Source organism: Acinonyx jubatus, chromosome C2 (genome assembly GCF_027475565.1).
Source record: "Acinonyx jubatus isolate Ajub_Pintada_27869175 chromosome C2, VMU_Ajub_asm_v1.0, whole genome shotgun sequence".
In the NCBI taxonomy this organism is placed as follows: domain Eukaryota; kingdom Metazoa; phylum Chordata; class Mammalia; order Carnivora; family Felidae; genus Acinonyx; species Acinonyx jubatus.
In genome coordinates this window covers 145461646-145673422 of record NC_069384.1, presented here as the reverse complement: position 1 = coordinate 145673422, position 211777 = coordinate 145461646, and the positions used below count along the sequence as shown (strand labels likewise).

The 211777-nt window shown below is 44.5% G+C and overlaps 1 protein-coding gene and 2 long non-coding RNA genes across 4 annotated transcripts; 1 reads left to right on the top strand and 2 right to left on the bottom strand.

The window, feature by feature from the left end:
• Nucleotides 1-64454: 64454 nt before the first annotated feature.
• On the bottom strand, nucleotides 64455-121524 carry GPD1L (glycerol-3-phosphate dehydrogenase 1 like). Its single transcript, XM_027040847.2, has 8 exons — nucleotides 121224-121524; nucleotides 107935-108112; nucleotides 99967-100107; nucleotides 98299-98437; nucleotides 85041-85153; nucleotides 75241-75474; nucleotides 74847-74953; nucleotides 64455-67082 (listed from the first exon to the last, which is right to left on the bottom strand). Exons 1-8 carry the CDS (start codon nucleotides 121268-121270, stop codon nucleotides 66986-66988), a joined length of 1056 nt encoding a protein of 351 aa, XP_026896648.1. The 5' UTR covers nucleotides 121271-121524; the 3' UTR covers nucleotides 64455-66985.
• LOC128315323 (uncharacterized) lies at nucleotides 93936-98288 on the bottom strand. Its single transcript, XR_008298047.1, has 2 exons — nucleotides 97345-98288; nucleotides 93936-97117 (listed from the first exon to the last, which is right to left on the bottom strand). It is a non-coding gene; the product is annotated as an uncharacterized LOC128315323 (long non-coding RNA).
• On the top strand, nucleotides 121361-209713 carry LOC106984258 (uncharacterized). 2 transcript variants are annotated; one of them, XR_001431662.3, is made up of 4 exons: nucleotides 121361-122996; nucleotides 134531-134633; nucleotides 140412-140449; nucleotides 209528-209713. It is a non-coding gene; the product is annotated as an uncharacterized LOC106984258 (long non-coding RNA). The 2 variants fall into 2 exon arrangements; XR_008298046.1 differs by lacking the exon at nucleotides 209528-209713 and adding an exon at nucleotides 150394-153610.
• Nucleotides 209714-211777: the final 2064 nt, after the last annotated feature.

Here is a 211777-nt window from a genome sequence, read left to right as displayed (position 1 = left end):
CCATAAAATACATTTTCTGCAAACTTGAGAACAAACTATTGGTTTTTAGCTTTTCAGATTCTGGAATTGCAAAGAAGCAATTGTATACTGGATGCTGACAGAGGGGCTGCGCCTTTCCAACTGCTGCCTAAGTTCAGGTGCTCATCTTCTGCCTGGAACTCTCCTGATTGGTATTCCTGCCTCCAGTAACATCCTTATCCAATCTCCCCTTCTTCTTCCTGCAAAAATTATTATCCTGAAATCCCGGGCTCAAAGCTGGGCTAGTGTCCCACTGTGCACATCGTAAGGGCCTCTGTACCGTGGCTCAACCTGTCTCTTTCCAACCAGTCCAGAAGGCTTCCCATTCCGGCCCCAAATACCTTTTCATATGTCTCTGTAGGTGCGACTACTTTATGCCCATAACCAGCTTTGCTCTCGGCCTACAAAGCTTCTTAAACCTTCACCCATAGCTCAAAATCTGCATCTTCCAAGACCCATGTCAAATGCTACCTTTTCTGTGATTTCCTCTGGATATCCGTAAAGCTTGTTCTTCTTTGCTTTAGAATTCATTAATTTTATGCACTTCTCTTTTCTACTTCTTTAGGGTCTATGAATTAATCTTTTTGGCCTCCACCCCCCCCCAACATAGGAGGTATTGAATGAATACTGAAACCCAAGTTTGTTCTTAAGTGCAGAAAAATACCAAGGAAAGAAAAGGTAGGCCCTACCCTCCCATAAAAGACTTCATGCGGAACAAAGCTTCGAGTGGGGACTTGTGGGAAGTGTATACTTTTTAAAACTAGAGGAGGAGGTAAACAGGTGGTACATCATCCCAGCCTACAGGAATAGCCCAAGTGATATCGCAAGTGCCAGGAAGAGCAGACCGTGTGCAGATAGACACAGAGGAATCTTAAGACAACCTCTGCATGGAATAGAGGAGTTGCAAGAGGTGCAGTAGGGTAGAGGGTTTACATAGAATATAAGATACGGTTTCCATAAGGCCATATCACCCAACAAGCAAGTTATGAGATATACAACTCTCAATGGCCCATGGAGCCCAGGCTATTCCATGCGGGCCCAGGGCCCATCAATAATTTAATGAAATAAGTGGCTAGCTTGTGGTTTCTACCTGCTCCCTGAGGGAGGAATAAAGGCCATTCTCATTCATAAAGTACATTTTTTTTTATTATTGTTAAAGGATAGTTGACATACAGTGTTATAATAGTTGGATGTGTACCACGTAGTGATATGACAATCCTATACGTTGACTCAACGCTCACCACAGTAAGTGTAGTTACCATCTGTCATCATACAATGTTATTACAGCATTATTACTGTACCTTTCATGTTCCTGACTTATTTATTTTGTAACTAGAAGTCTGTACCTCTTCATTCCCTTCACTTATTTCACCCATCCTCGCGCCCTTCTCCTCTCTGACACCTGCCAAGTTGCTCTCTGTATTTAACAGTCTGGGTTTTTTTGTTTGTTCTTTTGTTTTGCTCTTTAAATTCCACATAATGAGTGAAATCATGTGGTATTTGTCTTTCTCTGTCTGACTTATTTTACTTAGCATAATACCTTAGGTCCATCATGTTGTGGCAAATAGCAAAATTTTTGTTCTTTGTTATGACTGAGTAATATTCCATATCCATTCATCTGTTGATGGATACTTGGGCTGTTTCCTTGTCTTGGCTCTTGCAAATAGTGCTGCAATAAACACAGGGGTGCATGTATCCTCAGTTGGTGTTTTTGTTTTCTGTACGTAAATGTCCAGTAGTGGAATTATGGGATCATATGGTAATTCTAATTTTAAATTTTTGGGGAACTTCCATAATGTTTTCCACAGTGGTTGCACCAACTTATATTCCCACCAACAGTGCGTGAAGCTTCTCTTTTCTCCACACCCTGGCCAACAGTTGTTATTTCTTGCCTTTTCGATACTAGCCATTCTGACTGGTGTGAGGTAATATTTCAATGAGGTTTTGATTTGCATTTCCCTGACGATTAGTGATGTAGAGCATCTTTTCATGTGTCTTTTGGCTGTTTGGAAAAATGTCTATTCAGACATGTCTATGCCCATTTTTTATTCGTATTACTTGAGGGTGTGTGTGTGTGTTTGCATGTGTATTGTATAAGTTCTTTATGTATTTTGGCTGTTAATCCCTTATCAGATATATTATTGCAAATATCTTTTCTCATTCAGTAGGTTGCCTTTCTGTTTTATTGATGGTTCCCTTTGCTGTGCAGAAGGCTTTTATTCTGATCCAGTCTCAGTAGTTTACTTTTGGTTTTGTTTACCATGTCTGAGGAGACATATCCATAAATATATTGCTAAGGCTGATGTCCAAGAGTTTATTGCCTATGTTTTCTTTCGTGATACTCTTACCAAAATGAATGACCCGAATTTAACCACAAGGAAAGAATAGACCAAAATTAAAAGACATTTTGCAATTAAGTGTCAAGGTCGTGAAAGACAAAGAAACACCGAGGGGCTGTTCCATACTGATAGAAACTAAGGAGACCTGACAACTAAATGCAGTGTGAAATCCTAGGTCAGATCTTTTCCTTTCTTTTTCTAAGTTTATTTATTTTTGAGAGAGAGAATGCACACAAGAGCAGAGGAGGGGCAGAGAGAGAGGAAGAGAGAGAATCCCAAGCAGGCTTTGCACTGCAAACACAGAGCCCGATGTGGGGCTTGAACCCACAAACCGCGAGATCATGACCTGAGCCGAAATCAAGAGTCTGACACTCAACCGGCTGAGCCACCCAGGGGCCGTCCTAGGTCAGATCCTGGGTCAGAAGAAGACCATCAGCGAGACATTTGGTAAAATCTGAATAAACTCTGTATAGTAGATACCGTCATTGTATCATTGGTTTTAATTCTAGTACTCTTGTTATGTAAAATGTTAATATTTGGGGACTCTGAGTGAAAGTTTACAGGAAATCTTCTTTCATTTATTTGCTTTGCTTTTTGTTAGTCTGAAATTATTTCAAAAAGAAAACTTAAGAAGATAAAAATGGTTTTTAATTTATGGCTGATTAAGAATAGTTTCCTCCGGAACCCTCTTGCACTGTTGGTGGGAATGCAAATTGGTTCAGCCGCTCTGGAAAGCAGTGTGGAGGTTCCTCAGAAAATTAAAAATAGACCTACCCTATGACCCAGCAATAGCACTGCTAGGAATTTATCCAAGGGATACAGGAGTATTGATGCATAGGGGCACTTGTACCCCAATGTTTATAGCAGCACTCTCAACAATAGCCAAATTGTGGAAAGAGCCTAAATGTCCATCAACTGATGAATGGATAAAGAAATTGTGGTTTATATACACAATGGAATACTACATGGCAATGAGAAACAATGAAATATGGCCTTTTGTAGCAACGTGGATGGAACTGGAGAGTGTGATGCTGAGTGAAATAAGCCATACAGAGAAAGACAGATACCATATGGTTTCACTCTTATGTGGATCCTGAGAAACTTAACAGAAACCCATGGGGGAGGGGAAGGAACAAAAAAAAAAAAAAAAAAAAAAGAGGTTAGAGTGGGAGAGAGCCAAAGCATAAGAGACTGTTAAAAACTGAGAACAAACTGAGGGTGGATGGGGGGTGGGAGGGAGGGGAGGGTGGGTGATGGGTATTGAGGAGGGCACCTTTTGGGATGAGCACTGGGTGTTGTATGGAAACCAATTTGACAATAAATTTCATATATTAAAAAAAAAAAATAGTTTCCTCGGGGCGGCTGCGTGGCTCAGTCAGTCAAGTGTCCAGCTCTTGATTTTGGCTCAGGTCACGAGCTCACGGATCGTGGGTTTGAGCCCTGAGTAGTCGGACTCTGTGCTGTCACCAGGGAGCCTGCTTGCGATTCTTTCTCCCTCTCTCTCCCTCTCTTTTTCTCTTCCCCTCCCCCACTCTCTAACTCTCTCAAAATAAATAAATAAACTTAAAACAAAGAATACAGTTATCTCACTATATATTAATTTAAATTAAAATTTGAAGAAAACAATAATAGAGTTATCTAATTCCAGCTGTAGTCCACATTTGCCAAACACGTTTGATTTTGTGGTTTATCCACCCTACAACTTCCTGCCTCCCCTCCTCTTCTTTTTTATTTATTTATTTATTTATTTATTTATTTATTTATTTAAATTAGAGAGAGAGAGAGTGCACGTGTGCAAGCTGGGGAGAGGGGCAGAGGGAGAGAGAGAGGGGGAGGGGGGGACCTGATATGGGGCTCCATCCCACGACCCTGGGATCATGACCTGGGCCAAAATCAAGAGTCATGTATTCAACCAGCTGAGCCACCCAGGCACCCCTCCCCTCCTCTTATTAATGCATCCTGTAGGGAATCCAGGAACTTGGCTGAGAAGTCAAAATATACGTTCCATTCCGGTCCCGAAAACTACCAGTCAGTCTGGTCTGTCTTCAGTTTGAAAACAGGTGGAGATAGGGCCCAACTCCATTTGCCAGTGAACCTCTGGGTCTGGGCTTTGTTTGGGTTCCAAGGGGCTCTATCAATACCAGCAGAAGTCTTAAATCCTCTGGGATTAGGCAGGTAAGGTAAGACAAGTGAATCAGGCTCGATTTGTCTCAGAATGGCTTCTTAAATTGTATTCTTCTGAACCACACACACTAGGGTTTAAATATTAACTTTGTAAAAAGTTCTTCAATCATACAAAGGAGTACATTCACTCCCGTTTCTCTGGAACTGTGTGACCTCTTGGGTTATACTTTCATTTTTTTGCTTTAGTACTGAAAACACACAGGAACTATTTCACTTTCCTTGCACCCATAACGTAACACTTGGGAATCTGGGAAATGCAAGAAAACCAGCACCCAGCATTCAAACTCAGTTGTGGAGGATGCAATAGGGAGTAGTGGGGTCTGTGGTAGAAATGAGCACTAATGCTCTGAAGGGCCCAGCTGGGTTTTGGTTCCACCTGATTGTTGCCATGTAAGAATTTGGGCCTCGCATTGTTAGAAGTCTTGATTTTTCAATATATTTTTTAAATGCTTATTTATTTTTGAGAGAGAGAGAGAGTGAGCAAATGGGGGAGGGACAGAGGGGGGCGGGGAGGACAGAGGATTCAAAGCCACCTCCACACTGACAGCAGAGAGCCCAGTACAGGGCTCAACCCCACCAACTATGAGATCATGACCTAAGCTGAAGTCAGACACTTAAACAACTGAGCCACCCAGGCACCCCAGAAATCCTGATTTTTAAATATTGGCAGCTAAGGTACATTATTTCAAACCCGCACGTGCCACCTTTGTGGGCTGAACAAAACATACCTGAGAACCATCAGTTGGTGCGATCTGATTGAGGCAAGGGGAGAAGGCCTTCTCCCTCTCCGGCCCTCTCAGGCCTCCGGCTTCCTCTGGGAGGTCCTGTAAAGGGCTGGGGCCTGCAGAGTTTAGGCAGAGAGGGTGACTCTAAGAGCAGAGTGGCTGGAGGGAACTCTAAGGAGAGTGGTGAGTGAAATGTGAAATAAATGGAATGGTGCAGAGGGCAGAAGTGGGTTTTCTGAAGGCAAGCAAGGTTAAGATTGGGAGAACAGAGAGGGATGTTAAGAATCAGCTCACTGAAAAGTCAGTTCCTGGAAGATAATGATAATATCTAAATAGTAACTAACCTATTATTGGCCTATTTTGTTTCAGTCACTGGCTCAGCTCCTTAAGTAATTCTGTGAAGTCAATGATTGAAAAGAAGTCTTTTTAGGGGCCTTGATCCCAGTGAGAAGGATGGACTGCACAGAGTTCTTAGCTGTGTTCTTGGCTCAGGAAACATTTATCTACTGCCTGTGATATGCCATGCATAACTGCACTGCGCAGTTCAGTAGGACACCGTCCCTTCCCTCAGTGAATACGTCACAGGAGTGGGGGAGTGAGCAGGGTGGGATCCTGGCCAGGCCCAGGGGTGGGCCCAGGGGCAGCAAGCACAGAGGGATGGCAGCACGGTCAGTCTGGGTCCTGGGGACAGTTTCCTCAAGGAGCAGACATTTTAACTCTTTTTAAGGGCCCTTCCAAGTTCCCGAAGCAAAGAATAAAGGGACAGAGAAGGCAGTTCCAGGAGCACAGATGCACCCCCTCCCCCTAAGCCCCATCAGGAAGCACTGGAGTGTGTTTGCTGAGAGAGGTGGCTAGAAGGGGTTTGAGCCCTCCTGGTCTTCCAGGGCAGAAAACAGTGGACCCTTCTGCTCCTTCTCCATTTGATCAATAAACATCTATTAAACCGCGTGTGGAGAAGGGGATGGAGAAATTCTATCAATGAGCGTTTATGTAGCTTGAGGTCACATCATACCCACCTCTATCTGAGACTCGGAGGGGTTCAGGGGTATATACGTGTGTGTGGTGTTTATGCAGGTATATGCAATCTTAGAGAGGTGAACAAAGTCAAGGTCAGACACTTGAGAATCTTTTGGGCTGCAGATTTTTTTACTTTTTATAAAAGCAATTGCTTTTATAACCAGGAAGAAAATTAAATTAATAGTACATATACTATTTGCGCAAACCAAAGGTCAGTAAGACGACTGGGGGAGAGTGGAGGGGTGGGTGTCTGTTAAGTTTCTCCTGTAGGGCAGGCTAGCTGACCCCCATGCCAGATTGCGGAGTGGAAAATAACTAAGGTTTGTTGAAGGAAGGGCCTGTTTTCCTGCAAGGCATTTTTCAGGGGCCTGTTTATCACATTCAAACAAGGAAACAGCATAAATCACCAGCACGCAGAAACCCACCAGTGGACGGTGTCTGAGGATGAGGCCCAAGTGACACGGACATTGGTTTCAGAGAGGAGATGCCTTGGGTTCAGAGAAGCCACCCTTGAAGTTCCATATGGGAAGGCAGCAGCTGCTAAAACTACCTTGTGCTAGTTAATAGCACCCTGTCAAGGTTCTATGGGCCAAAACCTATAAGCTTTATTTACATTTTTATTTATTTAAATTCTGTGCTCTCGTAACAGTTTGAAAGAGAGGTGAATTTGAAGGTCCTAATGGCTTCTATTCATGAACATTTATTAGGCACCCATGTGTAAATTCTTCTGCCTAAGGTGTCGGATGAGCAAAGACCTTCACTTTCAAAGTAGACTATGCCTGGGTGGCTAAGTCGGTTAAGCATCCACTTTCAGCTCAGGTCATGATCTCACGGTTCATGGGTTCGAGCCCCGCGTCAGGCTCTGTGCTGCCAGCTCAGAGCCTGGCTCCCGTTTCAGATTCTGCGTCTCCTCTCTCTCTGCCTGTCCCCCACTCACGCTAGGTCTCTCCCTCTCAAAAATAAATAAAATATTAAAAAAAAAAACAACAACAACAAAAACGAAGTTGACTACACCCAAAGAAGTGCTAGGAATCTTCCAAAATGAAATCAGAATTGCACCCAAAAAATTAGGCAGCAGGGATGAACAGCAGAGTAATTATACCCATAATGCGTCGCACCAGAAAGACTCCGAGAGGAATACATTAAGCAAGGAATTTCGGGAGTGGATATTTGCTTACTAAGTGGTTTTGCTTCAGAAAGAATTAATTGGAGGGTTTCCTTATTGATAATTAACTACTTGGGGAGAGATGATGGAGCTGAGAAATGTAAAGGTGGCTAGAGTCTTTATCCAAAGGGTCCAAGAAGCACCAAGAAAACACCAGATTTGTACCAAGAGATACATTTAAGCATGCCTTCTTGAAGAGTTGCCGGCACATAAAAGGTAAAATGTATCGTGGGTTTGCTCTAGCAACTGTATCACCTCTCTGTTTATGATGCCAAGAATCCCCTTGTTTGTTTTTTAATGCCCACGATCAGATCTGCTTTGCTCCGAGGCTAGCAGCTGCTCCTCTGGTCGCGCCATGTGCTTGTTTCGGGTGCTAGGGGAGAGGCTCTGGGTAGCTCGGCCTCGTTTTTTACAGGCTGAAGTCGTGTTAGCGTCAGGTTTATTGCTGGATGACAGACTGCACTGCGGTTCCTCCCCTCCCTTGGCCTGGTGAACCTGTGACCAGAAAAGCCAGTTAGATCTCCTGTCACACTCAGCAGTGGGGGCTGCTGGAGAAGGAGCAGACTGCCTTCAGTGCATCTATGCTTTCCAGACTGGGGGATTCTGGTGCCTCGCCTGTAGGGTCCTCAAAGCATGCCATAACACAAGAGAGTTATGGCAGCACCAGCAAGGACGGAGTTCATGGACACCCAGCCAAGGGCTGGAAGAAGGAAGCGTTCAAGAAAATCTGAGGAGAGAATGGAGGAAAAAGAAGTGGTACTTTTCTTACACTCTGAGTGACGTGGGCCCCATCAACAGGCCACCGTGGATAACCGAGAGCGTGGCACAGAGACTCACACATTGTTATTTTTGATGTCCTCTCCATCTCTGGTAATGGATCGCCTCTACCCCGTCACACAAGTTTATGTAGTTTTTTCTAGACCCAAGTTAGAAATCCAATCACTTTTCATCTGCAGTCTTTTTAGTTATTTTAGCAACTCTGGCACAACAGAGATTCAGATTGTCTTCCAAGGTCCACTCTCCCCTCTTTCCTAACAGAGCTTCAAAGCATGAGCCGGACACACAGCCACCTGCTTAAGGACATTTCCCAACCTCAAGGTTAGATGTGGCCATGTGGCTAAACAAATAAGAATAATAACAGCTCACACTCTTATATATGACAGGGAACTATTCTAAGTGCTTTAGATCTATAACCCACTTGATTTTCATAATCACACGTACTGTTGGGAACCAGAGGCACAAAGACATTATGCAACTTCGCCAATAACACACAGAAAGCAAGTGGTAGGTCTGGGATTGCACCCCCAGAAGTAGGCCCCAGAGTCTGCATCCTAGCTCACATTCACCCCAATGAAATGTGAGTAGAACTTGTAGGTCATGGCCTCAAAGGGGAGAGGCTTGCTCTCTCATTGCCCCTTCTCTCCTTCCTTCTACCTGGAAATCACCATGTTCAACTACAAGGTGAAGCCACATGTTGAGGACGTCAGGACAAGATAGGACACTGTGTGCCCAATATCATATGGCGATCCTATCAGCCTAGATTGCTCATGCTAAGGTTGTTACAAGAGAGAGAGAAAGATTTTATTTCTGTTATTTGGGGAGGGACAGGTAGTTAATATATCCTAACTACCTTATGTAAAGAGTGAGGTCATGGAGGGAAGGGGACCATGTCTTTAAGCACCTACTGTATATCCAGTGTCTCCACACACTCTCGTTTACTCCCCATAAAAGGTCTGCAAATAGGCATTGTTAGCCAGTATCTGCAATGAGGAATCTGAGGCTCAGAGTGGTTAAGTAACTTCCCCAAGATTTCAGCTAAGAAATCAGCAAAGATTTCAGCAAACCTTCTCCAAAGGCCTCTTTTTCACTCTTCTACAGCAATGCACTGGGGAAAGGTGACTCATTCATAAGAGGCATGTCTACAACATCCATACCATGATTCATAACCCTTTTATTAGTTACTCCTCAAAGCAATCTGATCAGATTGGTACGCTTAGTTCCATATTGTAGATGAGAAAACAGACAAGACAAGCAATTATGCACCCAAAGTCAACAGAGGGCGTAGGAGCCACAGTTGTAGAAATTCAAGGCTGATAATTCCTCTCCAAATACGGCCAGTTTGAGAACCCAGAGTTCTTATTCATCAAACTTGCAAAGTGTCTTCTTATTTTCATGAATCTTAATGGTGGAGGGAGGAAAGCCAATCGCCAATGACACAGATGTGCTGTGTTGAACCTGAGTTTTAGAGGTTTTTTCCTGAAACGTTGACTATATTCAAGGTTTATTGGTCACATTAGACCTTCTGGGTTGCAGGGAATAGTTGCATAAATCAACCTGGAAACGGGACTTCTAGAGACGAAGGCAGTGGTTACTGAGGTTCTCACTTACTCTGTCCAGGTGTAGCCTCAAGACCGGAGACCTGGAGACTCCAAGTCCTAAGTACTATTCAGCTGCTTCTTTTTGTTTTCTGCAGGAGAACAACTTTCTCAGTTCCTGGTCTATTTGGTGGAAAACGTTGGCTCCGACTTCCCCACTACATGTCTCCTAGGTTAACAAGGGCAGCCAGACCAAGCTGGAATCTGCATCCGCCACTCAAATTCCCAGGGAAGGGGCCCCAATAGTGTTGCTTAAGCCCCTTGCCTACCCCCTCATCCAACCAACGATGACAGGTACACCACAACCACGTGGATTTGGGGACAGAACCATTCCCATAGAAACAGTAGGGGCCAGATGACTTAGTACAGTTGTCCTAACTCTACCTGCACATCAGCATCACCTGGGGAACTAAAGCCACCAAGGTCTAAACCCTACACCTAGAAACTATGATTTAATCGGTCTAGATGGGATGGAATCCTGGCGTCAATATTTTTGGGAAGTCCCTCAGATGATTCTCTGTAGGCCATAGTAAGGTGTTTGCACTGTATTTGATGGCAAAGAAGTCTTTCAGAAGGGTGTGGGTTTTTTTTAAGACCACTTTCCAAAAAAGTCTATTTATTTTGAGAGAGAGAGTGTGTGCAAGCATGGGTATGCACACTCGAGTGGCGGAGGGGCAGAGAGAGAGAGAGAGAGAGAGAGAGAGAGAGAGAGAGAATCACAAGCAGGCTCTATGCTGTCAGTTCAAAGCCCAACCCAGGGTTTGATCCCATGAACCGAGAGACTGTGACCTGAGTCAAAATCAAGAGTCAGGTGCTCTACAGACTGAGCCACCCAGCTGCCCCCAGAAAGGTTTTAAGCAGGAATTTGCGTGTTCTGAAGAGCTGTTCGCTTTGCTCTATGGTTTGTCACTTCTTCTATTAAAGAAACATCTGAAGATCTCATTACTTAAAGAGCGGTTCCCATACTGACAGCATTAGCATCACTTGGGAATGTCTCAGAACTGCAGAATCTCAGCCCCACACCCCCCTCCCAAACCTGCTGAACTAGAACCTCTATTTTAACAAGATCCAAGGGTGCTTTGTGTACACATTGGAATTTGAGAAGCACTGCCCTAAGACCCTGTTTTTCAAACTTAGTTGCCCGTCGGAATCGTCTGGGGAGTTTTTAAAATGACTGAGGCTAGGTCCCACCCTCAGGGGTTCTGATTTAATTGGTGTATACATTGGATATTGGGGTTTTTAAGAGCTCCCCAGATGACTGTAGTAGGCAGCAGAATTTGAGAACCATGGCTGTTAACAGTCTTTCTTTCCCACAAAGCCCCTCCCGTCAACCAAGAAAATAAATAATTTAGGGAAGCCAGCACTGAAAATCCCATCTCTGTTAGGTTGGTGAATTAATTGCCAGAAAGTAGTTATCCTATTTGTGCTATTTGATTTAGGCTTAAGGATGGTAAATAGCTCCAGGCAAAATACAGCCCTAAAGGTTCAACTTAAATCTTGAGGAAAATTGATTTGGAAACCGCATGCCTAATTCCCCTGCGCCTTTCCTCACTACAGCTGCACCCCTGGTGTCAGCCTGGAGTTCTCTCCAAGCCACTGTCAGAAGCAGGGAAAGGAGATACATACCGAGGCTCGCTTCTGTGCCCACAGCCCCCGATGCCATTTTGTCTTGTTTTGATGTCTCAGTGTGGAGAGATTTTTCGTTTTGCCTAAGAGCTCAGCCTTCTTGGATGCTCAGTTTATGCTTTGCCCTGCTCTGAGCAGCTAAACCAAAAAGCACTCCAGAGCCCATCTAGCAGGCTCATGTTTTCCTTTGGCCAGATAGCATCAGAGGAAAATCATTGAAAGCCACTGTGGAACAATTGTCCTTTTATACAAGATGACCTTTCTTGGGAGAGGGGACCCCTTTGCTTTAGTATCCTCAAAATTAGCCTCACGGGAAAGGGTCTGTGCTCTCCCCTGAACGCCCGTCATCGCCTCAGTCATGGGCTTTTCATTGTCACCTTTCAATCTCCCCAACTCTCTTCTTTTTTCTCCCCCTTGGGAAAGAATCATGTTTCCTAAAATGGGTTGAGGCAGATATTGAAACTCAAAACCAGAGAACTTAAATCTGTGGGAGGTAGGCAGCAATCAGTGACTCCAGCAGTCAGTGGCTGATGAAACGTGGCACAGCCAGAGATAGAAGATTGAATGAACCTGGAGCTTGGTCATCTCCCCAGATCTGGTTCAAATGAGCAGCCAATTGAAATTATGAAAATATGCCCCAGGTTCCTTAGACCTTCTTGCACCAGGTCTGGAAGGATGAGTGCATATATAACAGGATGGGTTTGGCAGACATTGAGGTGACTTCTCCACATTTATCATATCCGCCATCATTATGGGATGGCCACTGTGGGAGAATGAGTTTGACCCCACCCATAGCCCCATGACTGGACCCTGAATTGGGTTATTGGAATAACCCTAACTCCCTTTGCCATCCCAGTTGGTTTGAAGGGCAGTTGGACCGTGGGAGGAAGACTGAGCCGAAAAACAGAGATGCCACCCTCAGGAATGGCGCTCAGGAATCAGAGTATACATACCCCAGCTCCCTTGCCCCTGGGACTAGAGAATTCTGAGTCATGTGTTCCACACCATTTCTTGGAGTTTCTTCCAAGGACTAAGCCTCAGGTGTTCAGAGTCTGTAACTAATTTAACAATGTCCTCTTTATTGGCCGCCTTCCCTTCCCCTTATCACTTCCCAATTCTCTTCTCATGTTCCCTTCAGATGCCAAAGTTGGCTACTCATGCTCAAGTCCTTATCTCCAGTCTGCTTCTGGGGGAAATCTAAACTAAGACAGTTGTATTAAAGTTGAATTTTTACACCAAATGCATAGGTTGCTCTTTGCGGATGCTGTGGTGCTGAGTGGCCTCTGCCTGGATTGCCCTTTCTTTCTAGTCTCTTCTAGACAAACTCCTATTCATGCTTCAAGACCCTGCCCCAGGGCCTGCCCCACCTAAAGTTAGTCATGGCCTCCCTTCTGCCATCATTAGACCGTGTACAATACTGTACTGTTGGAATGACCTTGTTAGAATTAGGCGTTCACTAGGCAGTCTTTTTTCTATACTGAGTGACTTAAGGACAGTTACCTCTGTTCCCCTACGGATTAGAACAGAACTTGGCACTTAGCTGCCATTCAGTAAATATTGGTTGAATCAATATGTGAATGATCTAACTAGTGACTCATGTCTAATTAGAATCTAACTAGAGGTAGGCATTCAGCTCTCTAGAAGTTAGAGGTTAGAGTTCCTTGTTATTTAAATGGTCATTCTAAAGCAGAGGGGTTTTTTGTATTTTAATTTTTTAAATGTTTATTTATTTTTGAGAGAAAGAGAGCACTCTTGTGTGCACCAGCAGAAAAGGGGCAGAGTGATCCAAAGTGGGCTCCACACTGACAGCAGAGAGCCCGATGCAGGGCTCGAACTCCCAAACTGCAAGACCGTGACCTGCACCAAAGTCTGATGCTTAAACCGACAGAGCCACCCAGGTGCCCCTAAAGCAGAGGTTCTTAACCTATGTAGATTCTGGGGATGTGGGAACCCCCAGAAATTGTCTGCAAAACCATGCATGTCTGGGCTTTTATCTGAGGAGAAGATCTTTGCTGTCATCAGGTTTTCGAGAGAGTCTTTGACTCTATACCTTCAACAACATTGGTAATAATTGAGTGCCAGTTACACCCCAAGAGCTGGGCTAGATGCTGTGGATAAAGCAGTGAACAAAACAAAATCTCTCCCCTCATAGAACTTACATACCAGTCAGAAAACAAATCGTGAATGAGGATCAGTGCCATGCAGAAAAATAAAGGAGGAACGAGGAAAGGAAGTGTATGCTGTTGAGCTAGGGTGGCCAGGGAAAGCCTCTCGGGAATGGTGACATCTATCCCAAAGATCTGAGAGGAACCATGGGGCTTGTGCCCATGGGAGGGTATGGGAGAAAGCCCCCTAGGCAGAGGGGACAGCAAGAGCAAAGGCCCCAAGGAGAGGCATCCCAGGGCAGAAAGGATGCCCATGTTGCTGGAAGAAGGGCACAGAAGGAATGAGGTCAGATTGGTGTTGGGGATCAATCTCGGTCTTCCAGATCAAAGTGAGGACCTTGGAATTTGTTCTGAGTGGGATGAGGAAGCCTCTGGAGGGTTTCAAGCAGAGGAGGAGCATATTCAGATGTGGGTTTTACAAGGGCCCCTCGTGTGAATAGACTGTAGGGAACAGAAAGCAGGGAGACCAGTGGGGAAGTGACCCCAGTGATCCAGCAGAGTAATAACGGGGGCTTGATCCTGGCAGCCATAGTGGAGCAGGTGGGGAGTGGTTGGATTCTGGATGGATTTTCAAAATAGAGCCAACGGATTTGCTGTGGGTTGGCTGGGGTGTGACAGAAAGAATTGACAGTGACTCCAAGGTTTCGGCCTGAGCATCAGGAAGGGTAGGAATGCCATTAACTGAGATGGGAAGTCAGTCTGTGGGAGGGCAGCGAAGGAGAGTTCCATCCCTGCCCCAGGGTGGCGTCACATCTGGTGACAGCAAGCCTCTTGCCTTCTCTGGCTGCTTCCTGTCCTGCACGAAACCCAGGAAAGTATAAAAGCCCACTCTTCTTCTCTAAGATCTTTCTGAAGCGGAAGCCGTAGAAGCGACTCCTGGAGTCTAGCCCTAGAACTGTGGGGAGAGATATTTATTTTTATAATTAATAATCTTCGAACAAGTCCGGTGCAGACAAAAACACGAGGGAGGCATCCCATAGCACCGTTAGCATTCTGCAGTTAAAAAAAATTTTTTTTAATTGATTTATTTTTGAGAGACAGAGAGAGACACAGTGGGGGGAGGGGCAGAGAGAGAGGGAGACACAGAATCCGAAGCAGGCTCCGGGCTCTGAGCTGTCAGCACAGGGCCTGACATGGGCCTCGAACTCACAAACTGAGAGATCACAACCTGCTTAACAGACTGAGCCACCCAGGCGCCCCATCACTCTGCAGTTTTCTAACTCCAAATTTGTTCTCACCCTCTAGAAGCAATGTGTGACGGTAGAAGGAGTAGGGTTTGCTTGCTCAGCAAGGTCCGGATTATAGCCCCAGTTATTAGCTGGGCAGCCCTAGATGAGTTATTTAATTTCTCCTCCCCTGGTTTCCCAATCTGGAGGCAAAAGTGGCTGCCATATGGGTTGCATGAAATAAAGGCATGTGCTCAGTTACTATTGCTGGGTAACAAACTACCCCAACATGAAGTGACTTAAAGCAACCACCATTTTATTACACCTCACAGATTCCGTGGGTCAGGAATTTGAGCAGGACTCAGCAGAGTGATTCACTCGATCGTTGTGGTGCCTGTTGAGGTCACTCAGCTGGTGGATGGACTGGTCTGGAGCATCCTAGATGGTGTCACTCACATCTGATGTCTTGGTTGGGGTTGACTATGTGCTCCACTACGGTGATGGTTTTAAAACACAGCCCCAAATTCACGGATACTTCTATCAAGAGGGGTCAACGTCACCCCATCTGTGTTCTAGAAGAATCTGTGTGATACCATGTGACTTGTAGAGCTAGGTCACAAAAGGCTTTGCAGCTTCCACCTTATTCCTTGGAATACTCGCTTTGGAAGCCCTGAGTGACCATGTGGGAAGTTGGACTATCTTGAGGCCCCCAGCCGTGAGGAATCCCGAGCCACATGAAGAGGCCATTTTTAGGCACTCTGGGCTACTGTCCTAGGTAAGCCCGTCTTGGAGATATCTCAGCCCAGATGCCAGACATGTGAGTGAAAACTCTCAGATTATTCCAGCCCCCACTGGCAAGTCTTCCCCTCTGGCATGTAGTTAGTACCCAGGAAATATTTTCACTGCAGTTCTTCTTGGCATGGTCAAACATTCAGAGCTGTGGCCTTGCAGAGTTTTGTTTTGTTTATTTATTCTGGGGGGAGGAATCTCTATACTGTGTTTCACAATGGCTGTACCAATGTATGTATTCCCACCAACAGTACATAAGGGTTTCCTTTCTCTACATCTTCACCACTACTTATTATCTCTTGTCTTTTTGACGAAAACCATGCTAACAGGTGTGAGGTGATATCTCATTGTGGTTTTCACGTGCACTTCCCTGATGAACAGTGATGTACCTTTTCATGTACCTGTTGGCCATCTGTATGTCTTCTTTGGGAACATGTCTGTTCAGGTCCTTTGCCCATTTTTTAACTGGGTTATTTGTTTGTTTTGATATTGAGTCATAGGAGTTTTTATGTTTTTTAAGTATTAACCCCCTACCAGGGGCGCCTGGTAACTGAGCCCCCCATCCGGCTCCATGCTCAGCATGGAAATTCTCTCTCCCTCTGCTCTGCTTGCTTTCTCTCTCTCTAAAATAATTTTTTAAAACCCTTATCAGATAGATGGTTTGCAAATATTTATGGACAGGCTCTTTGAGACAGGTCAGTTGGGGAAGGATCTACAAAGCCCTTTAAAAAAATTTTTTTTAATTTATTTGAGAGACAGAGAGAGCAGGGGCTAAGGGAAGAGGAAGAGAGAATCTTAAGCAGACTCCACACTCAGTGCAGAGTCCGATGCCAGGCTCGATCCCACAACCCTGGGATCATGACGTGAGTCGAAATCAAGACTGAGCCACCCAGCCACCCTAACTCCTTTCGAAACACTGCCTTGTTTCTGACTCCTACTTCAAAATGTTAACATTTTTAATCTTAGGTAATATGATGCAAACTTATAAGACAGATGAATTATTCCATTAATAGTGAACTTATGTATGCAGTTGTTACTTGCAGAGTTGTTTAATAATCAATACGGTTGTCTTTCAGCTGGGGTCCCTCAAGCAATTTCGCTTCTAAGACTAATCCTTCTCCCAAAGACCCAGTTCCTCACCTGCCACAGGTGGGTCTTATTGAGGCTGCAGGAAGCTTGTGGTAGCCCTTCAGCATCCCCACCCCCCCCCAATCCTGGGCCCAGCTGGCTCACTTTAGCTGCCAGCAGGAGGAACAGTCTTCCAAATCTCCTTTCTCCCTACTTCAGGGCCCTTACTGGAAACTAATGGCGCGCTCAGACTGGGTACTTTGAAGAGTTTAGCAAAGGGACTACATAGGAAGTTGGGACAAGGATGGGCAACCTCCAGGGAGGGTGCAGTTCCCCAGGGTCAGGACTAGGTGGCGCTGTTACTGCTCCTGGGCCTGGGGGAGGGAGGATAGGAGAGGCTGGATGGTGGGGGTAGTGGTGTCCTACAAAAGCTAAAGCAGCCAGCCAGTGCCAACCTTGCCGGGAAGAAGTTGGAAGAATAAACACCCGGGCCTCTCCTCCCTCCTCTCATCTCCCTCCTCCCTCCAGCCACCTGCTGAGGCTCCCCATTGGTTAAAGAGGGCAGCCTTGTGCCGCCTACCCGAGGCAGCCTGGTCCAGGAACAGGATGGGAAAGGGTCGAGGGGACATCCAGAGTCAACCCCCTCAGCATTGTTATCCTGATTTGATTTAAAGTGGGGAAACAGTAAAGGCTCAAAAAAGATGAAATACAGGTAAATGGATGACACTCCCTGGAGGGATGGCCCAGTCATTCTCTTTGTAAATATGTCTTTGAATCCAAGTTCCTTGATATTATCAGAGCAAGATTTTTATTTGGTGGTGATGGTGGAGGGAGTGGGACATAAGCTAAATATATTCCAATCTTATTTTAAAGTCTATTTATGTCAAGTAGCCTCATTGGGAAAGTGTTTCTCTCACCAGGCTGGGCCTGGGCTGGGCTAAGAGTGGGGGTGGTAAGAGGCAACAGTGGTGAAGGATCCCCCCGCCCCAGAACCCTGGAAAGCACTGTCCTTTCAATGGGAAGACACCCTACATTTTTTCCCTTTTTTCCAGTAGGTTTACAGTATGACTTCAACTCAGTTCTTCCTTTTCTCTCATGGTTCAACTAAGACTGGCTTCTAACAAAGACTAAGCTGAGACACATTAGTCTCTCTGCTAGTAAGCAGTCAATATTTGTGGTATCCTAGGACTGGATACCATAGGCAAATGCAAGAGGCTTGGACTGACCTCAGGCATGAACAAAAGGTGGCCAAATATTGCTGGTCCTTGGAGCTCTCTGAGCCTTATCTGGGAGGCAGTAAGATAGCCAGAAGCACAGTTTCTGAAGCCAGAATGCCTGCCTTTGAATCTCAGCTCTGCAATTTATATCGCTGTGTGACCATTGGCAACTGACTTAACTTCTCTATGCCTTGGATTCCTCTTCTGGAAACTAAGAATCTTAATAGGAACACTTGCCTTTTTTGTGCTATTGTCAGAATTACATCAATCAATACTGTAAAGCACTGAGACAGCTACCACCTGCCACCAAATAGCAATAATCATTGGCAATTATGATCTCATAGTGTCATGGCAAGTATCAAATGAGTTCATACATGGTAAGGTACTCAGCGTTGTCCCTGAACATAGGAATGTTAGATATGATTTTCAGCCTTCATTCATTTGTGCAACAAGTATTTAGTGAGCAGCCGCCGTGGGCAAGCCCTGGTCTGGGCATGGGGTGGGTGGGGGTGCAGGTGCAGAGGTGAAGAATAGACTAATATCCCTGCCCTTCTGGAGCTTACAGTCTAATACTAATTAGTAGCACAGAGTAGAGGTAGACTTACCATAACGAGGCTTACGCTATAAACTCCTCAGATAAACTCCTCAGTTGCACAGACCCTTCCAAAAGCTGTATAAGGGCCCCTACCAATGTCTTTACATTTCTTGCCTAACTTTATATTTATAATTGTGCATTGTCTTTCTTAAAGATGGCTCTCAAAATTGAAAAAGCTTCTGACCCCACAAGCCCGGAGTTTGCCTTAACGTTTATTATCAGTAGTAATTATTATTTGCCTTGAAGTTTATTATCAGTAGTAATAATTATTATTTGGGCGATAATCATGATTTTTTCTTTAGTTCAAGTTTTTATTTGAATTCTAGCTAATTGAAGGGGTGCCTGGATGGCTCGGTCGGTTAAGCGTCTGACTCTCGATTTCAACTCAGGTCGTGATCCCACAGTTCCTGGGATCCAGCCCCGCATCCAGCTCCGTACTGGCAGCACAAAGCCTGCTTGGGATTCTCTCTCTCCACCCCTCCCCCTGCTTTTGAACATTTTTAAAAATAAATAAATTAATTCTAGTTGGTTAAGATAATAATCATGTTTATTTGCTGGGAGATGAGGCAATGCTGTAGGCGACTTCTGATGTTTTATATGATTACCCTGCATCTTTATGCTTTTAAGTGTCCCAAAGATGTGTCCCACCTGGTGGACTCACAGGCAGGGGACAGAGCCTTGTGTGTCCAGATAGGGGTTATGGCATCTCCTCCTTCGTCACCTCCCCCTATTGCCTTTGGCACACTGTGCCATCTAGTTAAGCCCGAAAGCCCATCTGAAAAGAAAATTGCTTGTACCAGCTGCTTCTCATGACAAGTCTCAAGGCTGTGGGCTGGGCTAGGAAGGTGGGAAGGAGGCTTAGAGACCATGGAGCCCCAAACCCTCAATTCACAGAGGCAAGAGCAAGCTGGGTGGGTGGGTGCCCAGAGCCAGGACGTGAACTCGATACTCTTCCCTACAGCAGCCTGGATCCCACCCTTCCAGATCAGGAACAACGCACATTTGTCAAAATATCATGGAATGTGCGTGCAGGTGTTTTTTTCCACAATGCATCTGCTGCTCAGGTATCTGCAACACACATGTAACTATAATTTCCAACCCGCCTGACGAAGTGGCCTGTTTGGATGGCAAATAAGACTTTGTTCCCTCTGAATGCCTCTGTACACAGAGTGTGCCCAACTACCTCGCCCCGTGCAGCTGACTTGGGGAAACAAACATATTTGTTGATAGGCACAGCCATTAAAGTCATACACAGAAAAGTTATTTTACAGGGTTGTAGCCAAGTTCCTCTCCTTTTGCTTTGTTGGACTGGAAGTATCTAAGCTAGTAGGTTTTAAAGAGTTTGACATTTTAACCATAGCGAGGTGTGGTTTCATATCCATGTCTTGTACTATTTATTGCCATTCTGGAAAAAAAAAAAGCATAAAATAGAATTGCCTGTCGTATAGCCCTTTGGGGGAAATTATGTGCAAACTTAATTTACTCCTTAAACCAGACAAGCATATATAATTGTCTGCTGTGGCTAGGGTTGCAGTTTTAAAGAGAGCTGGGAATAGCGGTAGGTGAAAAGGAGATTTGGATGACAGCTTTCAAATAATTAGTCCATTAGAGCTGGTTTATTAACTTTTGATATGAAATGAATATATCTATGGCATACTTGTTCCAAGAACAAATTATCTTTAACCTTCTCGATATATCCAAATGCCCACACAACTTTCAAAAATTATACTGGGCAACCTTGCCTTTAAAAATGTCTTTCATAAAATAGTCATTTGCATAAAGATTCTTTACAAGTTAAATAACTCAGTTGCACATGATTTTTCAGAGCGTAGCTTTAAAGTACTGGGGAATCAGAAATGGGTGGTAATTTTTATTTCAATTGTTCTGTTTTTCCAGCCGATTCCTTCCTTTTTATAACATGTTGTATAAACTTCCATTAGAACCAGGGAGGAGGGGCGCCTGGGTGGCTCAGTCCGTTAAGCGTCCGAGTTTGGTTCAGGTCATGATCTCACGGTTCATGAGTTTAAGCCCCACTTTGGGCTGACAGCTCAGAGCCTGGAGCCTGCTTCGGATTCAGTGTCTCCCTTTCTCTCTGCCCCTGCCCTGCTTGCACTCTGTCTCTGTCTCTCAAAAAGTGAATAAACGTTTAAAAACAAGAAAGAAAGAAAGAAACAAACAAACAAACAAACAAACCAGGGACGATCTGTTTTGCCTAGGTGTCTTATTATTTGTATCCCCTCTGACTCTCAAAACTGTCCTACCTTGAGGATATGCTACCTGGTTGCCCCAATTATCATGCAAGTCACACTGGGTTCTGAGGTCTCCCAATGGAGATCTCTGTCCCTTTTCTTTTTATCCTTGTGTCCTCAGTGCCTTCAACAGGATCTGACACGTGGCAGGTACTCAGGAAATGTTTACCGGAGGATCGAGGGCCAGTCACTAAAGGACTGATATTTCTTATAGAGATACACTGATTAAGCCCAGTCTTAATGATTTCCTTCTATCTACTGAATTGTACTTGAGCCTATTAGCTAATCAGCAATTGGCCATTAGGAGGGTGGGGAAAGAAAAGTAAATGATGGAGTTACAATAATCTACTAGGCAGAGAGAACCGAAGGAGGAAGTAAACATGATTAGAAGTCAGGGAGTGTTCCAAAAACCAGCAATGATCCCAGAATCTTTTGATTTAAAAGGATCAGCCACTGCAGGATCGGTTTGGAAAATGCAGTCTACCCCTGCAAGCAAAAATTATTAAGGTCTTTCAATATTGACAGTACTATTATGTGCTGGAAAGATAAAATTATTTATAGTGTATGGCTTGCCCGTGGCTGTAGAATGATGTATTTTGATCTCGAAAACGTAAAAATGATACTTTATGAAATTATAATGACTGTATAATCCTTCACGAAGAGATCTAGAATACTTGGAGAAAGGCATACTAAGATTCGGTTTTAATTTAGAAGTTTACTTTTATTTAGCAGAGTAGTAGAAATAGTAGTTTTTGATGTTTAAATTTATTCCCTTGCCGATATCTTTCCCAAAACATAAATCTCGAAACCACCACAACTAGAGTAAGATTTCCCTCTGATAATGAAGAATATTCAGGAACATTTTCATTGGGTGATTCGAATCTTGTAGCTAGCTGTTTAAGGAAATGCCTACCGTGAGCACTTTGTGCCCCCAAATCATAAAAGCAATAAAACTTTATTGCATAACATTCCATCAGTAAAGAAATGCAAGAAATGAAAATTACTTCTTCCCTAGGCCACTCTCCAGAAGTAACCATCATTTTCATTTTCAATTTAAGCAGCATTTAAAAAAAAAAAATCTTTGAAATTATAAATAAATATGCTAACATCAATGCGAGGGTACTTTTTTCCCAGAGGGCAATATCTCTTTACTTTTTATTGGCGTATAAATCACTTTCCAGTCATAATGCTAAGATCTAATGATCCAAAGGATCGTTTCCTTTTTTAAAAAACTTTTTATTTTAAAATGATTACAGTCTCCTTATGGGCTGAATATTTGTATTCCCCCCAAAATTCGTAAGTTGTAGCCCAAATCCCCAAGGTGATAGTGTTTGGAGATGAGTAGTGTCATCTTGGATGACCCAAGGATTAGTGCCCTGGTTTTGTTGTTGTTGTTGCTGTTTTTAATATTTTATTTTTTAAGTACAGCCAATGTGGGGCTCGAACTCACGACCCTGAGGTTAAGGGTCGCATGCTCCACCAACTGAGGCAGCTAGGCACCCCAGGATTAGTGCCCTGGTAAGAAGAGGTCAGCCAGCTAGCTTGCTCTCTTTCCAGCATGTAAGGATACAACCCAGAGGAGGGCTTTCACCAGAACCTGACCATGCTAACACCCTGATCTTGGACTTCTAGCCTCCGGAACGGTGAGAAAGAACTTTCTCCTGGTTATAAGCCACCCAGTCTTTGGTACATTGTTATAGCAGCACAAATGGACTAAGAAAAGTCTCAAAAGAAGTTGCAAAATTAGTAGAGAGATTCTAGGTACCCTTCACCCAACTTCCCCTAGTGGTTACATCTGATAACTATAGTATGCTGTCTAAACCAGGAAACTGCCAAGATCATTTCTTTTTGAAACATCTAATTATTTTGGGAAAGTCCTGCTATAAATATAACAGGAGGCTCCTAGGATTCTTTATACCCAGATGTAATTATTCTACAAGATATCTACATCATAGAAGGGCCTATTAACAAATACTATTATTATATGTAATCTGACATCAAGTCACAGGCTGGATAGATGTCAACACAGAATATTTCATGGACCTTGGTGGACTATGTGTTGGTTTAAATTCTGTGCCATCCTAGTTTCCGGAAGCTGAATTTAAAGTAACAAACAGGAGCACTCGAGTGACTCAGTAGGTTAAGCGTCTGACCCAATTATGGCTCAGGTTATTGATCTCCTGTGGGGCACTGGACTGACCACTGTACAGCGTGCTTGGGATTCTGTCCCTCTCTTTCTCTCCCCCCACCCCGCCCCCACCCCTCCCTTGCTCATGTTCTCTGTCTCTCAAAATAAATAAACATTTTTTTAATTTTTATTTATTTTTTTTTAATTTTTTTTTTCCAACGTTTATTTATTTTTGGGACAGAGAGAGACAGAGCATGAACGGGGGAGGGCAGAGAGAGAGGGAGACACAGAATCGGAAACAGGCTCCAGGCTCTGAGCCATCAGCCCAGAGCCTGATGCGGGGCTCGAACTCAGGACCGCGAGATCGTGACCTGGCTGAAGTCGGACGCTCAACCGACTGCGCCACCCAGGCGCCCCCATTTTTTTTATTTTTAAAAAATGTTTATTTTTGAGAGAGACAGAGACAGAGCTTGGGGGGGGGGGGGCAGAGAGAGAGGGAGACACAGAATCCAAATCAGGCTCCAGGCTCCAAGCTGTCAGCACAGAGCCCAATGCGGGGCTTGAACCCATGGACGGTGAGATCATGACCTGAGCCGAAGTCAGACGCCCAACCGATTGAGCTACCGAGGCGCCCCTAAACATTTTCTTTTAAATAATAAGGTAACAAATGACATTAGTGGGTCAAACACATTTATACTTAATGGTAAGGATTTTGGAAATAAGTTTTTCTTTAAAGTATACCAATATTTTAGCTGTAACATAAAACCCAGCCTCGGGGTGCCTGGGTGAGTCAGTCGATTAAGGATCTGGCTCTTGATTTCGGCTCAGATCATGAGCTAGAAGTTCATGGGCTCAAGCCCTGAGTTGGGCTCTGTGCTGACAGCTTGGAGCCTGCTTGGGATTCTCTCTTGCTCTTTGCCCCTCCCCTGCTCATTCTCTTTCTCTCTCTCTCTCTCTCTCCCCCCCGACTCATTCAAAATAAATAAATAAACAAACAAACATTAAAAAATAACAACAACACCCGTGCCTGTAAGGCTGCACTTACATTCGCTTCTCAAAAGCTCTGGGTTCTCACTGAGTTTGTAAACACCTACATTTAGTGGGTCGTTTTCTTCACTCAAGATTGCATTTATCAAAATCTGAGAAAACAAATCATACGCTAATGTGGGTATTGCCACGATGCAGTTTTGTGGTTATCGAGCAGGTGGTTTGGGGCTTGGAAAACATGACAGTCTATTTTTATAGGGAAGAACTACTGAACACAGGAAAACAGCAAGTCAAAGGAATCTTTAAAATAAAAAAATCTATTTATTTATTCAAAAAATACTAAAGATCACTTGGTAGGCAGACACAGGCCTGAGCACAGGGTAGGTAATGCTGGATGACACTTTTTTTTTTTTCCACATTTTGACATCTCAAGAACAGAAAAGTGGCTAATGGCTAAGTGTGGCTAATGGATTAGACATTTTTAAAAATTTTTTGACATCTCAAATAGAGAGGTTGCTTAAAATCACTGTTGGCCATATGGCAGTTGTAATGTAGTTGTCACTGCCTATGCATTTGTGAATTTAACTGTAATTCCTGGTTGTAAAACTGGTTAACTGCCAACCATCAGTGGTTTGATCAAAAATTCATTTAGGAAGCATTTGAAGAAGGAAGAGAAGTCCTAGGTGTTGTCTGAAAATCTTCTGTTGACCCTTCTAGTAAGATCTAGGAAGCATGGGGGCGCCTGGGTGGCTCAGTTGGTTAAGATCTGTGCCGATCGCTTGCTCAGAGCCTGGAGCCTGCTTCAGATTCGGTGTCTCCTTCTCTCTCTGCCCCTCCCCTGCTCACACTTTGTCTCACTCTGTTTCTCAAAAAGAAATAATGTAAAAAAAAAAAAAAAAAAAGATGTGGATATATGGGTATAAAATTGTTTTAATTTTTTTGTATGATTGAGCATTTTCAAAATAAGATTAAAAATAAAAATTAAATAAATCTAAAAGAGTCTATCAATAAATATAAAATAAAAATTCTAAATGATAGGAGTCATAGTCTCCTAGTTTAGTCGACAGAGTTGGGGGGTTTTTTCCTTTTTAAGATTTTTATTTATTTTTATTTTTTATTTTTAAGATTTTTTTTCATGTTTATTTATTTTTGAGAGAGAGAGAGAGACAGAGAGACAGAGAGACAGAGCACAAGCAGGGAAGGGACAGAGAAAGGGAGACACAGAATCTGAAGGAGGCTCCATGCTCCAAGCTGTCAGCACAGGGCCTGACACGGACCTTGAACCCACGGGCTGTGAGATCATGACCTGAGCTGAAGTCGGATGCTTAACTGACTGAACACCCCAAGTACCCCATGATGTATTTTAAAGCCAATGGAATCTTAGATTTGAAGAAATACAGTGGGTCCTAGGGTGGAGGAAAATACAGTGCTCTCTCACAGTGTGGGAGCTTACAGCAGAAGAGGAGGGGACATGTATCTTAGAGCACATGGTGTCAAGTGCTATAACAGGGTGGTGGGAGAACATCTCTAAAGTAACCCTTACATTTTAGAGCTTACAGCTTGCATTGGGCTTCCACATTTATATAGTACATTGTATCTTCTTAACCATCTTGTGGGGTGGCCACACGATTAGCCTAGGCTACCTCAGTTGAATGAATGAGCCCATAAAGAAACCGTGGCCCAAAAAGATTAATGATCTTATGGATAATCCATATTATTATTAGGATGATCCAACTAGTAAGGGCTCAGTCTAAGACTTGGTTCTAACAACAACTGTTCCTTCTAAACCATTTTTTTGGGAGGAGGTTGGGATCCCTGGAAGCAGAGCCCGAGCCAATGATGCCCCTATGCAAGTGATCTGTTGGGTTGTTATCTCAGAAAAATCCTGTAAGAAGGAAAGGAGGCAGGATAGAACCAAGGATTGAAGCAAAGCAAAGATGTGAGTTCAGCCAAAGTCCAGCCTCAACCTGATCCCAAGGGAGCCCTGCAGACGGAATTTCTCATCTTGAGGTAAGGGGGCTGGGCTTGTATACTCCTACATCAGTCTGTTAGCGGCTGTCGGTACCCCACCTTCTCCTGTAGGGCGTAGGCATCGCTGAGCAAAGTGGCTCTGAAGGTGGTCCTCTGGGGAAGGTGAGGAGCTGTAACCTATTAGCCGCCAAAACTCAATGGTAGCTTAGGGAATGGGTATACCAGCCAGGTAGAGGGTGGGGCAGCAAATAGTATCCACAACACCGTTGCTGTTCTTGGTATTATCAGAGACATGGCCTAACATACTTTGTTAGGTGAAGCCTTTTGAGATACCGAATTCCCTGGCTAATGAGCGTCCCGTGAAATATTTTGAGCCGGTAGATTCAGCCACTAGGACTGTTCTGAGAGTTAGACAACGTTTACTGCAAAATAGAGTTAAAGAGAGACTCTGTGTACTGCTTTATCTGTTTACGACAGAGGTCATAAACCAGTGGTCAACGGGCAGGATTTCGGCTCACAGATGTGTTTCATTTGGCCCGTACAGTGTTTCAACATTTTTAAAAGCCTAGCAGCTGACACTTAAAATGGTGGAGAGTCCCTATAAAGATGTGGATTCCTGGCTTCCATCGAACATTTGGAAAGGAGGCTGGGCCAGCATGCCAGTGCTCTAACTAGTGTCTCAATGTGGAGCAAGCTGAGTACTGGCTGCGCCTGGCAGACAGGTGTCCCCACCTCCTGGGTCCACCTCTCACTGGCGTTACGTCTGTCACTGGGTCCTGAGAGTACTTTAGTTAACGGCCTCAGGTGTGAACTCCGTGCGATACCTTGGAGGTGTTTTTTGGAAAATGAAGTGAAAAGTGTGCACAGTTGTCTCAGTTTCCCATCCGTGTCTAGTGTAATTAAACATTTTTATGAAGGATAATATATATACAGAAAAGTGCACACCTCACAACGTTCAGCTCAGTGTGTGTTCACAAATGAAATACATCTGTGTCACAGCACCCAAATCAGGAACCAAAACATTTTCAGTGCCCCAAACGCCCCCTTGGACTCCCTCCAGTCTCCCCTGCCCCAGGGCCCCTGCTATCCTCACCTCTATCAACATAGAGTCGTTTTTTTCTGTTTTTAGAGTTGATAACAATGGAATTGCCTATTTGGTATCATTTTGGAGATGTTTTCAATAGGAAATGTCTGACTCCAGTTTGCAATACAAGAATACATTTTACTCTCCTACCAGGCACTTCAGAGAGCATTCTGTCCTCATCATAGAATAATTGCATTTCCAGTGGGACACAATTTAATTGCATTGAGTTTTTCTGTATACTCCTGGGAAGAACTTGGTCAAATAGACATTGTGCATGAGGAGAGTCATTTGGGTCCAAGAGGAATTCCATCCTGGTATTCTGCCTGTGAGTACTGGCTCCGGGAGCAGAGATGTTTACTGTCAGAGAAGATTCTGGAACACCCCAGAGAAATCAGGTTTACTTACAGCAATAGCTTTTATATTTGGTCAACAAATGGTTAACAATCCCCTAGTCAATGCCCAGCTCTGTCGGGGAGGTGAAAGAGAAGCTTTCCCTCCAGATCTCATACTCAGTCTGGCCTGGATAGAAACAAGTGGTTAACTGTTTACAGTTCAAGGTGATCTGAATTCACGACTCTTGAGTCAGACTACCCAGGTTTGAAATCATGTCACCACCAGTCAGTTGTGTGACGTTGGCTCAGCTCCTTAAGCTCTCTGTGCCTCCATTTTCTCATGACTGAGAGAGGTTATAATATTGTATGTCGCAGGGATACCTGGGTGGCTCAGTCAGTTAAGCGTCCGACTTCAGCTCAGGTCACGGTTTCCAGGTTTGCGGGTTTAAGCCCCGCATCAGGCTCTGTGCTGACAGGACGGGACTCACTTCGGATCCTCTGTCTCCCTCTCTGCCCTGCCCCCACCTACGTGTGCATGCTCTCTCTCAAAGCATTTAAAAAATATAGTATATATCGTAGTTATAGTATTATAACTGAGGTTATAATAGTACCTGCCTCGTGGGACTCTTGGGAGAATTAAATGAAATCAAGTAAATGAAGAGCTTGGCATGGTGACTACCACATAGTGACAGCTCAGTAAATATCAATATTATTGTTATTGTAAAGGAGTGGAAGACATAGGAGGGGAACTGAGGAGGGGCCATAACCCAGGATGGATGGGAAAGGAAACCCTCACTGTAGGTGATCGTCTGGCAGTATTGAAGCCGTTCTTCAAGAGTTAACCAGATGTCACCCAGGTCAACCAAGAGGAGAAAGGACTGGAATAGGGTGGAGAGAGGAAGGATGTTTGGGAAGAAAGAATAGCCTGTGCAAAAGACAAAGGGCATGAGCATGTCCTGGGCACCGCACTCCAGCGTGCTTGCCTGGACAACCTCAGACATGGCAGGAAATGAGCCTGGCAAGGTACACGAGAATCATATCATGCAGAATGTTAGGAAAAGAGATAGGAAACCTAGAATTAAGGCCAAGTAGGGGCACCCGGGTGGCTCAGTTGGTTAAGTGTCTGACTCTTGGTTTCAGCTCAGGTCTTGCTCTCACGGTTCATGAGATCAAGCCCCACATCGGGCTCTGCACTGACAGCATGGAGCCTGCTTGGGATTCTCTCTCTCCCTCTCTCTCTGCCCCTCCCCTTCTCATGCTCTCTCCTGCTTTCTCTCTCAAAATAAATAAATAAACTTAAAAAAAAAATAAGGCCAAGTACGTTACTGCATGTGCTTTCAAGGTCATACTGCAACACTGAGTAAGAGGCCACCCAAGGATCTCACAGTTGTCCAGGCTACTTACTATTAATTAAGGACTCAGACTTTGGGAAGGTCTATGAAATTAGTAGATTTGTATCTAGTAGAGATGCAAATAAATTCTGTCTGGTAGAAAAGATAATCTCAAAGGTTAAGCAGCTTTGTATGTAATTTAGCAAACTTGTTCTTTCTCTTTTAAAAAAGTCTTTTTAAAACCTCAGTTCCTTGGGGCACCTGGGTGGTGTAGTCAGTTGAGCACCGGATTCTTGATTTTGGCTAAGGTCATGATCCCAGGGTCGTGGGATCGAGCCCTGGGCCCAGCTCCACGCTGAGTGTGGAGCCTGCTTAAGATTCTCTCTCTCTCCTTCTGTCCCCCTCCCCTTCTGGTGCATGCACGCGCACTCTTTCTCTCTCTCTAAAAATAATAATAATAATAATAATAATAATAATAAAAACCTCAGTTCCTTGAATGTTTCCTGATCCAGATTTATGTTCTCACTGGTTTCCTCGCTAATGAAGTCAATAATTTTTAACATTTTCTATAGTTGGATGAAAGTCTTATTTTTAAGTTTTAAAAATTATGCTAAGAGGTATTGATTTTAACCTGAAACCAGTAGGAAAACATTGAAGGATTTTATGCGGGAGAATGATGTAATTATACCAGTGCTTTAGAAAGTTCATTTTTGCAGCAGTGTGGCAAGGAACAAGTCGCTTATGTGAAATTTAAGTTCGAAAGCCGGTGGACATTTGGTGAAAGTAATGATGAGAATTTCCGAATATCCTGGGGGCAGGTAGTAATTTCTGTATGGAAATTCTATCATGTATAGAATCAAAGAGGAATGGTATTCACACTATAGTTTAGAAGGATATCCTGTATATTAATATATGCTAACAACATTATGGTAATGAGTGATCATAAATATTTTAAGTAGATAAAAGAAGTCGTGCCCTAGGGTTCCTATTGGAAGCACATTAGCCACGTGCCCTCGGATCTGCAGTGAGAATGAGTTGTAGCTTGCCTGCAGCTGGAAAGAAAGCCAGCTTATCTGATTTGAAGCTGCCTCTGACCCTTCTTTCCTCTCCCCATATTCTCCAAATCCAGGAGGTGAAGTGATAAAAGAAAACATGTTGGGAAGCTCACATTCCCTGAGAACACTGCCTCTAGTGGGAGAAACTAGACCTGGAGGGAAACACGCTCTTCCTGCCCTTGACATTTTGAACCATTTGAATGTACAGGTGTTTTGCATCCTGCTGTACCAGTTGTGCACTGCACAAAGGAGCCATTATCTGGAGAGGCACCCAGGTGCCCGCATAGCAGGCATTTTAGATCTGGATAAATTTTCTGGCAGTTGGCATTAAGTGCCTTGGATCAGGAGTGCCCTTTTTGCACAGAGGCACCAAATGGACTAGTGTGGCCTTAGAAATGATTTTTTTCTTTTCTTTTCTTTTTTAATTAAAAAGAATGTTTATTTTTGAGCGAGAGAGAGACAAAGCGTGAGCTGAAAGAGAGGGAGACACAGAATCCGAAGCAGGCTTCAGGCTCTGAGCTGTCAGCACAGAGCCCAACGTGGGGTTTGAACTCACGAACCGTGAGACCATGACCTGAGCTGAAACCAAGAGCCACCCAAGTACCCCTATTTTTTTTGCAGTGTATTTAAAACGTGCTAATATATTGGATTCCTAGAATTTTCAGGGCTGGCATTCTGAAGTGTTTTTCTCATATTACACATTACTATACCACTTTTTCTTCCTTAAGGTGTATCTATTTCTTCAAAGTTCTGGAAGTTGGGCTAAAGCCACAGGTTCTTTGCCTTATTGTTTTATTTTCATCATGTCTATAGATGCATCAGGGCACCTGGCTGACTCAGTCAGTAAAGCGACTATTGATCTCGGGTTTGTGAGTTCCCTCCCCACGTTGGGTATACAGATTACTTTAAAAAATAAAATAAAATCTGGGGCACTTAGGTGGCTCAGTCAGTTAAGCGTCTGACTCTTGGTTTTGGCTCAGGTCATGATCTCGAGGTTCGTGAGATCAAGCCCTGCATTGGGATTCTCTCTCTTTCCCTCTCTCTCTGTCCCTCCCCCCCCCCCACTCTCTCTGTCTCTTTCTCAAAATAAATAAACTTAAAATTTTTTTAATAAAAAATTAAGATCTTGTAAATAAATAAAGAAAAATAACTGCTCAGCATCTATTTCCTCTTTATTTATTTTATTTTTTTAATATGAAATCTATTGTCAAATTGGTTTCCATACAACACCCAGTGCTCATCCCAACAGGTGCCCTCCTCAATGCCCATCACCCAACCACTCCTCCCTCCCACCCCCCATCAACCCTCAGTTTATTCTCAGTTTTTAAGAGTCTTTTATGGTTTGGCTCCCTCCCTCTCTTTTTTTTTTTTCTTTCCCCTCCCCCATGGTCTTCTATTAAGTTTCTCAGGATCCACATAAGAGTGAAAACATATGGTATCTGTCTTTCTCTGTATGACTTATTTCACTTAGCATCACACTCTCCAGTTCCATCCACGTTGCTACAAAAGGCCATATTTCATTCTTTCTCATCGCCACGTTGTATTCCATTGTGTATATAAACTACGGTTTCTTTATCCATTCATCAGTTGGTGGACATTTAGGCTCTTTCCATCATTTGGCTATTGTTGAAAGTGCTGCTATATAAACACTGGGGTACAAGTGCCCCTGTGCATCAGCACTCCTGTATCCCTTGGGTAAATTCCTAGCAGTGCTATTGCTGGGTCATAGGGTAGATCTGTTTTTAATTTTTTGAGGAACCTCCACACTGTTTTCCAGAGCGGCTGCACCAGTTTGCGTTCCCATATTTCCTCTTTAAAACATTATCCTCGGGGCGACTGGGTGGCTCAGCTCGTTGGGCCTCCAATTCTTGATTTTGGCTCAGGTCGTGATCTCATGGTTCATGAGATCCAGCCCCACGTCGGGCTTTGCGCGGACATCTTCAGAGCCTGCTTAGGATTCTCTTGTCTCCCTCCTTCTCTGCTCTTCCCCCACTCTCTCTCTCTCAAAATAAATAAACATAAAAAAGAGTAAAACATTATCCAGGTTTTCCTGTAGAAAACCATTTCTTTTTTTTTATTCTCAACCACATGGTTTACATGGGATTGATCCTACCCTCAGTTCTAGGGCTGGACCCTGATTGACTCAAATCACTGTGTGGGCACTTGCCTGGCTTAAGAAAAGGTATATAGCCCAACTGACACCAGTGAGAGATATTTCTTGGGGCTATTTTGCCACCACAGAAGAAGAAAGCCTAAAGCTGCCAGAGGAAAGGTAGTTGGTATAATGAGAATAAATCTGAAAACACAGAGGGAAAGAATTTTCCATGGTGACATCATTTGGGCCTGACTCACACTGCTCCTGAAGCCAGCCTTGCCTTGGGTATTTTGATTCTATGAGCCAACATAGTCCATTTATTATTAAGGCAGTTTGGGATTTTGGAGGTTTTAAGGGGGAGATTGGTTTTGTTTGGCTTTGATTTTTGTCATATGAAACACATGATCCTTACCTAATGTGTTCTCTTTTTAATGGGATTTGGATTTATCCATTTTCAGACCACTGTCTGAAAGGATGAAGCTGGGCTCTAGTAAATCATTTTTTTAAAACAACTATTTGCTCCTAAAAAGCACTTAACACAAATTGCTGGCGAGAGAGCGCCTCGCATTATTTGAAAATTACAGCTATACTTTTCTTGGCCCCTAATCAGAACTGAGTGCCCTGACCGCTCTTTCTTGATATTTTCCTTTGGTAAAAATGAGCTTCGACTTATGGGTGTAGCAGATGGGTCCAACTAGGAGACAGAAGACTATAATAGGTTGACTAGGGGAAGTTGTACATAAGGAAGTATTCGCTATGATACAAGAGTAACCGTAAGGCAAACGGAAATTATACGGTACCCTAAGGCCAAGGGAGCATACCCGAGGAAGGCCAGACTTGGGAGGTGTTTACATCTCGTTGGAGAAGGTATGGTTCATTCAGCCCAGAGGACAGCAGAGAGTTTGTGGTTCGGCGAGGCCAACGCTGGTCTGCAGCTGCCGGGAAACCATAGGTCACCCTCTGGAATGCAGCCTAGTGAAAGGTGGCATGGGCGGGCAGTGGGAGTCTGGCCAGGGGCAGGAGCCCTTCAGGACACGCCAGCTACACGGGAGCTTTGGTTTCCAAGTCAAACGGGTTATGGGAAGGTTATTGCCAGGCCAAAGCTACACTGTCAAGGAGAGACTGTGTTCCCGGCCCGTGGCTGGGGCGGGCCCTGTCAGATGTCCTCAAACCCATACGGCCTAGCGGGGTGGACTCCAGGAAAAGCAGGAAGCGACTCGTCCTCCTGCAGTGTCCTCCCAGTTTCCTCTGCGGAGAAAGCTTGATTATCACCGGGAGAGATGCTTCGAAGAATTCTAAATTGATGACCAACACGGTGTTTTTCAAAGGGCACACCTCTGTCCAACCCTTCTGGTACTATTTGGAGGAGTGGTGCTGGGAAGAAGACAGAAGCGGATGGATCTCACGCACCCCGACTCTGAGAGGGGCTAAGGGTTTCCTGAAAGGGTGGAGCTCAGCCTAGGGAGGTCCCTACTAGAATGTGTTCCGTGCACTAGAATGAATCCAAAAAAAAAAAAAAAAAAAAAAAAGTGGGATGTGCTGTGCTAAGCAAAGGGGCACAATTTATTTGCTGTCAGACGCTTCACAGCCTTCAGTGTGCTCATGTGTAATGAATTTCCCCCCAGACTACTTGAATTTTAATCCTTTTCCCTTCAGGCCTGGCTAACCTATAAGGACGCCTAGAGCAGGTCAGTTTTTCTCAAAAGGCCCAGAAGAATCTCCTTCCTTCTTCTCTTCCTCTTCTCTTTCTTCATCTTCTTTTTTAAGTGTTTATTTCTTTATTTTGAGAGAGAGAGAGGGTGTGTGAGAGGGGTAGGGACAGAGAGAGAGAGAGAGAGAGAGGAAGAATTCCAAGCAGGCTCCACCTGGTCAGCATAGAGCCTGATGCGGGGCTCGAACTCACGAAACTGTGAGATCATGACCTGAGCCGAAATCAAGAGTCGGATGCTTAACCGACTGAGCCACCCAGGCGGCCCTCTCCCCTTTCTTTTTTTTTTTTTTTAAATTTTTTTTTTTTTTTGAGACAGAGACAGAGCATGAACAGGGGAGGGTCAGAGAAAGAGGGAGACACAGAATCAGAAGCAGGCTCCAGGCTCTGAGCCGTCAGCCCAGAGCCCGACGCGGGGCTCGAACTCACGGACCGTGAGATCGAGACCTGAGCCGAAGTCGGACGCTTAACCGACTGAGCCACCCAGGAGCCCCTCTCCCCCCTTTCTTTTTAAAGTAAGTAGCGACCAAGAGCCAAGTGCAACTAAATGAAGTGGTAAGTACGGCCAGGACCCCTAGCTGGTGCCGTCAGTGTCCCACAGCATCCTCGGTTTCTTCACCACCCCCTGCGCACAGGCTCCCAGCCTGTCTTTGGTGTCTTCGTCCTAGAATGGCCCTCGCGCTGCCAGAAGCCTCATTGCGAACACCTGGCAGTTCACAAGCGTCCTTTCCCCCCCCCCCCCCCCCCCCACGAGTCCTTAACTCCGGTGGAAGTGAGCCAGAATGGCCCTCAGTGGGATTTGGCTTGCTCTTACGCTGCAGCATGGGCCTCGTCCCCTGCCTGTCCCACCGTCTGGTCCCTCCGGGTTTGTCCTGGGAGCGCTTCCTGGTATGTCACTTTCACAAGCATCCTAGTCCCAGGATCTGTTTCTGGGAAATTCAGACGTTCCTATTTAACAGTCAGGAGAAATTGGGAGGTAAATTACCCAAGCTCTAAATAAATAACTAAATAGATGATAGGTGGGTAGGTAGGTAGTTGGAAGGCAGATAAAATATAAATAAAGTGACACTGAGATTTTAAGTTTTATTTTCTTTATTTTGAGAGAGAGAGAGTGCGGGTGCGCGTGCAGGGGCAGGAAGTGGGGAGAGAGAGGGGGAGAGAGAGATTAGGAGCGAGAGAATCTCAAGCAGGCTTTGCACTGCCTACCCAGAGCCTGACACGGGGCTCGATTTCACAAACCGGGAGATCATGACCTAAGCCGAATTAAAGAGTCAGACACTTAACCAACTGAGCTGCCCCGGTTCCCCAACACTGAGACAGAAACCTGGCTTTCTTCTGATTCTCAAATCTGCATGCCTGACCGTAATATTCAATACCGCTTCATGAAACAAGGTCATCCATTAACATAGAAGTGTCTCCAGAGAAGGACAGCTCTGGGAAAAGGAAGGGCCAGCCACACCGACTCAGCCACCTGTGTATCCCCGATGCCAGGGTGCTCTAAAGTTAATTCTCTGAGGGAAGACTATACTGTACTGAGCTTCACTTCCCCCTCCCTGTGGGACCCAGCAATCTCCAAGCATCAGGAACTGATACCTGGCTATGATAAACTTTTCAGTACGCCATGATGGAAAGGGGAAAAAAATATCAATATGGTAAATTTTGCATGATACCAAATGTATTCAGTTTAAAGGATTCTTTACTCTGAGATTACGTCCTTTGTACACTTTTAATGTTTAAATATCTTTTTTTACATAAGATAGTACTAGTAAAAGTAGATAGCAGTTGATTTTTTAAAATGTTTATTTATTTTGAGGGAGAGAGCGCACAAACAGGAAAGGGCAGAGAGAGAGACAGAGAGAGAGAGAGAGAGAATCCCAAACAGGTTCTGTGCTGTCAGCACAGAAGCCAACACCGGGCTTGAACTCACAAACCATGAGATCATGACCGGAGCCGAGATTCAGAGTCAGACACTTAACTGACTGAGCCACCGAGGTGCCACACAGTTGATTTTTTTTTTTTTTAAATGGTCTAGGGGTGCCTGGGTGGCTCAGTTGGTTGAGCGCCTGACTTTGGCTCAGGTCATGGTCTCACGGTTCATGAGTTCGAGCCTCGTATCAGGCTCTCTGTGCTCAGTGCCGAGCCCACTTTGGTTCCTCTGTCCCTCTCTGCCCCTGCCCCTCCCCTGTTTGCGTTCTCTCTTTCTCTCTCAAAAATAAACAAACATTAAAATTTTTTAAAATAAAAAAATAGCCTAATGTGACAACATTAAATTTGTTAACCTCGTCATTACAGATTTTTTTAAGGCAGGGGTGGGAGTTGCGGGGCAATTTTATTCATCTTAAAATTCAGTTATCTATAATTTCGCGTCCTGGGAGGGGATGGATGGTAGGGCTAGGATCTGCAGGTGTCAGACAACCTTCTTATTTGAGCAGAACTCTTCCTTAATTGTGATCACCAGTGTTAATCAGGATTGCTTTGATGGCCAGTGACAGAAACCCAGTGATCTTAGACAAAAAGTGATTTTGTAAGGTTCTCATCACTTCAAGAAGGTCCTGGTCAGCCTCATGGACAATGGAACTAAGTGCTCCAAAGCCACCGTGTGACTCTCCAGCTTTCCGGGCACACCAGTTATGTTTTGCTATATAGCAAACTACTCCACAATTTAGCAGCTGAAAACAATGACAGTCATTTATGATGATCGTGAATCTGCAATTTGGGACAGGGCTAGGCAGAGAAGGGAAGTCTCATCTCTGCTTCGTGTGGTATCAGCGGGAGACCTCAACTAAGGGTTGGGAGATCTGCTTCTAAGAGAGTTCAGTCAGGCTGACAAGTTGGTGCTGTCACCTGGAAAGGCTTTCTCCGGGTGTCTCTCTGTGTGGGTCTATCCACGTAGCTCCTCATAGCGTGAGAGCCAGATGTCAAGGACAAGCCTCAGGGAGAGAACCAGAGGAAGCTGTATTGCCTCTGCGAGCTGGCCTCAAAGTCAGATCGTATCACTCTGCCTTTTCTAACAGTGGTGGCAGTCACAGAGGCCCCCTCGTTTCAAAGGATGGGGATAGTCATCAACTCCATCTCTTGATAGGGAGTAGCCAGGCTCTAGAAAAGTGGGTGGGATGAGAAATACTTCGGTGGCCATTTTTTTTGTAAACACAATCTGCCACAACATGTATTGTCTTCATTCCCTTGGGTAGGTTTCTGCCAGGTATGGACAACATGGCCATTCATGATCTTCAGGCTCCAAGCTTTAGCCCCTCTTGCCTTTGGCCCCATTTGAGGTGGACCTTTGCACCAATTACAGTGGTAAGAGATTGAATAATGTGGTTTGGCTTATTTTGAGTCAGGGACCTACCACTCTACCAATCACTGTGGCCTAAGGGGCGAGCATGGGGTTAGGGATAAGACGGGGCGAGGCACAGAGCCACAGGAGGGGAGGAGTGCTATCATGAGCTGACAACCACCACAGGCAAGAAGTCCCGACTTTAAGATATGCTCTCTTGGAGGACTTGCTATAAAGGCTGCCCTTCCCGTCCTTCAGTGGGGGACCAGGCATGCGGCCAGGGCCCTGATAAATGGGCTCCCTGTTTGCAACCCTCAGAGAAGACTGGTATTACTTTATAGACCCAATTCTGAGAATATAACTACAGCTTTGGGTGGAAGTTATAAGAGATTTATGTCTAAAGAAACAAACCCAGAAGGCTTAGCAATAAATGGGATTCATTTCTTTCTGGAAGTTTCTGCCCTGAGAAAGGGATGAAGTTTCAAGCTATATAATCCTTGACGGCTGCAAGCTACCCACATATGTTTCTCAAAACAACTTCTTTGGTTGAACACTTCAGCTTTTGAATGCCAACTCCGGTGCTAAAAAACCAGAAGCCACTTGAGACCATCTGAATAAAATCTAGATAATTTGGGGACCGGATATTCAAGACCTTCCACAGTCTGGCTCCGGCTGAAAATTACCACCATCTCCACTACTAATTTAAGCTTTAACAAGTGGAATTTAAAATAAATACCTTTCAATAATTTTATTTTTCACTGGTGGTAGTTTCCAAAGGAGGTGACTTATGGGCCATCTTTGTGTTCTTCTTCATATCTTCCTGTATTTTAGGAAACCTAATAAGCACTATTTGGGGGGAAATAAAATTCTTCCCTCAACAGAGGGATCCTGTCAAGTGCTGCTGGAACTCTTTGGTGGGAGAGAACATATTGCCCAGCAAGGCTGTCTGTCTTCTGTCGACAGACAGTTATCGTCCTGAGAAGGTTGGTCCATTAAACCTGAACTTGCCTCTCTCTTGTCCAGGGATGCACCTCCGGGCCCTGAACCAAGGTGCACAATTCTACTGTTTCCCCCCGACTGCTCTCTGGATATTTTAAGATCCCCATCAAGTTCACCCCACGCAATCCATCCACGCACTTTTTGTCACCAGTTAATCCTATCCAGGATTCACCATCCTGGTTTCCCTCCGGACGGATCTTAATTTTAAATATTCCTGCTGACAGAGGAGCACCTGTGTTCAGTTCAGTATGTCTTCATTCCTTCACCAACTCTGCACTGGGCACCTAATTGCCAGCTGGGCTCTGGGAGCTAATGAAGGGCAAGGAGGACCCAATCCCTACCTCACCAAGCTTAAAGTGTCTCAAAGAAGATAGGGACAGTCAGAGTACCGGGGGGCCGATATTTTTCCCAAGACGATGACTCCTTTTTCCCACCTGTACAGCCTAACCCTGTATCATCTTACTTGGTTTCTGTAACAGCCCTTTTTCACATGGATGGGGACAATGCCAGGCAACTGGCATCCTGTACCTCTATGGGTTTGTTTTATACTTCTATCCAATAGCAGTTCCCATTGTATCTTGTGGGTTTCAGCTCAGCATTCTGATGTGTTGAAATCATTTAAATATGGATCATGCCATTTTTTTTCATTTTCCCTCTCTCCCAGTTCGGGGTCCTCGGCAAAGTTGATAAGTGTGACTTTTAAGATTTTTGTGTTTAAATTACTCGTTGATTTTGCAAATGTGGACAAAGCAAAACAAAACAAAATGTGGACAAAGCAATAAGCAGTACCCTACGAAATACCACACCAGTTCAAAGATCCTCATATATACTTAGATGAATGAATATGTACTTTTTTCTGACATTTTAAAAAATTTCCTTTGCTATTTTCCAAATCACTTGATTGTTTATTTTTCCCCCCCAGAGAGTCCAGCAATTCAATGTAGACTGGTGGTAGCATCTCAGACATAATCAATGGCAGAATTAAATTACAAAGAAATATAATATCTGTACATCAATACAAACACCTGTTGTTTGCAGAATTGTCCAAATTACCATACCTCCACTAACCCCTGCCTTACCCCTTTAGAAAGGAAAATTGGGTCATTTGAATGTAATGCCCAATTTAACTTCATTTGTAGGTATCAAATAGAATAACCCTTAAAAGAACATCTCAGGTCAACAATGGCATCTGCTAAACAATTTTGTTGGTAATTTTAAAGCCACGGACTAGTCATGAAGGTTCTATTTTTATGCCTATTGTTGAGAACATAAAGTGTCAACAGGAAAGCAAATCTTACTGAGTGAGATCAGCTAATCTAGACAATGGGTTGTCCAGCCACTGCTACCAAGGTTTTGGTTGAGCCTGCAGAGAGTTCAGAAGTCTCTTCCCAACCCTGGAGCAACTTCTGGTTCCATGTGCTTCACAGAGCAACGATCAGAGGCAGACCAGGGGGCCTGGATGATCTATCATTCTCTGATTTCTGGGGGGAGCTCACATTCAGTGAAGACAGGGAAATAAACATGGTTTCTGCTTGTGTTGGCACAGCCTGTTTCAGGACTGGGTGCACGCATGTGGGTGTGTGTGTATGTGTGCACTTGTGCGTGTGGACTCCTTGCCGGCAAGGACCTGTCTCTGCCTGGTATTTTTGGAGCATGCAGTATTGATCAGGTGAAATTCCTAAACCAAATATTGCTTCTCATCTTGCTGTTTACAGGGACTGACAGATTTCTTTTATTATCTAAAAATTTTAAATGTTTTTATTTATTTTTGAGAGAGAGAGAGAGAGAGAGAGAGCAAGCAGGGGAGGGGCAGAGAGAGAGGGAGACACAGAAACCCAAGCAGGCTCCAGGCTCCAATCTGTCAGCCCAGAGCCTGACGCGGGGCTCCAACCAAAGATCATGACCTGAGCTGAAGTTGGACGCTTAACCAACTGAGCCACCCAGGAGCCCCCTTTTATTATCTAAACTAAAAACACTTTATACCTTCCAAGAAGTTTATGGACTCTTCACATATGAAAGTGGGTCTGGTTTGATCATCTTGGAAAGCAAGCTGTCTGGAAGTACTTTGAGAAATCAGATGTGTGAATATGTACTGATATTCCAGCATTCCCCACTCCTGGGTATATGCCTCAGAGAAACTCACTCCTATATCCATGAGGACGTGTGGAGAACATTCATTGCAGCATCCTATGTGTGAGAGAGGGTGATCATGTCCATCACTAGGAGAGTAGGCTGTTAAAGAGAGGCAGACCATGGAATTCTTGGATCAGCTAGAATGAATGAACTGAAGATACATACAATAATATGGACAGATTTTGAAAATAAAAGGTTGAATGATTAAACTTGGAAAGTAGAAAGAGCCAACCAGCTGTCTCAACCTCCCCAGGGAATCTGTTATGAATGTAGGCTCTCTAGCCCCATGCAGACCTTCAGAATCGGTGTCTGGGGTGGAGCCCAGAGATCTGTGTTTGTCTCCAGGTAATTCTGATGCAGCTAAATTCAGATTACCATTCACGTGCATTTCAAATGCATACATACATCACACAATTCTCTGTGCCTCTCTAAGGCAGGGTCATATCCAAAGAAATACGACACATTGCAATGTGTGCTCATGGGAAGAATCCAATAAAATAAAATAAATACAGCAGTGAAGCATGGCTCAGAGAGAAGATGATAGTGATAAGCTGAATAATATGAGTAACTTAGTTTTGTAATTGAGGTTAAATATACCTGTCTGGTTCTGAAAATCCCAACAGAGAACTGGACAATAGAGGGACATCAGACACAGGGAATCTCCTTTGCCCCGTGTTTTGAGTCCACTGATTTCGGTGACCAGCAGAGATGAAGTCAGTGATTTGGGCTGTTTGTGCCTGTCAGTTCCTCCTGTTCCCACTCAGCAAATATTTAAAGACTGTCAGTTTGAGGGACACCTGGGTGGCTCAATCAGTTAAGCGTCTGACTCTTGGTTTTGGCTCAGGTCGTGATCTTGCGGTTCATGAGTTCAAGCCTCAAATCAGTCTCTGTGCTGACAATGTGGATCCTGCTTAGTATTCTCTGTCTCCCTCTCTCTCTGCCCCTCCCCCACTCTCAAAAATAAATAAACATTAAAGAAAGAAGAGTTTGAGGGGTTGCCAAATTATTAGCCTGCCCAAAATGTCCGTATATTTTATTCCGGCCCTGAGAGGGTTACCTTATTTTAAGATACCTGTAAAGCAGGTGAGAGGCCCATGCACATTCTCCACTAATCATTTAGCCAGTGGATCACATGACCCGTCATGGCCCAATGACAGAGAAGCTGAAATGACCACAGAATGGCCAACTTGTCTCCTGTTTTGTTTTGTTTTTTTCTCTTTGGTTTGAGAATCTGACTTCTGACTGTTGAGCAAAGCAGAGGGGTGGTTTCCTTGGCTGAGTCTGCAAGCATTAGACAATGAAGGTGTCAAAGGGTCAGAGGCACCTCAGAGGTATAGCGGTGAGCAGGCTGGCACTGCCCCAGCGAGGGGACCTGGGAGTTGATGGTAGAGGGTCTGCGGGCTGGGAGTGGAGAAGGCTGGGTTCCCAGTGGGTCCTGAGAGCAAGACCACATTATTTATCATCCATTCCAAACCAAAGGACATTCCACGTTGGTAATAGTATGGTCATCTAATCCCCAGACTTTATTCCGATTTCACGACATGACCCATTAATGTCCTTTTTCCACCCAGGATCTGATCCCATACTATGCGTTGCATTTAGCTGTCCTTTTACTTTAGTTTCCTTTAACCTAAGATAATCTCTTAGTCTTTATTGTCTTTTATGACCTTGACATTTTTCAAGAGTATGGATGGGCCATTTGTTTTGTAGACTGTCCCTTCATTTGGGTTTGTCCAGTGTCTTAGGTCCGGTTTGTGTATTTTTGGCAAGAATGTCACAGAAGCACTGCTGTGGTGTCTTGTTCAGTACATCTGTCTGGAGGCATCTGATGTGTATTTGTCCCGTTAGTGATGGTTTAGTCACTGGGCTAAAGTACCTGTCAGATTTCTCCATGTGAAGTGATCATTTCCCCACTTTGTAATTACAGTCACCTTTTAAGGAAACTATGTAAATATCAAATAGTAGGGGTGTTCTGAGAGTCAAAGGGGGTGCTGTTGACATTCAAGCTGAGATAACCCAAGTAAACTGGGGTTATTCTAGGGAAAGTAGGACATATGGTCACCCTTGTTCTGAAGGACTTTTGTGACTTCCTGGCCAATGGCCACGTTGCTCCCAGCTACACCTCATGGGTTACATTTATGGGGAGGTGTTTTCTGAGCCTCCCCCACTCTTCCCCCATTCCACCTTGCAGAGATGTCCATCAGAGACTGGTAACACTTAAGCATACTTCTGACTCTGCCCCTCAGACTGAGGGCTCCTTGAAAGCAAGGAACTCATCATTTCATCTTTATTTCCTAGGACCTTACTTGGAGCTGATACAAGAGAGACACTACCTAGCTGAATTCATACTGGCTTTCTCTGAACCTTGCCTTTCTCACCTTATGCAAAGATAATGAACTTTACTGAGTTGTCCTTAAGAATCTACTGTAATGAGATTTTTTTTTAATTAATTTATTTTGAGACAGAGAGAGAGAGAGAGAGAATGATCTAGGGAGGGGCAGAGAGAGAGGGGGACAGAAGATCTGAAGCCGGCTCTGTGCTGACAGCAGTAAGCCTAATGTGGGGCTCAAATTCACAAACCATGAGATCATGACCTGAGCCAAAGTTGGACGCTAAACTGACTGAGCCACCCAGGCACCCCTGTAATGAGATTTTATAAGTAAAAGCACTTGGTAACTGGGAAAGTGCTAGAGAAGTCCAAGGCATTGCTGTGAGTAGCTCAGAAAGGCCCAGACACCGATGGGCACAGCTGGGTCTCCTCTCAAACCTGGTAGGGAGCAACCCAAATTTAGATCTGAAATCTGCTTGTCCACTCCTATTCCTGAGGGTCGTTCCTGCGGCTGTCTTCTTTGTCTCAGTAGTCTCAGGACCCAGCACAGAGCACAACCAGACTCGCTCAATAAGTGTTCGAAAAGAACACCTGCTTGAGTGAGTGAATTTAGCCCCGTTCTGTCTTCTTCGTGTTCAATCCTCCCAAAAGAAATTTAAGAACTGACACTCTATATGATACAGTATTGTGTAACCATTTGGAAAGAATGTTCATGAAGAGACCTGTAACAAGTAAAGAGAATGAATTAGTAATTAAAAAAAAAAAAAAAAAAACTACCCAGAAAATAGGCCCCACACCCAAATGGCTTCACTGGTAAATTCCACCAAACATTTGAAGAATGATTGCCAAATCTTCACAAACTTTTCCTAAAAAGGAAACACTAGGAGGGAACACTTCCCAACTCATTCTGTGATGCAAGTTTTACCAAAACTAGACAAAGACATCATAAGAAAACTACAGGTCAATATCTCTTATGAATATAGATTTTTAAATCCTCAGCAAATTACTAGTATGTACAATCCAGCAATAAGAAGAATTGTACATCATGACCAAGTGGATTCCATCCCAGGAATGCGAAGTTGGCCACATATGAAAATTGATCTATGTAGTGTACCACATTAATAGAATAAAAGGGAAAAAGCCACATGATCATCTCAACAGACACAGAAAAGACATTTGAAAAAACCCTGTACCGTTCATGATAAAGACACTCAATAAACTGAGAATAGAAAGGAATCTCCTAAACCTAATAAAAACAAAATAAAACAAACCTACAGCTAACATCATATGTAATGGTGGAAGACAAAATGATTTCTTCCTAAGATCAAGAACAAGATAAGAATGTCTGCTCTCGGGGCACCTGGGCGGCTCAATTGGTTAAGCGTCTGACTTCCGCTCAGGTCGTGATCTCATGGTTCATGAGTTCGAGCCCTGCATCGGGCTCTGTGCTGACAGCTCAGAGCCCGGAGTCTGCTTCGCACTTGATTTTAGTCAAAGGGCTGAGAAGCGATTGGAGTCTGCTTTGGCTTCTGTAGCTCCCTCTCTGTCTGCTAGAACTCTGTCTCTGTCTGCTTTGGCTTCTGTAGCTCCCTCTCTGTCTGCTAGAACTCTGTCTCTGTCTCTGTCTCTCTCTCTCTCCAAAATAAATAAACCTTAAAAAAAAAATTAAAAAAAAGAATATCTGCTCTCACCACTTCTACTCAACATTCAACTAATCAGTAAGCTATTTAGTCCAGAAACTGAAATAAAAGGCATCCAAATTGAAAAGGAAGATGTAAAACTATATGTCACCTATTTGCAGATGACATGATCATATCATTATATATATATATAATTACAGAAGTTCCACTAACAGTTATCAAACATGGTTAAGCCTGGTACTCTTGATTGTACATCATGACCAAGTGGAATTCAGGTCATGATCTCATGGTGCATGGGTTTGAGCTTCACGTCGGGCTCTGCACTCACAGCACGGAGCCTGCTTGCAATTCTCCCTATCTCTAAATAATAAACAAACTTAAAAAGAATCACAGATGTTCAAAGGACCCAAAATAACTAAAACAATCAAAACGGAAGAACTAAGCAAGAGGATTTCTCTATTTGAAAACTTTCTCTAAAGCTACAGTAATCGAGACAGTGTGGTATGGATATAAGGATCCATGAAATAGAATTGAGAGTCTCGAGGTGCGTGGCTCGTTCAGTTGGTACAGCACATGACTTTTTTTTTTAAGTTTATTTTTTGAGACAGAGAGAGAGAGAGAGAGATAGTGAGAGACAGAGAAAGAGAGCACGGCAGAGGGGTAGAGAGACAGGGAGAGAGAGAATCCCAAGCAGGCCCCTCCCTGTCAGCTCAGAGCCCAACATAGGGTTCATACTCACAAGCCTCGAGACCATGACCTGAGCAGAAATCGAGTTGGATGCCCAACCGACTGAGCCACCTAGGTGCCCCAAGCATCCCAAGGTCATGAGTTCAAGCCCCACGTTGGGTGTGGAGCCTATTTTTTTTTTTTTAATTTTAAGTAAAAAACAAACAAATAAATAAATTAAATAATTGAAAGTGTAGGAAGAAACCCATTTATCTATGGCCAGTTTGTTTTTGACAAAGGTATCAAGACCATTCAATGGAGCAAGAAGTCTCTTTAATTAATGGTGCTGGGACAACTGGATAGCCACATGCAAAAGAATGGAGTTGACCCTTGCCTCATGCTATCGCCATATACAAAACCTAGCTCAAAATGAATCAAAGACCTAAATGCAAAACTACAAAACTTTTGTAAGAACACATAGGCTTAAATCTTCATGACTCTGGATTAGGCAATGGTTTCTTCGATATGACACCAAAAGCACAAGCAAGAAGAGAAAAAGTAGGTAAATAGGACTTAATCAGAATTTAGAATTTTGTGCTGCAAGGACACAATCAAGAAAATGAAAAGAAAATCCACTGAATGGCAGAAAATATTTGCAAATCACATCTGACAGGCAACTTGCAACTAGACTATATAAGGAATTCTTACAACTCAGTATGAAAAAGACAAATAATTCAACTTAAAAATGAACGTAGGATCTGATTACACATGTCTCTAAGAAGATATACAAATGGCTGAGAAGTATATGAAGAAATGTTTAACATCATTAGTCATCAGGAAGTGCAAATCAAAACCGTAATCAGATACCACTCATATGCACTAGGATGGCTGTAATTAAAAAGACAGGTAATAACAGGTGTTGGTAAGTATATGGAAAACTTGGAACATTTGTGCACTGTTGGTGGGAATGCAAAATAGCATAGCTGCTGTGGAAAACAGTGTGACCATTCCTCAAAATGTTAAATATAGAGTTACCATATGACCCAACAATTCCAGTCCTAAGAGCAAACCCAAGAGAATTAAAAAAAAAAAAAAAGTCCACACAAAAACCTGTACATGAATATTCATAGCAGCATTTTTCATAATAACTAAAAAGTGGAAACGACCCCCCCCCCCCATGAACTGATGAATGTGGTATAGCCATGCCATGGAATATTATTCAGCTCTAAAAAGAAATGAGGTACTGATTCATGCTACAACATGAACCTTAAAAACACCATGGTAAGTGAAATAAGCCAGATACAACAGACCACATATTATAGGATTCCATTTGTATAAAATGTCCAGAGCAGGCAAATCCATACAGACAGAAAGTAGATATAAGTGGATGCCAGCAGCTGAGGGCAGGGGACAATGGGGAGTGACTGCTAATGGGTATAGAGTTTCCATATAGAGTGACCAACCTTCTCAGTTTGCCTGGGACTGAGAGATTTCCTTGGGGACGTGGTAGGATTTTCCAGTATTAAAGCTGGGACAGTCTCAAGCAAACCAGGATGAACTGGTCACCCTATTCCATATCTGCAAATGAATATGTCATATTTGGTTGTCTCTGGGTTGCTTTTTAGCTCACAAATTCTTTGAGATTGTATTTCTGGGGGGAAAAAAAAGCACAACAACACGTGCTCAAAGAGAGAAACAAGAAAAGCCTGTTTTTCTTTCCCCGTATGGTACATGATACTCCCTGGGCAAGCTTGTGTTCACACCTTAGACCTTCCCAGGGTATCACAGCCACCAGTACCAGTGTTCCCTGATTGTGGGAGAAGCGTGGGTAGCATGCACCTAAAAAATACCCCTGCTCAGTTTCTAACCCCAGACTAATTAAATCAGAACATCTAGGGATGGGACTTAAGCCATGAGTTTGTTTTTTTTTTTTTTTCAAAGCTGCCCTGGTGATTCAAATGTGCAGCCAGGTGTGAGAACCAATGGTGATGTGATCTGACAGTTGCCCAGCCCCCTTTCCCCTTACTTCCAGCTGGCACCAGCCCCTCTCATGATTGGATCACCAGATGCTGAGGAATATGAGCTGAGCCAATCAGAGTCTCTCTCAGGAATTTGAACTAAGACCTTTTGGGGGAAACTTGAGAAAGGTTGGAGGGGCCATGGTAGGTCACAGGTGGAGAATTGGGGAGGGTTGGGGGAAGCATGGGGGCCAAAGGAAATTGAGGAAGACCAAGGAAAAGACAGGGGGACCCAAGCAGAAGGTCACAGACCAGCTGTGCTAGTCCTGCCCTGCTTCCATTCCAGGGTTTTCCTCATTTTAGTCCATTGTGTTTTTATAACCAATTCTCATTTCCTGGGGCACCTGGATGGCTCAGTTGGTTAAACGTCCCACTCTTGATTTCAGCTCAGGTCATGATCTCACGGTTCATGAGATCAAGCCCCGCTTTAGGGTCTGGGCTGAGAGCAGGGAACTTGGGATTCTCTGTCTCGTACTCCTCTCCCTCTCTCTCCCAAAAATAAATAAATAAACATTTGTTTTAAATCCTCATTTTCGTAGCAGTAGAGTGTATTGTATTGTCTATAGACAGCTACAACAATATCTCCATCCCACATGCTCTCCTCAGGGTGACCTCGCCATTCCCTCATTGGGAGATGGCTTTTAATTCCTCTCTCCTTGACTATATGCTGTAGCCAATGGAATGCAAGTAACACTATGTGACTTTCAGGGCTAGGTCAGAAAAGCCATATAGCTTCCAACCTGTTTTCTTGGAATCTTTACTCAGGGAGGCCTGAGCCACCATGTAAGCAATCTGACTACTCCGAGACAGCCATTTGCATAGGTCATGTGTAAGCGGTCCAGTTGACAGTCCCAGCTGAGACTTAGTCATCCAATCATCCCTACCAAAGCACCAGATAGGACCCAGACCAACCCATCTACCAGCCGAGAACCACTGAGTGACCTCCGTCAACCCTATGAGAACGGCTCAGCCTGAGCCCTGCCTGCATTGCAGACTCACTTAATCCACGAGATAATAAAATAGTTGTGGCTTAATCAATAAGGTTGGTGTAATTTATTACCCAGCAACAGTACCTGGAACAGGTAGTCTAAGAAAATCTATATTCCTTGTCATCAAAAGAGCATGAGGAACCCACGCAACTCTATCTCTCCGGGTCTGTCCCCGTTCCTCACTCACCTTAACTTAGTTTTCACCAGGCCTCAGCCACCCACCTCCCACTGGCAGCAGGTGACCTTGAATTGTGGATAGGAATTGCTGATGATTTTCAGTCAGAATCGTTCCTAGTAACCCACAGCACAATTATAAACCCACAGCACTATTAAAAGTATTATGAGAAAATTTAAGCGATGTATTTTTTAAATTGTGGTAAAATATACACAACATAAAATTAACCATTTTAAGCATACGTTTCACTGCCATTATGTGCATTCCTGTTATACAGCCCCATCGCCACCCTCCATCTCCAGAACTTTTTCATTTCGCTACCCTGAAACCCTGTATCCATTAGGCAACTCCCCATCTTCCCCGCCTCAGCCCCAGGCAACCACCATTCTCCCTTCTGTCTCTGATTTTTATTGCTCTAGGCACCTCAAGTAAGTGAAAACATACAGTATTTGCCCGTTTATGTGGGGCTCATTTCACTTAGCATAATGTCTTTAAGGTTCATCCATGTTACAGATGTGTCATAATCGCCCGACTTTCTAAGGCTGAAGAATATTCCATTGTATGCATAAACCACATTTTGTGTATCCAGCCGCCCATTGACGGACGCTTAGGTTGCTTCCACCTTTTCACTGTTGTGAATAATGCCGCTATGAACGTGGGTGTGCAAATATCTGTTTGGGTCCTTGATTTCAATTTTTTTGGGGGGGTGGAATTGTTGGATCCTGTGGTAACTCTATTTTTGCCAAGGAATCACTGTATTATACAGTTTTCAAAGGCAGTTGCACTGTTTTACATTCTCAGTAGCAATGCACAAGGCCTCCAATTTCTGTACATCATCACTAACATTTGTTGTTTCCTTCCTTCCTTCCTTCCTTCCTTCCTTCCTTCCTTCCTTCCTCTTTCTTTCTTCTTTCTTTCTTTCTTTCTTTCTTTCTTTCTTTCTTTCTTCCTTCCTTTCTTCCTTTCTTCCATAGCCATCCTAATGGATAGAAGGTGGTATTGTGGTTTGGATTGCATTTCTCTAATGATCAGTGATGTTGAGGATCTTTATAATAAATGTGCTTATTGACCGTTTGTATCTTTTCTTTGGAGAAGGGTCTATTCAAGTTCTTTGGCCACTTTTTAATCAGGTTGTTTGTTTTTTCTGTTGTTGAGTTGGAGGAGTTCTTTATAAATTCTGAGTATTAGCCCCTTATCAGTTACATGATTTGTAAATATTTTCTCCCGTTCTGTGGGATGTCTATAAGCAATATTAAAAGAGCTGGGGAAGGCTTTCGAAGCATGGTACCAAAACAGAATTATCAAGAAAAGAGTTGATGGATGTGACTACTTAGAAATATAAGTGCTGGCTGTAATAGAAATACCATAGGGGCGCCTGGGTGGCTCAGTAGGTTAAGCGTCCAACTTCAGTTCAGGTCATGATCTCATAGTTCATGAGTTTGAGTCAGTCATGTCAGTCTCTGTGCTGACAGCTCAGAGTCTGGACCCTGCTTCAGATTCTGTCTCCCTCTCTCTCTGCCCCTCCCCCACTCACGCTCCGTCTCTCTCTCTCTCTCTCAAAAATAAATAAACATTAAGAAAAAAAAAAAAAGAATACCGTAAGCCAAGTCAAAAGTCAAATGATACAAGAAATTTTGAGGGGCAATATCTGGCAATGGATTTTTAACATATACCAAATAAAACTCAATAAGCAAACAATGCACCTCAATAAAACCAGGGGTGCCCGGGTGACTCAGTCAGTTAAGCATCTGAATCTCAATTTCAGCTCAGGTCATGATCCTGGTTCTGGAATCAAGCCCTGCGTCAGACTCTGCACTGATAGTGGGGAGCCTACTTGGGATTTTCTCTCTCCCTGTCTCTCTGCCCCTCCCCCGCTTTCTCTCTAAATAAACACACATTTTTAAAAAATTAAATAGGGCAAAAGACACAAATACGCAGTTACAAAAGAAGATACACATAATCTTTTCTGCACATCCATTATACACATAGAGCCTCCATGAAGTCCCATGGTTAAGGGTCAATAAATACTTCAACCTTCTCTAATTTCAGCCTTCCAAATAAATGAACATGCCTGAGCATTTCCTGTAAGTTGCTGACTGCTTAATGCAGACAACTTTATCCCTGACTTTTGCAATGCTGCTGTCTGAAGACTGGCCACAATTTTTGCAGAAATGATAGCCCCGTAAGAAAAAGTGCTGGTTTTCAGTCACGAACATACCAACTGTAAATTCCATTACATTGGTAATTTTGCAGTGTTTGGCTTTAATGACCTGTTGTGTTTTCTATTTGATGAGCAGGTCCTTCTGAGTGTCTCAGATTTCTTGCAAGTAAACTTCTTTCCTTTTCTAAATGCTATTATCTCTGAGTCTTGAATTTACTGGTAATCAGTGAAATGCAAATTAAAATACCAAGATGCCATTCTCACTTATTAAATGGATGGATTTGTGTTTTCAAAGATATTCTTCAATGCCAACTAGGTGGTCCCACCTGCGTGGCAATTGGTTATATTTATTGAGAGCTTTTAAAATATACCCTTTAAACCCTATAATTCCAGCACCAGCAATCAACCAATGGATGTAATTAAGTTGTATATCCTAAAATGAAAAAAAACAAAGAGTAAAATATGCCATCAACTTACAAATAGGTGAATATGCTTTTAATGCCACGGGAAAATGCTCTTGATTTAATATAAATGAGAGAAGTGGGATCCTATAGGGTGATTCAGATTTTGACAATAAAACCATATACATGGCATTAAAAAGTTGGAGAAAAAAGAAAGCATTTTAGTTACTTCTTCTTTAATGGAAAAAAAGAGAAGTTACTCTTTTTTGCTGCCATTTAGTAACAGCACACTAAAACTTACAAGGTTCAGTTAATTTGGAATTATATGTAATGTTCTGTATTAGGGTCAGTTAAGGCGAGTGGGACTAGATGTGGTGGTTAGAAATGAAGAAAAGAAGAGCAAGAGAGATCACATAATGTAGGGGAGGCAGGGGGAGAGACAGAAAAACCTGGAAATTTAGGCAGAATGAACAAATGAAGCACTATTGTGTGTTCTCTCTGTGTCTGTCTGTCTGTCTCTGTGTCTGTCTCTCTTTCACACACACACACACACACACACACACACTGTTCAGGCTGTTGTTTGAGAAGGTTCTGTAACAGGAACCAACAAAGAAGTCAGCCCTCTGAACTGACAAGAACACAGACTCTCCCACAGATACAAGCACCACAGTGGAAGAAAAATGGTGTTCACATCAAATCCTTGTCAGTAGAGCGTGTGCAGGCTGGAGATTGCAAAGGACATCAGAGACTTCTCAGAAGTCGTGGTGGGTTGTTCTGGAAGGAAAACAAACCTTGTTCGAATTGCTCAACACCCCTCTGTGGAAATCACCAGTAAACATCATGTACGTGCTCCCACCTCCAGGAAGTAGGAACATCGGATTCAGGCTACTGAATTATTTACTGGAGTTCTAATTTTAAAGAATGAAACCAGTTTTGGGGCCCCTGGGTGGCTCCGTTGGTTAAGCATCGACTTTTTTTTTTAAGAATATTTTCTTTTTTAAGTTTATTTTAAGAGAGAGAGAGAGAAAGAGAGCAAGCATGGGAGGGGCAGAGAGAGACAGAGACAGAACCTCAAGCGGGCTCCACACTCAGCGCAGAGCCCCATGAGGGGCTCGACCTTACGAACCGTGACATCATGACCTGAGCCGAAATCTAGAGCACAGGCTATTATGTACAAAGGCCGTGTGCGTGCGGACACGCACGGGGCCGGCCTGTAAGGTAATCAGAGAGGCAGCGTACCAGCAAATGCAGCAAAAGTCCTTAGCAAATTTCAAAACAGGAGTAATTGCCGATGGCAGGCAGGTGCCACACCTCTGGGCCGGTTTTGCTGGCTTCCGCGGATGCAGAACTGGCCCCATGGAAAGAGCTTTCACCTGCCGGGTCCCATAAGGTCTGTCCTCTCTCAAACCGAGCCTCGTACCTTGAATTGCCCAGGCTGGAGACCTCTCTACTGGATGCACCACCCCCCCCAAGCCCCACCCCCAAGGAGTCTGCTCTCAGTAACAGGGACTGTCCCGGAGCTGGAATCAGGAAACGCTGACAGACTCGGGAGATCTGGCACTTGGTAGCCGGAAGACAGAGCGGGGCTCCCCGGCCCAGTGTGAGAGAATGCACGAGGCAAAGAGCTCAGCAGTTCAGCAAGCCGTGCAGAGAACCCGGGAGGCTATTTGACGCCTGTCCGCGCTTGGCGTGGATTGCAGGAGCCTCGGGGGGGCCTTTGATTCTCGCAGTCGCTCCTCTCAGTGAGCCAAGGTGGCACGAACGCGGAGGTGGCTGAAAAAAGAGCAGAGACAGGAGATTCAGAGGACCTCCCACGGGTGTCTGTGACTTGGACAGTGGCAGGATGTACAGGTCAAACATACCTTCCCTCCCCTCCCTCCTGTTTCCTTTAACTGGGAGAAGTGGCCTCGGCCACAGGGCTGGGGCATGGCCGTGACACGACGCGACACGGAGGTGGGGCAGGATTGTGAGCGGCCGGGGGACGCGGCCAAACCCCCAGCCGCGTGGTAAAACCCTCCGTGGACGCGCGAGGTGGGGCCGCAGTGCCCGCCGTGGCCTGTGAGACGGCTATTGTATTGTAGCTACTGCCAGAAGATCCCGATGGGTCGGCAGGGGCCAGAGACACACGTTAGGAAGCCAGTGGCCGGAGGAAAATCCCTGGGGAGGTCAGGGGAGCGGAGGCAGCTAGGTCTGCTTATTGCTGTTGGCTGCCACGGCTTCCTTTGCAAAGATAGTAACATCAGGATTGGGTTTGTTCAAAAAGAGATACATCCTGGTGTCTCCCCGAGATGTTTGTTCTTACTGTATTTGATCTGTCGTCGGCAGGAGCAAGGGAGATGCCATTAATGGGTAAACGCTGCTAAGAGTAGTAGCCATTCCTTGCAGAGCAAGTTCGTAAACTGAACTTGCTGAAAATGAATAGAATGCTGAAAATGAGCCACGAGAAAGGTAGCGCGTCATTGGCTGCATGCCCTTCGCAGGGGCCTCAGCTGTGTTTTCTTAGAAACAGAGACCATCTTTGTCAACAGAGCTTTGAACATCCACTCAGGGAGGGAGGTCAGAGAGCAGAAGGTGGAACTGGCCGTCACGCTCCAATTCCTTAGCAAAGGGTCATGTGAACCCTTCTCAGAGAGCCGTCCAGTCAGTTTTGGTAAACAGAATTGCAGTCTTTTTCTTTTTTTAGAGAGAGAGAGAAAGAGCATGAGCAGGGGAAGGGCAGGGAGGGGGACAGAGAGAGAGAGAGAGAGAGAGAGAGAGAGAGTCCCAAGCAGGCTCCATGCTCAGGGCAGAGCTTGAAGCGGGGCTCAATCCCACAAACGTGAGATCATGACCTGAGCCGAAATCAAGAGTCAAACGCTTAACCGATTGAGCCACCCAGGCGCCCGCAGAATTGCGATCTGGATGGCTTGAAGCTTATAGAATAAATATTCCTAAATTAAAGTGGTTTACAGAAACAAGCTGGGGTTGCTCCTAAGGGGTATGTGTGGTCAGGGCTTCTCAGGCCTGGCTTCTCAGTGGAATGACCCCGGGAGTCGGGACCCACTCTAGACCAGTGAAATCTGAACCTCTGCAAAGCGGGTAGGTCATTGGCATTGCTTCAGCCGCCTTCCAGGTGGTTTCCACTCGGACCCAGGGGAAGAAATGGTGGTGTAGAGCAACACTTTTCAGACTTGAATGGGCAAATGAATCACCTGGGGATCCCCTTAAACTTCAGAGTTTCATTCCGGCATGTCTGGGAAGGTCTGGAGAGGACGCATTCCTACAGAGTTTCCGGGGAGGCGGTGCTGTCCGTCCAGGGGCCACACTTAGGACAACAAGGGTCCCTAGAAACTGCTTCTCTAACTAGGGGGATGGGACCAAGGATTTTCACCAATAAAGCACAGTTCAAAGTCAGTAATAAACCTTTCATCGTTTTGGTCAAAAAACTTTCCTTTGTCATGTGTGTGAGGAGGACAGAGGTAAGCAATCAGATCAGATAAGCCGAAATGAAATCAGAAGAACAATTTGCATATTCGGTTACATTTTTCAGTAAGTGGTACTTCAGCTGAAAGATCAGTAAACAAAGGATCTTATGTTTTGGAATATTATTCGGTCATAAAAAGGAACGAAGTTCTGATATATTCTACAACATGGATCTCGAAAAGATTATGCTAACTGAAAGAAATTAGTTATAAAAGGCCACATAGTCTATATTCCGTTTACATGAAATGTCCAGAATTGGCATTTTTACAGAGACAGAAAGTAACTCTCCGGCTTACAGCTGGGGAGATGTGGAAATAAGGGCTTAATAGCTAAAGGGCATGGGGTTCTTCCTGAGGTCATAAAAATGTCCCCAAATTGACTACTGGAAAACCATTGGATGATACACTTTAAATGCGTGAATTGTATGATATGTGAACTATATCTTATTCAAGTTGTTAAATAATTACTGAAATAAGGGGCGCCTGGGTGGCTCAATTGGTTAAGCGTCCGACTCTTGACTTCAGCCCAAATCATGATCTCACGGTTTGTGAGTTTGGCCTTGCACTGGGCTCTGTGCTGACAGCGCAGAGCCTGCTTGGGATTTTCTCTCTCCCCTCCTCTTTGCCCCTTACCTGCTCACACACACACTCTCTCAAAATAACTAGATAAACTTAAAAAAAAGTTACTGAAATAAGATCTTTGCAGTTCATAAAATGAACCAAACATATAAGAATATGTCATATTCTTTACATATTACATATACAATACACATTATATTCTTTATATGCCATCTTTATATTATATAGATATATTTATGTATATTTATATGTATAACATACAAAATCATATACAAATAGACTCCTACTACTCCATCTACAAATAGACTTGTAGGAGCAAGTCTATTAAAAAAAAAAAGGCAAACAACCCCACACGAAAACAGAGGATATGCATAGATAACTCACAAAAGAGGAAACAGGAGAGGCCAATATACACATGGAGAGAGGCCCAGCCTCTTTGGAAATCAGGGAAACTTACATTAACATTTCAACCAGATAGGGGCACCTGACTGGCTAAGTCAGTGGAGTGTGTGACTCTTGATCTCAGGGTTGTGAGTCTGAGTCCCAGGTTGGATGTAGAGATTACTTAAAAATAAAATCTTTAAAAAAATATATCGATAAGATACCATTTCAGCCCCATCAGATTGGCAAAGAAATTACAAAAATCAGTATGACAACACTGATGCTAAATGCAGAGAAGTGAGAATTCTCCGGTATTATAGCTGGTTGGAGAATAGATTGGTTCAAAATATTTGGAAAACGATTTACTGATGCTTCAGCAAATTTGAAGCGTGTGTACCCCGTGACTTACTAGCATATACATTTGAGAAAGTCTCACCCATGTATACAGGAGGCACGCATAGGAACATTGTCCCATTTTATCGGTATTAGTAAAAAACTCCAAGTGACCCACATACCATCAGTAGGGAAATGGATAACTCTATTGGGGTTTATTTTTTTGTATATGGAGAATTAGACTGCAGTTAAAAATAAATGAATTTGAGCTCTTCTGTGTAACAAAAATATTTAAAATATGATTCATATTATCCCATAGAAATGAGACTAAATAGGGCAAAGGTACAGGAGAAAGTCAGGTTTACAAATACGTATATTGCTTGGGTCCGACACACCACCATTTGCCACATTGTACCGGTGAAGCGGGTCACAAGCCCAAGCACTGATTCGGGGAGTGGGAAATAGAATCCACGTGTAAAGCCTCACGGCTGAGGGCGTGGATGCAGGGAGGGCTGCAGAACTGGAGCCATGATGGAAATCTACACATCACCGCGTGTTTGTGTGAGGCGTCAACATTATTGTGAGGCAGAAACCAACGGGAACAGAGCGCCCCCTAGACATCAGCTCTGGGCTGCACGCCGAGGTATCCACAGCACCTTCTGGCTCAGGGAGATAGAGTCTAGTCCGGAAGACAGAAAGCATGCGCAAAAAAGATCAGTAACATTCAACCTAAGGAGAGAATTGACCTATGCACTGAAAAAAGGTAAGACTCAGTGGCCAGTGGAGTAAGGGACACTCTGGGAAGGAGAGGAGGCTGGAAAAAAGGAGGTTGGTGGTAGCTGTGCCTCTCTGCCTTTAAACTGATCTAATGCCACGTCCCCTGAAATGACATAAGTTATGGGAAAGTGGTTGGAACACAGTAGCTTCTGAATAAATGTTAACAGAATCTAGAAGTTTAGCTCCAACCCTGATGTCCCTCTATATCCCGCTCACTGTCTCAGCTGCTACCACACTATCCTTTTGTCTCTTACTCACTAGGCTCTCTGCCATCCCAGGGCCTTAGCACATGCTGTTTCTTTACTTAGAACACTTCTCCCTCCCCTATTTAATTGTACAGCATCCTGATACAAGTTTAAGGGTCACCTCCTTAGGGAAGCCTTCCCTGACTTCCCAGACTCAGCCAGTGCCGTCCTTACAAGCTCCCTTAGCACATTATATGCCCTCAGTTAGTGTCCCCTTGATTCAGTGATGGTTGAATAACCCTTGTGCAGGACTGCCCTCAAGTGATTACTCCGGGCATTTGCCACAACCGATTTTTAAACGGGCTCCCAATGGCTTTCACACTTTTTTTGACCGCAGAACCCAAAGAGAATGGGACACAACGTGTCCATTAGAAGGTGCTCAGCATCCCTAATCATCAAGGAAATGCATAGCACAATGAGATATGCACCTCTCGCAGACTAGTATGGCTATTACAAAAGAGAGAGAATGTGTCGGTGAGGTTGTGAAGAAAAGGTAATCCTCGTGCACTGTTGGTGGGAATGTACAGTTGCTATGAAAAACAGCATGGAGGTTCCCCCCCCACCAAAAAAGATAAAAATAGAACTACCATATGATCCTGCAATCCCACTTCTTGGTATATATCTGAAAGGAAATGTAATCAGTATCTTGAAGCGGTATCCCAACCCCCATGTTCATTGTAGCATTATCCACAATACTGAGATGTGGAAACAACCTAATTGTCTGCCAGTGAATGGATGGACAGATGAAGAAGATGTAGTATATATACAATGGAGTATTACTCAGCCATAAAAAGAAGGAAGTCTTGCCATTGGCAACAACATGGATGAACCTGGAGGACATTATGCCAAGTGGATTCAGCCAACAGAAAGGCAAATACTGTATGATCTCACTTATATGCGGAATCTGAAAAAGGCGAGGTCATGGAAGCAGACTGTGGAATGGTGGTTGTCAGGGCCTGAGGGGAGGGGCAAGTGGGGAGATGTTGGTCAAAGTGTACAGACCTTCTGGGGCGCCTGAGTGACTCAGTTCAGCGTCTGACTTCGGCTCAGGTCACGATCTCAGTGTTTGTGAGTTCGAGCCCCGCATCAGGCTCTGCTCGGAGCCTGGAGCCTGCTTTGGATTCTGTGTCTCCCTCTCTCTCTCTCTCTGCCCTTCCCCCGCTCACACTCTGTCTCTCTCTTTCTTTCTCTCTCTCTCAAAAATAAAGAAGCATTTTTAAAAAGTGTACAGACTTTCAGTGACAAGACGATTAAGTTCTGGGGATCAGCAGCAGGTGACTACAGTTGCTAATACTCTATTATATAGGTGAAATTTGCTAAGAGAGTAGATCTTAGGGTCTTTCATCACCATTACTACAATAAAAAGGTAACAGCTATATGAAATCCTGAATAAGTTAACTAGCTTGATTGTGGTAATCATTTCACAATGTATTCGTACAGAGAATCATCCCATTCACACCTAAATACACACAACCGTTGTTTGTCAATTATACCTCAATAAAGCTAGAAAGAAAATGACGACGGGCCCCTGAATGAGTAAACCCTCAGTAATGGGGTGTGAGATTTGTAAATTCCTCAAAGAAATAAAGTATGAACTTCTGTCCAGTCTTATGTTATTTAGCTATTTCTGGGCCTTGGGCCTCCCCTTCCTTCCATATCTCACAGATACCTCCTTAATCCGCTCTGACTTCATGAGTGCCTCGCCCAAACAGCACCTCTGCTCCTCATTCCCTTTTGATCCATAGTCCAGAATGTTCTCTTGCACCCAGGCATCTCTCCACAGAAGGCCCTAAGCAATTCAAACCAAATATGGATTTGTCTTTTTCTCCCCAGATTCTTTTCCTCTTAAAGTTCTTTAATGTGCTCAGGGAACTGTGAAAAGCAAAGTACATGTGTTCTGACTTCTCCAGAGACCTGACATTATTCATAGATAAGAAAATTGAAGCCTAGGGAGGTGAAGCAACTTGTCCAAAGTCACACAGGTCTAGAAATTGAATCCCCACCTGACTCCAAAGTCTTGATATGGGAGGTGGACCCGTTTTATGGGGCCAGAAGCTTTCACAACTTGGGGGGCAAGAGGTGATCTCTTTTTAAGAAGAAGCATACAGGGGTGCCTCGTGACTCGGCTAAACGTCTGACTCTTGATTTTGGCTCAGGTCATGATCTCTCGATTCTTGAGTTTGAGCCCCATATCAGGCCCTGTGCTGATGGGTTGGGATTCTCTCTTTTTCCTTCTCTCTCTGCCCCTTCAGCTCTCTCTCTCTCTCTCTCTCTCTCTGTCTCTCTCTCTCAAAGTCAGTAAATAAACTTAAAAAAAAAAAAAGAAAGAAAAAAAGAATACAAATTTAAGAAAACAAAGACACAGGGCCATAGAAAGAACCTGTACAAGTACGGGTTCTTGGTGCTTCAATTTCACTAGCTTCCTGAAAAAAACGGCCTCTAAATGAAAATTATGCCATCTCCAAAGGTAACAGGCAAACCAGAGGGAAGATCAGGACGCAAAGAGGTTTTTTTTTCTTTATATACCACCCTCCTTGCTGAAACTTCTTTAAAGCATGAAAGATGCATTTTTTAGAAATATTTCCCCAAGTATGTTCTTGGGGTCTTTCCTGAAAACAAAAAGCAGGAAGCAGATATTTTTGCTTTTGTCAGAATGTGGGTATCAGAACGTGAGGGAGAAGAAGACGGGAATTTTAAAAGACAGACATAAATGGGTATCCAACATCCTGGAAGGGAAAGAGATCCAGAAGCAAAAAAATCTAATCAGATGTGTAAGTGGATACAAGGCCAGGGTGTAGACAAAACCGCTGTGCATAAAAATTTGTGGTCGGTTTTGAGTTAAAAGTCGGAATGAAACATAGACACTGGACAACTGCCTAGCACAGACTCGGCTTAGTTCATAAGAAATGCATGGCCTTGGGGCACCTGGGTGGCTCAGTCGGTTAAGCGTCCGACTTCGGCTCAGGTGAAGATCTCACAGTTCGTGAGTTCGAGTCCCGCGTCGGGTTCTGTGGTGACGGCTCAGAGCCTGGAGCCTGCCTCACATTTTGTGTCTCCCTCTCTGTCTGCCCCTTCCCTGCTCATGCTGTGTCTCTCTCTGTCTCAAAAATAAACATTAAAAAAAAATTTAAAAAAAAAAAAAAAAGAAATGCATGGCCTTCCAAACACTTGACCAAAAGTCCCAAGAACAATGAACGATGCCATTTTTTTTGGCAGGCTCCAAATGCCTAGGAACAGTCCTTCCCAAAGAGTGACCTCTAGTGGACAGGAGGGTCATAGCTCCCTGGAACCCGGAATTTCCTCAGACAAGCGTCTTAACCCCTTTCAGTTTGTTTTTTCACAAGAGCGTTCCGGAGTTTGGCTTAAACAGTGAATGTGTGGTGTTTAAAAACTGTATTAATATTTCTTCTTTCAACATTGCTTGTAAATGGCTAACTTAATGGCCCATCCTGTGCCTGTATCAACCTTTGGTACCACCAACTATCACAACTGTTAGTTAAGACGGCTACTTTAATAAAATTGCTGTTTTGAACACCAAATTTTACCTTCTACAGTGAAACCGGTAGGAAGGACTTCTGAATTCTTGATAAATACAAAATTTCATGTTTTTTGGATTTATGGGTTCGCTTTAGGCCTCTATTATAAGGGAATCCCTAATGGAGGGATCTAATGGAGGTTAGAGGAGTAATTAGGAAAAGAAAGTGAGATCAGAAGCATGAATTGAAGTCACCCTTTTGAAGGTTAATTTGGCAGTGCTCATTAAAACATAAAACACACATACCTCTGAGCCAGCAATTCCGGTTTTAGGGCTTTATCCTTTAGATTTTACTCATATAAGTGAGCTGAGGTTCATGTGCGAGGCTGTTTACAGCAGCAATTATTGTAATAAGAGAAATAGAGGAAACCACTTAAATATTCATTGTAATCAATTATGAAATAGTCATAAATAAAGTAGGATGCAGATATTTAAAGGATAGGGGAGAGTCATATTCTTCAATATTAAGACTATAAAAGAAAGTTTTAGGGGCGCCTGCGTGGTTCCGTTGGTAGAGTGTATGACTCCTGATCTCGTACATTTGAGCCCCACATTGGGGTGAAGAGATTACTTAAAAATAAAATCTAAAAAAACGTTTTAGAACAGTGTTACGTTTTAAACTCTCATACGTGCATGAACATAGGACGTGTACGCAAGTTTGCAGAAAGACTTGTTTGATTTTGCCCATGAACAGCCATTGCTCAGAAGGGGTGATGTAGGGTGTTAGGAACACAAACTCTTAAGCCAAGCTGCCTCAATTCAAATCCTGCCTTTGTCAGTGATGATCTCTGTGATTTTGCCAAGTCCTTTAGCCTCTTTGTATCTCAGTTTCCCCCTCTGTATAGGGGGATGATAAATTTCCAGGATTAAACTCATATATACGAAACACTAGAAGAGTGCTAAATGTGCTTTGCTACTATTACTTTAATTTACAGTTTCCGAAACTACGTGTTGATATATTTAGGGAAATTAGGTGAAGGGGACATGGAATCTCTCTGTACTACCTTTGCAACTTCCTGTGGATCTATAATTATTTCAAAATAAAATGTTTTTAATTTTTTAATGTTTATTTTATTTTTGAGAGAGAGAGTGAGAGACAGAATTTGAGTGGGGGAGGGGCAGAGAGAAAGGGAGACAGAATCCGACATGGGCTCCAGCTCTGAGCTGTCAGCACAGAGCCTGATGCAGGGCTCGAACCCACGAACTACAAGATCATGACCTGAGCCTAAGTTGGACACTTAACAGACTGAGCCACCCAGGCCCCCCAAAATAAAAAGTTTTTTTAAAACACAGCTTAAAATAAGCAACTGATGTGAAAGACTGTGAAGACAGAATGTTATACGAAAAAAGCAAGATGCAGAACAAGGTGTTTAGTAAACCCTATTTTGTGTAGAAAAATGGGGAAGGGAAAAGAAATATAGATTTGCCTATGTAAAATGAAATTCTAGAAGGGCATATTAGAAACTAGTAACAGTGGCTACTTGGGAAATGGGCAACAGACTTTATTTTTGAACTAAGTGGCTGTGATACCAATTCAAAAATATTTAAAAATAAATAAGGGCAGTAGGACACTCTAGTGTTAAAGACGAGCATGTTATAAATCCTGGACCGTGCTGGCATTGATTCTGGAGAAGGAGGGATGATTACGTACCCCAAGTCTTGGACTGAGCTAGTTTATTTCTGTGGAGGAGAGGAACAGACACACCCACAGGCTTACCCACCCACATTCCTGCACAGCATCTTGTGTCCAAACAAAAGATGCCCAAATGGATACTAACCATGATGCTGTAATGACCAATGGATAAATTCTCCCAAATTTCTTGATATTTCTGCAAGCTCTGGCTCTTACCTCCTCAAACGTCTTTTTAGCGACATCTTAGGGTAAGTTATGCTAGCTGCTATTAACAAATAGCTCCTAAATCTCAGGGGTGTAATACGGCAGTGAGTTTTTATCTTTATACCTGTTATAATACAATGTGGACCAAGGGTGGGGGAACATTCTCCATGGAAGGATCCAGGATGAAAGACACCCTATCATCTTCCACATATAGCTTCCAGGTCATCCTGGAAATTGATAACCAATCAGCACACAAGAAGAACAAAGAATCGAACAACATAACCAACCCCCAAAAGTGGCATTTTTTTTCTTTCCTCTTGCCAGTGGCCAGAACTCAATCACCTAAAACTGTTGGGTTGCTGAGAAATATATTTTAACCGTGTACGTCACAAAATAATTAATTTAGTGAACATGTAGAATTATCTCTGTCGCAAGCAACTAGTGATAGGATCATACGATTCTTCTCCTTTGATGTTAACGATTTCCTGCTTTTTGCGGACTTTTACAAGGGATCCTGAACTAGACTGCATACATATCATTCCCACTTGCTCCAGTACCACTGGACCTTCCGTCCAAACCAAAGGTAACATGGCTTACTTCAGAAACTCAAATCACTTATAACTTCAGTAAATTGGTAGAATATTATGCTTAGAGTCTCCTAATCTATTTCCTCAAAAAAAAAAAAAAAATAAGTTCACCATCAACTTACTTTATATACCGTCACAAAAATTTACAAAGATTATGTGGTAAAATTATAATGGCAATGCATTACGGAAAATTACACATACTCGATGGCATACAATTAATTCTGGACAAATTTCAGCCTTTATTTTTTCAAAAACTGTGCCGTTCTCTTGTGAACTATCACACATGTGCTGGGTCTTCTTATCCTCTACTTATCTCCTAAGTTCCTGAATATTTGCTTTGCTGCTTTCCGTTCACATCTTTAGGTTTGTTTTTACAGTTTGCTAATTCCATCTCTAGTTCCTGCCAAATCTGCTCTTTAATCTGTCCAGTGATGTCATTTAAATTACATTCATCTCTACACATTCTTTTTTTTGAGACAGAGAGAGACAGAGCATCAACGGGGGAGGGGCAGAGAGAGAGGGAGACACAGAACCGGAAGCAGGCTCCAGGCTCTGAGCCATCAGCCCAGAGCCCGATGCGGGGCTCGAGCTCATGGAACGTGAGATCATGACCTGAGCTGAAGTCGGACGCTTAACCGACTGAGTCACCCAGGCGCCCCTCATCTCTACACATTCTAATAGGTTTGTTTTCAAGTCTGCTTAGTGGAGTTATTTTTTTCTGTAGTAATTTGTCCTTAATATTTCCTTTCTCTTTTTATGTTTTTACTTTCAAAATTACTGTTCAGAGCGTCTACCATATTGTTCAATTATCTGAAACCTTGAGCATCTAATTCTTCTGTTTAAGAAAATCTATTGAATTTCACTCATAATGAGATATTTTGTAACTCTTTAAGTGCAGTCACCATCTGTCACCAATGTTATTACAGTATTATTGACGATATTCCCTATGCTGTACTTTTAATCTTTGGGGCTTATTGATTTTATAACTGGAAGTCTGTACATCTCAATCCTCATCACCTATTTTGCCCACCCGCCCACCCCTCCCTCTGGCAACCAACAGTTTGTTCTCTGTATTTAGAAGTCTGGTTTTCTGTTTTGTTTTTTAGTCTCCATATATAACAGAAATTACATGGTACTTGTCTTTTCTTAGCATAATACCCGCTGGGTCCATCCATACACATATACCACATTTCTTTATCCATTCATGTACCAATGAACCTCTAGGTTGCTTCCATGTCTTGGCTCTTGTAAACAAGGCTGTAATAAACATAGGAGTGCGTGTATCTTTTCAAATTAGCGTTTTCATTTTTGGAGGGTGAATACCCAGTAGTGGAATTATTGGAACATGTGGTGACTCTTATTTTTAATTTTTTGAGGAACCTCCATGGTTCTTCAAAAGCCCTACACTGTGGCTGCACCAATTTACCTTCCCACCAACAGTGCGTGAGGGTTCCCTTTTCTCTACACCCGGGCCAACACTTGTTAGTATTATTTTTTTACTGTTTATTTTTGAGAGAGAGAGAGAGAGAGAGAGAGAGAGAGAAAGAACAAGTGGGGCAGGGGCAGAGAGAGACGGAGACACCGAACTCATAGCAGGCTGACAGCACAGAGCCCAATGCGAGGCTCGAACCCATGAACTGTGAGATCATGACCTGAGTTGAAGTCAGATGCTCAATGAACTGAGCCATCCAGGCACCCCTTATTTTATAATTTTTAAAGTGCATATGCAGTGAGACTTATTTATGCGAAGCCTGTGCGGCTGGGACCCAGAGTGGGTGTTTGCGCTGGTTTTGAATTCGGTTCTGCCACTTACCAACTGGCATGACTGGGCCCATGTTCCAATTGTTTTTCTTTTTGCTTGTGGTTTCCTGGGTATCAGAATTCAAACCCCAAACCCGTCTGTGGTGTTGGGCTCACGGTTACAAGTTTTCAGCAGAGACCTTGTTCTCCACGTGCAACACCTTCCTTGTTTATGCCTACGCATGGGTTTTCTTAGCCAGTTTCTTCCCCTGACAGTGTAGCCCATGGAAGGCTGTAGTTCTAGCATTAAGCTTTACAACCCTAACCCTTCGATACCTGAGAGCACCCCCACTCCTTCCCCTGGAAGTCAGAGAGCCACCTTACTGCTCTAGCTGTCCGTCCCTAATTATTTCAGCCTCCTGGGGATTTCCCTTACATTCTAGTGAGATCAGCCCTGCGTATAAAAGGGACGCTGGTTATATATTCCTAGCTTTTGTCGGTATTTGAGGTGGTGGGGGGGGGGCGGGATTTCAAATTTATTAGTCCACTGCACGGCTAGAACTAGAAGGCCTCCACCCTACAATGATGATTATATAAAAATATCACCAAGCAATGGGAAGGAACAAAGGCAAATGGAAATAGATGTGTTTGAGGAGCAGGATTAGAGATGAGAACTTCGTTTTAGAAATTACCCTTTTATTATTGTTAATGCAACACAATTCAGGAAAAAAAAAAAGAGCTGACCTAAATAAATAAAACTCTTAACTAAGCCAATTTTTTAAAAAAGGGCCAGCAGCACAGGTTGGGTCATTAAATGTTTATTAAATCAAGCTTTTAAATTATATCCACCTACAGTCTGTAAACAGATACAGTATGCACGTAAGTAAAAGGCTCTCGGATTAGAAGTGGTGGAAAAACGAAAGATCCCTCTGTACACGGGCGCCTCATCCCTCCGCGGGCCGATGCCATGGGGCCAGGTTTTAGTTACGAGCTGAATGATAAACCAGTTTAGCTGAACTCCACCTGCTAGGATGGATTTCAAGACAGATATTTGTCCCACGTGATAGTAGGCTGGATTATAGCAAGGCAACAGTGTAGTTTTTACATTCACAGATTGGCTGAACAAATTAAGCTTTTCTTCTAGATGTCTCCCTCCCTATTACCATAATTAGTAAGAAATGAGAATTAAAATAAATGATGGACCACAGGTGGTTACAAAAATAGATAACTCGTAGAGTAATAAATATCTACAGTTAGCAGAGCACAAACTTATAAAATTTGTCTTTTTCCATAATGTGCAGAATATTGTAAGTATGTTCAAGAGGTACAGTCGGCAGACTTCAGATCAGTGAGAGAACATTCGTAAAGAAAAAAACCATCAAGTACAAAACCCAGATTAGGAAGCCGAATGCAGATGAGAATATACGTAAGACAAAATCCTAACTCCTCACATCTAATTATCCTACTTAATAGACACCATGATTAGCTTACAGCCCTTTACGTATCTTAAAAAGTAACTCTTTGTTACCTATGTACAAATTTTAAAAAAGAGTAATCATGAGACAAGCAATAATTGATTGACTTAACAGTGGCACTAAAATCAATAAAATTTGTAGATTTTGTGTGCTTTCATATACTTCTGTGTACAGGGATTTAAAATGCCCCCCAAAATGTTTTGGATTGAGTTTTTAAAATTCCCACAAAAATCTATCCTACGGTCATTTCAGGTATAGAAGGGAAAAAGCCCCAAACTGAAAGAACAAAAAAAAAAGTCAAAATCCTACAAAGTGACTGAAAATCCATGAATATATAAGTGACATTCATATGTTCCCTTAACACTTACCAAGTGCTATGTAAGGTAACTATAATGCTATCCTGAAATCAGTCTCATTTGAGAAGATACAGTGATTCCCATTCTAATTCTAGAATTAAAAGCACTTATTTGACATAATGTGCGTTTCAGCGAGGTTGACATCTACCTGTTGTACTGACAGTGTCACCTTAAATAAAGCTTCATCCAAGAGTCACGGCAGGCCTGAACTGTAAAAGCTCGGGGCTAACACCACCACAGGTAGGTGGCTATTCATCCTAACTTTTGCAGGGAGTGAAGGGTATACTGGAGCTGTCCTCAGGTCACCTCAGCCTCGAACAGCGTTCCCTTGAAAACTTGGCAAGTTTCTTTGCCAAAAACACCTCCATAGTCTCGAATGTGTTCGAGACCTGCCGGTTTAGAGAAGTTCCGCTGACACACTGACAGGCACTGTCCACCTTCAAGAGGGATGTGCACGGGCAGCTTTCCCCAAACACACTTGACCTTGCCAGGGAACACCTGAACAACCCGCGATCCCAGGACGCTCATTTCCCGTGGAGCATGGTTTGAGAAGTGCCCATCTGGGTAGGATTTCTCAAGTAGTGGTTCTCAAACTGTAGTGAGCATCAGAAACACATGGAAGGCAGACTGAAGCATAGATACCTTACCCCGCTTCAGTGCCTGGGGTGGGGCCTGGGAACCTGCATTTCTAAGAGGCTCCAAGTGAAGCTGATGGAATGAGGACCGCGCTTTGAGTGGCATGCATCTAGACGATGCCCCACGCAAATGTCAGCGGCAGAAAGCCCTGCTAGAATCTCAGCAAAGGCTGCACATGGCATCTGCCACAACCAATTAGCTGCAGGTCTTCCAGCCCGGTGATGCCTGAGGTCTGGGCACCTTGCTGGGGTGGGGGGGACGCTGGACTTGACTCCCAGCTCGGCCCCCACTCGCCAGGTGACCAGGGCACAGGACTGCAACTCAAAAGACGAGTAACAGAAGCCCCCTCTCAGTGGATCTGTGAGGCTTAGAGGAAATGTTTGCACAAAGGTCTGCCTAACAAAAAGCATCAAACACGCTCACTCCTCCATTCTACCATGTTAATGCTGGTTCGGTCTTAACATCAAGATGATGAGGAAAAAAAAAAATCCCTTCACTCAAATGCATATGGATACAATGTAAAAAAATTTAGCTGAGATAGTTCCCATCTGCAAAGCTACCACGGTGGGAAATTTTCAAAAGTAATTTTTAAAAAGGACCTTTAATTTTGGTTCATAGAAACATCCACGGCATGAGAAATGAACACAGACACGCACGTTCACACATGTGTCTAGTTGTTGCCCAACACATCTTAGCCAGCGAACTGCTTCTGGCAATTCAAACACCAACCGGTAAAAATTCATACACACACTCATGATGGGATTAGGGTCAAGCGAACGTCGTATTGCCAAGTCCCAGTTTCCATTTGAACGAAAAAGACTGATCAAGAAAGGCAGCACGGTCCCCTGCACACCGCACGAGCCACTTTATACGTGCTCTGGATGGCTCTGGAGACAAGACAACATCTCTTGCACGGGTTTGCCTTCGTAGCAGATCTGATACACGGCCGTAAACAACGGGAACCTGGTTGGGAAAAAAGAATGTGAAAAGACAAATTAGGCCATCTGGTTTACCCCCCTGAACAAAGTCGTCTTCCTCTCCTGCCTAACAGATCGCAGGCAGGCGTGCTTCTCTGGACAACACAGTGAACGCCTTCCACATCCGTTACTTGGTCGGCAGAGAGCCTCTGCACTGCGGCTCTCGTCGGTACGACCCAGACCACCCTCTGCCGACTTGTTTGGAATGCACGGTCTACAGAGGAGTCATGGTCATCCTCGCAAGGGCCATCTGTGGTCATTTACATGCAGCTCAGGCTCTTGGTCAAGTCTGGAGCGAGTCCAAGTTTCTGTCACTGTGTTAAAAGGCGGGAGAATAAATTTTAACTTGCAAGGAGGTACTGCTCTCCCTTCTCCAAAGGGGATCACCCAAGGACAGAGATGAGGCAGCCCACACGTTACCAGAAATAGTTCAGGCCTGGAACACTCCTGCAAAAATCAATGTGGGCACCCACAATTAGCAAAGCACTGATCTCAAGTTGGAAGCCGCGCTGTGAACACAAATATAAAGGAAGGTTTGAAATGGCCGAGGGTATAAAGGTTTGTGCTAATAAACCACTGTGAGAAAAGACAGCATTATCCCCAGGGTACAGCTGGCTCAGCAAGTATTTTTTAATTTATTTTTTTAATGTTTATTTTTTTATTTTTGAAAGAGAGAGAGAGAGAGAGGAATCCCAAGCAGGCTCCACACTGTCAGAGCAGAGCCCAACGCAGGACTCCCACAAACCAGGAGATCATGACCTGAGCCGAAATCAAGAGTCGGATGCTTAACTGACTGAGCCACCCAGGCATACCAGTATTTTTTTTTTAAGTTTATTTATTTAAGTAATCTTTACACCCAACACGGGGCTTGAAGAGATCAACCCCGAGATCAAGAGTCACATGCTCTTCCAACTGAGCCAGGCAGGAGCCCCTCAGCAAGGATTTTTTTTAATAGCAGATATCACTAAGGAAGTAACAGTTAATTTCAATCAGGCTTGAAACAGTTAATTTCAATCTCACACACACACACACACACACACACACACACACACACACACACGCTCACAGCCCAAAGTGAGTTTGACAGAATCAATAGAGTCTTAAAGGCCATTCTGAAAATGATCTAGCTGGAATCCTTTAATGACAACTTAATTTAAGAAGAGCAAACAGCTCTGATAGGTCATACGTCTATCACTGGCACAGAATGTTTTGTTATTTTTTTTTGGAGTCAAATCTGACTCCATAGCCTATGAGCTCTAGGCAAGTTTCACAACCCCTCTCGCCCTGTTTGCAATGTAATATGGGGCCAGACCTGTTGTCTTAAGTGACTTCTATTTAATGTGTACAGTGTGCATGGTGGGTATGCAGTAAGTGACAGCTTCTACACACAGTCACAAGATGGCCACCGCGTCCTAGCAAGCTCCCAGAGGACAGAGCCCCAGTCTCTTTTGTTCACCTCTGCAACCTCAGTGCATGGTTGGTGGGGAGGGGCTACTCAGGTGCTCAGCGAGTGTTTATTGAATGGACTACTGCGAACGGGAGTTAGAGCCTGCAGCCTTTTGCCCCTTTTTTCTTTCCATGGCTTAGTCTTCCCGTCCCTATGATGAGAAACTGTGCGTCCCCAAAGCACGGGGGCAGGTGACGAGTGGCCACCCAAAGCCATTGCCAACCCCCTTCTCTCTTTACCAACGTTGCCAATAGCCTAGTGCTCACTTTCCCAGCCTTTCCTTCTCCTAGAATTAGTCAATGAAGCAAGTTCTAGCGAGCAAGACACAACACGTCTGCGAAGGGCTTCTGGGGAAGGCACTCCTCTCCTCGAGAGGCACTGGAGGGAAACTCTGCTCCCCAGGACTGCATCTGCCCTGGGTCTCTGAGTGCAGCTGTGTGAGTGTGTGAGGCATGGAACTGCCGCCATCTTGAGCTTTTGAGGGAAAGCCAATGGAATCACTGAGATCCTAATCTTTTTTCATTTAGATCCAAGTTAGTTAACATATAGTGTAACAATGGTTTCAGGAGTAGAACCCAGTGACTCATCCCCTACCTATAACACCCACTGCTCATCCCGACAAGTGCCCTCCTGATGCTCATCACCCATCTAGCCCATCCCCCCACCCCCATCCCCCCTCAGTGTGTTCTCTGTATTTAAGAGTCTCTTATGGTTTGTCTCCCTGTTTTTATCTTATTTTTTCCCTCCTTTCCCCTGTGTTCATCTGTTTACTGAGATTCTAATCTTAAGGCACTGTGCCAACACCAATAACGTCCACCTCCAAAATCCTTGTTCTATGAGAAAAATAGACCTATTGTTTGAGCATTTAAAAAAAATTTTTTTATGCTTGAGAGACAGAGAAAGTGTGTGTGTGTGTGTGTGTGTGTGTGCGTGTGTGAGCAGGGGAGGAGCAGGGAGACAGGGAGACCAGAATCCCAAGCAGGCTCCAGGTTCTGAGTTCTCAGCACAGAGCCTGATGCGAGGCTCAAACTCATGGACCATGAGATCATGACCTGAACCAAAGACACCTAATCGCCTGTGCCACCCAGGTGCCCCATGTTCAAGGCGTTTTTAACTGGGCATTGCTCTTGCAGCCAAAAGTACCCCTGAGTTTCACAACCAGCACCCTCCAAAATGGATTATGTAGATGGGATGTTAACAAGATATGTGGAGTATGGGGGAAAGAATTTCTATGGACAAGTAACTTCTTTAATTCTCACAACCACCTTGTGAGGTGGATAATATTATCCCCATTTCATAGACAAGGAAACTGAGGCACAGTTTCTGACTCTGGAGCCAACATTCAACCCCTCGGCCATACTGACCGTCTAAATGCTATTTTCTGTAACATAAAACGCTACAAGGCCAATTAGATCCATTTGGGGAACTCTCTAAATGAGGTTAGAGGTGAAAGGAGGGCAAAAGACAATATTTCACAGAAAAATATCGACATTAGCCGATCAATCAGCCATCCCACTAATGGATACTGAGGGCTTACAAAGTGTCAGGCTTCAGCCAGGTGCAGGCTGTAAGGTGTTATAAATCAGGCCCCGGGGCGCCTGGCTGGCTCCTGATCTCAGGGTCATTGAGTTCAAACCCCACACTGGGTGTAGAGATCACTTAAATAAATAAAACTTAAAATTAAGAAGAAAAAAAAAAGATGCCTAGGTGGCTGGTCGATTAAGTGTCTAACTTCGGCTCAGGTCATGATCTCACGGTTTGCAATGTTGAGCCCCTCATCGGGCTCTCTGCTGTCAGCATGGAGTCTGCATCAGATCCTCTGTTCCTTTCTCTCTCTGCCCCTGCCCCACTTGTATTCTCTGTCTCTCTCTCTCTCTCTCTCTCTCTCTCAAAAATAAATAAAACATTTAAAAGAAATAAAAAATAAATAAGGCCCCAGCCATCAAGGAGCTTACAACACTGTTCTGGCCTGAATTGTGCTTACAGTCCCCAAGTTCATCCAATGAAGCCCCAATCCCCAGTACCTATATTTGGAGAGAGGGCCCATGAGAAGGTAATTAAGGGGTTCATAAGTGTGGGCCCTAAACCAGTATGGCTGGTGTCCTTACGAAAAAAGGAGATTAGGACTCACACATGGACAGAGGGAAGACCATGTGAAGACACAGGGGGAAGATGGCCATTCACAAGCCAAGAAGAGAGGCCTCCGAGGAAGGCACCTGCAGACACCTTGATCTTAAACCCCCAGAACTGTGAGAAAACAAATTTCTGCTGCGTAAGCCTCGCGGTCTGTGGGACTTTGTAATGGCAGCCCTCACAAACGAATACAAACATGATACACTCACACGGGCTCACAAAGATGCACGCACCGGAAATTTAATAAAGCCAAGCTGACAGCAGAAGAAAAACCCAGACAACTTTACTCTGTATCCAGGGGAGACTGGTTAAATAAACCATGGTTCTCCCACACAGTGGGATGTTCTGCAGCCATTAAATGAGATGTATAGGTGTGGATGGGGCACGATCTTCAAATCATATCCTAACGTGAAGAAAAGCAAGGGACTGAGCCGAACGAGGAGCAGAGCACCCATTACAGAAACGGAAGCAGATACTAAACCCAGAGAGTGCCTGCGGCTAAGGTGGGGATCAAGAGCCACTTTTCACTGTGTGCCTTGTTCCAGAATTTGGCTTTCTTTAAGTTTTATTTGAGAGAGAGAGAGAGAGAGAGCGCGCGAGCCTGCAGGGGAGGTGCAGAGGAAGAGGGAGAGAGAGAATTCTAAGCAGGCTCCAGGCTCAGCACAGAGTTCAATCCCACAACCCTGGGATCATGACCTGAGCTGAAATTAAGAGTCAGATGCTGTATTATGCACAGTGAAATAAGCCAGTCAGAGAAGGACAGATACCATATGTTTTCACTCGTATGTGGATCTTGAGAAACTGAACAGAAGACCATGGGGGAAGGGAAAAAAACAGTTACCAACAGAGAGGGAGGGAGGCAAGTCATAGGAGACTCTTAAATACAGAGAACAAACTCAGGGTGGACAGGGGGTGGGGGAGAGGGGAAAGTGGGTGATGGGCATTGAGGAGGGCACTTGTTGGGATGAGCGCTGGGTGCTGCATGTAAGCGATGAACTACGGGAATCTACCCCAAAAACCAAGAGCACACTTTACATACTGTATGTTGGCCAATTTGACTGTGAATTATATTAAAAAAAAAAAAAAATTAAATCCAATGAAATAAAAAAAAAAAGAAAACGAGAAAAAAAAAAGAGTCAGATGCTTGGGGAGCCTGGGTGACTCAGTAAGTGTCCGACTCTTGGTTTCCACTCAGGTCATGACCTCACGGGGTCAGGCCCTGCATCGGGTTCCGTGCTGAGAGCGGGGAGCCTGCTTGGGATTCTGTCTCTCCCTCTCTCTCCGGCCCTCCCTGACTTGTGTGTGCACATTCTCTCTCTCCCTCTCTAAATAATTTTTTTTTAAAAAGCATCAAATTTCTTTTTTTTAACAAGAGCACGTGCTCCCTGCCCCCCCTCCAAATCTGAAGAAAGAAAGTGAAACTGTACATTTATGTAATAAGCCCACAGCACATGAGCAGAGGTACGGTCTACACCTGGGGCCCGCGAGCCATAGCCTGAGAAGCCAGTCTGCTCTGTGGCCTGTTTTGTACTGCCCGCAAGCGAAGTACGATTCTTACATGTTTCAAAGGCCGTAAAAGGGAAAAAAAAGGATATATGACAGAGAGCTATATGTAAGCTGCAAAGACTAAATATTTATTATGTGGTTCTTTCCACAACAAGTTTGCTGGCCGCCTGTGTAAACAATATGTTCAGAGCGGGGAAAGATATTTGTGTCTGGAGGATATGGATGAAGGCTTCTCCGAGGACAGACCCGGGCCACCCCGAGGATGGTCAGGGCTGACGTGGACATCGAGCAGGGCCGTCCAGGCAGACCAGACAGCAGGAGGACAGACGCACACAGAAGTCCGAGAAGGAGGTGTCTGGGGCAAAGGGAGGTCTGCTTCAACTGAAGAAGGGGTCGTAAGGGTTAACAGGACGGTTAGAAAGGACAGCTGGAACACGACTGAGAGGCTGCCCCAGATGCCAACCTAAAGGACTCGCTCTGGATGTGCAGGAAGCTTGTGAATGTGAATACTCCAGGGAGAAGGCACCGTGGCAATCACAGGTCCACCAGTTCCATTCGGTGGATAATGAAAACTGGGGCACAGGACAGATAAAAATATGACCTACCCAAGACCACCTGGCTCGTAAGCCACAAGGGGGCCTTAAATGCTGCCCTCTGGCTCACTGCTGTTTCTGTAGCCATGGAGAAGAGAAGGGAGAGGAGAAGGAAAGGGAGGAAGACCAGGTAGTGATGGCTGGGATGAAACAGGGAAAAAATCAAGGTAAGAGGTGATGTCGAGGGCAGAGAGCAGAAGGGAGGCTCGGCCTGAGCGGCTCTGGGAGGCGGTGTAGGGGAAGGGAGGGCCCCACAGGATCTGCACTGTGGCCTGGGGGGAGCGTGCTGTGCCCTAGAACCCGGCAGCGACCTCATTAAGCCCAGGCTCAGGCCTGTTCAGTTTCTAATCAGAAGAACGAAAATGGGACAGGACAGAGGAGGAGCATCCGCTCAGAGGTGAGTGTCGCCTGCTTGATTACACCTGCTTTTTCAAACAGGCAGGTACTGATCCCAGAAAGCCAGGTCCATTCCGCGGCCTCCCCGAGTTCCACGATGACTACGTAACCCCGGCCAACTCGTCCAATGATAGGATCCTATCGAATACACCCCATGGTAGCACACAGATGCCACTTTAAAACTGTGACTGGGACATAATCATCATCCGCCAACAGCCAAGTATTTTCCTAAGACTTAAAAAAATTCCTGATAAATACTTAACGGTCATCAAAGTGGACCTGCCACAAACACACTACTGTGTGCAGTTAAGTACGTAAAGAAAACCGGGGCACATCGGAGGGATCTTCCTTTTAGTCGCGATTTAAAGGTAATTCTCCACCTCCGGAGGCCTGTTTGTGACTTCCATCTCTGCCGGGCCGCTCTGAAAAGCCATTAAAGAAGGAAGACCAATGCCCTGCCCTCCTTCATTTCCACTTGTTCGTGGGGAGCGCGAAGGCTGCTCAGTTTGTACTGGTCCAGAGAGGACAGCTGGGCGTAGGGGAGGGAACGGTGTGTGGTCGGGAACAGCAGATGTCCGGACTGGATGGAGAGGATGAAGGAAACACACCAGCACGCACGTCCGTAACCACCACCGGCTCAGCGAGAAGCGTGTGCTCCAGATTGGCCACTATTGGCAGCTTCACCGTTGCCCGGCCCCCTCCTCTTCCGGGCGACCAGGCCTTCCCCCTCCCTCCCGAAGAGTTCAGGATACACAGAATATGCGCATACATACGTCCATGTGCGCATTTATTAGATGGTGTCTAATATCAGCTGGCATCCTGATTGGGGATGAAGGTTCAGCCAACCAGCAAGATAAAGGGCTGTGTGGCAGGTAGGCCACAGGGCGGCCACGGAGAGGGTGGCAGCTTTTGTGGTGCTATAGGGTTTACTCCCTCGATCGAGTGGCAAATGGAGCCGGCCCAAGCCCACCTTGAATAGTTTCGCAGCTCGGAAGGGTCACAGAGGACCCAGAGACTGCAAAGCTGCTCACTAGACCTTAACACAGGGCCCTTCTAGGGGTAGAATTCCGGAGTAACCTCCACTTTCTTCTCTTCTCAATTGTTTGACATTTTATTAACAACACTGTATCTTTTTTTTTTTTTTTTTAAATCTTATTTATTCATTTTGAGAGAGAAAGGGAGGAAGAGCAGAGAGAGAGGAGAATCCCAAGCAGGCTCTACACTGTGAGCACAGAGCCCAACGCGGGGCTCCGACTCACAGACCCGTAAGATCATGACCTGAGCCAGCATCAAGAGCCGGATGTTCAATGGACTGAGCCCCCCCAGGCGCCCCTCAAGACTACATCTGTTTATAACATTTTCTTTTTAATTTAAAACCTAGGACACGGGGCTCTTGGCAAACATCCTGCAGGAATAAGCAGAACCTCAAACTTCATGTTTTGTAACGAGCTTCACAGAATTGAGTTCTGCTCCCTGAGGTGGGGCCCGGGTCTGTGTCAGCGTTCCTTTCCAGGGCAGGAAGAAGTTCGCATCGCGCTAAGGATGGAACTAATCCAGGGGAGTTCTGCACGCACCTGTCAAGCAGCTGTGCCCGTGCGCACCGGCCGGGCTGGCGGTCAGGAGGGAAGCAGGGGGTGGCCCCCCTCTGGTCGCAGGGACATTGCGGGGTACTTACTTGTCGATCAGCCCCTTCTGTTTCAGGATCCGGTACACTTCAGCAGAAGTCTGAGGTCCCTGGAGCTTCTGTCCATTCAGCATGTCTTTCTCCAACTCTTCAATGGTCTTAAAAACAAGGATGCAAATGCTATGGTAAAGACTAGAGAATCCCTTCTTTCAAGAGGTGAGCTGGGGAAGGGAGCTGCGATCCCCACCTACGAGCCAAGGAAAGAGAGACCTACAAGCTACAGGGCTAAGGCCTCAGTACCCTTAAGGGAAAGGAGACAGGCATGGGCAGGACACGCCCAGCAAACGACAAATGCTGGGCTCTATCTCCGATGCACTGTGGCTCGCCCCGGCCCAAGAGTCTCAAGTGAGGGAGGAGGGGTGGGCGAGGGCAGGCCAGGGGCTACCTTCCCGGTTCTGGCAAATGCCTCGGCCACCCTGCGGTTCCGGCCTCCGTAGCAGGTGGTGATCAGGTCAGCCACGCCGCAGCTCTCCAGGAAGGTGGCCGTGGACACCTGGCCCTTGCAGAAGATCTTGGCGAAAGCGATCATCTCCATGAGCCCCAGGCGGATGACAGCAGCTTTGGTGTTGTCTCCGCTGTGGAGGCCATCGCAGAACCCGGCGCCCACGGCTACGATGTTCTGGAAGGAATCGGGGAAGCCCAGGCATGCCCGTCACACACCCGCCGCAGACAAGAGGGCTGGGAAGGTGGGAGCAGAGGCGGAGGCAGGGACCCCCGGCCCGCGGTCGGAACGCTCCGCCCCAGCGTCCCCGGCGTCGGCTCCTGTGCCCTGACTGTCACAGACAAAAGGAGGGACCAGCCTTCTGTGCTCCCGTTCGTAGCACCAAGAGCCCGGGTCTGGGGTTAGTAGGAGACAGCAGCCGAGGAACATCGGCCAGAGAGCTAGAACGGTTGCTCGTAGTCTCTGGCTAAACATTGTTTGCACAAACTGACTTTCTGTCTTTTTTGTTTCCAAATGCTTTATTCAGCTTGAACGGTCATACGGGAAGGTATGCGGGTCACAAGCACACGGCTCGATGATATGCTCCCAAACCAAACACCGCCCTGTAACCGGAACCCTGATCCAGAAACAGAACGGAACCAGTGCCCCAGAATGCCACCCTCACACCCTCTTCCAGTCGGCACCCCCAAAAGGTAGCCAGTCTCCTGGCTTCTACCAGCATAGATTTGCTTTACCTGTCTTGAAATTTTATGTGAAAAGAGGCGCACAGTATGTAACCGTTTGTGTCTTTGTCTCAGTTGGACATCATGTTTGTGAGATTTAGCTGTATTTTTACCTACAGCACACTGATTTTCATTGCTGTTCTGCACTCCACCGTGTGAATACAGTGCAGTTTGTTTTAATTTTTTTTTAAATGTTTATTCATTTTTGAGAGACAGAGAGAGACAGAGCATGAGTAGGGGAGGGGCAGGGAGAGAGGGAGACACAGAATCCGAAGCAGGCTCCCGGCTCCGAGCCGTCAGCACAGAGCCCGACGCGGGGCTCGAACTCACGGACTGCGAGATCATAACCTGAGCCGAAGTCAGATGCTTAACTGACTGAGCCACCCTTGGCATTGGGGTAGTTCCCAGTTTGGGGCCACGGCAAATGGTGCTGCTGTGGCCACGCCGGCCCATATCCCTTGGTGACCACAAGCGGGCATTTCGGTTGGGTGTGTACCCAGCAGTGGAGTTGCTGGGTCCGTAGGTCTACGTATGTGCCGGTCAAGTTTCAGCCTTTTGCCTCATGCAATTATCCCTATGCAAGCACTCGTGGGGCCCCCGCTCTTGCATGAACTCGCCACACACAAGGCAGATGAGACACAGACCTGCCTCTCCAGGAGTGGATAATCTGGTTCAGGGGTCAGCAAACGAAGGGCCATCTGCATGTTTGGGTAAATAATGTCGTACTGGAAGCCATGCACCCCTGCTTATTTGTGTACCATCTGTGGTTGCCCTGGCGCTGTTAACAACAGATTTGAGTAGTTGCGACACAGACCATAGGGGCCACAAAGCCCACAACATTTCCCGTGTGGCCCTTACAGAAAAAGTTTGCCTACCTCTGGCCTAATGGGACAACAAAACGTGTGACGATAATTATAACCTGGGCAGAAAGTGATGTTCTGCAAGAGGTACCGAAAATCTGATTTTCCTTTCAACCCATGTGTATTAAGCATGCCGTGTGGGGGCGGGCCCTGGTGGCAGAGGACGTGGGGGCTGAGGGCGCCCCCAGGGAGGAGCTGCAAAGACAGAATGCGGCCCAAAGCTTGTCCTCAAAGAGTTGACGATGGGGGCGCTGGCTGGCTCAGTCAGTTAAGCGTCCGACTTTGGCTCAGGTCATGATCTCGCGGTTCATCAGATCGAGCCCCTCAATGGGGTCTGTGCTGGCAGCACAGAGCCTGCTTCGGATCCTCTGTCCCTGTCTCTCTCTCAAAAATAAATAAACATTTTTTAAAAAAAGTTGACACAGGGTGCTTGGGTGGCTCAGTCCGTTAAGCGACTGACTTCAGCTTGGGTCATGATCTCACAGCCCATGAGTTCGAGCCCCATGTCAGACTCTGTGCTGACAGCTCAGAGTCTGGAACCTGCTTCAGATTCTGTGTCTCCCTCTCTCTGCCCCTCCCCTGCTCGCACTCTCTCTCTCGCTCGCTCAAAAATAAACAATAAAAAAAATGTTATAAAAAGATCAGAGACCCGACATGAACACGTGCAGGTTTTGGATGAATTCGCACTTTCTGTGTTCTCGCTAGTCTCCCCGGGAGGTTATGAGCTGTTCGGACAGAGCAGCCAAGCAGCCTCCAGGGGGGGGTCAGTCTCGCCCTACAGAGGCCCGACTCCATTTAGACCCTGCTTCCTACAGCTGCAGGTAGAGCTGACGAGGAATCGGGTCTTCTGCAGAGCGCTTAGGTTTCCAAAAGCTACCGACTTCTGTCCGGACCCTGCAAAAGCCTCCCAACCCCTTCCGGCCACACAGGCAATGTGAACTGCAGGCTTCGTGAGGCCCCGACGGCGGCCATCTCTCCCCAAGTACACACTGTGTGCGCTCACTGACGCAGGAAGTGGGCGGTTCCTGGCGTGGCACACTCTAGGGTCTGGCAGCATCCGGAAGAGAGGAGGGGACAGGCAGTGTGAGAGGAGCCCTGAGGTGCGGAGGGGCAAAACAACACCCTGACCTTTTACGTGGGGCGCTGTGCAAAGACGAGCCGGGGATGGTAAGAACACGCAGGGCTGGGTCCAGACAGACCCAGACACCCCTCCTGGCAGAGGAGCCGGACTAAGCAAGCCATGGGGAGGCACCAAAAGCACACGCACAGATATCCAGATGGTCTCTGGTTCTGACTCTGCTGTGTGACCTTGGGAAAATTACTCCACCTCTCTGAGCCTTCTTGGCCTCAGTATTAAAATTCGGGGCTTAGAGAAGATCTTTCAAGGCCTTTCTAAGGTGGTGACATCCCTCCAGGAAAGCTGGTACAGCTGTGGCCTGCCCTGGGGCTGCAGATAAGTGGGACAGTGCTGAGGCAACAAAGAGACACCTGGGGACCTGTAGGAGGACTGACCACCAGGCCGTGAGGCCAACTGCCGGGTGAGCCTGCCAAATGGTTTTATTGAAGTTACCATGGCAACATGTCAAGGACCCAGATGGTTAGACTGTTAAAATGGCTCTCCGACGTTCCCTCAACTGTCTCCTGTGCCCCCTTCGCCACGATGGGACCCATTCTGGGGGTTACTTGACAAACCAACCACAATACATGTCTATATAGCGAAGGAGATAAAACAGCTTCCTTCCACCAGGGGGCTCCTAGACCCAGAGGAGAGAGGGATTATTTACGAAGTGCCCCCCAGTGAGGCCCCTGTGCACAGTCTCACCGGCACTCTCCGGACAGCCCTCACACGTGTGTACCCAGCCCCCTGGCGGGCTCAGGGAGGTTCAGTGGCTTCCCAGGACGACAGGCCCTACGTCCGGCCCCTCAGGCCAACTCTCTTTGCTGGGCCTTACTGCTTCCAGGGTGTGGCTAACGTGGCCCAGCCACTCCCACCCCACCTAGGGTCAGAGACCTTCCTGAACCCTCTGCAGCCAGTCAGGTGTCAAAGGGGAGTGCCTCTCTGGCCTTCAGGAAGGCTTAGGAAGTAAACAGGGTAGGCTTAGGAGAAGAAAAGATTTATGGAAAGAAATAACAAAAACAACACTTAATCTTATCCACCCTCTAAGTGCTTCCTGTAGTATTAACTGGTTTAATCGTCACCACATTCCTACAAGGCGGGTCCCATTATCATGCAAAGAGGAGGTGAGGAAACCCACACACAGGGGAAGTAGTTCCCCCAAGGTCACACAGTGGGTACCTGCCCGACCAGGCAGCCTGGCCCCAGAGTTCTCTCCAGGGGGTAGATCACACTGGGCCGCTGGGGGTCAGTGAATGAAAGGCACAGAGGGGCCACCTCAGATTCAAGATAAGAACTTTCTAACAGGAAGAGCTGATGTCACTAAATCTAAAAGACGTGGAGGTAAAGGAGTGAGCCCTCGGTCACTGGAAGCATCCAAGCAGGAGCTGTACTGGATGAGCCCTGAGCTCCAGAGCAATGCTTCTGACCTTTCGTGTCACTGCTCCCAGAGAAAAAGCAAATGAGGGTGTCCAAGGCCTGGGACTGCAGCCGACCTCTTGGCCCTTCTGTGACCCCCTTCCCCGCAGGGCACACAGGTCAGGATCACCTCAGTTTCCCCCAGATGGCTGACCTCCCCACTTTAGAAGGTGGGGGAGGAGGAGCAGGAGACCACGGCAGGGTAAACTCCTCCCTTCTAAGGGGACCCTGGGCGCCGATCCAGTTTAATCGCCTTATGATGGATCTTGAAACCCTCACTCTCTCCCCTCCACCACTTATCACTGTCAAAAGAAAAATAAACACACTGAGCCAGTCAGATCGTGTTTGAATAGCATCCGAGCAGATGTCCTCTGAGATCACTCAGCTGTGAAAGTTATCATTATCCACTGTGCATTTAAATCTGCTTTAAACTATTCTGGAGCTAAAAATACCATGATTTTCAGAAGACAGGCGCGCGCGTAAGCCCTTCCCCATTTCCTGGGTTGTGGCAACGCTCAGAGGCCATCATTCGCCCTGAAGTGCCATCTTTGCAATTCTGAGCCAGGGCGGGTTGGATGGGACTCGATTCCTTCCACTCCTAGCCTCCCACAGAAAGAACATAAAAGTGGAGAAGCTGGCCAAGGCCGCCCGCAGCCTATGCAAACACGCTCCCCACCTAGGACGCAGGGCTCCGGTGAATCGCAGGCAGCGGTCACTGTTTCCTGTACCCCCAACACTCCACCCGATTCTGCCTGAGGCCAGGTACCGGAGCTTTGGGCCTAAGGGAGAACTCTGACTGCACAGTGTGGGGCTACCCCCAGCAAGGCTGGCAGGTTAGGCCCTGCGTAGGGCGGCCTGGCTGAGGTGTCAACCCCGCACGCACGTAGCCCACCAGGCTGGGCACCCCGATGAGACGCGGCCTTAGAAATTTCTGCAGTGATATAAATGCCTGACATCTGCTCGCCCCACCGGGTAGCCAGGAGCCACTGGGACTCACCAAAGACTCGTGTGGGGCCGGAGTCTTTGAAACTGAACCGTTAATTTTTTTTTTTTTTTAAGTTTTAACGAATTCGAATGTAAATGCAAGTGGCCACATGTGGCTAGCGGGATCCAGCAGTGGCCCCGGCACTAGGCACGAGGTGGTGCAGCACAGCATGGCTTATCACAGCCAAAGCCCTGGAAGAAACCTGCACGCCCAGCAGTAGGGGTGTGTCAGGTGGCTGTGGCACAGGTTAGGGGTTTATCTCCCCACCTACTCTCCTCCTCCAGAGTCACAGCGTCCCTGACTTTGATGCAAATACGTGGCTAACCAGGGGACCCGACGTCCCTTGCAGCTAGGTGTAGTCACACGATGAGGTACTGCTCATTCACATGAAACCATCTGCCTCCTGCAGATGTGATGGCTAGAGCTCTGGTCACCTCGTTTGTTGTTTTTTTTTTTTAACGTTTATTTATTTTGAGAGACAGAGAACGCAAGCTGAGGAGGGGCAGAGAGAGGGAGGGAGAGAACCCCAAGCAGGCTCCACGCTGTCAGCACAGAGAGCACAGAGCCTGACACGGCGCTGGATCCCACAAACCACTAGATGATGACCTGGGCTGAAACCAAGAGTTGGACGCTTAACTGACAGAGCCACCCAGGCACCCCTCTGGTTACCATTTTAAAACATGAAGACAAGCTGGGGCGCCTGGGTGGCTCAGTGGGTTGAGCGTCCGACTTCGGCTCAGGTCATGATCTTGCGGTTCGTGGGTTCGAGCCCTGTGTTGGGCTCTGGTGCTGACAGCTCGGAGCCTGGAGCCTGCTTCAGACTCTGTCTCCCCCTTCCTCTCCATCCCACCCCTGCTTGTGCTCTGTCTCTGTCTTTCAAAAATGAATAAACATTAAAAAAAAAATTAAAAAAAACAAAACACAAAGACAAGGGCCAATCCTTGTGAGCTGTTAGGAGACTGGCTCCCTGAGGATTGTGTGGAAAGGAGCTTTCTTTCAGATTGAGGATGTTTACATAAGAAAGAAATTCACTTCTATGGCATTCAGGGGCTATTATTTTGGTTCTCTGCTAATGAAACCCAATCCTGATAAAGCATCTCTGAGGCCACACACAGAACAGTAGATAACTGTAACTGTACAACTCCATTATAAAAGTTCTAGAAAACGTAAACAGTAGTGAACAAAAGCAGAACAGCCTGGATGGGGTGGGGACTGAAAAGGGACACAGAGAATCCCTTGGGGATGATGGAAATGTTCCCTATCGTGATTTTCAGGGTTATGTACACACCTGATAAAACCCACTGTCTTAGGAACTTAAATGGATGCAGTTTAATGTACATGAATTATGCTTAAATAAAGCTGATATTTAAAAAAGAATATCGCCTTACTGGAGATTAATATAGGTCAGAGGTAAAGGACATTCTGAAGGCAGTAAAATGCACTGCTCTAATATGATTTTGCAGAAAACCGTTACATTTTCTTTTTGGTTTTACCCTTGTAGTGAGTTGTTTTCAATTTTTATTTTTGTAGCTCAAACGTCATGTTTTTGAGCACAAAAAAGGGACAGTGTACATTTCTTTGATTGCTAGTATAGAGATTACTAAAGATCGTTAATTTAATGTGAAAGAGGCAAACATGTGATACTACTTGAACAGTAAGACCCAGTTTTTGTTTTTAAAAGCAGCCCTATGCCTACATATGCTCACTAAAAAGACTGGAAGGGTATACAAAGCATCAACAGTGCGTATCTCAGGATGCAGGGGCTATCGGTGATTTTTACTTTCTTTACATCCATCTGTTGTGTGAAACAGTGAACGTGCACTAGTTTTATAATCAGGAAAAAACACCAGACTATTAATGGATGTGGGGGAAAAAAAGGCAAGGGAAAAAATTAAATTTCCTGACAACCTGCAGGCCACTGACAGGCCTTTGAGACAGGAAGAGTGACCTTCCTCTAGGGACTCAGCTGCCTGGATGTTGATACTTTGCTAAGGGCAAAAGGCAAATCTTAGCTTAACAACATCCCGACCTCCAGGATCCTACGTCTCCTTTAACATATAAAAATGCCTTTGGAAACTTCCTTTATCTCTACCTCCCAAATCTATGTTAGCAATCATCCTCCAAGCATATGGCCCCTGATACACATCTAAAGGGTCTCACGACTAAAGTTTTAGTAGGCAGGAGTAAATGACATTTTCCTAACAACAGCTGGCCCCCTCAAGGTCCTGGAAACCTTGCTTCCAAAATTCCTTAGAGACTTTTCCTATCCCTAACCCCCTCCCCACTTGAAAGTAGACAGTCAGTCACCCCTCACAGCCCCAGTGCAGCTCTTTCTGCCCAGGGGTTCTGTTCCTGTGCTTTAGTGAAAACACCTTTTTGCACCGAAGATGTCTCAAGAATTCTCTCTTGACCGTTTGCTCTGAACCCCAACATTTCCACATCATCAATTATGTAATAAAAGAAACATATGTCCATCTGTCCTTGCTTTGGCAGCCTCTGACAAGGGAGGGATTCATTCTATTCAACTGGACACAAACCAGAAAAGTCAGGCTGTACATCGTAACCAAAGAACACCAGACTAAGATTCTTGGAACCCGCTTCCACACTCCGACTGTGCCAATATTCGCTACGTTTGAGTGATTTACTCTCTCTGGATCGCCATCTCCTTATCCGTGTGACCAAATGGTTAGCCTCAATTACTGCCAAAGTGCCTGTTTCTCGGTTTTCAAAAATCCCAGCTCTGATGCAAGCCGACGGGAATGATGGTGACTGATCCTGTTTCAAAGGATAGCCAGAGGAAGCATGATGAATGGTCCTCAACCCCATCTGTCTCTGCCCCCCCACGAACCACTCTCTGTCCTGGTAGCAGGCACAGATCCGCTTATGGGCTTCCTGCCAACAAAAATGAAAAGCCAGTCTAAGCCCAGACACAAGACCAGCATGAGGTCCCATTAGCAGAAGCTTTTCCAGAGCCCTCAATCTAGAATCTTTCTTCCCCGCCCCCCCCCCCCCCCCCCCCACCAAACACCCTTTGTCCCGGGCAGGATCTCACAGCTTCTCCGTCCACCACCAGAAACATCCAGTCGCTTAAAAACAATTTTGGAGCAACACAGGCTGGGGCTGAGCAATTAGGCGTTCACGAGGCCCCTGTTGTCAACTGGTCATTAGTTTAATGAAGGACTATTAAAAACACATAAAAATCTCAACCAACAAAAATAAACCAAGCAGCCAAAGCCAGGGTCTTCACTGTGTAACAGGGCCCGCCAGTCGCGGGAGGGACGCCCGGACATCCAGAAGCAGGGGCGTGTGCTGCCTGGGAGCCCCAGGCTTTAGCTGGCTTTCGTTCCTAAAATCCTCACGGTGTAAGGACCTGTGACCACACACACACACGATATTAATTCTAGAAAGTGGTGTTAAATTCTGATGAGACAAAAAGGAGGTACGTTCGATCTAGAGAGAGGGCGGGAAGGCAGTCTGGTTTCTTGTCTCTTCAGTGTTCTTTCAGTCTTTGCCATTTTTACCTGCCGAAGGGAGGCGGGTGAATGCCAGACTGCGTGACTTCCTTCCCGAGGTGCTCAAATTCCTGAAAAGCGGCTTTTGTTACAAAAGAAATGGCTCAAAAGGGACTGGGGGGGGGGGGGTATTCATTCACACTGAGGTCTTTTTTTTTTTTTTTTTTTTTTTTTGAGAAGGCAGCTCTAGCAGCTGATTCCAGGGCGAGAAGGATCAGAAAGGCCAGCCAGCTCCTCACTGGCTGTTTCCCAGAGTCAGGCGAGAGAGGGACCCATGACCGAGACTTTTATAGGCAGAGCGGAGCAAGTCAGGAGCCCCTGTGGAAACCCTTCCCTTTACCCTCCCAGGCCACTGGCCAGTAGAAGCTGCTTATGTAATTGGGCCATTTCCCTTTCCGGACAAAGATAAAACCATGCTTGTGGCGCCTGGGTGGCTCAGTCGGTTAGGCATCCGACTCTGGCTCAGGGCATGATCTCACGGTTCGTTGGTTCGTGGGTTCGAGCCCCGTGTCGGGCTCTGTGCTGACAGCTCAGAGCCTGGAGCCTGCTTGGGATTCTGTGTCTCCCTCTCTCTCTCCTCCTTCCCCCGCTCATGCTCTGTGTCTCTTTCTCTCTCAAAAATAAATAAACATTTAAAAAAAAATCTTTTTAAACCATTCTTGGAAAAACCTTTGTCAGCAGCAGACTATTTTTCCATTAAAAAGAACAACCAACCAAACTATCAAAGCAACCGAGTAGCATAATTCAGAGGCAAGAAGTCCCTTTCTGGCTCAAGACAGCATAGGAGAGAAATACATGAATTAATGGAATGCTTTGGTCTCTGGTAAAATTCTACAATCAAGAGACTTTCCACGCTTTTTAAATAGTAATGCTGCCAGTTTCCCAAAGAATAAAACACCACACTTTCCCCAGATTTCCAAGTAAAAGCAAACCCCAGTGGGAGAGGAACTTCCCACCACCCAGGAAAGGCTGGGGCAAAGCCGGAAGTGAAACACAAGGCTCTCAATTCACTATTCTTCGCTGAAGCACAGGCATGAACACAGAGCCCACTCTTCAGGCTCAGATTCAACACCGCTAACAGTGGCCGGCCGCAATTAGCTCCTCGAGCAGAAATAACAAGGCTGACTTTACCTTCAGAGCACCACAAAGTTCCACGGTGTCTGCATCATCAACCACAGTAATTCGAAAATTCGGAGTCTGCAGAAGTTCTTTGAAGAGAAGGCCATTCTCCATTATCTTGCTGCCTATGGAAAGGTTACCCAAAAAAGGCAATTGAGAGGAATGCGGAATCTTAGCTTCCCCATCTAACCCGGTTTAAAATGTTTTTCTTACTACGATATGTATATGTATCACAGAAAATGTAGCAAATTCAGAGGAATAGAACTTGAAAATAAAAATATTCCATAATTCTACCGCAGATGATCATTAACAATTTGGCACACATCTTTAAGTTCCTGAAATATGAATAGACATAGTTCTTCTCCGAATTGGCAACATAATATATATGTGGTTTCATAATCTGCTCTCTCCATTTTATGGCATGAATAACTTTCACTGACATGGTTTCTACATCATCTTCAATAGCAGCTTTCTCTTTTCCTGGGGAAGTGTATTCTATTTTATCTAAGTATCTTTCAATGTTAAACACCTAGCGACTTTCTGCTACCACAAACACCTATGGACCGACGTCTACGTTTACATCTGTAACAGATTTGTGTTCAAACCACCCACCCTGTCCTTTCCACGGGGAAGAGTGCATTCCTTTCCACTAATGTTAGGCTTGACCACACGAAGTGCCTGGACTGAAAGCAAGTGGGACATATTTCCGCACCTCTTAACTTCGGGCTCGGTCATGTGATTTGCCGTGGTCAACAGGACACTAGCCGACGTGACGCAGGAGGTCTTGCAGTCGGCTTGTGCAGAAGTGGGGATGGTTTCCTTGTACCGCTGCCTTCACTGTGAGAACATTCCCCGGCTAGCCCCTTGGGCCGAGTAGGAAGATGACGGACACACGGAGCGGAGAAACACCCAGCTGAGAGCAGCCGACCCCAAGGGGACCCACGGGTGTCAGCTGTGCTCTAGGCCACCGAGATTCTGCGATCTTACTTAGCATCAGGATGGCGAGAGAGAACCCATACAGATGCCAACAACTGTGTTCATGGACTAAATAGTGGAAGTTGCAAATGTATTCAGAAGAGTACTTGCTTTTGCTACCGCCATGTCTGTGCCTGGAATGGGAGGGACGCTTTCTCATGTTTTATTTAGGAACTCAGGACTAAGACTCAAACAAAACTTTACACATAAAGCCTGGTGTGAAATCTGCTCTGATGGGCGAGGGTGCGGTGTGGGGCTCAGCTCTGGGAAGGCTCTGGAAATCAGATCATAAAACTTCCCAGCCAAGTCCTGGCTCTCAAGTCACACACAGACGGCGGAAAGCTCACTGAGCAGTATCCGATTTGGGCTCCGCCCGCCTCTAGGTCCACAAGCTCGTTCCCACGCAGGTCTCTGCACATTACCATCACCTGGGGACCTTTAACTGAAGGTTAAAGTCCAGGCCACATCCCAGGCCAATTAAATCAGTCTCCAGGGCAGCAGGCATCAGTAACTTGTGAAGCGCCCCAGGTGACTCCTGCAGACAAGTTTGCAAACTCCTGATTTAACCTCCTGCAGGCTCAACTCCCTCATGAGTGAACCGTAGGGCACTCTCAGGACTGCTGTGGGGTTAAATAAGAAGCGGGTGTGAAAACAGCCTATTAGAGCACACAGAGGTCCTATATGATGACGATGGGGATAGCTGACACATGCTTATGGCTGATTCTCCCCGCTTACAGACAGGGGGCCCAGAGAGGTTTACCAACTTGCCCAGGATCACACAGCTCAGAGGAGACAGAGCCCAATTCTACCCCAAGTGCTCTGAGTCTCTATGCTATGCTTCCTGAGTGTGGCGAGGGGCGGGGGCAGATAGACCAGAAACAAAACAAAACAAAACAAAAATCACAGAGCTGTATTTTTCCAATGCAGAAAAGGAGTGATTGTCAGCAATTACGAGTACATCCATAATTAATATGTGAAAAGAATCCAGCGGGGAGTGGAAGGTGAGGGGCGCCTACATGGGGTTCATGACCACGTTCTGCCTCCTTCTGTTTGTTTTCTTTAAATTTCCCACGATGAAATGTTTAAAATGTCTACACCCAATACTCAGAAACACATTTTCTATTCCACAAGCATTGCTATTATCTATGATTTAGCTGAGTTCTCCAAATATTAGAACTGTGTCAGTTTGAGCAAACGGCCGTCTTCCTGTTTCAAACAGTCTAGCAGACCACGCGGGTGATTCTGTACAATCCTGTTTCATCACCTGGGTTGGGTAAATTCGCCCCCCCCCCCCCCCGGCCTCCACATCATGACATCATCACAGTCTTTCTCCTGTGTCCCTCACCGTGGGCCACGGCTCAGAGCCTCCAGCATGAAGGACGATCGTTAAGCATCACAGACAAGCCCTTCGCTCAAGTCACTATAATCCAGCTGTCTGCGGCTGGAAGCGAGGTGCTGTTGTGAGTAATGTGACAGACAAGACAGGCAGGGAGGAAGGTGCTCTCCACATGCCACTGATACAGGTGGGGTCTGTCGGTTCCTCTGTGGCTGCAAATTACATACAGTGTACCTTAGAGAAGTGGGCTTGGTTGACAGCAATCCCACCTTTTCTCAGATGTAACTTCAAGAAAATTATTATTTTAAGTCCCAGACAGGAAAGCACTAACTGTGTTATTACCAGTCTTAAGTAGTGGTAAGGCAAGCAGGGACCCAGACCAGAACGGGTAATCCCAACAGCCATGGAGAAGGGCTGCCCCAAACTCAGTATGAACCAAAAGACAGGGGTATCTCCCTTCTCTTTCATACCAAGTTTTAGAGATAATCAGCCTGTTTATAAAGTCTCCTTCAAAACCCTCTTGCAGTTTGTGATTCCACATTTGTTTGTGTATTTGGAAGCTCCAGAAGGAGCTGATGAATCCTTGACACTTAGCAGATGCTGGATACATAATAGGTTTCGAAAAATATTCGTGAGGTGACGGTAAGTCTCTAGTTTTGTGAAGCCAGTCCCAAGAATGAAGGGAACTCTCACCGCAAGGGGGCACCACAGTTCAGCGTGCTGGTTAGTATTTTTACAAGATCCTGAAAACAAGGCTGTTTTTTCCATCTTCCTCCACAGAAGATTCAAGGGGGCTAAAACTCCTGAATCTACCATAACTAAGAATGAGTTGGTTGCTAATATTATCAAGAAAGGAGATCTGGATTAACCACCGTGGCAACCATCCAATGCAGGAAGTTAATGTTGATACAATTATCTAACATGCAACTCCTCTATTCCAATCTCGCCAATTACTGCAAGGTTGGCAGCCATGACATCTTTCCCCTCCCCCAACCCAGGATCCCACTGCATTTGGTAGTCACATCTCTTGAGTCACCGTTAATCCAGGACCACTCCTTAGCCTTTCATTCTTTCATGACACTGGCATTTTTGAAGAATGCAAACGAACTGTTTTGTAACACATCCTTTACTTTTTGGGCTTGTCTGGTTATTTCCTCGTGGTTAATTCAGGTTATATAAGATAATTTAGGCATTATCACCTTTATGTTCTCTGTTCCTTTCAGTGTTTTACTTAATTTAATTCAAGTCACTCTTGCCAACCATTATCCAATCCAGAGAGAAGGCAGAGGGCACACTGGATAAATAGAAGCCAGAGGGAAAGAGACACAACCTTGTGTGCATTTGTCTGTTTTTACAAACCAAAAGAGCCTAATGTACCCAACTAGAAGCTTTGCTACAATGACTAGGGCTTAGAGGTATGTAAAAATTCTAGCTAAAATCTATAGGTAGACACAGGTTTCAATCAAGGACTGGAGAGGACATCTCAGCCTTACAGAAGAATTATGGCGACTAGCCATTTGCAACCAACTTAATGTGGGGGACAAAGGCAAAAGAAAAAATGAACTTTCCTTACAACTTGCAGCCCATTGACAAGTCCTTGAGAGGGGCAGAGTGACCTTCCTCTAGGGACTCAGCTGCCTTGATGTTGATACTTCACTAAGGGCAAAAGGCGATCTTAGCTTAACAGTATCCTGACTTCCAGGATCCTGTAAGTCTACTTTAACATATAAAAATTCCTTTGGGAGGCCCCTGGGTGGCTCAGTTCGTTGAGTGTCTGACTCTTGGTTTTGGCTCACGACATGATCTCGCGGTTTGTGGGTTCCAGCCCCACATCGGGCTCCATGTGGGCAGTGCAGAGCCTGCTTGGGATTCTCTGTCTCCCTCTCTCTGCTGCTCCCCTGCTCAAGCTCTCTCTCTCTCTCTCTCAAAATAAATAAACACAAAAAGAAAATTCCTTTGGAAACTTCCTTTATCTCTATCCCCCCAAGATATATGTTGCTAATCATCCTTCAAGCATATGGCCCAGTGCTACACATCTAAAGGGTCTCATGACTAACATTTTATTAGACAGCAGTACTAAATGATCTTTTCCATTTTTAAAAATGTTTTAAATGTTTATTTACTTTAAGAAAACCACCTATTTGCACCAAAGATGTCTCGAGAATTCTTACTTGACCGTTTGCTCCTGAACCCCAACATTTCCACATCAAACTGATTGCCAAAACTGATTGCCGATTTATTATTGGCGAACAGGACTGAGTTGGAACAAACAACTGTTTTTAAATAAAAGGAATGACATAATTTCACAGGCTACACCAAAATCACAGATGGATAAAAGAATACTGAAAGAATAAAACCTACATATTGACTAATTTTTTTTTTTTCCTGGAAGGATACTTAGAAACTGCTAACAGGGATTCCCTTTGGGAGGAAGGAGGAAAATCACAATTTTTTTTTTGTTTGTTTGTTTAATAGATGCTATTGCTACCACGTTTTCAGTCTGGCAAATGCATGTGGAAATTTCATGTTTTTCCTTTTTTCATATGAACAATTCCTGTGACAAGACAGATTACCTTATTCCCTAATTTCTTACCGTTCACTGTTGGCACAGAAAATAGGTTACATAAGTTTAATGCTTCTTGCGATAAATGTGAGGGGTTGGCCATTTGGTGATTAAGGCTGCAGGATGTTTGCACGGCAGACCTATCCTTGGCTATCTCATACTGTGTCAGACTGTATTTGATTAAAAGAGATCAGTCTCGCGATTTTATATAATTGGCTCCAATCTGTTAAACTATTTGCTAAATAAATTAGACCAACCAGCAAAGTACACAGTATCTTCCAGTAGGGCAGTGTTAGGTGGACAGCAGATTCAAGACTATTCCTTTCTGCCCAGGTGATCTTGTGTAAGTAACTCACTCTTCCTCTACCAAGCAGGGAATGGACTGAAGGACTCCAGAAGCTCCTTCCTGTGCTGCTAGCCTGTAACTGCTGGAGTCCCTGTGGATCTGTCTGTGAAGAGAACTAGCCCCCTTCCGTGCAGAGGAGCTCCAGAGGTGGGCCCAGAGATTAGATGAACCCTTGTATCTTCCTTCACAGGAATGATCCTGAGTTACTGGCGAGTTAGGAACCCACTATAAAGGACACTGTTACATGTATCTAAAGAGAACGAGCTTGGAGTCAATCCCGATCCAAATCTTGGCTCAACCGATGACTGTATAATCTTGGGTAAGTCGCTATAACTCCTTAAGATTTGCTGAATGTTCTTATTGTTTTTAAGTCTCTTAAAGTTTTATTTTAATTCCAGATAGTTAACACACCGTGTTATATTAGTTTCAGGTGTACGATATAGTGATTCAGCACTTCCATACATCACCCAGTGCTCATCACAAATGCACTCCTTAATCCCCATCACATATATAATCCATCCCCCCACCCCTCTGGTAACCATCATCAGTTCTCTATAATTAAGAGTCTGTTTCTTGACCTGTCTCTCTTTCTCATTTTTCCCTTTGCTTGTTTTCTCTTAAATTCCACATAGGAGTGAAATCATATGACATTTATCTTTCTCTGACATATTTTGCTTAGCATTATGCTCTCTATATATTGTTGCAAATGGTAAGATTTCATTCTTTTTCGTGGCTGAGTAATACTGCATTCCATTATAGATATAGATATATAGATATCTCACATCTTTGCCCACTCATCAACCAATGGACACTTGGGCTGCTTCCATATCTTGCCTACTGTAAATAATACTGCAATAAACATATGTTCTTGTATTTTTTTGGGTAAATACTTAGTAGTTGAGACTGCTGGGTCATAGGGTAGTTCTATTTTTGACTTTTTGAGGAAACTTCGTACTGTTTTCCACAGTGGCTGCACCAGTTTGCATTCCCACCAATGGTGCAAGAGGGTTCCCTTCTCCACATCCTCACCAACACCTGTTGTTTCTTGTGTTGTTGATTTCAGCCATTCTAAATGTGGCTGAGGTATGAGGTGTGGCTCACTATAGTTTTGATTTGCATTTCCCTGACGATTACTCACATTGAGTGTCTTTTCATGTCTGTTGGCCATCTGGATGTCTTCTTTGGAGAAATGTCTGTTCAGGTCTTCTGCCCATTTTTTAATTGGATTATTTGTGTTGGAGGGGTTGAGATGTAGAAGTTCTTTACATATTTTGGATACTAACCCTTTACCAGATATGTCATTTGCAGATATCTTCTCCCATTCAGTCGGGTGCTTTTAGTTTTGTTGATTACTTCCTTCATCGTGCAGAAGCTTTTAATCTCGATGTAGTCCCAGTAGTTTATTTTCCCTTTCGTTTCCCTTGCCTCAGACAACATATTTAGAAAGAAGTTGCTACGGCTGATGTCAAAGAAATTACTGCCTGTGCTCTCTTCTAGGAATTCTGTGGTTTTAGGTCTCACATTTAGGGCTGTAATCCATTTGGAATTTATTTTTGCACCTGGTGTAAGAAAGTGGTCTAGTTTCATTCTTTTGCAGATAACTGTCCAGTCTTCCCAGCACCAGTTGTTAAAGAGACTGTCGTTTTCCCCTTGTATATTCTTTCCTCCTTTGTCAAAGGTTGACCATACAATTGTGAACTCATCTCTGGGATTTCTATTCTGTTCCATTGACCCATGTGTCTATTTTTGTGCCAGTACCATAGAGTTTTGGTTACTACTGCTTTGTAATAAAACTTGAAGTCTGGAAATGTGATGCCTCCAACTTTGCTTTCCTTTTCCAAGGCTGCTTTGGTTATTCAGGGTCTTTTGTGGCACTATACAAATTTTAGGGTACTTTGTTCTAGTTCTGTGAAAAATGTTGTTGGTATTTTGACAGGGATTTCATTAAATGTGTAGATTGCTCTGGGTAGGATAGACATTTTAACAATACTGTTCTTCTAATTCATGAGCATGGAATGTCTTTCTGTTCGTGTCATCTTCAGTCTCTTTCATCAATGGTTTATAGTTTCCAGAGTACAGATCTTTTACCTCTTTGGTTAGGTTTACTCCTAGGTATCTTATTTTCGATGCAATGGGATTCAATGGGATTGCTCTCTTAATTTCTCTTTCCACTACTTTATTATTGGTGTACAGAAATGCAACAGATTTCTGTACATTGATTTTGTACGCTGTGACTTTAGTGAGTTCATGTGAGCTCATGGTGGAGGTTTTTGGTGGAGTATCATGTCATCTGCAAATAGTCCAAGTTTTACTTCTTCCTTACAGATCTATCTGGATTCCTTTTCTTTTTGTTGTCTGACTGCTGTGGCCAGGACTAGCAGTACTATGCTGAATAAAAGTTGTGAGAGTAGACATCCTTATCCTCATCTTCTTTCTGACCTTAGGGGAGAAGCTCTGTTTTTCCCTATTAAGGATGATGTTAGCTGTGAGTTTTTCACATATGGCCTTTATTATGTTGAGGTATGTTCCCTCTAAATTTACTTTCTTGAGGTTTCTATCATGAATGGATGTTGTACTTTGTCAAGTGCTTTTCTGTACCTGTTGAAATGACCATGTGGTCTTATCCTTTCTCTTACTTATGTGAAGTATCACATTGGCTGATTTGCAAATATTGACCCACCCTTGCAACCCAGGAATAAATCCCACATGATCGTGGTGAACAATGTGTTTAATGTATTGTTGAATTTGGTTTGCTAGTATTTTCTTAAGAATTTTTACATCTATGTTCATCAGGGATACTGGTCTGTAGTTCTCTCTTTTTTCAATTTTTTAAAATCGTTATTTATTTTTGAGAGAGTGAGTGCAAGCAGGGGAGGAACAGAGAGAGAGAGAGACACACACACACAGAATCAAAAGCAGGCTCCAGACTCCGAGTGGTCGGCACAGAGCCTGACATAGGGCTCAAACTCATGAACTGCGAGATCATGACCTGAGCTGAAGTCAGATGCTTAACTGACTGAGCCACCCAGGGACCCCTGTAATTCTTTTTTAGTGGTGTCTTTATCTGGTTTTGGTATCATGGTACTGCTTGCCTCATAGAATAAATCTGGAAGTTTTCCTTCCATTTCTATTTTTTTTTTTTTTTGAATAGTTTAAGAAGAACAGATATCAACTCTTCTTTAAATATTTGGTAGAATTTGCCTGAAGCCAACTGGCTCTGGACTTTTGTTTGTTGGGAGGTGGGTTTTGTTTTTAAATGTTTATTTACTAATTTAGAGAGAGAGAGAGAGAGAGAGAGAGGGCACGCACGGGGGTAGGGACAGAGAGAGAGGGAAGGAATCCCAAGTAGGGTCCATGCTGTCAGTGTGGAGCCCAACGCAGGGCCTTATCTTGTGATTGTGAGATCATGATCTGGGCAGAAATCAAGAGTCGGAGGCTTAATTGACTAAGCCACCCAAGGTGCCCCACAGGAGTTTTTTGATTACTGATACAATTTCTTGTCTGGTTATTGGTCTGTTCAAGTTTTCTACTTATTTCTGTTTCAGTTTTGATAGTTTATAAGCATCTAGGAATTGACCCATTTCTTCCAGTTTGTCCAATTTGTCGGCATATAGTTTTTCATACTATTCTTTTCTAATTGCTTATGTTTCTGTGGTGTTGACTATTATTTCTCCCCTCTCATTTGCGATTTTGTTTGTGTTCTTTCTCTTTTTGTCTTGATAAATCTGGCTAGAGGTTTATAAATTTTATTGGTTTTTTTCAAAGAACCAGCTCCTGGTTTCATTGATCTGTTCTACTGATTTTTTTTTAGTTTCTATATAATTTATTTCTGCTCTAATCTTTATTATCTCCTTCCTTCTGCTGGGTTTAGGTTTTGTTTATTGTTCTTCTAGCTCCTTTAGGTGTAAGTTTAGGTTGTTTGAGATTTTTCTTGCTTCCTGAGGTAGACCTATATTGCTATAAACTTCCTTCTTAGAACTGCTTTTGCTGCATTGCAGAGGTTTTGGAGCGCTGTGTTTTCATTTTCATTTGTTTTCACATACTTTTTCATTTCCTGATTTCCTGGTTAACCCATTCCTTGTTTAGTAGTATGTTATTTAACCTCCATGTATCTATGGTCTTTCCAGATTTTTTTCTTCTGGTTGACTTCTAGTTTCATAGTGTTGTGGGCAGAAAAGGTACATGGTATGATATCAACCTTCTTGTATTTGCTGAGGCCCGTTTTGTGGGCTAATATGTGATCTATTCTGGAGAATGTCCTATGTGCACTTGAAAAGAATGTGTATTTTGCTCTTTTAGGATGGAATGTTCTGAATACATCTGTTAAATCAATCTGTTTCAGTGTGTCATTAAAGCCTTGTTTCCTTGCTGATTTTCTGTTTAGATGATCTGTCCATTGATGTAAGTGGACTGATAGAGCCCCTAGTATTACTGTATCATTATCAATTAGTTGCTTCATGTTTGTTATTAGCTGTTTTATATATATGGATACTCCCATGTTGGGTACAAAAATATTTACAATTGTTGTATCTTCTTGTTAGACTGTCCCCTTTATGACACATAGTGTCCTTCTTTGTGTCCTATTACAGTGTGTGTGGGTTTTTTTTTTTTGTTTTTTAATGTTTATTTAGTTTTGAGAGACAGAGAGAGACAAAGCATGAGCAGTGGAGGGGCAGAGAGAGAGGGAGACACAAAATTGGAAGCAGGCTCCAGGGCTCTGAGCTGTCAGCAGAGAGCCTGACGCGGGGCTCAAACTCTGAATGGCGAGATCATGACCTGAGCCAAAGTCGGATGCTTAACCAACTGAGCCACCCAGGCGCCCCTACAGTGATTTTTTTTTTAATGTTTATTTTTTGAAAGAGACAACGCAAGTGGGGGAGGGGCAGAGAGACAGGGGGACACAGGATCCAAAGCTGACTCTGCACTGACAGCAGCGAGTCTGATGCAGGGTTTGAACTCCCAAGTAGTGAGATCATGACCTGAGCTGAAGTCGGATGCTCAACTAACTGAGCCACCCAGGTACCCCTTACAGTGTTTGGTTTAAATGTTTTTTTAAATGTTTATTTATTTTTGAGAGAGAGAGAGAGAGAGAGAGAGAGCGCATATGCACACATGCAAGGAGGGGCAGGGCAGAGAGAGAGAGGGAGACACAGAATCCGAAGCAGGCTCCAGGCTCTGAGCTGTCAGCACAGAGTCTGATGCGGGGCTCAAACTCACAAACTGCAAGACCATGACCTCAGCCGAAGTCTGAAGTTCAACCAACTGAGGCACCCAGGTGCTCCTACGGGTGTTTGTTCTAAAGTCTATTTCGTCCAGTATAAGATTGCTATTTCAGCTTTCTTTTGACATCCATTTGCATGATAGATGGTTCTGCATCCCCGTGCTTTTGGTCTGCAGGTGTCTCTAGGTCTGCATATCGATGTAGGCAACATATATGGTCTTGTTTTTTCATCTGTTCTGACACCCTATGTCTTTTGACTGGAGCATTTAGTCCATTTACATTCAAAGTAATTACTGATAGATATGTATTTATTGCCATTTTATTACTTGTTTTGTGGTTGTTCCTGAAGATTTTCTCTGATCCTTTCTTGTTTTTCTCCCTTTCATGTTTTGCTAATTTTGTTTAGTAATATATTTGGATTTCTTTCTCTTTATTCTTTGCATATTTATTCGTGGTTTTGATATATGGTTACCATTAGGTTTGTATATAACATCTGCATACGGCAGTCTATATTAAGTTTATGGTCATTTAAGTTTGAACCCATTCTTCTCTCCTCTCCTCCCTGTTTTAGGTATATGTTATTATATTTCATATCCTTTTTTTGTGAGTTCTTTGTCTGATTATCCCTATTTTCCACAATGTCTATGCACTTAAAAAGAAAAAGAAAAAGAAGTAACAATGTCCTAAGTTGCAGACATCTATAAAAATCTGGTTCCAAAGGCAAGGGAATTAAAAGCAAAAATGAACTATTGGGACCTCATGAAGAGAAAAAGCTTCTGCACTGCAAAGGAAACAAATCAACAAAACTAAAAGGCAACCGACGGAATGGGTAAAGATATTTGCAAACGACATATCAGACAAAGGGCTAGTATCCAAAATCTACAAAGAACTCACCAAACTCCACACCTGAAAAACAAATAATCCGGTGAAGAAATGGGCAGAAGACATGAATAGACCCTTCTCTAAAGAAGACATCCAGATGGCCAACTGACACATGAAAAGATGCTCAACATCGCTCCTCATCAGGGAAATACAAATCAAAACCACACTCAGATATCACCCCAAGCCAGTCAGAGTGGCCAAAATGAACAAATCAGGAGACTATAGATGCTGGAGAGGATGTGGAGAAACGGGAACCCTCTTGCACTGTTGGTGGGAATGCAAATTGGTGCAGCCACTCTGGAAAACAGTGTGGAGGTTCCTCCAAAAATTAAAAATAGATCTACCCTATGACCCAGCAATAGCACTGCTAGGAATTTACCCAAGGGATACAGGAGTGCTGATGTGTAGGGGCACTTGTACCCCAGTGTTTACAGCAGCACTTTCAAAAATAGCCAAATGATGGAAAGAGCCTAAATGTCCATCAACTGATGAGTAGATAAAGAAATTGTGGTTTATATACACAATGGAATACTATGTGGCGATGAGAAAGAATGACATCTGGCCTTTTGTAGCAACGTGGATGGAACTGGAGAGTGTTATGCTAAGTGAAATAAGTCATACAGAGAAAGACAGATACCATAGGTTTTCACTCTTATGTGGATCCTGAGAAACTTAACAGAAGACCATGGGGAAGGGGAAGGAAAAGGAAAAAAAAAAAAAAAAAGTTAGAGAGGGAGAGAGCCAAACCATAAGAGACTCTTAAAAACTGAGAATAAGGGGCGCCTGGGTGGCTCAGTCGGTTGGGCGGCCGACTTCAGCTCAGGTCACGATCTCACCGTCCGTGAGTTTGAGCCCCGCGTTGGGTTCTGGCTGACAGCCTGGAGCCTGTTTCGGATTCTGTGTCTCCCTCTCTCTGACCCTCCCCCGTTCATGCTCTATCTATCTCTCTCGGTCTCAGAAATAAATGTTAAAAAAAAAAAACAAAAAAAAAACCTGAGAATAAGTTGAGGGTTGATGGGGGGTGGGAGGTGGGGGCGGTGATGGGCATTGAGGAGGGCACCTGTTGGGATGAGCACTGGGTGTCGTGTGGAAACCAATTTGACAATAAATTTCATATTAAAAAAAAAAGAATCTGGAGCTATCTTTTCCCATGCCTGATCTCTCTCAGAGCTTCCTTTTACAAAGCTGCACGGAGAAATCATTCACATTGCTGGTATGTCTGACAAGGGTTGAATTAAGTTCTGGAGTGGTAGATAAGCTTAAACTTGCGAAAGGCATCTGCAAATCCGGCGCTGTTACTTTTCTACAAGTCCTTTAATGTGGTACGTGGGCACCTGAGAACTCCAAAGCCCTTTTTAAAAGAAGTGAAAATCTTCACAACCCCAATGTTGTAGAAGAGTAGAAAGAGCTTTCTATTTTAGGAAACAGGACGGCCAAATTCGTGCCTGGGTTCTCTACCCCGTGTGACCACGGGGCAGGTAACTTATCCACTGAGCTTTGGACTATTCACCTGAAAACAGGGATTCTCCCCACCAGTTTTTATCATTCCAATTTTTGGTATATGGGTTGTCAAACTGAGCACTGGAATCCAATGAGGATCCAGACACTGGCATTTGTGAATTTAAAAAATCTGGGTTTTCTAATGCCAGGACAGCCCCACCATGGATGTAATCACCTGTTTGTCTGTGTAAGCAACTTTACATTTTTGGATCATGGCAGGTCAGAACGGTCTCCTGGCTTTCCTTCATACTGGAGGCTGGTGAAACATTTTTGTACCCCAGAATGGCCTCCCTGTATAAAACCCCCACCCCACTGAATATTCACTCCAGGAATGTTATGGGGGCAAGGAAGAGTCTGCTACAAAAAATAACGGAAATCGAAAATGTATGTTTTAAAACACCGAATGTCTGGGCTCCCAGCCCCTCCCCGCCCTGCAGCCAACCTCACCGATGGTGGTCTCACAGAACTTCTCTGCAGCCACCTCGCTGGCAATGTTGGCTCCCATGAGCACGCTGACGTCAATGCCCATCTTCTCCCGGATGATGTCGGAGATGAGCTTCAGCCCCTCAGGACCTTCATCTATGCCCTGTAAGGATGCCAACAAGTTAGGGGAAAACAAACGACCGAATGAAAGAGGCATGACACAGTCACTTTGTAAGTAACAGATTCAGGCAACCAATGGCGTATGCGATGTGAAAAAAAAACAGCGCTTATAAGAGTAACATACACACCATGTATACAGTGTTAAAAGAGTAGCAATAAAACGCAAAGAAAATAAACACACGTAACCACCCAGAACATGACCTACACCACTGAAGTCTTGTGTGTACCTTCCCAAGTTCATCCTCCTTCTCACTACTGGTCCTCACCCCTACTATCCTGAAGGCTGTGTACTCTGCTCCCTTCTGTTCTTGACCATTCTGCCACATAAAGCTATCCCTAAATATGTGAGGCCATTATGCCTGCTTCTGAAAGGCTGTAAGTACAATTGTACCTTTGGTCTGTGATGTGCTCTTTGGTGCTACATTATTAGTTTAGAGATTCATCCATGTGGTTACATGGATGCTCTGGTTTGTTCCCATTTACCACCACGTAGTATTACCGCTATTCATTTATCCATTCTGTTGATGACGGACGTGTGAGTTATTCCAGTTTGCTTTCATGAACATTCATCCACGAACCCCTCTAAAACACAGTCTCTCTAGAGGTTCCTAACCTTTTTACCATGTGGCCCCCGCATCGTTTTATGGACTCATTCTCAGAATCTGATATGCATAGAGCAAAATGCAGGAGATTACCCAGGAAGCCAATTACGTTGAAATTTAGTTATCAAAGTGCTAAAAAAACAAGACCAAATTTGTGACAAAGTAACATACATGCTATTTTATCAACGCAATTAGAAAGATGATGCGGCAGGCTTAACAATTACCGTAATTTCAAGGTAGTGATCAGCATAAATGACACCTGGAGATAGCTCAAGCCATTGTACACTGGTAGGAAAATACCCGTGACCTCTACTGAGAGCAGGGCCACAGGCACTGCTTAATGCCACTGTGACCGAAAACCTGGCTTTGTGGCTGGCATTCAAAACCAAAAGAAATGCCCATTTTAGTCACAGGTTAAAATGAATAAAAACGTAATTTTTCTCCCCACGTGAATTCTGTCTGTGGACCTCTGGGGGTGGTTTGTGGACTTCTAGTTTAAAACTTCCTCTTTGGGGAATATATCCAGGAGTGGAAACAAATGAGGATTAATTTCCCAGCAACACAAACCACCAGTGATTTCTAGAACACAGCAGAGACCCACATCCTGGACAGGAAGGTTCATCAGGAGGAGCCCACCCTCACATCACTGCCACCGCTAAAACCCGCTGTGATCGAGAGCGCCCCCCCACCCCACCCCCAACGCTGAGCTCAGCTAGCCTCCTGGGATGTGTTATTGATTCCCTTCCGGGCATCTTTAAAACAAAAACACAAGAAAACAAAAAACTGCCATAACCTCCCTTTCAGATCCTATTTCCAACAGATGGACGTGAGAGGATGTGAAATTCCCCTGTAACCGACATCCGGCCCGCTTCCTGGCCGGCTTCCCTGCCTGGGGTCAGAGGCACGTTACCTTGATGAGGGTGATTCCCAGGGCTTTCTTGGGCACTCTCCCGGTGATCTCATCACAGATTCTGTGAATGAACTGGTGGGGAATGACAAACACCAGCAGGTCTGCATCCTGCACAGCCTCGCTGAGGTTTGGGACAGCAATCTGCAGCGGTGAGGAGGAAACAGTTACTACCACACCAAAATAGGCCTCGCCCAATGATTTCATCCACTGACCGTTTATCAGATGCCTACTGTGCGCAGAGAGCCACGCAGACAGATGGGAAAGGCATGCGGGCCTGCGTTCTGCCTTCTCCTTCAGGACACGCATCTGAAGCTAGGGGGGGTGCTCTCTCTGTTGCTTAGCAGGTGGGCAAGTGACTTACCTTCTCCATGCCTCAATTTCCTTACCTATAAAAGGGAGTCATAATAATGCTGTATGGGTTGCTTCCCCCAGTCCATTTTCTGCCTTTCTTTGCCCTGCTCTGTTCCCCAGGGGGCTGCTTTTTTTTTTTTTTTTTTTTTTAATTTCAAAGAGAGAGGGCATGAGCAGGGGGAGGGGAATAGGGAGGGAGGGGGAGAGAGAGAGAGAGAGAGAGAGAGAGAGGGAGAGAGAGAGAGGGAGAGAGAGAGAGAGAAAGAGAGAGAGAATCCCAAGCAGGCTCCACGCTCAGTGTGGAGCTCAACCTGGGGCTCAATCCCACAGCCCTGGGATCACGACCTGAGCCAAAATCGAGAATCAGATGCTCGACCGACTGAGCCACCCAGGCACCCCACCCCCACCCCAGGAGGCTGCTTTCTGTGGACTGTTTTCCCTGGAGGCCCTTGCTCTCTGCCTTCCACTTGGCCTCAGCCAAAGTGGGGCACCATCAGGAGAGTTAAGGTTGGGAGGAGAGACAGGTCAGGGTATTTATCAGCCTCCCGGGGCTACTCCTGCCCTGGCTCATTCTAGTTAAACCTCCTGGCAGGCAGTCCCTCTTCCATGTCCCTAAGCTCTGGCCAGGCTGGTCTGGTGAGACCGCTCTGCCCCCTCGCCCTTTCAGAGGCGGTTATGACTGCCTGCTGTTGCTAAACTCTGAGCACTCCAGCAAGACCTTTTGGTTTCCTCGACCCTGACCATAGCTCTATAAACAGTCCCGTACCAAAGTCTCCTAGGTGAGGCACTTTGAGAGTGCTGTGGTGAATAGTAAGTGGTTTCGATCGTGTTTGGCGCTTGGTACCCACTCCATCCCCGTCAGCTATTATGGCGATTGCTTCCCTTCAGATGACTATGAAGATGGATTTTAGAATCGGACACAGGCAGAGAAACACACATGCACGCGCCCGCACACGCACACACACACTCGAGTGGAAGTAAAGGCGACCGGCGGGGACATGGGGCCACGTGATCCCTAGCAGAAGACTGCTTACTGCTCCCCGATGTCTGATCTCCCCTTCTTCCTCAGCACAAGAAACCTGAGTTTGGAGCCAGGCTCATAAATGCCCAGAAAGGTTACATTCCTCAGCTTCCCTTGCAGCTAGGTGCCCCGTGTGATTAGGTTCTGACCAAAGGGGTGTCAGTGGAAGCACTGTGACTTCTGGGAAATCCCTGTTGTCAGGGGGGAACGTGAAGAGATGGTTGGACAATGAGGAAGAAACCAAATGCTGCGATGGCAGAACAGGAGGATCACAAGAGTCCCTGACACCATTACCACATCACTAATACGATAAACATCTCTTACACGAGACGGGAAAAAGCAAGTATTTACTTTCCTTAGGTCACTGCTATGATAGGTCTTCTGTCACATGTACCTGAACCGGACAGTAACTGATACTCCCATTAAGCATTGCTGGTTCCCCAAACGAAGCAACTGGAGGAAGATTCTTCTCTGAGGACGTGCTATGGGCCACAGGAGCGTCATTCGGGATGGCTAAGCCTCCTGGGAAACCTAGTCTGGGCGTTGTGATGGAGACCGCCAGCTCCTCACCAAAATTCCTTCTTGCCTTCCTCCATAATCACAGAGCTGGAAGCTGGTCACTAGTCACCTCGCCAGAGACTACATTTCCCAGCAGCCCCTGCAGTTACACAGGCCAAAGACCAAGCTCCCTTGCATTTGGAGATGCTACCTCCTCCAAAAGAGCAATTTCTTGATCAATCCCATTAGCCTCCGGATGCCAATTCCCAGCTGCTTTGTCCTTGACTGACAAAGCAGTTTATGCTCTTACATTTATTTGCCTGCGGTCCCACCCGGTACCCTCCCAGCCTTTGTAAAAACTCTGGTCCTTCACTCCGCCTAGGGTTGCCGGCCTTTCTTAGGAGGGGGTTTTCAATCTGTACGCCCTCATACAGTGCCTGGCAGCCTGAATTTTAGTTAAAATCTTTTTTCTTCTCTAGACCTATTGATCCTCCTCTTCCCCATCCATCCTCAACATACACACACATGCACACACACATGCACATGCATACATGTGCACACACCTCCGTGTCTGCCTTTTCAGGGCATTTTCCAACATGGTGAAATGGAAAAGACACCAGAACCAAAGAGAAAATATGGAAAAGATGTACATTTGAGTCTGCAAATGATCAGCTGTGTGACCTTGGACAAGTGACGTATCTTCACTGACCTTAATCACCCCATATACGAAGGGGTATAAAAATCACTTTTCCTACCCAGATACTTCACAGAGACCTTTCAAATTAAGTAATATAAATGACAGCACTTCAAAATGATATGAAAGAGATTGTTTATCAAAAAATCTACCTTCTTTTAAAAAAAAAAGAAAAATCTACCTGCTCCCCACAAATTCTTACCTTATTTCTTTTTTAATTTTAGAGAGAGAGAGAGAGAGAGTAGGAGAGAAGGGCAGAGGGAGAAAGAGAGAGAGAGAGAGAGAGAATCTTTTTTTTTTTTTAACGTTTATTTATCTTAGAGAGAGAGACAGAGATGGAGCATGAGAAGGGTAGGGGCAGAGAGAGAGGGAGTCACAGAATCCAAAGCAGGCTCCAGGCTCCCAGCTGTCAGCACAGCCTCACACAGGGCTTGAACTCACAAGCTGTGAGATCATGACCTGAGCTGACATCGGACGCTCAACTGACTGAGCCACCCAGGTGCCCCAAGAAAGAGAGAATCTTTCTTTTAAATTAATTAATTAATTAATTAATTATTTCAATATATGAAGTTTATTGTCAAATTGGTTTCCATACAACAACCAGTGCTCATCCCAAAAGGTGCCCTCCTCAATACCCATCACCCACCCTCCCCTCCCTCCCATCCCCCCATCAACCCTCAGTTTGTTCTCAGTTTTTAAGAGTCTCTTATGCTTTGGCTCTCTTCCACTCTAACCTCTTTTTTTTTTTTCCTTCCCCTCCCCCATGGGTTTCTGTTAAGTTTCTCAGGATCCACATAAGAGTGAAACCATATGGTATCTGTCTTTCTCTGTATGGCTTATTTCACTTAGCATCACACTCTCCAGTTCCATCCACGTTGCTACAAAGGGCCATATTTCATTCTTTCTCCTTGCCACATGGTACTCCATTGTGTATATAAACCACAATTTCTTTATCCGTTCATCAGTTGATGGACATTTAGGCTCAAGAAAGAGAGAATCTTAAGCAGGCTCCACACTCAGCACAGAGCCCGATGCAGGGCTTGATCCCACAATCCTGGGATCGTGACCTGACCCAAAATCAAGAGTCGGATGCTCAACTGACTGAGCCACCCAGATGCCCCAAATTCTTACCTTTTAAGGACCCCACCCATCCCTGTGTCTCTTGTTAAAAGACATGCAAGGAAGCTGCCAGCTGGTCTGGACTTCTTTCTGTCTCTTACATTTCCTTCTTGAATAAATCAAACAACTTGTAGTTGGCTGGGAATGCGATGGGTCTCTAGAGCAATGGGACTGGGGGCTCACTTAGCACGTACAGACAGTCCTTCACTCTCCTCGGTGGAGTGCTGAGGGTTTAGCCCACAGAAGCAATGTGTCATACGAGTTATATTTGTATGGTTCACATAGTCCATTCACAGAACACTATTCCTTGTGCACAGTATCAAAAGAGCTCTCCTCTTTGGGATGAGCACTGGGTGTTGTATGGAAACCAATTTGACAATAAATTTCATATATTGAAAAAAAAAAAAAAAAAAAAAGAGCTCTCCTCAACTAGCCCGGTAACTGGAATACCTTCTTGCAGAATAAAACCTTTAGCTAAGACTTTGCCTATCTTTTACTCTCAACAAAATCAAGACACTTTTAGAAATGCTGACCTAGTTCACAGGCTTTCTGTCGAAATCTTTCTGAGGGTGTCCACCATTAAAGATCCTGAAATACATTCAGAAAGACAACTCAGAACAAAAGGGCTTGCCTTACCTAGGTAAGGAGGAAAAATAATCATATCAGAACCAAGGCATCATGGTTGGTCCACTTAATGTTCAGACTTTCAGGGATCCAGGGCTCTTGGTCCAAGCTTTTATACACACACACACACACACACACATATATATCTCATATCTCATATATATATACATATACATGTATATATATATGTATATACATATATATATGTATATGTATATGTATATATATATGTATAATCATTTAAGACTGAGCTGGTAAAATGTAGGTGGAGAAGCCTAAAGGTTCTCTTGTATCCCCCGGGATTAGTTATCACTGTAAGTATATGGAAACCCTGGCCTAGCTTGATCTCTGGTCAGCTAACTGGACACCCACAGGGAACCCACCTACATTCTTGAGGGAGCGAGTATTTAGGTTAAACACAACAGCATGTGAGTAACACACATAGCGAAGTCGTAGCTGGCACACAGCACAGGTTCAAAAATATTATGGTTCCCTCCTGTTCTTCTAATCTGCATTTTGGCCAAGATCGTAAGTGAAATTTACGTCCTTGGCTCTACATTCAGAAAAATGATCCTCAGATACAGACAACCTTATCTGAAGAGTGTTACATAAATATGCCACTGCTGGTAAGTAAGGTTGCTTCTAGAGAAACACAGCTGTTAACCGCCTGGATTCCCCAATACTACACCAGTAAATATGAACTTCTTATGTAGACTGGTGGTGCCCAAAGGGTGGTTTCTGAAGCAGCAGATCACCACCACCTGGGAACTTGTCAAAACTGCAGATGTATGAGGGGCACCCGGGTGGCTCAGGAGGTTAAACGTCTGACTTCAGCTCAGGTCATGATCTCACAATTTATGGGTTGGAGCCCTTCGTCGGGCTCTGAGCTGACAGCTCAGAGCCTGGAGGCTGCTTCGGGTTCTGTGTCTCCCTCTCTCTCTGCCCCTCCCCCGCTTGCACTCACACGCGCTCTCTCTCTCAAAATAAATAAACAAACATTCTTTTAAAATGTGAATCCTCAAACATGCTGGGGGGAGTCCAGACTGGTACAACTACTTTGGAAACCAGTGGTGTGATGTGGTGAAATTATGGTTGTGTGTTCCCAGTGACCCTGCGATGCCACCCCTACGATCGCGGGCCATGACAGCAAAGCGCTGGAAACCATGCCAATGTCTGAACCAGAGAACGGATACATTCACTTTCACGAACTTACAGGGCTTCAGATATCAACAGAGTCCTGGGAGCAGCTGGTACTTCCTTTCCTCCCTCTGTCCACACACAGGCACATGGGTGGGTGGTGGAGTCAGTCAGTGTGGGGGTCGGGCTCTGAGTGGCAATGGCTGTTGACTCCTCTAGGTTACTTCTTTCCCCTCCTCCTCCCTCCTGGCTCCCATGCTCCCAGGTAAGGGCTTCAGCTTCACAGACCTACTTGGCAGGTTCCCCTCCCCAGCACTCCTTGAGCACTGCACCAGGAACTGCGGAAAAACAGAAAACTAGAAAGTCAGGTTCATGCACTCGGGAGTGAACAGGTACATAAGGGCCTGGCACATAGCACAGTGGACAGAACGAACTAATAAAGCATGTAGTTTACAGAAGGGAAGGAGCCATCGATCTGACAAGAATGAGAAATGAAACTCGGGAATTTCCTCCTCCAAGCATGGGTCAGAGATGACCTCAGAGGCCTCTCACGGCAGTGGGAACAGAGGCTCCCTTTGTTCTTCCCCTCGGATATTTGGACAACTTAACTTCTGAGCTCAGAACCGTAGGGATCCTTTCTCTCCCTGCCAACAACACCAGTAACTGCCCGGCCCCAGCATAGTGATACAGAGCAGAAAGTTCTCATTGTCCAAAAGACAATGGATCCAACAGGATGCGTCCACCAGGAATCAAACCCTAGCCTCTAGCCATGTGACCCTGGGCAGGTTCATTAACTTCTCTGAGCCTCAGTCTCTTCCGCCATAAAATCAACATCATCGTTCTAATAGGAAAACTGATAGTATCAACCTAAGAGGGTTACTGAGAGCATTAAATGAGACAAGATATATAAACTACTTAGCACAGTGCTTAATAGCAGTGTACCCTGTAACCAAAAGCCAAACATCAAGGGCGCCTGGGTGGCTCGGTCGGTAAAGCATCTGAGTCTTGATTTCGGCTCAGGTCATGATCTCACGGTTCGTGAGATGGAGCCCCACTTCGGGCTCTGCGCTAATAGCCCAGAGCCTGGTTGGGACTCTCTCTCTCTCTCTCTCTCTCTCTCTCTCTCTCTGTCTCTCTCTCTCCCCATCTTTCTCTGCCCCTCCCCCACTCATGCTTGAGCTCCTGCACTCTCTCTCTCTCTCAAAATAAATAAACACTTGGGAAAAAAAACCAACAAGCCAAACAACAGTCTTTAGTGAGCAAGGTCTTTGCATCTCCAAACTTCCTGGCATGTATCAGTTTACAAATCTGTCCCCCTGCTGGGCTCCTTGAGGCAAGCTGCGGTTGGTCGGTCATCTTCTCCCCCTTCCTGTCTCTGACAACTGTCACTGTGCTTTGCAAGAGCTGTACATGCGCATAAATGTTGCTAAGTATACGTAGGGATGAGTATTTCATTAACAAAGTAGAGTTTTTCCCGGTTAACCGGAGAATCAGGCAGATAGGAATCGGGCAGTCGCAATGGTCTGCTTTTCAGACTACTGCAGAAAACCACCAAGGGGCAAATCTGGCAACACAAGTTCACAGATTCCACGCATCTCAGGCTAGCAGCACAGTGCACGCTTTTTGTTCCTCTTGCTCATTTCTTCCTCCCCCCCATTTCCTCCAAGTCCCTGGAATGAGGCCAGGCAATTAACCTGTATTTTTCCCTCTCAGCCTAATAAGCCTGAATTTTAAACTGTCAGTCTTACAATTTTCTATTTTCTCCAATCTCCTTCTGTAATTTAGGCCTTGACCCTAATTTTAATTACAGACCGTTGCATTAGCTGTCCTCACAAGTAGACTCAAGTCTATGTGCTTAGAAAGGGAATATCAGGACAGGGGCATCACAAGTGGCAGAAGGCAAAGGTTGTTAGCTCCATCTTTGATGGGACCGACACTTTGAATGCCAAGAGAGTAGCCTGCGATGGGCTGAACTGTGTCCCCTCCCCCCAAAAGTCGTATGTTGAATTACTAACCTTAGTAGCTCGGAATATGACTATATTTAAAGACACAGTCATTGCAGAGGTGATTACATTAAGATGAGTTCACTAGAGTGGGCCCTAACACAACATGACTGGTGCCCTCGTAAGAGGGGGAGGTTAGGACACAGACACACAGAAGGAAGGCCATGTGAAGGTGCAGGAAGAAGGCGGCCATCTCCAAGTCAAAGAGAGCCTCAAAAGAAACCAGCCTGGCGACACCCCCATCTTGGACTTGAACCCTCCAGAACTGTGAGGAAATAAATTTCTGTTGTTTAAGCCACCTTTCCTATTGTACTTTCTTACGGCAGCCTTAGCAAACGAACAGAAAGCCCATCTTCAGAGTCAGGCAAACCAAAACTGACCAAGCCAAGAAGCTGGTGGTAGAAAGGAACAAAGGAGGAAGGGAGGAAATAGTTTTCCCACTCCCCCAAGCCCCAAGTGCGAACTCAGCCAAGCGTAACTTTCAGAATTGACCCAAAGTACTATCTATCCCAAAGTCTTACCACATTTTCTGGCAGCTTGTGTCCCGGGAGATATTTCACATTTTCATGGTCATTATTTATAATGTCTGTCAGTTTTCTCCCATTAACGGTTTCTTCAAAGACCCACATCTTGACTGTGGAGGCAAACTTCTTAAGTTTCTTGACATTATTACCAATTATTTTTGCAACAGCTGAACCCCTACAAAAGAAACAGTGAAGAAGAAAGAAATTAAACTCACTTGGGCAGAAGAGAAAAAGCATTCAATTATAATTGAGAAGAATCCTGTTCTGATTCTGATTCAAGCACTGAGTTTATAACTTAACAGGTGATGTCCTATCAGCCACAAGCCATTGGAAGCGTAGTTGTTTTCACCTGGAAGGAACACCCTCCTCACCCCCCGTGATCAGAAAAGCCCCCAGCATTTGGTACAAGGTCAAAAACAGCACCCCTTGAAACTAGTAAGCATCAACCTATCTTGGAAGACAGTATCACAGGCAGAAGAGAAACCCACCTAGAAGACGACATAAAAATAAAACCTGGAGTGTACCCCAAGCCTCCGAGGCAACCAGGCTCTGTTTCACATCCATCATGAGATTAAAATGTAGCTACCGTAGAACAAATTGTGTTCTGGTGAAGTGCAAAGGCCTAAGTTACAGTCGTAATGGAAAGACAAGGACCTGAGTGACTTCCAGAAAAGGAGCAGGGCAAAGGCGCGAGGCTCAGATGCCTGGGTATTTGGTCCCCCCAGCAGACGTCCACCCAGCCGGCCTCTCACCCAACAGACTCCCGGTTTATCCTGCATCTCTGTTCCCCAAGCACATTCTGGTAACTAATTGGCATCCCACAGGCTTTGCCACAGGGGAAGAGAAGGCACTCCAACTAGTTGACATGGGTCGTCTGGACAAGGGACACGGGTCTGGGGCTGGTGGCCACTGCAGCAGCTCTGTTCCCGGTCAGCCCAGGCATCTCTGTGCCCATCTCACGACGCCGAGTGCACAGTGGGCCACGGGCGGCTGATTCGGCCGGGAAGACTGTGAATGGAGAAAGTCACTTTCCTGGTGCGGGAAGCAAGTCCTTCTACCTCGTTCACGTCTCTGAGTGGGTGGTAAGCTTTTGAGAGCAGAGAACACATCACCTTTTCTCTACTGAATCACTGGCATCTAGCCCAATGTGTTATACACAGTAGGCACCCAGTAAATATGTGATAACGGGGATGAATGAGTGCACGGGTGATTGGATGAAGTTACTGGTGAGGCCAGGGAGGAGGCAGAACAAGATCCCTGGATGACCTCGCGTGTAATGTAACTGGAGTTTCCCTCCTTATTTTTGTCATGCCATTTTCAGCACCAATGAACCCCAAAGGATGTACAGACATGGTCTGACGGGCTTAGTGCTTAACAGTTGCAACAGTCATTTGAATTTTCGGAAGTAACTCATTTCAGCAGATGCTACAGGTTTGCCTTTGGCTGCAGATGCTTGGTTTCCCCACGAGGAGTTTGTAAAGACAGGAGCAAATGTATTCCAGTAAGATCACACGGAGGGATCTAGTGGTTGTGGCCTATTTTCCTGCCGGGTTTACTACATTTGGATTCCTCGTGCCCAATGCCCCGTGTCAGTTTGCTCACTTGCCCGGAATCACACTTGCTCTCTGTGACCTTGTGGGAGTTACTCAATGCCCAGGAACGCCTCTGTGAGCCTGAGCTGTGACCGCCACGGGAGCTCATGAGCAGCTGTTTCCCAGATTAGCATTAGGGTGACAGTGATCGTGGGGAGCACCTTGGCCTCTCTTCTCCAAAGCGTCAGGAGAATCGGATTAATAGGTATTTAGCTAACAAACCGTCCTGCTGGCTCCGAGGAAGAGTTTCACAGGTAACGGCACAGAGCTTTGATGTCTTTCGTGAGGGAGGGCAGCACCCAAGTCCGGGGCCTGTGGGGCAGAGCAGCACTGCTCCAGGCTGGTGGCCCCGTCAGTCCCTGCGGCGCTTTCTTAAAAACTACTGAGGCCTGATCTGACTCCGGAAGTACAGGTTTCATTGGTCTGGGCTGTGGCCGGGGACTCCGGATTTCTAAAGCTCCCAGGTAATCTGATTTACAGCCAAAGTTGAGAACAACTAGGTTGGTTTATCCACTTAGGAAAGGGAAGGTGATCGGGATCGTGGGAAGCAGCATGGAGTTTAGTTCAAGGACAAATGTAGCAAGGAGAAGAACAGAAACATTCTGGTGTCTGTAAGGCCTCGTCTTATTCTTTCTGCTTAACTTACACAATAATCTGCTTTTGTTTTTAAGATCAGTACTTAAAACACGGTATTTTATTGTTTCAAGCTCTTTTATAATCTGGTAAAATCTCCACATTGCACCAAATATTTTATTTGCTATCCAGCTTTCTTTTCTTTTTCTAACATTTATTCATTTTTGAGAGACAGAGCGCAGGCAGGGGAGGGGCAGAGAGAGAGACAGACAGACAGAATCCGAAGCAGGCTCCAGGCTGGAGCTGTCAGCACAGAACCCGACATGGGGCTCAAACTCATGAACCATGAGATCATGACCTGCGCTTAAGTCAGAAGCTAAACTGACTGAGCCACCCAGGTGCCCCTGCTGTCCGCCTCTCTTCAGTATTGTTTATAAAACCACCAAAAGTATAATCCGCCTTGACATAACAAAAGCCATATATGACGAACCCTCAGCTGACATCATACTGAGTGTTCTCACCACCAAAAATGTGGAAAGGGGGCAGTCAGAAGCTTTTTATTTTAGGAAGTAAATGTTTATCATTTGTTTTTATTTTCTATTTTGTAATTTTCATTTTTATCCAAGATACTTATCACCTTGAGTTGTGGTGGTTTCACAGGTATGTCTGTATCTCCAAACCCATCAAACTGCACACAATAAATATGTCCAGTGATTTTTATGTACCAATTACACTTCAAAAAAGCTGTTTTTTTTAAAAAGGAAGTATGTATAATCTACACCCCAAACTCCTTTGTGACTCTGAAAGGATACTAGCTGTGTTCATTCCATAGGTATTATTACTTTTTTTTTTTTTAATGTTTATTTGTTTCAGAAGAGAGAGAGGGAGTGAGAGAGAGAGAATGAGCAGGGGAGGGGCAGCGACAGAAGCCCAAGCAGGCTCTGCACCGTCAGCACAGAGCCTGACGCAGGGCTTGAAGTCACGAATCGTGAGATCATGACCTGAGCAGAAGCTGACTCACAGGCTTAACCGACTGAGCCACCCAGGCGCCCCCTACTTCTCACCAACATGAAGGAACAGGATCAAATAGAGCAAACGAAGTGCTCTGGAGGGACCTGAGTCTTTGGAAGGGACTGGAGGCTATTGCAAGTGATGTACCTTGTTCTAAAAAAAAACACACAACAAACCACACAAAAAAACAAAAAACAACAAACAAAAAGGGGGCTGGCCCGCAGAGAGCCGGTCCAAAAACACTCACAGATACTAGAACCGAGCTTAAACTAAGAGTACTGGCTATAGTCCACGAAGGCGGTTCGTACGTGGCTTGCTTGTGGCTGGAGCGGGGCTTCCCTGGCCACACTGGCGGAGCTCCCCATGTTTCAGTGTTGTGCCACTGCACAAGCATAGCCAGGCACGGATCTCCCACTGCAGGGGTCAAGGGCACAGGCAGCCATTTCCACACCTGGCCCGGCTCATTCATCTCCTAAATGACAGGTGGGACAGCGACCTTCCAGGTCCTTTCCGGGTCTATGACTGCGTCCAGTGTTTTCCCAGGTGAGGAACAGGTGTACCCCCGGTTGGCTGAGTGCTACTCCCACACACGCCACCTAAGGACACTGACTCACTTGTGCCCTTTCAACTCCTATGGCCCTCTGAGAGAGTGCAGAATGTCTCATTTAAGTGCTGCTGTGTTGTCCCCACCTCTCTAGCATGTGCTAGTTTCCCTTCTTCACAAAGTCGCCAAGTGCCTCAGACTCTGAGCCTTGGCAGGGGGCAAGTAGCATTTGGCAAGAGCTCTGTAACACTGTTCTGTTTTCGTTCTACTGGTTGTTGTCACCTCCCACATGTGATATTTACAGTGGTGATAGAAGGTTTTCCTTTAAAGTCAACTTTTAAACAAAGTGTAATAAGCAAATAACGCAGGGGTGAAGCAGAGCCAAAGCCATAGGGTGGAGCCTGCAAGATAGAAGTTTAATCCTGTCCAAACTTTTCACCTTGAAGATTAAGACAGGGAGGATCCGAGTCACCCTGACCTTCTATCACGCAACCAGGTACTGGCAGAACTGGAAGAGGGACTCAGGTCTGCTTGCGGCCAGTCCTGAGTCTTTACCTGGATGTATAAAATCACATTTCCCGCGAAACTGTGCGGACTAGGGGCGCCTGGGTGGCTCAGTCAGTTAAGCTCAACTCATGATCTCATGGTTCGTGGAATTTGAGCCCCACGTCGGGCTCTGTGCTGACAGCTCGGAGCCTGGAGCCTGCTTCGGATTCTGTGTCTCCTCTCTCTGTCCCTCCCCCACTCTCAAAAATAAATAAACAGAAAGAAGGAAAGAAAGGAAAGAAAAGAAAGAGAGAAAGAAAGAAAGAGAAGGAAGGAAGGAAGGAAGGAAGGAAGGAAGGAAGGAAGGAAGGAAGGAAAGAAAGAAAGAGAGAAAGAAAGAAAGAAAGAAATCACGGAGACTGATTTGCAACTTCTACAATGCTGTGCAAATGAGTTTAGAAGGGACACGCATGCGGAGGGATGTTCCAGTGCCAGCTACCTACTGGGACTTAAGATCTCCCTTTAATCTTTACTGCAGCCCCAAGAGAGGTCCTCATTATCCCCTTTAACTTTACAGGTGAATAAGCTGAGGATCAGACGGTAAGTTACCCAAAGGTTATGCTGCCCATCTAGAGCCAGCAGTTCTGATCCAGATCTGTCTCCAAAGCCCACGCCTTCCGCCATTTTATATCTGCCTTGGTGCAGAGCCATCCTTCGTTGAAAATGCATGGTGCACACCTAACAAGTGTAGACACTGCTAGGCGAGTCCGCACCTCATGGAGTTTGGAGAGTGGTGAATGGAAACTGGCGTCGCTGCGGCCATGGTGACCAAAGTGGCTAAGCAGATGACGTGGTGACACATCAGAGAGGTCAGGGAGAGCTGGGAGGAAGCACGGTAGGGAGAAGGCTTCACCGTGGGGAGGTGCGGAGCCTTCCAGGCCCTGGAGCAAAGGTGCAGGAACAGGTGGGGCCCAGAGATTATCTTCTGCTTTTACCTGGAACCAACACTAGTAGGCACAGGAGGAGGAGGGGGGAGGAGGAAAGAGCGGGAGAGGGGGAAGGGGAGAGGTCAAGGAAGGAAAGGGAGAGACAGGGGAGGAGCCAGTGGGGGAGAAAGGGAGGGAGAGGATGGCATTGCAGGGCAGGGAGGAGAAGGTGCAGAGGGCAGGGGTGGGGGCCAGCCCAGAAAGGGGTAGGCCTACCAGATGTCAGGCACTGGTTTTTGTTGCCGTTTTTATTGAAATATCATTGACATATAACATTGTGTAAGTTTAAGATGTACAACTTCTTGATTTGATACATTTATATACTGCAATAAGATTACCACCAAACATCTTACCCATATTATGTTTCATTCCTCAGCAACCCTTTGAGGAAGTTGATATTATCATCATACATAATGATTATTACATAGTATATGTATTACATATATTATAATATCCATCTGTTATTATCCCCATTTTTTACATGAAGAAACCGAAGCCCAGAGACCACCCAGGTAGACCAAGAGTCACGCTCCAGGCCATGTCTTCAACACTCTGCTCTCCCTCCCTGGGTCCCAGCTGGATAGACACCCACCTGCTGGAGGTCCTAACCTCCAGCTTGGCATGCCCACCTGACCCCTTGGCATTCACTCTCTTGCCTTCTGGCCCCTTCTTCTCTAAAGAGCTGAGTATTTTCAGCAGGCTGGGGATGTGCTCCATCAGCCAAGGAATGGCCACCTATCAAGTTAGGAGCAAACTTGATAGAATTCTTCACAGAGTGCGAAATCCTTCTTGGCCAGAAAGGACCCTCCAGTCCCTCCTTCTTTTTACTAAGGAAACTGAGGCCCAGTGAGAAGAATTAACAAGGGTTCAGCCAGATTTTCCACATTCCATGCCCCAGCCTCTTCTAGAGCTGATCCTAACTATGGAACCAACAGAAAAGGGTGGTCAATTTTGTTTTAAATAACATCTGCTTTTATACTCATAAAAGCAATACATGAAAGATGAAAAGACAATTATGAATAATCTCACCACCCAGGGAGAACTACGGTTAACATTTTGTGTAATTCTTTGTGTTCAAGGGCTTTTTAAAGTACAATCAAATGCCAGAGTATTAGATGCAAATGTGAAAAATGAAGTATTTTAAAAACTGATTCAACTTGGTGAATGTTCATTTGATCTCTGGATAGGGAAGCTTTCTAAGCTTAAAATCAAAGGAAGAAACCACAGAGGGAAAAAGATCAATGTGAACAACTTCACAAAGAAAAGGAGGGGGGAAACATTAAAAAAGCCTTTCCATCTATCAAAATTCAAAAGGGCCGAAGAAAAAGCTTAAGGTAGAATGTTACATTCAACCAAAAAAAAAAGAATGCAAAATTGTACACTCCACATGACAGGCAATTAACAAAATACATACCACCTCGCACCCATTAAGATGGTTACTACAGGGGAAAAAAAACCCAAACAAACCCAGAAAATAACGAATGTTAGTGAACGCGTGCGGAAATTGGAACCCTTGTGCACTGCTGGCGGGAATGTAAAACAGGGCAATTGTTATGGAAAGCAACACGGTGGTTGGCCAAAAAACCAAAAATAGAATTACTGTATTATCCAACAATTCCACCTCAAGGTGTGTACCCAAGAGAACTGAAAGCAGGCCCTCAGATGTTTGCACACCCATATTCAGAGCAGCATTACAGTGGTCCCCCTCATCTGCCCTTTCCATTCTGTGGTTTCACTTACCCCCCACCCCACCCCCCAGGTGCCAGGTCCCTGGTGTGGGCAGATAGCCGGCCATCTCTCATCACCACAAGAAAGGCGACGACAGGACACTTAGGTATTTTGAGAGTGATGAACCATATTCACGTAACTTTTATTACAGTCTCTTGTTATAATTGTTCTATTTTATTCATTATTATCGTTAATCTCTTACTGTGCCTAATTTATACATTAAACTTTGTCATTGGTACATACGTAGAGGAAAGACAACAGTATTTACAGGGTTCTGTACTATCTGCAGAGGGTGGAAGAAACCCAAGTGTCCACTAATGGATGAACGAATAAACAAAATGTCCTACATAAACACAGTGAAATATTTTTCAGCCTTAAAAGGGAAACACATTTTGACACGCTACACCAGGAATGAGCCTTGAGGACATTATGCTAAGTGAAGCAAGCCAGCTACAAGAAAGACAAATACTGTATGGTCCCACTTACACGAGGTACCATAATTATAGGAACTCCCTCTTGCTGCTGGTGGAATCTAACCACCAAATAGAGAAGTCCGAACTAGCCTGCTGACGAATGAGAGACACACAGCCCAGGCACTCCTGTTAGCTGGCAGGAGCCTGCTCCCTGCCAGACACACAAAGGACGTCACCTAGGACCAAGAATCCCAGGCAACCCATCACTGGACTGCAGCCTTATGAGTGAGACCAGGCTAGACCAGCAGAAGAAGTTCCCAGCTTAGTTCGGACTGTTGATCCCAAGAATCACGAATGTCTCTCAAAAAATAAATAAGTGTTTAAAAAAATTAAAAAAAAAAAAATGGATTGAGTTCCCAGCTCCCAAATGTGGAAGGGACTGAGCCCCAAAAGACAATGATGGCAACCGAAATTTAAGGAAAGAGAGTGGGTTCACCAAGGCAATGCTCAGAGATTAAGGAGTGAAAGTTGGAAGTGACAGATTTTTCACTCAGATGTAAGGTTTTTCTAACAATTTGCTAGATTAATTTTAGGAAGATGAGTTGCCTTAAAAATAGTAAACTATGATCATCTGCCATGTGTACAAGAGGGGGAGTGCCTGCTCTGGAGGGAAACAATGATTTTCAAGGCGTCCTTTCAATCTGTTCATTCTTTCTTTCTTTTTTGAAGATTTTATTTTTAAGTAATCTCTCCACCCAGCGTGGAGCTCAAACCCACAACGCCGAGATCAAGAGTTCCGTGTTCGACCAACTAAGCCAGCCAGGTGCCCCTCAATTCGATTTTTCTTTTTTTTCCCTGTTTTTTAAGTAGGCCTCACACCCAGTGTGGAGCTTGAGCTCACAACCGTGAGATCATGACCCGAGCTGAATTCAAGAGTCAGACGCTCAACCGACTGAACCACCCAGGCACCCCCAATTTGATTTCTCTTGATTGGAATACTGTTATATTAACTTTTGTTGGGAGGGTCAGATAGGAGATAGTCAATATTTCTACGACAGTGAGGTCTGTCCTCAGGTACACGAATGCTTCTCGCTGAAAAGGACAAGAATTTATGGAAACACAGCCATTAAGCATCGAAGCTTCAACTCCACCTTATGAACCACTGACCCCAAATGGTCTTCTCTTGATCTCCATTTTGTCACCTAAAATAGGGGTAATATAGTACTGCACAGACTTGTTAGGAGGCTTAAGTGAAGAAATGCACACACCTGACATACAGAAAATGACCTCCCAGGGAGGGAAGGAAGCGGAATAGAATAAGGCTGGCAGAGGTGAAAGGTCAGAGAGAACTGAGGGCTTCTAACACACCCCTAACAAGCAGCCATGATTTTTTATACCGATCTTCTTCAGCTGATGATGGGATTATGTCCCAATAGATCCACTGTTAAGTTTAAAATATCCTAAAATATCTGGTATCCTTAACCTCTCAAACACCATGGCTTCAACAAGCCCCCAACACTTCCATTAGCATATGGTTGGGCAAAAATACCGAACACAAAGCCTGTTTCACAAAGAAGCGTTGACTAGCTCAAGTAAATGACTGAACCCCACACTGAACGTGACAAACGGAACGGCCATGTGGATACAGAAGGGCTGTCCACGTACTGCTTGTTCACCCTCGTGACCGGTGGCTGGCCGGGGGCTGTAGCCGCTGCCTGGCACCATGCCAGGGGATCCACTGCATGGCGCCAGCCCTGGAGAAGAGCCAAATCCACAACTCAAAGGGTGGTATCTACTGAATACTCATAAATATTTTTTTTTAATGTTTATTTACTTCTGAGAGGGAGGGAGAGAGAGACAGAGCATGAACAGGGAAGGGGCAGAGACAGACGGGGAGATACAGATGTCGAAGCAGGCTCCAGGCTCCGAGCTGTGAGCACAGGGCCTGACACGGGGCTGGAACCCACGAACCGTGAGATCATGACCTGAGCCGAAGTCGGATGCTTAACCGACGGAGCCACCCAGGCGCCCCTCTACTGAATACTTACAAAGCATAAAGTTGAAAAAGTGCAAGTCAAACCATCATACATTGGGGACCTTCTGTACTGAACAGGGTTCAGTTAAGAGGTGATGGAAATGGGACATTAAGTATCAGGGCTTTCTCTTTTTTAGCTGTACAAACTTCTTACTCTGGTTCACAGAGGAACTCCGGATCTTTTCTCAGTTCAACTCCCACCCAGCCTGTCACTAAACTGTTCTTCCAGCTTCCAAAGCAGAGAGGTACATCAGTGCCACCTGTGGACAGGGAAGGGCTTATTTCTGACCCCAGAGGAGCTAATTTACAGCCACTCAGATGGCCTCTGAGTGGGCATGTAGCAAAACTCAGCACAGAAACTGAGTAACACAGACCAAAGAGTGACAGAAGGGGGCTAAGGGCCACAGAGCTACATTCCAGATGGTTCCAGCAGACCAAAAAAACATTCAGCTTCAGTCTTCAGTCCAAAGTAGGCCAAAGCTCTCCCTGACCTTCAGTCAAGCTGTGGGGTGATGGTGAAAACAAGGGCAAGAGATAACTCATCAAATTCCTCCAGCTGCGTATCAGTTACGCTCGTTGTCTTTTACCCTCTCTCCCTTCTCTGCCTCTGCTTCTTGGTCAGAGTCCAACTGGATCATTTGGTGACCTAATGATGGTACCGGTCAAGGTTGATCCAATAAACACAGTGATAACGGTAGCTGACGTCTACTGAGTGCCAGTCTCTTTGTACTCTTCCTGAGTCATGCCATTTAATCCTGACCAAAATCCTAGATAGCAGGTACCAATATCATAACCAAGGATTCTTGAAGACACAGTTTGCTCAAGACCTTACAGCTGCCAAGTAGGGGACCAGGACTGAAACCCAAGGAGTGGGAATCCCAAGCCCCTCCTTAGACCACTCATTGTACCACACTGCCTCCAAAGGAGGTTCGGGACTTGGACATATGCTCCCTACCACCCAGAGGTTTGGGTGTAAATACAGCCCTGAGGTTTTAGTTCTAGCACTGAATCTTGCCCTGTGTGTGGGTCATTTTTCCAACCTTCTGGTAAAGAAACTTTGTTTCATCTTTGGAGGAACTTAGAAGCTTTAGGGTTTGTTTTGTTTTGTTTTGTTGTTGTTTTTCTGAGTTACCAAGGGCCATGCAAAGTCATGCAGGTCAGGAAGCGCCGCCCTGCATCCGCCTCTGGCCTCCTGTCTCTGACCTGTCTACAGGAAAGGAGGTGCCAAAGGACAGGACAGGGGCATGTTATACAACCCCTTTATGTGACTCCCATGTCATTCCTGGCTGAAGCTCCCGGTCAAGTCAGCTAGATTCAGTCTTCCGTTGTCTGTATTGCAATTAATGATCGTTTACGTGGGGGAGGCACTCGAATGTGAGGATGACAGCTATGGGTTTAGATGTGACAACACCTTTACTTACTTAAGCTCTCTCAGCTACTGCCAAGTCCCAAGTTTAAACACTGCTTAAGCCACTTCACATTCTGCAAGTAAGGATCAAATCTGGAAGGGCAGGTCCATCTTCTAGATAATATTTTAAAATTCGCAAAAGGCTAAAGTCCTGTAAGGAAAAAAAAATCTGTCCCCACCGCACGGAATATAAGTCATCAAGGGTAGGTAGTAGCCTCGGTGATAATTCTGATGCAATGGTCTTTGGACCACATTTTAAGAAACACTATTTAAAATGTAACATCTAACCTTGTGACAGATATTTCATTCCACTTTACGTTTCTTTTGAATTTATCTTCCAACTTATCTCAGCCCTGAAGGTAAATTCCTTTCAGGCAGGGATTATGTGCAATTGTGGAAAGGCCACAGGACCTACATGGGGCAAACACACGCCTACTGACCAGAGAGAGCTGAATGCCCCACAGGCCCTATGGAGCCTCTGCAAACTGTTTTCAGTTCCTGAATTTCTGAATCTCTCCGGGGAGGTCGCGATCCTCTCTCTAGGACTGGAGTGGCTCCGCACCCAGGGCAGTGGCAGGGAAGCAACAATGTTCCTGTCTGATCCCATAATTAATGGAGCTGGGCAGCTGGCCTAAACCATCAGGATGGCACATTTCTCAATTGCTGTGCTCTAAGGTCACCAGCCAAGTTCTACTCCATTTCCTTGGGCTGAAGTGGGCCAAGAAAACAGTCAAGTACATCAGTGTGAAGTCGTGGGAAGGTAGCCAAATCCCACTGGAGGGGGCAGGAGGTTTGCTTCACTCCTCCAGCTCCAGGCCCAAACACAGCATGGCAAAGCTGTGCCACTTCGGCACCTTGCAAATTAGGAAAAGGCTCTGTCATCCGTGGTTCTGTGTCCTCTTACAGAAGAGGAAACCAGGGTCAAAAGAACACGTGCTAACAGTGCTTTTCCAGTCCTATGGCCAACAGGGCCGCTGTAATCTCATTCAAGTGACCTTGGGATCTAAACTGGCAAAGCCAACCTGCAAGTCCAAATGAAGCTTTGCAGTGGATAGGTACCAACTCCAATAAATGTTGCGTAGAACCCTGTGGTTGGTCGAAAAAGGGAGTTTACAGAAAAAGTCATAATACCCTAGTATTTGCAGGGCAGAGAAGGAAAGGGCTATATGTAAGCATTCACTTGCATCTGATGGGGTCTCTTCACAAAGGCCAGAAGCAACTGATAATACTGATTTTCCTCCAGGAGATAACCTGGGAAACAAGTCTGAGTGTAAGATATTTCACTGGGTTTTTTTGCAGGGTGTTTGGTAACTTCTGGTTTTTGAATGTGAATATATTACATAATCAATATAATTACATTTTTAAAAATTAGTTTTCAAACATTCGTTTAATTTTTATTTAGCATATGCCGGGCACCAGGGTAGATGCTGTCCTCAAGAGCTGGATAGGGAGGGGTGGAAACAGATAATGAAATAAATCATTACTATGGGTGAGGGGGGGCGGGGGGGGGGTGGCACCGAGAGAGGCCACTGGCTTTGCCGATGGAAAAGTGGAGAACCAGATAAGGTTTACTTCAAGGACTGAAAGGGCACAACTCTGTACTATTTATTCTATACCAGTCCCTCGGATGTACGCGGAAAAAAAAAGTGCACAACAATGGGAAAGTAACTGAAAATATCAGAGGCTGTATTACATTCCGCTTCCTCCCTCCCACCTGGCCCCACTTTCCTCTACACTCACCCGACATACGAGAGAAGCAAAGTTTGATAAAGGGAACTAAAAGGGCTGACATTTACAAAGTGCTTAGAAGAGCGCCTGTCACAAAGTGCTGGTATAAATGTGAAAAGTCAGATAGAGCCTAACGGAGACGTGAAGCTTCGCAAATATCCCTCCCGAGAATTCCCAACGCCGCTGGACTACTCCGGGAGCCAGGCCTGTTGGAACTTGGATTTTCTTATCTGCACAACCTTACTAAGATACAGGACGCATCAGAAGCGGTGGGCGAGACCCGCACTTGGAAGGGCAACGCTGGTCCCGCCCACGACCTGGGTGGCAAGCACCCCTTAGCCCCCCCCCCCCCCCCCGCCTTGGTTTCCTCAACAACGAAACTACGGTAAAAATGCTCGAGTCTCCACCAATTCCTCGGCGATCCGCCGAGGAGAATGGAGAACGCTCTCAGAATGGTGCGCAAGACACCCGGGCGTGGCGAGCAGGTGGCCTCCGTGCGCCCGCCGCGCGGTGACGAGAGCTCAGACAGGTGCCCGCCGACGCGCAGTGCCCTCTTGCCGCGCTGCCCCCCGCGGGCACGCGGGCCCAGGGCCTCCCGGGCCAGTGCCTCGGCGCGGCCTCCCCGGGCGCGCGGTGCCCAGCCCGGCCGCGAGGCCGCCCGCCCCGCCTCCCTGCGCGCGGTGCCCGGTGCCCACGCTGCGGCGGGGACGCGCGGCCCTAGCCCGCCCGGGAGAGGGGCTTCCTGGAGGCGGAGCCCGCGCTGCCGGCCCGCCGCCGCTCACCAGTTCCCCGAGCCCACGATGCACACTTTCAGGGGAGCCGCTGCCATCGCCAGGCTGGAACGCAGCAGCCCGGCCCGTGCCTCCCCAGCCGGCCGCCCGCCTGACTCCGCGCCCACGGCTTTGCCCACAGCGGCTCGCGAGGGCCCCGCCCCTCCCGCCTCTCCGCCAATGGCCGCGACCACCGCCGCCCGGGCGCCCCGGGCCACAGCTGACAGCCTGGGAGGGCCCGCCCAGCCACTCCCGAGAACCACTGCGCACGCCTGAGCCTGGCCGGCCTCCGGGCTCGGCTCCGGCGCCGACCCGCCCCTGCCCGAGGCATGCCGGGACTTGTAGTCCACGCCCCGCCGCCCTCCGCAGCCGCGTGCCCCCGGACCGCGGCCGCCGCCGCGCCACGTGCAGACGTGGGTTTTTGCGCCGCTGCTGTCTCGCAGCGCCAGGGGCTGCAGTTCCTTCCCCGCAGAGCAAACCCTTCCGGAACCGGCGTGGTGCCCACTCCGGCTCGCGTTCTTCTCCCCATGCGGGAAGAGCGGCTAGGCTGCAGCTTGGAACCGAGAGGATCCCAGGGTGACTCTAGAGTCGACCGACCTGGACCAGAGCGCAAAATACCCACACCTGCCTCTTGAGGCTCTGCCTCGTTGGTGGAGACAGTAAACAGCCTGGCACCCCTTGAACTGCGTAGTGAATTTGTGTTTTCTGGGGCCTTCTGGACGTAGCTGGACTGTACCTGAGCTTCAGGATGGACACTTTTTGGGTAGTCAAGAGAGAGAGAGGCCTGGGCACCTGCGGCATCGCACTCCCCCACTTGCTTGGCAGGACGTGCCTCCTCATTATCTTTGCCCCAGGATTCCTGGAGAGCTTGTGGGTCTGAGGCTACTCCTTCCTAACAAATAGAACATTCTTGATTCATTCTGAGTGTCACTTTCCCCCAGGCACCGTGCTAGACTTTGGGTTACGCAAGTGGCTCTCTAGAGCTTTGAAAAATCGCCGTACCCGGGCACCACCCCAAATCATCAGAATCTCCCGGGATGGGACGCAAGCATCAGAATTCTTTCCAGTTCAAGATGATTGCAAAAGGCAGTAAAGAGAACCAAAGAGCTTAAAAATCAGTGAGACTGGCTGAAGAAACGAATGCTCTAATCCCTAGAAAAGTACTAGACCCATTATGTTTGATGCTCAGAGGATTAACAATTATTTTTGTTTTCATTTTTGCATCGTATGAAAGATTTATGTTTATTACTTACGCTGTTTATTTAAGGGAATACTTAAAGGAGTGGGTGAGACAGATTTTCTCCATTCCTTCACTGACGGTTTGCTCTCAATTATTTGAGCTAATGGAAAGACATCTAGGCAGGGATGATATGAAAAATAGACTTTTCAAGCTTTATTAGTTTTTTCTTGCATTTTTGTTAGGAGATGAGGTTGTCAAATAATGAATTTATGGACTTGGGGAGTATCCATGCATTGCAAAAATTCATACCAAGTGATCCATTTTTCGCCTTTGCCTGAACGTTTTATACCTCATCTGGAAACTCCTGTTCTCTAATGTCGCAATGACACCTGCATGATAATGAGCTGCCGGCTATTCTGTGGGTATATCCTTCAAAGCCTTGTCACCCAGTGTTTACTGAGGACCCGATATGCACCACACATTGTGCCAGAACATAGTGAGTCCTCATTTATTTCTACAGACCGGTTACAAAGACTAAGACAAAAACTAAATAGGTGAAACCCGTGAACATAATGTTGAGAGAATAAAGCAAGTCAGAAGAGAAGGTAAGCGATGTGATTCCATTTCTATTATTATAGAAACAGGCAAAATTACACGTATCAGTAGGGATACATACATGCATCGTAAAACTAAAGGAAGACGAGGAAAAGACGAACACGAAATGCAGGATTGCGGTTAGGGTGGAGGGGAGGGTTGGTTATTCTTTGTAACTTCTGCATATATTATAAACACTTTTTTTTAATTTTTTTTTAACGTTTATTTATTTTTGAGACAGAGAGAGACAGCATGAACGGGGGAGGGTCAGGGAGAGAGGGAGACACAGAATCTGAAACAGGCTCCAGGCTCTGAGCCATCAGCACAGAGCCTGACGCGGGGCTTGAACTCACGAACCGTGAGATCATGACCTGAGCCGAAGTCAGACGCTTAACCGACTGAGCCACCCAGGCGCCCCTATAAACACTTTTTAATACATGGGTAATGAACATCATGGGGGTGGGGAGAAGATACACTTTAGAAGAGTAACGAAAGCCAATTTTGACGTAGTTGGTTTTCTGACCTGCTTGTGGTCATCGGTGGTAGCGATGCGGACATTGATTGGCCTTCTGTGTATCACCTGCCCCAAGAGGTTCCAGAAGCCTGGAAGATGAGTTAGCCAGTCTCATCGTGCCAGGGCTGACTCTTCCAGGAACTGGAGAAGCCTGGAGCACATATACGATGTGGTGGGTGGAGAAGGTGTCTCTGACAGCTGCTGTGCGTGTGTTATCGTGGTAACAACTGGCTCGGCAGCTAGAAGAAGCCAGGTAGCACTTTGGAAACTCAGCCCAGGAAACTCTACAGCCAGGTCACTGATTTCATGAAGTACACTTTTTATTTTCTGCATTACAGGAGTCGGTGACCACAGTATTGTTTTTAATGTAACTAGACCCTCCATTCCTCTGGCTCCAGAGCACATTTTTTGCAGTTGTGTTAAGCCCTTCCCACCAACCTCCTACACAGGCGCTAACACCCTCCTCTAGGCCCTTCTGACTTCCACTGGCTGCTGGGTCCCAGAGCCAATGCTGCACATTACATGACAGCAGCCTCCCATTTGCGGGTAGTACGATCTGTTCTGGTTATCACTTGCTGCGTAACAAACCACCCCCAGACTTAGGTCTTAAAAAAACAACCACATTCAATTATTTAGTCCCCGAACCTGCAGTGTAGGCCAGGCTCGGAGGGGAAGGGTCATTCCACCGTGGGGATGGACGGGCAAATAGGACTGGAGGGTCCATCTCCCGGAGGGCTTGTTCCCACGGCTGGCTAGTTAGTGTTGGCTGCTAGCTTGGGGCTCAGCCTCCGCTGCGGGCTGCAGTCCTGTGGGCCTGAGTCTTTGTGTGGACCTCTCCGGAAGAAGTGTCCCCGTGGCAAAGTGCCTGGGCTCCACCAGCAAGCATCCAGAGAGAACTGAAATGGAAGTTGCCAGTTTCTTAAGACCTGAACCCCCAAATTGTCACAGCCTCACTTCTGATCTTTTGGTCAAGAAATCACAGAGCCCAAATTCTAGGGAAAGGGACATATAACGAATCCTTCCAATTAAAGTAAGCCAGATTAAAAAAAGAAGTTATTAAAATTATAAGGAAAAGAAAATACATGTATAGTACTCTGCTGTGTTTATTGAAACATAAAGTCATGGGTTTGAACTGAGCAGGTCCACTTATAGGCAGATTTTTTTCAATAAATGTGCATACAGTACTGTAAATGCTATTTTCTGTTCCTTACAATTTTCTGAATAACATTTTCTTTTATTTTATTGTAAGAATATAGTGTATAATATACATAACATACAAAATACGTGTTAATTGACTGTTTATGTTGTCAGTAAGCCTTCCGGTCAACAGTAGGCTATTAGTAGTTGAGTTTGGGGGAGTCAAAAGTTATATAGGGATTTTCAACTGGCGGGGGCAGGGAGGGGGGGGGTTCGTCAGCACCGCTAACGCCTTGCCTTGTTCAAGGATCAACTGTGTATTTTCATACCTCAAGTGAGGAAATTGAGGCACAGACTCCAAAAAGACTTTCTAAACTTCCTGTGGGGAGTCAGGGTCAGCCTTTTTGTTGCTGTTGTTGTTGTTTTTTAATTTTTCTTTTTTAACATTTATTTATTTTTGAGACAGAGACAGAGCATGAACAGGGGAGGGTCAGAGAGAGAGGGAGACACAGAATCTGAAGCAGGCTCCAGGCTCTGAGCCATCAGCCCAGAGCCCGACGCGGGGCTCGAACTCACAGACCGCGAGATTGTGACCTGAGTTGAAGTTGGACACTCAACCGACTGAGCCACCCAGGCGCCCCAGGGCCAGCCTTTTTGGATTCCATATCTTATCTATACTCATCTAACTATGCATTCATTCAATACATGTTCACTGAGCACCTACTATGTGCCAGTCACTGTACTGCGTCCCAGGGATTAAATATTAGACAAGAGAGGTGGGGTCCCTTCCCTCATAGAAACTTAAATTTAGAGGGAGATAGAGGCCAATTAAGAAATAATTACCCTATGGTGTGGTAAATGCTACTGGTTTACTATGGCAGCCCAGGGAGGAAAAAAAAAAAAAAACACCACGCCGGTCCCAGACTTTGGGTTTCTGGAAAGGCTTCTCAAATAAAGTAAGATTTCTGCTGAAGCCTGAAGGGAAAGGTGGTGTCAGCAACGTGAGGGGGCGGGAGTGCACAAGTGAGCCCTTCCAGGTGGAGGGAACAGCATAGGCAAAGATTCAGAGACTAGAGAGAGAATGACATATTCAGGAACTGAGAGGAGGTCAGTGTGGATGGAGGGAAGGACAAATCACCAGCTTGTGTCATGCGAAGAGTCCTCTGGATGAATTAATTCGTGGGAGGAGGGTCAGGAGGCAGAGGCCAGGGAAGAGCCTGCTGTGGTATTCTCTATGAGAAATGACAGTGGCTTAGACTAGGGTGGAGAGACCCATGTGGTGGGGATGGTGATGGGGAGGAGTCAGTGAAACTGAGACGTACCTAGGAAGCAGAAAAATAAGACTGACTACTTTCTTGAGTGGAGAGAGGAAGGAATCTCGCGGGCTTGGGCAAATGAACGAATATCACTTGCTAAAACAGGGAAAGAGGAATGGATCTGGAGAGAAGGATGGTGAGCTCTGGACAAGTTAAGCTTAAGGAGGGGTGCCTGGCTGGCTCAGTCATTTGAACGTGCACCTCTTGATACGAGGTTGTGAGTTTGAACCCCACCTTGGGTGTAAAGATTACTTAAAAAATAACATCTTTACAAAAAAGAGAAAAGGTAAGCTTGAGGAGTCCATTTGGTATTCAAGTTCAGATTTCAAGGAGGCATTTGGTCTGAGATAGACTCGTTTGCAATTCATTAGCATATAAGTGGAAAGTCCAGTGGTCGGTGCCTAGAACAATGCCAGGCACAGAGTGAATGCTCAGTAAATGTTTGTTGAACGAAAGTGATTGAGATCACTCAAAAGGGCCAAGTAACAAAGCAAGACGAACCAGGACAGGATTCTGAAATGGACTAAATAGTGCAAAGAAAGTCTAAAGCAGAGGAGTCTGAGGAGATAAGGAGCTGCAAGAACGTAAAGTATGGAAGACAGCATTTCAAGAAGGAGGGATGGTCGTAAGGAGGTTTGAGAGTGGTAAGGTAAGATACAGCTGGAGAAAGACGGCTGCTGGCAAAGCCCCTGGGTATGGTTGTGCAGGTAGCACACTGCACCATGCCAGTGAGCACAATGGACATTGTGGATATGGCAGATTAGTATGCTTAAGATGACCATTTTCTGACAGATGGAGGCAAGTGCCTTGACGGAGGGGCACCTTTCCTAGTCCACACAAAGGTATTTTATGGGTTAGCTACCACCCTGGTTGCTGGTGACCCTGGTGAGAATAGTTTCTCTTCAGTTTGTGCACACAGTATCAACCCAGCTTGCAGTGAGTGGAAGTATAAATGGAAGGCAAAGAAGTGGAGCTCGAGGGGTGCCTGGGTGGCTCAGTCGGTTAAGTGTCCAACTCTTGGTTTAAACTCAGTTCATGATCTCATGGTTTGTGAGTTTGAGCCCTGCATCAGGCTCTGTGCTGACAGTGCAGAGACTGAGTGGGATTCTCTCTCTCTCTCTCTCTCTCTCTCTCTCTGCCCCTCATGTGCTCCCTCTCTTCTCTCTCTCTCTCAAAAAAAAAAAAAGTGGAGCTTGAAATTGTGCAGACAATGTTTTCTAGAAATTTGGCTGACAATAGAAGATAAGGGATAGGGACATATGGGAAGAGAAAGGCAAAACTAAAGAGAAATAGGAAGAAATCTTAGGGCGTGGGAGTTTTGTTGTTGGTTTTGGTTTTGGTTTGGTTTTATGTGTAAAGGCTAGAACAGTTTATGTGGAAGAGGTTAGAACATGTTGAATACTCTAGGTAGAAGTGAGTAGAGAGGGAGAGATTGAAAATACAGGACAGAAGTGAGAAAGTGAGAGAGGGATTAGCCTTAAGTTAGATGAGACTCTTTGAGGAGGGCATACCTGAGTGAATTAAAGAAGCCAGTCATGGGAAGATGGATAGAAAAGCATTGCAGAAAGAGAGAATAGCCAGTACAAAGGCCCTGAGGCAGTAAACAGCCTGTGTTTTTGAGGAACAGAAAACTAGAATACAGTAAACAAATGTGAGAGGACAAAATTTCAATCATAAAAGGTAGTCAGGCCATATTAAACTGTAGGGCTCCGTGGACCATGGTATAAAAAAAAGGGGGGGGTATTTTCTGCCAACCAAATCTGGGACAACACAAGCATCAAAATAAATAATAACAGTAATAAACTTAAACACTTTGGGTTTTTTTGTTTGTTTGTTTTGAGAGCGACAGAGCATGAGCCGGGGAAGGGCAAAGAGAGGGAGACACAAGATCAAAGCAGGCTCCAGGCTCTGTGCTGAGCCCTGGGCTTGGAGCCTGCTTGGGATTCTCTCTCTCTCTCTCTCTCTCTCTCTCTCTCTCTCTCTCTCTCTCTCTTCCTCTGCCCATCTCCTCTGCTCTCTCATGCACTCTCTCTCAAAAAAAAAAAAAATTGAGGGGCTCCTGGGTGGCTCAGTCAGTTAAGCGTCCGACTTCAGCTCAGGTCATGATCTCGCAGTCTGTGAGTTCGAGCCCCGCATCGGGCTCTGTGCTGACAGCTCAGAGCTGGAGCCTGTTTCAGATTCTGTGTCTCCCTCTCTCTCTGACCCTCCCCCATTCATGCTGTCTCTCCCTGTCTCAAAAATAAATAAACATTTAAAAAAAAATTAAAAATTGCTATTTTTACTTATTTTGAAGTCTGACACAGAATTGCCATTTTTAAAAATTTTTTTTTAACGTTTATTTATTTTTGAGACAGAGACAGAGCATGAACGGGGGAGGGGCAGAGAGATAGGGAGACACAGAATCGGAAGTGTGCTCCAGGCTCTGAGCCATCAGCCCAGAGCCCGATGCGGGGCTCGAACCCACGGACTGTGAGATCGTGACCTGAGCTGAAGTCGGACGCTCAACCGACTGAGCCACCCAGGCGCCCCAGAATTGCCATTTTTGAAATTTTTCCAAATAAGCACATAAACTGTTGCCCTGTACTATTCCATTTCATTTCCTCTTAGCATATTTATTTTAACAACCTCAGTCCTATTATTTTAATTTAATCAATACCTTTTTTGAAGCATTAATGAATTCATATGGTTCAAAACCCAGAAGGATTGGAACAGTATGTAGTGAAATTGTTTCCCTGCCTTTTCCAGAGGTGTCCCAGTTCCCTCCCTTAAGGAAACCCTCGTTACCAGTGACTTGCATATCCTTCCAGGAATCTTCCACAAATAGACAAATGTATTTTTCTTTTCCTCCTCTTAATATTTTACACATTCGTCCTGTTACTTGTCTTTCTACGTAACATTATTTCACAGTAAAAACATCAGTCAGGGTGCCTGGGTGGCTCAGTTGGTTGAGTGTCTCACTCTTGATTTTGGCTCAGGTCATGATCTCATGGTCACAGCATCGAGCCTCACATCGGGCTCTATTCTGAGCCTGTAGCTTGCTTGAGATCTTGGGATCTCTCTGCCTCCCTCTCTCTGTCTCTGCCCCCCTCCCACTCACATGCTCCTGCTTTTTCTCTCTCTCAAGATAAATACATAAACATTTTAAAAAGTCACTCAATGTCAAACAATTGGCTGTACATAATGAAAACTTGAAATTGAAAATGGAAAGCAGAAATGTAGCTGTTTAGAAAATTCTCTCTGAAGTCTCTGTTTTTTCTCGTTACTTTAAAGCACTGCAAACTTTTTCACAGGTATTGGTTAAATTCATTCTTCTAATTCCAGGGAGGACTTCCTTCTACTTGGTCTGCCCTGGAGACACATTTCATCCACTCCGTCCTCCCAGTACACATCCCCCACCACTTTGCTTCCTAATGATACGACGTACAATCCCCGATGGTGACATTGGTTCTTGGTACAACTGGCTTGAAATGAAATTGCCCATCTATCAGATTGCTACTGAAAGTCTAATGAGAAATTACAGATTTTTGGCTGAAACAATGCCTCATTCTGGAAACTTATATGGGCTTTTATCTCACTTACTTGGGGAATAGAGACATAACGGATAAAAGGCGGTCTTGGCTGCTTGCAAGAACCAAACAGAGCCCCAGACGCTGAGCATTAACGTGTTCATATCAGTTGTAATGTGCTCACATCAAGGTTTTTTTTTTTAATTATCAAAGGGTCTGGGCACCAGGTTTTATTGACAGACTGCACCTTTTCACCAGTCCCTTAGATTGGGACAGTGTAAGGATCTGTCCCTTCATTTAAACATCGCACCGCTATAACCTACCTTTACCTTAGGACCCAGTTCTTGGCCAAGCGCTGGGTGTTACCATCGATTATATCTGGGGAACCGGCTAGCTTGGATCCCTTGGAGAATGTAGGAGTTTTAAAGATGAACTTTCTAGACTTAGTATTGTACCTTACCAGAGAAAAGCAGGGATATCTATTCCATTTCTGTTTGGGTGAAAATCAAATACCAACTAGCATTTGTTTCTAGAGTTGAGCCTTGTTCATTGGCTGATTCTACAGGTATTTCCTGAACTCCTGCCATGTGCCAGAATTGACAATACAATGTTGACTAAACGAAACAAAGTTCACAGTCCAAAAGCAAGGTTAGATAAAGAAACAAGTATCTTCTATGGAGTCCAGCCCCATATTGTTCTGATAAGAGACAGGGGGCTCTGGGAACAGATGGGAGCCATGCCAAGCTGGACCCAGGGCACCAGTAAGACTTTCTGGAAGAAAGATTTCTGAAGTGAAGGTTGAGTACAAATTAAATAGGAGAAAGAGTTTCTGAGGTAGAGAGAATAGCATACACGGAAGCTTGAAGGCAGAAGAAAAATAACCATCGGTTCCTCTGAGGACCTGAAAATTCAGTAAACAGAGGACAGACCAACAGGTAAAGACAGATGAGGCCAACCAGTGGACAGGGGCCAGGTAATGTGGGGTTTTGTTATAGGGGTTTGGGTTTTATTTTGGAGGCAGTGGGAGAATATTGAAGTGTTTAGGCTGAGTGATGTAGTCACATGTCTTTTATTTTTTATTTATTTTTTTAATGTTTATTTATTTTTGAGAGAGAGAGCGAGGGAGCACATGTGCGGGTGGAGGAGGGGCAGAGAGAGAATCCCAAGCAGACTCTGTGCTGTCAGCACAGAGCCCGATCGATACAGGGCTTGATCCCACAAACAGTGAGATCATGACCTGAGCCGAAATCGAGAATCGGACGCTTCGCCGACTGAACCACCCCAGCATCCCAGTCATATTTGTCTTGTAAAAGATCACTCTGGTTGTCGCAAAGAGAATGTTTTAAAAAAGCAACGTAGGGGCGCCTGGGTGGCTCAATCGGTTAAGCGTCGGACTTCGGCTCAGGTCATAGTCTCGCGGTTCGTGAGTTCAAGCCCCGCGTCGGGCTCTGTGCTGACAGCTCAGAGCCTGGAGCCTGCTTCGGCTTCTGTGCCTCCCTCTCTCTCTCTGACCCTCCCCCGTTCATGCTCTGTCTCCCTCTGTCTCAAAAAATAAATAAACGTTAAAAAAAATTAAAGAAAATAAAGCAATGTAAAACACATAGTTTTTAAATGATATTGTACTAAATGATCCTAAATGGAAAGTGATAACCCTTCTCCCAGATTTCACGCCCTGGAAATAACCACTTTCAATTACTTTGCTACTTCATCCATTGATTTCCATATTTCTAAATAATGTTCCTATATTACTATTTCTTTTTTAACGGAAGTGTTGTGTCTAAATAAGTACTGCTTTCATATGGTTCTAGAATAAAACACACAGAAAGTTACATAGTAACGAGTACCTCTCCTACGCCCTCCTCCCAGCCTTCTAGCTCCTACCTAACTCCGCTTTTCTCAGGCAACCGCAGTCATTAGTTCTCTGTGCACGTCTATACACAAGAAAATAACAAGATATGTTTACTTGCTCTGCCTTTCCTTTTTTTTCCCACACAAAACGTGGGAGAGTATCTTGTGTCAGTCGTGATAGATAAAGTAGGACGTGTTGCAGTAATAAACAGCCCAAACGTCGAAGTGGCTTCTTTCTCACGCATGTTCCATGGCCATCCTAGGTGCTGTCACATTGTCCCCACCTGCACTGGCGACCCAACAGAGCCTCTGTCATCGGGAGCCGCATGTTTGCAATGCTAAGGGGCAGGGAAGATGACAAATTTCTCACTGGCCCCTACAGCCTTCCTCCCAGAGGTGACCTCTCTCATTTCTGCTCCCATTCATTGACCAGAGCATGTCACAGACCTGGCAGTTTCAAGGGGGCAGGAACGTGCAAACTTACCACCACCCAGGAATCAGAGTTCCAGACACGCTGGCGAGCAGCCCTGACAGTGACCTTTTTTACGTACCGTTCTGCAAATTGCTCTTTTCAGCTAAGAAATAACTGCATCATTTCACGCCCAAATCACCTCCTATGTTTTGCAATTACATTATAAAATGAGGGGTGCCTGGCTGGCTCAGTTGGCAGACTGTGTGACTCTTGATCTCTAGGTCGTGAGTTCGAGCCCCACCTTGGGCACGGAGCCTACCTAAAAAACAATAATACAACTAAAAATAAATAAATAGGGGCTTCTGGGTGACTCAGTTAATCTTCCGACTCAGGCCTCAGGTCATGATCTCACAGATCAGGAGTTCGAGCCCCGCGCTGGGCTCTGCGCTGACAGCTCAGAGCCTGGAGCCTGCTTCTTCCTCTTTCTCTGCCCCTTCCCTGCTCGTGCTCTGTCTGTCTCTCTCAAAAATAAATAAACATTAAAATTACATAAAAAAGAAATATTTCATTAATTATGCCACTTGTGTAGCCAGAGCATCTTTGCTCTTTAATAAAAGCAGATGGACATTTGCATTATTTCTAGTATTTCCTTTACCAAAAATGCTACAGTGAATATTCCCATGTTGTCTTGCGTGCATATAAAGATACCTCCAAGATAATTTCCTGTAAGCGGCAGTGCTGGCTCAAAGAGTGGACAGACACCTTTGTGGTTTTGAGAGGTCAGGCCAGTTCACACTGTTCCCAGCAACGTGTGACAACACGTACGTCCCCACAGCCTTGCCAACGTGTGCCAAAAGCCACCCTTGGGGGAATTCACCAGTCTGACAGGTGAACACATTCTCATTGTACTTTTTCCTTGCGTTTCTCTAACTGTGAATGAGGTTTTCCGCTACTCCTTGATTTTTTAGAATTCAGATGTCTTCTTTTTTTTTTTTTTAATTTTTTATTGCATTTGTTTATTTTTGAGAGACAGAGAGAGACAGCACAAGCCGGAGAGGGACAGAGAGAGAAGGAGACACAGAATCCAAAGCAGGCTCCAGGCTCTGAGCCATCAGCACAGAGCCCGACGCGGGGCTCAAACCCACGGACTATGAGATCATGACCTGAGCCGAAGTCGGACGCTTAGCGGACTGAGCCACTCAGGCGCCCCAGAATTCCGACGTCTTCTAATAATAAACGAGGATTCACTTCATCAATACTATCCCCCCACCTCTTGAGCACACACATACTTCCTCCCCCGCACCCTCTCTGTTCCGTAGTTAATCACCGTCTGGGGTCAATTCAGTAATCAGTTTGCGTTATTATGACAGGTGAGCATAATTAGCTATCCTCCAAGAAGTGTATTATAATCAGATATCCTCTTATATACTCTTTTCCCCCATCCCTGAACTTAATAATTGTTTAAAAAAATTTTTTTTTAATATTTATTTATTTTTGAGCGAGAGAGACAGAGAGCTTGAGTGAAGGAGGGACAGAGAAAGACACACACAGAATCTAAAGCAGGCTTCAGGCTCCGAGCTCTGCACGCAGCCCAGCCCTGGGCTGGAACTCACAAACCATGAGATCATGACCTGAGCCGAAGTCAGACACTTAGACTGAGCCACCCAGGCGCCCCAGTAATTGCTTCTTTGTTTTAACACATATTTTTTTCTACTAATTCTTAAAGTTTTTCTCATTTGCTTCATTAGATTGAGTATGTCCCCATCGGTAGTTTTTCCCAAAGAGCAAATGTAATAAATAATTTATTGATTCCATTTTTTCCCCTGGCAATTTCTTTCCCAAAGCCATATGTCTTTTTTTTTTTTTTAATTTTTTAAATGTTTGATTTTATATTTGAGAGAGAGACAGAGCTTGGACAGGGGAGGAGCAGAGAGACTGAGGCAGAATCCAAAGCAGGCTCCAGGCTTCGAGCCGTCAGCACAGAGCCTGATGCAGGACTCGAACTCAGGAGCAGTGAGAGCATGACCTGAGCCGAAGTCAGACGCTTAACTGACTGAGTCACCCACGTGCCCCTCCAAAGCCATGTGTCTTTTATGTCATCTGGCCTATTTGCTCTTTAAGGCTGTTCTTGGATTCCAAGTCCTCCTATTTCTTGGATTACTCTTTATTTAAGTAGAGCATATCAGTTAGTAACTCCCAGAAAATTGTTTTTCTCTCTTTATTTTTTTAAATGTTTATTTATTTATTTTTTGGAGGTGGAGGGAAGAGAGAGAAGCAGAGAGAGAATCCCAAGCAGTCTCCAATGCTGTCAGCACAGAGCCCGATGCATGGTTCAATCTCACGAACTGAGATCATGACCTGAGCTGAAATCAAGAGTCGCCGTTTAACTGACTGAGCCACTCAGGCGCCCCTGTTTTTCTCTCTTTAATGCCTTTCTTCTGACCTTAGCTTTGATATAGAACTAGTGTGACATTCTTGCATAAAGATCATTTCCTTTCCAAATTACGAAGACACTGCCCCAATCAGTGATTGATTTTCTTTCCAAATTATGAAGATACTGCCCCATCAGTATCCAGTGATGTTCTGAAGAAATAACGGTTCAATTCTGAATCTGATTGGTGAAGCGTTTTCTGTACTCCAGGGCCCATTCTTCCTTTTTCCTTTAGTAAAGTCACGTCTAACTTTTAGCCTCACTGGAGATTACACTTCCTAGCCTTCCTTATGGTGCTTTCTAGACAGGGGACCAGGTTCTGGACAGGGGACCAGGCTCTGGCCAGTACAGTGTGAGTTGAAACCGTGTTTTCCATTTCAGGTTATGACCTGGGAAGAATCAGCCTACTTTCCACTTTTCCTTCTTCCCTGTGCTGGGGTGTAGACATAATGGCCCCCTTGAACTCAGAATTGGAAACTAGATGGTAAGGATTCCTGAGCTGGCCTTCCAGCCCTGGACTCAACCTCTGAACTATGACGTTAGTTAGCGATTCATTTCTACTTTGATTATCCACTCCATGTTTCTATCTGTTTCAGATCCTTCCCCCAAACATTGTTCCTTTCTATATGACCTGTTTTTTTCCCTCACTCTGAAAGTTTTAGGATTCATTTTATCCCCCGTGTCCTGAAATGTCATGATTATAACCCCGTCATGGGCCTTTCTAAGTTCAGTGATGCATTTTCAATCAGAATTACTGTGTTTTTCAGTTCTGTGAATTTTTTTTGTCTCATTTCTTCAAGAAGTAGCTCTTTCCCATTTTCTCTGTGGTTTCTCTCTGAAACTTTGCTCATGTAGCGTATGTCATTCCTCATTTCTGTTTGCCTGTCCCATGCTCACTTTCTGGATTTTATCTTTCAACTCTTTTTGGTGTTTTTTGTTTTGTTTTGTTTTAATTTTTTTAATGTTTATTTATTTTTGAGAGAGTGAGAGAGAGAGACAGAGCACGAGCAGGGGAGGGGCAGAGAGAGAGGGAGACACAGACTCTGAAGCAGGCTCCAAGCTCCGAGCTGTCAGCACAGGGCTGACATGGGGCTCGAACTCACAGTCTGCAAGATCATGACCTGAGCCGAAGTCGGATGCTTAGCTGACTGAGCCACCCAGGCGCCCCAGTTTTTGTTTTTGTTTCTTAAGGCTATGTTGTTTTCAGCTTCCAAGAGTTCTGTCTCATTATTCTTTTTAACTCTTTGAAAATATTAAATGTAGGGTGTTGTCTTTCAATGTGTTGTTGTTGTTTTTACTTTATCTTACTTGCGTTGTCTCTCATGTTGGAAGCTTTTTCCAATGTTGGATGGTGTGTGCTATGTGGTTCATATTTAAGAGTGAGGTGTCTCTAGAGGTGCCTGGGTGGCTCAGTCAGTTAAGTGTCCGACTCCTGACCTCGGCTCAGGTCATGATCTCCCAGTTTGTGAGTTTAAGCCCCACACTGGGTTTTGCAATAACAGCTTGGAACCTGCTTGGGATTCTGTCTCTCCCTCTCTCTGCCCTTCCTCTGCTCTCTCGCTCTCTGTCTCTCTCTCTTAAAATAAATAAACTAAAAAAAAAAAAAAAAAGAGTGAAGCAGCTCTAGATACGTTGGCAGGGCTTGTCAACAGAGGGTGACTGGGTGGCAAACAGGTTCTTTTGACAGGCACGCCCAAATGTCCGTTTCCTGATGACTTTTCTCCAGAGCACACTAATTTCTCAAGAGGAGGGTTCTATAGTTTCCTGGTTGGGGGCGGGGGGGGGGACATATATCTCACCCTCGACCCTCGAACTTGTGGAAAGGAGGGACATCACCCCTACACTCCAAACCAGCTTTCATTTGTAAAAGTGTTATTGATTCACTTTAGCAAGTCACTGATTATGACGTATGCATGTTCTGATACACGTGTGTTTATTTATTCATTTAACCAATATTTATAAAGAGTCCTCCACTCTGTGTATGTGTATGTGTTTGAGAGAGAGAGAGATTCGAGAGAGAGAGAGATTCGGGGAGAGAGGGAAAGAGATACTGGGAAGACAAAATTTCTGTCTTGGCTTGCAGCCGATGTGATCACCATGTATGTCCAGGTAATGACTGTGGTAATGAGGACAGCATAGAGGCACCGGGCAGTGCTAGGCAGGGAGGTCATCTGCGGGAAGGAGTCCAGTGGGGAGGGACTCTACTCCTTTCTGCTTATTTCACAGATACCGAGTTTTCTTTCCTGCTTGCCCCGATGATATATTATAGACTAATATGCTTTGATAAAAGCTTTGACATGTCAAGACCCCTATCGGTCATTCATACCTTGGTATTGATTCCATTAACCAGGTAATCAGTTACACTTAACTAAACTGTGGAACGTCAAATGGTAAGAAACAAAGATCTCTAAACGCCGATGTATCTGCGAAAGCTGAATATATCCGCTCGCCTGGAAAGAGTTATGTTGTCCAGGTCTGATGTCCCAGAGCGGACACCAAAAGGACTAGATACAAACAAAAAAAGGAGCAAGCAACAACTAAGGCAGTCTTGTGAGCTCATGTCTCTGGGCGGTGCACAAGGAGGATTGTAAATTCTTCCTTGGGAACGGTCACCTTCCTTCCAGGCACCGCATCACTGAGTCTGGGAAGCTTGGATTCAAATAGGTCCAGGAGGGTTTCTGTAAGATTCTGGTGGGCCCAGAACAGGATTCAGCAGACAGGATTGTTTGAAGATGACTGAAACTTAGCAGGGTTTTCTTGTTGTTTGGTTTTGTTTTTAAACAGGGACCACGTGCTTACAGAAATGTGGAGTGGGCCAGGCAATTTTGCAGGCAGGTGGAGGTTCTCCAGGTGGGACATTCCTGAGTTAGGGAGAGCACTAAGGGGCTTGGAATAAAGGAAGTGGCCTCTGGCAGTGTGAGAGGGATGTAGGGAAGGGAAGCATGCCTGTTTGGAAGAGGAACTTAACAAACTTTGCGGCTTTATCTAGATTCTTAGGGACACCCTCCTCCCCTACTTCTAAAAATCTTCTTTGGGTGATCTTGGCTCCCTTCCATGCAGTAAAGAGCAAGTTGAAAAACTGATTACCATTTAGATGAATCAGAAGGAACTCACCCAGTCCTTTTGGGCAGGTGTACCCATTCAGACACCTTCTTTCTCTCTAGATGGTCTCTTTCCATTGCCTTTCTCTGCCTTGGGTCTTTGTTCTCATTTTCCTATTCCACATTCTCTCTCCCTACTTATTCCCATGTTTTAATTTCCCTGTGCTGCCCAGGATCCACCCCTGTGGACGTTTCCTGAGCTGTACGTTTCCTCTATTACTGTAAGGTCAAGATCCTTCACCTCTATCACCTTTGAACTTCAGGAAATTGTACCAAATGTGGAACAGATTGATGAATGTCTTCATAGATAAAGATCTCTGATAACTTAGTAGAGAGAAAACTGAATATCTTAGCAGAAACATGAGCACGGGATATGAAAAGATCATTTGTAGCAGCAGAAACACAAATGACCAGTAAACATGAAGAAATGTTAAGGATCAGAGGTAGTTCAAACATTGCAAGAGGAAACAACACTACAGTTCAACTTCTTGTCTAGTAGTTGACATAGATGTTAAAAACTTACAGTATGCTAATACCCAACGTTCACGAAGATGGGAGGGAAGGAGCCCTGTCATACTCTACAGATGGGAATACAGAAGTGGCATCATTTCCCAAGACAATAAGTTGGCTTTATTCCACTTCTGTTGAAACATCTTAAAGGTGGGCAAAGAGAGATAATAGCGTATTACACATATGTTTAATTATGTATGTAAATAATAAATTAATATCAGTATGTAATATTGTAAAATTAGCAACAACCTAAGTGTCGAACAGTAGGTTATATTATATAGTTTAATGCCATCTAACCATTAAAATGATGTTATGGAAAATAATGATATTAGAATAATCAAGATATATCAAATGAAAAAGTTTATAAAATTATGTGTATATGTATAGGTAGGTATCACCAAATGACAAAACTAAAACAATTTATTTATTTTTTTTTAAAATTTTTTTTTTGATGTTTATTTATTTTTGAGACAGAGAGAGACAGAGCATGAATGGGGGAGGGGCAGAGAGAGAGGGAGACACAGAATCGGAAGCAGGCTCCAGGCTCTCAGCCATCAGCCCAGAGCCTGACGGGGGGCTCGAACTCACGAACCGTGAGATCGTGACCTGAGCTGAAGTCGGACGCTCAACCGACTGAGCCACCCAGGCGCCCCCAAAACTAAAACAATTTAATAATGAGTTTGATGTCTTTTAGTCAGGAGAAAACAATTCATGGACTGGGGGAGTACAGTACCTCACAAGGAGTGGAGTTCTCTTCCTGAGGGATCTGAGGCAAGAGCAAGTTTTCTAGAACAGTAGAAGAGGCAATGTGGAAATAGAGCAAGAGTGGCTCAGAGACTGTGGATTTCCTTGTAAGGCTAACAAGTGCTATTTTCTAGGATAAGGTGAGCTAAGCTAACGCTGAGTCAGAGGACTGTGATTGGTATACGTTGGGTTTCTTTGGTAGGTGTTTCCTGTTTTCCCTAAGTGCTGACTTAGGTTTATGTTTGTGACGTGGACCAGGCCACTGGAGTGGCCTCCATTTTGTGGGTCCCAGGATACAAATTACCTTGATCAGTATACACACACATGCCACACACACACACACACACACACACACACACACACACACCTGCATGTTAATGGAAAAACAATCAAATGATTGAATACCAAATTATTCAAAATATTAACAGTGGCTATATGTAGGTGATAGAAAACAGATGACCTTTTAAAATTTATCAATGTCTTTTAACTTTGGTATAATGATATGCATTATTTCCAAAGCAAATCAACAACAGTAAAATATTTTCAAGCCAACTAGAATTCAAGTTTCCCTTGGTTCATCCTAGGTGAAGAGTGAGGCAATTATAAGTGGAACAATCACTTACATTTGAAGAGAGGTCCCCAGACCTTAACACAAAGGAAGGAACAAACATTTTTCTTCTGGTTTCATATGATACAGAAGCTCTGTTCCCAAGGGGCAGAAGATACAGAATGACTCTTCCCAAAAGATGAGAATTCCTGATTCTGTTTGAAGAACATAGGATTTCCTTTTTTTTTGTTTGTTTTTAATGTTTATTTATTTTGAGACAGAGAGAAAGAGAGCATGGGCAGGGAAGGGGCAGAGAGAGAGGGAGACACAGAATCCGAAGCAGGCTCCAGGCTCTGAGTTGCAGCACAGAGCCCAACATGGCAGCTTGAACTCACCGGCCGTGAGATCACGATCTGAGCCGAAGTCAGCTGCTCAACCAATTGAGCCACCCAGGTGCCCCAGGACATAAGATTTCTGAGCCTCTGCCGTTTTAGACCATGCTTTATGGGCTGCCATCAGATAAAGCTGATAAGGACGCAGGGCTGATGGTCTCTTGGTTTCTGGAAGAGAGTCTGGGTGAATTTCCAGAGACAGGACTATAATTTTTGTGGTGAAATCACAAGAAGAGAGCTGGGCAGAGACAGAACAGGCTCCCGCAGAAGGGTGGAGATAGATTCTATGTTTCTATTGATCAGTGCTGCCTCCCGAATAGCACCACCACAACCAATTGAAAAGATAATGCTTAGGGGGCCTGGCTGGTTGAGTCCAAGGAGCATGAGACTCTTGATCTCGGGGTTGTGAGTCTGAGCCCCACCTTGGGTATAGAGATTACTTAATTAAATAAATAATTAAACTTAAAAAAAAAAAAGATAACACTGAGTTTATTGCTGACTGTACATTACCTGCCCAGAGAGCTTTGGCAGTGGCTGGAAGGAGGAAAGTAAGGTTGAAACTGATTTAAGATTGGGACTTTGGCTCATGGTGGTTCTTTCACCGCAAGTGACGTGGTGAGGATTGGTTTAGGATCAGGATACAACCATCTAGGATTGGTGAGGATTTTGAGGTGAAGGATTCAAAGAAGCTTAAGGTGCCAAAGTGTCTGTTGATGGTTTCCCCTGAAGAGTTGATGGGTCTCTCAGGAAGTTCCTGTCATGAACAATCCATCCATTTGTCTGAGCAGAGTCTTCTGGAATAAAAAGGCGTGCTAAAGAGGGCGGTGGGATGCTAACGTTAAATTATTGTGGGGAGTTTCAGTCCTCAGCTCCAAAGTTCTGTGTGGGGGATGGTTTCCACTCTCGAATTTAATGTTGAGAATAAGAGTTCTCATTTTTATATATTTTCGCTCATCTTGCTTTCCCAGGTTGGCTGCCTTACCGGGAAGAGAATACATTGACTGTAGTAAGTACATTCACCTGCCATTTGGATTCCTTTTTTTTTAAATTTTTTTTAATGTTTATTTATTTTTGAGACAGAGAGAGACAGCATGAACGGGGGAGGGTCAGAGAGAGAGGGAGACACAGAATCTGAAGCAGGCTCCAGGCTCTGAGCACAGGCTCTGAGCCTCAGCACAGAGCCCGCCACGGGGCTCGAACTCACGGACCGTGAGATCATGACCTGAGCTGAAGTCGGACGCTTAACCGACTGAGCCACCCAGGTGCCCCCATTTGGATTCCTTATATTAGGTGAGCTCTTATACCAATCAGCCCTGTGTTGTTTTTAATATTTACCGTTTCCTAGCATTTCCTGGATGCTGTGCCTTTGGCCAGTTCCAAGCTCTTTATGTAAACCATTTAATCAACAGATTTTCATTAAACATTTACCACGAGTCAGGTTCTGTGCTAAGCATTCTATATTCACCGTTCATTTATTCACTCATTCAACAATTTTTCAACGAATACCTATTCGGTGTCACGCAGAATGCCAGGTGTCCAATAAACAATCATGAACAGGGCACAGCTCCTGTTCGCTGGTAGTTTACGCACCATGAATCTAATCTGCAAAGAAATCCCAAGGGATCTATTGTGTTAATGTTCTTTATGGAGGGGGCTGACTTCCCCGTCTTCCCCGTAGCGTGCCGTGAGCTGGCAGGCGCCGTGCTCAATCTGACTCGGAGGACCCTGCCCTCGGCCTCTGGTGTTTGTTCACCCTGGGCCCGGTCTCTTTGTTGGTTTATGCTCAGGCCCCAAGTTCCAGAGCTGTGGAGCTGAGAGCCTGAACCTAGACCCAGTGCCCTTCCTGGTCTTCGACACGTGGTTCTCAACCCCTTGCTCCTTGGCCGGCCTCCTGTCCCACTGCAGAACTAAATGGGGAACTGCCCCCCCCCTTCCTGGTGCTAAGAAGAGTCAGCAGCCGCCTCTTCCCTCAAGAAGCAGATCAGTTGTCACTTCTAACTTCCTTCGGAGGGAATGCAGTATCCTGTCATTCTGCTCTTGAAGCACGCCCACTGAGAGGCAGACTTGAATGTAAAAAGTAGAAATGATTCAGGGCTGCAGTTCAGCTTTCGTTATATCCCACTGCAAGGTGTTTGAAAGATTGCTATTGTGCTCATCAAGACCAGGGAATACATAAATATTTTTAGTACATAAACTGCGGTGAATTGAGGTTATCCGAGATACATGACTAACATCAGGACTTGTGCTCTGGCGGTGTATTCAGGCAAAAAATACAGGGAAAAGGAAGTCTTTTTATTGGAAAGGATTGATTATTTCGCATACTTCTGAAACAGCATGTATAAAGAGAATGGATGGCCTTTGTTTTTACATTTCAAATATTTGCAAAACATGCTGAGGAATAAAAACGGGATTAAGGAATTGAGAATTGACAAACCCTATCGTCCTGTCCCGCCTGGAAGTCCATAATATGTCTGCACGTCTTTTGTGGGAGCAAAAAGTGGACGAAAGTGGAAATACTGGCCTGTTGGCCACATGAGTGCTAAGTCCTGGTCTGTGCAGGGAGCCCACACCCCAGCCTTTGCTCTCCCCTTCTGAGCTGTGTATCCTTGGGCAGGTTTCCATGTAGCTTTTGTCAGAGCTTTTGTCTGGCCCAGTGTGAAAAAACTTTCTAAAGCCTAAAGACACTTTATATTATACAAATAGCCATTGTGATTGAAAACACAACCAAAATCCCATAGGGAGATTAGTACTAGATAAGAACATACCTGAGATTAGAGAGCCTTATAAGAAAGAAACTATTTACCCAAGGTGAGGATTGCTAAATGCTTAGTAAAGATCATTAACAGGAGAGGGTTTAATTCTCCCAAGTGTTCTTTCATTTTGTCTTTGGAGGGAAGTGTTGTCATTGAACAACTGCTTTCACAAAAGTTCTGAGCTGTTAGTAAGCATAGGCTACATTAAACCCTTCATCCTGCAAATGGGAAAACCAAGAGCCAGGGAGCCTAAGTGGTTCGACTAAGGAGGCCACACTGTAAATTCGTGTCAGGGCTGAATCAAGAATCCAGGCCTCCAGGGGCACCTGGGTGGCTCAGTCAGTTGAGCGTCCAACTTCGGCTCAGGTCATGAACTCGTGGTTCGTGGGTTCGAGCCCCGCATCGGGCTCTCTGCTGTCAGCCTGTCAGTGCAGAGCCTGCTTTGGATCCTCTGTCCCCCACCCCCACCCCCCGCCCCTCCCCCATTTATGCTGTCTCTCTAAAACTAAATTTAAAAAAAGAGAATCCAGGCCTCCAGAGTAGGCCAGGGTTCTTTGTGTGCAGTTCATTTGGTCTTAGCCTCCCTCCGTGTTTACACTTTGGGGTGTCAGGAGCACCCGGGTTCCTGCCCTGATTCTCCTTAGATTATTATGAGTTTCCTCCTGGCTCTCTCCCGCTCACTTCCCTCTTTCTTGTTCCAGCACTACCCTTGCTCTCCCCTCTGCTGCTCCAAATCGGGGCCCAGCCAGGCATGTGTGAGGCACACAATTTTGATTCTCCTTCTCTTCTACTCTCTCCTATCTCTTTTGACCAGAAATCATTCATCTTGTTTCTCAACAAACAAAACAAAACAAAACAAAACACAACTACCTGCCTACTCTCTCTCTCTAAGTAGGCGCATTAACTTTCTAGGTTGCTAAACCCAGCAACCTGTACAAGACCTGTGCCTTCCTTTGATATAGAAGGGCAAAATTTGGCAATTGAGGGGAGAGTGCATTCATTCAAAGGGCTTTAGGCCGTACAGGACCTCAAGGTTTTCCTCCAAGGACTTCGCGTGGGTAGTGCCCACAAAGCACCACCCTACTGTGGATAATTTAAAAAGCATTTGTCCAGGGGCCTCTGGGTGGCTCAGTTGGTTGAGCACCTGACTTCGGCTCAGGTCGTGATCTCACCATTTGTGAGTTCGAGTGCTACTGCTTAGGCTCACTGCTGTCAGCCAAGAGCCCACTTTGGATCCTCTGTCCCCCCTCTCTCTGCCCCTTCCCCATTTGTACCATCTCAAAAATAAATAAACATTTAAATAAATAAGTAAATAAATAAATAAATAAATAGCATTTGTTCATCCCATCACCCATTTGTGATTTCACTTACATAACGTGTTCATTGCACTCCTGATGCGTGCCAGGCCTGGGGCTGCATCCTGGGAATACAGTGGTTCAAGGGCAGACGCCATCCTTGCACCCCCAGTCCTTACGGTTTATCTGGAAAACAGATATTAAGTAATTACAATAAGGTCTGATGAGTGACGGTTCTGAGAGGGGACGTACGGGTGCGCAGGGGACAGAGCAGGAGGACCTAACTCAGCATAGGCGTCCACAAAGCCCTTCTCGAAGGGGTGCCTGAAGGATTCGCAGGACCTGGTGAAAAGGAAAGAGGAGATGGCCGGGGGAGGTCTTAGCGGGAAACTCAGGACAGATTAAGTTCTGAGAGAAGGACAGATTAAGAGCGGGAGAATGCTTGCTCCCAGGTGAAGGGAAGAGGGGAGCACGGCCTCGGACTCCATGCCAAAAAGTTTGGGCTTTGTCCCAAGGTCAGGAGGAGACCATTGCAGTGTTATTTAAGCTGGGAAAGATAGTCAAATTTGCCTTTTTGACCATTAATTCCGGGTGCAATTGGAAAGAATGATGGGGGACAATGGGATACAAGAAGTGGGGCTATCATTACTGCAGGAGAATAATGATGTCCTTGGCTAGGGTAGAGGTGGAAAGCCCCGGGTAGATTTGAGATGCGTATAAATGGCAAAACCTACATGTTTTTGGTAGATGAGCGTGTGTGCACGCTAAGAAAGGGGGAGGAATTGAGAATGATAGTGTCTGTCTTGGGCATCCACTGTGAGGCAAAGGTTGTGAGGCAAAGATGATGAGCTTGTTGGAATTGCACTGGATTAACCTATATCCATGCAGGAAGGGGAACAGGGAGGCGCTAACTAGTGCAGAGAAGGCCAGATCTTGTCTGCATTTACTTATTTGGGGAATTTGCCAGCATTTACTTATGTAATTTTTTTTTAATTCAATCATCAATGTTATAATTTATACATAATAATATATAATTGACTTCTTAGTTATTTTTAATTTTTTAATGTTTATTTATTTTTGAGAGAGAGACAGAGACAGAGTACAAGTGGGGCAGGGGCAGAGAGAGAGAGACACACACAGAATAGGAAGCAGGCTCCAGGCTCTGAGCTGTTAGCACAGAGCCCGACGCAGGGCTCAAACTCACGAACCGCGAGATCATGACCTGAGCCGAGGTCGGATGCTTAACTGATTGAGCCGCCCAGGCGCCCCGACTTCTTAGTTTTTAAATTGTTTTAGGACATACATATTTGGATATCATCCCCTATTAGCATATATAAAGCTCTCATTACTTTGTGCGTGTAAGTTTTATTGGCGTCGAAGGCACATACAGAAAATCACACATAATGGAAATATAGATACAGCTCATTGGGTTTTCACAAAGGTAATTTTACATCTGTGCACCCACCACCTAGTTTACAGACGCCACCAGATCCACCCCCTGCGCCGAATTCCCACGTGCACCTTCCAGTCACTACCCACTGTCTTGGCCTGTAGAACCCTACGTTAATTTGTCCTGTTTTTAAAATTGATATGCATGGAACATATATATGCATGCAATTTTTTGTGTTGGCTCATCCTTTTAAATGTGTGCTATTTCATCGTATGGCTGCACCATAATTTATTGAACGAGTCCCCTCCAGATGGTATTTATGTTGCATCCATCATTTGTCACCACAGACAAGTGCAGCAATGAACTCTTCATAATAGCCTCAAAATAGTACCAGTAGATCAGGGATGTTTTCCAGCTGCAAGTAACATAAGAACCAACTAAAAGCTGCCTGAACAGTAAGGACATTTATTATCTCACTTAGAAGTCTGGAAGGAAGTGGTTCCAGCCCTGATTAAGGTAATGGTCCAGAGCTCTTATTAGGCCGTTTCTTCCCCTCTTTCTCCTCTGCTGCCCACGGGGTGCTGGCTTTTTCCTCTGGGCTGCCTCCCCTCATGGCCCCAGGGTCGCTGCCTTTTGTATTCCTTGTCCTGTGAAATTTCTGTTCATATGTATTTTGCCCATTTTTCGATCAGGCGTTGGGTTTCCTTGGAATTTAATTACTTAAGCTGTTTCATGATTGACTTTGTGTTTTCAACATTCATAGGCTCTTTCAAGTCATTTCCTCCTCATTTCATCACATCTGCTACACTTTAAGCTCAGTAGCTGTTGTAATCAGACCAGTGATCATTTTAATGGCTCACCTGCATTTTTATGTCCTTAATTTACCGTGACTTGTCGTTTGCCTTCACTGCAGAAATGTCTCTCTTTCCGGTCTTCCTTTAACATCCTGAACTCTGAGGGCTTGTACGTTTTTTTTTTGTTTTGTTTTGTTTTTTGTTTTTTTTTAACGTTTATTTATTTTTGAGACAGAGAGAGACAGAGCATGAACGGGGGAGGGTCAGAGAGAGGGAGACACAGAATCCAAAACAGGCTCCAGGCTCTGAGCTGTCAGCACAGAGCCCGACGCGGGGCTCGAACTCACAGACCGCGAGATCATGACCTGAGCCGAAGTCGGCCACTCAACCGACTGAGCCACCCAGGCGCCCCTAAGGGCTTGTACGTTTTTAAAGGTGCCAAGCGAGCGGATCCGCCTGAGCAGATATCATGTTACCTGAGGTGGAAACTGCATGTCTAGAATATAATGTTATAATCAAACTACCCAAAAAGTTTGTTTGATGCATGCTTACCAATTTGGAATCCATTAAAATTCAGGGAACACCCGGGTGGCTCAGTCGGTTAAGCATCCGACTTTGGCTCAGGTCACGATCTCGTGGTTCATAAGTCCGAGCCCCGCATCAGGTTCTGTGCTGCAGCTGGCAGCCTGCCTGGGATTCTCTGTCTCCCTCTCTCTCTGCCCCTTCCCTGCTCACACACACACTTTCCCTCTCTCCCTCTCGCTCTCTCTCTCTCAAAAATAAATAAACATTAAAAAAAGTAGTCAGAACACAAAAAAAATACACTCTTAGGGAAAAAAAAGACTTTTTCTACGGTCAAAACACAAAGTGTTTTACTGTCCATTTGTTAGTTATCTATAATCATATTCACACTAATATTTGTGTCTCAACATTTTGTTATGAAAATTTGCAAACATTCAGAAAGGTTGAAAGGATTGTATAAAGAACACCCATGTATCCACAGACTAGATTCTGTAGTTGATAGCATTTTGCTAAATGCTAGATTTGTTTTGTCACAAGACAATCATCAATTTATCTTTTTTGTTTGTTTGTTTGTTTTTTTTTGAGAGAAAGAGAGAGAGTTGGTGGGAGGGTGGGGCAAGGGTGTGGGAAGGGAAAGAGAGAATCCCAAGCAGGTTCCATGGCCAGTACGGAGCCCGGCTCAGGGCTCGAGACCATGAGATCATGACCTGAACCGAAATCAAGTCTGACGCTTAACCAACTGAGCCACCAGGCGCCCCAATTTATCTTACTTGTTTTAATGGATTTTCACCTTACAGCCCTCGGAACGCCTCATCCTTGAGCACGTCCACATGCACATCATTAACTAGAGTCCAAGTTTGCTTACAGATTTTATTTTTAGGTAAAATTGATACGCAGCGTGATGCATACATCTTGAGAGTACTATGAGATGGGTTTTGAATGTCAATGGTTTTCATTTCCTGATGGCAGCATTGATTATCAGTTGTTTTAATTATCCTTACCGTTACGCCCACATCAATCCATGCAGTGAAAGATCAGTGTCATTGTTGCCCCAGACTGGTTCCTTCACATAGGTTACCCTTCCTTAGGCTCCAGAGCTCAGTACGTGTGTCTCAGCCGATCCTCTCCCGGGCTTGACCTCCTCCTCCTCCCAGCCCCCAGGCTGCATGTGTCCTTTCACCCGCATGGGGTGCCTAGAAGGTCTGAGATGGTACACAGTGTAGGGTGGATGGTGCCGATCCCAAGAGCAAGGGAATGCTTGCTGGGCAGTGGGATGGGGTTCAGGGGTGTGGGGAAAAGAGCCAGGCTACGGCCACGGTGTCCAAGAGGGAAGGAGTGCATAAGAATGAGTGGATCCTTGAAGTATTGACCATTTGGAGCAGAGAGATGGGAGGTGGAATTTCTGGGACCAAGGAAAAGGGAAGGAAGGGAAGGAAAATCGACAGGAGCTGTCCAGTGCCGTAGTGAGAGGAGCAGACTCAGGGTCAGACCGCTTTTGTCCAGGTCCCTGTTCAGCAACTCCTGAGCTGTGCATCTGTTGTCACTGAATCTCTGTGCCTCAGTTTCCTCACCTGTAAAATGGAGAGGCTAACGGCATTTACGCCCTAATTAGATCTTGTGAGGCACACATGAAATCATGTAAAAGGAGTGAATACTCTTTTTTCCTGGTTGATGTGTGGCCAAGGTTTGCTGAACGGATGGATGGGTGGTTGACTGGTTCAACTTTGGGGCCAGTCTTCGACATTTACAATTTACAAGAACGACCTCTTGTTTCTCTCTCTGTCTCCGCCCCCCACCCCCCACCCCAAGCCTCATCACTTTCCCATCTGCCTGCTGTGGCAGAAACACTATTTTAATATGAAACTGAGTTACTCATTTTCCAAAAAAGAGAGAGGGAGAGAGTTTAAATTGCAGATGCCTGGGAGAGTTATTATATTAGAGTAAATGGATTTCATTTACAGTTCGATGTGAACTCTGACCTTTCTTGTTTTGATAAGGAAGGGTAGAGAGGACTGGCAGGTGAAAGGTAAGAAATCAAAGCCACTAGGGGAGGGGGATACACAAAAGATGGGCACACCCAACACAGACGTGGCTGAGTGTCAAATTTTTAAAGCAAGCAGTATTTTTTTTAATGTTTATTTATTTATTTGTTGGGGGGGGGCATGTGTGAGTGGTGGAGGGGCAGAGAGAGAGGGAGAGAGAGAATCCTAAGCAGGATCCGATTGTTGGCCCAGAGCCCGACATGGGGCTCGGTCCCACAAATTGTAAGATGATGATGAGCTGAAATCAAGAGTCAGACTCTCAACCAACCACCTGAGCCACCCAGGTGCCCCAACAAGCAGTATTTTTATACATGGAGGACCCCGTTTTTGCAATGCAAAAATATTCTATACCATAACTACGAAATAAAAAGACAGCAGGAAAGTGGGTTCAGGACAAACAGTAAAGCTAAGTTTCTGCTTTTTAAAAAATGTTGAATAACCACATCCATGTATTCTTAGACTTCATCTGTTCGCACCTGGTACACACCCAGATGAATCCCTCCCTGCAAGAAGGAGGAGGAGGAGGCTTGGTTTCACTTTGTTAGCCAGCCCTCACAAGTGTCATTTGTAGAAGACTCTATGAGAAATCTGTTTTCTTTTCTTTTTTTTTTTTTTTTTTAGTGTTTATTTATTTGAGAGAGAGAGACAGACAGACAGACAGAGTGCAAGCCGGGGAAGGAAGAGAGAGAGGGAGACACAGAATGTGAAGCGGGCTCCAGGCTCCGAGCTGTCAGCACACAGCCCGACGAGGGGCTCGAACTCACGGACCGTGAGATCATGACCTGAGCCAAAGTCAGACGCTTAACCGACTGAGCCACCCAGGTGCCCCTATGAGAAACCTGTTTTCAAGTTGGCAGGGGCGGTGGGTGGGGGAGGAACAGTACCACCTTTAAAACTGCTTGTCGGTTTGGACTTCGGGCTAAATGCTGTCAGTTTGGAACTCCCTCGGGAGGAAAGCCAAGCTTCTGGTCATCCCGTTATTGATCTCGTCTGTATTTCCTGATGACTATTGCTGTGTCCACAGAGCTTTGCCTTTTTCACCCTCTTTCCCAACAGTCCTTGCAGTGTTTTTGCAGATTGATCTGTTAGCATAAACTCAATTATCAGTTTACTCTGATGACAATCACCATTACAGCTACTATAAAATTTACTTTTATAATAGACGTTAGTGTAATCCGGCTCCTAGTGGCTCACGAGTGCTTCCTTGCATCTGTGAGAAGCCCAGTCGAGGCAGCATTCAAAGGGGGTCGGAATGTTCTCTGGCAGAATGCCTGTGCCATATGGAAACTATACTCTGAACTGCCTTTTAAAAAACCAGTCTGGGGGCGCCTGGGTGGCTCAGTTGGTTAAGTGTCCGACTTCGGCTCAGGTCATGATCTCACAGTTTGTGAGTTTGATCCCCACGTGGGGCTCTGTGCTGACAGCTCAGAGCCTGGAGCCCGCTTCACATTCTGTGTCTCCCTCTCTCTGCCCCTTCCCCACTCATGCTCTGTCTCTCCCTGTCTCTCAAAAATGAATAAACGTTAAAAAAATTAAAAAACAAACAAACAAAAACCACTCTGGGGGCACCTGGGTGGCTCAGTCAGTTAAGCACCCAGCCCTTGGTTTTGGCTCAGGTCATGATCTCATGGTTTGTGAGTTCAAGCCCCGCGTTGGGCTCTGTGCTGACAGCGTGGAGCCTGTTTGGGATTCTTTCTCTCCCTCTCTCCTCCTCTTTTTCTCTCTCTCTCTCTCTCTCTCTTTCTCTCTCTGTGTCTCAAAATAAATAAATAAACTTAAAAAAAAAAATAAAAAAGCCACTCTGTGCCCCATCCAGACTGCTGAGAAGCTCATGGCCCCACCCACTATATCAGCTGAAAAGATACAACCTCTTTTATTTTGAAAACTTGCAACAAACAAAATGCAAGCTCAGTGACATGAATTATAGTCGGCTATCTGCCACTACAAATTGATTTCAGGAGGAAGACACAGTCGAGTTACTCTGGAGCCTCTCAAAGCAGGGGGATCACATTAAGGTGGGCCTAGTTTGTCTCCTAAAATGAGGTTCCCTTTCCTGAGAACTTCAGGGAGAGGCTGCGTTGAATCACTATTTCGTGTTAAGTTGAGGAATAAGATCCTTTCAGCAAATAACTTTTCCGTTCCGACTATGCGCAGGGCTCCCCACTGACCGCGGCACGAATCACATGCTGGCCTTGCGCAAGGGAGACACAGAGCAGCGTGTAACCGAGATATTGTAGCGGTCTGACCAGGCTATCGATTCTGACCCTGGAGCTGAGTGGGGACTCCCTCCTCAGAGTAGGGAGGACGCTTTTGCTGGGCCATTAACAATGAACAGGACTCTGACCCCTCAGAATGGAGAAGGGTACATTCCTGTTACTAGTACGTCACCATAAACTGCCCTGAGACTTAACAACCATTTCACTAAGCTCACAGTTTCTACGGGTCAAGAATTCAGCACGACTATAAAGGGGACACCTTGTCTCTGCACCACCATATCTGGGTCCTCTACTAGGAAGGCCTCTAGGCCGGGGGGGCAGGGAACCCCATAACTTGGAGCTGGAATTATCTGGAAGCATCTCTCCTCACATGGCTGGCAGTCGATACTGGCTCTTGGATCTGACCTCGGCTGGGGCTACCAGCAGAAGCACCTAACTGAGGCCTCGTCCCTGTGGCCTGGTCTCCCTCACAGTATGGAAGCCTCAGGACCGTTGGGTTTGTAACTCAGCAGCCCAGGGCTCCAGAAGCGAGTGGTTCCCAGACAACCAGGCACAGGCTGCATGGTATTTTCTGACCTGGCTTCTTCAGAAGTTGTGACGTATCGCTCCCATCAGACTCTCTTGGTTACAACAGGGACACCAAGGTTCACTAGCTCAGATGCAACAGGAGGGGACCCAGACTCTCACCTCTTAATGGAAGGCACATGGCCAGTTAAAAAAATGTCACGGGCATGCTAAGAAAGCATGGGAGCACGCGGGGTGTGTGCAGCTTTGGGTGGGTAGTCTAATGCTGCTAGAATTTTAGGTGTGGGGTGGGAAGTGGCAGAAAGTGGGGCTATACATGTAGACTGGGGCCATCATGGGAAAAACCTTTACTGCCTTTGTGGCAGGCACCCTATCTTAAGCCACACACGATGGAAGAAATAAAACCTTGTTTTTTTTTACGAGTCAATCCACTTTTTCTTTTGAGAAATTACATCAGGGTGTGAGAAGATCTGAGTCCTGGGTAAATCTCTGCCACTCGGCCTTGCCTGAGCTCCGTCCTGGGACCTCCTTTCTCTGGGGCATCTGCAGGGGGAGGGAGCTGGGTCTCTGTTCCTTTCCATCCAAGCTGGCGTCTGCTCAGATGTGCCTGCACCCGTTTTGTCCTGGGATGGTGATTCGAGCAGGGTACCGCTGAACTGTCCCTTGGTGCAGGGCTTCTAGAATTCCGCTGGATTTCAGCCCAAGCTGTCCCCTTCACAGGCACACAGGGAAAATGTGGCTGCTCTCCTGCCCTTCTGTGGGGCTGCAGGGACTTCTGGGAGGTTGTCTGGGATGTCCTCGGTCTACCTACTGTGTTTCACGTGTCCGCCAGGCCAGCTGCGCAGAGACATTTCTAAGGCTGGAGACCTTGGGGGCCTCCCCACGGGCTGTGACGATCAGTCCCCCTCCCCTCTAGAACCTCCAAATCTACCTGTTCTCCCTCACTCCCTTCTGCCCTAAAAATCAGATTCCCTTCCCTGCAATGTACAAGCTGCACTGAATTACTTTAAAAAAATTTTTTTTAACATTTTTATTTATTTTTGAGAGAGAGAGAGAGAGACAGCACGTGAGCAGGGGAGGGGCAGAGAGAAAGGGAGACACAGAATCCGAAGCAGGCTCCGGGCTCCGAGCTGTCAGCACAGAGCCCGACGCGGGGCTGGAACCCGCGAACTGGGAGATCATGACCTGAGCTGAAATCGGACGCTTAACTGACTGAACCACCCAGGCACCCCTTGCATTACCTTTTAAATAAAATTGAGAAAGACCATGCTTTCAGCGAACAATTTTACCATTCTCCCTCTCTCCTTTTCCGCCAGGCTCAGGATTCCTTAAGATCTAACCCAAAAGTGGTTCCGTCCCAGGCTGTCTCAATTGTTTATTGTCAGTGTATCGCGTGATGGTCTAAACCTGACTTACGCGGTCATTTAGCCTTGTCTGGCTCAGTGGTCAGTGTGATGTCAACGACCTCTCAGTAAACACGTCCTTTGGTTTCCCCGAGACGGAGACCTCTTGCGCTTATCTTGGTGATTTGCGGTGTACAGATGAAGCTTATCCTGTGTGACTGAGCAAGGACTCTGGAAGGTGTACTTGGATGCCTTTGGACGCCTTGGATCCTCCTGATGCATTCTTTCTCTTGCTGTATTGTATTCCTCGTCTTCATTTAAGCTTGATGTCTGCATGCTTTAAAAAAAAAAAAAAAAGTCTAACCCAAAAGTTAACCCCAGAGGCTGAGAATGTGAGTGTATCTTTTGTATTTGTGACAAGAGGACCTCCCTTTTGGAAACTCAAAGACAAAGACTGGAGTCTTTTGAATCTTCCCTTCCCCGAAGCAGCGAGGATGGGTGGGAGAAGGTCCCCGGGGTCAGAGTGAATAAGGAGAGGGGTAATCTTCTTATATATTGAAGGCATTACTATCACAAACCCGTGGGGCAGACACAGAGGTGCCCTCAGACCCCCCTCCAGGGAAAGGCTGACCGCCTGGCTCGGAGAAGTATGGTTGAGTTGTCTGATAGTTTCCTGTCTCCAGCCTTTTCAGAATCTGGCTCAGCATTTTTTTTAAACTGTGGCAAAATACACAGGGCATAGACTTTCCCGTCAGTGACAGAACCCTTAGAGCAGTCCTAAGTACATTCACGGTATTCACCACTACCTACTTCCAGAACATTTTCATCCACGCAAAAGGAAGCCCCATCTCCATTAAGCAATTGATCCCTTTTTGCCCCTTCTCCCCAGCCCCAGCAACCCCCAGCCCACTTTCCGTCTGTACGAATTGGACTACTCCGGACGTTTCGTATAAATGCGATGTGTGTCCTTTTGTGTCTGGTTTTCCTTCACTCAGCATGTTTTCAGGGCTCTTTCCTTGGCCCTTGTAAAATAGTGCTGCTGTGAATATTTGTGTGCAAGTTTTTCTCTGAACACCTGTCTTCAAACCTTTTGAGTGTATTAATTTGGGAGCAGAATTGCTGAGTCGTATGGTAATTTTATGCTTAACGTATTGGGAAACCGCCATACTGTTTTCTACGCTGGCTGTACAATTCTCCATCTCTACCAGCAATGTATAAGGGTTCCAGTGTTTCCGTATCTTCACCAGTACTTATCATCCAATGTTTTAACATTTATTTATTTACTTATTTATTGGTAATCTCTACACCCCATGTAGGGCCGGAACTCAGGACCCAGAATCGAGAGTCGCGTGCTCTTCTGACTGAGCCAGCCAGGCACCCCTCCGATGTTTTGACTACAGCCACCCAATAGGTGTGGAGTGGTATCTCATTTGCATTTGCATTTTTTTTTTTTTTTTTGGAGAGAGCATGCCTATGAATGGGGAGAGGGGCAGAGAGAGAGAGAGGGAAAGAGAGAGAGAATCTCAACCAGGCTTCACGCTCAGCACAGAGCCCAATGTGGGGCTTGATCCCATGACCCTGGGTTCATGACCTGAGTCAAAATCAAGAGTCAAGTGCTCAACCGACTGAGCCACCCAAGAACCCCTGATTTGCATTTCTATAATGAATGATGCTGTCCATCTTTTCATTTCCACTGGCCGTTTGTGTCTCTTTGGAGAAATGTCTATTCAAGTCCTTTGACCATTTTTAAACTGGACAGTCTTTTGTTGTTGACTCGTAGGAGTTCTTTATATATTCGGGATAATTGCCTCAGCGCTTAAGTTGAGATCCCTGCTTCAGGGGCATTCCCCCGGCCAATGACTGGGTAGGAAAGTGGTAGGAGTTCCTGGCCATTTCTACCCTATGCGGGTCTGCTCTAAAGGCAACCTTTGCTCGGGGTGCCTGGGTGGCTCAGTTGGTTAAGCATCTGACACTCGATTTGGACTCAGGTCATGATCTCATGGTTCGTGAGACTGAGCCCTGCATTAGGGCTCTGTCAGCCCAGACCCTGTTTAGGATTCTCTGTCTCCCTCTCTCTCTGCCCTTCCCCTGCACTCATTGTCTCTTTCTCAAAAATAAATAAATAAACATTAAAAAAAAATAATAATAAAGGCAGTCTGTGCTCCAAAGGTCCTTGTCGGGCTGGCAGAAGTTTGTTAGGTATGTGTCACAGTCAGTGTGAGAGATCTCCCCCTGCCCGATCCTGCTTCTTCCCCTGTTTTCTTTTGCCAGTGTCAGTCCCCAGGAAATCTTTTGGATGCCTATCCATCTCAGCATCTGTTTCCCCTAAAAGACAACCTGTGACAGCCTGGCAGAGAAGTTGGCATTTATTCCAGAAGCAAAGTGTTGGTTAAAAGGGTTCACAAAGTAGGAGGACACAATGTGCTTTTTAAAAGGTTGCCATCAGGGGCGCCTGGGTGGTTCACTCGGTTAAGCGTCTGACTTCAGCTCAGGTCACAATCTCGTGGTCCGTGAGTTCGAACCCCGCGTCGGGCTCTGGGCTGACAGCTCGGAGCCTGGAGGCTGCTTCCGATTCTGTGTCTCCCTCTCTCTCTGCCCCTCCCCCATTCATGCTTTGTCTCTCTCTGTCTCAAAATAAATAAACGTTAAAAAAAATTTTTTTAAAGGTTGCCTTCAGAGTGTGGGCAGAAAGGTAGAAGAGAACCTTATTAGTCAGGGTTGCAAACATTGGGGTGAGAGATGATGATGGGGGGCAGTTGAATTCGGAGATGGAAAATGGTGGGGGTGGAGTCACTGGGTCCCTGCCCCTCAAACACACAGCTGGCCCATGTCCTTACTTGGCCAAGATCCATTGTTCTTTTACTGTCCTCTTGAATTTGATCTGCTAGAGTTTTATTTAGGATTTCCCCATTGATATCTGTAAGTGATACCAATGGTCTATGGTTCTTTTGTGTGCACTCTTTGTTTGGTAAAAGGATTGTGTCATCTTCATAAATTGGACAGTTTCCCATTTTCTTCCATACTCTGAAGCATTATGTATCATGGAAATGACCCGTTTCTCCAAAGTTAAAAAATACCTAATATGAATATAAGATCATTTTTAATTGTAAACTTTAAATATTTTCAGTTATCCTTTTTTTGTGGTTTCTTCTTAAAACAATCTGGGTAATTCTCTCTCCCTCTGCCTCTCTCCCCCACTCAAAACAGTCTGGGTAATTTATGTTTTCTAGAAGATCGTCCATTTCATTGAAATTTTCAAATTCATTACCTTTTAAACATGCACACAGATAATACTTTATAATCAAAATTGTGTTATTGTAAGGAATTTGGAAAAGAGGAGAAAATGAGAACCACTTACAATCAACAGAGAGAGAGAATCAATGTTAACATTAAGGGGAAGGTGTTCCTTCTGTTTTTCTTTCTTTCTTTCTTTCTTTCTTTCTTTCTTTCTTTCTTTCTTTCTTTCTTTCTTTCTTTCCTTCTTTCTTTCCTTCTTTCTTTCCTTCTTTTTTTTTTTCAATGTTTATTTATTTTTGGGACAGAGAGAGACAGAGCATGAACGGGGGAGGGGCAAAGAGAGAGGGAGACACAGAATCGGAAACAGGCTCCAGGCTCTGAGCCATCAGCCCAGAGCCTGACGCGGGGCTCGAACTCACAGACCGCGAGATCGTGACCTGGCTGAAGTCGGATGCTTAACCGACTGCGCCACCCAGGCGCCCCTCTTTCCTTCTTTTAGAGAGAGAAAAAGTGCAAGATTGGGGGAGAAGGGGAAAGATAAAGAGAGAGACAAAATCATAGCAGGCTCCACTCTTAGTGTGGAGCCTGATGTGGGGCTCGATCCCAAGACCCTGGGATCATGACCTGAGCCCAAACCAAGAGTCAGATGCTCAACCAACTGAGCCACCCACACGCCCCTATTTTCTTTTAAATTAAAAAAACAAAACCCTACATATTTGTTGTCATATCTCTGTTAAAAACAAGATAACAGGGGGGTGTCTGGGTGCCTCGGTCAGTTAAATGTCTGACTTTGGCTCGGGTCATGATCTCACGGTTCGTGGGTTTGAGCCCCGCGTCGGGCTCTGTGCTGACAGCTCAGAGCCTGGAGCCTGCTTCGGATGCTGTGTCTCCTTCTCTCTCCCTGACCCTTCCCTGCTCACACTCTGTCTCTGTCTCTCAAAAATATAAATAAATAAATAAATAAATAAATAAATAAATAAATAAATAAATAAATAAATAAAACAAGGTAACAGGCCCCAAATGCTTATGCTAAGCCCCACGTCACCAAACCAAGACGTAATAGTTTCAGCACTTCCAGAAATGGAATCTTAACCCAGTCAATCAGGAATCACAGATTGGTACTAGTTCTAGTCATCTGCTGGATAGACCCCTGCCCGCCCCTAAAGGAAAGTGACTTTGCAACAGTTGACCCGCTTTTTGGCCTTGTATATCTCCCTTCTGGCTATAGAAGTCTTGCGTTTTGTTCAAGTCCTTGGAACATCTTTCTATCTGCTGCATTGGATGCTGCCCAATACAAATAAATTTTTGCTCAAACTCTTAAATATTGTAATATGCCTCCATGTATCTTTTAACATCTCCTTTAGAATTTCTATTTGCTTCTCTTCCTCTTTAAAATTACATTTCTTCAGGGGCTCCTGGGTGGCTCAGTCCATTGAGCATCCAACTCTTAATGTCGGCTCAGGTCCTGATCTTGGAGTTCATGAGTTTGAGCCCCACATTGGGCTGACAGCGCTTGAAACCTGCTTGAAATTTCTCTGTCCTCTCTGCCCCTGCCCCTGCTCCTGCCCCTGCTCATCCTTGTGTGTGTGCTTTCTCTCTCTCTCAAAGTGAACCTAATTAAAAAAAAAATTAAGGGGCACCTGGGTGGCTCAATCAGTTAAGTGTCCGACTTCAGCTCAGGTCATGATCTCACAGTCTGTGAGTTCGAGCCCCGCATCGGGCTCTGTGCTGACAGCACAGAGCCTGGAGCCTGCTTCAGATTCTGTGTCTCCCTCTCTCTCTGCCCCTCCCCTGTTCACGCTCTGTCTCTCTCTGTCTCAAAAATAAAAATGAAAACATTTTAAAAAAATTTAATTACATTTTCAAAAGCTTATCTCTTTATAATTTCTTCAATAGCTCCTAAAATTTTTATTTTAACCTTACTGTTTTCCAGTGTGTTGATTAATAATCTCTTATTTTGTCTTTGTATTCCTCTTGCAATGGTCTTTTACTCCATCTTAACTTCCAGATAAGGCATTCTGTCCATTTATTCTGTTTTTCTTGCCTAAGATTTGTGTTTTTGGACAGCTGTATTGAGTTATGATTTAGCTACTGTAACATTCATCCATGGTTATGTGGACAATTCAATGATTTTCAGTAAATGCCAGGAGTTGTGCCAACCTCACCACAATCCACACATTTCTATCATCTAAAAAGACCTCCTCATAAGTAAAGCAACTAAAAAGAAAATAAATAAATGAGTTCATTAATTAAAAGACACCCCTCCCCCCATGCCTATTTACATTCAACCTTCAGTCTCCCCTCCAGGCAACCACTGGTCTGCTTTCTGTGCCAAAAGATTGGTTTTTTTCTGGACATGTCATGTGATAGAATCACATAATATGTGGGCTTTTATGCCTGACCTGTTTCACAGAGCATATTGTTTTGGAGGGCCATCCACAAGTCAGTACTTCCGATGTTTTAGCCACGTTCACCTACTCCTTTCTGCTGGTTTCTCCCTAGATTCTGACGGCTCCCTCTTGTACGCATGGAGACCCGCACCTTGCCAGACTAGAGAGGACCATTTGCAAATCTCTGGACCTCTCTCTCAGTGCAACTCTCTTATCTCGGGCACATCACTCTATAAATATTAGATATTTTACAGACAATTTTTTTGGCACTTATATAAAAACATTGACCCAGCAGTGTTTTTTCTCTGAGTCCTCGGGGCAATGCTTCCTTTCCTTTAGAAGCTGCAGAATCTTTCTCTAGGGTCTATAAATCTTCTCTGTGAATGAGGAGAGATCTGTTAAAGCCTGGAGATGGTCACTGGGCAGGTGACTAGGCTGTTCTAACCCTCCTTCACTGGGGGGCAGGAACAGGGGCAAAAGGGATGGAGAGTTAGTGTTTCACGGGCACAGTTTCTGTTTTGGAAGATGAGGAAAGTTCTGCAAGTGGATGGTGGTGATGATCACACAACAATGTGGATATGCTTAATGCCACAGGACTGTATGCTTAAAAATGGTAAATTTTATAACATAAAATTTTAACCTCTATTCTACTTTCTGTCTCTATGACTTTACCTTTAATTTTTTGCTTTTTAAATCTGTGATGATAGTATAAGTACTTTCCAGCCAGAAGGTTGGGGGATATGGATGGATATTCTCTCTCTCTGCTTTTTTTTTTTGGGGGGGGGGGAGGAGATGGATATTCTCTTAAGGTCTCTTCCAAACATTATTTTTCTCAATATTTTTATTAAAAAAGCACATCGGTATCTGATCCCTGTTTTACAGATGACAATCTGATTCCTTCAGAGTTGTGAGATTTTGTTTTAACATATTTTTTTCTAGAAAACACCTTTATGGTATATCCCCACTTTTCCATCTCCAAACTCTCTCTGGTGTGGCAAGCTGTATTTCTGAAGGGACTGTCTGTGTAGATGGTGCAGCTCTCATGAAACAAGTTCAGTAACAGTTATGAGAAAACCCAATGGTCAAGTACTAAAATTCTTCCTGGGGGCACCTGGGTGGCTCAGTAGGTGAAGCATCCAATGCTTGATTTTGGCCCAGGTCATGATCTCATGGTTCATGAGTTCGAGCCCCCCGTCTGGCTGTGTGCTGACAGTGCAGAGCCTGCTTGGGATTCTCTGTCTCAAATAAATAAATAAGCCTCAGAAAATAAGTAAATAAAATTCTTCCTTGTTTCCAGCATTATCACTCTGTGAGTATATATGTATACAATGACTTCTTTTTCTTAGACTTTGAAATAACTGTATAGCCTATATTTGTTTTCATGTATTTTGATGAAGACTGATTCTCATAGCAACTCTCTGACACTGGCACGGTGTGGATAAATGTAAGACCAGCGATACAGAATTCACAAACTGACATTGTTACTATTTTTAAAATTTTCTTTTTAAATGTTTATTTATTTTTGACACAGAGAGAGACAGAACATGAGCTGGGGAGGGGCAGAGAGAGAGGGAGACACAGAATCCGAAGTAGGCTCCAGGCTCTGAGCTGTCAGCACAGAGCCCGACGCAGGGCTCGAACCCACAGACCGCAAGATCATGACCGGAGCTGTAGTCGGACGCTCAACAGACTGAGCCACCCAGGCGCCCCATGATGCTGTTACTATTGGCAAATACGGTATCTGAGGCTGAGTATTGGGTACTGTGTTGGAGACAAGTAAGACTCTCCTACAGTGTGGATGGACCCAGAGGAGTGAAGTTTTCTCAGAAAGCACTGTAATGATCATCATCCTCTGCCAGTTGAGAAATCTTGGTGTTGATTCTTCTTTCGTTCCAGAGTTTGTAATTGACTGGACTCTTTAATTATTGGATACTTTTCTCTGAGGAAACCTTCGAACTTTTGGAGAGGAAGACTTTTATGTTTGATAGGAATTCTTAAGTTCTTTTTTTTGCAATAAAGACAGAGTAAGAAAATCCAGTAACAGTGGCTTCCTGCCTTACTGTCTTGAGGACAGCCAGTCTTCTCACTCAGGGCTAAATGTCCTGTGAAACTGATCATAAATGGTATGAATAGCTTTAATGGAATCTTGTCTCTTTCTTACACTATCTACAGAAGTTGGTGTCATTTACAGCTGACAATGAAATGAGAATCTGAATATTCTTAGGTATTTTCTAATAGAGTGCTCGCTGGCTGCAATTCAGAATTATATCACCCTTTTATTAGCAAGGAGGTGTTCCCCCACCCTATTCACTCCTTCGACAAGTATTCACCAAGTGCCTTTTAGGTGCCAGATACTTATAATTAAATTCTTAACCTTAGGACTTCGTGTCGATGGTTTGCCAGATTTTAAATTCTACTGCATCATGTAAGTTCAAGTTAATTAATTTTAGGTACCAAGAAATGAGACTTCCTGTTAAGATGAAAATTAACCTTATGAGATTAATACAGATATTTGAAAGCCTTCTTGTAATTGAAACAGTTTTTAAGATCTTCAAATTTTGATAAGTTGGGCCAAAATGACTCTATGAATAAATAAACAAACATAAACAAACAAAACCAACTGAACTTTTATATACATTTCAAATTGTTTTAGGGTATTGGAAATAATAAGGGAAATATTCAGTAACACACAATGTGTAAAATCTCAGTACATATTTTAAGAAATCCATAAATTGTGAGTTGATAAGCCCCTAAATACGACTGTTGGCCACATGCATCAATCATTCAGGTGACTGTTTTTTATGGTATTACTAGAAGTTACCTGGGCTATTTTTGAGTGAAGACATGAATTTTCCTTCAATGAACCTCCAACAACAACAAATCTTATTTTATAAAATTCTGTGTTAATGGAGAGTCCATTTGGGAGTGTGCCAGAGGCAATGTTTCCTGTTGGTTTTCCTGTTCTATGAATAAGAATCGGAAACATGTATCTATTAAGTTGAAGGCTAACATGTAATTCTCTGCTCCAGAGACATTGAAGAAATGGGAATTATCAATGTTAACTCAACGTGAGTCAGCTGTTCAGTAGAATTAAAAATTGGAGATACAGTAAATCTTGTGTTCTTGTTTCTTTTTGTATTCACCAAAGAAATTGTGCTGTTTGGATGGCATTTCCATTTAAAGAAACTAAAATTTAATTATTCTATTTTTCCTGCTTTTCTTTGTGTGTGTGGTGGGGAAGGAAAGAATATCATGCAAGAAAGAACTTCTTTCACACACAGAAAATGGATTGCCTTAAGATTTTAGAGGAGTAATTCATAAAATGATGTCTCTTGCCCTTGTATCTGCACTAGATTCTGAAATATTCTAAGATTCCAGACTCATTTTTCTGCTGCATTTATATTTCCTAATTCTCACTGTTTGTCTTATTAACAAGGAAATGGAATTCCTGTATCAGTTTGTTCCCCTTGAGCTCGTGTCTAAATATTCCATTAAACTTACTAACATCAGGGATGCCTGGCTGGCTCAGTCAGTAGAACATACAACTCATGATCTTGGGGTTGTGAGTTCAAGCCTCACATTGGGTGTGCAGCCTACTTTGAAAAAAGTTACTAACTTCAGAATTGAGAGGATTCTTTCAGTATATTCAAAGGCTTTCAGATTAAATAATTGAAGACCACCTAAAATATTTTAACAAGAATTAGGCTTCTACAAACTACATCTTTTTTTTTTTTAAGTTTATTGTTTATTTTGAGAGCGAGTGTGTGAGCAGGGGAGGGACAGGGAGAGAAGGAGAGAGAGAATCCCAAGCAGGCTCCATGCTGTCAGCGCAGAGCCCAGCACAAGGCTTGAATTCACAAACTGTGAGATCATGACCCAAGCCAAGATTAAGATTGGACTCTCAACCAACTGATCCACCCAGCTACCCTTGGCCCAAACTATATTTTCAAATAATTATATCCAGAGGCACCTGGGTGGCTCAGTCATTTGAGCGTCCAACTCTTGATTTCGGCTCAGGTCACTATCCCAGGGTCATGGGATGGAGCCCAACATCAGACCCTGTGTTGAGTGTGGAGGCTGCTTAGGATTCTCTCTCTCTCTATATACTTCTGCCCCTCTCCCCCACTCACTCACTCTCTCTCTGTCTCTCTCTCTAAAATTAAAAAATATATATATCCACTACATGAAAATGTAAAAGTTCTGGGGTGCCGACCCTTGATTTCAGCTCAGGTCATGATCTCACGGTTTGTGAGTTCAAGCCCCACATTGGGCTCTGCACTGTGTCAGCACAGAGACTGCTTGGAATTCTCTTTCCCTCTGTCTCTCTGCCCCTACCCCACTCTCCCTCCCTCTCTCTCTCAAAGTAAATAAACTTTAAAAACATTATTAAAAAAATAGAAAAGTTCTAAATACCAGCAATCTTCTCTTCATCAATGAGCTAAAGACACATTCAGATAGGACAAACCCATTTACTTTCCCTGAAATTATAAAATTGTGAAGTATTTTGCTTCTTTTTTTGTCCTTTTTTTTTTTTTTTGGTAGGTGAAGTTCACTTTAGTTCTCAGTTGTTTTCAATTTTTCTATTTCCCTGTTAAAAATGTTTTCATATTATCTCATCACTCTCCTGAGATAAGGAATTGCCATTGGAAAAACAAATTGCTGTTGGACAAAGTGTTATTCCGACCCGAGAAAATTTTATATAACTTAAGGGTTGTGCTTAGTAAAATTTTATCACTTGCTTCTTTAAGAAAATTTAGATACTATAAATTTAGCCTCTAACCTTCTTTGACATAATCTTCATTCTCATTTTATGACATCGTCTCTTCTGTTTTATTTAACGGTTTAATAGAGTCATGCTTGAAACCGGCTGGAAAGCAATTTCAAGAAATGGTTTACAGGCTACTTTTAATGGGCAGTGTTACAGTATTTATTGCCCTCGGATATAGCGTTATTAATATTATTAAAAATCATTTGTTGATTGCTGGAGGCTGCACTTGGAGCTATGTGAGACATAAAGACACCGTAATCGCTGCCCTATGTCCTGTCTCTGGCAAATAAAAACGATATGTTTCTATATGGTTTCTCTGGCTTCTCCCTCCGATGTTTTCCCCTTTAGGGAATGGATGTTATTGAAAGTGAGGTGATGCCTTTTCACCTTATTTTTTATTGGCTCTCTTCCCATGAGTCTTAGGTTCCTTGGCAGTCAAGTTGAACTTTCTGAGAGGAAACTACTCCCTATGAGCAGTGAGGTACACAAGTGACCTCTGCAGACACATTACGGTGATTCATGATCCCAGGACCTGCATTACATTCCATTGCTCATGTTTGCAAGCGAGTGTTGGAAATAACCTTGGAGGTTCGAACCATTCAAAACTCACTGGAAGAGAAATTTCCCCACAGGAAGGAGATAAAAGGATTTCTTCCGGAACGTTGGCAAGGACACTTGACAAACTCCGCTCCCAAGCAAAGGAGCATTGCCTTTTGTCAGCTCGCTCATGCCCACTGTACCCTTCTGTTCTCTTCAGGCCAGTTTACTGGACCATCCAAAGGCAGGTTCCATGGCTGGTGTTCTCTGTGCCAAAGGTCTTGCCCCTTTTGTACCCAATTCCAGCTGAAAGCACAGTTAGTAGAGATAGTTTTCCTGCTCCTCAGGAATAAAGGGAGGAAGAATGGAGGAAAGGAAGAAGGAAGGAAGGAAGGAAGGAAGGAAGGAAGGAAGGAAGGAAGGAGGAAGGAAGGAAGGAAGGAAGGAAGAAGGAAGGAAGAAAGGAAGGAGGAAGGAAGGAAGGAAGGAAGAAGGAAGGAAGGAAGGAGGAAGGAAGAAGGAAGGAAGAAAGGAAGGAAGGAAGAAGAGGAAGGAGGAAGGAAGGAAAGAAGGAAGGAGAAGGAAGGAAGGAAGGAAGAAGGAAGAGAAGGAAGGAAGGAAGGAAGAGAAGGAGAAGGAAGGAAGGGAAGGAAGGAAGGAAAGAAGGAAGGAAGAAAGGAAGGAGGAAGGAAGGAAAGAAGGAAGGAAGAAAGGAAGGAGGAAGGAAGGAAAGAAGGAAGGAAGGAAGGAAGGAAGAAGGAAGGAAGGAAGGAAGGAGAAGGAAGGAAAGAAGGAAGGAAGAAAGGAAGGAGGAAGGAAGGAAGGAAGAAGAAGGAGAGGAAGGAGAAGGAAGGAGGAAGGAAGAAGAAGGAGAAAGGAAGGAGGAAGGAAAGAAGGAAGGAAGGAAGGAGGAAGGAAGGAAGAGAAGAAGAAAGGAAGCGAAGGAACGAAAGAAAGAAGAGGAAAGAAAGAAAGAAGGAAGTTACAGTTAGGCAGTCACTCAAAAGACTTTTTTCTAAAGGACTGTGCCAGGCTCTGTTGGTGGGACGGGTCGGGGTAGGAACACAGGTAAAATATAGAAGGAACCTTCCCCAACCAGAGTATGGACAATTAGAGAGGATGAAACATGTGTTTCAATAACTGAAACACAAGGCCAAAGTGTTGAGCGCCATAGATGGAGTGCTGTGGAAACCCACAGGGGAGAACCAACGTCTTGTGGGCCCTCACACCAACTACACGTCCAGGGAAACAAACTAAAGACACCATATTTTCCACGGTCTCTCTTTTCTCCTACTTTCCATCAATTATTTATTGGAGCAGATTCTTAGCAGTAGCAAAGGAAAGGCAAGAGAATGAAGAGGGTACCAAACATTTAAAAATACAAAAAAAGGAGAGAAAGAATCTGTGAGCTCCAGATGTTTCCAAGCTCCTTAAAGGGGATAAAATATAAAAACCCTCTTGGTAGCGTTCTCCTCCTTCAGAGAAAAGGCGATAAAAACATTTTATATTGCAATTCAGCGTCTGTATCACATGTGTAGGTGTGTATAATGTGTCCAAAACACAAGTCTTACAGACAGTACTTGTGATGCATGTATTCTCTATTATCTATTCTGTAACTGATGGCTGGAATATAGAGGATAGGGGAAGAGAGCCAAGATGACTTCTGGTCTTCGGTTTAAGCAACTGGGTTGAATGATGGTACCATTGACTGAGATGGAGAAAATGGGGGAGGAAATTTTTTAGAACTTCAGAGAAAAAAAAAAAAGTCAATGAAATAAAGATTTCTGATTTGGCCATGTTGTGTTTGAATTGCTTGGTATAGTGACTCTCAATAAAAGTCTCTTTTTGATTAGAACCCACAGTTAGAAATACATTTGACATCAAGACCTCCCATATTTACATATGCACGTGTAAAAGAGAGTGTGTCTGGGGAGTCTGGGCGGTTCAGTCGGTTAAGCGTCCGACATCAGCTCAGGTCATGATCTCACGGTCTGTGAGTTCGAGCCCCACGTCGGGCTCTGTGCTGACAGCTCAGAGCCTGGAGCCTGCTTCAGATTCTGTGTCTCCCTCTCTCTCTGCCCCTCCCCCTGCTCATGCGCTGTCTCTGTCTCAAAAATAAATAAAAACATTAAAAAAAATTAAAAAAAAAAAAAAAAGAGTGTGTCTATATGTCCTCCATCCCGAGCACAAGTCACGTAAAGTTTGGCCTAAGAGATGGGTTGAAAGATATCACCTAAAGAGAAGACTCAATGAAGTGGCAAATCCATCATGAACAGCGAGAGACGTTCTCAATGTTTTTCTTATTCCCAAGCTGGGTCCACTTCCAGAACCCGGTGGCTAGTTATTTCCAAAAGACCAAAGACCAAAATGTCTAATGGATTGTGAAAGTTATTTCATGCTCTCCAATGCTCCATCAAGGAAAGAGCAAGAAGGAAGAAGCTCAAGTCTTGTGTTGCTGTGAGAAAATCTAAACTGAGAACTCTGAAGGAGGACCTCCATTTCTTGTAGAACTGCCTCTTAAAATCTGAACACATTCAATTTTTTATTAATTTAATTCTTTTGAGCTAAACATATTGAAAAATATATAGAAAAGTTTAGTAAATCCTCCCACTTCCAACATCAAGAATTAGTAACTATTACTGGGGCGCCTGGGTGGCTCAGTGGGTAAAGCATCGGATCCGACTTTGGCTCAGGTCATGATCTTGCGGTTCATGGGGTCAAGCCCTGAATCGGGTTCTGCGCTGACAACTCAAGAGCCTTTAACCTGCTTCGGATTCTGTGTCTCCCTCTCTCTGCTCCTCACTTGTTCACTCTCTCTCTCTCTCAAAAGTAAGTAAACATTTAAAAAAACAAAAACAGAATTAGTAACTACCAGGGACATGTGGGTGGCTCCGTTGGTTAAGTTCGACTCTTAATGTCAGTTCAGGTCTTGATCTCAGCGTCCTGAGTTCAAGCCCTATGATGGGCTCCGCGCTGGGTTAGTTTTAAGCCTACTTAAAAACAAAAAAACAAAGCAAAACAAACAAAATAATAATTACTGCCAGCATTTATCTTGTTTGCTTCTAGATGTTTTTTTTTTAATTTTATTTTTTATTTTTTTAAATTTACATCCAAATTAGTTAGCATATAGTGCAACAATGATTTTAGGAGTAGATTCCTTAGTGCCCCTTACACATTTAGCCCATCCCCCCTCCCACAACCCCTCCAGTAACCCTCAGTTTGTTCTCCATATTTATGAGTCTCTTCTGTTTGTCCCCCTCCCTGTTTTTGTTATTTTTGTTTCCCTTCCCTTATGTTCATCTGTTTTGTCTCTTCAAGTCCTCATATGAGTGAAGTCATATGATTTTTGCCTTTCTCTGACTAATTTTACCTAGCATAATACCCTCTAGTTCCATCCACATAGTTGCAAATGGCAAGATTTCATTCTTTTTGATTGCTGAGTAATACTCCATTGTATGTCTATACCGCATCTTCTTTCTCCGTTCATCCATCAGTGGACATTTGGGCTCTTTCCATACTTTGGCTATTGTTGATAGTGCTGCTACAAACATGGGGGTGCATTGCATGTGTCCCTTCGAAACAGCATACTTGTATCCCTTGGATAAATACCTAGTAGTGCAATTGCTAGGTTGTAAGATAGTTCTATTTTTAATTTTTTGAGGAACCTCCATACTGTTTTCCAGAGTGGCTGCACCAGCTTGCATTCCCACCAACGATGCAAAAGAGATCCTCTTTCTCCGCATCCTCGCCAACATCTGTTGTTGCCTGAGTTGTTCATGTTAGCCATTCTGACAGGTTTAAGGTGGTTTTTTTTTTTTTGTAATTAGGACAGGCTAATGTTTATTTTTGCTTTGATATTGATAAATAAGTTCACCAAAGACATAAACAAACAAGATAGAAACCTCGCTTTACACACAATCAATGTCACTTGTTTTACAAGTGAAAAACAAACATGTAATTCATCAGTGACTCTAGTAGTTATGAAAGCCAGGGCCTCTGCTTGATAATTACGTGAGTAATCTTTATTTTTTTTTTAATGTTTATTTATTTTTGAGAGAGAGACAGAGTGCATGCAGGGGAGGGGAAGAGAGAGGGGAAGACACAGAGTTGGAAGCATGCTCCAGGCTCCGAGCTGTCAGCACAGAGCCTGATGCGGGGCTCCAATTCAGGAACCTTGAGATCATGACCTGAGCCGAAGCCGGACACTTAACCCACTGAGCCACCCAGGCGCCCCGGTGAGTGATCTTTAAAAAGAGAAGAATGGACATGAACTTGTATTCACTTTCCAAGGCTGTCGTAACAAATGACCACAAACTGGATGGCTTACAACAACGGAAATGTTTTCTGTCCCAGTCGTGAGGGCCAGAAGGCTGAGGCCACGCTGGAGCCTGGCTGCCCTCCCTCTAGAGGCTCTGGGGGGAGAATCCCTCCTTGTCTCTTCCAGCTTCCCAGACTCCTTCTGGCCCTTTGCAGACTCTTTCCATCTGGAACTCAGTCACATTCCAATGATTTGACTCAGGGCCTTTGTAATGGTGTTCCCTAAGCTTGGGTCACTGCTTCATTTCTGCATTAACAAATCCAAAACCTCACAGACAATCCCGTCCTCTCCCTCCCTGTGTCCTCACTTTAGTCAGCACTGTTTGGTCTGTATCTTCCAATCCATACTCTATGATTTTCAGACATAATTATTCCACACATCTCTTTTTATCAATAAATGACTCCTCGCTGGCTAGGGCTCTCATCTATCAAGCTGGACTCCCAATACTCCAAAGTCATGTTCTCTCTGAGCACGACAACAGCCTTTCAGAGGGGCTGATACAAATCGTGTGGATGCTCATGCAGGCCTCTCTGGCCCAGAATCAAAGGGTGTTACTGAGGAAGTGAAGCGGGCTCCGTGGGGAATTTAGTTCTGTGTCTATTTTCCCAGCTTAAGAGAGATCTCTGCTAAAAATAGTGGAAGCTGTTCACCATCTGCAACACGCAGCTGTGGACCCCCTATTCTGAAACGAAGGGAGCATTAGTGGGGGTGGTCATTTTCCAAGAACTGTCTTTCTTCACTAGGCAAAATGTAATGCAGATATTAACTGGTAGAAGGGGGGTTTTCTGTGTCTTTCTCCCGTGACCAGTGGTGTGTGTAGCAGGTATAATATTCACTCAGGGTTCTGCTAGAACCATATACAGTAGTTCCTCTGGCTGTTCCTTATGGTAGGCATCCCTGAAATTACATCCATCTAAGTTGAAATTAACAGACTTGAAGCTATATTAAGCAGAGAAGGAAATTCTTAAAGTATATTAAGGCTCTTGGGGCACCTGGGTGGCTCAGTTGGAAAAGCATATGACTCTTGGTCTTGGGGTCATGAGTTCGATCCCCACGTTGGGTGTAGAGATTACTTAAATAAGTACAGCTTTAAAAACTTCTTTTTTGGCAAGGGAATTAAAAGCAAAAATGGGGGTGCCTGGGTGGCTCAGTTGGTTGAGCATCCGACTTCGGCTCAGGTCATGATCTCATAGCTCGTGAGTTCGAGCCCCGCGTTGGGCTCTGTGCTGACAGCTCAGAGCCTGGAGCCTGCTTCGGATTCTGTGTCTCCCTCTCTGTCTGCCCCTAACCCACTCGCATTCTGTCTCTGTCTCTCTCAAAAATAAATAAACATTTTTTAAAAAAAGCAAAAATGAACTATTGGGACCTCGTCTACTCGTCTAAATAAAAAGCTTCTGTATTGCAAAGGAAACAATCAACAAAACTAAAAGGCAACCGACAGAATGGGAAAAGATATTTGCAAATGACATATCGGATAAAGGCCTAGTATTCAAAATCTATAAAGAACTCACCAAACTCCACACCCGAAGAACAAATAATCCAGTGAAGAAATGGGCAGAAGACATGAATAGACACTTTTCTAAAGAAGACATGCACATGGCCAACAGACATATGAAAAGGTGCTCAACATCACTCCTCATCAAGGAAATACAAATCAAAACCACACTGAGATACCACCTCACGCTGGTCAGATTGGCTAAAATGAACAAATCAGGAGACTATAGATGCTGGTGAGGATGTGGAGAAATGGGAACCCTCTTGCACTGTTGGTGGGAATGCAAACTGGTGCAGCCGCTCTGGAAAACAGTGTGGAGGTTCCTCCAAAAATTAAAAATAGATCTACCCTATGACCCAGTAATAGCACTGCTAGGAATTTACCCAAGGGATACAGGAGTGCTGATGCATAGGGGCACTTGTACCCCAATGTTTACACCCCACTTTCAACAATAGCCAAATGATGGAAAGAGCCTAAATGTCCATCAACTCATGAATGGATAAAGAAGATGTGGTTTACTACATCTTGGAATACAGTGGAATATTACAATGGAATATACTTGGCAATGAGAAAGCATGAGATCTGGCCATTTGCCACAATGTGGATGGAACTGGAGGGTATTATGCTAAGTGAAATAAGTCTGTCAGAGAAAGACAGATACCATATGTTTTCACTCATCTGTGGATCCTGAGAAACTTAACAGAAGACCATGGGGGAGGGGAAGGGGGGGAAAAAGTTACAGAGAGGGAAGTAGGCAAACCACAAGAGACTCTTAAATTCTGAGAACAAACTGAGGGTGGATGGGGGGTGGGGGGGAGGGGAAAGTGGGTGATGGGCCTTGAGGAGGGCACCTGTTGGGATGAGCACTGGGTGTTGTATGGAAACCAATTTGACAATAAATTATATTTAATATAAAAACTTCTTTTTAAAAAATGCTTATTAATTTTGAGAGAGAGCACACATGTGCGCACGAGTGGAGAAGGGACAGAGAGAGAGGGAGAGAGAGAACCCTAAGCAGGCTTCATGCTCAGTGAGCAGAGCCCAACACAAGGTTTAATCTCATGACTGCGAGATCATGACCCAAGCTGAAATCAAGAGTTGGGCACTCAACCAACTGAGCCACCTAGGCACCCTAAAACTTTAAAAGAACTTTAAAAAAAAAAAAAACACTGGGAGGGCACCTGGGTGGCTCAGTCGGTTAAGTGTCCAACTTCAGCTCAGGTCATGACCTCATGGTACGTGGGTTCCAGCCCCTCATCGAACTCTGTGCTGACAGTTCAGAGCCTGGAGCCTGCTTCAGATTCTGTGTCTCCTTCTGTCTGTGCTCCTCCCCTGCTTGTGCCCCCCCCCCCTCAATCTCTCAAAAATAAATAAACATTTATTTAAATTTTAAAGAAATGTTCTGCCCACTGAGCATTTCTTTAAAATTTAAATAAATGTTTATTTATTTTTGAGAGAGCGCAAGCAAGGGAGGGGTAGAGAGAGGGGGACAGAGGATCCAAAGTGGGCTCTGTGCTGACAGCAGGGAGCCCGATGTGGGGCTCAAACTCACAAACTGTGAGATCATGACCTGAGCCGAGGTCAGAAGCTCAACCAACTGAGCCACGCAGGCACCCCTAAAAAATTCTTAAGAATATTAAGGTTCTTAGGGCACCTAGGTAGCTCAGTCCATTAAGCATCCGACTCCAGGTTGGGTCATGATCTCGCCCCTCAGACTCCCTCTCTTTCTGCCCCTTCCCTGCTCTCTCTCTCTCTCTCTCTCAAAAATAAATGAACATTAAAGAAAAAGAATATTAAGTTTCTTACAGAATCTTTGTAGGACCCAAGAGTTGTGCTTGTAGGCCACGAAGTTAGGAACAATCCCCAAAGGACGCCACACTCCAGCATTAACATCACAGCCCTCCCGCTGACCACAGACCCTGTGGCTCCCACCAGTGATGCTGGGGTGTGGATGCCTGAAGCTTCACGTTGTCCCTCCAGATGACATGTTTCTGCCAGTGCTGTCACAATGGATTCCATGCAGCTGCTTCTGAGATGACGTCTTATAGTGCAGCCTGGGTTACAGGGGAGACCAGGGAAGTGATGGTCTAACCTCTCCCCTGGGAAGGCAGGACATGCAGGAAGTCACCCTAACATAGGAAGACTCCAAAAAGTGCTGAGTAAAATTAGAGTGACAATACAATAATACGATAGCACATCGACCGGAATGAACAAAATGGAAAACACTGACAACATCAGGCAATGGAACTCTCATCCACTGACGGTGAGAGCAGGAGTTGGTGCAAAATTGGAAAAAGTTGGTGCATAAGTTGGAAGATTGTTAAGCAGCATCTACTGCATCTGAAAATATGCACATGATATGATCCTGTAATTTCACCCCCAATGTGTATACCTAGCAGAAATGCGTACATTTGCTCACCACACCATACACTGGGATATTCACAGCAGCACTGTTTGTAGCTCCCCAATTAGAAACCACTCAGATGCACTGTAGAATGGATATAATCAGCATTGCGAATTCACACGATAAAAACTGTCTAACAATCAGGATGAACATAATACTACCACTTGGATTAGAATGGATGACTCTAACAAACAATGTTGAGTGAGAGAAGCTTAGAAACAGTACATTCTGTATAATGATATCTGTATAAAGTTCAAAAACCAGCAAAACTAATCCATAGTATCAGAAATAAGAATAGCATTCACCCTCGAGGGCAGCAGTGGTCAAAGGGGCAAGGAGGTAGCGTTCCGTTTCTTGATCCAGATGTGGTTACCTGGGTGCATTCAGTTCGCATTTTAGGTACTTTTCTGGAGGCATATTATATTTTAATTAAAAAACAATACAGCACCATGCAACATAACACAATACAACACAATAATATAATACAATACAGGTGCTCGGGTAGCTACAAACATGACAGCTGTTCCCGATGGCAAGTGTTTTGTTAGAAGGAAAGAACATGTATCAAGTCAGATATCACCAGAGGGAGGGAGGAAGCTGACCGCCTGGAAGGTCAAAGGGGACGGAACAACCCGGGGAAGGTCACCATGGCCTGGGCTCTGCTCCTCAGTCTTGAACGCCTACTCACCCAAGGTGACGACATTCTTTCTCAGGAGCTGACTTTCATTAAGGAAAATCACTCTACTGTACAAACCCCTGGCCATCCATTCATTCATTTAGAAGTAAACAATATATGACGAAGGGGTCTGATAACACATTCTCTCTGTAGACCAATCTCCAAGGCAAATCAAACCGTAATCAGAAGTGTTTATTGAGCAACAGAGGTGGTATGTGATGTCAGCTTCTTCCCAGGAGAAGCTTGTTCCTGTGACTTTCATCTTGCTTTGGTGGCTCTGCTTACTTATTTTTCTCATATTTATTTGTTTATTTTGAGAGAGAGAGAGAGAGCAAGCAGGGGAGGGGCAGAAAGAGAAGGAGGGAGAGAATCCCAAGCGGGCTCCGTGCTATCACTGCAGAGCCCAACGGGGGGCTCAATCACAAACCATGAGATCGTGACATGAGCTGATCAAGAGTTGGGACTTTTAACTAACCGAGCCACCCAGGCACCCTGCCTATGTTTACTTATAATAGAAGTAATTTGTTTATAAAATAAAAGTGTGTGTGTGTGTGTGTGTGTGTGTGTGTGTGTGTGTGTGTGTAATACCTGCACATAGTAGAAAATTCAAAAAGTATGAAAGGGTAAACAAGAAAAAGAAGTCTCCTTCCCCCTCTCCCAGTGGTTCACTTCTCTTTCACAAAGGCAAGTTGTTTTCAATTCCTTGTGTGTTCTTCTAGAGAAATGCTATGCATATGTATATATGTTTATAGGTTATTTTTTTCTTTATACAAAGGATAACACACCGTATACCAGACAGTCTGTAACATGCTTATAACACCTAACACTAGATCTTGGAGGTTGTAAGTAAAAAGCAGTATCATCCTTTTCTGTGACTGTGTCAGTCAGGCTAGAATAGGTTAGGCTACAGTAACAAAGAGCAGTCACATATGAGGGCACCATTATCCTGATACCAAAGCCAGACAAAGATACCGCAAGAAAATAAAATTACACGATATTCCTCATGAACACAGACACCGAAATCTTTCATAAAACACTATCAAATCAAATCATCAATTAGAAAAAAAAAAAGCATACATCCTAACCAAGTGTATTGCCAGTATATCTTGTATTCCAAGAATGAAAGCTTGAATTAATCCAACATCAATTAATTTGGTATACTGTATTAATTAGTCAAATAAAGTAAAAAAAACTACATGATGATCTCCATAGAGGCAGAAAAATCCCATACCAAGTAATGATAAAAACCTTCAACAAACCAGATAGAAGGGCACTTCTCGATCTGGATAAGGGCATCTAGGAGCCACCTAGGAGCTAACATGAGACTTAATGGTGTAGGGCCAATGCTTTCCTCCTAAAATCATGAACAAACCCTGACCGTTATGCTTCTTTACCTCTATTCAGTACTGTACTGGAGGTCCTCACCAGTACAGGAAGGAAGGAAGGAAGGAAGGAAGGAAGGAAGGAAGGAAGGGAGGGAGGAAGGAAGCCATTCATTTTAGAAAGGAAAAAGTAAATTTTTTATCTACAGATGACATAATCCTTTATGTAGAAAACCCTAAGTAACCCACAAAGAAAAATCTAGAACTGATAAATTACTTTAGTAATGTCATAGGACACAAGAGCATTATTATACAAAGTTAATTATATTTCCATATTCTGGCAACAAACTATCTAAAGATGAAATTAAGGGGTGCCTGGGTGGCTCAGTCAGTGAAACATCTGACTCTTGATCTCGGCTTGGGTCATGATCTCCTGGTTTGTGAGTTCGAGCCCCACATCTATGCTATCAATGCAGAGCCTGCTTGGGATTCTCTCTCTCCCCAATCTCTCTGCCCCTACCCCACTCGCACTCTCTCTCTCTCAAAATAAATAAATAAACTTAGAAAAAATAAAGATGAGATGAAAACAATTCAATTTATAGTAAAATCAAAAGGAACAAAATGCTTAGAAATAAATGTATTAAAGGGAGTGACAGATATATACACTGAAAACAACAGAATATTGCTGAAAGAAGTTAAAGGCAAAATGAATAAATAGACATTATATGTTTATGGGTTGAAGGACTCCATATTGTTAAGATGGCAATTTCCCCAAAATTGATTTAATTCAACACAATTCTTACCCAAATCCCAGTGGGCTTTTTTTTTTTTTTCTGTAGAAATGGATGAGCTGCTCACAAAATTTATATGAAAGTACAACTAACTTTGCAGAGCCAAAACAATCTTGGAAAAGAATAACAACATTGGCGGATCCATATTGCTCAATTTCAAAACTCACTATTAGAGCATCATGACAATGCCCCATAAGGTGTTATGCCGGTTAGGGTAACAGAATAAGGACAGACGTGTACAGGAAGGATGTAGGATTGAGAGCACAGAGGTAAACCCTCAAATTTATGTTCCATTGACTTTAAACAGAGGTTCTAAGACAGTTTAATGAGGAAAGGATAGTCTTTTTAGAAAACAATGCAGGGACAACTGGGTATCTATATGCAAAAGCAAACAAGCCAGCAAACTTGCCTCATACCACACACGAAAATTAACTCGAAATTAGTCATAGGCTTAAATTTAAGAGCCCAAACTATAGGATTTCCTGAATAAAATAGAAAGGCTTTATGGCCTTGAGTTAGACAGAGTTCTTAGATAGGATATCAAAAGCACTGTAGTCAAAGAAAAAAATGGATAAACTGAACTTCACTAAAATTAAAATTTTTTGCCCTTCAAAATATACTGTTAACAAGATAGAAAAACAAGGTATACAGACTGGGTGAAAATATTTGCAGATCGTATATCTGATAAAGGGTTTATATACAGAATATACTAAAAACTCTTACAACTTAATAGTACAAAGACTCAACTAAAACCCAATTAAAAAATAGGCAATTTGAAGCGATTGATGGGACATTTCACCAATATGTACAAATGGCTGATAATTCTACGTAAAGGTGTTCAATACCATTTATCGTTAGGGAAAGACAAATCAAAACCACAGTGAGATTCCACTTCACATCCACTAGCCATCATCGAAAAGAAAGAAATTACCGAGCACTGGTGAGGATGTGGAGGAACTGAAACCCTCTTACTTTATTATTGGGGGCGTAAAATGGTGCAGCTCTTCTGGAAAACAGTTTCTAAAAATGTTAAACGTAACTTAGCAGTTCTGCTCCCTAGGAATCTACCCAAGAAAAATGATTACACACATCGTCACCAATAATTTGAGCTTTATGTGAGTCCTGTGCTCCTAGAAAGCAGCAACTTTGAGAAATCCCTCCATCCTTTTGTATTCTGAGAAAGGCTTATGGCCTTTGCTCCCTGCCTCTGCTTAGTTCCGTCCAACCCTCCTAAAGAATCTCACAAGACCAGGAGATGACTCCCTTGTTTATCTGCCTCTGTGAAATCCCAGAGCCCCTTCCTTTTCTTGGAGATGTTTCTCACTAATCAATGTTCTCCCTACGGCAATAGCCTGACTGAAATCATCTCCTTAATTGCCCAATGCATTTCGTCTCTCACATAACAGAAACTTGTGCAGTTACTTTTGGCTGCATTATTATTATAAGTATTATTTGGCTCAGTGGGAAGACCATGGGGCTCGTGATCTCGGGGTTGTGGGTTTGAGCCCCACGTCGTGTAGAGATTACTTACAAATAAAATCTTAAAAAAAACTTTGGGAAACAATCCAAATGTCCATCAACAGCGAACTGATAAACAAAATGTAGTATGTCCACACAATGCGTTCTATTCAGCAGTAGAGAAGTATGATATGTGTGCCACATGGATGAATCTTGGAAACACTATGCTAAGTGGGAAAAAAGCCTATGCAAAAAGCTATAGACAGTATGATCCCATTTCCATAAAGTGTCCAGAAAAGGCAATTTAGGGAGATAGAAAGTAAATCAGTGGTTGCCTATGGCTGGATATGAGAAAGGGGATTGTCTGCAAATGGGCTCACGGGAACTGGGGAAGGGGGTGTTCTAAAATGTGAATGTGATGATTGCACAACTTTGTAAGTTCACTAAAAACCAGTGAACAGTATATTTACAATGGGTGAATTTCATGGTATATAAATTATACCTCTATAAAGCTGTAAAAAACAAAAAGAACATGAGATAAAATCCAAATGCTTCAAAAATTATAAAATTCACTATGAGAGCCAGTTGTATCCTAAAAGTGAAGTAGGCATCCAGATTTCTGGTGTTTAGTGTGATAGGCTCATTAACTCTGCTTTTACAAAGCAGAGTGAGTGGAATTTAAAGAGAAATCATTACATGACTTTGGGGCTTATGTTTGATCCAAATATCTAGAACCAACTGTCAGAATCTGAGGCCCTTGCGACCATAGCCAAAGATCTATAATTGTGAATTACATTTTGTAGTCAAATAAAAAAGAATAAGAAAGGAAGGGTGCCTGGGTGGCTCAGTTGGTTAAGCGTCCGACTTCGGCTCAGGTCATGATCTCCCAGTTCCTGGGTTTGAGCCCCACATCAGGCTCTGTGCTGACAGAGTGGAGTCTGCTTCAGATTCTGTGTCTCCCTCTCTCTCTGTCCCACTCATGCTCTGTCTCTCTCTGTCTTAAAAATAAATAAACATTAAAACATTTTTCAAAAAGAATTAAGAAAGGAAGCTGGGGGCTTCAGTGGCTCAGTCGGTTAAGCATCCGACTCTTAACCTCAGCTCGGGTCTTAATCTCAGGGTCTTGAGTTCAAGCCCTGTGCTGGGGTTTGCACTGGGTGTGGAGCCTAGGATAAAAGATTGCAGTCAGCAATCCCACCGAAAAGAACCACTTGTTAATAACTTTTATGCTTGCATTAAAAAATTGTGTTGAATCTTTTTTCATAACTTAGTTCAGTTATTTACCTATGATACTGATCCCCATGAAGTGGTCTGTGGATGTTGAATGTATGAAAAAGAGAGTTGAGAAAATGCCTTCTGTTCCAACTTTAAGAAGCTTAATTGACCTCTGTCTCCAATCTTTCCTTCCAAATGTACTCCTTTGTTTAGACCCCTCCTACCACACATCTCTGCTTATTATGAATTCCCACCCAGCCTTAAAGATTCAGCTCAAATGCAACCCCGTAACTCATGTCTTCTTGAGTGATAATTATTTGCGTGAGTATATTATCAGGTATGCTTGAAAATAAAGAATGGTGCCTTATTCACAGAGTAGCCTCTCGGGGACCCTGCCCTTGATAACCGGCACTACATGCTGTTGAATTGAATGGAATGTACTACCCCCTAGTGGCAGAATGGGAAAAAAAACCTTTAGACTTTGCTAAAGGGTGTTTCCCAGTTTCTCAAACTATGGTGGGTTTTGGAGGGTTCAGTTTTTGGAATTCAGTGAAATAGAATTTTGAGAGTGATGTTCTCAAATTGGAATGTGGTGATGTTTTCACACCCCCAAAAATCAAGACTGGCTTAGGACTGTTCTTGATGGAAATTACCTTTTCTCTCTTTTTTTATTTCCCCATTTCTTCCCCATGCTTCTTCTTCCTCTCACTTTCCCCTTTTCTCCCTGGGGGCCCTTATTTGTTTTTGTTTTTGTTTTTTTTCTCATATCCACAATTTGAAAAAAAAATTTTTTCATCTTGTTCAACACTTTTCACTCCTCAGTTTTTTGAAATTGTGGTTTCCTTTGGTTTTGTTTTATATTTATTTATTTGCAATGTGATCCTATAGGAAACATCATTTTAAAAAATTTTTGCTTTATGTTCAGTTATTTCCAATGTGATCATACAGAAAGCATCATTTTTTAAAATTCTCTTTTGTTTAGTTAACACAGTGGACCAGACAGCAAATTCTGTCACTGATGTCCAGTGTCAGCGATGAAAAAGCCCTCTTCAAAGATAGTGTCTTGCATTTTAATTAACTTTTTCCAAATGTTGTTTCCTGTCTACTCTCTCTCTCTCTCTCTCTCTCTCAAGTTTTTATCTATTTATTTTTTTAGTAATCTCTACACCCAACATGGGGCTCGAACTCACAACCCCAGGGTCAAGAGTCACATGTTCTGAGTCAGCCAGGCGTCTCTCTCTCTCTCTCTCTCTCTCTCTCTCTCTCTCTCTTTTCAACACCTGAAGGAGTGTTCCTAAGATGAACTGACACAGGTAGATATTAGCATGATCTTTACTCAACCAAAAAGTAAACCGAAGCAGAGTGAGAATGAATCCTTGTCTGGGACCAGAGACACTCAATCTGGTCTTTATTCCCATTGCCCATCTACTTGTGCTTCCGTCCATGTACGAAGCAAATTTCTGAAGTATTGGCATCAAACTTCTTTACCACAATTGCTTAATAGCTATAGTTTTCTTTTAGGAGTTTACAATCACTTATTACTTTAAGCTTAGTGATTCAATGAATGAAATTGTTCAAAATTCACCCGCCATGATAGCATGTTAAAGCCAAGAGAATTAGAGGCTGTTAAATCTAAATTCTTTGTTTAACAAATGATAAATGGAGGCTCAGAAGCCAAATGACTTATTTGACGTCACACAGCTTCTTTTGGCAGAGCCAAGTTTAAGACTAAGGTCTCCCCAACTCCAGCTTATGCACTTTCCAGTGCTTTGTGCAGTCCAACTGATGCATGGAGGCAGTAAGGCAGGGCAGTACGAGCCAGAACTTGGGACTCACACAGACTAGTTTTGGATCCCAGCTCTGCCGCTTGCTAAATCACCCTGGATACATTATTTAAGCATCATTTCCCTCATCTTTAAAATGGGAATAATAACAGTATTTGCCTCTTAGGATATCTAGAAGCTTAAACGAAATAGTGCATAAAAAATTCATAGGTGTTTGGCACATAAGTCAGAGCTCAATAAATGGATGCTATTATCAGTGTCCTTTCCGGCTTCCAGTGGAAATTCAGACCCCTTGATGGGCGAAACACTGAACTGAAGAGTTTTCTAGGAAATATTTCATTAGAAAATATTCTTTTCGGGGCGCCTGAGTGGCTCTGTCGGTTAAGCGTCCGACTTTCGCTCAGGTCATGATCTCACGGTCCATGAGTTCGAGCCCCGCGTCGGGCTCTGGGCTGACAGCTGGGAGCCTGGAGCCTGCTTCTGATTCTGTGTCTCCCTCCGTCTGCCCCTCCGCTTCTTGCACTCTCTCTCTCGCATTGCCTCAAAAATAAATAAACATTAAAAAAAAAAAAAGAAAAGAAAATATTCTTTTCTTTCCAAAGTAATGAGGTTTTCAAGGAAAGCAACAGTAATGACTTCATTGTCAAATGAATGTAATGTACATGCATTGTCACAAGCATGTACCATGTGATTGCCAGGTCTCTACAGTCTGCCTTTTTTTTTTTTTTTAACTGTTTATTTTTGAGAGAGAAAGATACAGAGCAGGAGTGGGGGCACAGCAAAGAAAGAGGGAGACACAGAATCTGAAGCAGGCTCCAGGCTCTGAGCCGTCAGCACAGAGCCCGACGTGGGGCTCAAACTCACGAACCGTGAGATCATGATCTGAGCCGAAGTCGGACACTTAACCGACTGAGCCACCCAGGCGCCCCTGTCTGCCTTTTTTTTTTTTTTTAAGTTTATTTACTTAAGTAATCTCTACACCCAGTGTGGGGCTTGAACTCACGATCCCAACATCAAGAGCAACACACTCTTCCAACTGAGCCAGCCAAGTACCCCCCTATCATCTGTCATTTAACTCCCTTACTAACCCAATGAGTTAGGCATCAGAATACTCAGATGCAGACAGACAGATTAAGAAACTGGGCAAGGGTCATCTGCTGGTAAACAGCTTCATCCTGGTCCATTGTGCTCCAAAGCATACTATTTCACCACGCTATTTTGATTCTGCCTCAAAATTTAATTTTGACATTTTCAAAATTGGGAGGATTAAAACCCAAGACTGTCAAAAATTGCACTGGAGTTAGACAATCTATCCTAATTACCAAAACCGATAAGAGATAACATCTATCTTTGGCTTTTATGATGCCAGGAAGAGCCCTTTCAATGTTAACTAGTCTATGAAATCTCTTGAACATTCCCAAATGAAGCTCCTACCATAATTGGCTTTTAAATCCCACATTAGTCTGTTGAGACTACCATAACAAAATACCACAGAGTGGGTCACTTAAACAACAGAAATTTACTTTCTGACAGTTCTGGAGGCTGGAAGTTCAAAATCAAGGCGTTGGCGGGTTTGGTTTCTCCTGAGGCCTCTCTCCTTGGCTTGTGGATGGCCCCCTTCTCCCTGTGTCTTCACATGGCCTTTCCTCTGCGCACACACATCCTGGTCTCTGTCTCTTTATGTTGTGTCTATTTGTTTTTTTGTGGTTAAAAACACCTAACGTGAGATCTACCCTCTTAACAAAGTGCAAAACATCATCAACTATAGGCACAATGTTGTACGTAGCTCTCTAGAACTTACCTTGTGGAGCTGAAATTTATACCCATTGAACAACAACATCCCATTTCCTCCCTCCCTTAGCCCCTGGAAACCATCATTTTCCTTTCTGCTTCTGTGAGTCTATTATATAATTCATGTAAGTGGAGTCATGCAATATTTGTCCTTTTGTGACTGGCCTATTCCACTTAACATAATGTCCATCGGGTTCCTCCATATTGTTGCATATGGCAGGATTTCCTTCTTTTTTAAGGCTGAATAATATTTCATTCTATGTATATACCACATTTTCTTTCTCCATTCATGTGTCAATAAACATTTAGGTTGTTTCCATATCTTGACTATTGTGAATAATAATGTAATGCACATGGGAGTGCAGATATCTCTTTGAGATCCTGATTTCAGTATTCTGGATATATACCCAGTAGTAGGATTCCTGGATCATATGGTCGTTCTGTTTTTAATTTTTTGAGGAATTTCCATACTATTTTCCACAATGGCTGTGTGAATTTACATTCCCACCAACAATGCACAAGGGTTCTCTTTTCTTTACATCCTGGCCAATACTTGGTCTCATTTGTCTTTTTGATAATAGCTATTCTAACAGGTGTGAGGTAATATCATTGTGGTTTTGATTTGCATTTCCCTCATGCTTTGTCATAGTGAGCGCCTTTTCATATGCCTGTTGGCCATTTGTATGTCTGCTTTGCAACGATGACCATTCAAGTGCTTTGCCCATTTTGTAATCGGTTATTGGTGTTTTTGATACTGAGTCTTAGGAGTTCCTTATGTATTTTGGGTATTTACCTCATAAAGGTATATGGTTTGCAAATACTTTCTACAATTCCACAGGTTGCCTTTTCATTCTTTGTTTTCTTTGCCCTACAAAAGCTTTTTAGTTTGATGTAGCTCCACTTGTCTATTTTTGTTTTTGCTGCCTGTGTTTTTGGCGTCATATTCAAGAAATCATTGCCAAGACCAATGTCAAGAAACCCTCCCCCTGTTTTCTTTTAGGAGTTTTACAGTTTCGGGTCTTATGTGTAAGTCTTTAATCCATTTGAGTTGACTTTTGTGTATGGTGTAAAACAAGGGTCCAATTTCACACATTTGCCTGTGGATATCCAGTTTTCCCAACACCGTTTGTTGAAGAAGCCATTCTTTCCCTACTGTGTATTCTTAGCACCTCTGTTGAAGATTAGTTCACTGTATATGTGTGAGTTTATTTCTGGGATCTCTATTCTGTTCCATTGTTCTGTATGTCTTTTTTTTTTTAAGTGAAGTATACTCTTAATCCTATTTATTTATTTGTTTATTTACCACCTCCCCCTGGCAACCACCAGTTTGTTCCTGTATTTAGAAATACAGGGTTTTTTTGTCTGTTTTTTCTTTTATGTCTTAAATCCCACACATGAGTGAAATCATATGGCATTTGTCTTTCTCTGTCTGACTTAGTTCACTTAGCATTATACTAGATCCATCCATGTTGTTGCAAATGGCAAGACCTCATTCTTTTTTATGGCTGAGTAATAGGTTATTATACATATATTCCCCATATGTATTGGAATATATATACAAATGATGGACACTTGGGTTGCTTCTATATCTTGGCTATTACAAATAATACCATAAACACAAGGCTGCATTATCTTTTCAAATTAGTGTTTTTGTTTTCTTTGGATAAATACTCAGTAGTGGAGTTACTGGACCGTATGGTAATTCTCTTTGAGGAATCTCCATCCTGGTTTTTCCACAGGGGCTATACCAATTTGCATTCCCACCAAAGTGCATGAGGGTTCCTTTTCTTCCACATCCTTACCAAAGCTGGCTATTTCTTGTGCTTTTGATTTTAGCAGCCTGACAGGTGTAAAGTGATATCTCATTGTGGTTTTAATTTGCATTTCTCTGAGGATGAGTGATGCTGAGCATCTTTTCATATGTCTGTTGGCCATCTGGATGTCTTCTTTAGAAAAATGTGTATTCAGATTATCTGCCCATTTTTTAACTGAATTATTTGGGGTTTTTTGGTGTTGAGTTGTATACATCCTTTCTATATTTTGGATATTAACCCCCTATCATATGTGTCAGTTGCAAATACCTTTTCCCATTCAGTAGGTTGCCATTTTGTTTTGTGGATGGTTTCCTTTGCTGTGCAGACGCTTTTATTTTGGTGTAGTCCCAAAAGTCTAATTTTGCTTTTGTTTCCCTTGCCTGAGGAGACATATCTAGAAAAATATTTCTATGGCTGATGTCAAAGAAATTACTGTCTATATTTTCTTCTAGGAATTTTATGATTTCAAGTCTCACATTTAGGTCTTTAATCCATTTTGAGTTTATTTTTGTGTATGCCATTAGAAAGTGGTCTGGTTTCATTTTTTTGTATGTAGCTGTCCAGCACCATTTGTTGAAGAGACTTTTTCCCATTGTGTAGTCTTTTGTGTGTGTGTGTCAGTTTTTATGCCGGTACCATAGCATTTTAATTTCTGTAGCTTTGTAATATATTTTGAAATCAGAAAGTGTGATACCTCCAACTTTGTTCTTTGCCATGATTATTTTGGCTATTTGGGATCTTTTGTGTTTCCATATGAATCATAGGATTATTTTTTCTATTTCTGTAAAAGACGTCATTGGAATTTTGTTGATAATAGCACTGAATTCTACAGATCACGTTGGATAGTACAGAGAGTTTAATAATACTGAATCTTCCAAGCTATGAGCATATGACGTCTTTCCACTTATTTGTGTCTTCTTTAATTTCTTTGATCAATGTCTTATGATTTTCAGCATATCAGTTTTTCATTTCCTTGGGTAAATTTATTTCCAAGTATTTTTTTAATGTTTACTTATTTTTGAGAGAGAGAGAGAGAGCACGGGCATGAGTAGGAGAAGAGTAGAGAGAGAGGGAGACAGAGGATCCAAAGCTGGCTCTGTGCTGATAGCAGCGAGCCCAACGCAAGGCTCGAACCCATGAACTGCGAGATCATGACCTGAGCCAAAGTCGGACATTCAACCTTCTGATCACCCAGGCACCCCTATTTCCAAGTATCTTAAACGAAATTGTTTTCTTAACTTCTTTTTTGGATTGTTCATTGTTAGTGTGAAAAAAATGCAAGTGATTTTTGTGTGTTGATTTTCTATCCTGCCACTTTATTGAACTTGTTAAGTTCTAACAGTTTGTGTGTGTGTGTGTGTGTGTGTGTGTGTGTGTGTGAGATCTTTAGGGTTGTCTACACAGAAGATTATGTCATTTGTGAAGAGATCATTTTACTTCTTCCTTTCTTTTTTCTAAAAATTTTTAAAAATATTTATTTATTTTTGAGAGAGAGAGAGAGAGAGAGAGCGTGCGCACGCGTGCACACACACAAGTGGGGGAGGGGCAGAGAGAAGGGAGAGAGAGGGAGACAGAAAGTCCAAAGCAGGCTCCACGCTGTCAGCACAAATCCCGAAGTGGGGCTTGAACCCATGAACTCTGAAATCATGATCTGAGCTGAAGTTGGACGCTCAACCGACTGAGCCACCCAAGACCCCTTACTTCTTCCTTTCTTATGTGGGTGTCTTTTATTTCGTTTTCTTGCCTAATTGCTCTGACTAGAACTTCTAGTACTACACTGGATAAAAGTGATGACAGCAGCCATGTTTGCCTTGTTCCTGATCTTAGAGAAAAAACTTCCAGGTTTTCACTGTTGAGTATAATGTTAGCTGTGTGTTTTTTATACATGGCCTTTATTATATTGAGATAGAGTCTTTCTATAACTAGCTTATTGGGAGTTTTTCGTCATGAAAGGATTTCTGTGGGAGAATGAGGGCTGAGACTTCCTAGTCCACCATTTTACTAATGTCATCTCTCTTCCTTTTCTTACAATGACAGCAATCCTACTGGATCCTACACCACCCTTATGGCTTTATTTAACTTAATCTTTTTTAAGTTTATTTATTTATTTTGATGGAAAAAGAGAGAAAGACAACACAAGTGGGGGAGAGGCAGAGAAAGAGGGACAGAGAGAATCCCAAGCAGGCTTCCACATGGACAGTACAGAGCCCAATGCAGGGCTTGAACTCATGAACTGTGAGATTATGACCTGAGCTGAAATCAAGAGTCAGATGCTCAACCAACTGAGCCACCCAGGCACCCTGGCCTTGTTTACCTTTAATTACTTCTTTAAAGGCCCTATCTTCAAATACAATCACATTGGGGGTTAGGATTTTAACAGATGAATTTTGGGAAAACAGACACAATTCAGTCTATAAAAAATCCATTCAATTTTTTACCCTCAAGGTAATAGAGTGTTTTCTATAAATACTTTGCAGTAACATGTTGATTGACAAGCATAATCATGAATCTTGTGTCCAAGTCCCCAGAATTATAAAATGTGAGAGCCAGAGGGACCTTCGAGGTCATAGTTCAGTGCCTTTATTTTTCAGCTGATGAAACTTGGAGCCAGAATCTGGAAGGGACTTGTGTGGTAGTCACACAGCTGGGGCCTACTGGCCCCTGTACTGGAACCCAGAACTCCTCGTGTGGTGCAGGGCTCATTTGATTGCAATGCACTTGGCTATTTCAAATCTGGTTTTACATATAATATCATCCCTGCTATCACCACCTTGAATTTCACCAATGCATTCATTTATACCTGGGCAGATTGCAACTTAGCTCATACTAAGCACTTTACATAGAAATGCATTGTCTCAGGGCACCTGTGTGGCTCAGTCGGTTAAGCATCTGACTTTGGCTCAGGTCATAATCTCACGGTTCGTGAGTTTAAGCCCCACCTGGGGCTCTCTGCTATCAGCGTGGATCTGGCTTCTGATCCTCTGTCTCTCTCTTTCTCTGCCCCTCCCCCTCTCATGTGTGCACGTGCTCTCTCTCGCTCTCAAAAATAAAAAAATAAATATTCAAGAAAAGAACTTAATTAAAAGAAAAGAAATACATTGCCGCATTAAGGCCCCACTGCAGCCCTCTGAGGGAAACCATAGTATTTCCTCATTTTATAGGTAAGGACCCCTGAGAGGTTAAGTCACCTGCTTCCGTTTCTCCAGCTATTGAAAGAAACGGCCTGAAGTGAACGTGGATTTGAAGGTCTGTGTGCTGGTTCACTGAATATCTCGTGTGTTTGCTCACTCTGAAAGCTGATTCATCACCTCTCTCTGTTCCCATTATGACTTATCACTGGAGGTCCAACAACACGTGGCCAACGAAGAAAACTACAGACCCTCCCAGAGCATGGGGAAATGATTCTGCTTCTGCTGTAAGACAGGCTTGCTGGGGAGAGCAAAGAGTCCTGCATGGCAGGGCCAGGGCACTCGGGGCACATGGGCTAGAGGATATTTACAGTTATTAAGATTATAAAAATAATCTGTCCATGACTTTTAAAAAAAATCTAAACAATATGGAAAACTACAAAAGAAGAGTAAATTCTCTCATCTTCCTGACCCATGCCCAACTATATTCCTCAGAGGTAATTATTGCTACTTTTCAGTATGCATTCAGAAATATATTTTAGGCCCATGTATAATATATGTAAATTATGGTGTAGGATAATACTATACTTCTTGTTCAGCAATGTACTTTTTAATCTCTTAACAGTTCTCCTTTGACATGTTTTCATATTAATATATAGTTCCATCTCATTCTTCTTAATGATGGCAAAATATTTCATTGTAAGGATAAGTATATCCTGTGATTTATTTTATTATTCCTATAGTAGACTGAATAATGCCCCTCCCCCCCCAAATGTCCATATCCTAATCCCTGGAACCTGTAAATGTTCTCTTATTCGAAAAAAAAAAAGTCTTTGCAGAGGCGACTGAGTTGGGGATCTTGAGATGGGGGTATTACCCTAGATGATCTAGGTGGGCCCTAAATGAATCTCAAGTGTCCTCCTAAGAGAAAGGCAGACAGAAATTTGACACCAACAGAGGAGGAGGTGATGTGAAAACAGAGGCAAGGATTGGAGTGTTGCAGCCACAGGCCAGCAAATACCAGCAGTCATTCAGAAGCTGGAAGACGCCAGGCCCGGGTTCTCTTCTGGAGCCTCCACAGGAAGTACAGCCTTGCTGACACTTGATTTCAGACCAGTGATATTGATTTCAGTCTTCCGGCTTCAAGGACTGTGAAGGAAGAAACTTGCATTCTTTTAAGCCACCAGGTCTGTGGTCATTTGTTACAGCAGCCACAGGAAACAAACACCGTTCTCTGAATGGTGGAGGCTTAGGGTGTTTCCACTATTATGAATAGGAGGTATAAGAAATAGCCCGTATATGTAGCTTTACCCACTGTACAATCATATTTGTGGGACGGATTCCAAGAAATGGAATATCAGAGGCAAAGGATACAGACATATAAAATACTTCATCAGGGATCGCCTGGGCGGCTCAGTCGGTTAAGCGTCTGACGGGCTCAGGTCATGATCTTGCCGTTCACGAGTCTGAGCCCCGCATTGGGTTCTGTGCTGACAGCTCGGAGCCTGGAGCCTGCTTCAGATTCTGTGTCTCCCTCTTTCTCTGCTCCTCCCCTCCTCATTTTCTGTCTCTCAAAAATGAATAAACGTTAAAAAAAATTAAAAAAAAAAAAAAAAGACTTCATCAGACCTAAGGAGAATATTTTATTTCCACACGGATTCATGTACTGTATGACAGAATGTGTGTCTTTGACTTTGTAGCTTTAAATATGTCTATCATAAAACAATAAAGACTAGAGCCAAATGGCCTACCCCCTCAATTCAAGAATCAACTTAAAGAACAAAATAAACATGAAAGAAATGAAACAAAATGAAGTAATAAATAAAGATAAAAATCAGTGAAATAGTGAATAATAACAAAACCAGAAGAGTATTTTAACATAGCTAGTGTTTCACCAATATAAATAATTAGATAGACAAACCCCTAGAAAGACTGAGAAAGGGAGAAAACATGTAAATAAACAAATTCCAAAGTGAAAAGAAGGAAATCAAATAAAACAGAGATTTAAACACACAATAAAAGTATATAAAAATATAGAAGGCAAAAATTAACTGGAGAAACAGGAACCTTGAACAGACGTACGGACATCTTGAGAAAAAGTATCTTGAAGATCTCCTCCTTTGCACATTAAAAATCACAGGCCCAGATGGCTTTATGAATGTATTCCTCCAATCTCTCAAGGAGTATTCAATTCTCATTTTATACAAGTTGTTCCAGAGAATGGAAAAATAAGAAAATCTGCTTGACTCATCTTCTGAGTCTAGTATAAACTTGATTCCAAATCTGTATCAGGAGACTAGGAGAGAGGACATTTCTAGTTCTGTGTAGATATAATTGTGGTAGTTCTGATATTTCCCAGTCCTCCCCCAACTTTCTGGGAGTGTAGTGGTATTGCATTTTTTAGCCCGCTTGAGCTTGGGTGGGGGGCTCTTAAATTCTGACCAGTGATTTATGATTTCCCATGGTGCATTACTTCTAGGCTAGTGCATTTCATGGCTGGTCTGAGACCCCTTAGGGTCTCTTCGCCTTTGTCGTGGCGGCCAGCAATGCGTGAGGTGGCAGTTGCCCCCCGCCTGGGTCTCTGAATGACTACGATGAGCAGAATCGCATCCTGCTGACTTGTGAGAGACAGATAGCATATGTGGAAACTTAAACCTTTGCTATTTTGAGCCATTGTGATTTGGGGGATTCTAATTGCAGTGTCATCTAGTGCGTCTGGGCCAACACAGTTGTCAACTAACACTCACTATCCATTCCAACAGCCTCCCCGTACGCCCACCCATACGGCAAAATCCAGGACATGAAATACAACCCTTTTTAGTCTCCTTCGTGGCTGGCGTCCTTGGTGTGATGAAGCTCCACCGGTTAGATGTGCTTGAACGAAATGTCAAAGCGCCAAGTGTGGGGCAGGCCCTCTTCCTACGCTCTTCCTCTTGCTTTGCCTAGCGTGGTCATGGTGACATTACTGGTGAAGCATTGAGGTCACTAGTCACTAGCTCGTATTCTGGGGTCCAGCCACTAGCTCTGTGGCGTCAAGAGACTGCTGTGACGGTGACAGCAGCTTCTTGCTGTGTGGATCGCGGGCCCCAGGAGAGGTCTGGCGGCCAGCTCTCCGTCCTCCCTCTGCATCCATGGCAGTGGTAACAGCTCTCTGATCTGCTCTGAAAGTCTATTCCGGAGTCTCAGCCTAGAGGTTGCTTCTCCATCCCTGTTAATGACTTTATAAGCACCCAGTTCCCTATATTTAAGCCCTTTCCGTTTAAGTGATTTCCTACGTGCAGTTAAACCTTGACTAATTTAAGGCCTACCTTCAGAAAAAATTCTGAATTAAATATTAAATCTAACTCTGTGTGTGTGTGTGTGGGTCTGTTTATATCTACACCGCACATATACACACGCATAATACAAGGATGCTTCAACATTGGAAAATCTCTGTATGCAACTGACTCTATTAATGGGTATAGGAGAAAAATCACTAAAAATCATAATACAGAAAAAAACCCACATTTAATCAGATTAAACAACTCCTATGATAAAAACTCTCAGAAAACTAGGAATAGATGGTGATTTTATTTTGATAAAGGCTATAATTATATTAGTTAGGGTACAGTGAACTGCTACAAGAAAAAGTGGTTTAAAAAACAACTTCTCTCAGGGCACCTGGGTGGTTCAGTCGGTTAAACGTCCAGCTTCAGCTCAGGTCATCATCTCACGGTTTGTGGGTTCGAGTCCCGCATTGGGCTCTGTGCTGACCGCACAGCTTCAGGTTCTCTGTCCCCCCTCTCTCTGCCTCTCCCCAGCTTGTACTCTGTCTCTCAAAAATAAATAAATATTAAAAAACAAACAAACAAACAGCTTTTTTCTTTCTCACTTAACCATCTCACTGTGAGCAGCACAGGTCAGGGGGATGGATGGCTCTGTTCCATGTCGTCACCCAGGGTTCCAAGTTTCTTCCAAGTTACAGTTCTACCATTCCATAGGGATGTCATTGTCCTCTGTGGAAGCTAGGTGGCTGCCATGACCAGGTTCCAGCTGTTAGGAGAAAAGACATCACGAAGGAGGCATGAGAATTGCCTTAAGTCCCAGACCCAGAATGCCTCATATTTCACATTCCAGGGATGTTAGTGTAGACACATGGCCTCATCAAACCACAAGCAAGTCTAGGAAGTGGGCCAAGCTCTAACTCAGGGCTGCTGGGCTAGGCCTACCTTAGTCATTTGCAAGGGTACCCTTGGCGACAGCTCACGTCATTCCCGGGACCTTCAAGACTTAGAGGTGAAAAGAGAGGACCTGAGTGAGTCATGGTGAGTCATGACCTGGAATTTTTTGAAGTCCTGCTCGGTAGGGTTGCGTCCATGCTCCAAGGAGTCCCTACATGTATATGGGCCACGTTGGCTGGTTTCCTAGGAGCTACTGAGGGGGCTGAGGGATGAATCCAAACACGAAGGGGGTAAGGCATCCCGGGCTGACCTCCAGCACTGGGAGAGAGGACATGGCAGGATACCAGCAGAAACAGTGCCCCCTTCTCAACCCTATCAGACTGCTTTGTGCCTCGGTCGTTTCAAACCTTCCCTCTGGAAGCAAGCTGCAAAATCTGAGCAGCCGCTGTGGTGAAGCATTCCTCGATCACTCCCCCCTTCTCCTACCTCACTTCCTTGACTTTCGCTTCCCTAGGGTTGCTTGTCTCCCCACTAGAGTGTTGGCACGTTAGCTTTAGCTCTGGTATCATTTTCTAGGAAAAATGCACTGGGGAGACCGGAAGGCCAGATTAGGGTGAACAACTAGGAGTCTCTATATCCAAGGCCCACAGAAAGCATCTTGTACAAAGGAAGAGCTATCTTTTCCTTTCCTTTTTTTTTTTTTTTTTAATTGAAGTGTGGTTGACACATGATACATTAGTTTCAGGTGTGCAACGTAGGGATTCCACAACTCTGCATGTTATGCTATGCTCACCACAAATGTAGCTACCATTTGTCACCATTCAATGCTATCATAGTATCATCGACTGTATATATTCCCTGTGCTGTGCCATTCTTCCCCATGACTTGTTCATTCCGTAACTGGAGGCCTGTAGCTCCCATTCCCCTTCACCCATTTTACCCATCCCTCCAGTTTGTTCTCTGTATTTATGGGTTTGTTTCTGCATTTGTTGGGGTTTTTGTTTTTTAGATTCCACGTATAAATAAAATCAAGTGGTACTTGTCTTTCTCCATCTGAGTTATTTCACTCAACATAATACCCTCTAGGTTTATCCATGTTGTTGAAAATGGCAAGATCACATTCTTTTTTATGGCTGAGTAACATGCCATTGTGTATATATTTTACATCTTCTCTATCCATTCATCTATTGATGGACACTTGGGTTGCTTCTTCATCTTGGCTATTGTAAATAATGCTGCAGTACAGGAAGGGGTGCATTCTCTTTTGGAATTAGTATTTTTGTTTTCTTTCATAAATAGTCGTGGAATTACTGGATTATATGGTATTTCTACGTTTAATTTTTTGAGGGACCTCCATACTATTTTCCACAGTGAGTGCACCAATTTGCACTGCACAAAGATTCCTTTTTCTCTACATCTTCACCAACACTTGTTGTTTCTTGTCTTTTTTATTCTAGCCATTCCAGTCGGTGTGAGATGATAGCTCAATGTGGTTTTGATTTTCATTTCCCCGATGATTAGTGATGTTGAGCTCCTTGTCACATGCCCGTTGGCCATCAGTATGTCTTCTTCGGAGACGTGTCTGTCCAGGTCCTTTGTCCATTTTTTTAAATGTTTATTTATTTGGAGAGAGAGAGTGTGCATTGATGCACACGCATGGGTGGGGGAGGGGCAGAGAGAGAGAGGGAGAGGGAGAATCCCACGCAGGCTCCGTGCTCAGTGTGGAGCCCAGCTCAAGGCCCCATGTCACCACTGTGAGATCATGACTTGAGCTGAAATCTAGTGTTGGACACTTAACTGACTGAACCAGCCAGTGTCCCCCTCTGTCCATTTTTAAATTAGATTATTTGGGGGATTTTCTTTTGAGTTGTATAAGTTCTTTATATATTTTGGATATGAACCCGGATTTGGATATATCATTTGCAATATCTTCTCCCATTCAGTAGGTTGCCTTTTTGTTTCGTTGATGGTTTCCCTCACTGTGTAAAACCTTCTTATTTTGGTGAATTCCCAATAGTTTATTTTTGCTTTTGTTTCTCTTGCCTCAGGAGACATACCTAGAAAAATGTTGCTAGGGCTGGTGTCTGAGAGATTACTACCTATGTTTTCTTCTAAGAATTTTATGGTTTCAGGTCTCATGTGTAGGTCTTTAATCTAGTTGGAAGGTTGTTTTTTGTGTTTTTTTTGTATGCTCACAGTGTAATAAAGTGGTCCAGTTTTCTCAGAACCATTGATTGAAGAAACTGTCTCCTCCCCATAGTATGTTCTTGCTTCCTTTGTTGTAGATTAAACCCACCATGTAAAAGTGGGTTTATTTCTGGGCTACCTAATCTGTGACATTGACCTGTGTGTCTATTTTTGTGCCAGTACCGTACTGTCTTGACTACTACAGCTTTGTAGTATATCTTTAAATCTAGGATTGTGATGCTTCCAGTTTGGTTCTTCTTTCTCAAGACTGTTTTGGCTGTTCAAGGTCTTTTGTGATTCCATACACATTTTAGGATTATTTGTTCTATTATTATTGAGTCTGTAAATTGCTTTGAGTAGCATGGACAATTTAAGAATATTAATTCTTTTGGGGCACCTGGGTGGCTCCATTGGTTGAGTGTCCAACTTCGGCTCAGGTCATGATCTTACAGTTTGTGAGTTCAAGCCCTGCATTGGCTCATTGCTGTCAGTGTGGAGCCTGCTTTGGATCCTCTGTCTCCCTCTCTCTCTGTCCCTCTCCTGCTCATGCTCTCTCTCCCTCTCTCAAAAATAAATTAAAATTAAAAATTTTTTAAAGTATTTTTTAATGTTTATTTATTTTTGAGACAGAGACAGAGCATGAGCGGGGTAGGGGCAGAGAGAGAGAGGGAGACACAGAATCCGAAGCAGGCTCCAGACTCTGAGCTGTCAGGACACAGCCCAATGTGGAGCTCAAACTCATGAACTGCGAGATCATAACCTGACCCGAGGTCGGATGCTCAACTGACTGAGCCACCTAGGCACCCCCAAATTAAAATATTTTAATAATTAAAAAAAGAATATTAATTCTTTCAATTTGTGAACATGTATCCAATGCACTCCAAGAAATATTCCAGCCAGATTTTTTGGGATCTCTACCATCTTCTAAAATGTCCAAGAAAAGGGATGACTGGGTGGCTCAGTGAGTTAAGCATCCAACTTCGGCTCAGGTCATCGTCTCACGTTTCGTGAGTTCAAGCCCTGTGTTGGGCTCTGCGCTGACAGCACGGAGCCTGCTTGGGATCCTCTCTCTCTCCCTCTTTCTCTGCCCCTCTCTGACTCATGCTTTCTCACTCTCTCAAAATAAAGAAATAAACTTTAAAAAATAATAAAAAATAAACAAAATGTCTAAGAAAGGATGCATGTCCAGGAATATCTAGATTCATCTTGAAATATAGAAGAGCGAACAAGGAAAACTCACCTTCCCAGATATCAACACATACTATAAGGCCATAGTAACAAAAGCAGTATGGTAATTGTGGGTGAATAGACTAGCCCAATGGGATAGAGCAGAGAACTCGGAAATAAACCTTTGTGTATAGGAAAGATGATAAAGTTGGCACCACACCAACTATAGATGGACTAAATTTCTAAGGAAAGATAAAACTATCAAGTTAAAAGAAGAAAATGTCGGAGAGTGTCTTTGTGATGAGGAGTTGAAAGATTCCTTAAGCAAGACCACGCCAACCACAAGGCAAAATAGTTAATGGATTATATTTCATTTAGATTAAGAGTTTATTTTAAATAGGCAATGGCGGGGGGGGGGGCGCCTGGGAGGCTCAGTCGGTTAAGCGTCCGACTTCAGCTCAGGTCATGATCTCACAGTCTCTGAGTTCGAGCCCCACATCAGGCTCTGTGCTGACAGCTCAGAGCCTGGAGCCTGCTTCGGATGCTGTGTCTCCCTCTCTTTCCGCCCCTCCCCTGCTCATGCTCTGTCTCTCTATGTCTCAAAAATAAATAAAAACATTTTAAAAAATTTAAAAAAATAATAAAATAAATAGGCAATGGGGATTAAGGAGTGCACTTGCCGGGATGAGCACTGGGTGCCGTGTGGAAGTGTTGGATCATTACATTGTACATCTGAAACTAATATTATGCTGTATGTTAACTAGAATTTAAATAAAAACTTAAAAAAAGGTAATTTATTTTAAGTAAACACAATAGGTAAAGTTGACAATTGGGTTACAGATAGGGAGATTTTTACATCATTAAAAAATGACACAAAATGATCCCGGGTGGCTCAGTTGGTTAAGCATCCAACTCTTGGTTTTGGCTCAGGTCATGATCTCACAGTTGTAAGATCAAGCCCTGTGTCAGGCTCTGTGCTGGGCATGGAGATTCTCTCTCTCCCTGTCTCCCTGCCCCTCCCCGACTCATGTGTGCTCTAAATAAATAAATAACCTTTTAAAAAAGTGACACAAATAATATCTAGATTATAAAGTAGATCCAATAGAAAAATGCGCAGTTTATTCGTAGGGAATATCTAAATGGCTAGCTCGACTTCATTAGGTGACTAAGACATGCAAAATAAAATGAAATGACCACTTTACAGCTACTAGGTTGGCAAACATCAGGGGAGAGAGTCAGACAATACCAAGTGTGGGTCTCTGGAAAGCAGTTTGCCAGTATTCAGGAACCTTGCATATACCCCACGACCCATCCAGCCTGCTCCTGGGTAAGTAAATATGCCAGAGAAACTTGCTCACAACACCTGAAGGGACAGGTCCATGGGCGTGCATCTCAGCCCTCGTGTGGTGGTGGGAAAGTTGGAGACAACCAGGCTTTCATCGACAGAGGAATGGAACATGTGCTATGGACTAGATACAACCTATGAAATACTTTCCAGCAGTTAGGTGCTATGAATTAGGTATGCACGTGTGCCATAGATAGATCTTAAAATCAGAGCATTGGCTGAAAGAAGCAGATTAAGATCTGTGGCTTCCTGGGGCGCCTGGGTGGCTCAGTTGGTTGGGCGGCCGACTTCAGCTCAGGTCACGATCTCGCCGTCTGTGAGTTCGAGCCCCGCGTCGGACTCTGGGCGGATGGCTCAGAGCCTGGAGCCTGCTTCCGATTCTGTGTCTCCCTCTCTCTCTGACCCTCCCCCGTTCATGCTCTGTCTCTCTCTGTCTCAAAAATAAATAAACGTTAAAAAAAAAAATTAAAAAAAAAAAAAGATCTGTGGCTTCCTAACATCATTATGTGGCCATGATGATATGGCCTCTGTATATTCTTACAAGGATACCAACCTATGCAAGAGTACTTATCAAGTCCATTGAAGTGGGTGTCTACAAGGAGGGAGAAGTATAGGGGTGGGAACTGAATGGGAGAAAAAACCCAGAAGACTGATGATGGTAGGTGCTGTGGGTAAAAGCGAGGAGTAAAATTAACTCAATTTTCTGCACCTGCTTTCTTTAAAAAAATTTCTTTTCAACGTTTATTTATTTTTGGGACAGAGAGAGACAGAGCATGAACGGGGGAGGGTCAGAGAGAGAGGGAGACACAGAATCGGAAACAGGCTCCAGGCTCTGAGCCATCAGCCCAGAGCCTGACGCGGGGCTCGAACTCCCGGACTGCGAGATTGTGACCTGGCTGAAGTCGGACGCTTAACTGACTGCGCCACCCAGGCGCCCCTGCACCTGCTTTCTAAAAACAAACACATTTTTAAAATTCTAGCTATCGTGTGTGTGTGTGTGTGTGTGTGTGTGTGTGTGTGTGTGTGTATCCTGCATCGTTCTAGGGGCTCAACACACAATTTGAATGAATTGTTCATGTACCTATTGCTCTGCAAGTCTGTGTGGCTCTCAAGAGCAGCGCCCATGCTTTCTTCTCCGTTGTTCTTTTGGTTTATCTGGCACAGAGCAGGGTATAAATCATTTTGCTGAATGAAAGCTTGAACCCTCTGAAAACCAACTTACACATTCTTCAAAAGCTTAGCAACGTAGAAGAACCAAAGAATGTGATGCCTAGAAACAAGACTTTCTTTTTCTTTTTAATTTTTTAACATTGATTTATTATTTTTGAGAGACAGAGCATGAACGGAGGAGGGGCAGAGAGAGAGAGAGAGAGAGAGAGAGAGAGAGACAGAATCCAAAGCAGACTCCAGGCTCTGAGCTATCAGCACAGAGCCCAATGCAGGGCTCGAACTCATGGACTGTGAGATCATGACCTGAGCCGAAGTTGGCGCTTAACCGAGCCGCCCAGGCAGCCCTAGAAACAAGATTTTCTAATTCTCCTACTGCATATTTATTCCCAAGGCTCAAGATTAAAAAGCAAGTACTTGTTTTTGCCCTTGTTTTCTGTCTCCCCTCACTGGCTCCTTGCCTTTTCCTCTTGGTTCCCAGCGTTCTCTGGTTGTCCTCTCTATTTAGGTGGGAAAGTCCTCAGACAATGGAATTAACGTGTAATCCTTCCTGGTTGGATAAGTGAGAGGGCAGGAATTTGCCTATCACTGCAATAATCCAGCAACAGCAGACCAGTAAAATATGCTGCTCCCTGCTTAAGGCCCTCCTGTGGGTCCACATTGCTCTCTGGATAAAGTGTCTACGTGACATTCAGGTCCTTCCACATCTGCTCCACGGTCAGAGACCTGGCCCCTTGCTTTTGCCACTTTAAGTGATAAGATGTACTTCTTTGACGAGGGGCACAACCATGGTCGCTCCTTTTAGTTTTTAAATGTCAATAATAAATGACTGCAAACAAAGTAGTTGAAGTGAAAACTAAGTATGGAAAGAATTTAAAACGTTTTCTCGTGTCTCCTGAGTTGGCAATTGGTTGCAGTGGCCAGGTCCACCGTCGTCGGGCGTGCTCCTCCCCGCTCTGCTGTAAGTCACAGCTCCTTTTATCGCCGTTTCCCAAACTCAGCAGTCTGGCAGAGACCAACCACCCTGCCAGCGTGAACATGCCACAAAGCCCTCTCAGCAGTAACCCCTGTGCGGGCAGTTTCCACTCTGTCCCTCCGGATCCACTGTTTTCCCTTCTCCACCCTGCTTCACGCCCTGGCAGGCTGACCTCTTGGGAAAGCAACACCGGGCCCCCTTGCCCTCCGCTTCTGATTGGGTTCGGCCAGCGGAGAATTAGCCTGCTTCAATGTGGCATGCATTCTCTACCAGGACCCGGAATGATACAAGCCTTGGTCCAATCAGGTTCTCTCCTTGAAGGCCACCCCATTTCTTTGTGGCAGTTTTATCTCTAGAGTCTCACTGTCCTTTCCCGCAACACAGCTTTGGTTGAAGGCCAGCCTGGTTCTCCTGAATAATCTCAGGAAATAGGAGAGAAAAGCTCGAGGGAAAGCCTACAACTGTTTGCGCTGCTGGAATCGGCTTTGCTAAATAAGCAGGTGCCCTGGGAAATGGCAGCCTGAATGGCATTCCCCTTGGCACTCTCCCCCGGTGGGGCTGCTTGCCTTTCATTTGTACGTACACAGGAAGTCCACTCAAAGAACTGTTCCCTGGACAAGGACACGTGCTCCAAGGGGACCAGTGCTTTCCACCCGGATGTGGGGGAGTCCTGGTATCCGTGGCTGTTCTCCTCGCCCCGGGTTCCAGACACTCTGTTGATTCACCTTCACCAACACTTGGAATTCCTCCAATTTCTCCCCTCTCCCTCATTGTGCTTGCCTGCGTCCTTGCTGTACTGTAACCCTCTTCCACACCTTCCTTTAGCTAACTTCTGCTTTTCCCAGCAGGGAGGTCTGCCTCCTACAGGCAGCCTTCCTTAACCTAACTAGTTAAGTCTAAATTAAACCCCCTAATATAGTACCTTCTCACACTGTGTTGTAATGACCCATTTGTCTCTTCCACTGAGACGTGAGAAAGTAAAAATTAGGTTGGACTTTCAAAATTTGCCTGGCCATTCATCAGGCTGGAATAAAAGACGCAGAAAAAAATATGAGTTCCAAAGTTAACGATAAATATTTCTCTCAGGGACACTGCGCCTGTAAAGCATCTCAAAAATCCCTTCTTGGAGTGAGTACGGCTTTCTTACTCATGGAGAAACTTTTCTCTGAGATCACAGAACATCAGAAACTTTGCTGTTTGGAATTGTGTTAGTAAGAATGAAACATGCACTTCAAAAAAGGAACGATAATAGGGGCGCCTGGGTGGCTCAGTCAGTTGAGCGTCTGACTTCAGCCCGGGTCATGATCTCGCGTTTTGTGGGTCCGAGCCCTGCGCTGGGCTCTGTGCTGACAGCTCAGAGCCTGGAGCCTGCTTCAGATTCTGTGTCTCCTCCTCTCTTTGCCCCTCCCATGCTCATGCTTTGTCTCTCTCTGTCTCTCAATAATAAATAAATGTTAAAAAAATATTTTTAAAAAAAGGAACGATAATTATGTGAAGTGATAAAGGTGTTAGCTAAAGCTATGGGGGGGGGGGTAATCATACTGCAATGTATAGATGTACAAATCAACAAACACGTTGTCTACCTTAAATTCACACAATGTAATATGTCAATTATAATAAACAATTTTTTTTAAAAAAAGGAAACATCCCACTCTTGCCCGGAGGGGTCAAAGTCATTGACATAGAGAGATAGCCTCCATTTGCAACCCAGGTGCCAAGCTTCGGATCAGAGGTTTCCCTGCAAGATTCCAGAGCTATTGTAACTTTATTGTTTCCAAGGAAACGGGTCCCTTGGTCCATTTCATAGTCCAGGACTTCTTATGATGCCTTCATGCACAGCCTTGCTTTGCCCTGAGTTATCAAAATACTGCTTTGTTGGGGCGCCTGGGTGGCGCAGTCGGTTAAGCGTCCGACTTCAGCCAGGTCACGATCTCGCGGTCTGTGAGTTCGAGCCCCGCGTCAGGCTCTGGGCTGATGGCCCAGAGCCTGGAGCCTGTTTCCGATTCTGTGTCTCCCTCTCTCTCTCTGCCCCTCCCCCGTTCATGCTCTGTCTCTCTCTGTCCCAAAAATAAATAAAAAACGTTGAAAAAAAGATAAAAATAAAAAATACTGCTTTGTTTACGTTCAACCTAAACTCCTCCCTGCCTCCCAATCTCTAACCCTGTCTTTTCCTTTATTTGGTGGACACCCTGCGGTTGCTCTGGTGTGCAGTTCCTCGGCAATATGTGAATGAACTTGACTTCATCACACTGAGGTTTGTTCCTGGTGGTCTCAGGCTGATTAAGTTAACATAGCAGTTCGTCACAGCACCTACTAAGAGCAGCATCTGTGAAATGGGTGAATGAGTGAGTGAGTGATCCATCCCCCTAGCGAGACTAGCCTGAGGCAGGAAGTGTGCCCATGGCTCTACCCAAATTGGATGGTTTACGTCAAGATCTTGGAGTCCCAGCGATGTCCGAATCCCAGCTTGCCATTTTACTAAAGCTTGTGATCAGGATAGGTTTCTTACTTCTATGACCTTCAATTTCCTCATCTCCAAAGTGACGACGGTGTTTCATTGAGTATAATCCGCTCTCTCTTACAAGGTTGTAATTGTCAAAAAAGATTGTCCAAGAGTTGGAAACGGACAACAGAGATTACTGGCTGTCCTTAAGGTGAGTGCTGGTCTTTGTGTAGAGGGTCTTATGATTCCATAGGGGTGGGCACATTTCACTTGCTGTTGCCTAGGCTTTTTTTTAAACAACCCTCTAAGGATAGAAATTAAGCTGAGAAAACCAATGGTAACACGTCCTATTTGCAGTAATGCAAACGATTCCTGTTCATAGGAATGCCAGTTGATCTTGTCTGGCAGGGAATATAAATGTTTATAATTCTAATTCTTATTGGAACCAGTTTTAACATCTTACTGGTTTCCTCTTAATTAATGGGTTGAATAAAACTTTTGACGTGTTCATTTCACATGTGCTTGCACCTGAGTCATGATTTTACACAGAAATTATAACGTAGCATAATGAGGAGCAGTCACAGACGTAAAATGCTTACTTTGTCAGAGACCCTTGAGAAATAACTACGATGATTACTTCGTCGGTAGACCGAGGTGGTAGACAGAATGTGCCAGCAGACCGGCAAGGGCCTAGGGGTCGATACAGAATCAAGGCCAGGGAAGCATCGAGGAAGGAATAACTCTCTTGGGACACACGTGACTGAATGGATAAGTTTCTCCTTTTCATCTTGGGTGTCTCTTGGTTTCAAGCACAGAACTCCACCTGGAACAATGGTGGGGGGAGCTTGGGCCACAAAGCATGGGTTCAACAGCCAGGCTTCAGGAGGAGCAGACATGTATAGGGATCCGAGGACATCTTTATGCACAGAGGTCTTCTCTCCAACTCTCAGATCTGTTTGTTGGCTTGATTCTCTACTCCTGCACATTGACCTTGTCCACACAGCCAGGGATATGGCTGCCAGAGCTCCCAAGCCTCCCTCCCCAGGGCTAGTACCAGGACAGAAGGACAGGCTTTTCTCAGTTGTGGTCCCTGAGTCTTCCAGGAATGACTCTAAGTGGCCTAATTTAGAAAGCTGCCCGTCTCAGAGCATTTGGTTATGGTCGTGTAAGAAAAAGTCATTTGCCACGTGAACCACATGGTTAGAGTTGGGGAGGGAGAAGATCTGGGAAGAAGAGGGAGACTGCTAATCTGAGAAGTCAGAATGTTCCTTCCACTTCCTCTCAGGATTGGCTTAGAAACTGAAGTGTAACCTGCATAGAACTGGTCAGGTTGCATTGCAGGGGGGATGCTGGAGGGAAAAGCGGGAACAGCAGGGTAGCAGCTGGCACACCTTGCCAGCACCATGATTTTGCACAGAATATGTTGTATGGAGACGTGTAGAGTGAGTTAGATAAGCGATGGGTTCATATAGATGTACTTATTATCCTGTATATGTAGTCAGTGTGCTGGCCTCCTTACAAGTCACAGAAGGCCACTGGCAAGGTAAGGTAGTCTTCACTTCCCCCCCAGTTTCAGATAAGGAAACTGAGGCCCAGAGAGGTCATATAACCCTGAAGTAGCAGAACCAAATTGGAGACAATGGAACGAATGGACTTTGGGTTTTATGAGCATGGACATGACTCATTACTTTGTCAAAATAACGATGCCACAGTGAATATATATGGAAAGAGAGTGCGGCTGACCCTTGTAGAAGCCCCAGGCAGATGAAGATTGATTCACTGGGTACAGGAAGAAAGCCTCAAATAAGGCAGACTGGTGCAATCAGGCAAGGGAACGCCTGGCTGGCTCAGCCAGTAGAGCTTGCAACTCTTGATGTCAGGGTCGTGAGTTTGAGCCCCACGTTGGGTATAGAGATTACTTAAAAATCAAGTTTTTTAAAAAGAATGTTTATTTATTTTTGAGAGAAAGAGTGCGATCAGGGGAGGGGCAGAGAGAGAGGGAGACAGAAGATCCAAAGTGGGCTCTATGCTGAGAGCAGAGTGCCCGATGCAGGGCTCAAACCCACGAATCGTGAGATCATGACCTGAGCCAAAGTCAGGTGCTTAACCGACTGAGCCACCCAGGCACCCCTTAAAAAGAAAATGTTTTTTAAAAAAGGAAGGGGAAACGAAGGCTGAAATGTCGGTTAGGGAGATAGCTTTTCTACAGAGATAGTCATTACACGGTGAGACTCCGACCTTGAGCAGCAGCTAGATATTTGAATGAAAGGGAAATAGTCTTAGAAGGGGCCTTTCATGAACTTTTTAGCACTGGCCTATGGTGAAGGAATAGAATGACCCTTTTAATGCTCTGTCTTCAGGACTGGTTCTGTGACAGCAGTAAAAATGACTTTGAATCAGTTTAGAGAGTTCCATTATTAAACAGAATGCTCTAGCTCTCATTTCCCCAGGTGGTGGGCATGCCCTGAAAACAGCGAAACTGTCAGGGTAGTGATCCTGTTCCTGGGATCTGGGCATAGTTGAGACAGGCATATTTTCTGAACCCCAGAGCAAGACGTATAAATGGCCAATGATTTTTTAAAATGGTTTTTTGCTATCTGTTTTTGGAAAAATCTAGAGCCGGAATAGATCGTCACATTTGCTGATAAGAAAGAGGGGTGCCTGGGTGGCTCAGCTGGTTAAGTGTCTGACTCTCGATCTCAGCTGAGGTCTTGATCTCAGAGCCATGAGTTCAAGCCCCGCGTTGGGCCCCAGGCTGGGTGTGAAGCTTACTTTAAAAAGAAAGGCGAGGAAGAGAAAAGAAAAGAAAAAAGAAACCTGGGCCATGTCATCAGCAATGACATTGGAGACCCTAAGAGAAGGGCTGGCAAGACAGGGAAGAGTGATACTTTTGCCAGGTGGCTGCGACAGCCTCAGTGTAGCCCATCCCTGGAGTGAAAATAAGGCAATCCAGAGGGCAAAGGGGAGACAGCTGATCAAGCCTGTAAGTCCTAGAGCAATGGTAACAACAGAAAGGGACCAAGTGAAAACTAAAGATTAGGCCCTCTTTAAGAGATTAGCATCCATGGGGTGCCTGGGTGACTCAGTCGCTTAAGCATCCGCCTTTGGCTCAGGGCATGATCTCACAGTTCATGGGTTTGAGCCCAGTGTCAGGCTCTGCGCTGACAGACCTGGAACCTGCTTCAGATTCTGTGTCTCCCTCTCTCTCTCTGCCCTTCCCCTGCTCATGCTCTGTCTCTCTCTCAAAAATGAATAAACATTAAAAAAAATTTTTTTTAAAGAGATTATCATCCAAATCTGGCCGGTTTCAATTTGAAAATTATGTCCTGCACTTTCCCTCTTTTATGTATCTTCTGCAATCTTGTATTTTCTTATGAATGCAAATTAGCTAAATAGATGGTAAAGATCCACTTATACTAAAGTGTGAATGACTACTTGAAGCCAATGGGTACACTCATTTGGAAGAATAAATGTATTTATCCAAAACAGTTGAGAAAACAGCTGAGATAGTTGGAAACTGTTAGAAATAAGCCCACCGACCCAGTCAAAGGAGGGACTCAGAGACTTGGAGCACAGTGAAGTGAAGCTTTAATCAACGTTCTTGGCAAGAGTGGGTGTCTGATGGACAGGCACAGTCCAGGCAGTCACACAGTTTATTCCTAGCATGCAAGTCCCTCCCCTGGTTCCTCATTGGCTGAGTACTAGAGAGGTTATAGCCTTACCCAAACGTTGCCTACGCCCATGTAAGGCAAAAGGTAGTCTTATTAGAGCAAATGTGCATTCCCTGAGGTGATACAGAGACATTCAGTCCTTCCTCCCTTTGTTCTTTGGCCCATGCTCATTGAAAAGTTCCTCCCAAGAAATAGAGAGGGGAAGAAGAACCAGGAAGCGAAGTGTCTAAGGGTTTGGGACTCCATTGTGATGGTGGCGTGGGGGGCGGGGAGGGTTGGAGGTTAGTACATATTTCCAATAGGTTGTAAACCTATTGTTAATTAGACAGCACAGCTTTTATCTGGTATTTCTGAAAATGAACAATCAGCCTCACTTCTCACAGGAACTCTCCATTAATGGTATCGATCTACCATAACCAGAGAGGAAAAAACTCAATAAGGATAGAAAAGCCAATAGACATGGTTCAATAAGGAACAATCAGGAATGGGAGACTAGAGTCAGAGAAGAAAGAGTGGAGTTCTCCATATGGACTGAAATGATTGGAAGCCCATTGGAAAGAACAGCTGTAAAAGAGGAAATTCAAATTATTAAAGGACTATCTTTGGCATTTTCCAATCAAAATTCTTGAAATATATCCAGTGAAAGGGACAAATAAGGGGACTGGAATTTGCTTATGGGTTTTGCAGGTGACAGAAGGAAGTAGCTCAATCATTGCACCTCCAAATTAATATAGTTGTAAAGTTCCCTTCCTAAGAGTAAAGAAATCCAATGCCTGTGGGCAACTGCTCAAATTTTGACTGTTAACACTTCGCCCTTGCCGGCAAGAGATCAACGGACTCAACAACGCTCTGGGACATTTTGTGAATACTTTTCATTTGACAGGAGGAACCACCAGTGGTGAGATATACTGATGGGGAGTATAACTTGATGGTGAGGACATTCCTCCTTTCTTCCTTTTTATCACCTGATAATTGTAACTTTCTTTTTGCTACAATCTGCTGGGGGAGCCCTTGATTTCTCTCTGCTCTCCCATGCGATCCCACAATGACATGATTGTGGGTTATGTTACTTGGAGTGTTTCTCAGCCTCTCAATATGAGCCATTGTCTGCCTCTAAATGCAAGCCAACCTATGCTTTGATGATCTGCAGGATTTTTTTTTTTTAATATAAATTCCCATGAGCCTTATAATAGCACCATATGGTGGGTGATGGGGATTTGCAGTGGTGTGGTTTGCAGCCAATGGCCAAGAAAGAATTCTTGAGACATCTTCGGTGCAAAAAAAAAGGTGGTTTTATTAAGGCACGGGGATGGGACCCGTGGGCAGAAAGAGCTGCACTGGGTTTGTGCAGAGCAATTGATTATATACTAGAGAGTTGGGGGAGGTAAAGACAATGGAAATTTCCAAAAGGGTTTTCACATGCTAAAGAAGACTCCCAGGATTCTGGAGGCCTAGCTATTGTCAAGCTGAGGTTGTTTTTCCCTCCAGCAAAGCCTTAATAACATGAAAACAGTTGGGAGTCCCTGAGGGAACGTGTTATACTCGGCCTGCCTCAAGTATTTGTCAGTGAGCTGCAAGTTCTAAGGAAATTTAACTTTATCTACATCTACTTTTTGTCTTTGTTCCCCACATCGGCCGGGTACTGCTGTCATCCACATTTTTCAGATGAAAACAGTGAGGCTCCAAGAGAGAGTTGCTCCTATGACAACAAAGAGGCAAAGCCAAGTGTCCCCTCGAGCCCACCGGACCCCAGAGGCCACTCCGCCACAGCTCTCGCATCCCCCAAATGCTCGCTTGATGAAATTTGTTGTAAGCAGACTATTCGATAGGGACAGCAAAATGAAAACTTCTTCTGTCCGACATCTGCCAATTCACTAACTCTTCTCTACCTCCTTAAAAATGAGTGATGTTCACAAATGCTCATCAGGAGACTGTTAGAACTTAAACACTGTCTACTGACATTGGAATAGTCATACTTTCGGGGCTCTGCTATGCACATAAATCGGGCATGCTTTTTTATAGCCAGAAATAATTTACCGTATAATACCTGCCAGTAAATTCAAGCATATGATGGCCCTAAACGTGTCTCATCAGGAAGTAAACCATTCAGCTGTAAGAAGGGCACAGTAGGTATAAATAAAGGCACCCACCTTTGCATCAAGATGAATCTCCACGAGCAATTTTGTTTCTTTTGCCTTCTATCCCGTGGTGAGTGGGAAGCCTGGTGAAGAGAAGGGTCAAAGCCCTTTTACTTTGCTTTTAATTCTCCAAGATTCACAAGCCCTTCGCTGGTTGGAATGTAGTTCTCGCAAAAATGAGCTTTCTACGTGTCCAGAGATACTTGTCAAGTTCTTTTTTTTTTTTAATTTACTTTTTGTTTTGTTTTAATTCTGTGCCCTCTGGAGTGGAGAGAATAGGATCTCTTTGTTTACTGCTCGTTGGTCTTTTGCTTTAGGTACTTTTGTGTTCTTTCTTCAGCAGTTTCCAACCTATAGAAACCGACTTGAATGCCGATTTCGAATCCAGAAAGAAACGTCAACATGTGGCAGCGGCTTCTTTCCGGAATTCCCTCTCTTTCCTCAGACTGGAGTACAAAGGTGCATTATAGATTTTCTGTAGAGTGATCTTGTCTCCTTTTAGACTCTGGGAAAACCAAGTCTTAGACCTATGGAGAAAAGTCTTCAGGGCCTCTAACCCCCTTATTTCCTTGGATATTTATATTGAAAAAAACTTTTAAGTTTATTTATTTATTTTTAGAGACAGAGTGGTGGGGGGAGGGACAGAGAGAGAGGGAGAGAGAGAGAATCCCAAGCAGGCTCTGCACTGTCAGTGCAGAACTCGATGCGGGGGTTGAACTCATGAAACCGTGAGATCATGACCTGAGCCAACACCAAGAGTTGGACGCTTAACCAACTGAGCCACCCAGGTGCCCTGGAAATCTATACTTTAAAGAAATTCTTCTGATCATATCATAGGTTGGCTCATATTTAGAGGCTGAGAAACCCTCCAAGTAAAATAACCCACAATCATGTCATTGTTGTCTCGCATGGGAGAGCAGAGAGAAATCAAGGGCTCTCCAGCAGATTGTAGCAAAAAGAAAAGTTCCAATTCTCAGTGAAATTTAGACGGTTTTCTTTGGACAGATGTTTTCCTTTATAGGAACATTAAATTGTTGTTGCCTTTTTTATGTCTCTGGAATATTTTGCCTGGTTCAGTGATCTATCATGCTGGTTATTTGGGCTTAGCTGCTGGGGAATTGGAAGAACTGTGCACACCAGTTGAAATGGAATACAGTCAAGAACATTCTACCATGAGACCCGTGGCCCCAGCTGCCCCGCCAACGCCCAGTGTGACCGCAGGGAAATCTCATCTCTTTCTGGGTTTCATGTTCCTTGTGAGGAGGATGCTGAGGTTGGGTTCGTCCTCTGTTTCCAATCTTGCGTGGGGCGTTTTGCCAGGTGGTGAGTTGGGAGGGACACACGCTATGGGCGCTCATTAGTGGTACTTGTGGCCTTTCCGGAGTCTCAGTATTGTTGCAGGACAAATGAATATGGAGATTGTTTCTTCCTTCAGCAGTGGCATAGCTGGTATGTATAGTACACTTTCACTTTATAAAGAGCTTTCGCATTTGGCATCTCATTTAACCTCCGAAGCTCACTGTACCATAAACTGAGGGGGGGGGGTATAGAAAAGACACCTGCACTCCCACTCGAAAGGTCTGAGTAATGTCACCTGAAGAACCTAAAAATTTGAGCAGGTGATCATATGTCTACAGATAGGGAGCCATCCATCCATCCATCCATCCACCATTTATCCTTCTGTTCCTTGACGTGTGGAACCCATTCCCTAGCATGAAGGCACATAGGGCATTTGACTTCATACATCTGTTTCTTCTTGTTTTAAAATTATTTTGTTTAGGGGCACTTAGGTGTTTCAGATGGTTGAGTGTCTGACTCTTGATTTTAGCTTAGGTCATGATCTCACGGTTCGTGAGTTTGAGCCCCACGTCAGGCTCTGTGCTGACCCTATGGAGCCTGCTTGAAATTCTCCTCTGCCCCTCCCCTGCTTGCACGCTCTCTCTCTCTCAATCTCTTAAAAATAAGCAAAAAAAATAAACATTAGAAATTCTCTACGAGTTATGCCAAGTGCAAGGAGTCTTTGTAACCACCAGGACTCAGAGCAGCTCCTCTGAAAATTCCCTCCAGCTATCTCTTTGTAGCCAAATCCTTAATTCTTGGCAACCACCGATATATTCTCTGTCCTATAGGTTTTTGTCTTTTCCAGAATGTCACATAAATGGAATCACATAGAGTGTGTTTGAGGCTGGCTTTCTTCACCTAGCAGAATGCATTTGAGATTCACCTGTGCTGTTCGCGGATCAGCAGTTTACTGTCTTTTTTGGCCGAGTAGTTGTTCATTGTGTGAATGTGCACTGTTTTATTTTGTTTTTAGTTCATTCCCCAGCTGAGGGGTATCTGGGTTTTTCCAGGTTTAGGTGATTGTGAATAAAGCTGCTTTAAACATTCAAATACAGGTTTTTTGTGTGAACACAGATTTTCATTTAGATAAATGTGGTAAGTGTAGGTTTAACTTAAAAAGACATTGACAAAGAGTTTTCCAAATTGGCTGTCCTATTCTGCATTCTTACCAGCAATGTATAAGAATTCCAGTTACTATGAGTCCTCAGCAGCACTTGGTATTGGGGATTTTTTGTGGTGTGTTTGTGTTCATGCTAATAGGTATGTAGTATTTCATTTTCATTGCGGTTTTGATTTGCATTTCCCTAATGACTAATGATGGTGAGTATCTCTTCATGTACTTATTTGCCAATTGTACATCTAATTTGGTGAAGTGATTGTTTAAATCGTTTACCATTTTTAAAATAAGGCTGTTTATTTTCTTATTTCTGGATTTCAAGAGTCCTTTACCTACTTGGGAAACCAGTCCTTTGTCAGATATATGATTTGCAAATACTTTCCCCATTCTATAGCTTATCTCTTTAGGTATTCTCTTATCAGTATCTTTGCAGAGTAAAATGTTCTAATTTTGACAAAGTCTACTTGTCTACTTTTAACAATGGATTGTGCTTTGGATGTAGTATCTAAGAACTATTTCCCTAAATCCAACTTCACGAAGAGTTGTCTTATGTTTTCTTCTAAAGGTTTAGAAGTTTCATCTTCCACATTTTTTTAGATTTTTAAATTTTATTTATTTATTTTTAAGAGACAGAGCATGAGTAGGGGAGGGGCAGAGAGAGAGGGTGAGAGAATCTTTTTTTTTTTTTAATGTTTATTCATTTTTAAGAGACAGAGCATGAGCAGCGGGGGAGAGGGGCAGAGAGAGGGAGACATGGAATCCGGAGCAGGCTCCAGGCTCTGAGCTGTCAGCACAGCTGACGTAGGGCTGGGACTCACAAGCTGCGAGATCATGACCTGAGCTGAAGTCAAATGCTTAACCGACTGAGCCATTCAGGCGCCCCGAGGGTGAGAGAATCTGAAATCGGCTCCACGCCCAGTGTGGAGCCTGACACGGGGTTCAATCCCATGACTGTGAGATCATGACCTGGGTTGAAATCACGAGTCAGAAGACACACACTCAACTGACTGAGCCACCCTGGTGCCCCTATTTCCCACATTTCGATTTAGGGTCCATTTTGAGTTCATTTCTGTGTAAGGTGTGAGTATAGGTTCAAGTTCATTATTTTTTGCTCATGAGCTGTTGCAGCATCACCTGTTGAAAACATCATCCAGGTGAGACTTGCAGTGTAATTGTAAGCGTCCTTATAAGAGGGACAGAGGAGGGTCAGAGTCCGAGAAGGAGATAAAATGACAGAAGGAGGTTGGAGTGATGTCATTGCTGGAAGGGACCATGAGCCAAGGAATGCACGTAGCCTCTAGAAGCTGGAAGAGACAAGGAACGGATTCTCCCTGAGAGCTATCAAGAAGAACACAGCCCTGCTGGGATCTTGATTTTAGACCTTTGGACACACGTTCAGACTTCCGACCACCAGAACTGCAAGATGATCCATTTGTGTTGTTTTAAGCCGCCAAGTTTGTGGTAATCTTTTACAGCAACAATCGAAAAAAAAAATACAGAAAGCTCCATTGAATTGCCCTCGCGCTTCTATCAAAACTCAGTTGGCTGTATTTACATGGAACTATTTCTAGACTCTACTCTGTTCCCTTTTTCTGGATTTCTATGCTTTTGCCAATCCCACACTGATACATCTTTTTCAACCTGTGCTGAATTCTCTTTATTTCCCTACTTCCTGTCTTCAGGATGTGAAAAGCTGGTCAGCGGTCATGAGAAGGAAACAGAGAGATAAAAACCACACAATGACCAGTTTCAAGGTAGCCATCTGTGTTGGGTCTCTAGTGCCGAGTAACAAATCATCCCAAACCTAGTGGCCTAAAACACCAAACATTTATTATCTCACAGTTTCTGAGGGCCAGGGGCCTGGGTGCAGGGTTGGTCATGGAGTCCCGGTCGAGCTGTCTGTCCTGGCTGCAGTCATTCCACTGCTTGACTGGGTGATGATCTACTCCCAAGGTTACTTGTGTGGCTGTTAGCTGGCCTCAGAAAATCTCCTTCCAAGGTGACTCACATAGTGACTGGCATATCTCAAGTTCTCCTACATGGGCCTCTCCATAGGCTGCCTGAGGGTCCCTGTAACATGGCAGCTGGCTTCCCTTAGAATGAGTGAAGAGACAAAGGGGAAGGGGACTCACCTAAGACAGAAACCATTGTCTTTTCCTAACTCGACCTTGGATGTGATATTGCATCACTTCTGCCATATTCTATTCATTAGAAGCGGGCCACCAAATCCATTCCACACTCAAGGGGAGAGGCATTTAGCTCCAGATCTTGAGGGGAGGCTCTCCTAGAAGGTGTAGACATATCTTTGAAAGCACTATAGCCCGCCCTCTGGCCACAAATTCTTTATATCCCTCCCATATGCAGAACGTACTCATCCAGTCCTCAAGAGTCTCATCCCGTCACTGCACCAGCTTGAAATCCAGCATCTCGTCATCCGCGCGTGGCCCAGGCGAGAGGCTCCACAGGTCTAGTTCCTCAAGATCAGCGCCTCGAGTATGGTTCTTGTGATTCGCAAAATGGAAGAAGCAGGTCACCTGCTCCCTCCCTCCCAACATGTGGGGGTAAAACAGGCAGAGGGTGAGTGTCCTAGATACTCCTATTCAAAAAGGGAGCAAACAGAAGGCGGGAAGGAATGAGTGGGCCACGGCAATTACAAAATCCAGTCAGGCAAATTGCCATCCAGGTGCAGGTTCCTTGGCTGGGACTCTGGGCCTGGGAATAATTCTCTGTGGTTCCTGACTCCCCTCTCCGGGCCCTTGGGTCTGCCCTCCCCATCCGTCTTCCCTTCTCAGGAAGGCTAACAACGTTTGCTCCATTTTCCTAACACGAGTTCATAAAAATTTCTCCTATGTTTTCTTCTAAAGCTCTAATAGTTTTACATCTTGCGTTTTAGTTTATTTTTTTAAATTTTATTTTAAGTAATTTCTATGCCCAACATGGGTCTCGAACTCATAACCGGAGATCAAGAGTTGCATGTTCCACCGACCGAGCCAGCCAGGTGCCCCTCATGTTTTAGTTTTTGATCCATTTGGAGGTCATTAAAAAAACTTAAAAAAAATGTATTTATTTATTTTTGAGAGAGAAAGAGTGCACGTACATGTGTGTGTGCGTGGGGGAGGGCCAAAGAGATGGGGAAGGGGGAAACAGAGGATCCAAAGCAGGCTCTGTGCTGACAGCAGAGAGCCTGATGCAGGGCTCAAACTCACAAACCATGAGATCGCGACCTGAGCTGAAGTCGGATGCTTAACGGACTGATGCTTAACCTTTTTTTTTTTTTTTTTTTTAAGTAGCCTCCACAGCCAGCATGGAGCCCAACATGGGGCTTGAACTCAGAACCCTGAGACCAAGACCTGGGCTGAGGTTAAGAGTGGGATGCTTAACTGACTGAGCCACCCAGATACCCCTTTATTGAGGTAATTTTTATATAAAGTGTGAGGTATAGGTCTTCCAGTTTTTGGCATAAAAATGTCCAGTTGTCCCAGCACTGTTTGTTTGTTTGTTTGCTTCTTTTTAGAAACTGTTTATTTCTCATTAACCTTATATCTATCTTCTGTTTAAGAGATGAAATGGGTTCCTGCTCCAAGGAAATTAAGGACATCAAGGGCTCCTCACGTTGTGAAAGTTTCCCTTTTACCGCGGGGACCCAGAACACTGCCACTATGGACCCCTCCCGTGTGGTGCAGAAAGTCAGTGCTCTTTACTGCAATGCGGCGGAAATAACCCTGAGGCCAGTTCTCAGACTGGGCTTCGAGATGCTTTCTTTGCACACTTCCCGTCCATCTCTGGAAGCCTCTGTGCCATGAGAACAAGCCCAGCCTCAGCTGCTGGAGCAGGAGAGACCCTGCGGAAGAGAGAAGAGCCCAGCGGTCCCGGCCAAGGCCAACCCGGACCGTCCAGCCAACGCTCAAACCTGTGAGGAGACCCACCCGGGATCAGCAGAGTTAAAATTGATTCAGACGTCCTGGCAGTGATTTTTTTTTGAAATTTTTTTAATGTTTACTTATTTTTGAGACAATGCGAGAGACAGAGCATGAGCGGCAGACGGACAGACGGAGGGAGACACAGAATCTGAGGCGGGCATCCGAACTGCGAGATCACGACCTGAGCCAAACTCGAATGCTCAACCGACTGAGCCACCGAGGCGCCCCGGGGGTGATTTTGTAATATAGGAGTTGTATTTATAACACATGGTGTGGTTTGACCCAGTCATTACAATTCCAGTCTCTCTTATTCTAAAGAAATCGTTTAATGGAAAAAATAATTCAAGTGACATTTTTTATAATAGCAAAAGTTTAGGGACACCTGGGTGGCTCAGTCAGTTAACGGTCTGACTTTGGCCCAGGTCATGATCTCACAGTTCGTGAGTTCGAGCCCTGCGTTGGGTTCTGTGCTGACAGCTCGGAACCTGGAGCCTGCTTCGGATTCTGTGTCTCCCTTTCTCTGCCCCTCCCCCACTCAATCTCTCCCTCTCTCTCTCTCTCTCTCTCTCAAAAAATAAACATTAAGAAAAAATTATAATAGTAAAAGTCTGAAACATCCTAGTGTTCAACAGTACTGGAATGATTAAATTGGGGGGGCACATAAACAGTGTAATACTCTGTTATAAATGATGAT

Excerpts from the sequence above, each read along its gene's own strand:
- GPD1L (XM_027040847.2), bottom strand. The coding sequence starts at position 121,270 with ATGGCAGCGGCTCCCCTGAAAGTGTGCATCGTGGGCTCGGGGAACTG. Across the intron at positions 100,108-107,934 it reads ACAAGCTGCCAGAAAATGTG|ATTGCTGTCCCAAACCTCAG; the intron begins GTAAGACTTTGG and ends TCACCGCTGCAG. Across the intron at positions 98,438-99,966 it reads TGGGAATCACCCTCATCAAG|GGCATAGATGAAGGTCCTGA; the intron begins GTAACGTGCCTC and ends GCATCCTTACAG.